The sequence below is a fragment of the Salarias fasciatus genome, chromosome 19 (assembly GCF_902148845.1).
Source record: "Salarias fasciatus chromosome 19, fSalaFa1.1, whole genome shotgun sequence".
NCBI lineage: Eukaryota > Metazoa > Chordata > Actinopteri > Blenniiformes > Blenniidae > Salarias > Salarias fasciatus.
Window position 1 is genome coordinate 10,461,826 of NC_043763.1, and position 288,358 is coordinate 10,750,183.

Sequence of the window (288,358 nt, forward strand, 5' to 3'; positions counted from 1 at the left end):
AGAGTTTCGGTGCAACAGAAAAAGTGTAACCACTAGAAACCATACATAAAAACTCTCCAGAACAGAATAAATGTTTTTCAATGCCAATGGATTCAAAAACAAGAAGTCTGGCATTCAGCCAGATATCACAACAAAATGTTTAGAGTTGAGGAGCTCACAAAAGGGGAAGTCCTTTAAGCACCAATATCAAAATCCAAAGAACAATTTCCACGACAGACGGTTGGAAAAAGTGTTTTTTTTTTCTTTTCTGGTTTGATGCATTAAAATGATGTTCAAAAAGCTTCTCGGTTAATTTCTGCCGATGAGTTAAGCGACTCCTTGACTCCTTTCAGCTCTAACATAGGAGAGATTCAATTAACTCCACTTGTCGTGCTCCTTGCAAGTTTATTGAATAAACCTGTGATATGTTATGCAATGTAGGAAACCACATCGTAAACATGGACTCTGTGTGAAAGCTGTGCACCACATGTAAAGAGCACATCATGAAAGTCGCAGCACCTGAACGTCATCCCACCACTATCCGTCACAGGGGACATTGTCACTGTTACATAAAAGATGTTAAATGCACTAATTAGCCGCAGCCACGCCAGAGATTAAAGAAATCCAGACAGCGATCTGTAATTGGTAAACCATCGGACGACAATGGAGGTCAGTGAAGACACAAGAACCTATTACCTCCCCCTGGCTGCCTTCACTTTCTCTGCTAATAATGTTTGCCTAAGCTGGATTGAGGGAAATGAGGTGGAAAACTCAAAGCGTGTGTGTGAGAGGGTTTGGGAGTTTTGGGGGTGGGGGGCGTGGGGGGTCTGGGGGGTGGTTTCTTCGGTTGGAGGGAATCAATTGATTCCTGCTGAAGGAGTAGCAACAATGTTTCATCTTAAGATGTCATGTCTTTCCTTCTCCTGTCTCTCTTTCTCACCCCACCCAGTGCACCCCCCCCCCAACCCCACATGCACGCACGCTCGTACATGCACGCACACATACGCACAAGCCTGTTGATGTCAGGCAGCAGCAGTAATCCCCGTGCTAGGCCGCCCAGATCATTATAGACTCTGATCTGCAGTCCCTGAAAGAGGGAATTAGCTGGGAACACAATCCCGGCGACCCCGGTGACACGGGGACAAAGCCTCAGCTGCCGGGGGTCCACATCCCTAAACCAGCCCATATGGCTCAGACAAAACTGCTACAATGGCCGCCACAAAGGGAACACGGTGGGAGGGTTGGCCGGCCTGCCTCCGTGTGTACGTGTCCCCGCAGGATCTGACAGTTTGCCTGTGTTTGTACACTAATATGTTGATGTTGATTGCGGATTATCGAACGGCCAAGCTTGAGAATGTAAGACCTGTCCTCAGAGCAGTGCTCGTTATTGCGAACCTGAAGCACATTTCCAACAGTTTTGACACACGCTGTGCAAATGTTTTCTTCATTTTCAGCATTTAACGACATGCAAACGAGCCTCACGGACAAACCACAAGTGCTTCTTCTTCTACTCCTACCTCAGTAAGCGGGCCGCCATGTTGGATTTCAGAGAGTGTGTGTAAATGTGTGTGACTGCATGGCTGTTTGAGGGTTGGCAGTTGGCTTAAAGGTTAAGGATAGAGAGTCCGTTACATAAGTTTAGGGTTAGAGGCTATAAAGAATGTCATGGAGGACCCTCAGGGGCACACACGTGTGTGTGTGTGTGTGTGTGTGTGTGTGTGTGCGCGTTCTTGTATTTCTATCCTTGTCGGGGCCAAATGTCCCCACAAGGATAGCAAAACGTGAAACGACGTGCCTTGTGGGGACCTTTTTCCGGTCCTAAGTAGGAGAAACAGTGTTTTCTTGACCATGTTGTTGTTACTGAAAAAAGTAAAAGTGCAAAAACATTTCTTTAGGGTTAGGCTTTGTTGTGGTGTGGGTTAGGGTTAGGGTAGGGGTCAGGGTTAGGGGCTAGACATGAATGGGAGTCAATGGACGGTCCCCACAAGGATAGAAATACAAGACCGTGCGTGTGTGTGTGTGTGTGTGTGCTCCTCCTTTACAGCATGTTTCCTATATGGAAGCCGTTTCCTCTGCCCTCTCCTTGTGAGCTGATGGTTTTCCTAAGAGCCCCCCCGGTGGGTTCATGCCCGGCAACTCTTTGTGTTTTGGGGTGATTGGAAGAGACCCCCAAGCTTTTTAAATACGCACAAGAGCTCTCCCAGACAGTTCCTCAGCTTCCCTCACACACACACATACACACACACACACACAGAACAGGGCACATCAGAAAATTTTCTGCATTTGTTTTCATTTCAGCTTCACATTTTCACCTTAATCCCAACTAAATAGTTTAATAAACTTCATTTGGTGGAAATAGTATCATCATAATTCTCACCAGATAATGCAAGGAAGCAGACAAACATAAAACAGTCGAATATGTTGCTTTGTTGTATTTTTTAAGCATCTCTCACCTGATTTTCAGCTAAATCATTTGTTTCTAAATGAAGTTTCTATTAAAGTTTTTTGGAAACTATAGTGCAGCTCAAAGCTTTACATTTGCAAAGAAAAAAAAACTTGTATGGTTCATTACATTTTGTCAAATATGCAACAAATACTGACATAACTAAGCATGTGCAAAGTGTATTTACTTGTTAAAATATGCACAGTCAAACATACACAAACACAATCATCTCCACTTCTCTCCACTTTCTGAAAAACTCGGCTTTTGCTGCACCTTAACAACACTTGTCACCTGTTTACAACAAACTACAGCTTCAGGGATGAAAATGATATAATTCAGAGATGGTAAATGAAGTGCTCAGCATTTTTCTTCTGCTCTTTGTGGGAAGCAAAATCTGCAAAGAATTCAGTTTAGGGGCTTTTTTTTTTCCCCCTTGCTGTTTTCTGTTTTCAGCAGCGTGAGTGGTGGAATATCAAAGGATAATGGGTTCTTATAATCTTTCATTGGTGGATCGTAGCTGTCAAAACCATGAGCCTTGCTCTCTTTTTGAATGTTTTGCACACTCTCTCATCTATTCACACGTTCACAAAAGCAACGGCGGTGGGAAATGTACTTTCAATGAGGAATTTAACAGTGACATCATTTGTGCTGCCGGCTTGTCCGACGTGTTATTTCCACCTATCTCCGAGCCAGTATGACAAAGAAGGTCACCAGTAATGAAGGGACACTCACACTAAGTCTTGCAATGAATCCGACTCATAAAACACGGCACTCGGTGCAGCTTAATGCTTACATATGGCTCCTTTTTTTTCACCCCGCCAGTGCAAGATATTTCTCTAATGGTCCTTGCGGATGTGAAGTGGACCACTTTTTTGCTACTTCATCAGATATTTAAAACACTGCAAAGATCCACTGAGCTGATTTAAAGGTTAAAACATTAACACGGTGGCGTGATGAGCCAGGCTCGTCCTCCCGCCGCGTCCTTTTGCACCGGTATTAACATTTGGCATGATCCATGTCAAGTCAATAGTGTTACTGCAGAGGTGCATTTTCCTCCAGGGGCCATATTCTCTCTTTCTCTTTTCTCTCCACTCTCTTCTCTACTCTTCACCCTCTCCAATTAGGGGAGCTCCAGCTGTGTACCAGTCAGGATCAGAGGCTCCTTCTATTAGCCAAATCCATTTGTGTAGCGATTGAATCACTCCCCAATCTTCTCTCTTCGACCCCTCTGCGCCCCCCCCCCCCCCCCCCCCCCCCCCCACCACCACCACCACCACCACCACCCAACCCACACCCCAAATACACATCCAAGCTTTCAGGAGGGCCCACCCCACTCACACACACCCCAACACGCACACACACACACACGCAGAGTATAAAGCCATTTGATTTACTTATTTATTAAATCTACACACAAACACACATGTACAGAGTTTGTTAGTTTTTTTTGTTGTTGTTGTCAGTTCTTTTGTCCTGAAGGACAAACATTACATAATTTCTATCATTCTCTTTGTATGTTTATCTGGTAGTAATGCAACGTTGTGAATGAATTGCTGTTTTACCTGCACCAAGTACAATGATTTACTCGGTGCAGGGGTGATTTATCTGCAGTTGGCCTGCAGATTGTTCCTTTAAATTTTCAAATGCAGGGTGCATGTTAATATCTACAATGAATCACTGTAGGCAAAAAATAAAAAAAAAATCAAATGTAAATTATCAAGTTTCAAAAATATGCAAATTACATTTCCAGGTGTGTGTTTTTGTTCTCAGAGAAATAAATCCATGCTCTTCAATCGATTAAGTCTTAACTCTTTTACACAAAGTTGCCCTGCAGGTGAGTCTCTGCTGCACTGCTCCCTGTCCTTGATAGATTTTCCCATTTACTCCAGAAGGTGGCACAATTGTGTAGGGACTGGTCACAGGGCAAGCATTCATCATGGCGCCATTGATGCAATATAAAAAAACCTGTCACCGAGGTCTTGTTCCTCACTCACTCATAAAAAAAAACCCACCATCTTCCCCTTTGTTCACTGTATGTTAAGAGACCTCTTGACCCTTTGCCCCAAAGACAGTGTTAACAAGCTGCCAAAATGTCATGGTCTTTTCTTTTACTAAAAAAAAAAAAAAAAAGAAAGAAAAAAAACATATATATTGTTGGGTGAAAAGAAAACCTCAGATGAAGAGTATGTAGCCCTTCCACAGAGTCATATAATTCAAACCTCACCAAGGGCAGATCTTTTGTAAATCCTCTCCTCAATCGAGTGTACTTTCCTGTCTTGCACTCGCTCTCACACTTTTTTTTTTTTTTTTTTAATTTTCTGTCTCTGTCACACACAGACAGACACAGTTGTGTTTCTCTTTCTCTGCCTCTGTCCTTCTTGGTACTCTTGAGTGACAGCACCCTGAGCTCAACAACTTTAATGTCTGTCTTTTTTCTTTTTCTTTTTTTTCCCACCGCTGTCGAGCTCCAGAAGCAACAACCGTGGTGTTTCTAAGACTCCTGCAGCTACAAAACATTCCCAGGATAGGCACTAGTGACTAATTATCAGAGACTGAATATAGCAGCCTGACCTTGAGAGCTTCTCATCATTTAGGCAGTTGACACTTTTGTTAAAAGTGAAAAAATACTCAGTGAAGGTAAAACTTCTTCTCGTGAATAACGTGTCTGTGTCGTCTGACCTGTGCAGGATCCCCTGCCTGCGATCGGCTCTGATAAAGCAGCTCAGAAGTTCTATTTTTGAACAAATTTATTTAAAAAAAAGAGGCCGTTTTTGACGAACTGGTGACTTGTGAGTGAGACTAAAAAGCACAATGCTAATGAAATAATTGAAACAAACATGAGACTCTTTCCTTGAACAGACTTTTAAAGTCATCCATGAATCAATCTGCAGCAGCAGCAGCAGAAACAGATTCCTGATCACGATCCCAGCCTCCAAACATCTGATATTTAACTGACTTGATGTAAACTTTATTATGATGGAAGTCAGAATGATTGTGCGGTGATACAGTCAACTTTCTGAGTCAGTTTCTGCAAGTATTATGACTGTTTTATTCTATTTTATCAAAGTAGGTAGTGGTGATTTCATTGCACTGGTTGGTGTTTCTAATATTCTGAACAAAACCAAAATCACTTGTTAATTAATTAGAAATAAGTGAAAATATTTGATCTATGATTAACCTCTTAATTCTGTGCCAGTAACTGTACTGTAAGGTACTGCACGATCTCTGAAAATATCTCCAGCACATGGAAGCAGATGCGGGTATGGCGACGCTGTGTATGAGATCAAATTAGATCAGACATGAAGCTTTGGCTGAGAATGAGCCTCAAATGAACATCGGAGATGATGCATGAAATAGACCTGCTTTATTTTCATTTTGAAGGTTGAAACTGTATTGTTTAACTGCACAATGTAATGCTTGTGTGCATATTTTCAATCAGCTGTACTGAACTGATTAAATTCAATTATTACTCACAGTTTTGTATTCAGTGGTAGTTTATCATTTGCCTCCTGACAGGAATTTGGTACATAAATGAAATAAAACCAATAAAAATTAAGAACTGGCCACTGTTTTTAGACACCAGATGCAACCTTTTGGAGGTTTTTGCTTTTAGTGCATCACTGGAGTTCACTCTTTCATAAACTACTTTAAAAAGTATTGATAAAATACACCTTGTCTGGAAAACTTGCAGTGAAATGTTGTTCAGTCCTACAGTGACATGAATATCTTTGTGTCTGACTTTCAGCTGGATTCAGCAGCTTCATATTCGGCGAGAAAAACTACCTTTGTGCTTTCAAACTGGGCGAGCTCAAGAGGATCTGGAGTGTCCTTTTCAACTGCTTTCTAATACGATGGCATATCAATGACCGCGTGTTATTAAAATGAATAACGAGTGATTAATTAAGTCCCAGAAATTCCATTGTGACTTGATTATTTCCTGCCGATAAGCAATAGGTGACACCATTATTCATAAACTCTTTATGTAGTATAAATACATTGATTGATTCATTCATTAAAATGCTGCCACACATTCAGCGCATAAACATATAGTTTTGAGCCTTTAATATACAGCTGCATTAAATACGGTGTGAATTTTTTTTTTATACATTGTTTTCCTTGAAAAATTTAAATAAATCAATAACAAATGCAGGATTGTGCAAGGATCGTCACACACCACAACTTCTCACACTAAGTCGACAACAAACAAAATGGTGTAGACCGGCGGAGCTCCCGGAAAATGTTTTTCCCTCGTCAAAACACACGAGAAAAGGAAATATTTGAAAGCAGCGGCATTAAATGTATTCATAGGGGAGCACACTTCCTGATCCTCCAGACACTGATGCATTTTCCACCCTGACTGTTGGCCCACTTTGCCCCTCTCCCCCCTCTTCCCACCCAGAAAGTTCAAGCCCGAGAGACGCCTCTGCTGCTCTTGATGACATGAGTTTAAGAAAAATATCTGTGGCTAAAAGGCTTGGCAAGGTGTTCTGCATGGGCATCCGAGTGTGTTTGTTTGAGGGGATGCACTTGACCTCCTCCCTCTCGAGGAGCAATGGAGGAGACAGTGGAGAGCTTCTCAGGGCTGTCACTCAGAGTTTTCCTCTCATGGTACTTCTGCCGCCGCCGCCGCCGCCGCCGCCGCTGCTGCACGGCTCGACTCACAAGCTCCATGAGGATAAAACAGTGAATAAATTGTCATGTTGAGTATTTGATTTCACACATTTGTTTCAATACATCGCCGCACTTCTGGCTGAATGTGCTTGAACATAACAGCTATTTGTGCTGTTGCTATTTTCTTGATTATTTCCAGGGAAAATTTGTCCTCGTCTATACACAAACACAGATTACAGGTAAGGAAGCGACGCCCGACCGTTTAATTTTGGTTCACTTATCCAGACTTGGCAGTTGTTTTTGTAAATACTCAATTGCACTCAAAGTTTTCTGTAAGAGACATTCAGTGAAGAAATTATTGTATTGATTACTTTCAGTCACTTTGGCCTCAAAGACACTTTTATTTCACTGCATATATGCGGGGAATCCTTGACCTTTGACCTCTAAAGAAAGTATTCAAAGAAAGATGACTTTAAGGTTTTTAAAATACACTTCTTCTATATGATCCAGCCTTTTGAAACCAAGGACATAGCATGATTGTCAACAAAAGTCCAAGAAATTATTGAGCTTGTGTGCCTCAGCGAGCTGCTCAGAGGCCGCTTTTCGTCAAGTTTGATCTCTAAGGAGCGGCACCAATATCAATTATGGCACAGTGACTTTATTTTTCTAGTTTTGTTTTAGAGTAAATACATATTCCGAAAATCTTCTTACAAAGCACGTCACGATCGACGCTAAATGTGAACTGAAAGCTTCTTTTCCAAAGTGTTTCTCTTCAGCGTCATGCTACAGAACGCCTCTCACTTCTGAGGCTGCACTGTCTCTGCAGCCTTTAGCGTGCACACTGCACACTTTCACAAACTCACTGTCAGAGTAAACTCCTGATGCACGTGTGATTGGACTTGCAAAAAGAAAGATTGTTCAGTTTTCTAATGATCAGTGTTGCGTCACATTAACTGATCTCACTAAAACACCACGATTAAAGGCTCATGAATACTTAAGGTATAGAAGAACACACATACCTGTCCTTGAAACAATGTAAATGTCGCTCTGATGTTGTACTCATATACAGCATATTCACTGAAATACGCATATGCACTTGAAGTAAGGACGATTTAAAGTTTTATGCAATTAAAACCTGAAGGATTGAACTAAAACATTTTTTAACAGAAAAAAAAAACAATAATGTCAAGTAAATCCAAGGTCAAATGATGACCAGCTGCGGCAGATTAAATTGATAAAATCCTCAAACAAAGAGAAACTGTCTGCTACCATCTGAGAACTTCAAATTATGCCTTTAACTTGGTTTTGTTTCTTGCATGCCTCATCACTCTCAAGATGATAGTGCTGATTGTGATTTGGATTTTCAAAGCCGGGGCGGTGAAAACGCGAGGGTGTTCAGGGGGTGTAGGTGTTTGCAGAGGAAAAAGACAATACAATTAAATGATTAATGCACAGCGGGGCCACTGACAATTAAAACTATTATAGAAATTAAAATGGCATTATGTCACAGTGGAAAGCTGATGATACCCGTGCCGTCTTTTTAAAAGCAATTTTCATAATTCCAATAATTGAAATTACGGCATATTCATTCATTTACTGGGTGAGGAGGGCTGAGAGCGGCTACTAATGAAATGCAATCATTAGCATCCAAACAAAGTAATTGGATAGTCTTTTTATCCTTGGAGATAGGTGATAAGGCACAATCACCCCCGTCACCCCCCTCCATCAAAATGCAAAAGCAAGTAATTAAAGCACAGACAAAGATGAGACCACCGCTGCTGTGCTGTACACCTCTGAAAACAGCACTGATTGCCTTGATTAGAGACCTTACTGTACCCTCTGATTTTGTTTATGGATACTCTGGCATTTTCGCAGAATAGACGGGGCTGTGGGTAGACGGCTGTGAGTTATGATTTTGTTTCACGGGCGTAAAAAAAAAAAAAAAAAAATTCTGAAATGCTTCCCAAAACTGAAGGTAGACTGGACCTCCAGGTAGAACCTAAGGCGCCCTTTCCCCCCCTGTGATGGAGCTTGAAATCACAACTAAATCCACATTTAGCTCAGTTCGATATTAGCTCCTTGTACATACTTAAGTTAATGGAAAATAGTGCTGCTCTGTGTGACAATTACCAACCTGCTCCAGAGGACAGAGCGGCAAGAAAAGGGAGGATGGGTGGAGGTGGAGAGGTGAGCCCGAGAAGAAGAGAGAGGTTGAAGTGAGAGGAAGATGGGCACATGAAGAGTCTTGAGAAAAAGAGCTCCTCCGTACTTGTCTCTCTAGTGGGGACACCATTCTCTCTCCCTTTTCTTGGCTACCTCCTCTGAGGCGTTTGGGCTGCTTCTTCCCAGTATGCCAGCCGCCCCCCCTCTTTCTTTACCCCTCCTCCCCTCTTCCGCCATCCTTAGAGAGCGTCATTAGGCCCTCCTGGAGGGGAGTCAAGAATATAATGCGAGAGGGGCCACCTTCTAAAAAAGACCCCAGTGGAACCTTTTCTACTTGTGTCGTCCCCTCATTAACAGCCTCCTCGGCCTCCAACTTCAATCTCGGCTCTTCCTGGGCTCTGGTCTCCATCCCTAGTGTAAGATGGCATGCGTATCTACCCCCCTCCAAGGGCCGGGAAGGGAGCCCATTTCATGCTAGTGGGTCAGAGAGTTGACACAGTCACCTCCTCCCACCCTGTAACACTATACTTTCACCTCCTCGGAGATGGACTGATGAGAGGATAACAAAAGGATCTGGAGGGGAAAGAAACTCCTCTTCTTATAGCCTTGGCCCTGGAGCCCACCATTCCATTTTGCAGCCTGTGAAAGTAGGGCTTTTCATCTCAAAAGATCAACACATTTCTCTCCTGCAGGCACCTACACCATTTCTCTCTCCCATTTTCTCCCTCTCCCCTCTTTCTATACACCTTTCTCATTCTTACTCCTTGGCAAATGGGAAAACTGTCCTTGGTTGGATTCTGTTTTTCAAAGGAATCAATTCTCCTTTGTACACACTTGATCTGACCCTGTGACAGGCATTAAGTGTGTCTTCTGCCTGATACAGAGGGCTCGTGTTCTGTGTGCTGATGGACGCAGCCCATTATCACACACGAGTGCAAGCACACAGTTGTGCGCGGACACTCACAAAAAGTGCATTTGTCCACATGTCCATGCATGCAGACTCGCAGCCGTATGCACACAAGAATGGTTTCATGGACAGACTTCCCTGAAAACGCACAAGCGCACAAATAGATACGCAAGCACACGGCTACACACACGTCCACACACGAGCTGATGTGCGCTGAATACCAGCGAGGGCTGCTGGTGATTGAGGTTTAAGACCATCAGATGCGCTCCTGAACACGAACTAATAGCCCAGACAGCGGCAATAAGGAGGTCAGAGAGGTCGCCGGTGAGAAATGTTCAAAAGCGAAGATACCTGAAACGGGAACGAGTGTGAGGGAAACATGAGGCAAGAACAAAGCAAAGAACGGGAGGTCATTTCAGGTCACCGGCCAGAGGTGCAGGGAAACAAACAGCATATAAATGCTTCGAGTTTTATCAGGGTTATAACTTCAAACTCAGCTTGACAAGCATTAAACGACTCTGGTGCCTCTGCGTTGCATCTCTCATGTGTTTGGTGGATCTCCCCACATATTTTGATTAATTTTTGCTAATTAGACTATTTGTGAAATACTTTTTCATCTTAATTTAGAATTTTCTAAGTTAGTTTCCCGTTTCACATTAACTTTTGTTCAAATAAACCAGTCATCACATTGATGGGAAACAATAATAAATAGAGGTAAAATGCATTTTTGTCTATTTTTTTTAATGTTTTATACAAATAATTTGTTAAGTGACAGTGAAATCATGAAACCAACAATCTTTTGGATATTTTTTGAATGAAATTAAACTGAGCTCTTCCTTCTGTGAGGTGAGAGTACGAACTGCTGCACGAGTGTGCAGCTGAAAACCAGCTGCACTGGGCCATGTGAGCAAAAGTGGAGTGTGCACCGCGCTATGCTGTCCAAATCAGAGGAATGTGTTGTTGGCTCAATTGAAAACTTGAAAGCACACATCAAGGCAGCTGCAGATCAACTGCACTCCAACTCAAATGTTTATGTGAAACTTAACAGAACAAAATTGCGACTAATAAATTAAATACATAAACTTTGATTCATCGATCTGCCCTTTGCAGTCAAAAATCTGTTGCTGTCCCCTCCTCTGACCAGCTCTGCCTCCAGGTGTCCTTCATCAGGCCTTAAGTGATTGCAGGCAGCAGCTCAGGCAGAGAGGGGCAGCAACAAGTAAACCATTATCCAATCAAATCGATCCTTTTGTAAAGTTTCTGCAAACAAATATCACAGATCAAGAGCAAACACATGAATGATTACAATATCCTATTATTTCATCTTCTTTAAATTGAAGTTTTTTGCTGATTACTTTAAATGTTATTTTGGCCCCAACAGAGGGATTAAAAACATAATAATAATAAAAAAATGTACATTCACCTGTGCAGTGGTTAGCACTCCTGCTACCTCGGGGGATATTCCTGGCTTGAGTTTCTTCTTGTCCAGCCACAGATAATTTCCTACAATTAATTTGTGAACTGAAGAAAAAAAGATCAGAATTGGATCAAATTTTTTTACAGCTCTTCAAAAAAAAAAAAAAAAAAGTTGATTGCTGCAAAACTGCTACTAGTTTAAGTATAATGGAGACAATATTCAAACATTACTTTTGTAGTTCAAAAATGATAGGTATTTTTTGTCTATTTTTTGTTTGTTTTTGCCTTATGGTCTTTCATAGATCTCAGTCTGTACACTAACAGCTGTTAATTCTCATCAGGATTTTTAACAACCCCATTTTAACCTCACTACATAGAGTCTACTCACAGCGTTATATTATTGAATCAACAAGCGACTCTGCAACACACACACGTTATTAAGAATATCTATATTTTTCTGCACTGGAAACAAGTTGTCGACATTAAAGGGCAACTCCGGTTTTTTGACACCTGGACCTTATTTCTAGGTGTGTGCACGCTCAGATACTCACTCAGACAAACATCGTGCAGCTCGGAGTCCTTCAGAAGTTATTTAGATCCAACCAATTTAGCGGGGGCCACGGCAAAGGAGCTTCAGCGCCGGACATAATCTCTGCAAAATCCCTCATTTCGGCTGTATTTTTTCATCCATCGCCAGTGTTATCATAAAGTCAGCTCGTCTACCGTCTTCAGGTGGGTCAGCTGACAGTTTTCGCTAACTTGACGCACAGTTGCTCGCAAAGTTGTGAGTAATCCACTCCAGCAGAGCTACATGAGCATTCGTTCGGTGTCAATTCTTGGCATTACTTCAATGCTTTGTCTCTGCTAAAAGCTTGGAAAACATCTTAAAGGGAGTCATGTGACTAATTTTTCACTCGTCGTAGAAAGAAATCTTCTCATTTAATATTTTTGCTAGCTTTTTTTGTTGTTGTTATAAATGGCACGAAAGAAGCCAAAATATTATGAAAGTGCCATCATCCATTTTATTTTACCTGTTTCCCAAATAGAGAAACTAAGCAGCATTAAGAGCTCCGTGCCCTTGATGGACGTCTTTGCAGCATCTTATATTGACAACGGTAAACTGGCTAAATCTTAAGAGACTTGTGGGAAAGAGTAAATGCAGCAGGCCTCCGGCATATTAACATGAAGAGATGACACAATGGTGAGCTTCATACCGATTGGCCGATTGAACGGTGTTTCTGATTTGCCAGGCTGCTGAGTGGAGGTCACTGATCGACTAAGCTGCTGAGAAGTCCAAAGGCCAAGGAGTCAAACACTTCTGGTGCGCACAACTCTTTAGTTTACATCTTAAGAATAAATTGCAATAAATTCATGTTTCATCTATGCGAGGGCACAGAAAAGCTTTAGAGCTGCAAAATATGATTATGTTCCACCATCATATGGGAACCAAAGCAATGATTTCAATGCAAGTATAAAAGTGCTTGTGCGTTTGCAAAGCAATAAATCTCTCATTCACACTGAGAGTTGCTGCGTGCAGAGGTCACCAGTTCATCACTGGGTAAACACAAAGAGAAAAACACACACACAAGCAATTTCAGGACACTTCTTGTCACTGAGTTGTCTTTGGCTCAGCTGGCAGAACTGGTTAACTCACAATTCCAAGGTTGGCAGTTTAATTCCCCTGTCTATGACCATATCTTTTAGTGTCTTTGAGCAAGACATTGAACCCCAGTAGTGTGCAGACATCTTGCTTGGTAGTCGTCACGATTGGTGCATGTTTCTAGACTTTGCAAGGGAACAGGAGTACCCAGAGAAAGCTTCTGTTTGCACAAGGAGAACTTCATTTCAAACCACATTATTTATTCTGCTGTGAGACGAAAATGGTAATCACTACTCAACCCCATGCGGCCATGCATACGTATATGTCCAAGAATGTTTTATATACCTGGGATTCTTCTCTTGCTTGGCTGTGATTTCTAACTCATTAAAAACAATGAAGTTGTGGTGTATTTGCACCTCAGTTTCCATGTGTGGCTCCTCTAACAGAGGAGGGTTACCGTCCAAATGAGACCTCGCACACTGTCGCTACAACACTCAGTGTTTGTTGAGGCTCTGTGAGCCGACAGTACTGTCATCTTTAGACTCATTCAAACAGCTTGACCAATCAATCAAGGGTCAGCTTTTACCTCATTGTTGCAAAAAAGGAAGCATTTAGTTTAATTTGCTCTTACCTGCAGTGATAACAGAGAGCGTATTGTGTTTTTGGAAAGGAAAGGAAAGGGAGCACGGGATGCCAGTGGATCTAATTAGCATTTTAGGATCCTATACAACAGCACAACTTCAGCAATTATTTCTGGTACTTGGATTTCACCTGTGTTCACCAGCTGGTATTAGCCAGCTGGCTGGCTGCGATCATTGGCTTTCACACTGGGACGGGCTGTGCCAGCTCAGTGGACTCCAGCATCACACCACAAGGACGAAAATAACACTTTCTGGGGCTTATTATAAATCTCTATTTCAGTGATCATCAATGGTAAGCTTTGTTGTGTTTTGGCTTACTCAGCTCCCGTCAGTCTTTACACTTCATAAATGAACCTCTCACTAAGCTAATAGCGAACGTTGGCTGCACGATTCCCCTCTGCTTCTACTTGGCACTTTTAATAATTAATGTAAAACTTCATATGACTCATTTGGAAAAGTCATCGTTGTCAGTAGCTTTTATCCACCGTCAGTTTTCTGAAGATGATCCAGCAGAAATGTCTTCCATGCACCTCATATGATTTTCATTCCCACATCTTGAGCTTGAAGTGAAACTCAGCTTTGTACCAGTGTTAGCAAAAGTACTCACATTACTTACCGGTACTTCAGTAAAAACAGGTCGAATATATTTGTGTTTGAAAAAAACATTTGGGTAAAAGTCGAGATTCATCTTCTTTACTCAAGTCAGAGTTTAAAGAAAAGAGCTGTGCTTTATGTGTCATGTACATTTTACTTTTATATTTTACTTTCACTTTGTATTCTAAGCATCATGTGTGTTCCATGCTGAATTGCTTTGACTCAAAGATCTGTGGAGCATCCGCTATTTTGTTCTAAGACTTAACTTTGAAAGGTCTCTGAAAACTTGTCCAGTGTGGTGAATTATTCAGAAAATACATTTGCATTAATATAATGTGATCACTCTTAAAATATTCAACTTGTGCACTGTGAAGTTCAAAACAGGACATGAGCCTGTTTTATAAATGCACGTAGGAACAAGTACAGATTTCCCCCAATGCATGCTTTTTTTATACTAACCTAATGTTGTGAGTAGAGGTCAAAGATTCTCAGCTTAAAGTACAAATAGCTTCTGACCAATCCACCAAAGTACAGTAATGAAGTATAGTTACACACGTGGACAAAATTGTTGGTACCCTTTGTTTAATGAAAGTAAAATTCACAGTGGTCAGAGAAACAACTTGAATCTGCGACTGACACCAAGGTTTCTGACACTGGCAGCACATTTCTCTCTAGAATCCCTTGATAGTCTTGAGATTTCTCTGCACCCCGCACAGATTCAAGATACCCTGTGCCAGATGCAGCAAAGCAGTCCCAGAACATAACAGAGCCTCCTCCATGTTTCACAGTAGGGAGATTGTTCTTTTCTTGATTTGCTTCATTTTTCCTTCTGTGAACATAGAGCTGATGTGCCTTGGCGAAAACTTCCATTTTTGTCTCTTCTGTCCAGAGGACATTCTCCCAGAAGCTTTGTGGTTTGTCAACATGTAGTTTAGCAAATTCCAGTCTGGCTTTTTCATGATTTGTTTTTAACAATGGTGTCCTCTTTGGTCGTCTCCCATGAAGTCCACTTTGGTTCAAACAACGACGGATGGTGCGATCTGACACTGATGTTCCTTGAGCTTGAAGTTCACTTTTAATCTCTTTAGAAGTTTTTCTGGGCTCTTTTGTTACCGATCATATTATTCGTCTCTTAGATTTGTCACCAATTTTCCTCCTGCGGCCACGTCCAGGTAGGTTGGCTACAGTCTCATGAATCTTGAATTTCTGAGTAATATGTGTAACTGTTGTCACAGGAACATTAAACTGCTTGTCTATAATTTTCTTTCTAATCTCCTGAGACAACTCTTTCCTTTGCGTCCTCTGGTCCATGTTGAGTGTGGTACACTTCACGTGACGACCTGTCGCCCTGTATATGAGCCACTGACTGATTACAAGATTGTAGACACCTGTGATGCTAATTAGTGGACACACCTTGGATTGACGTGTCCCTTTGGTCACATCATTTTCCGTTTTTTTCTAGGAGCGCCATCTTTATTGTCCAGGCCTGTTTCTTGAATTTATCTCTTTAAATAATTCTGCTGAAGCATGGTTGAAAAGCAATGTCTGACTTTCATTAGTTAAATTTCATAGAATGTTTTTTATTATTACTTTCGTCAGATTCAAGTTATTTCTCTGACCACTGCGAATTTTTCTTTCACTAAACAAAGGGAACCAACTATTTTATCCTCGTGTGTAGTTTGTTATTTGCTGGCTCTGGTCTGTAGCTAACATTATTGAAAACAATTTACTTCTCCATCTCCTCTTAGAAAATGTTTTTAACTTCACCTAGAAAAACATTATGTAAATAGTTGAAGCATTTAAGATGTTCAAGAAAAAGAAATTACCTCAAACCTTCAACATTGAAGGTTGACTTCTGAAATTCTAATCGGCGGAGGGATGTCTAACTCTCAAGCTACTAAAAAGAGGAACATTTTTACACGGGCACACAAGACAGCATCCAAAACAACTTGCCCAAACTCACCGAGGGACCGCGAAGCTAGCCAATACAGATGCAATCCTAACTGAGTTAAAGGCACTTCGGTCGAATTCGGAAATAAGCTGGACAGCATCGACACTTATTTTACCGGCATGGCTCAGACATTGACAGCATTAAAAGGTGATTCCTTCAACACAACACGCGTCGAAGAGGCGGAACCCTGCATTCATGAAGTCGAAGAAGCACTCCAGAAATCTCAAGCCGCTCTCAGTTCTGCTTCCAAGAGTTTCGCGAATTTTGAAAACAAGACAGACGACCTGGAGAACAGGGGCCGAAGGAAGAATCTACTACTGTTCGATATGCGAGAGGTAGCTGAAGGCTAAAAATCACTCTTTGACTTCATTAATGACATGCTAGCTCAGTGGCTGGGACATCCCTGGAGTGGGTACACTGCACGCTGGCGTCCAGGAAACCTGGCCAAAACGGAGCGGTCATCATTCGTTTCCTCAAGTTTCAGGAGAAAGAGTTTGTCGATCGGGAATCAAGGCTCCATGACATCACACACAACTGGGCCAAGATCACATTTGTACAGGATCTCTCTTCAGAGACTGTCTGGATTCGTCCGAGTTTGACTCTGTCACCAAGGTGTTTGTCAACATGAAGGCATTCCGCGGATTCCAACAACACAACCCCTGCTGCCTTTGACTGCTGCACAATTTTTACAAATAATGGCATATGTTATGGTATTGAGGTGAGGATAAAATATTTTGACTAAAAGGGAGAAACACTGAAGTTTGAAGTGCATAGGTTTTGTGGTGTGAGTTTGGGTCGAGTCGCTTGTTTCTCAACAGTTGTGGACCAACGTCTCTTAGAGATTATACCATAGGGAAGGAGAATGCATTTCAAATGGAGAAATGCTGGAACCAGGTTCGAACTGCATTGCAGTGGGAAGGGAAGAGGGGTCAGGATACATTTGACACTTGCACCAGTTTGTTTTTTGGTTGTGTGTGTGTGTGTGTGTGTGTGTTTTTTTTTTTTTAAATCCCCTACTTTTTATGGCTCCTTACAATACAATAATATCACTTAAAGGAATACTCAGAAGATTTTGCACCCACGCCCTATCCCTATCATTTACAAAGTGAGATAAGCTCATAAATACCTTTTTTGTGTCTGTGCGTCCAGTGGCTGGCTCCCAGCTGTTAGCATCGTAGTTAGCTTAGCTCAACTGCTGGAGATGAGGAGGAGTCAGAGCCGGACTGACGAAAGTGGACAAAATACTCCCTCCAGTGGTCCAGGGGACGGCGCATTAGCACGTGAAGTAAATCTGAATGGTTATAAAATATTTTAAAAGACGTGTTTTCTTTTCAATCCGTTAAAATAACATTTTGATACACACAGACCTGCACATGCGCAGTGCTCCGCAGAAGGATATACCGGAGCACAGCAGTAGCAGCCACAGACTGAGCCGAATCCCAAAGTAAATACTACAGAAGGGTTTAAATATCTTGGTGTTAAGATCACTCCTGAATTAAATCATGTAATCTCAACACACTATGATCCTCTGATTGAAAGAACAGTTGAAACACTGGATCAATGGTCCACATTACCCATATCAATTATCAGATGAATAAATCTAATAAAAATTCCAATTTTACTACAATACTTATACTACTTCCAAGCGCTTCCTTCGTCACTACCAAGAACTTTTTTTTTTTGACAAACTTAGCAAATTGTTTTGTAGATTCATCTGGAATGGTAGAAGAGCCAGACTCCATCTTAAACTATTGTGCTTACCTTATGAGAGGAGAGGGCTCCAGCTTTCTAACATCAGTACTCAGGTACTATACAGCAGCACAACTAACTTCAGCATCAAACTATTTCTGTACAATGAATCCTCCAGCCTGGGTAAACATTGAAGAAGAATCCACTTCAGGGTTACCACTTAATCTTCAGACATTGGGACATTGAAAAAAACATACAAGGAACTCATTTCATAGGAATACAATCTCAGTGTGGACCTCTAAAGTATACCATTAATTTCTCGGTTCACTCCTATTTGGGGTAACCAGCGGTTCACTCCAGGTAATAAAGATGGGGGATTTAGATTATGGAACAAAGGAGCGCAGAAAATAATGGACCTCTCTCATGATGGGGCTCTACTTTCTTTTGAGTCTTTATGTCAGAAACACTAACTTCCAAAAAAAAAACATTTTTTTCAAATATTTGCAGTTGAAAAGTTTCATGCTATCAAGACACAAAGAAATAATGCATCAAGCACCATTGCCAGAAGTGGAGGAAATAACCACTTCTAACATTGGAGGAAAGGGTTATATCTCCACATATTATAATTTATTGATGTCACCCAGTACTGAAACAACTATAGACAAACTAAGCTCCTGGAAAATCGAAATGCAGGAGGAAATAGATGAGAAATACTGGAATGAAACGTGCTTAAAAGCACATAAATAAACAATAAATAATACAAGATTTAAACTGCTATAATAAAAATGTTTGATGAGAGTTTAACTACATCATAGGTCAGCTGAAATCCCAGACACTTGCTCAAAATATTTAAATGAAAAAGGCACTCTATTTCATTGCTTATGGAAATGTAAACAAAATGAAAAATTATTTAAAGATGCATTAAAATGTTTATCAGAAATGTTGAATGTCAATATTCCCTTAAGTGCTAAATTGTGCATACTTGAGAAGATACCCAAAGGACTTCCTATATATAACAAATCAGACCCAAGTGCTGGTCTTTGGATTTCTACAGGCCAGAGGTGCCATAAAGCTCTGCTGGAAAAGTATGGATGCTCCTACATCGGCAATGTGAGTGAAGTGCTGATGCGCATCGGGCTCGAACGACTGACATATATTTCCAAGGGCAAAGGAAAGGACTTCAACAAACTCTGGGAACCTTACATGGCCGTGTTAACAAAGAGAAACATGTGACTAGCTTATAATAATAATTCTGTATGGCACTGTATATAGTTGCAATTACTTTTGAGAATTTTTATTCTATTTTTTGGTATATATATTAATTATTCCTGCTACTGGTGCCATGTGTGGGTGTTTGTATTTTTGTGTTCTTTTTAAAAATTACAAAAACTGATAATAAATATATTGTGGGGGAAAAACAACTTGTTTTTTAGTCTTGTTATATTTGTGTGGCTGGTAGGATTTAATGAAGCTGGGTGAAAGGCTCGGTTACAAACTTCAATGTGACTCAGTCGTTCCTGAATAAGTGGGGGGGGGGGGGGGGGGGGGGAGAGAGAACATATATGAAGTCTACGGGAAAACACAAAAAATGAAAAAGAATCATCAAAAATTGTCTTTAGGATTTTGGTTAATGCGGATAAGAGACGTGATTTGTCTGCTCTGCTTTGATTTAACGTCCTCAGAAAAGGACCTGGATCTCCATCACCCGTCTCTGTCCTCCTCCACTCTACCTGTCTCTCTCAATGCTCTTTAATTGTCTGTGATTTCTCGCTTGTTGGTGTGTCTCGCTGCTGATACAAAAACCCACTGAGCCTTGAAAAGGCAAAAAATGAGAAAAGAGGCTGAGAAAAAGAGAAAGAGGGAGATGGAAGAATGCGTTTGATTAGCGCAAGTTCGTTTCGGCTCAAGTTCGCCATTGTGTTCCCGCTGGATGTGTGAATGTTACAGCGAACCGAGAGGCTAAGAAAAGGCCGACATGGGAAACATGCACACTGACATTTCTTAATCAAATATGGCAATCAGGGGGCCAACCAACAGCATACCATTTGCAATCCCTTTTAATTCATAATCAAAAGCTGAGCAAATGAGGGAGAAATTGAGAAAGACTGAAAGAGGGAGGGGGGGGGAGTGAGGGAGAGAAATGAGGGAGAAGGAAAAAACTGAGGGAGGGAGGGAGAGAGAGCAAGAGAGGGGGAGAGAGAGAGATGCAGGTCATTACGTCTCTTTTTACTGGCCCGATGAGAGCAATGTAGAATTAATCAGAGGCCATTAGGCTGTATTTACTTACCACTGCAGGGGCTCAGATCTCGCTCTCCCTCTTTCTGTGGATACGAACCCTGCTATGATCCTACTCTGCCCCAGCCCCATAAACACGGCAGAGCAGGGCTAAGAATAAGGGTATAACGAGAACGATCCTACATACAAGTGTATATGCGAGTGTGTTTGTGCGTGCATGTGAGCCTGTGTCTGTATTCCTCGACATTATGCCGCATCATGTGGGTGTTGTGTGGACCCAGGACCTGAGTGGTGCAGAGAAGAGAGGAGCCGGGGAGATGCTCTTAAATCAGAGTGTGTAATCCCCCGTGGGGTCAGCCCGCGGCCTCTGATGTTGACTCACAACTCAGGCTATCACACATCTCTCTGCCTCTCTCTCTCTCCCTGCTAATGCACTGCTGCCATTACTCATCCAGGCCCTGCAGCTGACAAAATCTCACTAATAATGCCCCCCCCCCAAAAAAAAAAAAAAATCTTGGGACTAAGTTGGTGCCATTTTTAAGAAAATGAAGATAAGACCTTTTCACATGCTTCAGCCATAAACAATGGATTAAAGTTTTGCTGGCGTATTATGAAATTGTCTTTACTTTTTTATGCGAAGGTGTCAAACAGCCAAGGTCAATATATTCATATTCACTGTGCACACAGTTGGTAAGGCAAATCAGTATAACCATTATTGTTATTTATTGACTTTTATTATTCTTTATTTTTGGCATCAACACTTAATGCTGCATGCTGATCCTTTAGCCAATCTGCTTTAAAAGACTAACAATCTGTAACCCTTTATTACAACAATTAAGTAAGAGGGACACTACAATGCAGACCATGGGCACATTTTGGTCATGCCCACTTATTCAACTCTTCTGGACAGGTGTAAGAAATGTCCTCTCTAAAGTGCTGGGCTGTAACATCAACTGCTCCTTCACCTTGCTGTATCTTGGATGCAGAATGATCTGGCTACAGATGATGTTTACCTTTTGAAAATCTCCTTGGCGTCAGCCAGAAAGGCCATCACAAACTGTTGGCGACAGAAACAACCCCGCACACTGAACCTTTCTGCCTCCATAACAGAAAATATGAAACTTTTGCAATGCATTACCCACTTCTTGTGGCTCCAAGAGCAACTAGGAAAAAGAGGTTGGAAAAAATGGCCGGACTTTACAAACTGTGGCAGTACTCAACAACAGGCTGTAAAGATGTGAAATGTATATTTTTTTTTTAGATTGTAAACATCGTGCTTCAAAGTAACCATCGCATGGATCTATATGACTGTGCTTCATAAATGGAAAAATTCTTCAGAAAAAAAAGGGACACTACAATATTTCAGAAGTAGATAGATGTTTAGATAAAACATCTAAACAACAAAGTCAAACTAGATTTGACTGCAGCTGCCGAATGATCTAACCTCGTGAACCAGCCCCGCCCACTCCTCATCCACATTTAGATTTGGACTTGGGCATCTCCAAAATCCAAACGCAGATGAGGAGTGGGCGGGGCTGGTTTACGAGGCAACGAATGATCGCCATGGGTGACCTTTTCCTTCTTGCCATGGTTCTGTTGGTGAAGGCAGCTTCAGCCAAACCACAGATCAGGACTCGAAGTGGTTCTCTAACCAAGTTTGTTTGATCACCAGATGGAAACCTACATCATGAAGGTTACAGCCTTCATGAACCCCGGTTCCACCAGAGCTGTTCAAAATAGAGAAGAGGAGCTTCAGTTGGTTCTATGTTGTGAGCTGCTGCACAACGAAAGGATAAACCTAATGAAAGGATAAGGCTGCAAACTGCAGGGCTTTTTTCAGCTCCAAATTTAAATTGTGTTTATATTCTCACCTGACTTCACTCATATATTTTTGTGTGTGTTCTTTATTTGATCATAAATATAACAACATAAACATAAATATTTGGGTCTTGAACTTAAAAAAGTTTCGGAACCTTTGAGTTGCCTTTGAGTTGATGCTGTGATATCAACCAGTAATAACTACTTTTGGAAATGATAAAGCATCTTGAAAATGTTTTAAATCAGGATATATTCTCACTAAATGAGTGAATAGAGTGACACTGAGTAATTTCAGAGGGACCAAAAGTGTTTTTATAGAGCTAACTAAAAGAAAAGGACCTGAATAAAACATCCTGCCCCCCCCCCCATTAACTTCCCATCCAAAAATATGAACACATATGAACGCCACAGAAACGTTACTGTTATATTTTGTCGCTGTTGTTTCAGGAAAAATAAAACTGTGTTACACCAATGATCGACTCCATCGGTTTTTAAAAGTGTAACAAATGGTCCAGGCAAGGCATGTACCTTTAAAACACTGCAATGTCCCTGAAAGGTATGACAACAATACACACATTCAGTGTGTCTCTGCGCACTGCTGCACTTGTGAGGACATTAACCTGATTTCATACTGACCTGTGGGGACTCCTGTCATTTTGGGGACAAAAATGAAGGAAAATCATTATGTTTCCAAGCGAAGACTTTTCTTTTTTTCGATTTAGGTTAAGCTGAAGGCCATAGGTAAGTAAGTAAATAAGTATGTAAGCAGTAAATCAACCGTGTGTGTGTGTGTGTGTGTGTGTGTGTGTGTGTGTGTGTGTGTGTGTGTGTTGTGTCACATGACCTCTTGAAAGTACAGCTTCAGGGTCAGGTTTCAGTGACCGTTGAAGTTAATTCTCCAGATGAGACGGCACTTCAAAGCGGCCTGGCACTGGCTGGCCACGCCATTACAGCACAAACCTTTTTAAAACAACTGATAGTGAGACAAAAGAGACTGCGGCATACTTTCTGTGGGCGATATGAGCAAACAGTTAATGACGTTTACTCAAGATTACCACGGCTCACCACTAAAGGAGGCTGTCTTAGAGAGAGAAAGAGCCAGCGGGGAAGAGAAATACGGGAAAGAACAAAAGGAAGGCAATTCAATGATTTAATCATTTAGTCCACATTGTTGTTTGTCTGTTTGTTAGGTGTGCCAGAGGAGTGGAGGAATGTTGCGTTGAGAAGTGAATAATTTGCACAGACCTTGAATGACACACCAGCGCACTTCACCACCTGCACAGTAAGAAATAAAAACACCTTTCATGAATAAAATTTCTCAAACAGTCTCACTCATCGGTAATTCAGTGAGTTATAAACGAACGTTACGTCTTCATGTGGATCATGTTGAGTTGATTGTAGTGATTGTATTTAGTGAAGAGAAGGTGGTCTTTATGGTGGATACTGCAGTTTATCACTGATATACTTCGTGCTGGTGGGTCTACCCATCCAGTGATTTGTGCAGATGTGGTGCACAGACGGTGCCTGAGCGTCGTCAGAGAGTCTTGTTTTCGTCCGTCTACACGGAGACAGAGTTTTAACGTTTTTCAAAAGTTCCTCCTTGGGAGTTGCTCTCAGAAAACTTGGTGTTCGGTGGCTCTGAGGAACGTTGTTGCGCAAACGGTGCCTAAATTTTGGGGCCTGACATTTTTGGGTTACGAACAAAGTCTGGCCTGAAAAAAGATCCAATCCAGCCAGCAGAGTTTGGAAAATGAAAAACTGAACAGGAGCTAAACTTTTTCTCAGGACTTACGGACTAGTTTTAATAATATAAGAGATCGACAATGTAAAACTGAGACCCAAAACTAAACAGAACAGTAATAATGGATGAGTAGTCCTCCTACTCCATTTTGGGCATGTGAAAACACAAGGAGGACAAATCTCTGTTCTTGTTTAGTTTTTGGTGTTTCCCTTTCTATTTGAACATCTTTTTCTTTCTTTAATCCTTATGTGATTCACATATTCAGAAAATAAATAAATAAATGAAAGAGCACTGGCATCACATCCATGGAATAAGAGTGACTTTGTGAAAATATTCATGTTGAATTGTGCAGAAATCACATGTTCTGTGAACTGACAGGCTTCAGCCTGCAGAGAAACACTGTGGCCCATTATTGTTCACACTGATACTTTCTTCTTTTGAAATGTTTAATTTGTTCATTACCAGTATTGTAAAAAGGTTATTAAAACTGGGACATTTCCAGGATGAACTTTTTCCTGTACAATAACATGGGGAAAACATTGAAGCGACGAGAATTTATTGATTATTTAGCGGTTATTTTATCAATGAGGAAATGAAACTAGACCGTATGAATATATTCCTCTGAAATAAAACAAGTTTGACAGCTCTGGTTTCAGTAAAGCAGAGCTGCCAGCTCTCACACAAAGAGAGAACGATAATGTTTACTTTAAACTATTTGCCTCACAGAAAGCAGGACGTTGTGCTGAAAACATGGACTTCACGGAAAACCACATTAAGTTATGTTATTTGAATGGGTGCTCGACAGACAATTAACTCAATATGTTGAAAGTGAGACTATAATAGTAAAGTCTTTATATCTGAGTTGTTACAGTCATAGTTCATACTTGTTTTGGATTGTAACTTATTTTTCCATTTTAACATGTCTACTTTGATTAAATTGATAAATAAAATGGATAAGCAGGATAGATACAACAGTTCTGTGTGTCATATCCATGTTTGAAACAAGAAAATAACTTTATTTCGTCCCTTTACGTTTCATCCAATTAATTTAAATTATCAATATTGGTTATTATGCGGTTATGAAGCAGAACTGAACAGACAGAAGAACTTCAAAGTTACACAGACATTACTTATAAGCTCATTATAAAGTTTTAGCAGTCTTAACATAATTATTCTCACGCTCACTCATGCCATGTAAGGTTCTCAGACTTTCGGGGGGCAAATTAGGTCAAACAGAGAAATCGAACAACTAACACTGGAATTGGAAAACAAACAGTCACATTCATACATCAGTGGACAAACCAATCAAGTTTACAGTAGAAGCTGTGAGTTTTTTAGTGAGTATTTCGAACATTTCGATCAAGTTGACAAAGAAATACACTTTCTTCCAGGTCTTGACTCCACCTTCTGTAGACAGCGTTATTTTTATTTTTGAAGGTCAAGCAAACATTTTTTTTTTCCACTGACACTCCGTCCCTTTATGTCATATCAAAGCATTCCTAAACTCCACATCGGGTCGGCTGTGCGTGTATATCTATCGGGTGTGGGTTGTTTAAAGTGGGTTGCAGCTCCCACACCTTTTAAACCACTAAAGTTTACTGTCTACTTTGCCTCCACAAGCCCTACAAACAGAGAGCCAGACGGCTGTCTCCGCCACGCAGATACGACTGCAGCCGTACCATAAAAGACATCCCAACAACAGCAGCTGATTCCTCCCAGAACGTGTAATTTTCTCATTTAGCTCACAAGCATTTGGCCCGACACCAATTAGCACGGGGCCCTGACCTCAGATGTCTGCACCAGGAGACATGGCGCTGAACGACGCACCACGTGGTGCACCTCAATCAGCCGCTCGCACCCTCTTTTCTATTTTGCAGCCATCAAATCATTGCCATATACATAATTCATACACCTCAGATTTGTAGGTTTATTATAACCCCACTCTTACTCTGAGAGTATGATTATATGTCAGCTTCAACTTTAGAAAAATAGTAGAATGGACTGTCGAGCTCTTTTATCTACATATCATCCTTTAAAAGCTCCTGTTTTATGGCTTCAGTGTCTGTTCTTATGATGTAAAGACACTTTTTTTTCATTTTAGAATTTGCACTTTTTTTGGTCTTTACACAGTCGTGTGTGCGATCTGACTGTATTCCCCAGAATATTTGCAGAGAAAACAAAATGCAAAAGGACATTTATTGCTTTGTCTGACCATGTTATGCAATACCGAATCTCACCATGGGGGGGTGGGGTCATACCGAAGTGCTACTGCTGTCACCCATGCCCTCTCAATAAGAGGGAGCCATAAATGTCAATGAGGATGGTGTAATTGGCGGTGGGGTTATCAAAGTGTAATAGTGGGAATTTTATGAAACTTTCAGGAAACCAGAAGACAGAATCAGTGTCTGCATAATTCAAAAATGATGTACATGAGGAGAGAATATTAGTAGCTTTCAATCACAAATTATCTGAAGATTCCATGTAGGACTATGAGATGAAAGTGAGAATTAATCTTGTTGGCTTGTGGTTTGAGATAAACTTTACCTGTTTTCCTATTAACCTCTTGTTTCAGGAATTGGCATTTCCTGGACTCACATTATACGTGATTAGAAACCGTCGTACCTTTATTTTGATTTCATCTAATGATGTTTGCGCCGGAGTCGGAGCCGGGGATGTATGTGCCTGCGACCAGGTGTTTACATATGTAAATGTATACATGCACATGTGAGTGTGCGTCTGTATGTGAGTCCATTAGCACGTGTGTGAGAGTGCAGCATGCACATGTCTCCCCTCCTTGACGTTGTCTGTGCACCCCACCAGGCAGCTCTTGGCCTCCTCCTTTCATTGCTAAGAAACCATCCATTCTGTGTGAGTAATCAGAGCTGTGCCTCCAGGAGCCCAGCCAAGCCTCTCATCCTTGGGCTGCTCAAGAGCTGCTTTAATTAACCATCATACCACAGATGGGATCGATTTTTTTTTTCCTCCTCTCCCCCACCCCCTCTATCTCACTCTTTCTCTATGCCTCCCTCCCTCTCTCTCCCTTCTATCTCTGCTGCTTCTTTCCTGCACCCTTCTCTCCCATACACAAGCCCCATAATTGCACTGGAACAGTGCCAGCCGCCAGTCGGGCCCCAGACTGCAGGCCTCTCCTCTCCCTCTGTTCTCCTCCTCAGCCCCTGGCCTCACCTGCTCAATACCTTATTAGTGTCAGGATCTGTAGAGAGTCATTGCGGATTAACTAAAGAGATGTGAGATTGATTTCTGCCCCTGCAGATAAAATTGAAGTTTTCTTCTTGTCTGTGCACGGAGGCATGTATGTGTGTGTTTGTGTGTCGATGTGTGTGTGTGTGTGTGTGTGTGTGTGTGTCAACGTGGACAAGAGTGAGAAAGAAAAGGAAAAGTAGAGGAAAAATGTTCCAGAAAAAGAGAAGTCTGAATAATCATTTTGGCTACAACCTTGTGGGAAAATACTGAATGCATCTGCATGTTGTGTGTGTTTGTGCATTACTGTTCTCTAGTATGTATGAGGGTTTTTGAAATGAGGGTTTGCTAATTTGCTATTGGAAGACCCACTTGAGCCTCTGCCTCTCTCACAACAAATTAATCCCCCCTCTTGCTTTACCTTCATTGGTTTTCATGTGGCGCTATGAAGGCACTAGACAGACCCGCATCCCCCACATTACACTGTATCCTAGAGAGAGAGAGCCCCTCCATCCATACACATGAACACACACACACACACACACACTCACACAGGACGAAAAAAAAACATACATGGACACCCACCTCCGCCACAAATCTGAAAGTTCAATCTCAGACTCTAATCTGTTGCAGTAATAGTCACGAGAAATGACCCGTTCGAGAAAATATGCTCACGAAAATAGCACCCTTTTGATTATTCATGGATCAGGAATGGTGATATATGTGTCAACGAGGTCTCCGAGGCAGCCAATTGGGCGAGAGATTAACATCTATTTCAGAGGTAGGTGAATTTGTAGTGCAGAGGGACGAGGAGGAGGAGGAGGAGGAGGGAGGAGGAGGAGGAGGAGGAGGAGGGGCGGCGGTAGGCTGGATCCGTGTGTGTGCGGGGAGTTGCAGGAGGTTGGGGCTGCAGCGGGGTGGAGGGTTGTCTCCTCAGGATTGTGCTGTAATCACAGGCCTCCGTCTACATGGCACATCTCAAGAGTGGTGTCAGCTGGGCTCTCTTCTGTTTGCTAATAGCAGGGGGTCAGGCCTCACTCACAAAGAGGTGCGTTTGATCCCCAGGTATGGGACATGGAGGGAAGGAGATGACACTACTGAATACTAACAGGTCGCGCCGCATGCCTGCTTATCTTTCATTTGCCGCGTGTTTGTGTGTGTGTTTGACATCCTGATGGTGGTTTAACTTTCACAGACACTTTACTATGTTTAAAACTTAAGACAGTTATCATTTGTCAAGAGGATAAACTGAAACAATGTCATTATATTACACACACAAAGCCATGCAGTAGTAATTCTAATTCCAGTGTCATTTTAACACAAATTGGAACTCTGATATTATTCGCCCACACTGCAGATATAAAAGAAACGGTTCTAACTCGCCTTGAGTAGTCAAAGAAACTTTTTTTTTTTGAACAAATCCGCACTGTTCTGGTTGTTGTGTGATGGCAGGTGCATTGCCTTTGTGTGTTACAGCTGCTGATTTGTAGTGCGGTGTTTGTGCGTTTGTAAAGAAGCCGTTGTGGCGGCAGTTGTGTAGCAGTTCATGGGTCCCAGGGCCCAGCTGCCAGAGTGAGGCAGAAGAGTCAGACATCATTGTGGTGTGATTTCCTCCTCTCCTTGCAGATGGAGTGTTTTTGTCAGAGCGAGGGCCACAGTGATTGCCTCTTCGCCACCGGTGTCAGCCCAGGATAATACTGCAGCCGTCCCCCCAGGAACAAAACAGGACCAGTGCAATCCATTTTCTTTTTCTCTGGCAAAATGGAATAATTTCAAAGAGACAATCCCTGGTAGTCTCCAAAGCCCGGGCAAAATCAAAAGACAACCATTATGGCAAAAATTGTGAAAGAGGTGTGCCACCTTTCCCCTTGGCTCTACCAAATACCATGCCCAGCTCTAACTAACAAGCGCAGGCACGGATAGACAATGAAAGTGGATTGAAGAGCAAAGCTAGCAATCTCACCAAACAGACCACTAAAGCAACACATGAAAGATGCATGCACGCAGACTGCAGACGAAGACGCGGCGAGCAAAGCCCCCGGCATGGCCCCCCTCATATTAGGTGCCGCACTCAGATCTTTATATTCAAAATATGGTGGTTTTATCTATGAGTCCATACATCTGCAGCAATCCGGGTTCTATGGCAACCTGCCCTTTACAATCCTAATGACACTTCAGCAAAGTGTGGTGGCTGAGAGAGGGCGGGAGCCGGGAGGCTTTCCCTCAGAAAGAGCTGAGAGCATCTTATTGGGAAAAGGGGCTAAGAGTGTTGTTGTTGTGATGCCTGACTCCATATTCTTGGGTCATAGATATTCAAGAACGGCGCCTCCCTTTCCTTTCTCTCTTCCTGTTGCCATAGCACGTCGGATGGGATACGCGGTCCTATAGTCAGCCACCTGCAAATGAATATCCATGTAAAGATGGCAGTGTGATGGGACTCGAGTATGATGGTTTGATGTGTAATAAAGATAGGGAAGACTCTTGTGAGAATGCTTTCTTCAGCACATTACGGCGCAACAGAAATGATCAAAAGCATCTTGTCCGCACTTATCTTCTGGGGGTTTTTTTTGTGTGTGGATTTGGAAGAAAATAACTCTTCATATATTTCTCAAGAACTTGGCATGACACCTCACAAGTTTGAAGCTCTTCTATGCACAGGTGCTTGAAGGACAATATCGGACTAGTAGTCTATTATTGTACAGTGTGAATGAATGAAGAGTGATTGAGTGCAGTACTCCACACCACCTATATAAAGCAGAAGTATTGCAATGTGAGGGCCAGGGAGAGAGAGGGTGAGAGAGCTCTAGAGGCCTAAATGAGGTGAAGGGAAGTGGAAGTGTCCAGTAGGGGGTCTGCTGCTGTGGGAAGAGAAGGAGGGGGGGGGGCGAGGGCGACTGGAGGGGAGGGGGGGCTCGCTCTACGCAGTGCCTGGGCCAATGCATGAGGGTTTAGGGCTAAGTGTCTCATCAGCATCCAGCTCAGGTGCTGCCAGGGCCCACGCACTAACTATGCCCTGACTTGATTGTAATTGCCTGAATTCAACTCCCGCTGCTCCCTCCTGGCAATATCACAGGCACATTTTAACTCCAGAGAGCCTGGGGACCATGCAGCAGGGCCACAGAGAGCAGCTGACTGCCTCTTGTTGAAGCCTGTGGGCTGCAGGGGGATCCTCTCCTGTGCTGTCTGCTTTACGGGGGGAGGGTCACAGGTGCACGCACCCTCTGCCACCCCCCCTCCTCATCTGGGTGTTTGTGAACACGGAACAAGTGCATTGGGGATACTCTGACAGTGAAGGCATGACCACGACGGAGGTATTTGCTGTCTTTAGCGTCGCCTAAAGAAAGGAAATTTGCCCCTCGCTGCCGAGGTGCCTCCACAAGCAAGCCGCACACTCTATTTGTTTGACCATAACAGGAAAAGTTTCACCTAAAAATTTCAACTTCTCTTTAGATTTCCCTGGTGTATCGATGGATTTTTTCCGACGCTATGAAAACCATAAATTATTGAGCATTATCTTTAAAACCTCCACACAATCAGAGCGGAAAACACCACTCCTGGGTCCTGTCAGCCTGTGTTTATCATGTCCAATTCAAGACAAAACTATTCACTTGATTGCTTCATATCGCCACCCACAATATTTTTTTTTATTCTACACACTGTTTTGAGGCTGCATGCTGTAGTTATGCAAATGTTTTCGAGGTTGAAATTTCTCAAATCCGCTCTCTAAAGTAGAAGAAAAACCTTCCAGATGCGACACATATCGTAGACAGAAATCAGTGGACCACCATCAACAACTTCACCGGAGGTGCATTTGAGTTTTCCCTCCACAACAATGCATTTGAATTTGGCCCCACATCTGAAGTTATAGGACATTCAAACTGCCCACATTCGAGCCCTTTTGTTTGTGACTGACAAGGCCATGAATGAGGCACGTCCCACTTACGCCAACAAAGGCCCTCATTTAAACAGAACATATAAAATGATGAGGGAGAAATAGATTTTCCACTGGCAACGCGTAATCTATGTTTCCCAATGTTGCCAGCCTTGAATGCTACAGCAGGGTTAACTTAAAAAAGTTAGCCTGTGGTGCTCCTCATCCTGTGATAATAGGCCTGTCTGTAATGAAGAACAGGCTTGTTGCCAACAGGTGGTCTCTTTAAAAGACCGGAGCCACAGCACTCAGGATGGGGGGGAGAAAAACTGCCATGGCAAAATGTGTCAGAATCTAATGTTCTGCAGAGTGAAAAGCCTGTTTTCTGTCTTTTGTTCCCAGCTAGAGATTCAGCCTTGTTCCTCATTGTTCGGGGCACAAACGAGCAACAGTCTTTTTTGACACGGAGCCACAGATGAATAAAGACTGGAGCTGACTAGTCACAGGAAAGAGCTTTCTTTTTTGGAGGGCTTGGAGCCCATTAAGAGTTTGTGAGATATGAATGGATATGAATCCTCTCCCTCGACCCTACAAAAATACTGGACCCACAGAAGACAAGGAACACCTCTGTGTCTTTTTAGCGAGGTTCCCAAGAACATTTCAAGACATCGGACGAGGCGAAGAACTGATTGACAGCCTGGAATTACATGGAGTCAATAAGGAAGTGGCTCTTTGTTAATTTGAAAGGGCACACCATGCCTACCCAACCTCAGAGCACTAACCACTGACACTAATGTTGACATACTGACTTTATATTCTTGACAACCGGAGATGGACGCAAGCCAAGCACTTTCAGAGATCATAAAGTATATGATTGCAAAATAAACTTCATGCTTAACCTAAATTAACTGTAGGAAGGAACGTTCGGGATGTATTGATGGGATAAAACAGACAGGATAAAGATAATGAGATATTTGCCGAGCCACTTCATGCAGACGCTCGTCAGCGCGTTTGGCTTAATGGGCAGATGATGGGTGTATCCCAGGAAAGGCAGCCCGCAAAATGCGAGCTTTTGTCCAACTCCATAATCCATTTGTTACACTCAGACCAATTTGTCCTCATTAACCCTCATAAGGCGACTGTGTCTGAGACAAAAGCTCCCGGGGAACAATGGGGCCGGCCCTCCCTCCCCGCGTCCACGCTGCCGCAGCTCAAGTGCTCCCCTTCCCAGCACACTGTGGCCCCTCGTTGCCCAGAAGCCCCCAGTCTATGAGCACGAGATGGACAGAAACCCCAACAAGCGGGGCACACCTGAAAGGAGTGGCGGAAAGAAAACATCTCCGTTTCCGCACCGAGAATGAAATATCCCTCTGGAAACACAATGCAGCGTCCTCTGTTGTATTCAGGTCACTCCATCAATCAACTCTGAAATGAATCTTGACAAGGTGCACAAAGAGCAGCAGCAGAGAAAAGGAAGGAGAGTTACAGTGATTTCCTCACTCGGGAGAAAGTCGCATTTTTCCGCACTCACTCGACAGTTTGTCGTGACTGTTAGCAAAATTAGTTTTGAAATACATATATCATTGCCATTTTTATTCAGTCAGAAGAGACACTTGGGTTTTAAAAAGTGTGGAGTTCTCATCCGGCAGGTCTAAAAGACTGTCTGTGCTTTCAGTTTATTAACCGTGAACTGGTCAAGGTGTCTGCTTCATTTTATTTATTTATTTATTTTTTTATTTGCAATGAAGTGACCCACAAGTGTTTAATGCTTTAAAAAATGTGGGCACATCATTGAGAGAGTTGTTGCTTCTCTCTGTTTGAACTTGGCTCCAAGAGACACACTAATCAAGTACATTTACTCAAGTACTGATACACTTTACTTGTATTTTTCCAATTTTTTTTTTTTTTACGCCTCCTTATACTTGTGCTTATTTTCTTCAAGAGAATATTTGCTTTAAAAAATTCCCAAGGATCCCAGTTGTTTTTTTTTTTTTTTTTAAACTCATTTGTTTGTTTATTTTGGGTCACGACCAGTTCAAGAAAATTTCCAATGGCATTTCTTATACAAACTATTCAAATACACACACGAGTACAACAGCACAACAGAATTACCATAAATTTCAAAGCAAAGTGCTGGCTGGTTTCTGATCAGAAGGTTCCCTCTTTTAAAATGGAAAAATAATGTTGAAAACATTATAAAAAGTGAAGTTTAGCCTGTTTGTTATCATGGTTAAAGTTCTGCAGATCACACAAATCATTCAGAAATGACAAAAAGTAATTAAGGGAAGGTTTAAAGCAGTTCCACCTTCTTGAGCCACAGATAAAAAGTTATTCTTTAGCTCAAGATTCCAAAATCTCTTTTATGCAGTCTGTGCTGAAAGGACAGAAAACCTCAGATTAGGAACCAATAGATCACAAAAACTATATTTTGCTTTTTTTGTTTCTTGGGTTTGATAATCCTAAGAATGATATTAGGCTTGAGTTATTTTATTTACATATAAAATAGTAGGATAATGACATCTACTGACAGGTCTAAAACGTCTGTCTTCACTCCAAACTATGATCTTTTCATGTCTATTTGCAATGACTTTCATGCATTGAACCGGTTCATCATCATTGTAATACATCCACCTCATTATGGAATACTAAACATTTAATCACTTTGTTCATTTCAGCCACAGTGGTTTGAATTAATTAAGTGGAGGCTGCAAGAAAGTTCCTGTTAAGAAACATAATAAAAAAATGTCTGTACTGAAAATATAATCAAAGTAACACAAGTCTACAACCAATCCGGACCTCAAAGTATTAAAGCATGGAAAATTTCAATATGCAAATAAAGATCTTGGGAGAAGTGAAAAAGCCTAATAAAGAAATCACACTTTTGCAATATATATGGAAATTATTGTGCCAAGAACAGATTATTTAGGTTCACTGACAAGAGGAACAAAGTTGTTTTGTTTTTTTTCTTTTAAATGCAGTTTTTAAGCCTTTTAATCCGTCTTTTTGCTCAGCTACATACATCCTCCCTCCTCTGAATAGAGAAAGTGCGTCAGGTACAACTCAGCTTCCACATAATGCAACAGTTCTCCAGACTTACTTGAAACAGAGAGAGAAAAAAAAAAAAAACGACCTCATAATTACCGCTTCAGTTAAAGCTCGATGCAAAAGCCTTTCATGAACATGTCACAGTGTCAAACGCAGCGGCGTCCCATTTAATGCTGGTTTGTTGGGTCTCCAATATGTTTTCCAAACAGAGTTGCCGTAATCAGGTCATTTGTTATAATGACAACCATTAGGGGTGATCATCGTCACACAGCAGTCAGGCAGATAAATCAGGTGCTCTCTCCCGCTCCCTCTCTCTGATTCATCTCAATTACACACATGCACGCTGTCTGACACAGACGCACACACACACACACTCACCTTCCCCACATCAGGTACGCAGAGTGACAAATTATTTCATTTCTATGTACTGATTCACCAGGAATTTACTCTATTAGTGTGTATATTACGTGTTAATGTCAGAAAATTCCTCAAATAATAAATAATGCATGTAATTTTCAGAACTTTTCATCATGTTCTGACACTAAATGACTAATGAGAGGGGGGTGTTGAATTAATCTTTTAAGGGATCTTTAAGCTGCAGATTTTCTTTTAACCGACAGTGAATGGCTAATCTAAAAAAACACACTAGATCCATTAATTATTACACAAAATCATGACTAAGAATCAAGTTTTTTTTAGAATGAAAAATACTTTATTTACATAACAACAGCATTTTATTTCACGATGGCACTAATATGAGAGACACATTCTCTCTAGTCATCCTGCCAACAACAAAGATAATGTTTAAGTGTGTTTTTCATTTACATGGATGCGCTGGGAATGATGTGATGAGGTGCAAAAATTAAAAAAAAAAAAGAAGAAGCTGATGCTACAGAGGAGATGATTCTCCTGCCAAAACATACATCACAGCGGACACTCCGTCCCGTATCCGGGCCCAAAATCTGTCACTCTTTTGAGCAGCGCTGCTTTCACTGCGCTTATCTTCTCATCCAGCTCTGTCAAGCTGCAGGTCTACAGGATGCAGAAGGAGAGGAGGGAGAAAAAAAACCAAAACACTGATCAATCACTCTGGTTTAGCCTCCGTCCGCAAACTACCGTCAAGGGAAAGAAAGGAAGTACCAACCTGAGCGGCGGATGTCTTTGGCCGCTTGTGCAGGTGACTCTACAAAACAAGCACACGAATGCACGTTAGATTCGCTTAATTAGTGTAGTTCCTCGACCGGCTCGGGCTTTGAGAAGCACGTAGGTACTCGTATGTTTCCTGCTCGGCCCCTCAAAAAGAAATCACTAAAGGATTCAGACACAATGCAAGATGAAGATGTCACTTTCTCACATCCACCTACAGAAAATTAAAAACGGGTCAATTTATATAAGCAACCATGAGAAATGTTTATGTCAAAAAAGCCGTATACTAAGAGAAAAATGTTTTCTTTCAACCTAGGAGATTTAAAGTGCATATAGAAAAACAACAACAACAAAAAAAACACGGGAAAGATTTTTCCTCCTATAATGTAACTCAAACTGTGAATAACCATGTTTTACATGAATTATACAAATTGGAATACTTCAGATCTTTTGTGATTATTATTCAGAATTTTATCTTGAAACTAAAAAGAAATCAGAAACACAGATTCAAGTTATTGTAAAATATAAATATGTATGAATTCAATTCTTTTTAGTTTTAAGGCTTTGAGAAATAACTGACAACACAAGTAACTTTTCCACAATATTTCACTTATTAAGATGTTCCAGTTTATTCCATGGTATGTTGCTCCTATAACATCCAAACACATCTGATGATCAATTAAATTTAGTCTTTGTCAGCTATTTTGAGAAGAGACACATTAAACATTTTAATGGGAAAAAAAAGTAATTGATAAACTTTGTCTTGATGTGTAAGACTACTTAAAAAGAAAAATCTTTATTTTTCATCTTCAATTCCATTAAAAGGAGCTTCTTCAGTTGTTTATTTTTAAGTTACGGCATAATTTGCTGAGAAGCGTCCTTTACTGTTCAATATTAAAAAAAAAAAAAAAACCCTCTTCCTGAAATGGTGTGTCGACTGTGTACAGCATTTCGGTAAACATCGTAGCACGGTGGAAAAAAAAAGGGGGGGGGGGGGGGGGGAGCGAGGGACTCCGAATATAAAAGACCCCCATCCTCATCAGTTTATTCAAAGACACTCAACATCTCTTGCTCTGCTCACACAAACATGCAGCGAGTCAAAAGCAGATGGAGAGCAGCATACTCACAGAAGAAGCATGCTGTGCTGAGAAATACTAGCATGAGGAGACATGCAGCATCTCAAGCACACTTGGGTAACGAACGCGCCGGACAGACTCCTTCAGCATGGGAAATCTGAGTCTGTGTGACTGCTGGAGTCTGGCAGGTTGAATGTGAAGTCCGACAAATTACCTGCTGGCATTGTTTGAGCCAGCACTTCTCCAAAGCATGTAAATAATTTCTCATAAGAGCCATCTGCTGGCAACCAGTGTTTAAAAAAAAAAAAAAAAAGGATTTTTTTTTTTTCTGATTTAGTGTTGATGGGAAATGAAACGAGTTGATGTATCTGGGTATAACAGGGAAAACACCATTAGTATGAACCACAAATCGTCCAGCTAAGCAGATTTGATTTAGAGAGGACATTTGCTGCAGCGCTCTAATATTCTCCATGGTGAGCTTCAGAGACAATAATACTGACAGTGGATAAAATGGGCAAACTAGAAATTCTCTTGAAGTGCTACTTGACAATACAGTGTGGATCTTTGTCAGTAAGAGTGTCTCTCACTGACACATGCAAACACTGAAAGCATGACAGGACGAGGTCTTTCGAGAAACAGATCTCTAACGAACATGCAGGGAGTCAGAACTCTGAATGGACCAAAGCGGTTCTGTCTTTTGAAAAACACAAAAAATAAACCCTGCTGCATAACATTTGGCAAAGTGATTTATAGAATTGTAGTTTCTTAAAGATGTTAAAGCAATTCTCTTTTTCTCGATTACGTCTTGCTTGTATCTGAAGTGTCAGACTGACCGTGGACTGAAAGTACTCGGGTGAGAGTCCCTCCAACTCCAGGATACGATCCTCCACCTTCTTGAGTCTGTGGTAAACGCTCACCGGAACTGGACCGACTGAAGAAAGGAACAGGTGTTGAATGAGCTGAATTAAGTCTATTGTACACCCACATCCATGTATATAAATGTAAAAATGTCCATTCATAAACTACACTTGACTGTATACAATTTTTCTCATTATGTAATAGAAGAATGGAATATTTAAGTCAGAACAAATGTGTATTAATCCAAGTTAAAAACAAACGTCATGTTAGCCACATCCTGATCACACTTGTATTACCAGTTTCTACCACAAGCTGGTGGAGTGAGTCATTACCGCTATTTCCACAATCAGTGTGAGAATAGAAGAAGCAGCAGATTCTGATACTATAACCAGAAAACTGTACAAGTATTGAAACAACTAACTAAAGTAGCGCCACAGTAAGAGTAAAATCTTTGTCTTTTCTCACCTGTTGGGAGTTTCAGATGACTCTCGATATTTTGAAGACGCTCTTCAATGGCTGAATTTCCACAGTCTCTTAGCATTGTCCCCCGCAGCTGCTCCGCCGCCTCCCCTTGGCGTCCCCCACCGCGGGTCTGGGGCCCGTATGCGTTTACGACCCGCGTGACTGCGCAGCCAAAAAGAAGCCTAGTGTCACTTAGAGTTAAGCAGAGACCTGAGAACCTCACGACCAAAATAATGTGGAAAATGCACAGCCACTGAACTTTCTGGGGCAAAAACTATGGAGTTCTTTGTTTGATGCACTTTTTTTTAATGATTTCTGAAAAGGTTTATCAAAGGTGATGTGGAGTTATAAAGGCGTTGACTTTATGAGGCTAAAAATTATCAATCAACACTCCCTAAAAAGTCATGAGGGGGGTTATTTGTCTGGGGCTGCTTCAAAATGATGTTGTTAATCATAAAATGATGGTTAAATAAAGCTGTTGAGAAATGTCACATTTTCTTACCTTTTACGTGGCTTTTAAACCCCGGGTAAGGGGTGAACACTGCATCTGTTCTGGCACAGCTGTTTTCTGCAGAGGGAGAAATTTGACATAAATTGCAATCAGAATTTTCAAATGTAATTAAATGTGATTAAAAAAATTATACATCGCACATGAATTATAAGTTCTCCTCAATTTCTCTTACTAGTGTCTCACACAAGCTTTGAATTTAAAAAAGCTCCTCTATCTCATGTTTTTCTGGACGAAGCGGGTTGTGTTTTGAGGCCGAGTGTGTTAGCTACTTCAGCCCCACTCCTGGAGCAGTTCAGCCTGACCTCTCGCCTGTGGAAATCAGCTCTCTCCCAAACATTGGCAATCTGTGTGCAGGCTCCCTCTCCACCCTGCCCCCAACCTCTCTCCCATTCTCACCCTGATTGCAGTCGATCACGTTGCAAAACTCGCGCACATTGTTTTCATTGATCTCCATCTGCTTGCGTTCCATAAATGCAGATATTCTTCGTTCAATCTGGGGTCACAATGAAGACACAACAGAGATAATAAGATACAATGGACAGATGAGCTATTGATGGGTGTCAAGAATGCAATGTTTTTTGCCTACTTAATGTTAATGATCTGGGACAGACCAGGAGCAGTAATTTACATTACATGGGATGAGAATTTCAGCAGGAAATTATTCCAGGTAGCCAAAAAAGTTGAATTGCCTGCCATCATCACATGATGGAATATGAATACTGTTTGCTTGGCTACCAAAATAAATGCACAACAGAATGGGGCCTCTTGTCCTTCATCCACATGCAATCTCAGAGTAATGAGCATCCACTTCATAATCCATCAAGGACCTGGCCCTCTCTCAAAACCCTCCAGCAATGTGGTCTGTTCTACCCCACCACAGCACTAAAGGGCCCCTCATTCTCTGCCGAACTCGGCTTATCAGGTCTCCATCAAGCATTTGCTTCACTGCGGCACGTCGTGTGCACATCCTCGGGAGCAATTACTTATGATTATTCATTTGCTAGACAGAGTGTAAAGAGGGCTCTAAAATGTCAGCGCCAGAACAGCTGACGGACCTACTGACGGAGACCAACCTCTGACTTCCCGGCTCTGATCTGAATCATGACATCATCAGACGTCGCCTTGCTCTCCGCAGCCTCGCCGCCGTGCGGATGCTGCTCCGAGGGCGCCGCCGTCTGCTCTCTGGCTGAAGATGAGGTGACGACGTCATCTGATGTGCTGTCCTGCACGGATGATGCATCGCCGTCAGCGTTTGCCAGCATCTTGAGGCTTTCTGAAGCGGTCTGCGTCAACAGTTGGAGAACAACCAATACTGAATCCAACTACCGAGAATGTAAATGCTACGTGCAAATAACCATAGAATGTCATCGTGACAGAATAAACTGATTAAAATATTTAAATCTATGAACAGCTCACCTGTAATTTTGTGATGTGGTCTTGCAAACAGCTGTGGACATGAGCAGCAGGACATGACTGGAGGTTCACAGCAGAGGAGTCGACTTCGATTCTTAAAGCAGCCTCACCTAATTTCAGCTGCAATTCAAAACACACAAATCAAAACAGACTTCACTGCACAAGACTTTAGCTGAATCAAAGCAGAATATCACAACAATGTGCACATCTAGCATTAAAAGTTAAGTTAAAAAGAGATTTGTCAGTGATTTAAAAGTAACCCAAACATGTTGGTATTTTGTAGTAAAAGGAAAAGATACACAATTTACTTCAAGCTTCCTTAATTTTCCATATTAAAAACTTTTTGGTTTGTATAATCTGCATGCTGGATACAGGGAAATGTATACTTCCTGTCATGTAATAAACAAATCGATTCAGGTGAACTAGTATGTGTAAATAAGTGGTGTAGAGAGGGTAAATGATTTTCATAACATCTTTTTGAGCTGAAATGCAGTGTGAAAAGTTCCAGCAGGCTGCTAGAAATACATGACAAACCATAAGTACTTTCACATTGCCGTTTAACATGAGCAGGAATCCAAACAGTCAGCAGCAGCTGGGAATGAATGAGAAGTGGGATTGTGAGCAGCGCTGCTAACGGAATGCTATAAACATTAGCATGTAACTCCACAGCCCGGGCCGAGAGAGCCGAGCCCGGCACGGAGCCCTCACCGAGCCGCTACCGGCCACACCAACCTCTTTCCCGAAGTCTGCAAGCAGCTTCAGTATCATATCCACGCATTCCTTGTAGCTGGACATGTTGGTGGGCTCGCTGGGAGGAGCGTGATCTCCACTCGGCTTCATTGTTTCCGCCATTGCTGCTCCTCCGACACGGAATGCCGCGCTCTGATTGGCTGGAGTGTGCGGGCTGCGGGAGCGCGCAGGGGACGAAGTGGCGGGCGCACGCATGCGTGCGCGCACACAAACGCAGGGGTTCATTAGAAAGTGAGATATTTTCCCTTAATTACTCAGAATTCTAGCAGAATTGATAAAAACATGGATACAAGTGCTTCTATTCTTGCTTTTTAAAAACTATGAACTCTCTTTAAAATTTATTTTAAATCATTCTAGGCTTATTTTATGATCTTTACAAACTTTTCACTAAAGTTATTTTTTCAAGTTGCTTGCATATAATGATATATGTTTTTTGTTTGTGCAGAGGTTTATTCTGGCTGGCCATATTTCAAGGAGATAGAGACCAACCTTCCCCTGCCGAGGATGTCCTAATAGTAATGTGTGCAGTATGCATGCTGGAAAATCTAATTCTCTTTCAAAATCTATGGCATTGAATGTATTGAAGAATAACCCTCCACAGTAAGATGAGAGAAAACACTCAATTATTAACAACAAGATGTCCTTGCAGGATATATAAAAGCAGTCTTTATACACGAAAGCCCCTGTCATGGTGTTGCACTGTCCCAGATATTACTGGAATACTAAAGCTCTTTATGTATGATTGATGGCAACTCTGTGCAGTATTTAGTTGCTCATTTATGAATAACAAATCACCATTGTTCATAAACTAACTACATAATTGACATATGAAATCTTTACCTTCAAGTGTCTGATCTCTGAAAAAAAATAATAAAGTGAAACAAATGTCTTTGGTGTCTCTCAGATTTTCTCATTGTTGACCTGCGTTTATCATTCCACACTTTTATTTGTGTACATGTTTATCTAGTCATGTTTTTTCTCCTCTTATTAAGCTATGTTAAATGAGTGTAAATGAGTTGGCCTCAAAGCATAGAATGTTGTTGCTAATTAGGATAGAACCAGGAGGCTGTTTGAGGAAAAAAATAAAAATCACTTTTTCTCATTAGAAGTTGAAAAAGCTCATGGTTATTGATGCACAAATTCCACACAAATACATATGGCTCTCACTATTGATCATGCTTTTAGCAAATGGTGAACCACAGGGTGAATGGTCCTCGAAAAATAAAATTATTATCTGTCTGTATTCACTCAAAGCAAATGAATTACACATGTATCTGCATGTGCTGAAAAAAGAAAACCTGTCATGTGTAACCGGTGTTCTCCTTCTGAATTATACCTGCAGTCAAACAAGAGCAAATCGGACACAGCAGCTCGTTGACTGGGCTGACTCAATGCCAGACGCAAACTATTTCACTGTATTCTCCATCACTCACTTCTCAAACAGCGGAAGAATGGTCACTCAATTATAAGAACATTGTCCCTCTGACCACGGTGGACTGTGCAGCAGGGCACTGGGATGGGAACCTGGTTACAATGGCGTAATTTTCTGTGTTGAGTGACTGTGGGAAAATCTCCCTTCTCTATTCAGACATTTTTCCCTTCTTTTCATATAATGAGGAGAGAGACTGATGAAGGCAACAACAGAAAAAAGAACAATTACTGGCAAAGAGAAGGCACAACCACTCAGAACTCAATAATGCTCTTTAGAAGGGTTAATCATTTTAGGAAGGGGTCTGAAGACAAGCCTTTTTGGTTTAATTCATCTCTGGGGTGATATTTTTCTCCCTAAAACAGGAAAGGAACTGTAACACTTGACATGGTTTGACATGCTGAGCCATTGCTGAATGTTCCCACACAGCAAGGAGCTCAGAAATGTAAGAGAGAGAGAGAAAAAAACTGCTCATTTAATTTCTTGCAGACCTCTAAACTCCTGATTTTTTTTTTTTTTTATAAAGTCACAGACATTGTATTTAAGGTATGTATTTAAAATAAAAGAAAACCCTAATGTTTGCAGAGGACGTTAATTTAATGATTTTAAATTAAATTGTCAACTTTTACAGGCTTCAGTGCAAACTTTCAGGCACTTTCAGGCACTTTCAAGCACTTTCTATTCAATTATGTCAAACTTTTTTTTAACTTGCCATTAGTGGAGACATGTTGTATGAACATAACCAAAACAACTGCTAATTAAAATCTAATTATATTATGAATATGTGAGCAGTTGTGTAGCATATTCAAGCATTTCCAAGAACAAATTCAGTCAATAGCAAATATCGGATAAAATTCTAAATGTAAGGAACATTTATGTGTTCTCAATAAATGTAGTGAAAAGCTCATACCAAAGTTGCAACAGTGGTCAGTTTGTCCATTTACAAACGTTCACAACCACAAACAAGAGGCAAGAAGTGCAGATTTATCAGTTTTATGAGTTTCAAACTATTAGCAGTATTAATGTATTTGCAACTAAATTTTATGGCATTCAAATCATGTCTAAACTGTTGCCAGGGAATCTTTGTCGAGCGGAGTTTTTTCTTTCCTTGCTTCTGAGAGCGCAGTCCTGGCGGGAGTTTGTGTTATACAGGAAGCAAGTTGGTGCTGGTAGCAAAAGGAAGCGAGTGGAGAGGGATTGTCGCTGCCTCTCGCCTCGGCCACATCAGCCACCTGCAGGAAAGCAAAAAGGATGAGCCTGTCTGCTCCGCGGTGGCAGATGATGTTGACCGAGCATGAGACAGAGCGAAGGCCGGACGGGAGGGTCGGTGGGGGAGAGCAGGAGCACAATGTAAAAAGCAGAGTGGATTGTCGAGGGACGTTTTTGTCTTGTTTTGCTGAGAGAGGAATAATTAAATGTATTGTATTTCTTTCGACTTGGTGCTGAGCTTCCCACTGACCAGCTGATTATAGCCATGCATTTAGTTAATCATGCTGAGCTAGAGAAGTCCAAAAGATTGTAAAGTATAGAAGATAAAGGTTACTTCTGAGGAAATAACAGGTCTACAGTGCTTTTGTACTTGTAGCGACAAAGAAACTTTGTTTGTTTTCAACAGAATGTACGTTGGTAAGCAAATACATTTTCTAATCACTTTCAGGATTTAGATGAACCTATTCATCTTTATCTTCAGTAGTCGTCGCTGCTGCTACAATGTCTTTGCCAGTCATCCGAATAAAATCCATCAAATCAAAAACGCCGGTGCAGGTTTCAGGTCTTTGTTCAAGATTCCTGTCGTCCAGACGTCTCAGGTCAACTGCCTTCTGTTACCAGAGTCAGAACAAAACACGTGGAAGCTGCTTCTAGTATTTCTGCACCCAGTATCTAAAACATTTTCCAAGAAATTGCATTGAAACTGCATTATAGCTCCGATGTAGTTCTTTCAAAGCAAAGCTGAAGACCTTTTTGTTTGCTGCTGCCTTTAGATAAAGCTATTAATGCCTTAGCTCCTGTTTTCCTTCTAGTTGCAATACATTTGTTTTTAAATGATGTTCACTTTTCTTTCAGTTTATTCTCATTTCTTTCTTCATTGTGCATTTTTCAATGTTCATATTAACAGATGTAAAGCTCTGAGAATTGCCTCTTTGCTGAAACGTGTTATACAAATAAAGTTCCCTGGCCTTGCCTCGGAAATGGAAATTCGCCGTTGTATTCCTCACTGCCAGTGGATATCCACTGTGGGTCCTTGTGCAATGCCACAAACCCCTGAAAGCAGGAGGAAGGACGTTCATTGTAAAAACTTGCCAGATCAAACGTGTATGCACATGATGTGCTGTGGCGAGTCTGCAAGGGAGCAGCGGAGACGAACTTACCAGAAGCACAAACTAATCTCACGGGAATGTCTTTATCTAAGTACACAGTTGGACTTAAGGTTTTTTTTTCTTTTTCAAAATCCTAAAAGTTTCAGAGGAAAAACTTTTCAATGTTTGTGCAAATTCATCAATGAATATTTGAGTATATGACCTCTTGTGTATATGACTTAGTAAAAGCACAGATATTAATTCTCGGCATGGCTAAAGGACATATTGTCATTCTTACAGTTAGAAAAGAAAAAGTTGACACTCAGAGGATCCACTGACTGCGATCTACAGCAAGCCTTTGTCTCCTACTGGACCAGTTCTCTTCTTCCTCCTGACTGACTCTTTGTACTTCTACCAAATCAGCTTTCTGCACAAACTGGAAACAAACTCAAAAAACACTAACATTATAGCCATGCTATACAGCGTCACCTTCCTTTTCCTTTCTATTAAATTCCTCGGGAGTACTAGCATAGCTAAACGCTGACCAAAGCCTGACAAACGCGGTGTAAAAATGTGTTTTCTGTGCTTCCGCAGAGGCAGGCCCGGCTCCATCGCACTCGCACAGCAAGTTAATGCGATGAGGAAAACACCACTCTGCCTTCACTGAAAGTTAGCCACGAGGGTAGGCAGACAGGTTATTACTTTAAGCCACTTGTGGCTGTGAAGAGCATTAATGATATGGACAAAGTGTTAAGGATCCTCGTGAAGTTATTAACTGGCTTTTACCACCGCACACTGCTGTTCCTGGCGCGTTTGCAATCAGCATGGGGAAGATGCATGTCCACCAGCACTCCAGCCCTTCCGTGTGCAATCGTTAAATCAGGTTAATACGGGCTGTTTGCATGTATGTGGCAATTCAAGAGGGCTCGTGCTTTACCTTCGCTCAAATGGCCTTTCATTATTCCTGCTTTTGGTTGTCTGTAAATTGCGTCCATGAGTCATCTCGTATCTGAGAAGGCCACATAACATGTTAAACAACAAGCAAGAATCACTTAGTGGCGGTAGAAGTGAAAAAAAAAAAAGATGCTCCCTGTAACAGGTCCTTTTAATCACTGCTCTGGAAAGACATCATTTTATTCAGTAATTCAACTGTTTTTATTCATTATTTCTTTTTCTGTAAATGTGACTTACAGTCATTATACTTGAATGTTTTTCTGACACTTTTCCTCCACTCCATTATAGTTACAAATCAAGAGGAAAGTACAACCTTCATTATTAAATTATTCATTTAGCATAAGCTGCCAAAGAGCTGCTGGATTCACAGTGCAATATGAAAAGAGGTAACATGTAATAACAAGCTATAAAGTCATAAATACAGTATTCTAACGCGACTCTGCTCTTTTTGTAATCCTCTATCTCGTTGTTTTGATTTTAAATGTCATCATCTCTGTTTCGATACTTGGCTGCTGCACACTCAGTGGGAAATGGTCAAAATGTAAAGTGATACGAGAACCTGATTTAATAACTATACCAGACGTACTCAGTTACATTCCTCCACCGGTTAGCAGTGATGTCTCAGATGAGGAGTGACCGAATTACCAGCTTGGTCTTCCCACGTTGTCCTTGATGCAGCTGAGACAGTAACCAGCAGAGTCTAAATGACTGCAGTGAAGTGCAGTGAGTCAGAGCGCTCCAATCACTCAGCAGTCTTTCCCGGAGAGGCTGTATGTTGATAGTTCCCTTGTTATTACATCCTCAGTCAGAACTATAGAGACACGTCTGGAACATGGCCGCCTGCCAGCAGCAGAAATACCGAGCCAGGCAGGAGATGTTTGTGGTCGATGATGCTAAACAAATGATGCATGAAAGTGATGCTGCGGTGGGATGCGCCAGATGTTTTAGATGCTGTTTGTTCTTTAAAGGCAGTTTTACAACAGTTATGTATGCTTTACTTGAAAAACTAATATTAGTTGCATATTAAATGCATAAATGGATACTTCACAAAGACCTTGAGCACTGTATGCAAGTTTAGTCAAAAAACTAAAAGTTTTTGTTTTCAAGCAGTAGACAATAACAAAAAAACTGATAAATAATGCACCATGCAGTTGTCAGACAAGAAAAGTTGTGCATATGCATCCTAAATCAAGTACATGTCGTGTCTGGATTTGAATGCACTTTTAACTGCATGTGCTCTGTTTATACACTGTAAGTGCTCTTGAATATCATGAGACTGTCATGAATATGAAGAGATATAAAACAATTCTTTATTATTACAGTAATGCAATGTTGTATTTCTTTGAACTACAACATTGCATTACTGTTTAAGAGCTAGTTAAACGGTTTACATGTGTGTATATGAAGGTTGCAAGTATTGTTTACCTATTTGAAGTGCAATAAAATAGATATAGAACTGTTGTCACAATGTTTATTTCACTGCGAAATGTGACAAAATTGACAAAGTAGAGTGTAATTATGTAATACACTAACAGACCTTTAATGCGAGTATTGTCTACAGCAGGCTACTTATGGGGTATGCTTGTGTGATTCAGTAGCTTTTAAAATGCAGCAGAATTGGACACATCAAGTGAAAACCTACAAGGTGACGCCTGAATACAGTTCTCAAGCAACAGTGATTTGCATCTTTTCACCACTTGCACTTGTTGCATGGATAAACCCTGTTAAGCGTCTTCTAAAAAGAATATAAAGTATATATTTAACATTTTGCATGTGTGTGCACCACTTCAGCTTACATAATTTAATCTATCAAGTGAAGTGAAAGTAATGCATTATCAGAATAACAGATGCTACACATACCTTTAACCTTCCACAAATACAATATTGTGTATTGCGTATGAGTTCTTTATACACATAAAAATGCATAATGTGAATGTATAAGATTTAACACTTCACAAGAGACCATTTCTTGCAGTAGTAACAGCAGAAACGTGTCATGGCGTGTGTCTGCAGTGTGTTAACGCAATCATATTTCAGTAAAATGCATTTTAACACGTTATTTCCAGCAGAATAGTCTGCAGAACAGAATGTGACAGAAGGATACTTGAACCTTCTATAGATAAATGCATACTCTTCAGAAACATTTTGAAGTTATGAACTGCGAAACATTTGCTGTTTTGCAGCTTCCCAACATATTTATGGGATCCTGGAATGGTGTTTGTTCAATTCTGTCTATTTTCCATTTGCTGTGTAAGTGTCAAATGCAAACACTTGTGCCTTGTTTATGTGATGTGGATGTATTTTGTGATGAAAAATTAATACTTTTTGCATTGAAAATGAACTGAAACAACTGAAAAATGCATTAAAATTAAAGATATTTATGCAACTACTATTTGTATGTACAGATCAAGCTAAATCTATCAACTTCCTGTAGAATAATCTTGCAACATTGTAGCATTATTCAGCTTCCTGCAGTTTCTAGATTTGGATTAATAATGTGACAATGTTGCAAATGTGTCACTCTTGTAACTCACATGCCAGATTAACCACCTAACCTCCGCCTGCAAACCCGTGTGTCTGCGGCGCGACAAATACACGCTGCCAGATTACTCTCCACCCGATTTCGCGGCTCCATCCCTGCCCCCACCTTCAGCTGACTGCACCTGTCACCTGGGGGCCTCTGCCTACATTCAGGATCAATTTACATAACCTCATTTAGCAGTTCACAAATCAGAGCCATTAAGAGCTACTAACAGGAACCAAGGGTTCTAATTTAGCTTGCCTTTCACAGTGGGAAAATTGTGCAGTTCAGGCCTACAAATAAAGATTCAGGTCTTGGCTTTGATTGTTGATTGTGATGGTAAATGTACAGATGATTAGAACAGATTTGCCCCCCCCCCGTATTGATTTCCTGCCAAAACACAGCAGGCACTGGTCCTGCACTGGGAAAGCACAAGAAGAGGTGAGCACTGAGGGAGTTCATAATAGACATTGATATGTTAATATTAAGGCTCTTTTTTTTTTCTTCTTTTTTGTTGGTATTAAGTGTTTAATAAAATCATACCACTGCTGTGTTTTTTTCTGCCCGGCTGGAGGTACTCTTAATATTTTGTTATTCTCTCACTATTTAAATGCAGTGATCTTATTAATAGAAACACTACATGGATTCCAAAAACTAGTATATGATTCAAGGATGTAATAATTAATTCAACAGAATAACAGCTTTTTTTTTTTTTTTTTTTTTCAGGAGCTTAACATTTTTTTTTAATTCTCTATGCGAAGGTATCCCTCAAATGACAGGCGTGCAGTAATTTGAAGGACTTGTTCAAGAATTAAACTCTTTTATTTACGTTTGTGTGGCAATGTGACAGTAGCAGAACCAATTCAGAGCGGTGAATAGCTGAAGTCAAGAGCTGAAAAATTATTTTCAATCTGCATTCAATTTGGCAAAGATGGGGCTCATGGAATAAAGAGGCTGATTCAGATTTCCACTTGTTCACCACTAAACTTATTGGTACTGCATTGTGAACATGTGTTTTTTTTTTTTTGGTTTTTTTTTTAGGAGGGGGGTATCTTTTTGGGAGGGAGGGGCAGGATGTTTAATTAATCAACAAATCAGCAGTCCTCTCAGTGGTGTCGCAGCCCCATATGTTTGCACTTCAGGCTGTAGAATAAGGAGGAGGCTCTGCATGAGACGCATCCAGCGGCCTACAGATTTTGTCTACTGCTGTTGGAAAATGTGATTGCATAACATCAGTCATCAGCAGGCAGATAAGAGCCGCGATATCAGCGGGGCCATAGAGTTGGCAAGGCTTTAGACCATGTGCTCTGAAAGACCCAGACACATGACTATATAAAAGCTTTGGGGATCAAGCCACACACATACACACGCACACAAAAAATGAAAATGTTTATAAGGTGTGATTCAGTAAAGTGGCTCTGTCTAGCTCCGGTCCGGCTCGATTTTAGTCGTTTCACTTGAGGATAATTTATTACAAGTGTGCAGAGCAGGTCTATGTGGGGGTTGGGATTTAGCAGAATGGTGCTTGAAAATGCTATAGCAACCAACAAGAGGTTGTGGGCCTTTGGTAAAAGCAACTCAGCTTGTGTTAAAAAAGGGGGAGATAAGATAGCATACTGATCGCAGGGGTGAAAGATGGGATTTTAACATAATACTCATTTAAACAACACGGATTTAGTCTTTATTCTAAGTAAGTGGGCAGCCTAAACTAAATAAATGTGAGCACGAGTTGCTTTTTCATCTTAACAGAAGTGGAAAGAAGATTTTCAATATATCTGTGCTATTCTTGAATATTTACATTTCTTGCAACTTCTTTTCTTCATCTGTTTTCTTCATCAACTTCAAGTGAAATCAGGAAGTCAGCTGAGAAAAGAAAGCAGTGTCCTATATGCTGTTTGACACGATAAACTATATTAACCCAAAGTTGCTCTCAAAACAGAAGGAATTCAAACAACTTCAGGAGCTGTGCTCTTTCTGAAAGTACGGCTATTGACTCCAATGGAATTGTCTTACTTCTTGATTGCCACATCATCTTCTTATAACTTTAAGTTTTACTTGAAGCCATATGTTTTCTTGAATAATGATAGTTTTACACTTCCAAACCCAAAGAGGTCTACAGTTCATGTTAATGTGATTGGAAACGGTGAATGGGCTAGTTTTTACAAGATAAACAAGTGAAGATGCTTGCAGGATGGACTGTAATAACAGAAGAGGCGTCTGCCCTATTTTACTGAAAGGCTCTGAAATCGAACTCCACATCATCACAGTTATGCTAGAGCAGCTCACAGGTCAAGAATTATGAATCAGGATACCAATAATATACAAAGATCTGACAGGGAAGCTAAAGTATAAGGTCTGTCGATAGTTTAAATGATTACTTTTATGTGTGACGTCATTTTAGAACAAAATATAGTATATATAGTAGTATATATAAAGTGTATAAATATATAAAGTGTACACTGTAAGGTGTCATGCAGGGATCAATTTAGGCGAAGAAGCAAGTTTTTTTATTGATGTAACGATTCTGAATGATTTTCCCAATGACACTTCTTGCTTTTAATGCCCGGGGGATTCATAGAATGTGCGAGAGACTTTTATTCTGAAATCAGCAACAAGGTAGTGGATCCTTATTTGGTCTTTATATAGTTTCTTTGCTTCATCTGTAACATCACATCAACAATACAACTTTCAAACATCACTTCAGCACATACGTCCTCATGAATCCCTTTTTTGAATTATCTAAGAGTTTAATGACTGTTGTACTTTTAAGAATCTGTTGTTCTTTTAACTTCAGTACTGCTTTCTCGAAAACCATTACAAGCCAATGAATAGCTATAAACTAATGGTTACACATCACTTTTAACATAAACAGTTTTCAATCGGACACAAGAACCCTGTAGGAGAAATGATGTGACGACAGGATTGTGAAACTTTTTGAAGATGTGCAGTGGAACTCTTACATTTTGGCAACTTCACTCCATCTTAAAACATTTCAATAAGTATCATAGGAGGGCTTAAGACTGACTTTTAGATCCTTTTTACTTCATGGACCAGAGCAGTAAAATACATTACGGTGTATAAAAATGACTCCAAAAGTCTTTCTTTGCTTCAATTTTCATCACAAAGTTGTGAGGAAACTTTTGGAGGAAGTCAAGTACAACATCAATCTGTGTGCTTTATGTGGCAAACCTGCAGGAAGTCTTCAAACTCTGTGTCTGCTGCAGTGTTTCGTCTGGGACTGAAAAGCAGATCAGTTGATGAACCAGATGATTTTTCAGACATTGATCAATCATTCTCTGATGTGCTCTGTTCACATCCTGCAGGGGGATCTGGGCAGTTTTTATAGGGGACTAAAAGAAACATGTATTTAAATATATTTGCACTTTTTAGAGAATACTAATGCACTTTGTTGCACTTGACCTGCTGCCCAAGAGGCTCCATTGTGACCGGCTCCGCGATGGAGCCGCATTCCTTAAACTGCACACAAACAGCCAAAACAAACTCAAAAAAAAAAAAAAAACAAAAAAAAAACGTATACTGTTATTTGTCCATTAAGGTTTGAGAGTTATTACTGTGGTGTCATATTTTTGTGCGATTGCTTCTTTAATGTATTTAAGTGTAAAAAAAAAAATAACCATGATGAGTAATTACTGAAAAACCTTTCAGAACTTGTGATTTTGGTTCTAGTGATATCATTCTCTTATATAACTGACCTTTACATGCATACAGAGGTTTGCTTTCAACGTGTTTAAATTATAAGGTACATATATCTGAGTAAAGTAAGTATCAAGGCCAACCATGTCTTCTTTTTTGGAAATCAAAATATTGTCACCTATAGTCTTCATTATTGCATGAATAAACTTCCCTTAGTTGTTAAGAAATCTTTGTCATGATTGCGCCCCTCCAGCAGGCTAATTAAATTCCCCCACAGGTTGTTTTTCGGTTGTTGGGTCCATGTTTGACAGGCCTGTTTCAGCAGATGGAAAGTATGTCACAGCTTGACAGAAATCCACAAGAAAAACCTAAAGCAGAGTGAGATTAAATCCTAAAAACAGGTCTTGGACCTCGGCCAGTGCCTTGTCCATCACTCTTTTTAAAAAGAACCAGGGAGGAGACAACTGTTGTTGCTGTGTAGCCTAGACGAATTACTTTTAATGAACATGTAATTAATGGAAATAGACTGAACGGTTTCAAAGCAAACAACTATTCTAATTGATTTGCATTTTCCTTTTTTTTTTTTTTTTGAAGGGAGGAGGGGGTGTCTCTGATTCGCTTTGTCAGGCGTCTCTATTGATTACCCGCCATGTGTATTGCTCCGCATGTGTTTTCCTTCATTAAGAGATAACGGGTTCCTGATTACTCCCATCCCTGGGTTTAATGTTGCTTAATGTCTACTTTGTTCCCGTGTCATGTCGGAGGGCAGCGAGAATAATGAGAGAGTGGGTGGGCTGTGATTGGGCCACAGTGAGGCCACAGTGTTTAGGACAGAGGCTGCAATGGGGATCGGTGGAGAGGTTAAGAAAGCAGAAGCTTTTGGGGCAGGCTGATGCACAGCATGTGGCCCCTGAGTCTGATTCACTCTCACTTACACCCCTGCTTTCTGTTAAACTGCCATTTCACTACCCTTCTATCAGGGGGGTCAAACATGCTGCGCACAGGCCAAAGCCATCCCGTTTTCACACATTCACACTGGGTCTGATTCACCAAGATCCATAATAAAGTCTGCTAAGTTGCATGTTCACATAACTGAGCACTCAGTTTCTGTGCATCTTATGGGTGATAGGAGAAATACCTCGATTGGCATCACATGGAAACAGGGATTGTTATTGTATTGTGTCCATTCGTTCGACTTCACCGTGGTGAGATTCAACATGAATGCCATGGTGAGGTGTTGGAAGCTAGCATTAAACAAATCAGGTTGTTGATACAAGTAAAAGTATCTGAAATCGGCAACAAACAATATGAGAGATCACAAAGTTAAGAGAAGAGATAAGCTTGTGAGACTTAAGAAGGGGCGCAACATCTCATGTGTGCGAGCAAAAGCCATGGGGAGCCAGTTGAACAAATGTCTCACCACAATAACAGCAGCATGTCTGTAAAAGCTTCTTTTGGAAGCAGAAAAAGCACACCATATGTTTTTGACACACTGTAAATCATATTAGCATAAACTTCTTCCAGTATTTTTCACAACCTTGTACACACACCTGATGCTCCTTGAGGCAAACACATGACATGGAGAGTTGATGTTTCTTTTGAGTGCCAGTCATATCCTCAATGTGTTCATATTTTTGCCATGATTTTCTTACATGTGTCTGAGATCCTTGCACAGTTGTGGGAACTCAAGTACAGGTAATAAAAAAAACATTTTCATCTGGCGTTGGCTGATCGATGAGAAATGAGAGACGGAAACTAGTTTTCAGATTCTGACAAGTAATCACTGTTGTTTATGATATATTTACTAGAGTGACTGTTATATGAACAAGTATAGTCATGAGCATTAGCACAGGATGCCGCAGTTAAAGATGCTGAAGCTGCAAAAATGAGTTATTTTATTTTACTGTACTTTTGTTGCACCTCGAGAAACGGTGTTGAAATTGTGTTTGGGGATTGAAGTTGAGTGAATTTAAACTTTTCATCACGCCCTTTTTTATACTGAAATCAAAAGGGGTGCGTTTTGAAGTATTACTTGTAGACCTGTTATGAAACCGGGCTGCATGAGGCCCCTGGAACAGACTGAGTTTGACAGCTCTGCTCTGCTCCGCTGAGCTGCCTGTCAGCCCTGACTTCCCTGAGACGTGTGTTTCAGGCTTTTTGACGTCTTTAACATAAATGTGGCTCCATGCAGCTACTCTTTGGAGGGATTAGGCTATAAGCCTCTATTCTGTCGATTTCCGTTCATTTAGCCTGTAAATTGACCAAGTAAGAAACAGCCTAAGCTATATCCTACTGAGCAATTCAGCCACCGGAATAACATACAGTGACAATTGGCCAAAAAAAAAAGGAGAACTACCGCGTTGTGAACAGAATTGCATGTTAGCTAATTGTTAATTTAAGCAGCTCGCAGTGGCTAATTATGTCAGCACAGCCAAGCCATTTGCATGATGGACCAGCCACCTGCCTGAAGGCGCTGCCAGGGCAAACTATATAATTACTGAACAGCAGTGGGGCAATTTTTGACTGTCGCCCCTTTTGTGTCACATGAATTCCTCGTAATGACATATTTCATTAGGGGGGCAAATATCACCCCTCCTCCCGGTTGCAGAACAAAACACGCAAGTCTCAACAGGTCCTAATATATGGGCCCTATTTACATCCACCTCCACCCTGTGTTTTTATTAACCTGTAGTTACGGGTGTCTTTACTGTGAGTTAAATGGACGAGTTGTGCCTTTTCTCAGCTCGGCTCACATAAGACTGTCCTCTGGTTAAAATGGACCAGGTCTTTTCTTAAAGTGATTGCAGCCTGAACTCATTAAGCTGTCAAATGTCTCAGCTTTGGGATCTTGATTGCTTATTGTGTAGCAACATTCAAGGAATTTTTTTTCTTTTTTTTTCTTTTTTAAGCCTGCAACAAGAAGCAGGGTACACCCACTATACACTTTCACCACAAAATGGACTGAGAACTGGAGTATTGGATTAAGGATTGTTTGCTCAAGTTTCCCAGCTGTATTTATTTATTTGTTTTACCTTTTTTTATTGAGGAAATACTCATGCTCTCACCTTTTATTTGATCCTAAACAACACATTATGAATTGTCTTCAGAACAGGTTCCTCATCTAAAATGGTCATTTTTGGTCATTTTACCATTATCTCGGTTTCTTCCCAAAATTTGATTGTGAATTATAACCAATTGATTTCACATGTTGTTTTTCTCCCAATAAGAGCACCTGGGGTTAACTTTAAAAAATGATTTATTCATTGGAAACTAACCTGTGCACTGTGCATATATAACTGCCACAAGTAACGACACAGTCATTTTCAAAGTCCCAACAGTTAGTCATAATTAGACCACTGTTTTGCATATGATACAATATATGCTGCAACAATAACTCACAGAAATCCAGTAAGGGAATTAAACAAATCAGAGGGTTTTTTTTTTTGTTTGTTTTGCTATAAATGGTCAGTTGATGGTCAGTTGAATGATTATCAGTGCATTTCCTTTCATAAATGTGGAACATAAATTGTACATGCGTATATATTTATACTATCTTAACACACTTTTGTCCCCACTCCCCCAGTATTTTAATGAGTTTGCTGTAAAGCGTCGTGTCGTATCGACTGGAGTCTGCACACGTGCCTAAACTGTACCATCCAGTTCACAAACAAAATGACATAAACTCCTCTCTTATTATTACAGTTATTATCATTATGAGCGTATTTCTCTGCAAAGAGATGTGAAAATAAAACATACTCTTAATGCAGTTCAGTCATCAGGCTAATGTTGAGTATGGTAAAATCTTTGCATGTAAAGCTTTCAAATGAATTCTCGAGCTGAATGAATGCACCACTTGCCTTAATAGCTATTCCTTAACATACCCAGTCCTAATGCTATAACCACATTTTTATATAATCCTTTTAAAGCATGTTATATCATTTTAGACGCTTTACTGCATGCAAATCAATTTAAATGACCTCAGGACTTATACCATTTGAAAGGGATAGCCTTGGACTATTCAAAGTTCCATTAAATGGAGAAGTTACTGCTGCAGGCCTATAGAGCCTGCAGCGGCACCCGGGTCAGTCTGGAGGGTCTGGTGTTAACGGGGTTAGTGATGGCTCGTTGGTTTCTAAAGGACTCCTGCTGGTACTGTACACAGACATGACAAGTCTGCTTTAGTCTGCTCTCCTTTAATTGGCATGTTTAACAGAGGGTGAAAACACACACACACACACACACACACACACACACACACACACACACACACACACACACACACACGCGCGCACGCGCACACACGTGCATGCAGCAGGCACACATCCACAGAGAAACACAATTATTCTTTGAATTTCTACTCTGACAGTCCTTTTGTTCATGTTACTTGCCCACTATCTTAACTAAAACACTTTTTTACATTTAAGGCAACAATAATAATTAAAAAAAAAACATATCAGGAGTTTTCTTGTGGGCTATTTTTGGATAAAAGTCCACAAAGTCTGAAGGTGTGAGAAGAAGCATCAATACAAATATTTAATATGTGTCCAAAGCCTTACAGGCTCTGTATGCCTAGCTCTGGAGCTCTAGAGAGTTTGAATGAGGTCGTTTTTAAAAAAGGGATTTTAAGAAAGTTTCCACTGGCTGAGGTCTTTGTGGGTAACATGAGAAAGTAGCTATGCAGTACTTATGAAATAAGCTTATAGAGACACATAAAAGTAGGCTTGGGAGGAAAGAAACTAATGGATCATGGGTGAATTCTGGTGAAAATGTGTTTGGAAATGTTTGTCAGTGGAGTTATTGGAAGTGTCATCACATTTCTTTCCGGAGTTGTAAAAAAAAAAAGACTTTTTCCCCTTTCAAACTTCTTGTTTGTATATTTTTGGGGTTTTGAAAAAGGAGTTGTCTGTACAAACAAGGTTTCAAATAATCTTGTACATGAACTTATGCAAAAATAAGGCAACACTGGACATTTAAGGCAACGAGAAGAGTTATGGTTAGGCTGTAATGTCCCCAATTGGTGTTAAAACCAGGATGTACAAGGTCCTGAGGCCTACTTGTCATAAAACAAATTATAATCTAGACATGAATTTTTTTCGAACAAGGCCTGCAACCGTACTTGATTGTTCCTTTTCTGCTATTCTGATTCAAATTCTGACTTCAATCTTATTAAGAAATCAAATTATGCCCATTAAGTCTTCTTAAAAGTACATTTGACCTTAATCAAAAACCCAAAGTGAGTCTTTTTGAAGAAAAATGTATTACAATAAATACAATGAACTGAATGAAGGCATTTGCATTTGCCTTTTGGATAATACCAGGACAGTACTTGATTAGTTTTTAGGACAGAGCCTTTTCAGAAAGCAAGTAGAGATTTCCTTAAATATCTGCATGGGATGCTTTGTTATCCCAGTTTGCCTAATGGGAACCCTGCTCAGCCTATGCCAGACATGTTGGTCCGAGTCTGATGATAAAGCCAAAAAATAAAAAAATAAAGCAAATAAATAGATTTGGGTCAATCCCTTTATCTGCCACATTTATTTTTAATCCAGAACTTTATCACACTGAGAGCTTAAAGCCCTCTTCCTTCTAACTTTACTATATGCAGATGATACTGTCCTTCCACTCTGAAATACAAATACCCCAAATAAATCTACTTTAAAACTGTTATTTTGAGTAGATTGGCCCAAAATACTGTTTAGAATAAAGTAAGAAATGTGGTAAGAAATGTGTTGTCCTTACGAAATACTGAAACCGTGCATGTTTCTGTTACAATAAAGATCTCAGGTATAGTTTGTGATTATGTCCTTCACATAAAACTAGCATTGTATAAAAGTGGCAAAGGTTAATAAACATCCATCCATTCTCTCTTATACCATTTTCTGGCCATTTCCAGATGGCTATGGGTCAAGGAAGGGCATTGCATGGAAAGGTTGGCAGTCCATCACAGGAAAAACACACATGAACACCGGAGTGGCCAGAAAGAAACGGCTGCATGTACAGGGAGGACCTGCAGTCTCCACATAGACAGACCACCAAAGCTCAGATTCAAACTGGGTGTATTCCTGCTGTGAGGTAACAGAACTAACCACTGCAGCACAATGCAACCAGTCCACCTAGGTAAGAATAAATGCAACTTTTCTGATGTAAAATTCTTAAAAAAGAGACAAATACAAAGGGCAATATGTTTAAAAATCCCAAAAAGTTAGCAGAAGTGTGATATTTTCTTATTTTAGCTTTTATATTTATGTTACAATGTTTGGTTTTATTTAGAGAAATCCACCTTTGAGGTATTTTGAATTTCCATTTATGTTTTCAAACGACTGAGCTCCACAACAAGAAAATGTAACATAAAATTTCTAGGTCACTGTGATTCAGAGAAGGTGAAATACTAAACTATATTTTTCGATCTAATCCACCATGGAGGGAGTATTACTGTGGTTTTGGAGGGGATTCCAGGAACAACATCCAGTTTTAAAGGTTCCTCTAAAGAATGTCAGTCTCTGATTTGCATCAAGACAATTAATCTTGCTGTCCACTATAACTCAGTTTGAAAAAGAGTCTCATCAAAATCTAAAATAAAGACTTCTTTACAAGTTTTCGGGCTTTTTTTTGCCTGAACATTAAGCCCATTAAGCGCTGAATTGAAAAAACACGTGATTTGTGCAGTTTCTTCGCCCGGGCAGTGTTATTAAAATGCAAGATAAATTGCAGCCGGTCCCAGAGAAATTTTCTAGGAAAGAAACAAAGCCAAATGAACACCGAAGATGTATAAAATGCGCTTTGTTCATCAGAGGAAGGGAGAGAGAAAAGACTCCACTCATCGAGCTCTGAATGCTGCATTTCATGCCTGCAACAATTATGCTGAAAGGTCAAGTATTACAGCATCTTGTGCTCCGCTTTGCATGCAAAGTATTTCAGTTCACAAATGACCCTCGTTTGCGCTCTTTGCACAATGGCTTGAAGAACCAGATAAACGCAGGACAATTAAAGATTTTTGCTGCTAACTTACAATACCAAAGGAGGTGATTGCAGTCGCTGCGTAATTGTCCTGTTTGTGATGCGCATGAATGCCCAGGCCTACTGCAATGAAATGTTTGGGAACTTAAGAAGGAAGGGGAGAGAAAGTGCGTTATTTTTCCCGACAAATGTGAACGAGGTTATTACGAAAACACATTTATGCACATGTTTTAAGCGGTGTTTGGTTTTACAATACCTGCATTTGTGTTAATTTACCTTTTCAGCACCGCGGACAGCTCCTCGACACAAGGAAAATAAACAACTTCACAATTCCACTAAACAAGCATCTAATTCCACTATTTTTCTCTTTGAAAATTAAAAGAAGCCACAGTATGAACTTCAATGCTTTTTTGTTACTTTCAACTTTATTTTTTTCTCATTTTTCTAAATGTCTAGAAGAACACAAAGTTTGACCATTATGATCACAATTTGCACCAGGCGACCTCCTGATTGCAAATTGTTTTGTCTTGAAGATTGATTTGACAGGTCACCATGCCCCAAAATAAAGAAACTGTAATGCTAAATATCAATTTTCAGTGGTTCAAACTAAGTGAATATACTTTCAAGTATCTGTTTTACCTTCTTTTTCGATATCATGACGTACTATTGTCATCTTTTTGATTATAAAAGCATTCCTACTCGAGAAAAAAAAAGCTATAATTTGCAGTCAACGAGGAAACGAGTGAATCGAAACTCAAATTTGGGGAAATATGTAGAAAAATAACTTTCAGGCCAATTTATTCTTACGACATATTTTGCTTTCATTCCCTCCCACGAAGTAAATATTTAAATGAACCGTCTGAAATACACGCAGCGTCCGTTTAAAGACATATTTGATATTTCCTTAAATCCATCCTGCTGCCCTCTGCTCGATCCCTGGCTGCTTAACAGGCAGAACAAAATTCACCAGCTAGTCACTAACTCAAATATGATTACCTTGAGATTAGAGACTAATTGCTTGGGGTTCATGGAGACAGCCCACCATAAAGCCAGGAGGACTTGGGGAGTTGCACTGTGGGTTTCTACAAAAGAGAGCGATGAGAGCACACACGCTTCCAACAAGTCATTCTCAACAGCTACAAGCTGCACACAAAGACCACACACCGCGCCAAAGACATGTTAATGTAATCCCAAAGTTCTCACTTCTCCCCCGAACAAAACCTGCTCTGCAAAATACCTAATGGAAGATAGTTTCCGATGCAAGTGCGATTTCACTTTAAAAAATCCCCAAAAGGGCTTTTTTTTTTTTTTTTTTTCTAAGAGACTGTCTGTTGGCTTCAGACCTAAAGACAGGCCTGCACGATGCTTGGGAAAAATACTGATTTAGTCTCTTCGTTTCAGTTATATATAGTTAAAAAGAAATATGAGCAAATGAGACTTTTGTAAATAAATGTTGGAACAATAATCAATATCTATTTTTCACATAGTTTGCATCTTTTTTCTGAGGCCGATACTGATTCTTCTTTTGTGTCGAATGAATTTACATAAATCCAAAGACTACAACGTCCCGCACTTTTTTTTTTTTTTTTTTTTTTTTTTTTTTTGGACCAGGGTTTCGTCCACACACTTCGTTACAAAAAATAAAATAAAAAATATATAAATTAATAAAACGGGCCTGCACGGTTCTCCCGGTTCTTGTTTAAATTGTGTAAACTTGCCCAGCAGTCCTGATGGGACCGTCTGCTGGACTCAGACCCAAAGACGGGCCTGCATGCCGGCTTGGGAGAATGTACATCCAGTCACCTTGTTTGGCTCCATTTGCATACGAGCAAATATCACAATTTATATCTTCGTCTACACAAGTCGCTCTATCTAAAATCCTTTGCCATAAATTTGTACACGTACAAGTCAATGTCCGTCGTACTTAAAAAAGAAACGTGCCAAATTCAAACAACTGCTAATTATGAGAAAATCCACAATTCCTCATCAAGGCGGAAAACCCATGCGTCACGACGCACACACTCTTGGGGTTTTTTGGAAAAATGTGTGCACACACATTAAAAAGCGACCTTAAAAATAATAATTTGTACCATGTGCAACGCGCATCGTGGCACCTAGTTGTGGTTATGAATCTTAAATACTCAGTTATGTCTCAAAAAAAGCTCATACCGCTGCATGGAGCAAATGCCAAGAACCAGAGAGGGAGATAATGGGCAAGAAAGCATTTCACCAGGGGCAATCATTCCATTTTAAATACATCTAGAGGCTTTGGGGAGGCAGGAGTCAGGTGCAGACTGGGCTCTGTTTTGTTTAATGCACCCAGGTTACATGCATGTCAGAGATAATCGTCTGTATTTCTAGATATAAGAGCAAACACTTGACAAATGTGTAACTTGTTTTTTTTTTTTTTTTTCTGAAAAGCATTGTGGGTCAGCCAGGAAACTAGCAGTCCTGAAACAAAGCATGAGCAGCTCGAAAAGCAGGTGAAACTGGAAAAGAAAGAGGTGCATGAAGAAAAAAAAAAAAAGGCTGTGTCGTGTTATGAATGGAGAATAAGTCGACAAAACTGCAGCCTGGACACAAATTACATATTATCTCAAGACAATGTGGACGTATTGCCAGAATACATGTGTGCATCTTCGCTTGGAGCGTTTTAGTACAGCCCATCTGAAACAGATTTATTATTATAGCTATATTTTTGAATTGCTTTTTTGACACCGAAGATTCTGTTAACTGTTGTTTACAGTTTAATACCCACAACTCCATCAGATGACCCATATTTTCCATCATTATTATTACTACTATTTAATTTACTGACTCCACCTTTAAAATAATACAAATTACCGGTTGTTTTTCCTAAAATGACACATCTTAAGTATGAAACAGCGTTCAAGCGTAAAACGAGTCCACAATGTAATCTTAAAAAAAAAAAAAAAAAAGAAAAAAAAAAGATGTTTGTGGAGACAGGTTTGTTATTGACACCTGACCCAAACAAGCTGTCGCAGATTCCTTTCAATCCCCCCTCCTCCTCCTCCTCCTCCACCTCCACCTCCACCCCGATTGACTATTGATGAGGCAGCTGATAGCCTCGCGCCGACACTTGGCCTCGTCAGTCAGTCAGAAGAATACGCGCTGTTTGCTGAGGGATTTTTTTTTTTTTTTATCGATAAGCTGCCCCCTTTGAGCAGCGCTTGTGTTTGATGTTTGGCAGCCTCACCTTTCTCTGACTCACGCAGTCAGCATACAGGGAGAAAGCACACATACAGAAAGAGAAAAGAAAAGAAAAGCAAAAGCACATAAAGGCTGGGTTTACCCTGCGGGACGTGCTTGGTGATAAGCCTGAGTGGTATGTGATTTATCAGAGAGTGAAACAAAAAAGGGAAAAGATTTAGTATTTAAATGTCCAATTGATATTTAAATTGGTCACTTTGCTTAAAAAATGCTCTTGAGATTCAAGAGTTTCATTTTTTGTAACTATAGCTAATGATAATAATAATAATAATAATAATAATAATAAAAATAGTTCATTTTTGTTCTATTTTTTCCGCGTGTATTAACATATTTCACAACTGCTTTGTTTCCATAATTTATTAATAGGACTGTTTTGTAGTAAGTCAAATATCTATATAAGTTACAAAGAAATAAAACGTACAAATACCAATGAAACGACAACAAACCGGCAATAGCGTCAAAACTTTGTACAACAAATAGCTAAAATTCAAACCTCTTACAGAAATATACACGCTAGATCTACGGCTCACATTAAATCCTATTATAAACCAGAGTTATCGTGGGTGATTTTTTTTTTTTTTTTTTTTTTGAAGGAGGAATTTAACAGCACCCATAATTCAGCAGTCCTGTCGCTTATAGTCCCTGTTCAAGTTCAGTTTTTTGTTTTTTCCTGCGGCCTATTTGACTGCTGATTCTTCTTTTGTCTCGATATAATTTACATAAATAAATCCCACGTCCGCACTTTTTGGACAAGTGTTTCTTCCACACAGTCACACTTCCTTTCAAAAAGCAAAAAAAAAAAAAAAAAAAGTAAAAATAAAAATCAAATTAAAAAAAAATCAAAAAGAGCTGCACGGTTTTCTCGGTTCTTGTTCAAATTCGCACATTTACAGTGAAACTTGCCCAGTCTTGACAGGAGGAGGGGAAAAAAAAGTCTTTTCTTTTTTTCGTGTGAATAGAAGAAAAATTTCAAACGATCGCTGGCGCCTCGTGTCACCACGTCCTGCCGTATAACAGGGCCGAGCACTGCAGCGCCGAGCCGTACTCTGCGCCCGGGGAGTTGAGGTGCGAGAGGCCGGCCACCTGGCTCTGCAGGGACGGGGGGCTGGAGGAGTGTGGCGCCAAGTCCGGAGAGTGGCCCGTGCTCCCCACCTGCTGGTTCTGATGCGGCCCGAGGCCGGACGTGTTGTTGGACATGATCATGACGTTGCCCCCTTGCTGGTGGTGTGTCTGCGCCGAGGACGTCGGCGTGTGGCCGCTGCCCTGGCACGGCTTTCCGTCCTTCACCAGCACCGGCACCGCCACCCTCCGCGGGGACTGCTGCTGCTGCTGCTGGCAGGAGCCGCTGTCCTGCTGCATCTGCTGCTGGGACACTTTGTCCTTCGCCTGCCTCTTCATCTTGTACCGGTGATTCTGGAACCAGATCTTCACCTGCGTCGGGGTGAGGTGGATCATACTTGCCAGGTGTTCCCTCTCCGGCGCAGACAAGTATTTCTGCTGCTTGAAGCGGCGCTCCAGCTCGTACACCTGCGCCTGCGAGAACAGCACGCGCCTCTTTCTCCTCGGGGTGCTGGACAGGGAGCCCATGCCTTTACCCACGTCCGCCAGGGAGCTCAGGCTGCCCATGCTGCCCATGTTCATGCCCGACGAAGAGCCCATGAAGCGAGAAACTGAGGGGAAACATGGAATAATGTCAGTGAAACGCTGATTTTACTCGCAATAAGTGTGTCATGATTACAGCATCCAATCTCTTTGCCGAAATAAAGAAATAAAAAACAGATTTTAATCAGACTAATAGTACCAGCAATTAAAATTGCCATTATGTTATATCATTAATTAAAGTAAACGCAGTTATGGAGCAGAATTGTGTGTGTGTTTTTTTTTTGTTTTTTTTTTGCGCAGCATTTGATTAGATAGGACTCCACAAAACGTCTCGCAGCCCATAATTAGGAACGGTCAAAGTGTAATGATTTAATTTGTAAGCCTTAGCTCATCACTGACAGCACATCATTACTGAATTAACGCGATAACCAAAAGTCGACACTGGTAAATTGTTTAAAATGAAACGTGCCAAGCTGAGGGGAAAATCTTATTTCCCCCAGATGTTTCGAATGTCTCGTGATTTTTGCCCATATGGGTGAAAGGACGAAAGAAGGAGAAGAAAAAGGAAAAGAAAAAGAAAGAAAGAAAATCAAAACTGCATGGCAATAAAGACAGTTCGCGTTTTGCGCACAGATGCCAGAAAGGACGGATCGGCTGCTGAACTGAAATTCGTGCACATAAAGCCTGGATTTCTGTGGCCGCCGCGCGCACCGAGGTGACTCGGAGCTGGAGACAAAGTGCAGGTGCGTTATTACTCACTGGTGGAGAACCGCGGGTCCGGGTTGGCTCCGTACCAGCCGGTGGCCGTCGCGCTGCCCCTCATGCCATCCTGGTAGGACGGCAGGTCGCCCATGTTGCCCAGGTTGCCGTTACAGTAGCCCCCCATGGCCGTGTGTGACAGCTGAGAGACACCTGCAGCAGTCATGTGGTAAGCCGCAGACACAGTCCCATTATGGCCCATGTGGTGCTGCTGCATCGCCGCTTGAGAGACCTGCGGCTGCCGGTAAGAAGTGAGAGGTGCCCCCAAGTTGTTATTCTCCATACTTACTTTCTTATAGCTCTCCTCAAGGGGACTCAAGATATCGGAAACAGAAAAAGGAGTCGTATGCTTAGGGCTCATCGACATTGTTCTGGGGCTGGAGAGGGAGAAATTAGAAGGCAAGGCAATCTCTCCTTCTCTCTCCCTTTTTTTTTTTTTTTTTTTTTTTTTTTTTTTTTGGCCAAAGCCCCTCTGGTTCCTGTTGTCTCAACGTCGATCCTGGTAGATGAACACGTAGGAGAGCCTCGAGTCCGCCTTAATTGGATTGAGTGGGAGCTCGGTGCAGGCTTTGGTTTGTTTTAGCTTGGTGCCAGGTTTAAGGCTACCATCAGAGGCGGGGCATCGGCAACAATACAAAACAGCTCGAGCCTCCTTTCGCCGAGCGTAATTTCACTTACAAGACATGTGCTCCCCTCCCACTGACAATAACAGAAGCGCCGTACATGATCATAAATGCTCATCATCCCGGCTGCGTCCAAAGCTCCGCGGCGTTTGGGAGTTTGTGACTTGTTGCGGACAAACACACCGCCGCACCTTTGGATTGCAGTGACCACAATACACTTTATTAACTGTAGTGATGTTTACGAGGGCCTCTTGATGAAAGGAGGCCTATATGGACTTGAGAGTTGGAGAACCACTCCTCAGTTGAACTACTGACTTTTAATGGCCACGAGAGGCCTCCAGTGATTGCAGGATTGTTTGTGTTATGCCTTATCGTACTCAGACATGCAAAAGTGCACTTGCAGGGAGGGAAAATGACTGATACTGATAAGTAAATAAATACACATCCGCGTGTTAAGTGGCTGCGTAAATGATTAACCCCCATCGCCCCCCAGCTCCCCCCTTTTTTTTAATATCATTGGACGAAAGCAGCGTGTTACCTAAATTCAGATGCACACATTCGTCTCAGAGACCCCGCTTTTTTTTTTTAAGAAAAAAAAGGAGTGTGGAGTAAGAGAGGCTCTCATGTGAAGTTAACGGCGTTCAAGTAGCGACTCTCCTGCAGCACAACGCCAGGTAGCCCTCAGTAGCATCTTGCCTTAATGCTCAAGGAGCCATTACAGTTTAACACAATCATATCTCAATTTAAAAGAAAAAAAGATGCGCAGAAGCGCGAGAGAAGACATCCCGAAAGCAGCTTTGAAGTCAGGAAACGGATTTCTGCTGTCTTATGTCTGTGTCCACCTTGGCTTTTCTTTTTTTTCAGGAATAGTTCATTCCACCGGAAAAGAGGGGAAATAAAATCCTTTCAAGGAAAAAAAAAGGTCTGATGTTATTCGCTTTGTACGCAGGTTTGAATCCCCCTGCATGGCGAGGGGTCGTCACTGTGGGTCCTTGAGCAAAGCATGCGTAAAACTTGTGCCAAATCAACCATGAGGATCACTCGATCCATTTTAGTGCAGAGAACAAGAGCAATTATTTTTATTATTGTTATTATTATTATTATTATTATTATTATTATTATTATTATTATTATTATTATTATTACACAGTACGCCTCTTAAGTATCAATTCATCAAGCACTTGCTATTTTTTTTCGATAAATACAAATAATATGACGCACAGATTAACCCCAGAGAGAATAACTCCTAACGTACAGACTCTGTGGTTGTCGGGATCCTACCTGAGCTTTAATGTGAAAATGCTAAAATAAAAGAAGGCAGGTCCTTTTCTTTCGAGGTCAGTATTGCCACAGAAGTCGGTGCCACGCAGGCTGTGAGCCGACGCACGACTTGTGTGCGCAAGAGTTGAAGAAACACAGCGTCTTCTGGTGGCAGTCATTCTCACTCCTGGCTCAGATTTCTTGTATTTTTTTATTTTTTGCAACGCTAAAGCTGGATATTATTTTGACTTTTTGCCGCGTATTTCTCCTAATGACACACTGCTCTCGGTGCAACAAGCGGTCAAAACGCGGAGCCCGTTTCCGCAGCGGTGTGTCGACTGCTGTGGCACAGATCACTGACAGTTTGTCACGGGGATCAGCAGCCTCAGCTCCCCGCGTTACTGGCCTCTGGCTGCATATTTCACGGCTGCTTGGATAATCCGCGCTCTGCTTTTAAACGCATTGCCCCCAATTTACACATCTCTATATGGCTGCATAATCCACATCCTCTTATTTCCTTACAATTATATTTAATGAAGCAATATCATCATGGAGTCCGAGGCTAAATATTACAGCTATGGTAAATTGTTTGGATGATAGCCGAGGTGCAAGTAATTAAAATTACAGCATCTTCCTGCATCCAAGGTAAATCTTTGCTTACGCATTTCCCTTAATTGCGGAATTTCGCAAGACATTCTTAATCATCTAAATCAGTACCTTTTCCCTGTTCTGCACACGGCTATTATGTCCAATTAACGCCAATTAGTCCCCATGTTCTGGCTAATTCCTGAGAATAATGAGGACACTTTGAAGTGGCGCTTTATGAGGCTACCGAGCTTTTGTTATCGAGGCATCGCGTTGTTGTTTGTGAACTGATTGGTGCATGATCTAACCCAGAGAACAGCTCCCAGACAGGGGGAAGACATTTACGCAAAAAAAAAAAAAAAAAAAAACATAGCAGGAATCATCGAAATAAAACAAGCTTTTGTTTTTGATTTGATATCCCCACAAAATCTGTCACGAATGCACATCATCTCAGTGAATTAAGAATTCAGATGGATGTATTTGCCATAACGGTTGATTATATGTTCCTATTCGTTAAATGGAACAAAAAAACCTCGACATCATTCTCCACTGGTGAAATAAAAATGTATATCCAATCAAATATATCAGAATATGAAAACACTGACACACAATAATATATATTCAAGTCCATATAGTCCACGATTAGCACAAAAATCCTGTCCCTATTAAATCTATAAGCAAAACTCCTCCAGCTCTAATAGTACAATCTAACTTGGGGATGTTTTTTTTTTCTCCTTTTCAAAACTTTCTCTAACTTTCTTTCCTCCTCAACAGCTCTTGCAGGTCTTATTCTACCGGAAAATGAGCTCCAGGAAAAGAAACAGAAGGTGAGAAGGAGGTGACAGAAAAGAAAGGAGCGGAGACTTTGTGTGACTCAGGACTTGACAGGAGACTCCAGTCCGCACTGACCTCAATAACATTTTACTTTCTTTCAGAGTGAACTGCAGGAGGTTACTAATCTAGTAATTTATGGATAATTTTCAGTTCTTATTCTAATTGTGACCAAAGTCCAAATGTGTCACGTTGAAACACGCTGAGATCTAAGAGTTATGATTTATTATTACCTTTTTTTTTTTTTAACCAAACACAGTCCATAAAAATGCCCTCATACTGACTTTGGAGCCCAACCTTTGGGTAAATAGAGGCGCGTGACGCAGCTGCAGGGCAACACGGCGGTGATTTTCAGTGAAGCGCGCCCCCTGGTGGTTCATCATCCTCCGCCACCACAGGGGCCAAATTCCTGCTCTGGTCACTGTGCCACACATGAGGAGACAGAGAGGGTTTTTATAAAGATACCGTGTGTTACTGCGCCATCTAGTGGAGGCTTGTGGTAGATATTTCACTAAACGCATTTTTCCTCAGCACAAGAAGTGTGTCAAGTGTCTGAAACTGAAAAGCCAGATTGTGAAATGAGATTAAATTAGGATGAGTAACTGTAACAGCAATAGTAATAAAGCACTGACCTATTAACATGATACTCCCTTCCTTCATTCTATTCATCCCTGTTTTTTTTTCCATCACCAGCTGATAAAAGAAGCTGTAATCTGTACAACTCACCAGTTCATTAAAACATTGAGAAACAGTCACAGTGAACAGTTAGCATCAGTTTGAATGCATGTGTTCAGATCGTGGAAGTGAAGGAAAAATACCTGGAGGAAAGTGATAAGCAAGAAGAAAAAGGCCACAGAGGACCAGAACTGAGCTGGGTTTTCTCACTGCAGTATCGAAATATGATTGAATTCTCTTCTTCATCCTGATCTCATCAGAATCTTTATCACTTCTGTCCAGACGCTAACTGAAAACTGGAGCTCTCAGCTGATTTTGGGTTAAATACAGAGTTCATCCTGGAGAGATCATCAGTCCATGAGACACTGACAAGCATTTCTGAAAAAATAATCACCCTTAAACATGTTTTTGAATTCTGGAAGGAAACTGGAGAATTAGATGAAAATTGATCCATAAACACAAAGAGGACAAAGATATTAAGGCACTTTTTGAAATTTCATAATACAATAGATTAGTCTGCAGCAAATTATATTTAAAGCTCAGAAAGAAACTTCACTCATCAGTGGTCAGAACAGATTAGAAAAAAAGAGAAAGTAGCTATTATTCAACAGGGATCATCAAGAAACCACAATTTAGGACAAAAGTCAGGGAACATTGAATTCCTGAAAAAGGTTCCAGTCATGGAAAAATCTACATTAGGAAGGAAAAGATTATAACCGGTGTGCTGGATTAAAAAATAGTGATTAAATCAAGATTATCACTGAAACACAAAGAAATGCTGCAGAAGAATCACTGCGACATGAAATAAAACTGGTAAGAGTGAGAGTGGCTGCAGGCTGCTCAGACTTTACTCATTTTGTTTATGGTTTGTTCAATAAAAACTGTTATTCGTTGATGCATATAACTTTACGACATTGAAATGATAGATCATATTCACTCTTCCTTCTGTTCCCTCTTCTGTTCTGCACTGTTTTGAACTGATTTGGTTTTAATTTTCTGATGAATGAACTAAACTAAAATAAACTAAAAAAGAACTTTTCTGTCTGTCTGGAGCATGAAGGATAATCACACAGCTGTCTTTTCTGCTGTATAACAGAGAGATACAATTTCCCTTACTGAGAAAAGCTAAAAGTGTGTTCATGTATTTCACATAAACTTGTATCAAAATGAACATCTGCACTAAATCAGCATCCCTTCACCCATTTTCAACATCACTTCATACACATTTGGACCTCGCACTCTGGAACCAAGCCCTTAAAAGAAGGTGTGAACCCAGAAACTAAAAATCCACACATCCACAGAGAGAACATTCAAAGTGAGCTCAGAAAGGACTCCAAACAGAATCAAACTGTGGAGATTCTCACTGTGAGGCCAGAGTGCAAACCACTGCTCCACTGTGTTGCCTGAACACACAGAATAAAGCTCCGAACAACAACAATCACAATCTGGCCAAAAGGTTTTAATAGGACCAGTGAAAATGCAAAATCAGAGTCAACTTGAGAAGAACCAGTTCTGTCATAGTGAAGAACTGACTTCAATCCAGTTTATATTAACTTATCAGAGCAATACTGTATTTTTGCACAGCAGCAAATAATGTGCCACTTCAGCACATTTATTCACAAGTATCATTCCAGTGGAAAATACTTTGTAATAATACATTATTTAGGATGTAACTGTGGGATTCTTTTATATTAAATTTTAAATATAATAAAAAAAAACCTTAACTTTCATATTGTTTTATAATCAATTAAATTAGCTGCAATGGTTCTTTTAATTATCAACAAATGTTTGTGTCAGAATAAATACATGTATCTATATGAAGAAGATCCAAAATGACTCACAAATCCAGTTCACTGCAGTCGGAGTTAATCTGGGGGAGAGTCAAGAATCACAGAGCAGCTTTGAGGAAAGAAGAAGATAGAAAATGTGTAAGAAAAAAACTGATTGTTTTACCTTGACATCTGAAGGTATTATCATGAAACTTAACAAAATTTTTAAAAGAGAGCATAGAAATTCACTTTTATTAATATATTAATGCTGTTATTTTTTAATTACAGTAAGTTTTTTGTCATTTTTGAAAACTGCATTTTTAAAGGATTTTTTAAATCAAGCTGCAAACAGAAAAAAAACATCAATTTTAAGGAACTACAGTCTGTTTCATGTAATCATTGTATCAGCTTGTATATTAAAAAAAATCAAACGCATTAATACTGCAAATTCAAAAAGTCACAGCCTCCTCGTGCAGTTTTACTTGGTTTGTGTAGAAAAATACTTCATTCTATTTATACACCAATCAATCAGATGCTTTACTCAGCCCAGCATGAAGCTGCAGCAGCAACTGTTGCTTTACCAGTAAATTTTAAACTGCTCATTTATGCTAACTTGTAACACATTTTCTAAATAAATGTCCTCTGCTCATGAATACTTTTCCTTCTGTTGTAAGAACATTATATTTAAAAAGCAGATCTTGATGTTAGTCTTGTTATATGCCCAGTGTTTTGTGCAAATTTCCACATCTTTTGAAAATCTTCTGCTGTATTCTTTACAGCACCAACTGTATTAAACTCTATTGACCAAATACTAAAAAGTTACAGTATTACTTATAATTTACAAGTAAATAAATGCAAAGCAAACTTTGAAATGCTGGGTTTTTCTCATTTTGAACGGGCAGATAAAGAGATCACTGTGAAGAACTGAAATGACGAGAATACAGTCAGTTTTGACAACATGTTGATTGTACTGCAAAGAATCAAAATAATCGTTGGCGAGCCAAAAATGATGTCCAACAGAGAGATTTCAAAGGCCGGTTTTTCAATAAAATCTATAGTTCTTAACAGACTTCATGATGGTAAAACCACCTTAGCTTGAAAAATACAGTCAATCTCTCATGGGGATAAATTTCAATTTGTATAAATTGCTGCAAGAACAACTTAAAACTCTCCCTGTGGCCCAGTTTATGTGGACCTTATAACTTTGCTGAAAGGGGCCCAGGGGAGGCCAGTGAGTAAAACTATAGGATGGGCAGGCTAACACCAGCCCATCCTTTTCAGACAATTCTTCTGACCAACTTAAAAAACCAATGGCAACCTCTAAAAGCCTGTCTTTGTCACCCTTAAACCCCAAGATGCTCTAAAACACCATTGTGCAGTTAAACCTCATAAATTTGTCGCAGGGACTGATTAAACATCACGGGAATTGAAACACTAAAGATTTTGTCTCGGTCCCTTTTGGACGGGGGACAATGGTTCATTCACAGGGAGACACCCGGACAAAAAGCATGTTTAAGGGGAGACGCAGCGAGCTGAGGGGTTCGGCCAGTCCCCTCCATATGTGATACAAGGTGGCCCCAGCGAGGGGGACAAAGGGCCAGGTGACAGGGACGATGGGCTGCAGGGTCACAGGACGAGCAAACAACATTATTGGGGGCGTGAAAGCAGAAGACCCCCCCACTCCTCACGGATGAAAACCTGACATGATTTTAAACACTGGAGCATATTTTTCAAGATCAGATATTCAAATGAGAATGGACTTTTTCAGAAGGGGGGACAGGACAGCATGAAAACTGGTTTCATATGGATGGAAACAAGACTAATTGGCGTTTGTTCACTTTGTAGAGGGTTCTGATAGTTTGGGAGCTGAGGCCTGTTTTGAAGACTTGTCTAAATGCTGGCAAATTAAAAAAAACCTGCAGAGAAATGCACTAAGAAGCATCTTTCCTTCTTTTCTGTGCCTTATCTGAAGCAAAATTAAGACTATAGTGTTTGTGTTCAACTGTAATCAAGTATTTTGAATTAGTGCTTGGAAGAAGTACATTATTATACTTTTACTTTTGTTGCAGCTCTCCCCAACACACACTCACTCACTCACACACACACTCACAATTTCCCAAATAAAGCTAATAGCTGCATTTAGCCCACACTACTGTTCTCAGAATAACAAAGGTGAACTGTAGAAGTGAAAAGCAGCTCATGGATCCAGACAACAACAGACTGCTGTAGTGAGAGAGGCTGCAGTGTTGACTGGGTATTCTTATGCTGAACCAGACTCAGTCCTTTGGGAAGTGATGTTTGCTCAGCTTTTTTTGGCTGCATAATTACTTTTTTTAACATTTTAAAAGCCACTCAGGCCCATATCTTCAAAATTAAACATACTTTAGAGCCACAAGAGTTCAACAAACACATTTAAAAAAAAAGTGTCATTCATGAGTTTAAAGTTTTTAAGTAAACCTTGAATTTTTAACACTTAAATAAAGCACATTGCACTCTAAAAACGTATCATACAAAATACCAGATTTTATTATTAATTCCGTTCACAAAAAGAAACAGTTAAACTTTTTTCACAATTAGTCTCCTCAAAGACGACAGATAACATTTTTCCTTCATGCATTCAGGATAATAATGGCTTTACTGCAAACCATTCCTCGTCTATTACCGCCTAACGCGGTCTAATGCACATCATTTGCCTTTAACAGGTTATTTTATACAAATATTATGTTTCAAAGCACAAGAAAAATACAAAATACATCATCAGCAGGATAATTAAACATCTACAGGCCACAGAAGCCATGTAAGAGACAATCTGAACAGGATATTTAAAAAAAAAAAAAGAAAAGAAAAGAAAAGACGCGTAAAATATCAAAATAAATTGTGCAAAATATTTGTTCTATTGTGGAAATCTAAATGTTTAAGTAGCTTGGAAACTTGCAAAACATTCAGAAAACATTTGATGCTGTTCTAAATGAGCTTGTGCATTGGATGTGGCCTTCACTTGTTCACTTGAGGGACGTGAACTGGAGGGAGTCGCTCCACAAGTCTCTCCAGGCCAGTCTGGAGGCCGCGGCGGCCGGAAAGTGCTGGTGGTACCGTGGAGGGAGAGCAACCGGGGACGGGTGGTGGAGAGCGGGGTAGCCTAACGGGAAGGGCACCGCCTGAGAGGAGCGGGGCAAACAGCCGACCTTCTCCGAGTCAAGTACGCAGGTGTGAAAAGGTTTCCCGTCCCGGACCAGGACCGGAACGACGACCCTGCGCAGCACCGGGGGCTGCGGGATCTCCGCGTCCTGCAGGAGTCCCTCTGCACGGCCTCTCTTCATCTTGTAGCGGTGGTTCTGGAACCAGATCTTCACCTGGGTGGGGGTCAGGCTGAGGATCCGGGCCAGCTGCTCCCTCTCCGGGCCGGACAGGTAGCGCTGCTGGCGGAAGCGCCTCTCCAGCTCCAGGGTTTGGGCCTTAGAGAACAAAACGCGGCGTTTCTTGGTCTTCTTGCTCCTTTCCGGCTCCGAGTCCAGGGACGTGTCATCCGGCTTGGTGGAGTCGGGGCAGGCCTCGAAACTGCCCTCATCAGAGGCTGTAGGAAAGAAGATAAATGTACAGGTCAAATCAAAAATATGGATTTTACGCATTTACGCATCTATCCATCACTGTAATTAAATACATTATTTCTGAAGGAAATCATCTTTTTCCTAACTGTAATATTCAGCATCTCATCGCAGCCACTTACACAGACACGGGCTCCGGTCGCACTCGATCCAGGAGGTATAGGGCGAGCTGGAGGAGCTGGAGGAGCAGGAGGAGTACTCCGGGGAGGACCGCGGCGCTGCCTCCGCATCCTGCTCAGGCAAATCCAGGATGCTCCTGACGGAAAAACTGAACTTGGCCGGCGAAGCCATCACGTCCTCCTATATAAGCAACCCGGGAGTCCCTGATGAATTTGCGCAAACTGAAGCAAGCACTCGAAGTAAATCTCTCCGGAAAACACGGCGGATCCACTTTTGCGCACTGTCCAAACACCGAAACGCGCTCCGCGGGGCTCAGTGTTTACACAAACAAGCACTCCATGAGCCGCAAACACTGCTGCCGCCTGCTTATAAAGCCTCCCCCTCCTCTGAGTACCTGAATAGCAGAAGTGCTGTCACCCAATGGTGGTTAGGTGTGGACGAAAGGAAAAAAAAGCCCTCAGAGCTTCAACAATGAGCGAAGGAAACACTCGTCATCATTACAGATTCGTCCCGTATCGTCGGACTGGGGAACAGATAATGGTGATTGTTGGAGCTGAATCACGTCTTGGGTGGCAGCTGACAACAGAGCCCATCCCATCGTCAGGCTCTGCCCCCACCCTCCCCTCCGCCCCTCTGCTTCCCTTCTTCTCCTGTCCAAACAACGTGTCCAATATTTGCATACAAAGTGAGCAATTAGCGTGATGCCTTCCAGTTGGTTTTACTAATACGCCCATTAGAGGCCCATTAATTGCAAGTGTGAAAAGTTTGGGTGGATGATTCCCAAACATCCAAAGACCTCTGGAAGTTTTCGTTTATTGATGTAACCAGAAATGACCAAAATATATGAAACTAAAGGGGGTAAAATGTAATTCATTTTAGACAAATAAGAACATTAAAATGCATTCCTTATCAAAGCAAATACAATTAAACGTTTCTTCTGATACACAGTTTCAAAGCCAACAAATGCGCAATATTTCTTTGTTGGAAACTATTGATGTTTCTTGTGACTGAATGTCAGCCACTGCTAATTTAAAAAAAGAAAAAAACCCCCCTGAAAATACGAATGAAATTATTGGAGAAGATTTTTTATGCTAATGCACTTCCGGACAAGCTCCAGATCTGACAAATTGCATCAATGATTGATCGCCGCTGGTCGGATTTAATTAATTGGAAATCAAGATTAATCATCAGCCATTCATCAGTCTGCCAACAGAGAAAGATTAAGGGAGCATTTCGTTTTGCGATGCATTATTTTTGCCTTTATTGTCTCTATCTAAAGTGGTTAAAGAGAAATAAGTTTGATTGAATACAGTGACTCCCCTTATTTCAGCACTCTTTACGCTCCCAAAACGCATTAAACGCAAAGCGCACTCGGAGCCTGATGCGGGGGCTGTTTTTCTTTCACTCCGTCTCTAGTATTTGATATTGATATCGGCCCTCATCCACTTCAGCGAGGTGCGTGAGGGCCCGAGGAGGAGAGCGGCGGTGGACATGCCTCCCCAGTCGTCCTGGGTGGTCGGACGAGAGGGGAACACAAATACATGCCAGCCAGAGAAGGGGAACAAAGGGGGAAAATGTAGCCCCGCGTCCGAGACCCGTTGGAAGCATTTGTTCCAGTCAAGATTTTGCATTTGTTCAGTCTCGCAATAATGCCTGATTGACGCCCAGGCACAATGTCCTTTAAGTTTGCAGGATAAATCCGAGCTTGTTCCGTGTTGTCATGGTTCTGAATGGAGCTGAATGGGATCTGGGACACTATCTACTGCGCCGCGTCCACTGCCTCCAAGTCTATAGCGCAGCAATCTTTACTGCGTGATTCCAGAAGTATTAAATTCCTTTTAGGTTTTCAAGGGTCACCAAAGTCAATCACCAGTATTAGTAGCACCAAAATGCACTGAAGTGATTTTTTTTCTCTCTCTTAGTGACATTTAGTCATCTTTACGCACATCGCGTCTTGTTCCTGAAAACTATAAACACTATGAAGTGAGATTTAATTGTTTGCAATCAATACAAAAACGTCTGATTTGTGAAGGACTTACTCCTCCCAGGATTCCTGTGTACACATCGGCCTCCCTGGTTGACAAACACCAGCGGATTACAGTACAGCAGGTTAGCTGGAGTGGATAGTTTACAGAGGGCACTCGATTGGAGAGCAGAAACACGCAAAGGCAAAGAAAGTCATGTCCAAAGAGCGGGAATTTCTCTTTCCACAATGACCCAGCAGCCCCTTAATCTATTTAACACCCACGGGCTTCAGTGAGAGAGGGCTCTCCGCAGCTCCCAAGAGCTCTCCACGGCCAAATATTTACTCTGTTGTTCAGCTCTCCATCCCCAATCCCTCCTCAGCCAAATGGAGATTTTTCTCACATGGCGCTGAAATCAGCAGCTGACACTGAGAACAGGTCAGACCGTCTTCTCATCTCAGGGATCCAAAATAAGAATCATGCAGAATATAGTCAAATTATACATTTTTAGCTCACATTTTTAGTCTAAACATATTTATTTCCTGCCTTGCTGGCTGATAGAGAGAGAATGACAAACGGCTCTGCAAGTTCATGAGCATTTAGGGAACGTTTCAATGGTTCAGCTGGATTTTATAACTATGCATTTCAGACAAATGTAATTCAGAAATACACCTTTAAAGAACACAGCAGTCATCTCTCAGTTTAAAATTCTGAAATCCACAACTGCCTTTAATCTAAATTTAGTTTATTTAGAGAAATATAGGTAATTTAAAAACACTTTTCAGCCACATTCTAATGCAAGTTTTCCCTCACTGACCTCTCATTGATAAAGTATCAATTTCAATATTTACCAAACCATTTAATTTGATAGATTTTTTTTCCCCTTTTTATTTTACACCATTGAGCAGATTACTAAAACAAACACTTCCCTCTTTTTGTTTCACCCCTTTAAGACCCTTTTATTAATATTTTAAAATCTTGACTTTTAGATTGCATTCAACACATTTTTGGGGTGTCTACACATTCACCCTTACCGAATTACCATTTTTTACAAAATGAAAGGATGTTAAAAAATGTTAAACAGCAAAAGCAGCTATATGTACATGTAATAAGTTTATACTGGTTATATTTGTCTTTATCTTTAGCTATTAAAGGTTCTGACATTCAATTGCCACATGTTATGTTATACTGCAGAATGAACTAAACACTGAGGCTTCATTGTGGAGTCTACTGACATTTACAGTTACTACTGAAGTCTCAGCGTTGCATGGTAGCACCAAATGAAAGAGATAACCTCCTGGGATGTTTATCTGACTGATTATCCATCACCTAAAGGTTGACAATGAGCCCTCTGTCGGTCTCAGTGTAACATCACGCTCCAGCAGCTGCACCTGCCGCTGATGTCCTCTCCCTGTTCCCCACTCCTGTAAATACCATTAGCATTTTGGAGAGGGGCAGAGGGGGGGTAATTAGTTGGCAGACACACCACTCTCTCTCTCTCCTTCTGCAGTAAACTGAAGTCTTGTGAGGGTGCTTGACCATGCAGCAGCTGCAGTGTTGGTGCTCAGTGAAAGTGTGTCAAAAAGTCAGGTTTGTTGACTCGTGGCTTTCAGGCGGGTTTTCCACAAAAAGGGGAACAAAAGGGGAGGACAGCAACAATGACTCTGACATAAAATGCCTCAAAAATGACAAATGATCAACATCAGCTGGAGAGAAGAGATGACACAATGGCTGACAGTTAACTAGCAAACCATGCAAATGACTGAAGAGCTTCAGAACAAATGGCAACTGAGATTAAATCAAAAGGAATGAAAAAAGGAAATCATTTGGAAATCTTAATACTGCCCCTGAGCTCTGTGCTGGTAGCTTCTCAAACACTCAATATCATCATAATAAGCAGTGGTGAGGAGATCAGTCATTGCTCTACTGATCCATATGAAGCATGATGAAATATTGAGACTTAACTTCATCAGATCATCTCAGGAGTAATGAAACACAGCTTACTATTCAGCTGAACTGTCTTCAGAGCTTCTGCCATGACACTTCATGGTGATGTTTTCCAACTGTAAGGAGTAAAAAAATCGAGAAACATCACGAAGAGTTGATTCTTGCTGTCAGGGAAATATGTATAGTTTTAGTTCATGCACATGTATTTGCTGTAAAGCTGTGGAGAAGATCATTAACACATCAACATTCATTCAAATAAAGGAAATGTGATAGACAGCTGATGATGGCTATGCAGCTACAATAGTTACATGTAGCTGCAAACAAAAACAAGATATTAAGGACGTACTGAAGAATATGCTTCTTACTACTTTTCAGACATGTTCATGTTTGTGTTTAGTGTGATGAGTGAGTTTGTAGGGATATGGGTGCATCATGCATGTTTATCATCGTGTGCTGATTTGAATATGTTTAAAAACGATAGTATCATGAAAAAACAAGACAAAAACAAAGGCCAAACAGAGAATATAGTCATTTAAAGTTATATGTAAACAAAGACACTTAAACGTTCGCATTGTGAACATTTCAGTGGTTGTTTGAACGGTGAAAATGGAACTCTACTTACGACGATGATGTAAAACAGGCCACGTCTCTCACTCTGAAACACAGATGATGAAGACATTTAAGCTGTAAACAATGACGAAATAATTTTAATCCAGACATAAAAAAAAGACGTTCAAACATGTTCACGTATTTCAAAATGGATTCGGCTGTGTAGCAAACCTCTAAAATGTTTAGTCAATGGAGACATGAAATGATTGCTCGTTGCAGCTCACATGACAACTCTCTATGTTAGAAAGTGGAGAAACCGAGCTGAGTGTTCTTCAGTCAACAGCACTGATAAGTGATTCCAAACTTGTCCTGCAAATCTCAGAATTTTGCCCACAGAAACAAACCTGTAGCAGCTGCGTCCGACATGCGCAATACTTGGTTGCCCTCTGCAGGACGCACGTTTAAACCGAGGGGACTGACTCCTTCCTGTCTGGAGGAGCTCACTTCCCTTTCGTCCGCCACAAAACTCACAGGGTCACCGTGCAGCATCCTTCAGGGAAACAGGTTGTATTTGCACTTTTTGGTGTCTGTATAATAGATTCTCTGCAGCCCGCTGAATGATGATTTTCAATATATGTCAAACTACCTGCGCCATCAACATTTGAAATGAATTTACTTTGGAGCTGACTTTACTGTTCCAGTTCAAATAGTCACGAAGACTGAAGCTGCAACAAGATGCCTCCGGGCTGCTCTTTTTTTCTAAGATGACCCACAAGAAATTATCCACTAAATAAATAAGAGTTCGGCTTCACACTGCACAAGCAGAGGAGCAAACCGGAAAAGATGCACATGAAAACTCTCATGCTGACATCTGTAAACTACTAAGTTAACGAAACTCCTTATAAGATATAGTCAGTCTTGACATACACGGTAAAACCTGTCTTTTTCTTTAAATCAAGACATGCATGTGATCCAGGGATCACATGCATGTTCAGAGTTGCAGTTTTGCATCAGAATGCGCATACAATTAAGTTATCCGTATTTTGCATAATTTCACCCATAAAAAGGTGATTCTTTTTACATAGAAATTGTGCTGTACGCACTGATAATTTAAAATCATTTCAGAGTTATTTTTATTTTATTGTATCTACATCAAAAATTCAATTGACAGTCCCAGATTGCATTTAAAAGTACAGAATTGAATTTTATTTATCAGAACTAGCCACCAGATGGCGCCACTGTCTTGCGCATGAACCAGGTTTTCTGGTTCGAAATGATTCTAGATGGTTTTGCTGGGACTTAACTGCAGCATCAGTGACCCTCTGAAGAGCTTCTAGTCAAACCAGACCCCAAAACCACTAAACTGAATTTAAAAGATTTTTTTAAAATTTAATTACTGATCCCAAAGCTCAGAGACGAAATTTTTAAGTCTGTTTCTGAGTCTTCGCGGTGCTTTTCCAACTCCCCTCACTCTGTCTGAGCGCCTCGATGATTAAAATTCTCATTCAGATTCTTATAAAATACTAAAAGAAAGTGACTCACCACATTTCCACGTTGCTGTAATACCATTTCACCGGGTTAATGGAGGCCACAGTGTTGATTTAATCCTGTAAAATAAGGAGAAAAACACATCACGCATAATTTAACCAAAAATCACCAAAAGAAAAACGGCTATTCTGTTTTCTGTCATTTTGAACCTCCCATGCTTTCATTCTCTCCTGCAAGATGCAAACTTGTAATTAAATGAGCGAAATATCAGAAGGCGGGTGCTTCGTCTTAGTCCCCGCTGACATTACGCGTCGGACCTGTGTTTGTGTGTGAGGATGTTGAACTCTCAGTCTCCGGTAATCTAATAACTTTGTGTAAAAACCTGACGCTGGAGCGCCCGAACCTGACTAATTGCAGGAATGTTTCTGTGCTTATGCGGGGATCTTAATGGATGGGAAATTTAATATAAGCCCGGTCCAGGTATGACTCAACGATTCCTCGCATCTAAAGTGCAGAGGGCGGCGGCGTGGCCTGTATCAACACCCCATTTGCACTTCGCCGCACAAAGGAGACGCCGCGCGTAAAGGCGCAGTAAAGGTGGAGCTCTCTGGGTTTTTTTTTTTCCCAGTGTCCTCGGTCCGGGACAGAGAGGGCTCCAAATTAGGGCGGAATGAAATATTTAATACTAATGGATGCCAGGTGCCAGACGAACAGATGTCAAAGTGATGTATGCTTAAAAGTGTCGTAAATATTGTTTCTTTTTGTCCCTCTCCGCTGAAACCCAGGCCTGGCCTCTGAAACACGAATACGTGCGTCGTTAACCTGCGTTCGTCCTCATTAAGGCCGCACTAAAGGCCGGGGAGAAGTGCTAACCTGCAGAAAGACTTTAAAGGTGTCCCGGCTGCAGAGGTTAGAGCCATCAGGCCTGTTTTAGGAGCGACGGGATTCCAACGAAAAGCTACATATTCAGGATTAATATCGTCCTGTCTTATTATTGACAAACAGCTGGAAGCGCACTCGCGGGTTGGCACGCATTTATGGATGAAAAAAAAAAAAAAAAAAACTGCACGCACACACACCCAGAGTGTGTATCCTGTTGCAGATGTCAGTCAATTCCGGGACAGTTAGCGTGAGATGACAGACCTCCTCCAGCTCCACCGTGAAATAAGAAATCACTGCGCGTCTCCGCAATGAGCCATTAGCGGTGACTGAGATTTCCCCAGAGACCCGACACTGGAAACTCGAACCCGGGGACTTTTTGCACCGGTCTGCCGCGTTTTGCACCACAAAACCAAGTTCAAGTGCGGACCATAAGAAATACTGCTGCGCATTATTGCCTCAGTATAAAGTGTAGAATAGCCTGCGCCTTTTTTTTTTTTCTAATATGGGTCGACGCGCAAGTCAGTGCACTATCCACTAGTTTATAAGCCGGATGCCTTTTTTTTTTCTTTCTGCAACCGGTTTTCAGATCAGAGTCCCTCAGAGTCAAGGTCAAGATTTAATCGCCTGTTCCACTTAAATAATTACAGGCATGAAGTGGATCAGAGTCAGTGCGTCCGAATCCAAATCAGCCCGAATGTTCAAGTTATTTTCTCAAATTCAGATTAAATCCATTCTCACAAAAACACGCTCCGACTTGCAGAATTAATAAAAAATAATAGTAATTATAGCTTAGACTAATTTCAAGGTTAAAACTAAATATAAACAAATTATTTGATTTGAATTAGTAATGCAAGGTGACAACTATAATTTAACTTTAATACGTGCATGTTATAGTACTCGCGTATACGTGGATGCTCGAAAAAAATTAAATCCACTATTTTGTTAACTCCTTGAGTGTATATTTTATTTTTACTCAGATTGACTGAAATTACAAGTCTGTTATTATTCATGACTTGTGCAACAAATTCCGCACTGCCTGGCCAGGAGGTTCGAGCTCTGATGATTTATGTTGGTGTCACTTTTATTTGTTTACCGTTGGATTTGTGGAGAAAACAGAGTTATAAACTGACAGAGAGATCGAAGCGCGAGGAAGGAACTGGTGGGGGAAAAAAATGAAATCTAATGACAAATGTATTCCGTCTCTAATGAATCGGATCAAAGGAGACGGAGATTGATTGTTGATCATCATCATCATCATCATCATCATCATCATCATCATCCTCTCCCGTGACTCATGTATTTGAACAAAACTGTTGTTTTTCAAGCGTGGCATTGGTTTGGTTCCGCTGAAATTAAGTTGTCATAACATCTATTCAGGCTTTATATATTTTGTATTAGTTCGACTACAATACATCGAAATAAAGAGGGAATTTTATGAGCTGCAGCTCCAGAAAAGATAAATTGCTGACCTGGCTCATTCTGCAACACGAAATGCTTACACAAGATATAATTTTATTTTTTATTTCTTTATTGGCGCATATATAAACTGATTACTTTTCACTATAATTTTGATCAGCGTGCATCCAAAAGGAGGCATGAGCAGTGTGAGATCTTTTCGATCAAGATGAACTGAAGTCCGACTGCAGTTATGTCTTTAGAGTTTAGTTGACATCAAAACAGAAATCTACAGACTAGTTTGTGCTGCAGGCTCGTGTCCCCACTTGTCAAAAATGAGGAAATTATAAACAAAAAAGGTGGTGAGGAGCACACATACAGGAGATAGCTGGAGTGGGAGTGCCATCACAGTTTACAATGTGCTGCACACACACTCATGACTTTTCTTGGCACCGTTCAGTTTTCTGTGCTTTGTGTAAATCAGAAGTTTATGCAAAGTCTGTTTTTTTATAGATATTCTAACAAGATAAGACACGTCGAGATTTTTGAAAAGAAAGAAACCAGGAAACATGCATCGTCGTGTTCAGTAACTTGGGACATGTTTTACTTCTACTGTCCTGAAATATCGATAAATCCTTTAATATTTACTATTTTTTTTCCACTTAAAAAAATGAGATAAATGAACACAGAAAATGTATTTTACCTCCGCGGTTCTTCCATGTTTCTCACAATAAACACGATCGAGGAAAGCACCTGAAAGAAAACTGTGATATAAACAAACAAGTGCAGCCAGAACTGAGGAATTTCCACAGCTGTTATAAGTTGAGTTTGCAGCAGAGAGTCTCACTAAATGTTGAAACACAGCTGTGGCCCATGCAAACAATATTGAAAATAAAAAAAAATATATCTAATTGTAGATTTATTAACATTAATCTTATGCTCGAAAGTTGAATATAAATCCATTTTAATTGCTTCGAAGTTTAACTGGATGAAATGTTTATTTCCAAAGTGAGAGAGCGCAACACGTGGAGTGAGGAAACACTGAGAAGCTGCAGGACGAAACTCAAGAAAGGAACTAAAACGACTTCTTTACTGAACACCTTTAGATTGTGGTGAAAGACTTTTTGTTGCGTGATTCAGCACGCACGCTAACAGTGCGCGTGTCTGTGGAATCCTGCAGAATATAACTTGCGTGACTGCATATTGAGGGAAAATGAACGCGCCACAAAAAGTCCTGCAGGAATTGAACTGGAGGTTATTTTAACCCTTTATTAGGAAAGTGACCATATTTGGTAACTCGCGCGTCTCTTTAGTTTTCCTTCTAAACTGTCAAGTTGAATGAAACACTGGAATACAGGAACAAATAGTCGAGTTAATTATAATTTTTAAAGTATTTATTGTAATAGTTTCCCCTTTGCTTTTCAGCAACGCATCTCATATCTCAAACTAAATCTCCTAATTCATGGATTCATCTTACTATTTTGACCAAAACGGCTCCAACAAAAGCAGCACGCAGAGAAAACGATTCCAAATAACAGTATCAATTTTTTAACCTGGATTAAATACTGCCTATCGGTTGTTTTTTAGTATAGAGCAAGTTGTCTTTATAGATAAAGCATATTCAGAGAAGTTGGAACTAGAAAAGAGGAATCATCTTGTTTGAATATAATAGTGCGCCTTTATACTAAATAAAATATAGAAATACCTTTGAACCACACCTTGGGATTCAAACTTTCCATTAACAAACATTTTAATGAATGCATTCTTTAAAAGCAGTGCAAACATGAACACACGTATACAAATCATGTATAGAGATCGGAGCATTTTAATCTACGAGTATTTACTCAGCCTACCTGCAATATGGTTTTGAATGTAAAATGTTGACTTTGAAAAATCTGTCTGTCACACAGCAGCCAGAAGAACAACCGACTGCCTCTAGTCCCTCGAACCAGAGAGCGCATGTTATAAGTGAGGGAAGAAAAAAAAAAGAGGTCGGCCTGTACTGTCTCCTGCAGAGAACATGTCAAAGCTATCGCTTTGCAATTTGTCTTACAAGTGATGCGTTGCGCGCGGGCGGCATGAACAACTCGATTCGACATGGACGATTTTGGGCTTGTGCGCAGTACAGGCGTGTGACAGCCATGTAGAGCGTGGAAATCATGCGTGGAGACTCCGCAATGCTCAAAGGCCTCCAACAAAGGAGAAGAAAGCATCAGCAGCCCCAATGCCTTGAGATCCTTGTCCACATGCTGTACAGGCGCATGCGTAATGTTTACTATAAAATATGGACGGTGAACGTTTTTTCTCCACTTTTGGTATCCCTTTGAGTTATTGTTATTATATTATTATTATTATTATTATTAATAATAAAAGCATTCTCATTGATGTGATTATTTGCAGCAATTTCCTGCGCGCAATAATCTCATCACTCGTCTGAGTGGATGCGGAATTATGTACAATTATTCCCATACTCAGCAGTTCTAACTTGCATCCAGCGTTTCAGTGCTAACATTTCCCAGTTGCTGCGTGATGTCATTAATCAAATAAACGTGGATAAAGAAGTGGAAAACTGGCGATGGCGACCCGCTGTGCCTGCAGCTTTCAGTTATCACCACGTTGGACATCGATTCTCTCACAAAAGGAGGGCTTGAAGCGCGTGCTCTGACACACACGCACAAAAAAGGCGAAGATGAAGCGGATTGAGGAGACCTTTGATCCCTCATTACTGACCTTTTGTTATTTCAGCCAGCAGAGGCACCTCAGCTGAAACAGGCAGAGCGCATTGCTGCGCCGTAAACATTGTCCTTTTACGCATTAGTGGCCTGAGAGCAGGGCGGGTGGGGTGGGCAGGTGGGGGCGCAGGACATGATGCAGGGATGTTTTAAAAAGTAAATTAACATTTGGCGAGAAATAAAAAAAAGATCGTGATATTAAAAAATAAAAATCTAGAAAAGATTAAGTTGCGGTTTTTTTTTTTTAAAGGTGCGCCCTCGATTTAGTGTTGGCGCGCAGGTTCACGCTCTAATCTGTTCCGTTTCATGAAGAGATTTACCCCATCCTGAGAAAAAAGGTGGGAAAGCTAAACAAAATGCACCATGCTTACCCTCCAGTATCCAGCCCTCACAACTCTGCGTGCTGAAACAAATACCGGGGGAGACTTTGTGTACATTTTCGCCCTCAAAGCTGCTCCGGGTGTTTAATGTCAGCGGAGGTTTTCAGCAATATTCCTAATTGCGCGGCTGTACAGGAGTGCCTTTTGATGTTTACATGCACGCTGATCCCTGCAGATTGCAGGGAGATGAAGGTCAGTCATGCGCCGTGGCCTTTTTAAAATATGACACGCGAAAACCCAAAGCATGTGTCAAAATGGGGAGAGGGCGAGGGGGCAAAGTTATGGCGTGTGTTTGTTTCTTGTGTCGGGAAGCAACAAATCTTTCTTATTGCTTGCAAGTGGGGTTTCTGTACAGCGAGTGCATGTATGCTGAGGCAGTAAAGCTCGAAATAATCCCTTTGTACGATATTAGTCTGCAAACTATGATCCAGAAAGGCAATTATGGAAAAGGTTAAGGAATAAAATGCAATTATTTTATCACATAAGGGCTCGAGAAGCCTGAGAGGGATTAACGTTTGCTATACATAATTGGCCTAAACAGGCTGTGCTTGGCCTGTCCGGCGCAAAGCCTGACTGCAACTCCAAGGAAGATATCGTTAAAAATACCTAAATTAATATGGTTTAGTTAGATCAACACATTGAAGAGATGTACCGTTCGTTTTATTTGCGTCCAAATGAATGAAATTTTAAATGTAATTGCATCATAGTGAAACTGGCTGTGGCTTAACTCTCATTTTCAAACTTCATGAGTCGACATTTTTTGTTCTCCTAAAGGTTAAACATCTTCATCGCGTCATTTCCAGCTTCAAGTATTCGCTTTCGGTGTATTTTACAAAACCTACCAGTCCGAGCTTGGTGCGTAAATGAGAAAATAAATGAACGTGTGCGGCAAAAAAAATAAAAGGGGAAAAGACTGATGGTCCTCAAGTGCAGAGAGATACCATTTACAAAGCTCACTGAGCCAATTCACATTACTCAAAAGCAATCATTCATTTCCTCCCATTTTCTTAATGATGCCATTTAAAAGGCTGAGATGAAGTGGAGCGTGAAGTCCTTCAAAGTCAGACACTCAAGGTAAGATGACTCTTTTATTAGATTCTGATCATTCTAATAGGGGAAACATCTAAAATAAAACCTATGGAGGCTTAAGGAGATTTAAATAGAGATATTTGCAGACTTGCTAAAGGTGTATGTTTTCCAGTGATGGCCATCACCTCATCTTATAACATCTTTTTATTCAGCGCCACATCAGTGCTGAAAGGGAAAACATGTGATCCACAGTCTTGATATATCGATATACTCACCCTATCTGTCTGAAAAACAAACGTGTTCATGGTGGCACATCCCGAGTTTCCCCCTCTGATGGGAGAGCAGGACGGGGAGGAGGACGGAGGGTGGGCAGTGTGGCGGGGAGTGGGGGAGATCTCCGCCGAACTGTCATGTCAAACTTCTGGACCAATCGCGTCGCCGCTTCGTGGAGTCTCGAAAGTGGGATAGGGGATCTGGGCCAATGGGCGGCCGAGAAACTGTGGAAGCCCTGCCTCTGGATTTCAACAGATTGAAATGTAAGCCTGTCTCCGGCGCCGTCAGGAAACAGATCGAGAATTTTGTTCCTCTTGTTCCTTATCGCACAAGAAGATTATTCTTGGAGGCGATTTTGCACGGTGGGCACGCTGGACGCGGAGCAGGATCTACGCAGGAGGCACAAACCGGACACCGTATTCTTCTTTTGCGGCTTTAACGCGATGGGTGAGTTCATGTGAGATTTCCTTTTTTCTTTTTCTGGACAGGGATGCGGCGATCGGTTCGAGCCGCTGCAATGTCCGGCGAAATACCGCCCGCCTGTCACTTCTGACGCCTGCGTTTAGCTGTTAATCCAGAGGAAAGAAAGCAGGCGGAGTGAATTATTCCGAGGCTGTTACGCACGAGTTTGGGCGCTCACCGCCCGGCATCCCTGAGAAGTTCAGAGTGACCCTGCAGAGTTTCATATACGTGGTCATTTAAACCCCAATAACACAGAACTAAATGTGGTAATTTAAGGTGAACGACTCGGTAAAAGAAGTAAATCATAAAAAATAATATGTCCATGACAGCAATTATGTGCATTTTGTAAACTCTTTTAGATTTGATCAGGCCTAAATGATACGGTTTCAATTGTTAAAACTTGCAGTGATATTTTTAATGGTTAACCTGTTATATGCGATATTATTTTGTAATTACTTCCTATAAATAAATATGACATTAACAGAGGGTTTAACCTGAAGCGCTGGGTGTGCAGTGGGCCTGTCTGGTTGCCTAACCCCCGTCTCATTTGTTGTGCCCTTGTGTGTTTTGTTTTTGACACCAGAGCCAGCCTTCGGTGAGGTGAACCAGCTCGGCGGTGTTTTCGTAAACGGCAGGCCGCTCCCGAACGCCATCCGGCTCAGGATCGTGGAGCTGGCCCAGCTCGGGATTCGACCCTGTGACATTAGCAGGCAACTGCGCGTCTCGCACGGCTGCGTCAGCAAGATCCTGGCCCGGTACAACGAGACCGGCTCCATCCTCCCGGGGGCCATCGGAGGCAGCAAGCCGCGGGTCACCACACCCACCGTGGTCAAGCACATACGGACATACAAGCAGAGGGACCCGGGGATTTTTGCCTGGGAGATCCGGGACAGGCTACTCGCCGACGGGGTCTGCGACAAGTTCAACCTCCCGTCCGTCAGCTCCATCAGCCGGATCCTCCGAAACAAGATCGGGAACCTGTCCCAGCAGGGTCAATACGAGTCGGGCAAGCCGGCGCCTCACCCTCCGCCGCAGCCGGCGCTACCCTACAACCACTTGTACTCATACCCGACGTCCAAAGTGCCCACCCCCCCTGGCATGCCCACCCTCCCCGGACACATGGCCATGCACAGAATATGGCCTTCCTCGCACTCTGTAACAGATATTCTGGGGATACGGTCTATTACAGAGCAACAAAGTAAGCATGGCTGCACGGAGGGCGGTTCCATTTGTTTATTGCACTACATCTAACTCACTTTTGAAGGGTTTTTTTTACGCAACACTGTGAATGTGTGTGAGTGCATGAGGGTGTTTTTTTCCCCTTTGAGCTGGTGTGTTTAGAACCGAGTTTTATAGGCCCCCAAAAAGTAAAGACTGGAGCAGAGAGAAGCTAAAGGCCTCTGCGAGGAAGGAAAGGCTAAATGCTATTTGACCTGCCTGCTGATATTGATTTGAAGGGGAGGCAGGTTAGTTCAGAAACAGATGGTCCAGCTCGGCCTCGGCAACAATTAGGAGGCGGATATTAGAGGGGAAAGAAAGGCGGTTGGATGGAGTGTATCAGAATGCTCGCCGTGACTCGGCTGCAGTGTTTTTCTGCATTTGGAGGGAGTTTTCTGCGCGTTTGTCCTCCGTGCCACATGCAGGTCTAGGCCCGGAGAGTGAGCTCTGTGCTCACCACGACCGCAACTGTTTTGGAAACAGTGAAACAGGATCCGGCATAAATCAGTGTTAATGGTCGCCTCGGTTGTGTGAGAGGGGTTTTCTGAGAGCTTGTTTTCCAGTGGCGGAGGGGGGGAAGCGTTTCAGTCCGTTTTTTCGCCGTCAGGACTCGGGGCGATCGCGCAGGACGTCCCCGGCTCCTCTCGGCTCTCACCGCCATACGAAAACTTAGGTCGGAGAATCTAAACAAGTCGATGGAAGGCACATCTCCTCGAGGAATCACAAGGGGAGGAATGTGTTACCAAAGGCCGCCTTTCTAAACAATTTATGCATTTCCAAATTATTAGCAGATGTTTGTGGCAAGTTTCTGAACGCTGGATTAAGGTTTTAAGTAGGCCTGCGTTTGTTGACGTGCGAGCTGATTTGCACTGAAGTGATTTCCCCAGTCAGATATATTTAAATGCTGAATTTGAGACTCTTACAAACGTTGAAATACTCGTGGCAATTATGTCATATATATGTACTTTTACGCGCACGGGACTACACGCATTTAAAGGCCATATATGAAAAAAAAAAACTTCCGTGCGTAATTTCAAGCGATCACAAAAATACATTTTCAGTATGTGCGGTGGGCATTTTGTTTAAATCTCCTTATTGAGTTATGGAATCGGCAGGATTGTTTTCACTCCCGTAAACACAGGGAACTTTGTAAAGTATCCATCACGCACGAAAAGGACGGAGACGGTGAGAGTAAATCTAATTTGCGCCCGACAGGAAGACGATTTGGTGGTCTTAAATGTCCCCTGGCCCACCAGAGAGTCGACTCACTTTAACCGTCTTCGAGCGAACATCAGTCTTCATTTGATCTTCAAGAGAAACTAAAACATTCAATCTAAACACGTTCAGGGGGAAAAAATACAGGTATTTTCGCTTCTTTAGTGTTCACTTTGCTCTTTTATATCCCCAACTGGAAAACACATTTTAATAGATTAATGGTGAAATATAAAACATGAGGGGAAGGCAGAAAAACACACTTATATTTAAGATTGTCGGAGTTACAAATATTGGTAATTCTAACAATGGACATTATCAAATTCGTATATGTCGAGGGTCGGTGGTGTTTTTGGCCTGATTAAGGAAATCAGTCCAGAGAGGTTTTACGCACACGAGGCGTTTGACATGTATGCCAAGTTGTGCGTCAAATGACAAATGACCGTGCTTCAGTGCGAAATGTCACAGGGTTTATTGTCTTATGCAACCTGGCTAACCTGTGGCTGATGGATGCATGAGTAACAGCGGCCTGAGTCGGACTTTTCTTTCTTTTTTGTTTTTTTTTTTTTTTGTTTTGTTTTTGCTCTCCTCATCCTCAGAAACTCCTTCCTGATTCACCTCTCTTCTCTTTCTTTTTTTTTCTGCCCACCAGTTAGTGACAGTCCATCCTTTTCCAGCGCCAAACTAGAGGAATGGGGCGCTATAAACAGGACTAATTTCCCACCAGCAAGCTCTCCACTAGTCAATGGCATGGATAAACCGCATTTAGAACCTGACGCAAAATACGCACAGGTAAAAATGGACACCTCTTATCTTTTTTTAACCTCAAATGCATCACGAGTAAAAACCGCCTGTGCAGACCTTTGACACTAATATAACTGCAACCTTGAGTTGTTTTATTTTATTTTATTACATTCTAAGAATTATTTGGAATAGACATTTTCAGTTTAGCAGTATTAACACACTCAATTTGGTTTTGAAAGTAGTTAAGTTTATTTTTTTTTTAATGTAACTTCTTTTTTATTTTATTTTTAATTGATAGTGAGCACTTCCTGTTCCTGGTCAGTCATTTTATGAGTCATTGTAGCAACATTTCTTTAATAATATGTCGTGGTATTGTTAAATTACCCGTTTTGTTTTAGCAGTTGTAGTATATTTGCAGTGAGACACAACCCGGACCCGTAAGTCACAGCAAACAAGGAGAGCGCATGTTGCGAATCTTTCGATAAATCACTGCAACATCCATTACTTTCGTGGGCTTGGTTTGTACGCTGCGTTCAATACCCGAGTCCACCCAGTGCGCACAGAAAACAAGCTACGAAGGCGTCATGCGTTTGGTTTAATCGACTTTCTAGGAGAAACTTCAAGTCACCGGCCTGACAGGCAGGCCTGAGCCTCCAAGATCTGAAAACTAAAATATCGAGCAGTCAATGGAGGGACTCATCAATGCAGGCTTTGATATGTTTTCTTCCCAAATTTCAATTATTTTAATTAAAAGTTGAAATTAAAGACATTCCTTTAAGTTTGACATGGATTGGCTTATTTATTTTACACTTGTAGGTTCTTCAAAGATTTTGATTGTAGTTTTTCCAACGCAGTTAACTAATGAAAGGTCATCGCCTTTGTAGATGAATGCTTGCTTATTCTTTTTTTCCACCGTTAGATTTTGATTGGGCGTGCGATTGTCATCACTAAGAGAAAACGTTTCCACGCTGCAACATATTTTGCTCACTTTATCATCGCAAAGAAAAGCCCATCCGGTACCGCGAGATTAGGAACGCTTAAAGTGGACACAATAGCTGTCTGAGCTCAAAGCTTTACAAAAACACAGGCGAACCATTAAATGAAGAAAATGACTCTATAAATTACAAGGTTTACGGCATGAAAAACAAAGTATGGTGAAGCGAGAACTGTTCCACCAAAAGAGGGGATTAACCGTGCCTTTGTCGCTGCACATTTTACGCACGCTGACTGCGAAGATCTAATGTTAAATAGGCCAACACTCTGTGTTTGTGAGGCAAACAGTCGTGCAAAGAGAGCGATGTCATGCAACAGGGATCGGGTTCAATGGTGGTGACAGAATGATTCCCAAGTTTTCATGCAACAAAACACTTTGCGCACAAATACAGAATAAAACCCCCGTTAAAGGAACAGGCCAAGAATATTTTTTTTTCATTTCATAATCCCCCCTTAAAGTTGTCTCTCAGTGCAAGTGAAAACCCAAGTCGGACAGCGAAACGTTTAGAAGATGATTTTATTTTCGTCCAACATCAAGAGGCCCAAATCACATGCATTTATTTTTCCTATAACGCCAAAAGTCTGCGGTCGGGAACATGTGGCCCATAGGCGCGTTTCGGAGGCCAAAGCGGGCAGATGCACCCATGGGACGCTCAGGATTTTTTTTTTCTTCCTCGGGAAGAAGAGGAGCATCATTAAAAAAGATTTAAGGCTCAGTCAGGAGTATCGTGCAACGCACGGTTGAGTCCGATTTGGTCACGAAAACAACCGAAATAACCGAAGCAATCAGTCAAAAACGCATTTACTCTCAAATTGCGATTTGTAATTATAGTTAAATAAGTTCTATATAAATGAATATATCTCCGTGAAAGCATTTTGCTCTTTAATGATTGGATCTTTTATTTGAAATATAAAGCGCAGAGGATCAATCAGAATTTTCCTTCAAGTTGAAAACGCGTTTTTTTTTTTATAAAGCAATTCTTGCATTGGATTCTTATAAAAAGAAAATAATTAGTCATTATTCACATTGATGGGTTAAACAATTTAATTGAAATCTGGCCTGTGGCTTTTAAATAGCAAAATAAACTTAGAATAATAAAGGTACATACTTCTCTTAATTTCACAATTAGTCATGTTAAATTTGCATGAAATGGATCCATTGATGGACAAATAATAGAGATAGTGGACAAATGATACACTCAGGTACAAGAAAAGTGCCAAAAACACACCCTTTGCAAACCTTTCTAATATGTTTAATTTGTGTGAAACAGGTGTTGATTTAACTTTGTGGTCATTTCTGCAGTGAGAGGTGTTTCTCTGGTAATGGATTGTATTTTACTGAGGGGGGGGGGGGGTCTTTCCTGGTGTTTTGCATATGTGTAGCTGTGTGGTTGTGTGTGGCGCTTTTCACAAGTGGAGGATGAGATAATATTTGGGGAAATGTTTAACTGTTTGAATTATGTCACAATGGGAAGTTTGTACAGGTTTCAGTGGGGTATGAATCACCGTCTCGAAATCAAGGGGGGGGGGCAGCAAACAAATGGCCGTGAGACACCCACCCTCACCAGGCTCAGACCCTCAGACACCCGCAGGCCCGGGCGCAAACACACACACACACAAACCCGGCTTCTTTTCTGTACACTCATGCTTTATAATCACCACAAACGTCAGTTTAGAGGATAATTCTTCAGATCCATTTTAAAGGAGCAGTCAGTCACTCCGTCACTCAAGCAAGTCTGTGAAAATATGTCTGAGGAACAGAAAAGATCTCAAACGGAGGAATAATTCTCAGTAGTCGCAGACCACCCAGGAACAGAAATTCGGCCTCCCTTGCTGAAATACTTGGGCGAATTCCTCAAGTTAAGTCCTGTCGTCGTGCCAGAGAAGTAAAGCCCATTCATGCTTCGAACCCTGCGCTTGCCTCATTCTCTATCATATTTCCCCTCTTCCTGCCTTTTCACTCTCAATCTATCATGACATCTGTTTTGCGGCGCCCCCAACCAGCGCGTCTCCCATCGTCTGGCGTGGTGTATCAGCGCCGCTGGAGAAACGTCCACTTCCAGCTAGAAAACAAGGCCCAAGCACTCAAGGGGCAATCATGCATGTATGGTTTTTATACTTGTTTAATATGTTCCAGGGTCAGGAGAGCGCATAATTGATCATTCATACTTTCATCAAAACTGGGAAAATGGGATTTTTATGTGGTGGCTGTGAAGCCAGAATTCCAGTCTGCTGTTTGCAATTCAAAAAGCATCACTTTTGCCCTGTGACACAGCGGGCCTCTGTGTTTTCTTCCTGTTAGCACAACTTGCTTGTGTGCCTACCTAGTGGGGGTCTCATCACTGAGCGCCAGTGGAAGTCCTCCTGAAGGGTTTATGCTCAGCATTTAGGAAGATATTTATCCCACTGAGCGAGAACACACATTAAAAATAACTGACATTTCTACGACACTAAAAAGCACTCAAGTTGAAGATGTTGACTCTGTAATCTAATTTTCTCCCCCGACTCTCCTCCCCAGACGCCGAATGGATTGCCCACAGCGAACAGCTATGTCACAGCGCACAGCATCCCTCCCTACCACCCTCCCACCCGAGTGTCACCCTACATGGGGTACAGCGCCACCACGTCGGCCTATGTGACCGGAGCCACATGGCGTCCGGGCAGTGGCAGTGCTCTATCTCCCCACAGCTGTGACATCTCCGCCCCGCTGGCCTTCAAGAGCGTGACGGCCAACCGCGACGCCGTCCACCCGGTCGCCGCCTCGGCGCTGTGAAGCCGGGCCCCTTCCGCAGACCGGCGGGAGTCAAGGGGGGAGGGTGGGGACGAGAGGACGGGGGGACGCCGCCGCGCTCGACCTGCCCCCCACCCCCCGTGGCTTCGTCTTGTGCTCACCGCCACCCCTCTCGATGAAGGACTCGGCCCCAGGACCCAGATTTGTGCCTCGGAGTGTGACACACACTTCCGCCCTCTCCCACCTCCCGAGCTAGACACAGTCAGACGAAAACACACGAGGAATAAGCCGTCTGTCGATCTTCACAACAAACTTGTTGTCTAAAAGAACTTGCGGGACAGGTGCTCAGGAGGACTGAAAGACTGCGACTCCATCCATCAACAGAACTCCTCTCAGATTCTTTACGGCACACTCCTGCAAATGCCTTCGGGGTAATGTATATCTTCATGAATATGCAATCAAAGAAAAGGGGGAAAAACATTGCATTAGTGTTTCAGGGTGCTTAATATTTGCTATTGTTTTTTTTTTTTCCTGTTTTTTTAATGTTTGTATGCTTTTGTTGTTGGTTCTGATTTGATAAAACTGTCGTATGGAGCATCGTTTCACCACTTCTCTAAAAATGTAGCCTGTGCAAGAGCTCCAGAGAGAAGCTTATTTATTAGATTAAGGTACGTTGAATGAAGTGCAATTAGCCTGACAGAAAGCATGGAAACCTCCTCGCACATGTAGACAAAATTGGCATTGGTCTTATGTTGGAGTTTAGAGCATTAACAATTGACAAATGTTGCACAATGAAATTGAATGTATCTTATTAAATTGTTTGGCTGTTTTTTTTTGGTTTTCATGGAGTTTGCTGGCTGTGTCAGGGGACTTTTTGTTTTTTTTTTTTGTTCACTTTAAGGCCTCTCCTTCTGCCTCACTCAGACCTGCTTTACATGAGCAGGAAACCGCTTTTCATAAAGGGGGGGGGGGACCCAACGTGCGCTTGCAGGGCCTGCATTTTATATTACCCCGAGCCACGGCTCACTAACAGAGTTCATCAAAATGCTTTGAGCGCACACAGTTGTCACCACATAAAGCAATTATTTTAAAATCCTCCACACATTAAAAATAAGCACATATTGATACATGTGTTCTCACCTTATTACATTTAGTGCTGCTCTTTATGCATTCGTTAAAAATATATGCCTGGGTTTGCATTTTAAAGAGATGAAATTCCTCTGCATTTGGAATAATTGATCATGAAGAAGTCTTCACAGTTTTTAGTGACCATATGAAGTAATTCTTTAAAAATAATTTTGATTTAAATGTCCTTATCTTATTAAGTTTTAAGTTTTTCGTGCATATAACACTCCTGAAAATTAGTTGTGTAGCTTAAAGTAAATCGAGTTAATATTTCTCTACAATTTGTTGTTTTGAAATAGTTTTGGCATATAAAATGTTTGTTACTGACATTTCCCATAAAATATTTTATTCAATAAATTATATTTAATGTATTCCCACAATACTATATCGAGCTAAGCTCATAAAGCAGTTTTTTTTATTTATACAAGAAAAAAGTCTGAATTATAAATAATGAAATATGACATTATACTCAAAATGTTTTCTAATGAATGTGAAGTGAAATGACCAAATGCAACCCTTATTTTGAAATTATAGACTTCTGTTTCTCTCTTTTGCTTTAATATGGCATTTCTTTATTTTTTTACTTTAAACAGCCGAGGTCTTCTATGCTCAGGTTATGTGGAAGAAACAGTAAATCAGAGCATCACTGTTGCGTAAAAATGTACATCTGAGGGCCAAAAAACTCGCAGCCTCCTGGGATTGAGGTGGAGTCCACCTACAGTCGGGGAGCCACAAATAGGCTGACTGGCCTGCGGTCTGGAGGTCATCAGACATGTGACCCACAGGCGAACCTTCAGCGACCACAGACGGGCCGAGCAGGGCTCCGTGTGTTCATCACAAAAGAAAAAGCACACGGGCCGGCTGACAAATGACATGTTTGCAAAATGGTTACAAAAAAAAAAAAAAAAACTTTCTGCAGAGTATTGAGGGGGGGGAAACTGTGGTGTGATAAATTACGAGCAGCAGCAGCAGCAGCAAGCCCCGTCTAGCCCTGCAGTGGAAACCAGAGCCGAGCGCCAGCGTGGACGCGAAGCCGCGCTCTGATGGTTCGATAAAAGCTGCTCACCTGCTCTCTCACCCCGTTGCTGAGGGTGCATGAGGTGGTTGCTTCTTCTCCTGTAAACACCCCCCCCTCCCCCTCCCCTCACATGTGACAGTGTCAACAGTCCTCCCCATGCAGGAGCTGATTTGACTTGGAAAGCACTCTTCCCCGCATCCAGTGGTCACGGACCGTTGCTCAGGGATCGTAATGTTTCTCTGACTGTATGTGAACCACATCACAGGGACGTGATGATCATACACTCACAGCACCAGCCGGCAGCCCTCACAGCCACTCTTATTTATTTATTTTTTTTTACCGTCCACCATTCATCACAAAGAGCAAATGATAGCTCAGTCTCTGAGTGGCATGAAAGGGTCGTTACATGCCCCGTGTTTTTTCTGTTTCACTTCAGCCTACACACAACAAGGCCAAACAACTTTTCCTTTCAACTACATGAACTGCACAGAGTCTTGTTAGTCTCCTCTGACTCACGCTCCAGAATTAAAATGTGGTCGTCTTAATTGACACCAGTGTTTGAAAAAAAAAAAGAAAAAAGAAAGAGAAACAGTGTGTTTTCTAGACAAAGCTTCTTGAAAGTCTAATAGATCATTCTCTTGAAGTTATATGTTGGTGAATTTTATGGAGGTGAAGTCTAAAAAAGCAAAGTTTTAAAAATAGGGGCAGGACACGTGTTTATAATTAATTATGTGGAGTCTGACTTCAGTGTCATATGGTTATCTTTACTTCTCCACATGCAATCAGGAACAAGACAGCCATTTGCTGAGTAACACTGAGCAGAGAATGTAACGCTGGCCGAATACAGGACTTCGTGTGTGTTTCTGCTCAACGCACATTTTTAAAAGAAGCTGACAACAGCCAGAATGTTTTCTTAATGTCTTAAAACAACAGCGCTGAGCAGACAGGTGAGTGAACAGGAAGAAAAAAAAGAGAAAAGCGCAGCGTGTTTGGAAAGTCACGTCTGCTGACGTGTCTGTTTGTACGCGAGCACGGCTCACTGCTTTTTACACGGCCGGTGAATTGTGGGTACTCTAATATCACTATTATATTAATCACGAGGGGGAATTTGCATTGGGAACGACAGGTAAAGCGCCCTGCCCAGATTGCCGGCATGCCAAAGCCGGAGCCACTGAATTGAAATGTTACAGATGAAGATGGGGGAGGGATACATGGAGAGAGTGTGAAGGACCTCGGGAGATTCTCGCAGCTGAAGATTTATGATCTTTGCCGTATTCACGGAATTCAGGTAAAGGGTGGCTCCGCTGCCTAGCTACCTGCACATGTTGCAAGCTGTCAGGTCTGAAACAAACACACACGTTCAGCGCTCCATTACGGAAAGGACAGGTTAGGCGCTTACAATTCCATCAGTCTGCAAGCCGCAGTTGTTAGTCTGTCACCACAGGCCCCTGGGCAAAAAACCAGGAGCTGCTCCGCTTTGGCAGGCAGCAACTCCCACATTAATGATGACTGTCAAATGCCAACGTGGCTGAGTATAAGCTACTACCAGATGAGGTTAAGATGAGTCTCCTTCCAGCAGCCGGTAGCCACCGTGCCTCCGGCTGTGCAACAGGTGTGTGAATATGTTTGCATATTTGTCTAAGAGGTGGACTGGCAGAAGGAGGGATCCTAAGTGGTAAACCCCCCTCGGATCCTGCAGCCCTATTTGAATTTCTTGAGCTTGTTGTTTTTGCTCGAACTGGAGCTGCGCTCAGGCACCGCGGCTCCTCGCCACAGAGACGGCGCAGACTGACACTCGCTTGGCTAACGCAGCGTCTTCAAGCTGACAGCTTCTCAAACAACAAAGTTCCCCAACTAGCGGGATGACAACAAGGAGGGTGATGAAATGGTAAACTGAGGGAAGGCGATATCCTTATGGCCATGCCAAGCCGAAAGTCTTCCAGTGAAGATAAACATGAAGCAACACAAACCTCCTGTTACACGACACACACACCAGTGAGTGAACCGGCTCTGCTGCACACACACACACGTACACATATACACAGAGAAGAAACAAATATGTAGTTTTAATGTGTTTTATTGTTTGAACAAATACATGAAGCTTTGAATTTCCAATTAAAACAATGTCTTATCAATCCGAGCCCGAAAACATTCGGATGCTAAAAAAAAAACCTCAAAACGATCCAAAAGGACATCAAATATCAGCAAATCCAAAAATATTTATTAAAATAACCTGCAGCGTGGTCTCAGCACGTTAGTGTTTTGTTTGTTACTATTCCTGCAGTTTGATGCGCTTGAGCGTCTCTTCAAGGCTCAGTATTGATTGTGGTGACAGCAGACAGCAGTTAAAATTAAAAACTATAGACATGTGCATCAACCCGATGCTGTAGTGAAGGTTATTGTGTATATTGTTGCTTTGATGGTCTTTTAACGGGACATTTTACAGATAGAAGGGATGGAGATCAGATACATTCCCCTGCAGCGACAGAATGGGAAATATAGTCTTTCCTTGTTAGTTTTGGGTGCCTATAAACATCTTAAAATAAAAGTTTAAGCTCAATTTCATTAAGTCATGAAGAATCTCAAAGGCAAAGTCAATTGCTATTAAATCTGTGTCCATTAAGAAAATGTTAGTAACAGAATCTGCTGCTCCAAAACTGTGAGGGTGTGTCAAGAAAAGTCAGACAGTGCTGGAAACAACACCCAACAAAGTCGGGGGGGAAAAAAATGTGTCTGTTGTTAAAACGTCTCAATTCACACCACTTAGAGGAACACGGAGAAACACACACAGAGCTGAACAAAACCGTTTAGAATTAAAAAAAAAAATCTTTACTTTATGTAAGACTTTGTTGTAAATTAGAGAGAATCACTCAGACAACTGGTTAAGCTGAACTCATAAAACAAAGAAAGATGTTTTCGCTTCTATTCTTCAAGTACAAACATCGACTTAAAGATGCTGACGTGCGGAAAGTGTGAAATACATTGCTGGTTTGATCATTTTTTTAAATATGCGTTTTGTGTGATGAAGATAAAGTCTTTGGTCTGATGCTACTCAGTCAGCTGGTCGAGTCCAGTGTAGTCAGCTACTAGTCAGTCATCATTACTGGTGATAAGATGCATTTCAAAAGGCAACATTTTAGGTTTCCTCGTCTGTTTTTGTTTGTTACCAGTTTCTCTGAAGCCATCCAGACACATACTCATAGACCAACAGCATCACAGCTCCACCTGCAACAGAACAGAGACGTCAATCGTTCAACCTTCTCTACATCCAACTGTTCAGAAGGTAACTGGAACTTAAAGATGAGGCCTGGCAGTACGCCGTGTGAGATGCTATTGAATGTCAAACAGTCCAAAATACGGTGAAACATACAGGATTATTCCATAAAGAAATGTGGAAAAAATGCTTCATAAAATGGTTGGTTATTTTGCATTGTGCAAAAAAACAAAATCAAAAATTATGAATAGGTCACATAAAAAAAGAACAAATAACTGGTTGGATTGATTAAGTGGTTTTCAAAGTGTGGGATAGGACCACCAGAGAGCTACAGGGGGGGCGATGCCTCTTCCTGGCTTGGTTTCCCACCATGATCAAACCAATAGATGGATGCTAAAACTGTTACAACAGAATTTGTTGCAGTAGCAGGCTATGTATAAAAAAATGACCAGATTTCAAATCAAAAACATTTAACAAGCATGAGAAGAGTTTTTGTTTTACAGCCTATAGATCCCAACAGCCGCTGACAATTTTATCTTATAATGTGAAAAGATTAGGAAAGCTGGCATTCCCTCATAAATTACTACTTGGCGTGAGACAAAACATGAGAGTCGAAGGGGCTAAAAGTTGGAGGTAGAAATGTGGTTTGGTTCTCTATGAGGGGATGGGGGTGGTGGGGGGGGGGTGTTCATCCTCCCACACTTCAATTTATAAGACTTGCAAAACTGTATTTAGCTCAAAAGCAGCTCTGCCAAGATTAATAACTTGTGACATCCTGGGATTAAAAAAAACAACACAAATAGCAATCAAACATTTACTGTGAGGTTAAATCCAAACTGAAAATTATGAGGATGATCTCAGGAAGAGTATAATTATTTTCTTTTTTTCTTACCTGGTCCAAGCCTCATTATTTTGGGAACCAACCCTTTGTACAGTGCTAAGTACCTGCCAGAAACACAAGACATGTATATGAGTACAAATACCATTAAAAACAATTATTAACAGGCAGACTTTTCAAGATTATTGGTTCAGTTTGTCATGTAGTAAGAAGTATTAAGCAAATCTAGTACATTTCCTTAAAGTTGTATTTCAGTCTGAAGTATTTATTCCGTATCAGATTTAATTTGTTAATTGCAAACATAACCAGAAACTCAGTTATTTATAACTATGGATTAAGATACGATGAAATGAAAAATGCACAAGCTGCCCTGAAGTATGATTACCTTTACATCTGCAGCTTTAAAGCACGCTGCATCACTAATTAGTGCCACCCTGAGATATCCATGACTCTCAGTGGGGTCACTCTTCATAAGGAGCCCTTTCTCTTTTCTAAGCTTCTGAAGTTTTTATGCACATAAATTTGTCCTTTTTCCACCACAACACCGACGCCCGCGGTTCGCCGGCGTGATGTGCGTGCTCGCCCGTCTGTCTGTCATGCTGTCAGGTATATGGGGTCTAACGGCCAGCGCGGCCGACTACCTGCCACTTAATGCATTCAAGGTGACCGGTGGCTGGCTGCCTCCGCCTCGTGCTCCCTGTCCCGCTCCCTGCCCCCGCCACTGATGGCGTTAATAAGGCTCGACCCACTTCCTCCCTGGCCCTCTGTCTGATTAGATTGACCCGTGGAGCGCCGCACGGCTCGTTAGGGTCTGCTTAACGACGTCTCCCATAGGGACCACTAATTAGCTGGGACTGTGTTGTGTTAGAGAAAGGGACTGGCTGTGGCGGAGGGGGCACCCTCCATGCCCCCCTGCGACGACGGCGTTTCAGAGCCGTTCTGGCAGCAACCCCCAACTAGAAGCTAACAACATCCACTAACTACAAACATCTCGCTGGGCCTTGTCTTGCGGAGCGGCATGGGGGAAAGTGGACAGCCCGGGGCAATCGCTAACATAACACACATCTTTCCTTGAAGCGTCCATTTAGAGCTGTCATTCTCCGAGGCATGAAAATATGTTAGCATATTTTAGTAGAGCTGACAGACTGCAGGAATGTGTGATCATATTTTGTTGCTGGGGGGGGGGGGGGGGGGGGGGGGGGGGGGGGTGGGCAGAATTGAACATGACTTCTAGGCTGTCCACTGATTGGATCGCAGCTGTGCATCGAGCCACTTCCTCTGGTGTTTGCGTAGGAAACCCTGCTAACCTGGAGCCGCAGCTGGTACATTTCTCTCATCAGACAGCCTGTTTGGCAGAGAGCCAACTATCAATTGCTAACAAAACAGACAAAGTGGCTCGTTTCAGATTGTGTCCTGAGGATCCTTGACTCATCATGCCTCCCCCTCCTTTCCCCCCGTGTTCGTACCCCTCCTCGCGGTAGACCAGCGCCATGGTCTGGAAGCAGGTGCGGTACTTGATCTCCCCGGGCACAGGCTGCGGGCCTTGGATGCGACTCTTGGCGACATCGAAGGGAATGTTGACGCAGGAGGAGATGGTCCCAGACGCGAGGCCGATCATGAACTTCCTCAGGAACTCCAGTGTGGGGTCCTGCAAAGACACGGCGTTCAGACTCAATGGGAGCACTTTCAGCGGAAACATATTTTACTTCAAGTGTTGCATTTGGTGATGCAACAACGGGCAAACCGGGGTTGTGAATGACAGAGCCAATAGTGAGACATTGTGCGCATATGCATGTGAGGGAAAGTGAACGAGGGCATGAGGGGACTTGTGCATCTGATTGCAAAGCTGGCATGAAAGCCCTGATCATTTTATGGTAGCGGGGGGCAGATTAGTGCTTCCTGGCTGAGAAGTGGCGTTCTGATTGGCTGAGCAGAAGCACATGTTCTTTGGGGGAGCCAAGCCAGAGGATTTATAAACAGGGTTCATGCAGGCAGACTGGGGAGGCATATGGGGACAATTTGGGTAATTGGGCTGTGACTCGGCACAGGGGTATTACTGTACCAAAGAAGCCCAGACTCAGAGAGCTCTGACAGCTAATTGGCCAGGATATTTTTACAAATGACAGCAGCCTCTCTGGTCCGGTCCTTTCTCAAGCGGCTGGACACCCTGAGAGCCGTGGTAAATCAACAGCTAATCCTACTTCTTCTGTTTTTTTCAAGTGGGATGTGGGAAGGGGGTAACATAGCCACGGCCTAAGTGCACCCATCAACCCACTTCCTAACAGCCTTGAGCAAACATCTCCTCACACATTCGCTGGTGAATGATGGCAGTGTGCTATCTGCTGCGCCTGAGCTATTCAAATGTCCCCGCGAGAGAAGCCCGAGCTCGTCGGCCCGAATTTGACTACAGACATGTTTGAGTTGCAAGGTCATCACTCACGCTGCTGACAAAGGGCTGCGGAGAAATGCTACTATCAGCTCAGCCATCAGCTCGGCCTGTAAGTTTTCAGCAGCCACAATATTTATGCTTTGCTGCCTCGACAATGGCTGCCGTTAGCCTCTGACATACCGGATCAATCCGTCAGAGCGCATACCAGCGGATCATTTCCAAAAGCAACGGCCGCGATCTGAGGAGAGAGCTATTTGAGTCATCCAGCCACATAATTATCATTCAGAGAGGATGACCACTTGCTTCTCTGCGCATCATGCGTCACTGGAAAAATGTTTAAAATACAGCAGAGCCTGGCCTCCCGCTGCAACCACTTCTAGAAAATAGCGCCGTTGTCTGCTTCCAATTAGTTCATTGGAGTTAATCTAATGCTCCACTTTGTACATGTGGGACTGGCGTATGGTAACGTTTCCATTAAACAAAATTAACTTTTGTTTGGGCCATCAGGCCCTGCCGGATGTGTAATCTGAAACTTTGAGGATGTTGTGAAGAGCAAACAGACGAGGTATTAGCCGAGCTGATCTTACAAGCTCCTCTCTGATTTTTTTGCTTCCCCCTCCTTGCCATGACAGTCATGCTAACTAATCATACTGTTAAACACTTGCTATTCCCCTCTGGCAAAGTGGCTGTGACGCGTGCATATCATGTAGCCAGAGGTTAGCAAAAAAAAAACAAAAAAAAAACTACATCTCCTCAGAGTCACTAACACCAAAGCAAAGCTGAAGTGGCGTTTGTCTCCTGGCAGGTCATGTTCAGCCATAGATTTTGATTGGCGCATTACCGGGTTGGTGGGAATAGCGTCTTTCACATTGAAGTAGAAGCCAAAGTAGATCATGTTGAAAACTCCATGGCGTCCCAGCGTTGATGTTAACCCTTTATTCAGGCCCCGCAGTCCAAAGCCGTCTGACTTGATGATGCGTCTTGCTTGTGAAAAAGCGGAGGGTTGCTGTGTTGGAGAGAGAGGTCAGTTTGACAAATGTGCATATTGCCGACACTTCATAAGTTTGGACCGTATTTTATCTTGTCAACCTCTTTGAAGGAGTCTCTGTTGGCCTGCAGACTGACTTTCACCACTTCAAATGGATTAATGACGAGCGCCTCAGTCAGGCCCGAGCCGAGCCCGGCTGCAGACAGCGCCTGCAGGGGAGACGGACATGAGTTAGCACTGACAATGAGGAGGTAATATTTGGATAGAGACATAAAGGCGGTGCAAAAAAAAAAAAAAAAAAAACCAGACAATGACAATAGCCATCATGTCTGCACTATGAGCGCCTCATGATGATTTGTTGCTTCATTTTCAGAAAGTTGCTTTCAGGATTCCAGGAATCTGTTGCTGTTGTCATTGTCGTTACTTGATAAAGACTTGACACCTGTGTTTGCTATTGCTTGACAAAATGTTCAACGACTGTAAGGGGAGACTGGAAAGCAAAGGAGGTGATAGGAATGTGTGCACAGTGCACACAGAACGGTTTAATTTTGTAATTAAAGCAGTTTAAGGAACATTTCCCTTCACTGCAGGATAAAAAAGTGAACACTGGCGCACTTAGAAATACATAAACTTCACATGCAAATCAAGCTGGATGTTGCAACAGTAAGTGTAGTTGGACTGGGTTTTATATTTTTGCATGTCGTGTCTGTGTGCGTGTGCGTGCGCGCGTGCGTGCGCTCAGGGGCAAGCGTAATGGGAACATGTCAAGAACGTGTCTATAGCTCATTACTCTTCCTGCCTCTTTATCCTGCTGTCAGAGCCCCGGGACCCATCCTCTCAGACATGCCTGGCGATGTTTACACAGCCAGCCAGCCACGTTTTAATTCCTTATTTGTATTATTACTGTGTGTGTCCTCATTAATCAGAGTGAAGGCATTCAGCTGTGCCCCGCTGAATAGGCGAGCGAGTGCCATTCAGGTCCAATCTGTAATTCACCCTCGCTAATTATCTGATGTGATTATGGTACTTGATACGCAGGGCCCTCTGGGGGGAAATGGGGGTTTTTAAGGCACTTCAGGAAGCAGGAAGAAGATAGTGAGAAGGAGGCGTAGTAGGAGGTTGGAAGGAGAGCATGATGAATGAGGACAGGTAAACATTTCTCCACCATTGGCTGTAAAAACAAGCCGGGGAGGCTGCTTGTTGCCGGGGCGGCTTTGACACTGAGCTACAGGTAGAGCCATCCATCATGGCTGACACTCGGTTGCCACCTTGAATAGGCGATGTGTGGCGGCGACCGCACCCCGGCGAGGCGAATCTGTCTCGCTCAAAACCCTGACTCAATACAGCAACACACGCGATTGCTCAAGAAGGACGCAGCCGCTCGTACTTTCATAGCGTGCGGCGCAGCCAGTCTCCAGAATTAACAATCGTCACGCAAACATGGAGCGGAGTTCACTTACAAGGGCAGCACAGTGTTTTAGATTATTTTGGCTTTACTCCAGCGAACTGAAGCTGTCCAGAAACAATAACTGTGCAGTTTAAGTGAATAATTTTTTTTTTTTTTTTTTTTAAACACTACTTTGAATGGTCAAGTATTTATTATAAGGAATCACACCTGTTCTCCCTTGGGGGAAAAGGAGGGAAAAAGGGTTTTTCCATTATTCAACTGACACATGTAAGTTTATCTGCTCAACAAGTGCATAATAATAATAATAGGATGTAGTGGTGACTTTGCAAATAGGGAATGAAAATCCTTCCTGTCATCCTTTCCATTCAGCTGTCTACGGTGTTTGCTTTGTCTGTCTTGAGCCATTGTAAAAAAAAAAAAGCAGTTGTGCAACAGGGTATGGTCTGTTGGTCCACCACTTTCACACAAGAGTTCATTTTAGGACAATGACTAATTATCGGCAAGATGTGATTCCACATAAATGAATTCCGTAAAGTCGATCCCTTTAAATCAGATAAAGGGAACATGTGGCGGCCTGTGAAGCAATTTCCAAAAATGTATGTTATTAATTAAATTTTTCACCAATGCTTTTGAAATATATTTGGTATAAATGCACGTAAATGTCTTCCATCCCCACCTCAGCAAATTACTCGACAGTAAATTAAATTGTGAACATGTTTGCAGTTTGATTTTGAAGTGAATTTTGACTCTTCTCCTGACATGGTAAAACTGTGTTTGTATCCCATTTCATGCCGATTTGGTCTGCACCACTTCTCTCCAGCTATAATCTCCATAACAACAAGCAGCTGTGAAGTTGCGCTCACTCACTGATTTCAAATGTGATATTTTAACTGCTGGACAGAATTTGGCTTGACAAAAGTTTACCTATAAGTCTAGATTGACAGCAAAGGAAACCCACAGCTAATCTGTTTCAAATAATACAAAAATCCAGCGGTAATAAAACCAGCTCACCCAACGGCCCCGGGGGCGAGTGGAGGTGAGGATGAGACTAATACATTTGTATGGGCAGAAATACAAATCTAAATGTAATGTAATTTTGTTAATCTAATTGCCACAAAACTGATGCTTCAAAGGTATTTCTGTTGATTTAAAAAACTTTATTTGCAGAGAAACATTGTAAATAATGAGTGTGTGTAACTCCTTTGTTTTGATAGATGTGCCTGATCATTATTTGGTCACTTGGTAGTTTGAGCAACTTGTAATGAAAATTACAAATACTTAATCGTACATAAACTATATTACCAGAAGTCTTTGTCCAACTGCCTTCGATGCATGTGACCTTGAGTGACATCTCAGTCTAAACCACAGGATTTAACATGGTGTCAGTTCACCATAGTGTATATTTATTTCCTACAGCACTTCAAGCTTCACTGTCTGACCTTTGATGTTTAATCAATGGTGTAACTAAAAAATAATTTACAATGACGTCTGAGCACCTGCAGAGAGGATTTCCACTATCGGATTTCTTTGATCAATTTAGGAACTGATTTTAGTATCAGGTGGTTGGGAATATCTTAATCTGAATCTAAACTGCTGCAATTAAATAGACGCCTGCATATTGTTCCACTTTATTTGAAAATGCTCTCACTTTCCATAAAAAGTAGATTTGCAGGAATTCAGGCAGACTTTTCAGCCAGCAGCGATGAGGAGGACGGAGTCATCTCATTTGAATAAGCTTTATTCAAATTGACGGTGGATGAACTCGATCCCGGTGTTACCGTCAGTGTAATTACTACTTTGTTACTATTGTCACGAGCATAAAGGCTAAAAAAGCTGGAACAACCATCCTGTGTACCAACAAAACATGAGAGCTGCATAAAAAAAAATGCATCATTTGCTCAACTTCAATGTGCTGCAGTAAGCATCTGAATCTGGCTAATTACAGTTAGACTCCACTCCAACTTAATAATCCATCCATCTTCAGCACCGCCTTATCCAGGCTGGAGCTGGAGCCTACTGAGCCCACACAGGGCGCAAGGCAGGGTTCAACCTCCACAAGTGTTTAAAGTGTGGGAAGATGAGCTGGAACCACCTGCTCTAAAAAAAAAAAAAAAAGTTAGAAAAAAGCATCTTCATGACCCTGATCTTCTTATCGCTGCCAAAGTAGTGAAAAAGACAAAAACAACAACAACACAGTAAGAATATGCAAACTCTTCTAGCGAGCAGGTTGGAACCCAGAACTTGTTTGAGTCAGAGTAAACCACTACTCCACCATGCCAGTGCTATATTTGTGTCACCTCCATATATTTTAACAGAATAAGGCATAAATATTTTATTTCTTCGCTTTTACATATCACAGTATGTTGCCAACTTCTTTCGAATCAAAATTGCACTTTTCTTGCATTCTCATCCACAGCAAGTCAATAAAATCATAAAAATAATGCTTTAGTAATAAAAAACCTTTTCCTGACAGGCTGCCAGTTACACAGATGCCAAGCTCCAGGAACAAACCTGTATGTAACGTTTTGCAACATTATTTAAATTGAAGTTCAGAGAGCAAAAGTTCAGCAAAGACTTTAAGGCAACATTCGGATCGCTCAGCACACACAACCACAAAACGAAGGAGGCCTCTTCAATATTAGTATGAAAAACAGAAACAATAACGGTTTGGCCCAAAAATCACATTTGTTTAAAATAATATTGTAATATTATACATAATAATATTTAATACTCACGGCACGCCATTTAGTCACGAAGAATGAATCAAATGAGTCCAATATTTAATAAAGGTGATATTTCTATTATTTTGTTACAACTGAAACATTTTTTTATCGTCTCACATGAGACTGTTTTCATTTCATCCGTCAATTCACTTTATAAAATTTGTATTGTGTGTATGGTGTCTGTTATACTTGTTTTTTGTTTCAGAAGTCCTGAAAATAGCTTTTCCACTTGATGTGGTGTGTGCGCATGTGCGTGTGTGTGTGTGTGTGTGTGTGTGTGTGTGTGTGTGTGTGTGTCTCTCAGACTCACCCATCCAGGAGACAACGGGGTGAAACTCAGCAACTTCTTGTACTGCTCAAAGGTGAAAAACTGCAGAGGTGAGATCAGGATGAATGAGTTGTCAGGAGTCGCCTCCATAAACTGACATCTTTGCGCAAGCGCGCGCACACACACACACACACACACACACACACACACACACACACACACACACACACACACACATACCCAGCTCACCATAAACACACACACTATTAAATACAGCCACCTTAAAAGCACTCAAGTGGAAAGGGAAAATCACACGAAGGCCACATGTACTCAACCAGCACATAAAAATTATGGAGTACTTTATATTTTAGACCCCAATCTATGTGGAAAGAGAAGAGTGCCAGCAGAGTTGTTTTAATTTGTTTTACGTCTTCGCGTCAGACATTTCTCACCATCGGCTAGCTCCGTTAGCCGTGTGAGCGATTACCCCGTCTTCTCAGTGTGAGTGCTCGTTTTCAAAGTTCACACATAGTTGTCTCCAGCATCTCATTACAGAGGAGCTCCACGCCAAACATCACGCCCCCCCACCCTCGGACGGCCCGCCTACAAACCTCAGCCCAGACGCCCCACTACATGTGGGAGAGCGGAGCCGGGGATGCTAAAGCCTCCCTGCAAATATCAAGAGATGGCGCTCGGGGGATGGTTTGCAGTAAACCCATGTAAGTCAATATTTGGTGGGTTGACAGAGCAAACAGGAGTGGCGGAGGAGGCAGACATGGCAGAGGGCGCCATGGCTTTAATCAGCACGTGTGTGCCATGTTACAGCAACTGCGGTTTGAGTGTTTTCATATGGCGGCGGAGCAGTTCGCGCTGGAACCGGCTCCGACAGTTCAGAAGCTGAAACACGCACATCTCTCGTTTCCCCTCATCTCACCTTCACTGCTCTCTTCGGGGTCTCGGCCAGGATCGGCGGCAGGATCCCTTTGTAGAAGCCAAAGATTCTGCAGGGAAAGAAAAAGAAATGAAGCGGCGTCTGAAGTTTAACTACGTTGGGGTCAACACATGCCACACAAACTTTTAAAGCTGCGTGAATCGTTGCTGTGAATTATGTGCAAAGTCTGCCTTCATATCAGTCCATCAATGCTCTGCGGTCATACTACACATTCATTATTCCAAAACTTTCTTTTAATGTTTTATTCACATTAGTATTAGTTTAAAAGCGATGCTAGCCAAAACATTCCAAACCCTCTAAAATCTCTAACATTTATAGCTCATTGTTTCCTATATGTGATAAAATTTTCATTGAAAGCCTGTAAAATTATTCAAAACCCAGCTGCACTTCCTAAAATCCATTTAGCCCTATCAATGTAATGTACTAATTTCTAAAAAGAACGATGGATGTATTTACTCGGCAAACAGCATTTAGTTAAAACAGAGCAGATTCTGACTGTTTTTCTGTGCTCTGCAAAGGTAATCAAGTCCAGTGCCAGTTGATTTGACAGACTGAAAACCAGCCAATAAACAAAAAAACAGATTCTATCATTACTGGAACATTCAACATCAAGATTATCCAACAAGAAAGTTCTCACATTTCTTTGGAGAAATCTAATTGTTGATCTGCTTTTAGTCAGGTGGTCACAGCTTCAGGCAAAAATCAGTGTAAACATCAACTCATGTGTGATTCTACCTTGGTTGTAAGTGATATACTTGTAAATAACTTCAATCCAGACGTGACGGCCTGCGTGGACATAGTGGACATTCGACATATAAAGAGATAACAGGCAGGACTGGGTTAAGAACTCCGATGCCCTTTACAGGACGGGCCAAAGCCGTCAATATTTTTTGAGGTTCTTCGAGTCTCTGGTGGCGATCGTGATGTTTGATGCTGTTGCATGCTGGGCCAGCAGACCGAGTTTAGCTGGCAATAAACGAGCTCAATAAACTCAGAAACACCAGTGACATGGTGGGAGTGGAGATTGACTCTGTGCTGGTGGTTTCAAAGAAGAGGATCTGGTCCAAACTGAGCTCCATCCTGAATAGTGTCTCTCCTCCATGATGTCCTGGTCAGCTGGAGGAACCACAGCAACAGGCTCAGACCACCACAAAGCAGCACAGAGTCACAGGAGATCCTTCACTCATGTAGCAATAAAACTCAATAACTCCTCCCTGTAAATAGTATTTTTTGTGTTTTTCTGGTCATTTCATTCTTCTATGCTGACACACGGCGATGTCACAGCATAGTCTCGTGCTGTGTGGAGTTATTTTACAAGGATTTTCCCTGATTTCTATTCTCTCTCTGTATCACTCTCAGAGCGACACTTCATCGCAACACATCCTATACTGCTGGAAATCCTATTTCTCTTTGAAACGACACCATGTCTGACATGAATCTGTAAAGGAGCAGGACAGCTGTGAGTATCAGTTGTACCCATGAAAAATCTAAAGCCAAATCGTTTACTTTGCTGCTGCCGCCGTATCCTGTCCAGTTTCTGCCTTCGACACTTCGGGTCAAAGTGAGGATCATTTCTTCATTATGGGCAACATGATCATAGACCAAACACAAATTTCCTTGTCTCTGCTTTTTGAACACTATCGTTGGTGTTATTGGAGCTGAAGAAGCTCGGTCAGGACAGATCTCAAGTCTCTCACATGATGATCTGGTGCATCAGCATGTTTACTGCATATATACAGCGGAAGTGCACATCATTACGGCAAACTGTGGGAAAAACATGTTTATCTGATGACAGCCAAGAGAGAACCTCACTCCCACCCAGCACAGCAGAGGTGTCAAATCCTGGTCTTGGTCCCTTCTGAGGATTTTCAGCATTTCTGTCACTCCAACACACCTGCATCCTGTCAATGTGTCCATCATCTCCGTGAAGAGTAGAAGTAGAAGTGGGAAAACAAAGAATACGCAGGTCTGTGACCATGAAGGACCAGGGTTCAACCCTTCTGATTCAAAGAACAGGCTGGCATGTAGTGGATAGATGACTTTTTATGGGCTCACATAACCCATAATACAGGTGTACTGTTAGAGGTAAATACATAGAGTGCAGCAATTGGTTCTGATCCTCAGTTGAAGCTTTTGGTAGAATAAATTGTAGCTATTCACAGATAACAAAACCAAAAAAATATTTTCTCAGACTTGACAAATTCCAAGTTCAAATGACAGAATCAAATTGATCCGTTCTGGATTAATTACAAAATGTTTATATGATCAAAGTTTTATTTATGCTTTTTATTCATGCTTTAAAAAAATACACATATATCCCATACTGCTGCCATGGAATTTCAATCAAACTCATACAGTGTAAACGAGAGAAGCAAAGCTCCACTCGCAAAATGGAAACAGAAAATATATAGCTGCTGCTTGACAACATCGCCACAAAGATATATTTTCAAACCACAAACCCTGGTAAACATGCTCTCTCTCTGGACATGATGAGGAAAAGATTTGGGAGTGCTTTTCAGCGTTTGATATACAGGATATTCCAAAAGACAGTACATGCATAATTTCAGTCAATTTGGGAGTTTGCCTTTCACTCATACGTCCAGCCGTGATTTAAAGAGCAGCCGGAGCCAGAAAAAATAATCAAATAATACAGTGAGTTAGATGTACTGCAATGTATGCCTACAAATAACACAGGATGTACTTTGAGAGGAGTCTATCCAGCGTAATGTACTCAGAGTACAAGGACAGCCTTGTGGGCTGTGGCTTTGATTTATTTACATTCACTGAACCTCTTTAAGAAGTTAATATTTTTCCTTTTGAAGTGCTCAAAAACTTCCTGATTCATGCATTTTAAACTATGTACTCTGTCTAAAAATATACCCTAACAAAATGTTTATTTACTCCCACATGGCTGTAACTCCTGCAAGAAAATAAAGCTCATTTGCAGGTGAGATTTGACACATTTTTCATGTTTCATTTCTTTGAAATCTGGCACAGTTTACAAGGAAATAAATCATTGTAACAACGAAGAAATAATCCGCCAAACAAAGTTTCTAACTTTTTGTGCTCTGCATCGTTGCAAACACGTGCCTGAGTGGGCGTTGACGTACATTCTGCTCTTCAAATCATCCACAAAGCATATTTCGTATACATTTAGAACAAGATGGATGCGGCCTGTAATTTAGTGAAAACAAGGGTTGAACAGTTCACTTCTTTGAACTTGTGTCGTTAGCACTAACACTGTCGGGCTGATGTCAGATAACTTGTCAATCAAAGAAAATCATGCTGGTATTAAGTTAATTTTTAAAATGTCTTTTGTGTAAACTCGGTAGCTTTCGTTGGCTGCTGTCACCACGGCGCATCTGCTGAAGGCCACATGGAAAACATCAAAGCTGGTGAAACAAATACGAGTGAATCTTTAATCTTCGTGTTGATAACAGGCTTAGATTTTCTATCATTCGTGTTGTTTTAAGGGGATCGCCGCGGAGTTCAAACGGGTAGAACTGGTCTATTCCTTTAAACAGGAGACGGTGAACAAACCATCTTCATCTCAACATTTGACACTGTGACACATGTTCAAAGGACTGAGTGGATTATTCTAATATCAGACTCCACCCTTTTGTTCTCTCTTTTCTCCATCCAAACACAACAAAAAGGTTCAGGAATGTTCAATACTCGTAACGCCTCGGAGAAAGAGGCAATGCAGAATATGTCGACATCTGAGATCTGTGTGGAGTTTGCATGTTCTACTCGTACACCTCCCACTATTTAGAAACACTGGCATATTTTTTTTTTTTCATTTTTGTTCAAAAATCTGATCTGAAATCATTGACTTTATGAATGTGATTAATAAGTTTTACAATCCACAAATTACTTCCAAGCAACAATGAATAGTAGACGCACCAATTTAGTCCTGTACTCTTATCCTACTGCACTGCAGTATTCCAGCAGAAACGTTTACAGAAAAAAAAAAGCATGTTTGAATCAACTGAATTACTTTTTTCTTTTATTAGTGCAGACGTTCGCACAATGCAAAAGGATTACTGACTGCTAGTTCAGAATTCTCACATCATTTTGTTTGCCAGTAGGACCCAATGTGGCCAACACAAGTTAAGTTTGATTTCGCTTCTTTCTGACTCTATGAAATAGTGATTTTCTTTAACTCTCTAAACCCATAATTTCTTAGACTTCAATTAGCACATATCTAAATACACAATGCTAAAATCTGTCAGCATAATATGATGTAAAAAAATAAAATACATATATTTTTCCTCATTTATTGTATTTTTGGACAACAGGAGAGATTCCTAAAGCATCACTGATTAGACTTAGAGTAGCCAGATTTTGGTCGGTGCCACTGACCTCCACACAATATTTAAGAAACATTAGTGAGCCACAGTGTTGCAGGTGATGCCATGTTAATTCATTAAAACAAACTTAAACACCAAATACATATGTGTTAATCCAGACAAGTGGTTAAAGATGGGCAATCTTTGTTGGAGTTTCATCTTTATCTAGTTTTATGGCACCGGCTCACGGCACTTTATGGCTGCAAAACCATTTTAGAAGACAATATTGCCGCAAATCTGAATTAAAGACTCCTGCAGAGAGAGAAGTTTTATCGGTCTCATTTACTTCATTAGCTGTTAAACTGTCTGATGTGGATCACATAAACTTGGGTGAAACTGAGGTGACAACAACTAAGACGTGACTTAGTATGCAGGAATAACAATGTCACGGTGTGCGTCATCTCTGCACGCAGCTGCCTTCAGGAAATGTGTAAAAGCGGCAGGTCGGGAATTAAACAGTTGTTTTAGTAGCATTGACATGCAGGGAAAACACCCGGTACAGAGGTAGAAGGAGAATGTGGACGTGGGCCTACATTTCACCTCCTTAATAGACTGCAAACTATTGTTGTTGTGGAATACTGATCGTCAATTTCTGCTGTATTTCTATTGGTTTTTGGGAGCTGTGGCTCTTCAGGTAATATTAGGTACATGTGTAATCTGTGACAATATGATTTGTGATCAATACAAACACCGTAGTATGATGGTAACGTCTATGCTTTGAACTTCATCACTGTAACAACACATAATGAAATAATGGCCAATAATGGAATAATTTTGTCCATTTGCAACGTAATAAAGTCTATAATGTTACTTGCTAATAAGGTAATAAGATATTTGATCCATTATTATAATATTTTCCCAGTAATACATGATTGAAGTAGCAAATGCAAGCAAATGTATGTAGTAAACAACAGCATTCAATATTATTATTAATATAAGTATTAATACATAAATAAGACAGCACTTATTTGAAATAAAAGTTTTGTTTTGCAGGTTATTTGGAGTTTGCTTATGAAAAATAGGCATAGTGGTTGGGATAGTCATTTATTCAATGAGGATACAAGCTGCAACTCTTTATCCCAATCACGAAGAAATCTGTACTATTTTACTACATGACTGACAAATTATTGCTCATTACTGCCCTTAAAATAATAGAGCTCTCGCTCTTGTGTTGACATGCAGAGCATGAATGCACAGTGCATTAAAAACATTCACAGTTCAGTCACTCTTTTCAAATATGGAAATAGCGCATGTTCCCATTTAAATAAGAAAAATATGATATGCTGTGCAGCCCTGCAGGGTAGAGCAAGTCAGCAGTCATGAACCATCGCACTGGACAACAAAACACCACAGACTTTAAGATATGATCAAATAAATCACCGCAGTCTTCTCACTGTGTATACTCTTCTTAAATTCCAGACAACACTCCGAAAGGCCTCGTTTAATCAAAACGTACAATTCTTAATTTGTTATGGAATTTTTCACTTTTCAATAACTTCAAATGTATGTTGACCTAATAAATACATCCTACCTTGCAAGAATCGATGTTATACACGATTTTTCTTTAGAAATATGCAGACATTTCTGACTACAATTAAAACATGGACGTTAAAGGGGAAAAAAAATGATGTGTACATGTGCACGTGAGTAGTTCCTGAGGTGCCTTCAGGATAGAAAGACAAAGCAGAAGAAGGAGCGTCTATATTGATAATAAACACATGCCTGTGGACAAAGAGGACAAGGTGGCGTGACCGACTGTATCCTGTGAACAACAGCAGCGGCTCTGTTGTGGCAACATTCGCTACAAGTCAGCAGAGATGATCTTGGTTGATTGGTCACAAGTGTCAACATTTCAGCTGCTGGCACACATTTCCACTGAGCAGAACCTGAGAAGGGCAAACCGTGAGACTCGCACAGCAGCCGCAGCGGCGACGCTGCCTTCCATAAACAGCAGCGAACCACAACTAATTATCTCAACACTTGTCATCAGGTGACAGACTGCGGCTATTTCATCAACACATAAAGTTACATGAGCGGCGCTGCTTCTAATCGGGCCCACACGATGAGGCTTCGGCGAGGGATCACCGCCGAGGCAAACCCCTCCTCGAAACCAGAAGCGAATCCCTCGTATTGTTTGTGTAAACAAGCTATTTCAGTCTGACGGGAGACCTTAGGCCTCTGCTCTCTTTGACCATGCAAATGGTGGCCGCAGATTTCCCGGGTGTGGTCAGGCTGTGGAGCCACCAGGTGATGAAGGAGGATTGAAATTTGTTACAGGACAAATATGGTCTCTGGTGAGCGGCCGTCATTTGAATCCTGATTTGATTGCCAATGTAAAGTACACACTAAGTCCCCTTTTTGTCTTTCCTAAACAAATGTCCTCCTGGCACAGAGCGAGGGACTGAAGAAGGGGCGCCAAATGGACACGTGTGTGTGTGTGTGTCTGTCTGTGTGTAGGTGTGTGTTTGTTTGCGCTCGTGTGCGTGATTTGGCTTTCATTTTCATAAACCTTTCCTTTTTTAACAGCCTCCATCCATCTGGAGAGGAGCGTGTCGCTAACAGAACGACACAGACAGGACCATTAAATAAAAACAAAACCTTTTCTTTTTTTTTCTTGTTTTCCCTCAGCTTTAGGGATATCCACTGGAAATCTGAGCCACCCCAGGGAACATATTCGCATGTAAACAACCAGTATGCTTCATCTGCAAATATTTTCCTTTTCTCAATGTCTGCTGTCACCTTGACGTTGCGGCTAACAGGCACAGCACAATCACCGGTGACCACGAGTCACTGAGCAAATGATCAAAGCAGTCTAAGAACAGGGTACAAATCAAAATAACTAATTTAAATATCTAATTTAAATCTGAGCTTCTGAAAGTGTGAAGCAGATGCCTTATGAGTTATGATATAAGCGTGTGTGAGAAATACAAATAAATTAAGTAATTTGGACAATTCAAACTGATAAAACAACATTGATGGTTTTATACCAAACCAATCAGGTTCATACCATAATTATATTAATAAACTTATTACATAGTTAAAAAATAAGCTAATCTAATTAGCATCAGGATGTCCTGCAACCAAACATTATTGACTTGTTTGCGAGACAAAGTGTCTCACATGCAAAAGTGCCACTAAACTTCAAGACAATTCAAATGTTAAAATAAAAAAATGAAAAAAAATTACAATTGCTTTTAAAGAAGACCTGACAAGTCGAAAGCACTTTTACCCTCGATTTGTTCTCTTTATAAGTAAAGTTCAGAAGACTTTTTAAAAACTTTTCGAACTGCTGGCAACACACCCCACTTTTTCAATATGATTAACAATGCTGCAGGACAGGGCTGTCAAACATATTTTAGTTCAAGAGCCCAACCTCATCTTGAGTGGGCCCGACCAGTAAAATATTGCCATAATAACCTTTAAATTTAAACTTTACAGTTTGTGCCACAGAGTATACCTGATGTCTAGATTTTTTGCAAAAACACAAACAACTACAACTGAAAATTGCTAAAATCTCAACATCAAGCCAACTTTAATGACACCTTCTCTTGCAAAATACAGTGTGAAATCTCCAACCCCTCAAAAAAAAAACAAAAAACAAAAAACAAAAACAGCAATCTAAAGTCCGACTAAAAAAAAGTTTCAGAAATTTTTACAATTTGGGTGGTGGCTTGGTCAGCCAGGCTAAAGCCTCTTGAAGGCCTGTTTGACCCCCGGGACCTTATGTTTGACATCCCTGATATAGAACGTATTCTAAGAGGTGAGATGTTTAGATTCTATTATTTGGGTGAATATCTGGTTAAACGCTGAACACTTAACTCTAATGTGAGTGCCCATAATGCTGTAATACACACCAAAAATGCATTTTTTAAAAACACTTTTCATGACCTCTTAAAAGAATATAAAAAAAAAAAAAACAGAATAAATGCTTTTCAGAACTTTTTTGTTACTTAATCAACTTATGATGTCAGAAGGTACAAAACTGCTAATTATCGATGATGCTCACTCATGACAAGGTTTCAGTTAATTACTTTAACCTGTAAAAAAGATCAGGCAATAAGATATGAAAACGACCATGGACTGTGCCTTTTCACTGTAAACATTAGATCATATATGGGTGGTCCCAGCTGAATTTAACCCCCCAACCAGACAACGTTACGTCTGTTCGTCACCAATCTACAGCGTTTCAAACACTTCCTATAACTTATGGACCCTTTTAATATTTCTGCGACCGTGCTTTGGGTCCCGACCCAGTCTGTGGATACCACAGGGCTGAAGAATGCTCGAGAATAGAGTCTTTTTGTTTGCCTCCAGACGGAAACACTTAACACATGCTCACGCTGCTGCACCCACATGCAACACAAAAGGAGCGAGGCCTGTGAGGCAACGCAGAACCGAGCGCTGGAGTGCACAGTCCACTCGCGCTGTATTTACAGTTCCTCTATCAACGGCATGCATGAAATTAACATGGAATCCCGAAATGTCTCATCCACAGGTGTTCAGTTGCATTTTATGATTTATACGTACACGGCGCGTACACGTCTTTCTTCTGTTCAATCACTGAGCTGGAGTTGAGAGCTCAGGTTTCCTCCCTCATCGCCTCGGCGAGCGAGAGGCCTGGTGTTAGCTCAGGCCTGCCATGAGCTGACGAGAGATGTTTATTTTTAATAATAATTCTACAACAGAGGGACCTAACACTATTTGTATAAATTATAACTAAGTGGTTTTGCCTGGAGGTGATCCACGGCGCGCTACCGGGGAATGATTACACACTCAGCAAAAATATACTGTTAAGATAATTGGTCGACAAGGAAGTGGAGCTTTTGTCAATGGGGACCGTCTGACTCATTGTGTGCCTTAATAGTTTATGGAGATGGTGGCAGGAATGTTGCGTAATTTAGTAATTTCTTTCTTTAAAAAAATTGACTGGAAATTTATAACGACTACAAGGATTTATGGGGTGGGGGTGGGGGGGTCAGAACAGCTACTGTAACAGGGAATCTGGATTCGTTGAACTCCAGCCAACGGAGGATTTCCAACTGTCACAAGCCAGCCTCTCGCCGTGCGCTCGCTCACACCTCGCAGCAGATCAACTTTATATCCGTAGTAAAGCTGTCGACTCGCCGTAAACAGAGCGAGTGGCAACCACTTTCTCCTACGCCTGCACTGTCTCACAGACCTGTCACGGGGCAGGCCGAGGAGGAGGAGGGAGCCTGGCAGCATGTCTTTAGTTAGCCGCCTGCTATCCGGCGTGAGACACAGTGGATAATAAAGTACATTCAGCATGCACACGCTAGTTTAAAGCTATCAGAACTGCTTCACAGCTACTCAACCACAGCCACTTAAATTTTCTCCCTTGTGTACAGGACTTATGCATTTGTACTTTTCAACTTCAGATCTTCTGTTTGCGTTTTCTATTTTGTCCTCAAATTAGCAACAAGTGTTGTGCATAACTTACCCTTCATTGCGAAAGATCGTCCGGAAGCAGTCTCCAAGGCTCTTGTAGCTGGTGGGATCTCCTGCTCCTCTTTGGATCTGGAACCTGCAACGATAAAGTTCTAATTAAAGATGATTTTACTTTAAATATTATGACCATCAGATTTTCATTTGGCTGATTTCACCACCACACTGATGTTTTGCTCATTTTCTGTTTCGCCTGCATATTCGGGCTAACTCACAGAGCGATTCGATCTGATCATTACTGAGCTCATTTTCCTCCCCCTCTTTCTTTCATCTGCCCCTTTCCCTCCTGTGTTAAGATGAGAGGCACCTACTACCAGGTCCCCTTAGCGCACGGGGAGAACTCAAACATTTATTTAACCCAACCGATCCAATTAGCCACCCAACACCCCAGGACCAGGCCCTGTGCAGCAAGCTGTTGGGCGACTAACATGCCAGTAAGCCAATTGTAACAGCTCAAGTTACGTGTAAATTTTTAATATGATGGAACCAGTCGAGAGACTTTTTGTTAGCAAACATGCAGGTACCTCCCTAATAAAGGCCGGTGAGCGGTGTGTAAATCTTTTACATGGGAGATCAGTCGGGGGTGAAAACATGAATAGAAATCCTGTTTCAGGTATTAAAATGAGAAGAGATATGATTATATATATACTGATTTATGGTACATGTAATAAAAGTGAAAATCCAAAGGAAACTATATTTTCTAATTCCACTCTGACTGTTGATTCAAAACCATAATGTGTGTGTTCAACAATAAGTTAACAAAAAAATCTACAAACAAGGAAAAACAGTCTGTTTGTGAGGATAGTAATACCGCCACAAATGTAGATAGTCGGAGGTAACGGGACAAGAGAATGATTCCCCCCTCATATGGCTTCAACTGCTGGGTCACAAGGTCAGCAGTAAGCCGTCCATGCGGGTGCCTGATGGGGCCATAAAGAGCTCCTGGGTTCCAGTGGAAGGGGGAGTTTAGTGGGGTGAGCGGCCTTCCATATCGCTAACAGATTAACATCTTGGAGGGGTGTCCCTCCAATCCTATTTGGTGGATTCCCAAATAGCTTGTAACCCGTCCCTAAAAACTAGTTAAAACGGCATAATAAATAGATGTCTGACACCATATTAAAAAGAAGAAGAAACGAAGGACTGATGGGATGGCGGAATGAGGGGCACAGAGGAGGGGGAGCAGAGACTCATAAGATTTAAGACTTCAGGGGCTTGTAAACAAATTCAAATCTGCCTTAATTAAAGTCATATGATGGTAGGGTCAAGGATGGAAAGCACGCTGTCCCCAGACTCCCCCTGTCTCCTTTGCTCTCCCTGCTTCGACCCAAACCGGCCCTAAGAGAGTGGGGTTGGCAGGGCCGTGGTCCGATTCCAGGCCCCTGACTCCGCTTGTGACCCTGGGGTCACCTCATTTCCTCATGGCCCTCTCCTACCCTGCCATAAAAGCCAGGGACCAAACAGAAAGGCCCAGGGAGTTTGAGATAATAGGGAGGACTAGAAGAAGTTGTGGCAGCAGGGGAACTGTCAGGCCCCTGGCTAGGAAGCTGCTAATGTTGCTTTTCACAGTGACCAAAAGACTCAAACTTCCAGCCGATATTGACTGAAGTGGAGCGACGTGTGATGACAGAGTTTTAGTTTCCGTGAGGACTGCATCGATGAATAACACGTCTGTGGGCGATTGGTTTGGCCTTGGAGTCAGCCATGCGGATCATGAACTCTGCAGACTGAAGACCTGAGGTAAACCCTGGGGCTTCTTTAAAACACACAGCTTGTATCTTCTTGAGTCACCGGTGAAAGCAAACAGAGATACTGTATACTCAGGTGATGAGATCTGTGAGTCCATCAAGACTTCCCCCTCCCTCTTTCCAACTTGCCCACATCCTTCTCCGCCTGTATTTGTACTTTACAGGCCCAGAGCTGCCCGAGTGAGGGTGAAGGTGAGGGCAGCCCGGTGCTTCTACGAACGAGACGAGCACTTTGGGGTAAATAATCCTCGAGACCTCGTCCACCTGACCTCCAATGCCTATAAAAGTATAAATGTTAGGCATCTGCAAAGGAGTCAAAAAGGTAAATGAGGGCAGCTTGGCAGCCTTGAACCCCATATTCTTTGTATTTTTATGGACAGCAGCGAAGTGTTTGAGGGCCTTGCAAGGGCCGTGTCCCCTCCTAGACCCTGGTGGTAATGGGCTGAAACAGGGGGACCAACAAGATGAGCTGTCACCTCAGAGAAGCTGAGATGTTGGGGCGAGGCTCATTAATGATCGAGCCGCAAAAAAGGTCTTTGAAAAAAAGTAAAGGGGGGTTATTGGATTGATCAAAAGGCAGAGTATTGATGGGTGTACAGTTAAAGAAGCTGGACATGCTTTTTAGGAGGTCTCATAAAATGATTCCTCATTAAACTACAAGCTGGTCCTCGATGGCAGTCATAGGAAGCTGCATTAGACGAGTTACAGCTTATTTAAAATGGAAGCTACTAAATCTGTGAATAGATCAAATTAATATAAATCGACACAATTTATAGACAGGGAAAATCCTAAGTTACAACAAGTAGTTATATTTACCCATTAACTGTGTTATATTATGCAATTTTTTTCTCAAATGAATCTAGAGATTTTTTCATGTTGCTGAATATTTGGGCTGGTTGCTACACTGAGAGCTTTGATCTACTTTTGGATTTTGTATTGCACTGCCAAGTATGTTTGACAAAAACAAAACAAAAAAACAGAAACCTGATTAAAAAAAAACAAAAAAAAAAACTAAACAAAGAATATCTGAATCACAAGATGCGAGGAATCAAGGGTGAGCAAGTTCTCATGTTAGATCTGAACTGCATAAGACAATCCAGAAGGAAACATAAAGGGGAAATCTATTCTTTACAACCACACAGTTAATTTTAATGAGCAGGATCATAAAGATGGCAAAAGTCCATTGCATTGGTACGTGAGGTTAAGACCACTTTTCTCAAACTAAATGGTCCAACATGGCAAATGCCGCCCATTGTGACTTTGGCCATTCAATCATAATTCATGGCGACCAAAAACACCCCAAACAACTGGATCTTCTTCAGATTCAGTGGCTGCTTGTTTTGACAACTCGATGTTGTTGACAACAGATCTGACTCACTCTCTGGAGGTGAACAGTGTATTTGGTTATTAAAACCAGCACTAAACCAGAAGCATGACATGTAATGATGATTTCAACTGACCACCGCGAATGTTTGAAAACCAAATACTGATTGATTATATCCATGACACAAAACTACCAGGGGATTTCTTTTTTTTTTAAGCATGGCTGTTGGAGTCCAATAAAGGCAGACCTTTGGAGAAAGGAAAGGGAAAATAAAGTCAAGGGAAAGAAGACGCAAGATGGAAGCCGAGGGGAAGTGATAAACCTTTGGCGCTTGTGACACGGCAGGCTGCCAAGGCTTGATCTGGACCTGGGTAGGTTGAGTTTCAACACACCTACTGAATCCAGGAGAAGCCAGGTTATCACTCAGACTGTGGTGTGGATAACATAGGGTGGAAGTTACTCTTAAACTCATAAAACAACCAAAAAAAGATACTCATGACATCCTTCTGTCAATCACAAGTCCTTCTCGGAGCAATAAACCGGATTCCTCTGACTGAAAATGGTGACGTTAGGAGCGGTTTGCTGGCTGGTCCAGATGTTTGCCCATATAGTGTGACCCTGTGACCTGAGATCAGACCTTGTTACGGGAGAAGAGCAGGAAAAGACCTGCATAAAACAGCACGAGGACAGGCTAGACGGGGACAGGCCGAGACTGAGACTCACATGTTTTGAGCATTACAAACGTCTGGTTGACAGACAGATCGATCTGTAGGTTAGCGCGGGTCGTAGAAAAATTAGAAAACCACTAATGTAGAAGTAAATCAAATATGTGGGGAAAAAATGAGCAGTCTTGCTGGAATTCCTGTGAGTGACTGCATCATAAAAAAGCTTTCTTGGGTGTTTAATTTTGGGTCTTTTAACCTCTGCCAAACGCCACTAACTTAAAGTATGTGCTAATGTTTGAGAGACAGTTTTAAATACAACCTGATAAAACAGTTAGGATGAAAACAAATTCCGCTTCATTAGTTTAGTGAGGAGATGCAAAGAACTATGAAAACACTTAAAAATCGACAATGTCAGTAAGTGAGGAAATGGAGAAAAAAAAAAAAGGATAGAAAAGAAATAATGCAACAATACCAGACTAGAAAGAGACAGCAAGTTACTTTGATGTAAGGAAATGCTGCAGGACTTTGGAGGCTTCCCTGACAGCAGGTAACCGCTGGTTATAACACAGTGCGCTCCAGACAAGCTGCAAGCAGAGAGAAACCCCAAAGTCACTTTTACTACACTAAACTGCACTGTCATGAGTAAGCAATGCACTGTCAGAACACTCTTACGCTCTTTCCTAATAAGAATCCCTAAACTGCTAAAAACAAGCAACTGAAGGCTTTACTATGATTACAAAATGGATTTCAAGATGCTATATTTATTTTCAGCATCGTCAATCTAGTTCATTAAAAGGTGATAGGTCTAGAGAAACAACACAACTGGCCAGTTAAGACAGTGTGGCTTGATGTGAGGACATTCAGTGAAGAAAAACTTAACAAAATACTTGATCGATAGGAAGATCTGCAGGAGAAACTATCACACACACCACTCATCCTAAATGGATCACTCTTTGTTTCTTCATTACATTTCTTCAACTGCTTTTATCAAGATCTAAAGATGAAATTTTATAAGCCATATCAGGCTAAAGCCACTTTTTCCTTCAGATCGTACAGCGACTTTAGTTAGTTCAACAGATTCTCTGAGGTGTGTTGCTGCTTCTTGAAATGACCAAACTGCATGAGTGACACGAAGAATTATGGATTCGATTTGGAGACTTCTGTAAGAAGCAAGTTAAACGGGCCCAAATTGTGTAAGTGATAGAAAAAAAGTTATAAATATTAAATAGACATCTTGGAAACACAAAGGCAGAGGAAAAACTGTTGCAGTGCACAGGCTTCACAACTGCACGAAGCCCGAGTCAAGTCTATTGACTTTATTTATTCAAATGTGGTTTAGATCATAGCTGAAAAAGCAAACATATTTACATTGACTTGTTTTTAATGAGCGGAAAGAGAAGAGCTGTCACATGTCGAAGAGATACGGGTCATGAAAAATATCCAAACAACTGCCACGCCACTACACGTGTTGTTATAAATACTCATCCTAATGTGACAACAATTTATGCCCGGGCTCTGAGAGCAACTCAAAAGCAGAAATCGGCTGCTTGTAAATCGGCGGGGAAAAAGGGGTGAGGAGGTGGAATGAAGGGATGTACAGACATGCATGTGTGAGTATCGAGATGTTGCAGCGGGGGAGCAGCACTGTGGTCGCAGCGCAGTCAGGGTCTAGTGAAATCAAAGCGCACAATGCTTCTACTCTGTAATTAGTGCAGTGGAATGTGAACCCCTTCACTGATAATGATTACAGGTGCTCCACTACGACATGCAAAGACTGACGTGCACATCTGCACTTTATGGTGTACCTCTATCTATAACTAGAGTCTCTATCTGGACAGTGATCTGTTTGTGAGTGTTGTTGTTCCTCAACACCTGCAAGGAACTGCAGCAACATCTGTCACGGCATTAAAAGTAATAGGTTAAGGGTTTGTAAAGTTTATTTTTCTGGCATTGGCCTTTATTAGATAGTTGATGATAAAAGGTGAAAATAAATGTGAAACGCATCTTAAGCCCTTCGCAAATATGCACCCCTTTTGGGTACCATATAGCTGTGAGACAGATTCATAAAAAGGTCAGCTATGTAAGAATGACACAAGTGCATCACTTTAAAGGCTTCACAAAGTGATCTCTTATGCAAAGCAGGTATAAAAGACTGCTGGGACCACCTGGACGCCTTGTTTTATGCCCCTAATTTCACAGAAGTTGCAATTACCCAATTGTTTAGTGAATTTGATTATGACATAGTTAGACAATCATTTTATGTGGTTTTAGTGAAGATATATTGGACAATCAAACTGGGTTGTGGAGGAACTTGTTGATGTTGCCTTTTTTATTTTTGAGAGAACTATTTGAATAAACTTCATGAGCTGGCACATATTCCCATAACTTTGTTGGGAACTCATTAACTTAAGGAAGGAGTTTTGTATTTGTAATTTTGTTCTTTCTAAAGTCACCACAGCAACGTGAGATGCCAGTGATTACATTTTATTATTTTTACTGTTAAAATAAACTTTATGAACTGGCACATATTTTCTTAACCCCTTGCCCGATACTTTTCAAGAAATCTGAGCATGGAGTTGTATTTCGTTTCATAATTTGTGCATCATTTTAAAGTCACCAAACAACAGAACAAAACCATTTGTTAGTTCTTTGCCTTTGGCAAGTGCAAAACTACATCAGCAATGTTCAGCAAAATGATTAATCATATAATGTGTCATTATAATTAACCTCAAATGAAGAAATGAAAGAATTGCTCAGTTGCATTTGTTTTTTTAGGTGTGTCCATCACAATCCTCCCAAAAGTCAATATGTAGTATTTATCATTGTGATTATGGAATTGATATTTTTTATTGGGCATTCTAATAAAGAATACAAAAATACTAAAAAAAAAACTACTATACGCAACATTTAATGGCAATTCCATTTTTTTTTTTTTATTATTGACTTTTTTGCAAAAATGTGGTACATGAAAATTAGAGTACGGTTTAAGCTATGGAAAAATTACAAGCAAATAACAATATGGGTTAAGTGTATGACAGAAACGGTTAGGGGGCAGAAAAGTTGGTGGTTATGCTTAACAAAACCTCAAATGTTAACTGTAGGTCTGTGAGAAGATAAGCTGTCACAGCGTGACTGTTAGACGTACCACCCTGCTCACACTCTTATTGATGCACCTATCGCACACGGGTGTGTGCTTAAATATCAACACGCAATCCTCCATGCTTTTCTACCTATACGTACTATTAAACAGCAGCGTGCCGTAGCGTTTCAGTCAGGGCCAGCAGGAACAATAAAAGCTTTGGACTTTTGTACCTGATGATGCTTACAGGTACCACAGGCTCAAGCCACTCTTAAAGGTACAATTATCTCTTTTCATTTTTTTTTTTTATCTGTATGCATTCCTTGCAGATATTTCTAGTAGTCGAACTGGAAGTTCAAGATCCGAGCTTTTTACCCTCATCAGGTATGAGGTGTGCAGAGTAGTTTGCCGTCTGATGTCATTTATTTCTATCATACCTGTTTGCTTTGCTAGCATTACTAAACCATAATGGTAGAAGCTGAAAAGTAACGATGCTTAATATCTGTTGAAGGTTTTTTTTTAGATTTGAAATTGAAGCATCATGAGACAGGAATCTTGTAACCAGTAAATCTAAATTATCTGAACTGAAAGTATTAAACTTGAAACTTGTTTTCCTGAGTTTGCCTGTTAACCAAACTGCTTTGGTTCACCAGACCCTGCTGAATATTCTGCTTCGCCTTGCTGATGAAAAGATTTGTTCATCGTCCATTTAAACTGCACAGCTTGCCGCTACCAGCGGACTGAAGCGATGCACTAGCTAAGCTGGGTTTATCCTGCGTGCACATGGCATGTGTTTGGCTTTACACCGTGAGTAAAGTCTTGCCCTGCAGTCTTCCAGCACTGGGGGGGATTAGGAGCCAGCTTGACTACTGCTGACCCGCTTGCTCCTTTACAAGTAAAGATCAGCTATCAGACTGCTGCTGCTTTGTGGCCTGCTGTTTGAGGGTTGTGTCAGGGATTCCTTCTTAAGTGCACAGAGGTTCACCAAGCAGTTGGGGGTAAACGGGAGTGGAGGCGGGGGGGGGGCCTAGCCCAAGCCTCTCGGCCATCCTTAGCGCTGACACGCGTTTCTCACAAAAGACTGGACGTCATCTGTCAAAGCCTTCATCAAAGATCACTTTCAAGCCCCCCAAGCGGCTCGCACTTTCATGCGTGCTGTGACCAAATGGTGGTAGTGTTGCCATCGATACTGCCATAAGCGAGGGCCGGTAACAGGTTTTTCTAATCAGGCTTGAAATGGGCTACTGGCAGGCTTAGTGGTTTGCAGTGACAGCCATGTCATGCAACACAATTTACAGAATTGCACAATTCAGTACAGATCTCCTCCAGCACATGTACAACAGGGATTCAAAACCAAACATTACATAATCCCTCCAGAAACAACAGAATTCAGAAGAATTGTTGGAAGTTTAAACAACGGTTTCGACATGATATCAATGAGGTTCTTATGCAATAGGAACATTAACAAAAGCAGCAAACAATCAACAACAGATAAACTGAAAGACTTGCTAAAAGCCTGAAACCACAGAAGTTGAAGTTCACAGAGTCGAAGGATTTGGAAACCTGGGTGAAGAGTGATAATGGAGAAAAGACAGAGAGCAGAAGAAGAAAGAGAAGTCTGAAAGGCGGAGCAGTGTGAAAATATTCGAGGTGCCAACGCAGGCAGAGAGCGGCTCAGTCAAATGGCTTTGCACAAATACATTTTGGGGCTCATTACTGCAAACACATCAAACCATGTGTGCAGCGTGGAAGCTGCAAGGAGCTCACTGTGACACAAGAAGCAGCTCAAGCAGACGCAGACGCCAGGAGGGTGTGGCTTTGCTTTCTGGGCGGAAGCAAATGGGCTGATGGGAAGCGGCCCTCAGATGTGTGCGAGTATGTTTGTGCATGAATGTTTATAAGGGTGGAGCTCCATGTAACAGGATCCCGACATGAAGGGAAATGCGGGCTCAGTGCGACTCTCTAATGAGAGGGGGAACCTGATCAGAGTCAGATGGGGTGCCCCAAGCGCACAGCCCCCTGCGGAAAGTGCCGCCCGACACCCTTTGTTACCTCCAAGTGAGCTGAGACCAGCCCATGAACCATGTAACTAGGTGGTTTCCAGGTTAATGAAAAGCTGTAACTCCGGTCCCACTGTCTCTCGCCGCTAAAACTGACGACTGCCCGCCCTCGTCACACCGTGCCACACCCCCCGACTCCTCACCTCCACATTCCTCCCTCTGCCCAAGAAGGGGGTGTCGGGGTCAGGGGCAATTAACTGTTTACTTTGTGCTAAGTATGCTATATTTATATTTTAGAATGATTATTATCCAGAGTGAGTCACAGTGAGACAAACGCTACAATTTGCGGATTAACTTGAATTTTGGGATTAAAGCAACAAAGAACATGAAACAGCAAAGTCACAGTTGGAAATGTAAAATGGTTGTTCTAAACCTTTAAATGGTCCATAAAAGTCAATTGGAACCAAAAAAAAAAGCTTAAACAGAAGTACTTCTATACAACTATTACGCTTTGTTCTAGTTGGATTTAGATTCCTCTGCATATCGGTGTGTCTATTAGGTAAAATAAGCGTGAACAAAAAATGTCAGGGTACCATTGGTTTTCTAGAGACAAAACAGTTATTTCATGAAATTGTATAAACAAATAAAATACATATCAGTGGCTTCCCTGCACTGTTTAAAATTCCTTATTCACAATATGTTTGATGCTTATAATTATCCATTTTATTCCAGAAACAAACCTCTATCTGCTGCTTTGTGTTGCCACTTTATAAAACCTGTTTTAGTGCCGATTTTGACTCTCTTTCTCTCACCAGGGAGAAAGGCCGTGAGTCAGACTGATGGAGGGTTTTGCTCAGCAGGAGTCGCTCAGGCGGAAGAAAGCTGTACTTGTTAGCAGAGGTGAGGAACAGGGGTCGTGGCTCGAGTGGTCAGCGAGCGCGCCACAAAAATCTGAAGTGCAACAACGAAGGCAAAAAAACTCACTGTGAGTTAGATAAGGACAGTGGTTCAGTCAATGTATTGTTCCCATCAGTTTTTAAAAAGTGCAATAACATTAGACGATTTACATAAAGTGAGGAAATCTGCAGTTGTGAGATTTATTGTTGTAATAATGATCATTGGTTGTCTTAGCCATGAGAAACTGATTATTTCCCCCTTAAACAGAAACACGTATGCATAAGAAGGTTGCATTTGTGGGATAAGCAACACAGATGAGTACGTGGGTTGCGCACGACCTTCAGAATGTGGCATTTAGAGTGGCGGCCTGCCTGCAGTCCTGACTTCAACTCTTGTGGGATCAGCTTGCTGTTCGTACCCGGGTGAACAACACAAACACGTTGGCTAACTTGTGTCAACTGCTGGTTAAAGAACGAAACCAGTCCCACAGCAGCGTGTGAGCGAGCGGGTGACCGCCACGAGGAGGAGGGGGCCAGACTGCCGTGGCAGTGTGTGGTTCTGTCACACAATGCTGGGGCTCCGGTTTGTCAAGCAAACGCATTGTTAAATTCTTGTTTCCATAAACTTAATTCGTCCAGTGAACCAAACAAAAGTCAACAGCAAACAAACGCTGCTGTGAGTGGCAGAGAAGATTTCCAAATGTGTTCACGTGCACACTCCGCATTCTCAGCCCTGCTAGACATCCCACTAATGCATATTCCAGGCAAAGCCACCACAAATATGGTTTCCAATGATATGAAACAAACAAGTGGTTCACCCCCAAAATGTCTGAGAACTTTAAAGATTAATCAAAAAAGTTGACACCTTCAGCTGTTCTTATGCTCTGTTACTGGCTGCTGAAGAATAACATCAAAATACCAAATGGCAACGATGTTACAATCAACACCCCCGATCTAGAAAGAGATGAGTTTGTTTAATTTAACTTGGCCTGTATTGTTCATGAGAAAATGAACCAGTGGCTGCCGTAATAATAAGAGGAGTCAAGGATCGACCAGATTCAAGAATTCTGTAAGGCTCAATGAAGCACGAAGCACAATTTCAGTTGTAGTTGCTGCAAATGAATGCTGCTTCCTGACATGTGAACTCTGCCCGGTTTGGAGGGAAAAGAAGGAAAAATGAACTCGAAAAAATGATCCTGATAGAGACCCAGTGGGTGTGCCATCGCTAAATCATTGATATGTCTGACGGATTCAGTCATCTTCTTTAAGATGAAGTCTTTGACTTGACTGTCTTTCATAATATAGTAACACACACTACTTCTGTTATGTTCTCGTTTGCTGTATAACAGCTTCAACACTTCACTGACTTATATATTGACGCAGTCAGCTCAGGCTGACTGTGCAACCTCTGAATGTCTTTTTTTAAATGTAGTATTAATGAGTAAAGCAGTAAAGTAATAAGTAGCTATTCCACCATGTAGCTCCAGTCTCACATCATCAGCTCAGAATGGCCTGCACGGACTTGCATGCACTATTTTTTTTTTTTTTTTTAATAAAATTGATTAAAAACATTACATTTATTTATAACAATGTATTTATATTAAGAGAGAAGGAATTTAGCATATTAAGGCCAAGACGCATGCACAGCCAGAGTCTTTTTATTGGATATCTCGAGCTTGTGTTTTAATAAATTCACCTTCCCAGCGTTTCAACAGCCCAATATTAAGAGCTTTCAATCATGTTGGAAGCTGCATGTGCATGTATTGTAGATGTATTCTAGAAGACTGTGAAACTAGATTTTCCCTTATCAATCAAAGTGGCTATTTTAAAGAGTTTTCATGAGTAATAACTATTCAGCAACCAGTGGTGTCGTTAGCTGCTGCTACTAATTCTGAATGTGTAATTCACTACTTCTTCCTCCTCCTCCTCCTCTCGATTAAAGACTGGCGAGAGATAAACCCTCATTTGGAAAATAGGCAAACATCAGCTTGAAGGCAGGTACGCATTGTGTCAGGTTTACCTTTCCAGTAGAAAAAAAAAAAAAAAAAAGGAAAAAGGGAGAAAGAATGAAAGAAAGAAAAAACCCTTTGATTCTGTGTTGGTGGAAAGAAGTAAATTTACTCCAGTTGCTGTTCAATTTGGACCGGTGGACATTAAAGCAGGAGCCAGTGCCTAATAAGAGCCATGCCTGAGTGAGAGACATAGAAAGAACAAGAGCGAGAGAGAGAGAGCGGGAGAAACCCAGTGGAGGTGTGTCTCTGTCTCGGCTCCAAGGTTCCTGCTAATAGATTTCAGCTCCCTCAGTGTCCCAATTAGCTGGTATGTATGCTTGGTTTATGAATTCATGTGTGGATGTTAAGTGTGTGAACATATATGGATGTGGTGTATGTGTGCAAATTTCCACGTTTTAGTGTGTGTTCCCATTTCTGTTCAGACACTTTCTAAAACACCCAATTAGCTTAAACGGAAAAAAAAAAAAAAATACTCCCTTTTTAGCATTTAGCTGGGGGGGAAAAAAAAGAGACAAATTTTCAAAGCCAAGAACAAAAGGAATCAATTTACAGAGATTCCTTCTCAGCAGCGAGATGCCGATCAGCGTAAACACATGGCGACGAAAAACAAAGAGGCCAACAGATAAACCTGTCCACTTTTAGAGCAGCGTTTACCACTTTTTAAGGAAGAGCATTACAAAGAAAATAGTGGGTGCACTTTTAACCCTGACCCTGTGTGAGGACGGACAGGCGCAGCTCAAGACTTACCTGTAATAAACCCCCTCGGCTTCCACACGTGACCATAAATCACACCGCGGGCCTTCAAAGTATCGAATATCGACTAATACAACACCGCTCACCCCCGGCTTTTATCCCCGCGTTTCCTCCTCTGTGTTCTGGTGGTGGCACTGCCTTTAAAGTGCAACCATCTCACTTTTTTAAAAGGCACGCCAAGCAATTTATTTACCAAGAAACTGCTGCCATAAATGACAGAAAAAGCAGTACAATTTACTGACAAGTAGTGAATGGGGCAGGGGGGCGCAGAGCGAAGCCAGAGGTCTTGGCTGGGCCTGTGAAAGACTATAAAGCTTTAGTAGTAGCCCACGACCTGTTTATGGCCGGCTGAGACACTGTGGAGTGAGGCTCCTGATCACTCTGCGAGCTCGAGATGGCGGCGGCTTTCTGCGTAACGCGCAAACAGGAGATGGCAACGGAAAACAAGCCATTAACACAGCCAGCGCGTTTAGCGGCGTGTGATTTATTCTGCGGGACGGCGGACTTCCCAGGAACCGCGGGCTGTTTCAAAGAAGAAGAAAATAAAAGGCTTTGAGACTTTTTTTCTTGAATTAAATAATGAGGGAAAAGGAAGCAAAGAAAAAACTAAGGAGATTGAGTAAAAAATGAAACATTTGATTTGAACATTTGTGAATGAAGTGAATCAAGTATTTTATTTTCCACAAAATGTCAACTTACATGGAGAATGAGTCTGAAGTAGCAACAGGAGCTTTAAAGACAGATGGGAACAAAAGCGCATTTCTGACAGAGCCTAGAACTTTAATGAGAATTTCTTTTTTTTGTGAATAAATGCAATGCTTACCTTGTCTTCACCACATCAAGGGGATGCATCAAGCAGATCTCCACCAGGCCTGAAAGCAGCAACAGAACATGGACGAGTTTAGAGATTTTTCTTCTATTCGATTAATGAAACAGTTTTGAAATTGAAATAAAGTTTCATCTGCAGTCGTGAACATTCAGAGGCTTTAGCATCAGCAATGCTTAAAACGTGTCAACATTCCACTGCAGCCCTGAAAATAAAAGAGCTTGATCGTGTTTTCTTCCAGGATAGATTTCAGATAAAGACAGCAGCATAACAAAACAAAAATATGACTTGGAGGAACTTTTGGTAAACTTGAGCAACTTCTGAAAAATGCATTATTTTGTCATTTTGCCAGAAACAAACAGCTAACTCAGTTTGATTTACATGAACATTTGCTATTTTGTCAGATTCACATCACTGTATTTTAAATGTTTTCAGACTCCTGGTCACACCACGCCGTCGACCTGTCTAATATATATCTACTTTATCCAGACTACGGTTGCTGTGGGCTAAATCCTTTCCCAGTGAACACACAGCAGCTCAAATGAGAAATATTTAGGAAAAAAACCCCACCATAGTTTAACTCTTAAACAATGCATGAATAGATGCCAAGTTAGTGAATGATAAAAAAAAAAAAGCACAACATTGAGCATTAGTAGCCACATGCTGTACGTCAGTCAGATTTTCCATGAACTCAATGTGAACTTGGGACGTTTCTGTTAAAGCCTGTAATGATCTGATAGCAACATAAATCTAATGCCATGTTTGACAGCTCAGTTAAAAACAGATCTGATAAGGCAGTTGCCTAACTAAACCCCAAGAAAAATGCCAGCTCATGTTGGTTCATGGGATTTTTTTTTTTGTTGAAGTTTTTCTGCAGTTTTGCAAGTTTGAGTGACGTGAGAAAACCAAACAGACACAGATACAAGCTCAACATGCATGTTCTGCCGCCGTTGCATTAATCATCACGAAGGGTAAAATAATCTCACTGAAAGAAGACATTTCAAAACAGCTGAATCCTCTTTACATCCGCACTGTGGAGGCTGGTTGAAAATCAATGAGCCTCCGAGGTTTTGCACACAAAAAACAGCAACTGGAGCTTCTGACTGCAGCATCTCTTCACTGCAGCTCTAAAATCTTCCTCTGCAGATTCTCCTGTGTGTACACAGCTGCTCAGAAATATAGAGGTCTTTCTAATTAGCTCAATTAAACATATTGTCCATAAAAAAAAAAAAAAAAACTAAGTCTGCTGGGGTTTTTCCAGGGAAGTAATTATCAAGTGAAATACCACAGAAGAAATCGCTCCGTCTGCAGTTGCATCTCGACGTACGACTCATGAGAACCAAAATCTTTTGAACCGGGCTCAAGACTCAAGCACGATTCCATCTGTTAATGCTCAGTTGACCTTGGTCGGCGATGCTACCCCACCGAAAAGGTAAACACAAGACCTATTAATAGCCCGGCAGTGAAGACGAGGCACGCCAAGTCTTTCAGCGGTTAATCAGGTTACACGATGAAACCAAACCTGCTTGCGTGCTCGATCAGTCTGTACAAACACGAGGATCTGGGAAGTGACTGAACATGCCGAAAGTGGAGTGATCCAATGGTGAAAAGGCAGCGTTACGAAGGGGGGGGAAAAAAAAAAAAAAAGAGGTCAATGGCTTTGACATGTACTAGAAAAATATATCTGTATCCAAGTCATCAAAATACCTTCCAAGATCTACGAGGTAATCCAGACGACAAACCCAATTCGTCATTAACTGCTTATCATTACCTGCCAGAGTTGGATCTATTCCGACAGGACTTCAAGCCAAGTTTTTTTTCCGAGCATAACTGAGAATCACTTGTCTAGATCCTTTTAGCAGCAATAACTTTCCCATTTGTCCTACATTCTAAATACCAGAAAACAGCCAGATTTTATTATTATTATTATTTTTTTTAAATAACATAGGCTAATATACAAATGTCAATGGCGGTCCTATGGAACATTATAACAAATGGACGGTGGATCCTATAACAATTTCAAATAACAAAAATATACTGATGGTTCGTAAAAAAAAATTCCCTTGTTCGGTCAGTTACTTCTACACTTATGACCTATAACCTCTCAAATATTTCCAAACTAACTTTGAAAGTGACCTTTGAGTTAAAAAAAAAAAAAAGGAAGAAAAGGTATTCTTATCAAATAAGGAATAAAGTTAAATGCCGTGTACGTGAACACATAATCACAAAGAACAATTGAAATATTTCACTTTATAAAAGACAAATGTAATTTTTTTTAGATGCATGTGTATAATCTTCATTTAATATTTTTGTCTTATGATTTAATATGTTATTTGTATTTTGAAAGGGAATTAAATGTTTCAGGAAGGCTGGAAATACCAGAAGAAGAAAAAAAACCTATCGATTTGCTTGTGGATTTGCACTTAAACTTAAAAAAAATCAGTACCTGCTAAGTCACCTTCGTGTTCAAGAGAACGGTGTTTGTGCACATCTGGACTCTTCACTGAAATGATTCACTCTAGATTTCGGGCCTCATCGTAAACCTCAGATTACAGGAACCTTAAAAAGGATACAAGTTTCCAAATGCTTCATTAGCTTAGAGATGTAACATTAGCGAACATGCTTCGCTAATTGAAAGGTTTGTTCCACTTTACACTCCACACGTGCAGCGGCGGTTAGCTGGGCGCTTTTAAACACGCGTGAGGTGGTGAATTCTCAGGCTGTCAGTCTTTTAGTTAAAGCGCACCGTGGACCGAATATGGGCTTCATGTCGGCTCGCGATGCGTGTCCAGTGCGGCAGTTGCGAAAGGATTCGGCGATGACAGGTAAAAATGCAAAACTGGGCCGTGTTTGTTTGAGCGTCTGTCAAAAACTCTTGCAGACAGGACTCCTTAAAAACAACTGACGGCAGATGCGACGACAAGCTGGATGGGTTTGAAAAGAAAACAGAAATCGGAGAAAGTGACTGACCATAATCCTAAAATGACCTATATATGACACTGTGCGAAGCAGCTTATTTTTGTCTGTGCTGCATGGTGTGTGTGTGTGTCTGTGTGTGTGTGTGTGTGTGTGTGTGTGGGGGGGATTTTCCAATGCTTTGGAAAATTCATAACATTTTGGCGTGACGGAATGAAGTACGAACGACATCCTCCTGGGAAACCGTCCAGTGAGTCCATCACAGGAATCAACAATCACACCTACAATCACATGCATCATCAAATGAAGGCTTTTCCTGGACTGGAGGAGGAAACTGGAGTAAGTGAGGAAAACCGCCACAGAATGAACATGAAAACTCCACACACACACACACACACACACACACACACAAAAGCATCCAAGTCCAAACCAGAGGCAAAACTTCTCACTATGTGGTGAAAGTGCTAGCCACTACGCTATCATGTTGCCCTCAAATAAAACAAATGTCACAGAAAAGAGATAGAAAAGCATTTTTTCCCATCTTTAACTCTCTGGAGGACATCTACACAAGCTAAGATCTTATATTCTTTTGAGAGGCCGGCAGTCATTAGTAAAGATTTTACTATGTGATGATTAAGTGAAGCAAACGGATGAAAATGTCGGTTTTCGTGTTTATGTTGCGTTGCTACTTCTGAGAATGATTCTTGGCAACAGATTAGTAGAAATGTCATCATGTGGGGAAAAAACACTGACCAAGCTCTGCAGAAAAGACATTCCTGATGACTGATCAATAAACGGTTTAACACATGGCTGCATCCATCCATCTGCTCTATCATTTTTTTCCCCAAGTGAATATGGGTTAAGTCAGGTGTATATAACCGCATACATATTCACATTTATTGATGATTTAGGATCATCAATGAGCTTCACGTGCATGTTTTGTAGTGCAAGTATTAATTTACTGCATTAAATTCAAGTTTATTCAAGCAAAATCCTCGTTGCTCCTGCAGTTCTGCAGGACGGAGAACCGCGTTGTGGTGATCCAGTGAGTATCGTCGTCATTGAAATCAATTCAGGTCAGACGGGATCTGGTAATCTAAATGTCTCTGCATGTGAGACCCCGGAGCGATTTCCTCAACACCACGGAGAGGAAGCGTCTCCCTCCACTTTGCTCCAGAGCATCCTGCTCCTCCACCCCAGCTGTCAGCACGTACTACTGTTTAATCATGGAGCGCGGCAGCAGTGAACCCACACACTCTTGAGAGCACTTCACACCCCTCCATACCTCCTCTGATGCACTCACTGATGCATGCTGGGGGAATGATGCTACTGAACTGCTTTTTTTTTTTTTAAAACCCCTCCTCCTCTCCTGCCGCAGCCTGCCTGCAGCTTCTCCAGCTGCGAGGAGGGGCCTGATATTACAGTGACCCACTGTTCGGCTGACGCTTTGGGCTTTGCTACACATCAGTGAGCGACATATTTGGCGATTCCATTATTTTAAAGGTCATTTTGTTTCTCAACCACAGTGGCAGTGACAGGGACTGTCATCAAGCGCTGTGCACACACGCAAGTGCTAATGGGAAAAGGGTGTCTGGAGCACAGTTTAAAACTCAAGATTAATGTTTTCTGTGCCAAAACATTGCGTAACGGATGAATTTGCAACACAGTGATACAATTAGCTTAGCTTCATACTGTGACTACATATAGCTTTTAATCTAAATTTATTTTCACATGATCTGCAGCTGAACGGCAGAAACAATAAGGTTAGATGTTTAAGAAGTACTGCACCCTGATTTTTGCATCAACTCTGCAGTAGCACAAGTAGCCTCGCTGGTAGCACGGGTGCAGGCAAGGCATTCCAGGTCGCCCGATAACACGTCATCCGAAGAGAGAAAATCATGCATCATGCAGATGAAGATGCTTATCTGTGTTGGTTTTGGCTGGGGAACGCGTTCGGTTTGCTCCCACGCAGAAGTGCGAAAGAAAAACAATGGAGCACCAGGGAAATATTGCTCAAAGGGTGCAGGTGCCATCCATCAATGCCGAGACACTCACTGAATGAATGACTGTAGTTCCCTGCAGCTACAGGGGGAAGGTCAGTGCCACAGGAAGCCAGACTTGCCCGGTTAAATGGACTTATACGTTAGAGACGTTCAGCCCGGTCATTTCACACGCTTACTTGACCCCGCTACAGTTCTTCCGCTGGAAGTAGTGATCGCAGCAGCTTCAAAAGTAGGCTCACACACTCATTAGCCAATTATGTTAATAATAGATTACTGGTTAATTGCATGAAAGAGCAGAAACGATACTCCCAAAATAGTCACTCTTGCAATAAATTACAGAAAAAAAAACAACAAAACCCCATAAAAATCACAAATTGTGCAGTTTTTTCATTTACACTTCTGAGAAATAAATCTGCAATGTGTTAATAATTTTACAAACAAAATACATTTCTTGGCTCATTGGAAGCCAAAGCAGAAAATTACAGCCCGTCCTGCGGTTTCAAGGCGTGAGGTGAGACACAATAGTGTTATGATGACAGAGTTTCACCTCACAGGCCTGTTCTGGTTTTGACAAGCGCTCCTGACTGAACCTGCAGGTAATATCTCATGCCTCCATGTCCACCATTAATACCTTTCAAGGCACATCAGATCTGGAATGCTAAACAAACCCTGTGAGGTGTTGCTGCACCGCAATTTGTCAGCAGAGGCAACAAAAACCAACACGATATCCATCAGCGGCAGCGGCAGCAGGGCCGGGCCGGGCGCTCTGATTCAGGAAACCTGATTCATTCGAGGTTCTTTTAGAGTTCAGAGAGAACTGAGGCGGACAGGAGGAGGAATGCATGGCAATCAGTGATTCAGCAAATTAAAAAAAAATAAATAAAAAAAAAATGCACAGGTGGAGACGCACAGTTTCAACAACCGATGAGTTGGAGATGAATCAGAAATGATTTTCATTCATTTTATTGCAAGGATCAAGTTTTCGCATGTCGTTCTTCAGTACGTCCTGCAGACAAGACGCCAGGCGTTCACAGAGCAGAGGAAGGAGACCCTCACCAAGAGGACAGTTTTGGTTGATTCAATGTTATGAGACAAAAAGTAGAACTCTTCTGGTATCAGTTTGATGTTTTCATGAAAAATAAATTTATTTTTAAATAGTCTGCAAATGTGATAACTGTTGGTCTGTTTTCTAAAGGTGTGTGGTGTGATTTTAACCCTATTACACTCACAAAACTTTTTTTTTTTTTTTTTTTTAAATAATTAATATTTCTGCTTTTTCTCAAAAAATATATGTTGAAACAAATCATGCGGGGGAAATTATCCCCGCGTTTTCCCTGCTCCTCTCCGTCTCCCCCCAGGAAATGAGCTGCTCCACACACTACATTTTTCTGGGACATTCATCATGTAGGTTTATGTTAGGCTGGTAATAAATTTGCAAATTATTCGCAAATCAAGAGAAAAAAAATTAATGAAGAATGTAACATGTCAGTGCCCAAGTAACGTGGGGCCGACTTGCCTGGGCCGGGTTAATAAACTATAGTTACTACCCAGAGAGGCGCACCGCTGAGCTGAAATACAGCCTTGGAACTGAAGGTGTTTTTAAAGAAAACAGCCTGCGTTACAATTACAAATTGATCACATTAAAACTGAAATAGAGTATAAACCATTTTTATACAACAACACTGCAGAGGAATATATGTACCACGAGTTGGAGAAAACAGGGGGATTAGGACATCTGGAGCAAGAAGACGCAGCGAGAGGGGGGAGCGAGAAACAGAAAGCGAGAGCTATTAATCACAGATATCACCGATCGGCTTCCTGTTGTGGGAGTGCAGAAGCCACCCGGTTAACTCCCTAAACGCCGTCTAATTCTCCACTTGAAAAAGCTCAAAGGGTGCTTAGAAAAACAAGCGGGCCCATCTCCAGCGACGGCGGAGGGCCCCCGGCCAGAGGCACACACATCCTGAGCCGCTGCTATCGCTCCCACGGACACGGAGGAAACGCAGTTATTATAGAACGGAGGGGCTGAATCAAAGCTGCATGTAGATTTAAATAAATCCATAACACAAAGCAGCTGATTTCAAATCTATTTTATATTTTAAGTTGAATCTGATGTGCACAGTGGTGTGTTGGTCAGCACTTCTACCTCACAGCAACAAGTACCCGGTTCGAGATCCCAGTGGTGATTTCTGAATGGAGCTAGCATGAATATCCCATCCATCCATACACATTATTGGTCATTTCAATTCAAACAGTAACAAAAACATGGATTTGCAGTAACTTATTGATCACAATCACATATTTATTTTGCTGAACAGCTATAACTTTAATTTAAATCCAATGAAGACTTCCTACCCAGAAGTCTCAATGCTTTTAATAACACGTTGGTCAAAACGTGACCTGCATGACTGAGAATGTGCACAGACAAACAGTCCAGATTAGTCATACCTATTTTCGACGAATATATCCCAATTCTAAATGATATATTGAGCTTTCAGTGGGTGTGCTCGCTTCACTTTGCATTTATCTTGGAAGTTGTGGCACATTTTCCCCCACTGGCTATGCTCAGGGAGACCTGGGGAATGTCCCTGTCTGTCAAACTTGAGATGAACCCTGTGATACCGACAGAAGTGCGAAGGTGTCTGTGTGTGTGTGTGTGTGTGTGTGTGTGAGTGTGTGTGCGTGTGTGTGCGTGTGTAGTAGACTGGGTCAACTGAGCTGCCTGCGCTGACAGGCTAATGACTGATGCCAGTTGTTAGATGTCAGACGTCGGCGCTGTCAGAGCCGGCGTCCTCCATTACTGTCACTGCCTCCTTGACACCTGCGGTGACATTCGTTTCCCTCAGCGCCACCATCCGATGCAAATAGCTTCACCAGGGAGGCGGAAGAGGGAATCAGGGGGAGAAGAAAAGGGGATGCAAAACTTGGTGTAACTGATGTTTGAGAGGAAGTGCTCTGTGTCATCTCGGACCGATTTCATTTATGAGGTTCGCTTTTTAAACAAATTTCCTCCAACTCCTGCAGGACACCTGTAACCCTCTAAATAAACTTTTTAATCCTCCAACAAAGGATGCAGAGCGAGAAGCGCATCTCTCCCAGTCAGAGCCCTACATAAACCCCTCCAGGGGGTTTGAGCTCCAAGCATTGTTCCATTTAAATCTGAGGTTACTAATATGTGGAGGCTGAGCCATGAGTGAGCCACAAGGTCAATAATTGTGCAGCCTGCAAGCAAAATCTGGCCCAAAAAGGTGGAATGGTGTACAAAGTGTACAAATGACAAAGAAAACATCCTCAAACAGAATCTGGCTCCTGTTTCTAATTGCAGAGTAACCGATACAACAACACGGAGGCCGGTTCACAACGGTGCAGAAGCAGAGCGAGCTGCTTCGTTATTAGCTATGTAGCGTTAGCATGAAAGTGCAACAGGCCTTTGCAAACATAAGCGAGATGAAAATACGTCACATACGACTTCACATATTTAGAGCCAAATAAAGCACAAAATCAAAAAAGCATAACTAACATTTTTACACTTACTTAATCATAAACTAAAGGCCATAAAATTCCCTAAAGCAAACAACATCAACAAGACTGACGACCAAAATGCTTTCGCCTGACAGCTGTGCTAAATGATCTGACCCCGGGTGTCACAGCCTCTTTGTGTACTTTACCTGAACTCACCTGTCTGCAAGGTTTCCACCAACATCTTTGGTCCAAACCCCGCCTAAAAATTCAGCATGAATGCTTCTTGTCTGCTGGCATAAGCTGCTTTCATTTATCACAGCTACAATAGGACGCTCTATTTTTGGCTCCGACTGAACGTTCGGTTGATGTAGTTCAAAGTGTTTTGAAAAAATGTATCTATTATAAAGCCCATATAGGCCAGAATTATTCCTGCCGTTATCCACACAGTTTATATTTCATTAAGTTTCTACATACCAAACAGGTGTGGCTCTAAAAGGACTCGCTCTCTGTGCGCGTGCATGTGCGTGTGTGTGTGTGTGTGTGTGTGTCTTTCAGAATAACAACTCACTCACTGGCTGTCTGAGCTGGAGCGTGCTTGCACTTGTGGCCAAACCAGTTTGATGCACTTTATCACAGCCCAAAGACATTGTTTTGTGGTTGCGTTCTAGTTTGCGCATGCTACATAATTACTGCATTAAACAACTGCCCTCCATCACGTACTGTTACTAAAAATACAAATCAAGGAGTGAAGGCATTGTTGCTTTTTGACGTGATTTGTAAGCAGTTGTGGGGTGAGAGTACTTACTTTTTATTTAAGTCCGACTCTTCACTGAGTAGACACACAAATGTGGTTGTTTTTCTCTTCAAAGCACTTATAGGTAGACATGCAAACTAATTTCAGAGATCTTCCTCTTAATAATACTGATAAACTCAACGTCCATCCATTTATCTGCGATATCGTTTTATATAGAGTAGGGCACTGCAAGGCCTCCAAGGTCGGGTGGAAACCGAGGATCCTCGGGCTGTGGAGAAGTTGGCATGTGCATCTCCTAAAACTATCAGCAGAGTCGTGTGTGGAAGTAACTGAACACAGAAAGTGTTAACAAATTGATGTTGGCTGGTCTCTGCCAGTCCTTCTGCAGTCACTCTAATTAAAGGATTAGCGAGTATTACAGAGTGGCTGCACCATACTCATCAACCACCGACCACTGCTGCAGAGCCCAGCCCAGCTCAGACGGGCAAGACTCATTTCCTCAACGCAAACCAAATCCAAGAATAATGACTCTCTAAGAAACGATCTTGTCATTCAGAAAGACCGTCAGAAACAGGAGAACTTCTGTATCTGTAATTTTCTCACATTGATTTTAAATTGTAGTACTGTGACGCTAAATTATTATGAATAGAAGGGAAATATTAAAATGCTTAGAATCTCAGCAAAAATATTTTTGTAATTCATTAATTGTTTTATGTTTACACATAAAATAAATGCTTCAAGAGGCGACAACAGATCTTGACCGTCATCATCCCATGCTTCAATTCCAACAGGGCAGCTCTGATATGTTTTTGATTTATTGCATGTAAACTGAAATTATTTAAATATTATTCTTTACAACTCTGTGATTGTTTTTTTATCTTGCTCTGTGAAGCCATGAAATATATAGCTTTATTAAAAATTTTACATTTCATAAGATGTAGGTTTTTACTGAGAATCATAATGCAATTAAAGTTTTAAAATATACTTGGCACCTTTTAGTTTTAATACAAGTATAAAATTATTAGATTCTATAAATAATCTTTGATATAATAATAGGAATTGAATCTGTAAGTTGCAGGGTGAACAAAACCTGACTTTTAAAGAATAATAAGGTTAATATCACATCATTTCTAAATACAAACTGCCTTGACTCGCAGTAATTGGTTGAAATGTTGGGTTGCTCTTGTTCAAATTTTCTTGAATCTTGTACTATTAGATTTGGCACAAGATGCATCAGATTGCTATTTGTAAGAACTACAAGGTTAAGTTTAGAACCATGAGGTTGGCTGGATAGTAAAAGTACAGGGGGAAAAACAGAACACACTCAGAGTTAAAAATAAATCACCTCTAAGTGCAAGTTCAAGGATACAACATGAAATCTGTGCAGGTTTTCTCTGAAACTGTGCAGAGCTCAATAAATGACCTTCATGGTGGGTTTTCATGCGCTGCTGAGTGAAGTGAAGCAGAGTTGTAAACGTGTATCGTAAGTGGACTTACACCATCGTCATTAACCACATCACCACGTGTCCGTCACATCACAGGAGCTGCAAACACACCCACCCTCCGACTACGCCCTCCTCTAGTCTTCAGCAGATTCACCTTGTGTAAACAAAGATTACACCTCCATCCTATCATCCAAATCCCACAGGGGGGAGAGCTGAGTCGTTACTGTCACCTAGTGGACGGAGGAGAGACGGAGATTGATTAATTCACAAAGAGGTGAGACAGAGGGAGCGATGGAAAGCACATGTTGGAGCCACACAAAAGATGGCTGTCTGCCTGAGAGAGAGAGAGGAAGCAGCTGGAGAAGCATATTCCACCTAACTAGAAAAATGGGTATGCAAATGATCCATCACACAACTGTGTCATTTCAGAAAATGCCTTCCCCTTTAGAGGAACCCACTCCAGCCACTCCGTTTAGTGACTAACACTTTATGGTTTTGTTTTCTTTTTAAACCGAACTGACCGCTCGGCCAAAACAAGCACGACTTTCTCCGGAAGCTCACCTGAGTCCATAAAAGCTGATAATAGAGCCAATAATTGGGAGGGAACAGCAATAATGGAGTTTTAGTGAGGCAGTAAATTCTTTAATTAGTTGTTAACACCCTGTGTCTATATGGATAGGCTGAAGCCCCCCCCTCCCATTACAAGCTGCTGGATGGACACTCGGGCCGAAGGCCGCTGACTCATCTTAATAAAAAAGAAAAAGCACCTGTATGTCATAACAGCAAGCTGCCGGGAGACATTTAAAGCCAGAAAAGGCCGCCGTGTGCAAACCAACTTGTAACTCAGCAGCTCAGAATTTAGCTTAAGGTCAGAAATGGGGCCAGAGCAGAGATGTCTCTGCGGGCGCAGGCCTCGTGCCACCTGGAGGAACACCCGGTTTGGCTGACATTTAAGGATGCGCCATGGTAGGGACATTTCTCCAAACATACAGCCTTTGCGGGTCCAGAAAAAAAAGGCTGCAAGGTTGATAAATTCAAATGATGCAGCGACTGAAAAACCAGCGGACATTCCTGAGGAGTGATACCATCTTTTGGTCCACAAACTTCCCATTGTAGGAGCGATACAGTAACGGAGACGGTGAACGAGCTCCCGGGGTGGTCCGTCCTTTCTGATGGCGGGTGAAGGAGAAGAGATGCGAGGCTGCAGCGTAGTAGCAGGGGCCGAACCTGCGGCGGTAGCAAAAAGGGAAGTGCCCACATAGCTCCCTCTTGTCCTAAGCCGGGAGAGTTAAAGGCAGGAAGCCATTACCAAAGTGTAAATGCACTCAGCCATCACTGCTTAAACAGTCAAAATATGTTCCAACACTTCAAAAAAAAAGTGGGAGGAGGTTGATCGCGTTCAGACGAACAGAGCTCTCTTGTCCCCTTTAAAGTGTAAAGGGCGAGTGCGAAGTAAAGCTGCGCGACACCGGCTTCACGCGCATTGTTAGTAAGCTCGCTTTGTGCCTTTCCCAAACATCGCTGAGCGCGGCTCCAGATGCACGCCGGCGGTTTGAGCCTGATGAGAGGCTTGTGATTATGTTACATACTGCGGCGGTCGCATGCAATAATTTAGCAATCAGCAGCACAGCTTTGTGTTATGGCTATGATTTATCAACGTTATTTGAATTGGGGGTAATAAATTGTCACAGGCGGGTACGCGAGGCTTAATGGCTCGCTGTGAGACAAGGCATCTCTAACGGCTTTTGTTTTGGCGGATGGCCCTGTGCCACGTCGCTCACCCACCGTCGGGGAAGCCATGCGAGGAGGCTCAATCACAATACATGTCTTTCCTCCAGCATATCGGTGCTCGCTAAATCATATACAAACAGAGTGAAGATGTGGAGACAGGGGAACAGATGCAAAGAGGCTTGGAGAGACACAAACTGTTCCACTTATGGATAAAAGTGCAGAAAAAAAGGTCAAATTAGAGAAATCAACCAAACAGCTAAGCGAATATGACATTTTCCCCGCGATTCTAAACATTTAAGTCATAGCTCCACACATGATCTCATGTCAGTCAAGCTGGAAATGCGACTCTGAGCTCTTTATATGTTGTCTTTAAAGAGACAAATGCTGGAGCTGCTCCACTGGCGCTGAATGACGGACCGGCTTTCTGTGACTCAGTGTCCGAGGTGATGCCGAGAGAGGTCAAGCAAACAGTCTTTAAGTACATAAGTCCCAGATTCATTGTCAATGGAGCAGAGCCACGTTTTGTCTCATGAAGGCATCGCATTAGAGCCGAGCTTCTTTGGTTTCAGGCTTTGTGCGAAACTTATTGCAGGCGGAGCGAAAGGTCACACACTTAGGCTGAGCTCTTGGGAGAGACGGCCTGACGATAATAAAGCACTTTCCAGAAACTAAACGCAAGAGGAAGTTGATCAGAAGCCCGCAAAACAGCTACAAATAAGAGCAAAAGGTTGTATGCTACAATCCAAAGCTGCTCCGACTTAATTTCACATGTGCGGACGCCAATTTGTTAATGAAATTCAGCAACACGCAAAAGAAGGAATAGCTCCATCATCCTGTAATTGAGAGGTCAAGCTCTCCTCGTTGGACAAGCTCCAGTTGAACCGTGCACGGATATGGCGGTCGCTTTTATCCTGCTATTTGTCAGAAAAATTGAAATGGCTCCAGACTGTCAGCGGAGAATTATGAATCAGAGCCAGATCTTTGTTTTTTCTTGTTTTTGAAAAGGAGGAAAGTCACACAGCAACGCAACGAGTAAAATCAAAAGGGTTTTGAGTTGCACCAACAGCTTATATACTTTACATTATTTTAATATTGCTGTTCAACTAAATTTCAAAACCCTGATACAACAGTCTATGGAGCATATTTGAGGTTTTATGCTATTTAGTTTAAAAGTTAAGTAGTTAAATCTTCAGAAAAAAAATAAAGGAAACATGCCATTTCAAATTTCAGGGATCATTTTTATTTTCATGTCAAATGGAAATACAGTATTTTCTTTTGGATTTGGAAACGTGAAGGTTCATAAAACGAACAGATGACACCTTGGCTCGGGCTTCCCACAATGTGTGAGGCCTGTTGCGCAGGAGCCAGCTGGGCCCTGGGACGGATCCTAACATGTCCTAAAAGGATCCATCAGTTTGCTTATGTTTAGCCATCACCGAAGCCAGTTTGGCGACAGTAGTTGCACGGCCTGTGTACATTTCAAGCAAGAGCGAGGCGTTGCGGTGCGAGAGTAGCGAGCGCTTTTTGGGCATCGGCTTTGCTATGACAGATGCCGACGATGAACTCTTGACACTGGCCCGACCGGTTTATGTTCAACATGTGTGTCTCTGTTACTGTCTCTGGTTTCCAGAAGGCTGCCCGAGCTGGATCGCCGCGGACCAAGGTATGTGTGTGTGTGTATGTGTGTGTTGAGGCCTGGGAGAGATGAGAGGAGCAGCAGGATTCGGAGCTATCTGGGAGGTTGAGCGTAATGACACACGGGGGACAGATTAGGTTCCTGTCCATCAGGGTTCCATCAGGAAGACTCTGATTTACAGCCACGCTGACCAGCTCGCTTGCCCTCCACCCAAAGCAAACACACGAGGAAAACACCACCGCCTCTGTGTGATGGCAGCTGGTGGGCTCACACACACACATGTTGCATTTGGCTACTTCACACACCTAAGCAAGACGATTTGACTGGAGGACAAGCAATACAGTTGAAAGACCGTCTTAGAAAGTAAATTCTGAGTGCGATCGTGTGCGTACGTGTCTGTCCATGATATATAACACCACGCACGCAAGTTAGCATCTACCTCCCCGGAACAGTGGAAGAAGGGAGATGGACAGATCCATTAAACAAGACGTCACCCCCAAACACAACAATGATTAATCACACGCTGCAAATTATAAGCACCTGCATGAATGAACGGCGAAGCAAAGGTCTCTCCCACTGTCGGACTGCATACTTTCACTCTCTCAGACAGCCACCCCCCCACCCCACCTCCCCCTCTTTCCTTGCTGACCCTATGCAGCCCCCCCCACCCCCACCATCGCCGCCGCCGCCTCACTCGGACCGAGAGGAAGTCTGCCTGAAAAGAAATAACTCACCGCACACACAAATGGCCATTTTGACTTAAACTCTCCATGAAATGATACATTTTGATGTCTTATGCAGAAGTGACCAACAGGAGCTGTAAAGGAAGGGAGGGAAATGTTCCGACACTCAATTGTGGTCTGAGTTTTCATGGAATTTATTAAAAAGGGGTGTAACAATTTTATTCTTTCGTTCAAATGCATTAATTTTAAACATTTCTTTAAACAGGTTCAAAACTCTGAATGAGCCAGACAAATGGAAAAAAAAAAAAGGCGAAAAATTAATTTTCTAACAAACCCTGTTCTCGCAGACTGTGGCCTAGTCTGTGCAAAATCACCTGAATTCATTATGCTAACAAGCTAACCCCGCTGATAGGCACACACGCTGATGTGAGGAAATGTGAGTTTGATTAATGTGGGCAAAATTGAGCTGTGCAGACTGCTCCCCAGCCCCAGTTAAAGGAGTCGCCTGCCATCAGGCTCAAAAAGGCTGCGAGCTGCAGAGCGGCAGTCCGACCTGCGGACCTCAGACACACCACGGCAAATCTGCAGCAGACCTTCCCTCGCCTGTCTGGACATGAGCGCACGTAGCTGCCTGGCACACACAGCACTAAATGAAAACCATACTTCTGATAGCTTGGAAACCACGAGCGAGATGTGCTTTGTGTTTGCTGTTCATGTATATACATATCCAAAAAGACCTGGGCTGGCTTGTCGCTGCCTCTGATCTTCAAGCGCTTTTCAAACGAGCCAGACCAACAGGGCCAAGAACGGAGACTCTTGAAAGCTCGTCTCAAGAGGCGGACCATCTCACGGACCAGCGGGTCAGTTGACAGGGGTCCAAAGCTAGCTAATCTGGCAACGTCTAGCCCTCAGGGAAGTGTGGCCCACCGCTGTGCGCGAATAAGCATCGAGCTGGAGAAGTGGAGAGAGAAGGAGGGAGGAAGGGGAAAAGCTAAAGTGAGGAACACACAGAGCCCCCAGGTACCTGCCTGTACAGTCGCCTCTCTCCAAATGTTTACTTTGGACAAGACCGGCGGCCAACTGGTTGCAATTGACCCTCTACCAGGACGAGTTAGTGAGCGAACATGAGACTTTTCCTTCTGGGAAAAAGATGGAGGGAAGCCACACACGCACACTCCAAAGCACACATGCATACAAATGTATATCAGTGAACTGAAAGCAGGAAAAAAGAAGAAGAAAAAAAAAAAAACCCTCTTCAAATCCCTTTAGTAGCACAAAAAGCACATAGAGCACCTTGTTATGTTCTGCCCAGTGTGTCACAAAGCTTCTTTGATCAATAAAAGTGTGACCCAAAATTTCATAAAGGAGTTGGAAAGAGGCCAGGCGTCATGAGCGGACCCAAAAACCACACGAGTCCACCTGCCACAGGTGTTAAAGCTCAGGCCCGCCGGCTCTCAGGCGGGTGGAGAACAGAGCGGCTGGCACACAGCGCCAGGCCAAGTCAGACACCACTGAAAGGCTTCACTTCGACAGACTCGGGGCTCCGCGCTCCCATTGGTCATCGACCCAGCGGCAGGGATAGACCAGGATGTGATGGAGGAGGGTTGCATAGAGGAGGCCCGTTGGCCCCATAGACTAAATAAAACCTCTTAATCCTCATAAACTACTCCATATGAGTATTATATCCCTAACTCTGCACAGGACTTCCAAGGGAATGGAACTCATTTTGCGGGTAAAACATTACCAGAATTCCTCCTGTTGCTGCCTGGCTTCCATAATAGGTTCCGTGTTCTGCTTGAAGATCGCGACGCGAACCCTCAATTCCCTCCCGCAAATATTGATGACAGAACGCGCTTACGATGAAAAATGCCCCGGAAAATGTAGATGAGGAGGCCGGCTTGACGCAATGATTGCCGCCCGAAGAACGGGCGCGTGTGTTCCGACAAGGGCAGAGCAACGGTTTGCTGACAAGGACACAAACTATGTGCACAGAAAGCCCTATTGGGACTTGTTGCACCGTGAGAAGAAAAAAAACACCAAAGCAAACATGACACCCACTTTTTTTTTTCTTCAAACCGTGATCACACAGGCTTGCAGAGTTGATATGATTCATCAATTAAAAAAAAAAAAAAAAAAAAAAATCACATTTAAAATAAACATGCCTGTGTAATCATTTCTCTTGTCAGCTGGCCTATTCATGCTCAGCACGCAAGCCCTCCGAGCACACACCTGAGCAGTGTAAGCATGCGTCGGGCCGAGCAGGAAACAGGGGAGGGGGTGGGGGGTACGGGGTGGGGGCAGGTAAGCGTTTCACTCCGGGCCAGTCATTTGTCACAATTGTCACAGAAAGCACAAACACAAATTACTGAATTATAACTGCGGATGTGTGTGTCCTGCCTTGGCTAAATCAAGACAGCGCTGGGAGCTGTCATAACAGCGGCTGCTGTCTGGGCCACCGTGAGGGCGGTGGTCTTCTGGCGGCCGTCAGGTTAGCTATTTAGTGGGGAGAATGCGATGCAAAAGAGAGAGGTGAAAGTTAAGTTATCGAGTACTGAGAAATTATGTTACAACAATAGACATTTATACAGATTTCAAGGAGTAAGCAATGAGAAACACTGAAACAATACAGTTGCTTTTAATTTGATATATTGGAATAATTACTGAAAACAAATCCTGGAAGCCTGGCTACTTCCTGCCAAAAATTACAATAATACTTCTTTGTTAAAGGTAAATAACAGAATAAAACGGCAGGGAAAAGATGTTAATTTTAAAAAAAATGTACCAGTCAATACAAAAATGTATTTAGAAAAATCTTGCCACATCAGAACTCACTTTCTGGGAAACTGCTATGGGTTTGTTTGAATATTTTCTGAATATTTTCTGACATTTTGACATTTATTGAACCAGAATTCAAGGACACATTACTCCTGGCTTCAAATCTGAAAGCTTGAAAGACGTAAAAACAGCTTTTCCTGTAATTTATGAAGAAACTTCAAGAATTTAAACACATCACCGCAAAACACTGTGAAGCAAAGTGAAAGAAGCAGGCTGACAATTCTGTGCAGAGTAATCCTCAGACAGATTCACAACGCATGATTTCATGCATGAAAACAAAACTGAAAACATAAAATTACTTCCTGTGTTTATTAATTTTTTTTTTCCTTAAAATTAGTACGAGCCGTTCTGCTGTGCAGTAAGTGTGTGTGTGTGTATGTGTGTGTCGAGTTGAGCCACACAGGTATGGTGGCCCAGACACAGGAAACGTATTAACGTGAACCACCGTTTACTCTCCTAACCACACACGGTCCCAAAGGGACGTGGATAAAGAGCTCAAGCCAAAGCCTCTTCTCACACACGCACACAAGCATACACACACACACACAGACACACACACACAGATTTTTTTTTTTTTACCATACACACTACAGAAATGGTCACAAATGCAAATGAATGCAGATATTCAAACACAAATTAAGCTGTATACACAGACAAATCTACTTATAAATGAAAATATTTACACCCTTAAACGTCCGTGCACAGACACACTCGCTCAGCTCCATTCAGCGCAGTTTCACAGGACAGTGCTGCTCCCACTGACAGATACGGGCGCCGGCTCCTCCGTCTCTGCATGTTAACACCTGTCCGCATAGACAGCCACACACTATCCATTAACACCTACATAAAACACCTACAGGCACCCGTATTCTATTAGAGGTCAGCGCCCAGCTCCTCAATTTCATGGCCCGTGCATGGGGGCGGCAAAGGTGAACGTGATGACAGAAGGGCGGGCGGGCCGCTCCGCCTCAGACCGACTGTCACTGCTGCACACGTGCACATCTGTGGAGGAGTTTTCTTTCTGAATAATAATTAAAAAAAAAAATACATATCTATATCCTTAACAATCCCCTCCAAATCTGCAAGAAATTCAATTCTGCTTGTCGACTTATTCAGATTGAATCTTTGCTTTCCATATTCTGCTTGCCTTATTTCGGCCGCTCTCTCTCTCTCTCGAAGGTATTGAGTTGTTCTCCTCGCCTATCAGACTTTCTCCCGGCTCTCCTCTGTCTCCCCCCCTCCTCTCACTCAGGAACTGTGTCTGTTCCATGGCTGGGAGGTTGTAATTTGTAACAGGCGGCTGGGCAAGCAGAGAGGTCTCCTTCTTATCTGGACAAGGGATCACCAGGAAAATCATATCAGAGCAAAGGCGTGTTTAAATATAGCCGTAATTGCCGCAATCATTTCTTGCTGTCTCCCTGACTCCCCCCCCCCCACTACCTCCCGCATTAAAGGCCCAACCCTCTGCACCCTTTACTTTCTTTCTCCAGTGTCAAGCCCCCACCGTTTCCCAATCCCCCAGCGTTTCTTTTTTTTTTTTTTTTTTTTCTCCCTTGGCTTTTTCAGAGCAGCCTCCCTCTTCCCCAGCGTTTCCTCCTCTAGTATCCAGTTAATCCTGGCTCGTGGTGTGGGCTCGGGGGCTGACAGTTGCATGACAAGGAATGTTTCCCTTTGTAAGAGCCTACTTCCTCCTTGCGCAGTTTTAGCCTAATTGAAATGTTTCCTATTGAGCTCAATCAAGGGGGCAATTACCTAATTATTCGCTTATGCCTAACTCAACCCTGCAGAGAGAGACCGAGAGCTGCAGAGAAAGGAGGGGGGGGAGAGAGAGGAGGCGGTAGAAGGGGAGCAATAGAAATATTAACATAGAAGCAGTAAGTAGCTAATTAAAAAAAAAAAAAAAATTGGACCATTTATTTTCATGTGAGGGATATACAGAAGGTTGGAAATCTGGTTAAAAAAAAGCATACATTTTAAAATACTTATTTTCGAAGTTTTTATATTTTTTTACAAAAATACACATATCCAGGATGTTTTCTTAGAGCAAGTTGTATTATTTAGCAAGTATTTGGAGAAACCCACAACATCCACTGGCCTTGATCATTTTTTAAACTTCTTTAATGAATTTTTTTTTTCAACCATGAAAAATCTATTTTACTTTATTAAGAGTTTGATTTCAGCATTCAGTGCAAGATGAAGTTGTGGTGCTCTCTTTTCTTTTTTTTCTTTTTTTCTGCAGTGCACAGAGGAAAAAGGTGGTACTTTGAGAGAGCGTTTGGTTTTATGGGCTCATAAGGAGAAGTATTATCAAAGAGAGGAGTGAGGGAGACGTGGGAGACGAGAGGGAGACATTAAAGGAGCTGGAATGTTTTGTCCAAGCTCAGCCGGCCTCCAACACATTTAATAATGAGACAGGTAATAAAACACACAGGCACATGCACCCTCAAATACACACACACACACACACACTCACACACTCACATCCAAGCAAATGAGAGGACGTGTTTTCATATGGTTTCTTCCACACTCTCCTGACATTAAAATAGATTGCCTATGTCATGTTCGGAACCATAATAAACAAAATTTTATAGCTCATTTGAAAATGGAGTATGTTAAAAAGCAATCAGTACATCGTTAAATGTATCCATCTTGTGCAAAGTAAAGCTTTACTTGTGAATAATTTATTTCAGCTCTGTGAATAATGTCCCTCCGCCGCGCGATGGATGGCGTAAATATCTCTACCTGTGTGAGAGGGGCTGTGTGTTTTCTGATCTGAATTCTGTCCTTCTTCTCTCTCATCTCCGAGAGCCCGCCCTCCGCTGCAGCCTCAACAAGTGCTGGCTGGGTGACTCTTAAATCAATCATTTAAATATATGGATAAATCAGTGAGCCGTCTGGGTTTAAGCACACATGCCGTAGCTTAATTCACCCGAGCAAACCAGCACAGCGGCCATATTTCAGCCAACATGTGCACCACTGTTGTCTAAACAAGCGCTGCGAGGCAGGCCGCAGAGGAGGGTCCTGGCTGGAGGTCATGGAAAGCAGTTATAATGCGTGCACAAACACATATACATACACACACACGCAGGCACGCCGACACACACACACACACACACGGGCTGTGAAAGGGAGTGAGGGCCCTGGCTTGAGGTCATGGAAATCAGTTATAATGCCGCCTTTCACCAGGGAAAATGAGAGGAGCAGGGGATCACAGACAGAAGTTACTTTCCTATGACACATGTTAGTGTGTGTTCACACACTTATACACACATGCACTCCATAGTCTGTAAGAAAAAGCACAAAAACACAAGCAGGCAAACATATGACGGGCTGATATGCTCAGACACACACACGCAGTCACCCTGACCTCTGAGGTCCACAGAGAGAGGGGGAAAAAATGGAAGCCCGCTCTCTCACAGGCTGGGTGGGCCGGTCAGCTGGACAAAGCGGGATAGTGCATCTGGGAATTCTGCTGAAACACTTTACACGCATGCAAATACACACATTTCAACTGCACTATTTTCACAGTGGCACAGAAACTCGGTTATCGGAGCTTCCGCTTCCTCCATGTGCTGAAAGCTGCTCTGAAAAGCTACAAAAGCCGGAGTGAAAACAAACAGAAACGGCAACAAGTTTAAAGTCGGCTGTTAAAGCAGTGCGAGTTGGATAAAGCAGTAGAAAAGAGGACAGGAGGCAAAGCCAGGCGCCCAGGTGGTCCTTACCCCCGGAGCCTGCACTGGTACGGCACCGACATGCGTAGAGGGTAAAACCTGAAACCCATGCAAATGTGATCACCAGAGCTGGCCTTGATTGGGACGGCCGCATATGATTAAATATAATTGCAAAGACCTTTTCCAAATGCCTCGGCGGTTTTACAAAAGTAGGAAGAAAGGATTTAAAACAAATTCCCAGCCTTTCAGAAAAATTAAAGAAGACAAAGGAGGTGCGTGAGCTTGCGAGAAAAACTCAATTTTGCAAGGCGGCATGGGAGCGAGAGAGAAGGAGACGCAGAGGGAGATAACGCAAAGCCGCTCGCTTCGAATTGGGGCTGGTTGTTACATGCAGGCGGTGAGCGGGGAGGCTTTGCTGGCAGATAAAGTACACTGGGGTTCGGGGGCAGAGCCGTCACATTGGGATGATTGATGGCTCGGTCTGAATGCTTAAGTCAACAGAGCATGAGCACGTCCCGGCAGCCCAGCCTCGGCCCTCCACTCAGCACCTATTTAAGGGTCAGGTGCTTCAGAACACACTCACTGCGCAACTGCGCTCATTATCTTATCAAAGCCTGCTGAGAAGTGAAGGGGGAAAAAGAAAATCACTGCTCAGTTCTGCAAACTGAAAGTGAGATGTCTGAAAATCATGCATCTCCAAAACGTCTTCCTGTTCAGCTCTGGAAAGTTGGAACAACTTTAACCCTTCATCAGACAAGTGATCATATCCAACGACTTACTGTGACCAAACAAGCACCAAAACAATAAATTGTAGTATATAAATGCATAAGTGTGCATCAAATGTTTAAAATGAGATCTTTAAGGTTTTTTAATGAGATAGTTTTTCATAAAGACGCAGATGTCAGGAATGAAATACACAGTTTCAGCTTGTTTAAATGATAAATATTACTTTTTGTCATTCAAGTTAAAGACGCCAAATTTAAAAAAGAAGCCTTGAAATATTCTACAATTGCATGGTTACATTTTTATTTTAATCAGCACCTCATAAAGGGTTAAGGATTTTACCATTATGTCCCTGAATGTCACATCTTAAATCTTTGCTTTTATTTGCAGGGAAAAATCACTAAATGCCTCAGACAACACGTCTGGGGTCTTCAGCCCAACTTAAATGTGCAATCGAAGACTATCGGGAGCCTTTGGGGAAGTGTGTAAGCAGGAGGAGGAAAGCATTTAGTGTCAGAGTGTGTGTGCTTGTTCCTGTGCCTGTGTGCGTTTTGCCCTCCTTTGTGTGAAGAAGGATTTGGTGTGTTCGGGGTCACTTGCTCCAGGGGGCAGGTGTCCACCCCGCTGATCTGTAGGCTGTTCCACTTCAACACCTTGTCAAGCCGAGCTCCCGACCACTCCTGCTGACTCTCCACCCACCTTACTCCATCATGTCATGAAAGAATCCAGGTAAAAAGCGAACTTCAACTCCCAGGTCGCACCGGGAGTAATTAGAAACGTGCATTTCTTCATCTACATCTGGGAGAGATGAACGTGTTTACAGTTCAACAGGAGGCCTTGCATTGTTTTAAGAAAAACCTGGGTCTTGTTTTCTTAGCTTGGGCCATCTTTACTAAGTTTTAGGATAACATTTTACTTAGCAGACAGACTTTTACTGCGGCGCAACGCGAGTGCACAGAAGAACTAAGGATGATTTAGTTTGCATGACGTAGTAAAGAAGATCTGTTCGCTGACAATCTAAAGCAAAGTGTACGTTTTCATCCTGCCATTGAAGAGCTCAAGTCAGAAAGTTAAAATTTGTGAGATATCTGACATGAATTAGAATCCAAACTGAAGGAATGAGACACAAGTTTCTAAGACCACCTAGTCCCAACAATACACTCAATGTAAAACAGCATCAGCTATTGATTCTCTCTGGAGCTGATGGACAACAAATAGTTCTGGAAAATCACCAACAAATGCCTTAAAAGTTGCATTCTGATCTTTACCCCTGGAGTTTCGACATGTCAAACGTGGAAAAATCAAACACAGATGCATTGCACATACACTCGCTTACATCTCAGTCCACACTGCGAGTGTGTTTAAACAAAGTAAAATTCAATTGTGGAGTTTCAAATGTGCTCCATGTGCTGCGCAAACATGTGTTTAAAATGCAGGAGATATGTACGTATACAATAGAGTGGAAGTGCCTGTTTGCTACTTTTGCAACCCCCCAGAAAGAAAGAAAGAAAGAAAGAAAGACAGCAGAAAAAGAAAGGAGCAGGAGTCGAGTCAGGAAGTGAAGAGAAAGAGACAGATCCAGACAGAAACGAGCTTGTGGTCTGAGTCATTTTCATCAGTGTGTTTGTCTTCTACGCTAAATGAATGGCAGATGCTACAAGGTGGGCTACTAACAACGGCAAAGGCTCCCGCAACAAATGGCACACACACGCACATGCCGTCTCATCCGTGCGCTGCTCCGATTCATCTGCGTGACGCGGTGCTGTTTGATTAGGAGCAGGCCCGAGACGCCGAGGAGCGCGCCGCGCTGAGATAAGCTTTGAGGGGCGGAAGAGGCACGAAACCGAGACAGCTTTGACGTGCTGTAGGTCCTTCCTGGAGTGGAGCCCAATAAATCGCCTGGATTTCAGGCTCTGTCATGGTTCCACCCAGGCCTTTATGTATATACTGTGTATGTGTGTGTGCATGTCTAGGCCTCTTTGCAGATGTCTTCCCAACAGGGAGACAGCTTTGACAGACTCTACACACCCCTGCATAATGTAAGTAGACTGTATGCGTGTGTGTGTGTGTGTGTGTGTGTGTGTGTGTGTGTGTGTGTGTGTGTGTGTGTGTCTTCCTGTGGGGCCTGCAGCTGTGATGGGACCTACATCGCAACACAAACATCAGGAAAATAGCTCCGAACACAATCACTGGATCACACAAGATCAGATTCAGTGACTCAGCAGAGGCCTGGGGTGCACTAACGAAACAATCACATGTAGACAAAACACACACACACACACTGAGGCACACACAACAGGAACAGCATTTAACCTCCACTCTGTAGGGGGAATCTCATCTCTGATTTCGCCAATTTCCCTCCGCTGATTCGCTCCCTGCTGGAGCCAGATGAGGACGAGAACGGCACAACAAAGGCCGGCGCTCTTGATCTTCCTCCTGGTCATCAGTGTCCACCCCGTCATCCCAACCGATGCCCCCTCATTCCTCCACTCCCCTCCCCTCCGACCTTACCTCTGTCTCACTCACTCATCCGCCGCCGCCGCCCCTCACCCCCACGGCCGGGGTGCCTCCCAGCTGCAGCCCGACTCGTCCTGATTGCGCCTGATTTGGGTTAAGTGATTATTACCCTGCTGCGGTTTGGGTAGGGACTCTCCCACAGGCTGGAAACGAGGAAGGAGGGAGACCTCACCCTCTTACGTGCACACACACACACAAATACACACACAGTCTGTTTAGGTGTGTGTCTAAAAGAGTGAAGGGAAGAAATAAAAAAAGAAACTGCCTGAAGGGAAAAGATGACTAAACTCACATGGCAAAAAGAAAAAGACAGAGGAAGTGTGTTTGTGTGTGTGTGTGTGTGTGTGTGTGTGTGTGTGTGTGTGTGTGTGTGTGTGTTTCTGCTATTATATCAATATTAGCAGTTGGTTCATCAGGATAAACAGCTGGTGGCGCCAATTCTCCGACTGGGCACCATTAACTCATTGCAGAAGAAGGCAGAGCAGCAGAATCGCACAATTAAAAGAGCATCAAATCTCATGATGCTTGTGTTTCTATGCCATTTTTGTTTGCCTCAATTTGAAGAATATCACAGTCTTCTCATCAATCAAGACAAAGTTCATATGTTGGCACAAATAACTGCTTCTTTACAGGAATAGAGATTTGGGTGAGGTATATTTTCTTTTTAAATTCTTTCCTGGACCATTTGGGCGACGCTTCTACCAGTGTCTTACGCACAAATTCAAAGACAAGGTAAGAGAGGAGAGAGCAGACAATATTTGTGGAGAAAACCTGAACAAAACAAACGAGTAAATTTTCCAAAACTACAATTATACTGGCCCAAGCCGAGGCCACCATTATATGGTAGTAACGGGAACATCACAGGAGAAGCGGAGAAGGAGGGAAAGTGGCAAAATGTTCCAAACACATACGTATTTACGGCCCAGAGTTAAACTGTCTCTCACTCTGTAATTCTCTGAGCTTTTTACTGCAGGCTGGGGGTGAACAAAGTGCACGTTGTGTTATTCTACCGTCCGTCTCGTCTTACATCCACCCATCAGATTTAGAGCTGAGGTTTCAGGGTCCTCCGCCATGGAGACTTAGGACCTTCGCAGCATTAGGAACACCCTGAAAAGTGGTGCGGGTTCAGGATGGGTGACGAGGTTGCTATTCATACACTCCTCCTTACTGATTTGCTATTCCTGGACAGACAGTGCACTTTCCATGGCCAATTTCAGCCTGAACTGGTGTTAAGTGTTATGTCCTGACAGGTTTCTGGGCCCGATAGCTCACATCTTGATTTGTGACTCACGTCAGATTAATGAAAAAAAATCTGTGACTTTAGTTTATTGTGCCTTGAAAAAGAGACTTAACCTTTTTTCAAATGCCAATAAAGAACTAATGTGAAAGCACCCAAAAGGTTTAAGGGAAAACTATAAAAATCATGAACACATCACCTGAAATGCTTTTAATATTCCCTGTTTTCCATAACTTTTCCAGGCTTGAAACAAAGCCAATGATATCAAATACACCACCTGTGCTATTCAATCACAACGAGCCACTACAGTTTTTAGAAAGCAGCGAGAAGCTTATCTGTGCATCTGTGGTTATTCCAGGATATCATGCTGTGCTACTGACTACCAGAACATTTCCCTATCTCCTCCTTCAAATTTAAACCAGATTTTTTCTTTAATTTGCCCATCCTATGGGATGATTTTTATCATTATGAGTTCAAGGTGTCCTGAGTTCACACTGAAGACAACGAGTGAACAGCTGGAGTCCAGCTTTCAGGCTGCAGAGACACCGAGCTCCCAGCAGCAGCGGCAGCAGCACATGAAAGAAGGGAACAGTTCAAATGAATACACAGACCCTCCTCCCAACGACAGGAAGCCAAAAAACACACCATAATCTAAAACATACCAATTTAATCATGGTGGGAAATATTCAACACGGCATGCACACCTGCTCAGTGGACAATTTCCACACGGGAGGGATATTTCGTGAGTCCAACAATGGATTTTATTCATGTGGCTGCAGTGGACGGACGTGCAAAGTAAGTGTCAAAGCCGAAAATAGCCTCATCTATGGAAACGTCTCTGAATCACCACGATGATGCTAAACACATCTGAGTGGCATAACACATGGTGTTATTCAAATAAAGATCTCTGCAAGAAGAAACCAAATACAGCATGTTCTGCTTCATGCTCCCATGTTACACTTTTCATGCTACCACATCACGCTGTAAATTAAGGAGACAGGGATTTATTGATATTTCTTTTTGCTAAAACATTTATACAGTGCAAACCATCCAGCACATTTTGAAACTGCACAGGCATTTTAGCATGTGGGAAAACAAAAACACGGCTCAAAGATTTGTTCAAACACGAGCAGCAATCTCACAGACCAACATGGCTTCAACAGAAGTCGTTCAACATTAAACACGTTCGGCGTTTGATGTCTGACTTCAATCACATTCTTGTTGTTACAATGAAGATTAAGGAAAGAAACAAGCCCTTCAAAATCTGAATTCCTTTACTGTCCTGGTAAGTCTCTCTATCAGGGTGTCAATCACATTTTAGTTCAGAAACCAACTTGAGATTTCTCACAAAACCATACAATTGCTACCAAAAATTACGACCCCAACATAAAGTTAATTGGAATAAAACTTTCTGGTGTGACATACAGTGAACGGTCCAAAACTCCTCATATAGCTCTTGCATTATGCGTGTTTTTATAACAACCCCCCCGACAGCCGGCGTTGAGACTAACGCTAGTTTGATACAGTTACACTGATAACTTTGGTCTCAGTGTTGTGTTGTATTCACTACCCTTGGGAATTTTATAAGGTTCTTTTCTTTAAAAAAAAAACAAACACTTTTTTCTTTGAAATTTTCAAATTGCATCAGGGCCTTATGTTTGACACCACTTCTTTATCTGCAGCCTGCAACAGGCATACTGATGTTTTTCAGTCTGTTAATCCAACTGAGAGCCAAAGTTCTGCTTGAAAAAAAGTGTCAAAATGGTATGATCACACCCATACAACAAATGTTGCTGTTTTCAAAACTATTCACGTGAGACACTTCTATTAGTTAACAAGATTGCAGTATTTGCTAAAACTGTTAAAAAAAACAAACATTTAAACCATGTTTTAAAAAACATACATTTCTAATGATATATTGGATATTCAATACTTTAGGTTGATTTCAATCATTTTATTTATCTACACACAAAGCTGTCATTTGCAGAGTGAAATTTCCATGTCTCATTCAAGCGCAAGAATTTATAAAATCAACTCATCAGGATGTTCAATCTCATTTAATATTCCAGTTCATCTCACATTTGGATGTTCACACACGGCAGCACACCACTACAGAAAATGTGTCCCTTTGTAAATTATTGATTGAAGGCGTTTACACCGAGTGCTACACGGTATAAGTCATGCATGCAGCAGCGAGCGCTCATAAAAAAAGTGCATGCCTTAAGATGGTACTAATGAGTGGCACAGAGATGCATGAAGGCTCCGCCTTGTGGTGCAAAGGGTACAAACCCCGACGCCCAGCTAAGCATGGCAAAACCATGGTGTGAAATTTTCTTTTTTGAGGAGCAAATTGGTCTGCTTTTAATTACGCAGAAAAGCAGTTGGACATTAAGGCAGGAATGCAGGGTGTGAATAGATTCTTCAGCAGCAACTAATTTCAGATGTTTGCCACGCATGAGCTGTTTTAAAAGTTGAAAATGGTGCACTAAAGTGGAAAACATAACAGTCCACGTTATAGTTCTTTTGGAGAGAGACAAGAAATTAATCATGTTTGACGCAGATCACAAAGTATACGACTATAAGTATTAATCTATGTGGCACCACAAAGCTGTTCTCTGCTCCGTAACCAAAATCACTGCAGGTCAGAAAAGTACAGTACAACAATCAGATTTATGGAGATGTTTTTGTGGAAAGTATGGAGAAAAAAAAAAAAAAAAAGAGCATTAATGTTTTTCAGGACTCGCCCCACCTCTCTCAGTGTATCTCTCAAAGCTCATAAACCTGTGGCTGTGAGGAATAATGCCTAATTCATACCCGTACACTGTGACTGTAAGCAGTGTGTCTCTGGGCCACTGGGGCATCATACTGCACTGCAAGCTGTTGTCCAAACAAGAGCAGAGGAGAGCGAAAACACCGACGGGGAAAGGGGGAGGAGCCCAGACCACCAGGGTTACCCCGCCGTCTCCGTATTTACTTAAACTTTCACAGCTCAGCTCGGGTTCTGCGCGGCCATCGTTCACGTCGAGCCTTCCCCTCCCTCACGCCCAGAAGCAGCACGCAGCGCGTGGAGTTTCCTGCAGCAGACGTCTGGCTCGTATACACATCCTCAAACCGACCTCTGGGCACAGGCGAGGGGAGGCTAATCCCCACTGGTCACTTTGACTTGTGGGTAAGGTCATGTTTACCGTGTAGGGGTTCACTAAGAGGAGCAGCTGAAATATGTTTAATAAAGTTCTCCTCAGGTTAAATCCGTTTCTGATTGGCTAAAACATCAGTATATGTTTCTGCAAGGGAGCTGCACCATGGTGTAGTGGTTAGCACTTTATTCTCACAGTAATTTGTTCCGGGTTTGAGTCCAGTTATTGTTAATGGGGAGGTGAGTGTGAGCGAGTCACTCAGCTGAGATCGGCTTCACTGCCCCAGGATGTTGGGTTGGATAAAGCGGTATAAATGGATGGATGGATGTCAACAGGTTAAACAACCGGTTCCTGTCCTCTGTGGCAAACCATAGTTTACAGAGGGTTTCAGCGTTTAGTCAGCCCTCCATCAAACAAGAAGGAAATGGGAAGCAGGTGTCAACACTGAAGGATGGAACAGTAAACACAACAAAAGCAAAAGCTCTTGGTGCCGTGCCGTTGGCTAATGCTGAGCTGTAGCCTGTATTTGACATTTTAGAATTTTCTTCTTTTTGATCGTCTTCAGTTTGACTTGACTGCAGCTTGAAGAAGATGATCTTATTGAGCTCCTACAAAACAAAGACTGTTAGCCTTTTATTTTTACTTGTCCAACTGTTTAAAATAACTGTGCAAAGGAGCTATTGTTATGAAGTTATAAATACCAAGTTGTCCAAATAAGCTTTGTATTGAAAATACGTTACGCAAAATTAATAAGTTGGCATAACGTACAGAACAATTGACGTTTTCCTAAGAAAAGATGAGTTGGAACAACTGTAAGAGAATTTCTTCAAAACTAAAAAAAATCCTGTTCGACAAGTTCCCTGATTTTTTTTTATTTTTTATGTAGATCCTAGTTTATGAGGGTTTTTGTTGTTGTCGTTTTATTATTATGGTTCAAGTGCAGCTCTGGAATTACAACTCTTCATGTGGATACAGGTAGACCAGGGCAGACTGTATGCTACAGTAACTCACCACTGCCACCCAATGGAAAAGAGTGTCATCGCTTAAATTGAACATGTTGCACCTTCCAGGTCTAATTATTAAAGGTTAAATGAATGGTAGGAATTTCAGTGCCTATCAAAAAATGTGGTTGTGTGGTCGCATTTTATTATTTTAATTCCACGCTCTGCATTTTAATGTGTTATGAGGTTTTGCAATGCAGGTACTACAAGCTACCTGTTCATTTTTGTTGAAAGGACTCAGAATCCAATTCAGTCCAATTCTTGATATGTCATTACACGTTACATGTCTCAGAGTTTCTGAAATTTGGGAGCATATTATAATCCATTTAAAAAAAAAAAAAAAAAGCCTGGCGAAAGATGGTGGACAGCCCCCTGTCGGTGTGGGTTTCCCCCCTCCCAGCGGATCCGGGACCAGGATGACTGCTTGTTGTTCTACGCTCCCCAGAGATTCTCCTCACTGCCCATCACAGCACCAAAAAACTACTAAAAATATTCTGATCATGACATCAGAAACCACAAGTCTGTGTGTTTTCTTGTGGTGTGTGGAGGCGCTCTCAACCATGTCTCAAGTCAGACCTCCTTGTCAGCATGTGTGTGTGAGAGAGAGAGAATAGCTGTGCACATCTTCGCTTTTCATACATTACCGACTTCCCACAGAGGTCTGGTGCTTTGACTGGGCCGATGGGGAAAGCAGGGACAAGGTTTTTTTTCTGGCTGTGGAAAATAGAAGCAAGTTTTATGACCCGTGCTCCCCGTCCTCCTGTAAAAATCACACCAGTCATTTTCCAGCGTTGCAGCATCATTGACTGCTCAGCCAATGAAAACAATGGAGCGTGTGGAGAAGAAACAAGGACGAGAAAAGAAGAAGAAAAAAAAAAGGCCTCTTAGCCGGAAATACCTGCAGGTCTACTTTATACACATACAGCATCCTTTCCCTTCCCATCAGGCTCTAGAACAGACCCCTCACCTACTCACACACATGTAGAAATCTTTAACGCTCGCAGCCCTAGAGAAGTTCTCATGGGTTTTCAGTGGCAATCCAACGTGGCAATCTTCCAGAACCCTCTGCAGGCACTTTGTTTTGTGGATGGGGGGGTGGGTCGTTTGGGTCAAGCCCAACATGGATGCATCACTGCATGGACCCATCACATGTGGGTGGGTAAATGGGCACAGTGTTGTAATTCCATATAACCAAAAGGAGAGCTGCCAGGCGGCTCTGCCTTTACTCTAATTGTGATTGTCAAGCGCTCTATTGAATTATGCACAGAGAGGAGGAATGCATGTCTCTGCTAAGCCTTGAAGATGAGAGAGCAGGAAACGCCAAAGTGGCTGTCCTGTGAGGTCCTGTCTCTGGAGCCGGGATGAAGAAATGTATTGTGTGTATGATTCATGTGCCACATCGGATTAGCATACAACAAGGACTGAGAGGAGGCAGACTGACTTGGAACAAGAGGAGAGGGACAAGGCATTTGTATTCCCCTCAGCTCATAATACATGGTAACAAGGGTGATTTGCACAGTTAAATCAAAACCAAGTGATGGTGACATTGAAGTAAAATGCATCATAGCGGATGAAGCTCTTGAGCTCGCTGTGCATCGAGGGGCACTGCAACCCATTTGCTTCTCGGGAGACTCAGTCACTCGAGGTAACATAAAGAGTTAGTTAACCTGTGAGAGCGCGCTTGAACCCTAATGCGCTGCAGATGTAGCCATCTTAGAAGTCACACTTTTTATGGAAAGCTTGCTCCACTGCAGCTCCGTCGACTCCCCGTCCCCTTAAAGGACATGTTTACAGAACGAGAGTTGCATCTATTTATCCGAGGATGTAAAGGAAACAACGTGAGCGCTTTGATCAAGACACACACGCTTCGCGTTACAGCATGACTGCTCCGTTAGTCAGGAGCTTTTTGGGAAACAACAGGCTGCTGAGGTATCGCTGATGTAGGAAAGGTGCAAGATAGACGCATGATGGGGCTTTAGTGAAGGCTTCCAACGGACATGCCTGCCAGGCAGTTACATTACTCATGTAGTTGGAGGGTCTATTATAAAATTGGCAATGCATTACAGAGCCCTAATGTGGGCTCCTGGCGGGCCTTGCACGCTGCCTGCGGTGAGGCTATCTAACACAGTCGGTGGGGTTTATCTGCTGTTATGATCAGACCCACAGCAGACCTGCCTAAACACAACTTATCTCCCCCAGGATCACAGATCACACAAAAAAAGTCTGAGCTTGAGATGTGCGAACCGTTCCCAATCAGAGACGAAAATCACATGAGAAAGTAGAATATAGACTTTAGAAGCACCTCTTAATCTTCATCAAACCCCGCTCCTCTCGAAGGCTCCTCCTCGAGCCCATTCCCTCTCTCAGCCCCCCCCCACTCATTCCCCTTTCCCCGGCTCCATTGCTCCAGGAGATCCTATCATTTCTCCCGCAGACTAGATTTCTTGGGTGACTTCAAAGCTTGTTCACTAAGTGTTTAGAAGAATGCAATGGAAACAGGAAAATAATGTTCTGATTTCTGTAAACTTTATAACATCTGCTTTTGCTTAGTGCTGGTGCAGTGTGAAGCAGCGGCTCCATACTGTGTTCAGTTAGGGACAGTTTTTTTTTCCCACAGTTTGAACAGCATCGTATACTCAGACCAAGATGGGAAGCTTTGGGGGAAAAAAAAAAAAAAAAAAAATCTTAAGCCAAATGAATGAATGAACAAATTCTTAATTGTACCAAAAATGAGTCATTAGGCTTCGGTTCCAGCAAGGCTGTTTTTTTCACGTCCAACAGTTTGATTTATTCCCATTTCCAGCCACGTCACAGGCCATTTGATAGGCAGGTGAGGATGAATCCCACAAGAAAGGGAATAGCTTAACCCTCTAAGACCTAATTTTCATCACTGTTTGTATAACCTTCATCTTCTGAGAATTCAGAGGATGCAATGAGTACATTTCCACTGAGAGGAAAAGGAACCAGGCGAGGCTTTGCTTGTGTCCCAAAAGACCTGTGAGTAATGTTGCTGGCACCGAACAAGCATACACACAGACTAACGCTACCTCCTTGTGTATACACAAGATGACAAGCCGTTTTTAGGGCCAAGCCAGATAACTCCATCACAATCTCCACATGCTAACACGGCACCACGACAAGAGCACCGTGTATACACACACACACACACACACACATACACACACGGCATCTGACTGGCAGCCTCGGGGCTCCTGTCTCCTTTCCCCTAACTCAATCATGCTCAGGTTTCACTCTCGCCCATCCGAGGCTAACTCGCTTCCTCTCTCTATCCCCTCAGTCTAGCCCCCATCCTCGAAATCTTTAACCCACATCCCACCCATACAGTATCGCGCCTTGGCCATGTTACATGTATTTCTGCATGTTAAAGATAATACTTTGCAACAAAAAAAAAGGCCTTCACCAATAGTTCAGCTCCAAAAACTGAAACGGCTAAATTGCTACTGTGTCTGAGCATTCAAAGCAAAGAGAAATAAACAATGAATTTAAGTTTTGCTTTTTTTGAAAGGGTAAAGGACAATGCATCTTTGTTCTGACAGCCAAGGATATTTTGAGCAGGAGTCAGTCTGAGGCCAACGGTGACGTGCAGCTTCAGCTTTAGCGGGATTTACTTCTCCATGAGATTAAGAGGAAAAAAAAATCTTCCTTGAATCACTCTGTCACAAGAGAAAGAAAAAAATAAATAAAGCACTGGCAATGCACCTTGCGCGTCTCCATTTCATTGTTTGGTTGTGTATTTTTGATATTCCATGAAATGGGCCCAAATATCGAAAACGTGAAGTGAAGCGGAGCCATTTCCATCGGTGTTCAAAAGCATTTGGCAAGTTTGCAGGGAAATGTTTTTGGCTTTTGGTGTCAATCCCTCATTTAGTCTTCGACATGTGGATATCTTCACTGACAGAAAGTTTCAAAGAAACAAAAACACACACCCACAAGATATATCGACTTGTCTTTCTGACTAGAGAAGAACACAGTCTTCCTGGCCTGATAGTTCTGGCATACATGCATACAGTCGTCCGCTGGATGAACACATCTTTCACCAGGTGGCTCAGCATTTTCTGCCTGTTTGTAACAGACTTTGTTTGTTTAAACCCTGCAATTTTCACTTGCTTTTTACTCAGCTGGAAAGAAAATCCTGAATTTTCATATCTCCAATTTGGATTTAATGGTGCATTATTGCAGCTGGGAGCATATCGAGTTACCAGCTGGGAAAGATTCATTTTCCAATTGGGAGCATTCTCTTGATAGCAAGAAAACAGCCAACAATTTGACCCCATAAATAAGTGACAGATATCACTGTCATCTCCCATAAATGCCAGGTGGATGAATTATTGCTTGTTAAGTATTCAGTTCAAAGACATCGTTTCTACCAGTGATAATTTTTTTTTTTTTTTGTTAATAGGGTAGATTGGTGAAAAAACTTTGCTTCCAAACAATTTAATACAGTATTTTTTTTTTTTTTTTTAATTGTAGATGAAAAATGCAGCTTTAATGAGCACCGTTATTTTATAACACCTTTACACTTAAACAGTGGAAAGTTCCCAGTCGGTCAATGTATTTTTTTCCCATAGTCACTTATGAACAAAAATGTGCGTAAATCATGTAATGAATTTCCTTTGTGGGAATGAGATTGAATGACAACATATGATAACAGGACGGACTAATGACAAATGGGTGTGATTCAGGTACAGCTTCACTAGATTTTATTTAGGTTTCCTTATGAAATAGATGACCACAGATCACTTGAAAATGTGTTTTCCAATCCAAGAAAGGATTTCAGTGTGAAGTCTTGATGTTTCCCACTCGCATACAGTAGCATGCACTTTTAATGTTAGGGTAAAAGAAGCAGTCAGCTGCTTGCTAATTGTTAATTGACCATGTGAAGTGAAATTTAGTGTTTGATGAGTACATTAGAGGTAACAAGTGAGAGTAGCTCTTCCTGACTGTATACAATCTTTTTGCCTGTGTTTTAAAGGTATACCTTCCTTAAAATTTGTTTGATGAGAGTAAATATAACAATAATTGTTTTAATATTGTTTTAAAATCACTTATATTATGTATTACAACAAATTACAACAACATTATGTTTAGGTCTGTTGGGTAATTTCATGATGTGATTGACTACAAACAAAGCAGAGGATGATGGCTAAAATGGACAAACATTTTGAACCATCTTCAAAAATCTAAAATTGGAGTTTTAACAGCTAATAAATCCCCTTTTAGTCTGTCAGTGGTTACAGGATTGGACAAACAGAGTTAACAAAGACTTAAGACATATATTCCTATTCTTAAAAATGTGCATACTTTGACTGTCATAAAACTGTAGGGTCAATGGTTTACAGTCAAATGTCAATGAAGTCCAACCGGAGGCCTTGTTGTGTGAAACAGTGTTCACACTGATGTTGAAGGTGAATCGAGCTGCAAAGTCTGACTGTCGCTACGAATTCACTGAACTAGTTACACAACCAACGTACGCCCGTCTTATAAATACAACCCTCTGGGATGCTGAACAGAACGTAAGTATGTGCAAAATACATGTAAATACTCTGATTTGGTCCGTCAACGAGACAAAATATTCCAATAACTCGACAAGCTTATGGGCACAACATAGATTAGTGTCCCACGGGGGAAGATGTACAGTATATTTCAATGATTTATTTACCAAGCAGAACACTGGAGGAACTCAGAGGTTAACTGAAGCTGAACCACGCCACAAGCGCAGGGGGCCAAATCCTTGTCAAATGGACGTGAGGCTGAACATGTGCGCGCTCCACCCTGCTCCGCTGCGCTCTGGTCTCTGTTAGCTGTGACTTTACACGTTTACATGTAGAAACTGTGACAATGCCGCTTTGTTTACAGCATTATTGTGCTGCAAGTATTTAAGGGTTAACGACTTGCAGGTGACGTGTCAGGTTTGTTTCTACCACGAGGAACTAACAGTGTGAGAGTGTTAAACTCTGGACGCGTTGGGAGGGTCAAGTGCTACGCGCCGCACTGACAGAGTAACACGCCGGGCACCGAGTATCAAGTCCAATCTGGCGCGTATGCACGTTCTGGCTCCCATGCATGAAAAACACACTTACAAAAACTGACTGGTGAGTGAAATTATTCTCAATCAGCTGCATGTAGGAGAGGGCGATCGACTGAATTACTGGTATATGTATGAGTGTATTCACTGTCAAGCATACTATATATATATGTAATAATGGAAATCCTTCGCAGATAACATAGATAAATAATAAAATGCAAAAAAAAGAAAAGAAAAAAAAAGAAAGTAGAATTAGGAAAGGCTCACAGAAAGAAGCAACATACCCACAGCACATGGCAGGAATACATGGAGAAACTACATGTGCTAACGGGTTATGGGGAGTGTTGTTTTCTAATTATCTGGCTTTGTGTCATAACCATGTCAAATGAAAACTATTCACTAAATCAGTAAAGCAACAAAGTACCACATGTCATGAAAAACCCATTAGTATCAAATTTGAGAGATGTCGGCTTGTAAAACTATTGAAAAAAATAATAGACTAAGGGAATGCTTAATCACTAAGTATTTTAAATGCATAGTAAAATTATGTAAGAATTTAATAAAACTTCGAGTCAGAATAATTGCTCTTTTAACCATAAACAGAAACACAACATTGTGGAAACTTTTAGACAATACTGAAAAAAGAAAGAAAACTCAAGAATTGAAGTTTTCATGGTTTTATCACTTAACACTGATGAATGGGTGGCAACTCAGTACTTGGTGTGCATCTTGCACCCAAAACAGCTGCACTCTGCTGCAGAGTAAATCTGAAATCAGATGTTTTCTTGTTGGTACTGCTTTTAATTACTTTAACTGTCTTTCTGACATGTGTAAAGATTTTACGTAGTTCCGTGTATCACAGAATCATTTATTTCAGTTAAATCTTCATTAAATCTTCTCTGCAATTTCATTGTGCAATTCTCCATTTCAAAGCTCGTTCCTGAATTACAGGGAAAACTATAGCATGGCATGGTTTCAGTGGCTGAGGAGAAACTCTCCCTAATGGCCATCTTTTGCAGTTGACCATATCTCTCAGGTGGAAGGGGAGGAGCTGCAGTCCTGCTAATCTTCCCTGGTGGAGGGTAAACACTAATTTCACGGCCAGTTGGCGGTCAGGTTGTGTCTGTTCTAAGTGGACGGGAGCAAAACTGCGACATCTTTACCCCTTCGGGAGCCCTCTCCCCATCCCATCCCGCTCCAGCTGTTTGCTTCCTAACCTAGACGCCCACCGCCATGATGAATGAGGCCAAGCTCCATTCAATTATGGCCAAAGTGCGAAGACGCCGCAACAATGGAAACTGGCCTCGGCGGCGCGGCGCAGACCCTCGGCATTCTTCGCAACAATTTGGTCTAATTAGCATCAACTCCTTGCCCATCCATCATACTCCTCAAGAAACATAAACAAACTGTCAGCTCTAGCGTAACAAACAGATCGCCCAGCTACTTAGCACAAATTATTCTTACATGAAACGCAGCTTCTCAGGCGACCCCTCCCCCCCCCCCCCCCCCCCCCCCTCCCCCTCCGAGCCATCTGGGGGAAAGGAGTGCTATTAAAATTGAAGACATATGTTTCAGTCAAGTTCAAGTCGGAGGAGCGCCACAGCGGACACTGTGACAGTTCCCTCTGTCGGGTCGGTGCTGCAGGAGCGACTGAACAGTCAGTATCACACCACAAGTCACGCTTGTGTGCATTTTTCCCACAGACTTCATAAAGGGAGTAGAGAACACTGTACGAACGGAAACCTTCATCTCCAGGATGACCCCATGGTTATTAGTTTCACAGGTGAGAGATTATATCATGAACTTTAATCTTTTCCCATGATGATGGCAGATGTACCTGGGACCATTAGCTGCTTTTAAAATATCTGTGTGTGTCGGACTGAAAACCCTAAGTTGGATATAGAAGACTGATAGATGAATAGCGCTAATAATTAACATCACTAAAAAAATTCAATGACACTTCTTAACTTGTCAAACAATTCCTGTGATGATAATAAAAACACATTTTTCTCAAAAGATCGGCCTTAAGCTTTTCATCCATCTGTCTTTTACACTGACTTTACTCAGCACAGGGTCCCTTGATTTCATTGCTGAAAAGGGGGTATCCTCCCATCAACCCATCATTTTAATAGAAAGGGGTCAGAGAGGCGTAAATCAGTCCGGACTGCCGTCAGATCAGAGGCAGAGTGAATCCTGAACCGGCCGCCACTGCATCACAAAACGGCAAAAACAATTACACATACTCACATGCACAGATACAGGACATTATAGAGTCAACAGTGGAAAAAAAACAAAAATCAATGCACTCATCAAAACATGCAGTTTTTACGAGCACTGGAACATGAATTCACTCCTTATACTTCATGCTATGGGAAGTTTCTATTGTACTCGTTTGTAATTGTGCAAATTCCCCATAGAAATTCCCACAGTTCAGACCAAAATTTTGTCTTTTATTCCCCCAAAATGTGAGGCAACAGTGCTAATCACTACACCACTGTGTCACCCTGTTCACGATTCTTGATTTTTAAATGGCCCCTGCCACAAATATTAATGATTGTTGCTAAAAAAAGAAGTCAGTTTAGTCAAAGAAATCCATCACTGTCAGGCCTGATAACTTCAATGAGAATTGCATTCTTTGCAAATGACAAGTTTACACAATTAAAACACTTTCGATCACATTTTCAGGACTTAGGGGCTTGATTGCTTGTTGTGCAGCCCTGAAAATGTACTAATCAAATTTAAAAGCATCCCCTCTGTCCAACAGTCCCATTTAGGATGTGCAGTGATGACATTAAACTACAGCTTAGCACATTGGCTTGTGCTCAGAAAGCCTCCATGGTAAACAACTGTAAACAAATGAGCTGTAACGAACCCAGAATGAAAATGAATGTATGAAAACAGGGCTATTAAAAAGCCACAGCACTGATGATTGGTGTAAATTGGACTTAGTTACACAGCGAGGTTGTTTTTAAGTGACCATGTGTTGCGTTGGACCTCCACCAGCTCCCCTCTCCAGAAAACTCCCTCCCCGTCTATACGGACCGTGCTTAATTTGCCTATTTTCCATTTCCCTTTCTGATGTTCTGCAGAGTGTGAAATACTTTGCTAATTGTCTCAGAAGTTTGGCAGGGGAGGCTTGTTGTTTTAACAGAGGTGATGGCGAGCCTCACTCATCCCAGCAGAGAGGCAACGGCGCAAACTCACCTCCACAAATAAACCAGACCGCCTCCCCCGCCGCTCGCGCTCCGCACTAACGGCTAAAATGTACAGCAAAATAGCAAAACGGAGCTAAACAAAACGTCAGCACCTGCGCTCATTCTTCTCTAATGCACTCATTCCACATTACACGGCGGTGTGGAGGAGTGCAGTCGTCGGGAGTGAAGCCATCGGAGCGGAGAGAGAGTTTGACAGGCAGACTGCAGAGGAGCTGGGTGCCTGGCCAAGGTGAGAGTGGAGGGTTGTTCTAATCAAGCTAATTCCCTGCAAAACCTCAAAAATGAAGTCACCCTGTGTTTGCTCATTAGAGATTCTTGTCCAGAGGCCAAGACTAATTCTCATTCAGTCGTGAATGCAAATGTGAGCATGTCTACGTTTTTCTGCCCCTGCAGCCCTGATGAAGATGTACTCTTCATAAAGCTATAGAAAAGGAGGGGACGGCTTCACCGGAGTGGCTAAAGAGCAGATACACACACTTGTCGTTCAGGCGGCTACACTCAAAACAATGACTGTTTCTCTCTCTGCTTTCCCACAAAGCTCAGTTTTTCTCACAGGATCTCCGCGCAGAGCTTTCCGCCCCGTTTCTTCCCTGATGGGTATCACTCACAAGCCGTTAAGCTTCTGAACTTCCCACAGGCCCGAGCTGAAGATCGAAAGCACAGCTGGATTCTGAGGGGAGGAGGACGGTGCCAGTGCTGTCTGGTGCTTCCTCTTTCAGCCTTCTGCCACTCCCAGAAGCTCTCTCAGCTCCTGTTGCACCTCCTCCTCCTCCTCCTCCTCCGCTCATCTTTACTGCCGTCTTTTTGATGACCACATCAGTTTGTGTGCACCGTTTACCCTGGCAGATCTGCACAGCAGGCTTCTTCATACACTCAAAAACTACTTTAACTACGTATTTCTGAACCAAGTTCCATTGAAATGTTATCTGTCTATGTTTTTTCAAGCTAATTGTTTATTAAAAATTTTATTGCACTCATAACGCACAGAATAAAGATGAAGAGACAATTCAGTTGAAATGTCACCACTGCGACTCAGTGAGGCATTTAAAACTTATACAACTTGTTCACTTGCACATAAACTTATACTAGGGTGTTAAAGACCACAAGATGACATTTTAATTGTTTGTTCCTGAGCAATACGACTGCATTTTCTCTTTCTGATCTGCTGTCAGAACTGTAACAATAACACTGTAGCATGAGGCAACATCTAATAATGTAATAATACACATTGTGCCGATGAAAAGCTAGACATTGCTTTAGTCAAAGGAAAACAAGAAACAAGTAAACTGTAATTTATAAAGTTTTAAACACACTACTCTTAAGTTTGGATAAAAAAATGATAGCAAATCCTTTCGTTTACAGTCCTTCTTCTCTTTATGTGGAGGATTTATACAGAACAGAAAAAGGGAAGTAACATGAGAAATAACATCATATATAAATTTCGCCTTTTAAAAAAAATTCCACAATGTGATGTACAGACCGAGTTGTTGATGTGGCCAAATAAAATCAAGTCATGAGAAACTAATTTCCTCAGAAGGCTGCAGTTATTTTTGTATACTTCCAGCATGGCATAATAATCTGACAATCCTATGTGGGCTGTGCATGTTTATAAGTCTACACAAACACTGTCAAACCATCGTAAAGAGGCTGCTTAAGTACAACAACAAACTGCCTCTATGCTGCTTACACCGTGATAAAGCTGACTAAAGGATTTCACGCACGTCTGGCCGGGTCCGGTAACTCGCTCCCTCTGCTGACGGCGGCGGTGCGGGGGCCGCCACCGCTGCGTTTCAGGTGCGCTTCACGTGGCGGCGGTTTCGGAGGCCTGCCTCCGGAGAAAGAAAACAAACCCTGATCTGCTGCTCTGCGAGCGGCTCCCAGCCAGCGGCCTCCAGGAGGCTGTCCAGCCACTCCGGCCCCTCGGACCAGGATGTTTGGGTTAGAAAATGACTTTGCTACTCCCTTAGCCCCTTTCTGTAATTGCCCCAAGGGTAATTACCTTGTCTCCTTCCCACTTAAGAAAAACCAAGAGCCATAGTGTTATTGTATCGAGTCAAAGGTAAAGTTTGCAAAAAAAAAAAAATTAGTGAGTAATATTTTCATTGCCATTGTTATTGCAGGAATAATAAATGCATTAAATCAGAGCCATATCAATGAACAGTTCAAATAAAGTATACTGACAACTGGTGGTCTAATAACATATCTGCTTACATTCTCCTGTTTACATAGCAGCTCACGGAATGACGGAAGTGCTGCAATTAAATAATCTTGCAGAAAATATTTTACTAACACAACATTTCCTCAAGTAATCACAATAAAAACAGAATCTGCAAAACCACAGCTGCCTGCGTACGATCAGTCAAGATGGCCACGGCCACGATTTAAATTCTGCATATGATGAGCGAGGGGGGCTGCGAGCACAGAGGCATAAGCATGTCGTTCTGCCTTCCTCAGACTCGGGACTGATAGATTGGTGCAGAGCACGGCTTCTCCCCTGGGTGCGATATATCAGGCTGCAACGGTCCAAGTACCATTATGAAACACACCCGAGAGTACCGCAATTCAGGAAAGACCAGAACACCAATGGAGCTCTCAGAAGATTTCTTCTTGTGCGGTACAGGCGGAGACAGAGGAAACTTTTTTGACTAATTCCCCCTCCAACTGTTACCTACCACTTTCTGGAAAAGAAAAAAAAAAAAAAAAAAAGAAAACACAAGGTGGGGGGGGGGGGGGGGGGGGGGGGGAGTTAGAATACAAAAGAAATGGAAGGAAAGTCACCTGCTCTGAAACACAAGCAAGAGACAGAAGGGAAAACTAGTGGCTCTGCTTCAGTTATTGTTGGATCCCTTTTTTGAAGACTGTACAAACAGCTGTCCACCTGTGTGTTCCTCCAGAGCCTGGTATCGAGAAAGCATCTGTCAGAATTCTGCCAAGCCGAGTCCTCGCGCTGTCAGGGCGCCGATAACGTAACCCTCCTCCTGCCACTTCTGCCCCGCGACGCCCTTTATCTGGACCGGCTTCAAACGGCCGAACCACCGCGCTGTGAGGTCTCCGTTCTACCAAACGCATCCCAGTGTGAAGCTCTTGTTTGAAAACTCGCACAGGCCATAGAAAATACAGTCTGCGTCGCTTCTGAGTCAGGACTTGGACCTCGGAGTGAGGGGAAACACTCGTGCTGAAGGAAAGCTTGGAGGCCCTTCAGGATAAATGCTAATATTAACAATAACAGTGATACCAAGTGCAAACTAAACACAGATGTCACAAGGGAATCATATTTTAAGAGTTATATTACATGACATCATTGAGATCAACATACGGAAAGATTAGAAATTACATTCATCTCCAGATTACCTGGCAGCTCAGAACCTTCATCGGACATCTGAAGAGTCGAGTAATGAAGTATTGGTAGATATTTCAGGTATCTGAGCACATTTAAACATAAATATCTCCAGTGGATTGTTCCTTGTTTTAACCTGTGAGGATGATTCAGAGTTACAGTCAAAGGATTTCAACCGCTGATGGTAACATTTCTCCAGCCTGAAGCATCAGCAGTGAATGAATGCAAAGACTCCAAGACCGCCTGTTGGTTTAAAACACAAAAAGGCCTTTTAGAAGCAATTCATGTTTTAAATCAAATCTAGCCATGTTAATAAGATAAGTAACATGTTCTTTTATTAACATAAAGCTGTTTTCATTGGTCATTTTTCCTTTGCCTCCAGAAATAAGATGATTCGTCACTTCTATTGCCAGATTTGCCACCAACTATCAGTGTCCTTTAAATATATCCGTCTCTCTGCTTCAGTGAAGAATGTGACTACTTTTGCCAACTTTGCTACACATGCCACTGGTTCAGGTTTATCAATGTGGCTCTCTTCCGCCCTCTAGTAATCAAATCCTTATTTTCATATTTCCACAAGATTCAGGTTAAGATTCTGCTTTCAGAAAATGATTTTAAGCCATTTTTTTTTAAGTGACAAATCCGAATGAGAAATAAAACATTTCTTCATGGCTGTGGCCTCAAAAGCACGCGAGCATCAACGCACTGCTCTTTCCTACGACCTGGCAGCTTCCTTTAACTCTGCGACGTCGCTCTTATTTCATACGCGCTGAACAGCAGCGGTGCGTACCTCTCACGGATCTTTCCAAACTCTTTCCAGACTGTGACATTTGTGTCTGCTTTGATTTCACAACAGGACTCTTTGATTTCAAAAAATGATAATGAAATGGTAAACAAATTCTTAGCATGACCTTTCATTCAGTTTTGCTTCTCATTATCAAATTTTTCCCTCCTCCCGTGCCAGCGTCCTTCTCTTAAGTATGTCATCCTCCAGCCACTCAAGATCAGAAATAATACAAAGTGTCTATAAATTTGAGCTTCCCTAATTAAAGCCTTGCCCCGGGACACGCTCTCGCATGGCCACCAGGCACGGGATACATCCTCTGAAATGACACAAATTGGCTCATGAGCACAACAAATTACATTATGATTACTGCACTGGCCCCAATGCCGTTCATCTTGATAGAGTTAACCCAAAGTGGGTAAGCCTGTCTCTCAACTGCAGGGCTATAAAAGGGGAGAAAGAATTACAGTCTTTGGCCGGGGCGCACTTTAAAAAGAAATAACAAAAAAAAAAAAAAAACCTGCGTTATAAATTTCCAACTCATCCAGAGAATCAGAGCAGACACGCACACATAGCACACACACATCTGTGATCACACGCATACGGATGCACACAGGAACGCAGAAAAAGCCGTGTAATTCAGGGTTTTTTCGTTTGCTCGGTCATGTTTTTGTTTTTTTGACAGTACTTATTATGTTTATTTATATATTTGTGCTTACAGCAGGAGCCTGGAGGGTTTGTAATTATTGTATCTGAACTCTTGTATCAAATTCAGTTGAAACAACATGAGGTTTTCAGAGGCCTTGACTCTTTTTCTTGTTTTTTTTTTCCCAAGGATTTCCTGTAACTAAACAAAAACTATTAAACAAAAGATCAAAAAACCAGCGAGCCCGAAAAATCTGCATTGGGAATCCTTCCAGCGGTTACCTTCACCGCATTAGATAAAAACACCCGTGTGTCTGACCTGCTACCAGCTGCAGCTCTGAGCTGCAGGACAGGAGGTTAAATGCCCAATTCAAAGGTTTTCAACACGCGTCACTGCTCATGAGCGACAAGGTGGTAGAGGATAGCCAGAGGCCGCGATGTGGCTCGTGAGCGGTGGAGCAAAAATGCTAAAAATCCAGCTTGTGCCTTTGCTTTTCCTCACAATTGCTCAAATTCATAAACACTGCGTTTGTCCTATCGGGAAGCCACGGCCGGACCGTGAGCTGCTCTCTTAAAGAAGAGCCGCTTTCTTCACTGCAGAGGTTTAATTGTGAGGTGAAGGACTCAAAAATACACACACACACACACACATCTGAAAACTTAACCCAGATGCATTCAGACAAACACACACACACTTAAATATATCTATTTCCTCAGATGCATGGGCACGCATCCTGCACGCACGCACACACACACACACACACACACACAAATTCCCGGCATAAATTTCTCGCACATGCACACACACTGAAAGAAACCAAAAAACATGAACACTTGACCATTCTGTGGCATTAAAACTCAGCCCACACACGTACAAACAGCCACTTCCCTCGCACGACTACATAACCCAGATGCATGCCATGCAAACACACACACACACTTACACACACACACACACTCTAAACTTTAATTTTCTTATAGGGTCACTCTCTTTTTGGCCTTTGACTACTTAGTCTAAGTGCTCAATTAAGCATAGCTTGTTGAGCTGATTTCCTTCCCAGTTTTGTTATTGCTGCCATGTGCTGTACTATGTACGCCTTCACTTTTCACTTTTCCAACTGCTGTGAAGTTTCTGCCGTGATCTCAAGTCTTTTCCTCACATCTTCGCTCGGAGCTGCACACGACGCACTCCACTGACTCACACGGGTAAAGAGTCGTGCGGCGAAGGGCTGCGGCGGGACTTTGTGATCTTCAGAACTCGTGCAGCGATCTGATGAAAGGCTCGCCACGCTGCGATCTAAAAGCCGGTCCCGCCGGGCTACCTGCAGTGCAGTATCCCGGTTTTAATAACAGGTCCTTCTAAATAGAACGCAGTGACCCAGAGACAGCCTCACATGGTGAACAATCATAATTTTCCTCCTGCATCCGCACTTACCATAACAGTGTAATTATTATTACTACTACTATTATTCCATGAACATGCATGGATGATAAATATCATGTGTGTTGCCTGACTGTAAGATTAATAGGAGACTGCTCTGAAAATTACAGTCAGTTATGGTTACATCCATCTTTTTGGATTTGCCACCTGATAAAACTGTTCCTACAACTTTAAATTCTAAAGTTTTTTTTTTTTTTACTGACAAAATTGACCATACATCAGAGAAACTCAGCTGACAAGTGATCCCTGATAGCCAGGAGGTACATATATATTACAGAGTCCTCATGAGCAATTTGACCCAAACAGTTGGAGCAATGATTAAATTTATTCCACAGGTGGGAACGACAGGGCCCCCTTCCATCCAGGAAAAACAGATAATTGTCCCCCTAATAAATCATAAGAGGCATAATCTGAAACTTTATAACAAAAAAAAAAAAAAAAAAAAACAGAGAGCACTTGTGCTTTTAATATACACAAAATGAGGCCATTGTAAAGCTATAAAACTATGGGGATCAAGTCTTCAGCAGCCTTCATGGTAATTTATTGACAGAGCCCCAGAAAAACGCTCTTGAGAAATGTTACTGTTGATTGTCCCGCTACCTCACAGTGACAAGGGATTTCTGCCTGCGATTACTTAACAAATGGACTTTGTTTTGTCATTTCTTATTTCTTATTTCAGTTCTTTTTACTTTTATTTATAGTTCCTATCATTCACACATCTCCAACAACAGTTAGTCGTCTCGTTTGTCGGTCTTTCATTTAACACTAATATGTTTGAAACTAATCAAAACACTAAAAATAGAAACAATGAGTGGGAATCCTAGAATGCAGTTTTCTCCAATACACTTCACTTTTATAAGTGATGTCAATCAAGTCTCCAGCTAACTTAAAGAACTAAAACTCCAACCTGAAACTGGTTTGAACTAAAGTATAGAAATCTCTAAGGTTTTCCACTCAATAAAATAAATCTTTCTTTATGCGGTAATTGAGTAACATTGCTGTGTTGTTCCGCCTTTGCACTAACTGAAGCGGTTTAGGATTATGCTGAGCGACTTACTAACGACGCTGAAAAACCAAGACGCTCAATGTAACCAAGGAGACGTGTCCTACCAAGCCCAACAGCTAAAACTCTCAATATCAGAAGCATTTTGGGACCACCCTCCAAGTTCCACTCTGAGGACCCCCTCTGCCCCCGGCCTGACATTACTTCGGATACGCCCCTGATTTACAGTAACTGTTTGCTTGGTGGAAAAAAAAAAAAAAAAAAAAACTTTTATAAACCAATATTGGAGCCTATTACTATGAATTAAAATCAAATATTTATTTGACATCTCCAGGCTTAATGCCACCGTATTGGGAGTGATTGTGTAATAATGAAATCATTAATAATACAGTAGCTGTCACCGAAACATCGGAGTGAACAAACGGCTCATTCAGAAGTCGCCGCTGTGCACGTGGGCTATTTTTGGATGTTCCACACAAGTCAAGATAACTGTACTTCACACATTTGAGAATGTATTTAGAAGTATTGATCACGTTTTTAATTATTGTCATCACTTTGACTAATTTAACCTTTATAATTGAGTTCTGAAGAAGATTTACTTCACCGTTCAGGCGGCTACAGATGTGACAGAGACAAATCTCTGGTAATATCCACCAAAATTAATGGCCCCTGTCAAAATAGCAACAAGTCACATGCAGCTTCAAGCTCTAATGAAGATTCAAGTCAACTGACACGGCCACGAACAGGATTTTGCTGCTGGCACAACGTGGTGGAAAGAAAAACTGGAATTGATAGATAAATCAAGAAGGACGTGACAGTTTAATTATTTTTTCCATATGCAGTTTGGACTGATTTAGATGAAGACACATTACTGTCACATCACAGCATATCTGGCTGGGGAGGATCATTATTTTTAGGAAATGATTAGATATTTTTTGTGTTGACATACTAATAAATCATCAATTACAGAATTATTTTAACTTGTTGAGGTTTAATTTCTATTGCAACAAAGTTACCTGAACTTCCATTGAAACCTTTTTTCGGCAACTCTTCATCGAGTAACTTATGCATTTCTGCCAGTTTCTGTCAAACAAATATTACACTGACTTTAGTCATTTAATCTATGATGCATTGAACTTGAATATCTCATAAATAAATTGAATAAACTGTGTTTAACAAAGTATTGCACTAAAAAAAAAACCCTGAAGAAAACATACCCAAGGATTTTAGTCAGTTATACCATTTTGAAATATATTTTCAAGAGACAGTTTGACACAATTTGTCATAAATGAAACAAAGATGTTTTAAACGCACTGAAAATGCTCCACCTAAAGCCTGTTCCTGTTCAGCTAATTTCTAATGACACTGCGATCATTCACATTACTGAGGACGGTAATTAGCGGACCCAGATAATAAATCCCCTGTGTTTATTTTAGGTTTGATCAGCGTGTCGTAATCTCCCCATATTAAATGAGGGGTTTCTTAAACTGCGGGCTGCACACCCTGCAGCAAGAGGAAACAGGAGGATGAAAAGTCTCACATTAACCCTTTATCGGTTAATCGACCAATCGGGAACTGGACTTCCTGTTTTCCCCAAATATTGAGACATTCATCAAAGGAGGCATGGAAAACCCGTTACGTGACATGTTGAAAGACGTGCTGTTTGTGTGGGACTTTTAGAATTACTAATAGAGTGTCACACTTCTGCAATAGACTCCAAATATATACTGATGGAAATACAGCTGTGCTGTGGAAAAGCAACTGATTGATGCATTTATTTTGAAAATCTGATCAAATATAAATAATCATTACACCATATTTGATCCATAAAATAAGTGAGACCTTAGTGAAATGTTTAACAACTGAAATCTGTATGTGTCAACAAAATATTTGAACCTACAGAAACATTTATGATACATAAAGTGCAGGAAATTGTACATTTATAATATTGTTGGTAAAATGTGACTTTTGAAATACCTTCAATAAGTCTCTCTAGTTGAAATTTTCCTCTTTGGAGCCGAGGGTTTTTAATATCACATCCATCAACAAACTCATCCAAAAACTCAAAGCCCGATGGAGAAGATGCACTGATGATAACTCCTGTCCCTTTTCTAGGAAAGATGTGAAGAGAACAAAAGACACGTGTGTCCGGTTAAGCAGCCGTCATTCAGCACCACCACGGCTCATTTTAACCAAGCCATCCACCCCATGCATGGACATCTGTCTGTCAAGGATGGAGCTGAGAAAGATGGAAACGACGGCTGTTATTTAATATGTGCCAAAGCACACAGTGAATATGAGGGAGGTGAGCTCCCACACAGGAGAGACGGGAGGCGGGGGGGTGGAGTGGGGTGGGGGGGGGGGGGGGGTTTAGAGGAACTGGCCAAGGAGCGGCCCATCCAGAATCAACATTACTTCAAACATGAGGTCATCTAAACATCTGTCTACAACATGTCCGCCGGGAGTTCAATCAAAGCTCTGCTGAAACGTGTACAATTGTTTCTGGAAATAAATATTAGGCCTAATTCGGCTGTGATTGGTGCAACCACTCAGGAACCCAGGAGGGAAAAAAATGTCTCATTGCTAACTGCAGTGTCAGTCAGTGGATAACCCCCCCCAACACACACACACACACACACTCTATTTAATTACCCCTCTCTCTCCTCTTTTCTTCCTCTCATTCATTTGGTACAAGTGGCTTTATTTGTTCTTTCCCCACTGATTTCAGGTTCACTGTTTAAAACCAATTGAATCAAAGGGTGTGCGGTGCGGCCTGATGGAGGCTCTGACAGTCTGGATGGAGAGCTGCGGTAATCACACGCCGGGCGTCTGTCTCATGTCGTCACAGTCCATTTGCTGGAGACGGATCGATTTACTCATGGAGTTTAAAAAAAAAAGCGCCTACCGAGGAAATAACAAAGGACTTAGAGAAAACATTACAGCAATGAGCATGTAACTGGATATTTTTTTTCTTTTTCTATTTTTAAGTTTATCCTACCCTAACATAGATATTTATGCATGTGCTTTTTAAACAACACAAAAAAAATTCATTTTCTCCTCTGAAATACTTTAAATTTATTTCACACTATTTAACCTAAATCTTGACATTGCACTTATAGATCACATCACCTCCCTTCTCCAAGTGACTGAAACCAAACTATTGAAAAGCTGCAACGTTCTTTTAAATGACATTGGGCGTGCAGATACCGCCCCCTTGTGGACAATATATAAAAAAACCTTCAAATACTGAATTAAGAAGCGTTTAGGCCAGAGTTACCAAACACATTTTAGATCAGGGATCACAGATCGATGTAATCTTGAGTGGGCCAAAGCAGTAACAGTGTTATAATAACTTTTGAATTTAATCTTTAAGTTTTCCTTGTGGAGCACAGACAAGAAAATGTCAACATTTTCATTAAACCAAATGATTACAACAGAAAATGACGGCAGCATCACCAATATCTCAGCTCCGGTCTCAGTATTAAGAAATTTGTTAAGAAACTCAATGTTTTGTTTGAAATTTGTAAAAATTTGCTTGGCGGTTTGGCAGGGCCGGATTGGAGACTCTTGAGCGCCAGTTTTGGCATTCAAGCCTCATGTTTGACACCCCTGGGTTAAGCAGCGATGAATGCAGTCCTACATAGAAATACGGTAAAAGGAGTTGACTTACAAAGCCCAGATGGAAAAAGGGTGTATTGTTGAGCACTTTAGACTCATAGTGAGAAGGAATCCAGGTTGTGTATGGTGGCCTTTCCATGTGGAGTTTGCACAGTATTCCTCTCAAAAACACATTTCGTTCTGAATTGATCCCTCTAATTTCACAGGCGTGTATAAAACAGTGCATTGTATAAACAAAAGGTTTCATCTATTAAAACAAAAACAAACAAAAAAAAACAAACCAATAGCTCATGTTAGTGGATTCTCATGGGCCAAAGAGGTCTAAAAAAATCAGCGAAGGTTGGAAATGTGGAAGGAAATGTGCATGAGGGAGTTCATTTCTTCTCTTTTTCAGAGTCTGCTGAGCCAAGACGATCCCGTTACATATTGGAGGGGTTTTGACATGCATAGTCAAGAATCACTGAAAAGGAAAAACTTCCAACAGAAAAACTGGAACAAAGTAATATTTGCTGATTGTGTTTTGTGGACAGAACCGGCAATGAAAATTGTAAAATTCCCAAAAATCAGCATCCATCCCTCAGCCAGTCCACTCAACCAAGAGTGTCTGCTGATCAGAAAAGAAGAAAATGAGTTTACAATCCACGCTCACAGAAACATGGAGTCCAGCCAGAGCAGCGACTTCTCAAAAGAGTCTAAAAAAGCTTCTTCCAGCACAGAACAAAAAAGGAAAAAACCACGATCAGATTACACGACAGAGCTCCCAACGCAGCTTTCACCACTTAAATCACAATCGACTTAAGCCCTGTGACCGGGTTGTACATAAATTATCACTGGTCTCTCTCCATCCTTGTTAACAGTGAATCAAACAGTGGAAAGGGGCTCTGGTTAGTGAGGCGGACGCGAGGAGGAACACCGAGGACATTCTGCTCGAGTAAAACCCCGTCATCCTCCGCGAGGACAGACGAGAGCCGCTCGGCTTCAGGACCGGGGCTGATGACAGCAGGCTGTCGGTCTCAAGAGGCTCGTGAAGGGTCAGCAGCAAAAGACAGGCAGTCAGACTACATAAGGCACCGTCGTCTTCTTCTTCTTTTTTTTTTTAAGAATTCATAATTAGGGGACATTTCAGTGGAACAGAACTCAAAAAGTCAAGCCAGGTCAAAAAAAGGTTCTTGTTCAGGTTATTATTATCTGCTCCATTTCTGAGGTCTCTCTTGGCTCACTTGGCCACAAATGACCAAAAAATGAAAAGAATTAAAAGCGAGTAATGCGCTGGAGAGGGTGATTTAAATCGTGTAACTCCGCAAACACAAAGTGACGGTTTGGTACAAACACAAGTTGTTTCGAGATACTTTTCACATCGTGTGATCTTCAGGGAAATAATGTTTTTACCGTAAACTTCAATACCATAAAAGGAGGCTTGGTGAAAATTTTGCTGCAACGTGAACTATTAAAGGAAGTTCAGAGACAAATTAACTTCAGGCACATGTTTTTGAACAGTGGGAGGAAACTGGAGCTCCTAAAGAAAACCCACACATGGGGAGAACATGCAAACCCGACACAGAAAACCTTCCTAAATGGACTCAAACCAGGAATATTCTCACTGTGAGGCACAAGTGAACACTGCACCACCTTTAATTCCTTGAGTTGGTCACAGTCTCGTTAACTAGCCATAAATGTTTAAGCTACTAATATCTGTATTTAAAATACAGCAACACAAAAACTAAAAGATCTCATTTAGATGCATGTACATTTAGGGCGGTCTGATTCAGTCATGGTTAAGCTATAACTTATCTGGAAGTGAAATAATGGTGTGAAAGTCTTATTTTGATCTTTTTAAGTCACTTTACAGCAGACATGCAGCCCGTTCATAGTTATGACTGTTAGTCTCATAATAATTATCAGTTATCAGTCACCAAATGTAGAGCCATTTAAAACATGTCATACTACAATCATGGAAAATAACTGATCCATCGTCATTAAACTGAAGTGCAGTTGCAAGTTATTCCATATAAAAATTTCACTGATATTTACATATTTTCATTCATTTCTTGCTAATTAAAGAGAACAATTTATAAAATAAAGACCATGAAAAGACATAGGAATAATAATAATAATAAAAAAAAAGCAGCTGCAGCATGCAGACAGCTCTCACACCAGTAAGCTAATGTTTATTCAGGGCGGACAGTGCATCACTGACAGCGAGGACTCTGGTTAATGTTACTTCGACGGGGTTATCTGTTCCTGCGGTAAACGAGAATTCGGTGAAATAGTAACAGCTGAGAAAACAAAAGCTTTTGACCGTGCTGAAGCTAAAATTCAGCTTGGTGGGGAGAACGGAGAGACAGCAGCTCTGCAACACAGCAAACTACCAGAGACGTTCAGTAAAAGCGATATTTTTGTTGTTGGAGTTGAATATTTACTGCCTGGCCAAGTGTGTGTCATCGTGTGATGCCTGATGATTTAGCTGAAGAACGCCCTTCAGTGTGAACCAAGTCAGTGAAACAAGCACGTCAACAACAGCCAACATGAGGAAAGCGTTTCGCCGTCCTTATTGTGTGCAGATGTTGGTTTGTTCACTAGAAAAAAAGAAAAATAAACCTGACACCATACAGACTCAATCTGCACTTGTTCCCACAAACATTTAAATATACAGCGAGATTCAAGAAATCTCATGGGAGATTTTTTTTTTTTTTTCAAGTGTATGGCACTAATGAGTAATTGTTGAAAATATAGGAATGATTTAGAAAGAAAAAGTTCTGCAATGATTACTGTAGTTTTAGTAATAATTAAAGTTTAATCTAAACATTTCTTTGTTTTTAAATATGCACAAACTTTCCACATTTACTAAACTTCGATGCTTTTCACTGCAGTCTCTTTCAGTTGTTGGCTTTACGGTTCAGTCCCTTCAGTTTGCTCTTCAGCAGGCAAAATTATCTCCGAGGCTGAAGGCCGACGACCTTCCAGTGCTAACACATTTTAGTTCAGGGGTCGCACACAGTCCAGTTTCATCCCGAGCGGACCACACCGGCAAAATAATGCCATAAGAACCTTTAAACTTAAACTTATACGGCAGATCTGTCAACCACATCTTCACATACTTTTGCTCATAAGAAAAGCAGACGGGTTCAGACAAAAGGTGCATCTAAATTCCTGAATCCTGTCTCATGTTGATAAACCCGAATGTTCGCCGAAAGCTAAAATAAAGGCACCGCCTTCACCTTTCCACTACTTTTGGAAGAAAGTGGACATGAATGCACTTCTTTAACAAAATGAGGATTCTGGTAAATCATTGTATGTATTGTAATCATGGTGAAGTGTTAATGGTGAACCGTCACTTTTCTCTGTTACACTGCAAGTGCCCCTCACAAGATATTTTGCATTTCATAGAATGAAATTAATCGTGTTTCTCTGGAACACAGATTGCACATATAATGCATTTGCGAAGTGGGAAAGGTAAATATTTCTCAAACGGAGCAAACCCGCATCATTTCAATTCAACGTGCAGGTTGAAGCACTTCATTGGCTACACCTGAAACTAATGTAGTGTAAACACTAGCCGAGCACTAACTCACAACACTACACACCTGATTAAAAACTCGACATCTGTGAGGGCATACTGCAGAACTGCTACGTTTTGTTTGGGTTTTTTGGTACTACTGAAATACACAATGGCACAAATAAGTTGCATATTGCTATTGATGGAAAACGATGAAGTTGGGGAATTTCCACTTTGTTGTGAGGAAAAGTCAGAACTGACATGGCATCATTCAACAGCAGCAGTGTTTCCACATGAGAAATAACAGTCTTCATCAGTCCAACCTGCATTTTTTTTTTTTGCCGTTGTTGCCGTTTTCCTAAAGCAACGAAATTACATCCATCCATAATATTGACTTCACAGTCGTCATGGCATCGTGTGCCGACTGTTATTGGTGTTGACAGCACTGTTTGTCATTTTGTCTACAGATTTTCGTGTGGCTGACGCGTAGTTTGTTTTTGTCGTGTCAACACAGTTCCGAAGTGGGAATTCCCCTTCAGCTAGGTAATGTCTTTGCTTTTCAGCATCACACATAATAATCATCTATTTGACTTGCTTTGCTTTACAAATAAATGATATTGGTCACTTTTTTTATACTTATGCATGTTCAATACAGGACTCAGGTGGCATCATAGTTATAGCAAGGTATCGTTATAGATAGATTCTGTGTTTCGCTTTCTTTCTGAAGCTGTTGACATTCTTTATGTGTTCAGACATGTATAGATGTAATCTTTGCTTGTTAAACCAACTGGAATGTATCAACTGAATATTAGAAAAACGTTATAGTAAACCTTTTTTCTGATAAAAGTTAACTTCTAAGATCTACCACAAGTCAATACAGCATCCAACATTAGGGAGGCCGTTTGGTTTTGCTGCAAGTCAGGAGTTGTCACTCCTCTGCTTTGTTTTGGCAATGACAGCTTGGAAGCATGTCTGTCAGGTGAAAATAATGATCAGGGTTTACAGTGGGAACAGTGCGTTCTGTGGTTCTGTCAAACTGCTAACAAAGAGCAAACCGTCAAGATGATTCACCTCTGAGGACTTCCTGTTTGAACCCGCAGGCACTTCTTCATGTGGATCAGTGTGGAGCCAAACGCCCGATTAGCGGAAAGAGTATCTTCAATTCCAGTCTGCACTTTGGCCCTTTCTGTGTGGAGTTTGCATGGTATTCCTCTCAGCTTAAGTCAAACTGGTCTAAAATAGAGAAGGCACACAGGATTCATAAAGTCTTTATCAACAATCTACAGTAACTGGTTTGTACTGTGTGCTGAAGCAAAACTAAGGTGACGTTTGTCAAAGGCAGGATACACCCAGAACATCACAAGACAAACAGAAGGACCAACAGTCACACGCACTCTGAATTTGGGCGGAAAAAAATGTCAAGAGGAAAACCTGAACTTGCGCAGACACAACATGCGAGCCAAAGAGAGAACAATCAGGAGAAAAGAAATGAAGCAGTGACATGCTGACCCAGGTGTGACCTTGAGGTGTTTTAATAAGATAAGATAAGATAAGACTTTATTGATCCCACGATGGGGAAATTTCACTGTTACAGCAGCCAAAGAAGAAGTACCACAGTCGCAAATAAATATCAACAAATAGAAAAACAAGAACACAAAGTGCAAAAAAGTTTGCAGGCAAGCATTTCACACATTGTGCAGGCAACACCGTGCATATCCTTAGCACCAGAAACAGGAGGATGGGGCATGCGCCACAGCCCATACTCTATACTACTCTACCCTGGCCAGAATATCATGAACACGTTCACATAACGCCAGAACAGACCTAGAAAATGAGGACAGGAACTCTTTTCACTGTTTAAAAAGGAAGGGCAGCAGTGAAATAGAAGCTGGAGAATCAAACTTGTGCTTGGAGGTTGAACATCCATCATATCTGTGACAAATAAAGTGCTACATTCCAAACAGGAAGCATGATAACTTTCTCAAGACAGATTTTATGGATGCTGCTTCACATTCCACTGGGTAAGTGAACCTAACCAAGTGACTAGAAAACAAATACTTCCAGTTCATCTCTGAGCACTGTGCCTGATCATTAAAAAAAAAAAAAAGATATTCAGTGACTTTCATTGTACAAATTATTAAATGCAGTTAAAGTAATTTTAAATACTCTTGACTGTCACTAAGCAGTATTCTATTTACTTTAATAAGTTTCCCTTTTTATTTCAATAATTTTACTCTTATTTGGGCACAAGTTACACTTTATATAGTCAAAATTATTTGGCCACACTGATTATTTTCTGAGTTAAGTGACTTCAACGAACGTTTGTGCCGTTAGTATTTTAAAACAAACACAAAAAGACATTTCTATTCCAACATGACTGTGTCCCACTGCATAAAACAAATCCTTAAAGGTACGCTTCGATAAGTCTCTGGATAAATTGGACTGGCCTGCATGTTGCCCTGACCTCAACAACCCCATCGGGCGCGCAACTGGAGCAGGCATGGCGAGCCAGGCCTTCTCTTCCACCATCATTGCCTGACCTCAGAAATGGGTACAAATTACCACAGAAACACTAAAAAACATCTTGTGGAAACCCTTTCAAGAAGAGAGGAAGCTGACATAGCTGCATAAAGACTTCACTTTCAGAGCACATTTTCACCGATTCAGCAGTGTCACAGCACTTCACACTGAAAGTCCGCCCCACACACACACGTTTGTACTTATATCGTTGTGAGGACACTCATTGACATAATGCATTTCCTAGCCCCTTACCCTAACCCTAACCATCAAAAATAAATGCCTAACCCTAACCTACACCCTAAACCTAACCTAAACCCAGTTATAACCCTAAATCAAAAACCAAGTCTTAACCCTCAAAAAGGTCAAAAAGGGCCTGTCGAAAAGTGAGGACCGGCAAAAATGTCCTCACTCTGTTGGTGAAAAACAAATTTTGGTCCTTACTTTTGGGTATGTACAAGAACACACACGCACACACCTCTCTTAAAGTGTATGGATTCGAGTACGACATCAATATGTAATATTCTTACAGTGTGCGCTACTTTTAATTTATTTGATGAGGATTTTTATAGTCAATTTTTTTTATGACAGTGGAGCCCTGCTATATATTTGTATGTTTCCAAAGTATGTAATAAGTTTAAATGCTTCTTTGTGTAGTTTGATATTTTTTATACAAAAGGATGTATCTGAGTATCTGAGTAACAATGAACTTGTCTAAAGGTTTATGACACAGTTTGTGTAGAAAGCTTCAACTCAGAATTAATATAGAAAATAACTGGTGAGGAATTGGCAAAAGTGTTACATGTTATTTCTAAAAACTGTCCCCTGGCTGATGTTTTTTTTCTTCCTTTTTTGTTTCACATTTCACCATTTTTATCATGTCACGTGATTCCAATCCATAAGCTTTTTTTATGCGTTACATTTCAAACCATGACTAGTAGTCAAAGTGATATGCAGCAATTCACATATAAAGTCTTTGTTTGTCATGAAGTGGGACATTATATTGGTATTCTATCGAATTAAAAACTAAGAACATTTAATAATAAGAACATTTAAAAAAAAAAACTTACAAAAAGGATCTCATTTAAAAAAAAAAAGCTGAAAACAGAATAACCATGGCATAATACATCTCAGCTGGTTGGTGGAGATGGTTTAATCAGGTTTAGTAAAGTTATCACTGAAAATAGTAAATAAAGAGTTTCTCCAGACAGTTGAGCAGAAAGGTAGTGTTGAGAATTCTTTTAGCATTATATGAATAACTTCAAATTATTTTTAGAAAGAAATTATTGTAAGCAGCAAAAGAACCCGAGAGTAAACTATAAAGCAGGATGACTTAACACATTTTTCTTGCATGAAAGAGCAGCAAAGCAGATAAGCATAAACTCTCCAGACTCGGCCTGCCACTTTGAGTTTACTGCTCTGCGCATGCGCACAGCTGACGTCGTTGTTGACGTCCGGCACGCGTGCAGGGTGAGAACTATCTTGGGCGCACATGCACTTTTATCTTTGGCTCGCTCAAAAAAACCAAATATCCCACGGACTGTGACTACTTTTCGACTCGTCACGGATGTGCGTGAACAAGCAGAAACAGGCGGAGGCAGCCGTGCGGGAGAAAAGCTCAGCGGAGGCGCCGCTTTTACGCCACTTGTGCAATAGGTAACGCGGAGCCATGTTACATTCATTCGGTCGCATGGCATGAACACAGTCTGAAAAGTTGCGTAACGCGACTTGTTTCCTTTAAAAAAAAGAAAAGAAGAAGTCAAAGTTCAATTAATGAGACTCACCCGCGGATCCACCGGCGATAATCTGGTGGGAGGCTTCCCGGAGGATCCCGCGCGGCTTCGCGTTGCTCATGATTTATTTCCTCGGCGTCTTCCAAAAAAAAAAACAAAACAAAAAAAAAGTTTCTGGAAAAAGCGCACACACGTTACAACCTGTCCACGCAGCGGAGCAGCCGCGTTACGGCAGACTCGAGGTGATGTTTCTTGTGTTTTTTTGGAGCAGACCTGTTTCCCCCGCCGCGTCCTGACGCTGAAGCCGTCGCGTGTCCCGCGTCTCGTGCCGGCGCCGCTGCAGTCAGCTGCTGGAGCGTCGCACTGATATCTCTCCGCGTGCTGCAGGCTGCTAATGTGGAATCAATTACCAGAACCCGAGCGCTCAAATAAAACGTTCCTCTCCGCGTCTCCCGCTGCCTCGGCGAAGTGAATTATTAAACCGTTTGGAAGCAGTGATCAGCTAAAAAAAAAAAAAAAAGAACAATCGGTGTGATAGTTATGATTCATGACAATCAAAACAAAAGTTGGATTCATTCCAAGAAAAAGTACTTTTAAACTTGAGTAAAACTAATGGGCGTTAATACATTATCAGTTTTTATACACCAAGATTTTACTTTTCCTCAGGGAGACACTGAGCCCACAAATATAGAATAAAATTGAATAGAATAAAGAAATAAATCCTTTATTATCATTTCAATTTTGAAATCACAAAGAAATCAGGCTGATGCATTCATCAAAGCAGTGAGGTAGGAATGTGCAAAGTTGACACTGAAATAGAAGAAAAACAATCCAAGTTTCAAAACAAGGCGGAACCTTGGAAAATTTAAAAAAAGGAGAAAATGACATTTCATTAAAATTACTGGTATTTTTGCTTAAATTGTCCCCAGCTGTAAGTAATGATACTATTTGAAAATAGTCAAGTAAAACTATACAAAGTGCTTATCAAGCATTACTTTTTAACTATAACAAAGCTAATTTTACAATACAACTGTCACTTCTGCGTGACTTTTCATTTATTGCTTTGCAGTGTGGAGATAAAAGTGCCTCAATCACAAGTAAGAAATCATTCAAGCAGACGTACAGTGTGCTCTACTCAAAAGTTGCTTTAGAACAAATATTCAGTTCAGTTTGCCTGTACAAACAACACGTTTCTCACGTGAAGGACACAAGGATCTAAAGGTTTGAGTGTTAGATCAAATTGTTGTCATTTGGAAGAGTATTTATTGTTTTCATATAATATGTGCTTCATTCATATTAGAAATGCGTCCACAGAGGATTAAATGATGTACTTGATTTGAGATGACCGTGTTGTATTTTTCGCTATGTCAATAAAATAGAATTGAATTATTATAAGATTTAGGAGAGCGACCCCATTCTACCATTTTTGAGCTCGTATATGTTTGCAGTTATATTCCTGGTACATATTTTCTGAGGAATTTGGATGCAGTCCTCTCATACAGGGGAGTAATGATGGAAATTATGATATTAAGTGTGACTTGTTGCATTGGCAGGTGAATCGCCTCCAGGTTCCAACGTGAGTTTCAAAGCCTCGTTTTCCATACGTCCATCCGAGGTGTTGGGTGGATTAGGTCATGCATTCCTCTGGAGTGTGTGATGAGGTTGATTTTTTTTTTTAGTTATAAGTCCATCTATATGTGGTAGCTATTATCATGGTAAATTGGAAACATTTTATGAGTCAACTGGGAGGATTTAAACTCTTTGAGTGAGATCACCATGAAACACAATAGGTGTGTGACTCAGCTTTTGTCTGAGCTGTGCCTTTATTTTGGAGTTTGCATGTTTTTTCCATTTCCTGTGGGTGTTCCTCCCACGGTCCAAAAACAGGGCTGCATGGTGGTCCAAACAAGTGAGTGAAATTGGGGACTATAACTGTATTTATTACAAACTGTATCATCATTGCATAATGGATTGAATGTAACAGTTTCCACTATTGAACAGAAAAACACTTTTTTTCCACATAATTGTAAATAAATTCAGGCAGCAAATGGTCATTTGTAACCATACTGTTTCTGCACATAGCATGATGCCTCCCATTCCTCCCAGAGGAAATCACACAGGAGGTCCTGAAGCGAGACCAAAAAGCTCACGATTTATGTTTGAACGTGCACACATATCCTTCAATATGCACCATATTCTAGGTAAATACTGCCTTTCAAGTCTCACGCAACTTACATAATGATACAGGCAGCCATAAAATCGCTACAAGGTTTTACTGTGAGGGCACCAAAATGTTAATTTGTATCACCACACTGGGATCTTTGACTTTAAATTTGGTATGATTTAAACGCGCATAAACCTCGCAGCCGTACTGCAACATGGAAAAACGCTGAACTTATTTTCTTTTCTGATGGGAAATGAAGGCACGCAGAAGTTCAGCACTGAGCCTTATAATGAGTATTTCATTTTGTATGGGAGCAGCGCGGGAACAACGGGAGCTTCAGACAAGCCATAAAAACCAGGGATTTACAGCACATATTTGGCAGGAAAACGCAATTACCACTTTGACCCCCCTGGATAAGAAAAAGCTGAACTGCTTCCCCCGTTTAAACCTCGGCTCCAGTGAAACGTGTACACCAGGACGCCTGTGTACAGGCAGCACAGGGGGCACCTATGGAGTTTATGGACAGATTGAATGAGGGAAGGTTTTTAGTGACACAAAAAAAAAAAACAAAAAATGCGTCTTTCTATATTCCACAAGGTGCTTTGACTGAAATATGAATTTTATTACTGTTGCATGAACCCTCTGTTTCCCTAAATAATTACAAAGCAGTTTTTGGCAGGATAATTTGCTGTAACGCATACAATGCAACCAGTGTGGCAGAGATAAAGTAGATACAACATTAAATGTATTCTACCAGCTTTAGGCATGGAAACTCAATCTGGTTGAATACTTAATAAAATTAGTGTCTTATAAATATATTCAGAAAGTTAAAACAGAGTCAGCACAGGATTGTAGCAGTTATTTTTATTACCACTCATACAGTACAGAAAGACACCATCTTCACAACATTCAGAAGACATTTTAGTACACTAACCAAACATACTCTGCTCTTAAATTACTCTGCTACACAAAGGAAACATGATCGCTGTGGGAAACTTTTCCTTTCAAGCCAAGAAGTTAAAGAGAAAATAAATAACTAATAATAAGAACATGAGGAAGACAGTGGTTTATCCAAAACAAGTTCAAGTCTTTGGAGTATTCCGGTAGCTCTGATAAACAGTGTCCTCTCCTTTGATTGATCATCTGATTCTGAATATATGTGGCTCCTCGGCGTCTTTCAGGAGAAATGCGTAATTAGAGAACATCAGAACATTCACATACAGTATATCTTACAGGATATGTCTCATTGTTTGTTGCGTACCTCCGTAACAGCAGATCTGAGAGAGATTGTTGTCATGTTCAGCCAGAAGCTGCACCGTACCTCATCACTGATCACAATCAGATGAATTCAGTAATTCTTTTCTAAAGATAACATTATTTACGACAAACATCAGGCCACCACAGTAGAAATCTGTTTTCCCATTTTAATACACATTAACTAACATTTCGACCACTGACAGGTGAATGGGACGACACCGACCATCCCTTTAGTATGGCTGTTGGGTTTTACATGGGAAAGGTCAGCGGTCAGTATCAATAATGATCAAAAGAAGTAAAAGGTACACAATATTCATGTAGTGTTGGTGAATTAATACCTTTAACATAAAACAATCTGTTTATAGTCACTTCAATAATCTGAGTGTGTCAGTGTGCTTGTAAACAGGTTATCTCTCACACTATAATTAACCACATTATAACATCAAATGTGACAATAAATGATCAAATTCAGCCACTGATGGGTTTTAAAATATATAGTAAAAATACTCCTTAAAATATTTGTATTTTGCAGATTTAAAAGAATTACAGGTACATCTAAAAACTACAGAATAAAAAAGTTATTTATTTCCCTATCATTAAATTTAAACAGTCCTGAGATGCATCTGCAGTCTGAAAACGTTTCTACTGTGGGGATCAGAATGCTTTCATATCAGTTATCTCTTTTCTACCTTCAGTCTTCGATCGATTTAATCAGATTGCTAGATTTGTCAGTGATCTCAATCTGAAGATGACAATCCTCCCACGTTTTTCCATCATTATTAGAGAAATAAGTGGCAAATATTCTGTCAAAGCCTCTGCTTTATGTGAAAAAGTGTCATTGAGTTTCATTAAAAAAAATTCACATGCTTATGTATTCTTGGGCAAATTTAAAAAAAACCCTTTCAACAATTAGCTCAGCTAACTGCAAAATAAAAAAAAACAAAAATTTTATAGATTTCAGCAATTTCATTTCCAACTTGCTGTTAAAAAACAAAATCCTAGGTAAAAACAACCATAAGATTTAATCTAATAATCAAAATAATGGTTAGTTCTGGTCCTATAGTAGAATATTATTAGATTGGAATAATAATATAATAATAAAATCTACAAATCTCTGCTTTGACGCGCCTCGTCTGTCCTTGTAAATGGGCAGTACCTCTTCAACAGATCCAAACTCTGGTACCTTGTCAGATAATTTACCGGTGAACAGTTAAGAGTGACGCACAGCCTGAAAATTTGAAAGTTTGTGAATGAAAGGAAAGAGTGGCGAATAATCCCAAAAATAATTAGATTGAACAGAAAAGTTCCCCCACAAAACAGCCGAGATTAAATAAATAGTCCAACAAGACTGATCCTCATGTCTGTAAATCTAAATCTTCATATTAGAAAAAAAAAAAAAAAAGGTGAAAAAGATGTGAGTACCTGTTTTTGTAAAACTGAGTTCCGGATGAAAGTCAAAGTAACTCCTGCCTTGCTCGTGGTCACTCGCGACGTTCACAGTAGCGTGGGGCCTTTGGTGGTGTAGTTCATGGTGGGGAAATGCCTGCTGTCCACGTCCCAGTGTCCGAGGGGCTGGAGGGAGGCCGGCGGGAGGCCGGCGGGGTTCCAGTGGTTGATGTAGCTGGCCATGAGCAGCGTCAGCTCCAGGATCTGAGCAGGAAAAACCAACGGTGAGCACCGACATACGACCCTCTCACAGCCTTCACACCAAAAGCCACTTCGCCAAACAAAGAAATGCTATTTTATGGAAATTATGCACAAAAAAATAAGGAGAGTCTTGGTTGTAAAAGCGCTTCTTGGCAAAAAATATGAAACCAGTGGAAACAGCAACTTATTCCCCTTAAGGACATGCATGAGCAGCTGAGCCGAGTCGGTGCCACTGGTGTAAGATTAACTGCTGTGAAGCATTGCTGCAATGAAGGAAACCAAAACGAGCAAAACAAATTTGCAAACTCAAACACCTCCACTTGTGTGTAGTTTATGTAGCACCACAAATCAATGGAAGGTGCTCTGCAAGAATTTGAAAATGCACTAAAATGAAAAATAAACATGTCAATGTTGGTAAAAAACTAAAAACTGCAGCTACTTTTGTTTAAAAATGAAGGTCCAGAGTGATTTTTCCTGCACGTTTTAATGCACATTTACCACCATTTTATCTTTTGGTGTCAAATGTCTCGTCATTTGTCCAGCGCTTGGGGATATTTCTCTAATTCTAGATCTAAAACTTGATACAAGAAGGTAAAACAAGGCTTGCAGATTGTTACTCTGATTAATATGAAGTTTCTCCAGTGTTTAATATACAAACAGCACAATGTCAATCAAATCTGGAAGATGATCCTCCAATAAAGTATTTTTCTGCTTTAAGCATAAAACCGACTATCGCTTTAACAGACGTTTCATTTTTGAGGTCCTGGAAGCGTTGTTTGCGGAAAATGTGAAAACTTGAGAAACCCAGCAGACTTGTGATTAAGAATTAGGTTTCGCCCATGAACAGCAGCGATATGAGCTCTGCGCTCAGGATCGGTCGGGTTTCCTCACATTAAATCAGAGCAGCAGCCTGTTTTCCTCGTTAGCTTTCAGTTGTGTGAAAACTACCACCGAAATATGACTAGGTGCTCACTTTTACTGAGTTTTTAAATAATTGTATTTTTTATTGCAATAATAAAGTATGTAAAATTGACTTGTTCAAGCAACATTGTTCATTGAACAATACTGAACCACATTCAGTTGTATTTGTCAATATGGATATAACAGTATTTCACATTGTTTCTGTTTTCATGCGGCACATTTTAACCATCTTCATGCATCATTATGCATCAATGAATCCACTCAAATTGCTTTGTGCTGAATAATAAAGTGGTTTTGCTTCCACTTGTGGCAGAGAGTAAACCTCAGTGTAAATTAGATTCTATCTTTTGAGACAACAGCAGCCAATAGGTTAGGAAAGCAGGTTATCAATAGGTTGACACTGTGGATCCCTGAACTTGACCTTTAACCCCAAACTACCAACCAGGAATAGTAAAAGTTAATATTTTAAATGATTACAAATGATTTAAAACATCTATTTTTCTTTCATTTTCAAACAAAAACTGCAGGGAGTCATCTCCAACATGCAGGAGGTCTGCATTAGGTCTGAATTAGAATATATAGAGAAAGATTAAGTTCATATTTCAAAGAAGTATTGCCTCTCCTTCATGTGTTTGGTCTTTCTGTATTCATGAGAGACAAAAAAACTGCTTTATCATGTCAGGATGAGTTGGAAGCTGCTGCTTTGTACAGTAGGTGTGAAAAAAAGGAAAATTATTATTTTGCTCCTAGATGTTCAAGGTGGTCAACATTTTCTGCAGAAAGTTTAGGAACCACTGCAATAGAGGATAACATGTTTTTCAAATTGGTGATTCCACATGCAAATCCTTTCATCTGCCATCTGGAAACTGCAAAAGCACCCCTACTTTGATATAAATAACACATTACATCACCTCGATAACAAAAAGCCTTGTAAAAAAGCTCACAGGTGGAGACAAACACAAAGTGTGCTCATTTGTGCCGGAACACTTCAGGTTCCTACCTTGGGTTTCGCCATGGCGAACACCAGCTTCTCCACGCTTTTCTTCCCGACGCCGGGCTCCCTTTGCTGGCTCGTGACCACCATGAAATCCTCCCGGCAGCCGCCGAAGGTAATCACAGACTGGTAAGAGTACGTGACCAGCGTGTGCTGCGGAACGAGAGCGTCGCCGGTGTGAAACAGTGCAGCGAAAACCGATACAAACAAGATTTTATTGGCGATCCCGTTATAGTGCATGGAAATCATTTGGGAAATCGTTTTTGGGGTTTTTTTTTTGTTTTTTTTTTTTTGTTTGAGGGGTAAATTGAGTGTGAAGGAGCATGACATAATTTCCAGCAACTTATTTTGACTTGCACTTTGTTTTTCTCCCTTTACTGTCTGGAGGAACACGAGCGAAGCGGCACGCCAGACCCAGAATCAAACGGATCAACATGGGCTACTGAAAATTACAGAGCTCATGTTTAACATGGTTTACACGCTGGAACGGCCGTCTGTCAGGGTCAGGCATGTCAAATCGGAGGCTGGCCATTATATTTTCCTCTGGATTTCAAGGTCTTTTGAAAAACACCACAAAATAAAAGTAATTCCAGACCAGCGGATGAGGGGAGCTGTGCAGCTGCGGCCTACATCCAGCTGAGCGCTGCAGCCGTGAAAAGCAGCTATAAAATGTCACAAATAATAGATTTTCAAAACTGCTGCCCATTTAGGAAAAAAAATAAACAGGATGTTTTTTTGGGTTTTGGTGCAACAGTGATGGTTCGTGATGACACAGTCAAAAAAAAAGAAAACACAGCTCACCATGGTGTAATCCAGCACACACAGTCCGTCCTCATTGACTGCCAGCCACACCTGGCTCTGCTCGACAGGAGAGGGAGGGACCGGCTGTGCACAGAGGAGACAAAGAGAAGCTTTACAGATGTAATCCGGCCAAGAAACATTGCATCTTCCTCACCGGGTCTTCTTCACCGCCTCAAACTGCTCCAGCCTTCTGGAGAAAACTTCACCCTTACCTTCGATTTAGGAAAATGAACTTATTTTACTGAATGAAGTATCTTTTAGGACATGAGCTCAACAGAAAAAAAGCCAAAACAAGCAATCTGCAAAATTTGATATTGTAAAAAAAGCATAAAAAAAAAAAAAAGATGTTGAATACACCAACTTTATTTCATTCCCTGTAGTTTAATATCAACTCTTAAGGCCTTTTATCGATTGTCTTTTCTTGTATTTATGGCTAGCGTCGCTCCAGTAACTCACTGGTAACCCATGTAGGGAATTTAAAGCAGGCATTCTGAAAAACGGCAGACACCTTTACCTTGGCCGTGAACAGCTTGGCTCCAAACAGAGGCCATTTCCGAGCCACCGTCAGGTAGATTCTCACACACTCGGATGCACTGCACCCACGCAGCATTGACCACTTAGTGGTTAGACGCTCTGTAAGATCCCTGAAATCACAAAAACCGCCAAGCTTTAAATCCATTTTGCAATGTTGTGGAATGAATCCGTGAAGAAAAAAAAACACGCAACTGGGTATGAAGCAAATATGATTGGCCTTGCTTGATGACATTTCACCACGTGTTGTGTGAAGTAATGTTTTAATAAGTGGAGTATGGACACGATATAGAACTGTTTTGGCAAGTTGACTTGTCAATCAGGTTACTGCTCAACCTTCATGTTAGACAAGTTGAAGCAAGTCTGTTCTGAATCTGTGTATTCATGCTTTTGTTTTACTTTTTAATGTACATATGTTCAAAATTACATTTCTTTTACATGCTTTATACATTATAAAACAATGGAAAAGTCCATTTCCCCCACAACTTCTTTAAATAGTCAACTTTTAATGTATTTGAAATTGTTATTACACACTAAGTGAATTACTTTTGTTTTCTTCTTCATAAATTTAGCTTAGAAATCAAGAAAATAGAAAATTGTGCGCCACAGCTTAACAAACTACAGGCAATAAATACCACAATTATAAGTTTTAAAAATGCAGGAAACTTTTCAGTTCATGTGTCTGTATCTCTTCATTCGACCAGGTTGGAGGAATCTCACAACAAAGTGAATCAGGTCAGCTCGACTGAACCATATTTTCAGTGAGCTCAGTTTTTTTTGATGAATCTACAAATATACAGATAAATATGCACAGTAAACCATTATCTTGTGAATTATTTGATTTTTTTGCCATTTTAATTCAGAAATATCTTGAGCAGTGGTGCATGTTCTACCTGAGCTGCTCGGAGCTGCAGTCCTGCTTGTAGCGTTTGGGATAGAAACGCTCTAAGACCTGCAGAAGAATCAGCTGAGATTTGGACTGAGGGGAGCCCGTCGGCGAGGAGGCGCCGGGCCGCTCCAGGTCGCCATGTTCCACCTAAAGAGACACAACCCCAAGACGTATGTGGGTTAGGAAGGTGGGGGAGTCGGGGAGGGGGGGTCCTGTGTTATCTGCTAAGCTCTCCAGACCTGAGCCATGAGGGCCGCCACCTCCAGAGCCAGCTCCTTGTTCACAGGGAAGTGACCTTGCTGAACCTCGTCGTTCACCTGGTACGCCAGCAGGAGGCGCTCTCGCTCCGTCTCCCCTTTCGCCTGACTTCTGAAGCAAAGTCTGCACAAACAGCACACAGGTCATAAACATCACGGCCTCTGCATAGAAAGTATCTCATCCTATCCTCAGACTATGTTTTATGGGGCGCTCTGATGTGGTTTTAAAACCCTGCCTCTCGACACGAGCTTCAAACTCATACCTGTTCTTGTACATCAGTCGAACGATCCGTGTTCCCTCGTTTTTCCCAGGATGCAGCTCCTTCAACGTCTGTTCCCACTTTGAAATAACATCACAGATCTGGCAAAGGGAAGAAAAGCTTTAAGTTTTTTTTCCTTTTGTGTTTCATCATGTCAGGCAGCAGCTTTATCTACAGGAAAAAAAGATATACTGTATAACGTGAACGTACTGTACTCCATATGAGCCAGAGAGGGTTTAAGAACTCTAGTTTGAAGTCTGTTTGAGCGCAAGAGAAGCACTTCAGTGACCGTCACGAAAAAAATGAGGCGGAAACAGCCCTCCGACCATGACTGAGTGGATTTTAATTCCAGATGAAAGCTGTGACAGGTCAGACTCTGCCCAGCTAAACAGTCCGGACACCCTCCGCTTGTCAGAGGAGTCTCAAGCTACCCACAAGTGATCCTTCAAACTATTAGGTAACACGAGACTTTTAATTTGGCAGGAAACATCCCAGAGCGCCAGAAACCTCAGTGGTGTGTAGCAGTTACTTTCTGCCGAGTGACCCGCAGAGCCTACCTTTGCAGACGGCTGCAGGCAGTGCTCCAAGTCTTTCCCAGACGGATCGTCAGTGAAGAGGGCGAAGCCAGTCAGCTGCGGCTTCCTGACAGCGATCCTCTGGTTCAGCGTGTTGAGGAACTCCTCCACCGTGGTGGAGCCGTCGAAACCCACCACCTGCACGGGGAAAGAAACAGGGACGCGTCTGACTCTCAATCACAGAAAACATCCAGAAACCGAGACGAGACCGATGCTGGCGCTACCTGGTAGGTGTTGTTCATGAAGTGAACCGGGATGCTGAACGGCAGGGAGTGGTGGTACGGGTTCCTCAGCAGGATGGACACGATCTCCATCCGGGAGGGTTTGGCCTCTCGCTCGCCGTTCTGCAGCGTTCGCTCCAGAGACCGCTGACAGTACACCGCGTATTTTCCCACTTCACTCCTGAAAGAAAAAAATGTATGTGAATCAAAACATGCAGGAAACATTAGGATCTTTTCAGGTGTGAAAACGAGGCTGGAGAGACGAACCTGGGCTCAGCGTTGAGCTGCAGGTACTGTCTCAGGTACCAGAGGAAGTGTTGTTGTGGGAGGAAAAGAGCCACACACAGAGATAACAGCTGCCAACACTGCAGAGAGAGACGGGAAAGGCAAAACTTATCAGCTGTGCGATTCCTGAAACAAACTACAATCTTTAATTTCCTGGTTTACAAATCGCCCTTGCTGCTTAAATCATTGACGCACTATATAACATGGGAAGCTTGAGCTATTGTGTTCCTGTCTGCCTCAAGAGAAGATTCAACAACAAAAACATAGGATGAAAATTACAAAACAAAATGTAGCACAACAGACAAACCTGCGTGAGCGAGTAATTGTGTGGCGTTCGGCGGTTGGTCTGCTTGATCAGCTGACAGTACATCTCATTCTGCAGCTCGGGGTGGGTCAGGCACACCTGCAAGGCATTCTGGGCCAGCGAAGTGTGGTAGTCGACCGATGGAGACTCGACCAGCACATTGATGAAGAGCTGACAAGACTGGAAAGAGTCAAAGACAGGTTTTTTTTAAGTTTTTTTAAGCTTAGACAGTCAATGTCAGGGAACAACCAACAGATGGAGCCACACACACACACATATAGGGAAATACAAATCTACTCCAGGAGCTCCACATAAGCAATACAATATGAATCAGCTTCACACTAATTGGCGACAATATTCATTTTTGAGAGAAACAAAAGAAGAAATTTCATTGCATGAGCTCAGCAAAAGTGTTCAGAGAGTAATGTGAGCTTCATTACTTTGTTCCCATTCACTGGGACGGCCGGAAACAAAGAGCCCATTTAACAGTTTCCATCAGTCTTGTCAGATTCATTATTACTTCAACGGCTTGAGAGACTTGAAAAGCATGTCACCTCCATTCAGTCTGTTTCAGTGTGTGTGTGTGATGATTTTTCTAAGGCTGGCTGGTCAAAAAAAAAAAAAAAAAAAAAAAAAAAAAAAAAAGATCTGATCCATTCAGCCTTCAATCTGAGCGGCCGGTGGGGCTGTGAAGCATGAATTAAGCAGCGAGGGGGCTTCTGGGTGGGCAACACCGAGGGCTAAAGGGTGGAACAGAGAGGAAAAAGATCTGCCATCTTCCTACAAGGTCTTTGTTCGGCTGTGATCCCATTCCTCCTCCTCCTCCTCCTCCTCCTCCTCCTCCTCCTCCTCCTCCTCCTCAGTCCTGCGTTTTCCATATTCACCGCTTCCCCTCTGAAGGCCCTGACCTCCCATGTCTCCTCCTGAAAAGGTCCGACTCTCACACTGGCTGCAAACCGCAGGAACGGTTAGCTTCAATCAGAGCAGATAATCAAGGCCATTATCTCTCTTCCACACTTTTGATGAGCGGGGCCCCTCAGCCCTAAGCCTTTGATCTGGTTTAGAGACAGGAGGGAAGAGAAAAGGAGGAGGGCCACAGAGCACATCCAGGAGTGTAGGGGGGGGGGGGGGGGGGGGGGGGGGCTGCAGCAGGGACAAACTGAAGTAGGGCGGATGATGCCTTGAACAGACCCTCACGGTGAGAAAAGGAGCGAGGGATTCAGATAAAAGGAAAGAAGGGGAATCAAACGTAAGTGGGCTGGAAGAAACAGAAGTGGACAGAGAGAGGCCGACCTTGAAAAGCTTGAGAGCCTCCGTCTGCAGCGCCTCGGAGGGCAGGGTGGTGAGAGGCGAGCGGAGACCCTCCTTACAGAAACTCAAGGCCTCGCTCTTCCACAACACGGATTCTGGGAAAACACAGGAGGGGACACACACACGCACATACACACATACACAAGTATATTTAAATCAGACCAAACACACACAGACAAACAGAGATTGAGTTTCAAGCTGCAGCGACTGAACTGCTGACAGAAATTCACACACTGTGCTCCGGTCGTAAACAACGTCTGCAGTGAGGATTAAACTCTTCAGACGACGAGGATCAGAATAACATGCAGCATGCTACCGGGTCAAGATGGATCCACTTATAGAGTCTCCGTCTTACAGTAAATTAGTCCGTTTCTCCAAATATTGATAAAATACTTCAAATTGAATACTTTTATTGTGGATATAATCTAAAAATGATTAAAATTGGTCTTGTATTCTTTTAAATGTGTCCCATATCGCTTCATAGAAAACAAAAGATTGACTAAGGATGAGTAATATAAAGATTTTCAAAGTGTGGGAGGATGAGCCCACGTTCTTGAACCGCGTTCTCTGTAAAATCTCACACCACACATTCTTCGTGACACATAAAGTAGTCACTTTCGGTGGAATGCTGGGTTTCTTAATGCTTTTCACACTGTGAAAGATCATCAACAGCTGCTGGGATTCATATGGTGACCATATTCTGATCTCTAAAAGAGAAAAGATGAGACTTGAAATGATACTCAACAACACAGTGCTGTGCCGTTCTGTGCAAAACATCACTTAATTGAAACACACACTTAATATGTCTCTTAAAAACAATGAAAACTATGAATTTATAGAATCGCTGCAGATTCCCAGCACATGATATGAATATCAGACATGTCCAGACAAAAGAGGACGTTAGGTACAACATGCAGAGTTTTTTTGTCAACCTACTGATACAAAACGTGGACTCTCACCTGGGTCTCCCTCAGCATCCAGCAGTTTGCCAATGAGCTGCTCATATTCTGTGCCCACTTTAAAGTTTGCGCTGCTGCCGGCCGCCACAGTCAAGTGATACAACCACGTATCCTGTTCCAGCAAAAAACAGGAATCAATTGTTGAGTGGATCTGAAGGAGTAGTCGAGCAGCACTCTGGGGATTCTCTCTACCTTCTCCTGCTTGGTGCCGATCAGCAGGTACGTGGGACTCTGGTCTCTCGGCTGGACCACCAGGGTGCAGTGGGACGAGAGGAAGCCTCGACTGCCCGCCTCGTAGTCCTCGTCCGAGTCACAGGAGCGGTCCACCTCCTGGACGGACGCCTCGCGGATCTGGAGCTGACCCAGGGGGAGCTGAAACAAACACAGTGCTCCACAATGAACTGAAAGAAAACGGACTGCATTCAAAACCTACATTTCATCTATTTGTAAAGCACAAAACAAAGCGAAGCTGGAGGAAAAGGAAGCTTGTTTTATGTACCTTGTCCTCTTGGTTGCGAAAGTAGTAGAAAACCTTTCCCACTAAAGAACACCACACTAGTTTGGAGTGTCCATGTTTGACCTGAAATAGAAACAAACATTGAATCATTTAAAACAGAAGAAGCATTTCACTTTTTTTTTTTTTTTTTAAATAACACATCTCTAGGAATTTGTACTTCTGTCCAATGACTGCTTGGAAACGGCTGATTTATGCCAAATGAGAGCACACCGACTCCCCTGCATTCATCTCCACTGGGGATGCAGCTGCACATGATAATTATACTTCTTTCAGACACCTCTTCAAGAGAGTTTGAGAAATATGAAAGGAGCAGTGATGTCAGTGGACGACGCCTTCCAGACTGGGGCAGCTGCGCGTCCTATAAAAGAGGTCGCCGGGGTCAACCGAGCTGTGAAAGGCGGCGCATCCCCGCAACTGAACCGCCGTCGAGAACTGAACCGCCGTCGAGTCGTAACCAGATCAAAGCTCGCTCACGGGGAGAGAGACATCGGGAGGGGTGTTTGGGAGAGAACGTGAGCTCTGTCATCTCAGCTCCAGACTGTCAGTCATCCGCCGGAGAGCCATCACACACACACACACACACACACACACACACACACACACACACACACACACACACACACACACACACACACACGCCTATCAGATGGCGGAGCGTCTGGTTTTTACCAGAAGACAGATGGGTCTCAGCAGCAGGCAGACTAAAAGACAAGACCAGAAGAAGATGGAAGGAGAGCAGGACTGGAGGCTTCAGCATTCCAGCGGCTCCAGTTTTGTGGCCACGTCTAAACCTGAACAAGGTTTTGAAAATATTTCTCTGACTCTCAACAGGAAGATGCTCGAGAAAAAAGAAAAATAGTCAAGCTCACTCTCTTATTGCTCACAATCAGCTCAGCTGGTAGAAAGACTGTTGCAGGGATTACATAATACAGATGTAAAGGATAAAGTCAGTTCTTGAATTTTTAGTAGGAAAAAAAGGAAGGAAATAAAGTCAGAATATTTAAAACTTCTTTCTTTTTCTTGGTGAAGTTTGACCTTTTAAAAGATATTAAATTAAATGTCCATCTAGTCATATTTCTATCCATCCTTCTATTGCCTTTTCCAAGATAGCAGATCCCTGGAGCCCATCTCAACTATCTTTGCAATTCCAGCCTTCATGCAGAACTGCTTGAATATCAGTCAAAAATGATAACCCGCGACCTCTGACCTTTGTAAGCCATCCTCTCACAGTGGGCTTGGCGGCTGTCTCCACGCTCACAGGGCTGCTGGCCTGGACTTTGAGGATGTTCTGCAGAACCCTGATCCACTCCTCCAGGATGTTGGGTGAGTCGGCGGTCAGATAGAAGGTCTTCTTCTCTGTAATCAACTGATTAGGCAAAAAAAAAGGGAGGAAATATGGGAAAAATGCTAAGCCAGGCCGCCCGAGATAGCATCATCACGTCAGAGGAGATCAGAATCAGCCTCTGAAGCGCCGGGAAAACATTCCAGTCCAATGCTATACCTGATGCCATCCTAAGCTGCTCCTCTGGTATGCAGCTATAAAGCTTTATGTGCCGCAGTGCTGGATTAGCATGCTGAGCGTGTATGAGGCTTTCAGCACCCACTCTACATCTGTCTTTATACTTTTTTCTTGTTTTACTCTTTAACTCAAATGGATTCTCAGATTCTTGTCGATTTTTTAAACCCAGCACTGCAGGGGTGTCAAACGTGTGGCTCCACGACCCAAAAATGGCCCAACGGAGGGTCCATTCCAGCCCATGGAATTAAAAGGAAAACCTCAACCTTGATTTACCAATGAAAAAGCCTGCTGATTGGGATTTATTTATAAGGATTTCATTGTGGTGGTAGGAGCAGTGGATGAACACAGAACTCTGATGAGAGATCAGCGAGCACTAACAGCAACCTAACTGCTAGCAAAGTAGCATTAGCATCAAAGTCGCTCTGTGTGTGTGAATCCGTTATGACACGCATGTTGAAAGCAGCAAAATCAGCCACGATCAGAAGACAGAAAATGGCTTTTTTTTGTTGATTGCACTTGTTTTTCTTTCAATTCTTTGACTTGTTTGGGTTTTCTAAAATTGTAGACTTTAAAAAAAAATGTGCAAAATGCAGTTAAACAAAGGGAAAATGTTGGAGTTAAAGGTTACTACACTTTATTCGGCCCTGTGATTAAACTGACTGAGACATTTCTGTTTTATTGGGTATCCAGTGATGACGCAATATCGTTCCACTCACCTGAAACGTCTGCGCACCCTCTCCTCGTACGATGCAGCAGGATGAGTTCAACTCAATCTGACCCTGAGGTTTCCGGATCACGTCGCTCTGAAAACACAAAAGAAAAACAATTAAAAAAACAATTCACAAATCACAATGCGATTACGTCACTTCATGCTGTTCTGAAAAGATACAAGTGACTGCTCTTTTTCTTTCTTTTTTGCCGCAGCCATCCTGCACATGAACAGGCAGAATTTAGAAATATTCATGCAATGTTTTCGGTGCTGACAGCAAAACCTTACAAGGAAGAAGACTCAGCTCAAGCTGAGACGCACTCACAGGAGATTTGTAGTACAGGATCTCTCCATTCCTCAGGATGAACCAACGGCGCTTCCAGGCTTTCACCTGACTGCCCATCTTCAGTAAGTATCCAGACTTTTCCAGCGTCTCCTGCAGACGCAGAACAGCACAGGGATAACGTGAACACTGCTCCCTCTGGGTTTGACTCACTGCGTCATCAGACCGAGCAGAGTGAAACTCACAGGCCCGGTGCTCTCACAGGAGTAAGAGGAGGTCCTCTGGACTTTATGCTCTGGTTCAGAGTAGTCGCTGTCCAGGGAGTAGGCGTCCGGGGGAATGGCATAGTCACTCTCTGAGCTGATGGAGGACATGGACACACCTGGGGCACAGAGGAATCAAGAGATGAGAACATGTTTAACATCTGTTAGCAGCGGCTGGCGGAGGGGTCCAAAAGAGAAGAAAAAACACATTTAAACACTCTTACACACATGGAATCCAGCTGAAAAACTTATGCTGTCTTTTTCATGGTTAACTTTGAAGTTAAAATTACTTAAATAAAATGAAAAAACTGGAAATTTTTTCCATATTGCTGCTTCATGATCTATAATTCCCACCTCTCTTGACAGCACGGGGGCTTCCAGGGACACTTCCCTTTCTGTCCGGGCTCAGGATGGAGGTCCGCAAACTGGCCAGAGAGCTGCTGTCATCCTCTGAGCCTGAGTCGTCGTCCGGCAGAGGCACGCTGCTTATCTGAGTGGCTTTCTGAATCATGCACAGGACAGATGACGACACACGGGGCCTGATTTACTAACAACTTTCAATGAGGGCTCAGACTGTGTTTACATGAAACGCTGTGCTGCACATGTCTTGGTTTACAGCATTCTGAGTCATCAGCATCTGCACTGAAGCCTGAGCTGGTTTGCACAACCATTTATTCATTACTTTAATAATGTTATGCACAAATGAAAGCATTTCCAGTGGAAATAAATCATGTTGCGTGTGTTATGCGAGTACATTAGCATTAACTCTTCCCAATATTTTGTGCAGCCTGGTAGACACACCCGATCACTGAAACCTTTAATATGGTAGAGTATTTCAAAAACAACTTGACAGATTTCATCTGAAGAAAGGGAAATAGCTCACCCCTTTCAGTGTGGTGTAGACTGGGACGTTGATGTTCTTGTAGATCAGGTGGGAGAACGGACCTGCTGCAGGATACTGAGGTAACTGGGACCCTGCAACAAACACATGTTTTCTTTATGTTGTTGGAACAAATACACACCAATTTGGCAGTGGGTAAGTGGGGAAAAAACTGAATCAAAGAAGATTTGTGTATATAATGCATGCAATACAACTGTTTTGCTTTTGCAACGCAGCAGCTTTAATTTTCAGTGTACTTGTTGGTTTAGATTTATACGATCAGAAAAAAAAATTTAAATAAATTCAAGAATTCCACTAATGCAAAGCAGGAGCTACAGATCTGCTTTACTTTTTCATGGCTTACTACGTTTAACTCTCAAACTTTGTCATAAATCACCATAAATTTTTGATTATGTGCATTTTTAAAACTGGCTTCAATCTAACTTGATAGGAAAGCACTTATAAATCATGATCCATGTGAATCCTTCAGTGTTTCATGCATGACTTGAACATATAGAAAAGACACATCTCTAGTGTAATGCCTCTGACAGTCAGAGCTGGTAGTCACATGACTGTAAGTGCACCAGATCATATTGACCACGAGCAGATTCAGAATAGAAAGATATTCTTTAGGCATGGTTCGCTTTCAGAGAAAGGGCGAAAACTTAATCTAACAGCACAGAATATGCAGCACGTTTCTTTCTCCGGAGACTCTCTTTATGATGTGTATGTTGCAACTCCTCAGTGTAAAAAATGTTTTTAGATTTCAGTAAAAAGTAAAAAAAAAAAACTAGAAAAATTCATCCCAATTTCAAACAGTCTTGTGGATACATCCCAGCTTCGTTAAAAAAGAAAGAGAGAGCCAAACCAGAACAGGGTGAAACTTTCCACTGTATTTATTTTTGCCTCCGATCACTCATTTTCTGTAACAGACGTACCTCAAGGCAAAACTAGAAAGGAAGCCGAATGCGCCGAACACGTCACGGCTTAATCCACAACAGCGATCTGGCAGTCGGCTGCGTGTGCATGGCAATCATAAAATCTAATACTCAAAGTGCCGTCGAACCTTATTGTCTGCATCCTGACAAAACGGATTACGCCGGGACAGAAAACACAGCGGTAATTACACCCAGGCCAGGTCCTTTCATGGCAGCCGATTAAAAAGCAGCCTCTCCCTGCGTTCCTCCTTCTCCCTCCTCCTTCAATCATTTTCCTGCGGTTCTTTAAGAAACGAAGGAGAGGGAGGGAGGGAGGGAGGGGGGGGGGGAGGTTTGCTCCTGAGGAAGAACCCACACCTGCACAGGTGTGTGCCGCCTCGGGCCAGAGGAAGTGACATCAAACGCAGCACTGACAGATCCAAACACCCCCCCCCCCCCCCCACCACCCCCAGCAGCTTAAGCATCAGCTGAAGGACATGTCTCTTCACAGCACTGAGTCATTTCCCACACCGCAGGGAGCACCACCCAGGCTCTCACACACGCACGTGCATGGGCACACGCACGCAAAATGAGGCTCTCTGCTTGTCTTTGTCACCGCAGAGAGGATATTTACTTTCACGTCTTGCCGGAGCATGAATGAGTCGATGACTTGCTCGTGGCCGTTTGGGACTCACCTCGTCCGGGGCCCCTGGCTCCAGGACACGCCTCGGACACCCTCATTCCTGACTTGGCCACGGCGTAAATCCGGCTCTCCTGCAGGAACAAGAACAGAAATCACTTCAGAAGATAAATATTTTACAGCTTGTATGCTTTATAGACAAGCGATCCGGGCTGCATAGTAATGGCAAAATCCCAAGACTACTTAATAAACATTTAATGAAATAACCTGTGCAGAATCACTTTTATTGGATTAATACTTTTTTTCTTATAATGCTTGCCTAGACATAATGCAATAGTTTTTTTTATTTTACAACAGATAAGTTGCCCAATGTATCAATCTAATGTTACATTCATAAAAAGGATCTTTTTTAAACACAAAAAGAAATATAAATGTGCACATCTATACAATACAGCGCCAGTCTCTCTTACCCAGGAGGGGAAGCGGTGCAAAGGAGGAGTGGGAGGCTTGAGGATTTCCGGATCCAGTCTCTCCAGCTCCTCAGCAAGCCCCACAAAGGAGACGCCGTCCCGGGACGGCTCCTCCGCCCCCGGGCCCTCCACCACTCCGTCCATGCCGTCCGGGAGCCCGTCGTCGATGTCCGTTTCCTCCACCACCTGGGAGAAGGGTGACGTGTTGGTGCCGGTGCTCTTGAGCGTGGAGGAGGTGGAGGACGGCGTCATGATGTCTATGCTGACGTTGAGGTGGTGGAGCTTGTCCAGGCCGGGCTGCGGCTGGCTGTAGTGCTTCTTCACCAGCTGGATGCTGTCTCTGGGGGTCAGGGGAGTCCGTACCTTGGGCAGCGTCATGCTGGCGCCCGACTGGTGCGCCGGAGGATGGGGGCCGTTTGGGAAAGGGTTGTTGGTGGATGGGGAGCGGGACAGGAGCGGGCTTTTGGGGGTGATTCTGACGGGGAGCTCCGGGGAGCTCGGCCCGTGGGCCATCTCGTAAGCGGAGGACGAGGACGAAGAGGACGTGGACGAGTGAAGGCACTGGGAGCGGAACTTGCTGTTCAGCTCGTCGGACGAGTTGTCTCTGTCCGAGCGTCCCACAGGAAGCTCCGGTCCGCCGGCGGAGACGGGGCTGCAGGGGCCCTCCCTGCTCCGACTCTGGCAGAACCCCTCGTGGGCTGGAAGGTCTCCAAAACAAATCCCTTTACCGACATGCTCAGGGGTCCTTTTCACATCTGAGGAGACAGAATATGAAGTGATTACATCTGAGAAACTACAAATAAATCGAGCAACAAGATGAATATATGGGGGGGATTTACGAGCTCAACATGAATGAGCGTTATTTCCTGGAACTAAAGCCAACACAATACAGATGAAGGGCACCTGTCGAGGGGGTCTTATTAGAAGTGGCCCCGCGAGGACCTGGCTGCCTCCAGCTGTCGTCCTGGGCGGGTGGCGTGCCGGGGCAGCTGGGCGGAAACAGCGGGCTGCTGGGCACGAGGTGGGTATCCATTACAGGGGAGGTGGCAGGAGATCCAGAGGATGAAGGTTTCTCCAGGAGAGCTGCAAACAAAAGAGAACAGCAGTCACTCCCTCGCTTTTGAAGCTCTGGGAAGGCATACTGATAATAATGCACCACTGGATGTGCTGCTGTTTATTAAGAGATATACTCAACTTGAACCTCTTAATAAAAAAAAAATCTATTGCCAACTCCTGTCCTTGTTTCTTAGTAATTCAGTATTAGTTTGAAGAGACATTTTCTTGCTCACTTTGCAGCTTATCCTGCAGCGCGATCATCTGCTCCGTCTGCTTCAGGTTGGCCATTTTCAGCTGCTGGTTCTCCTGTTCCATCTGAAACAGGACGTGCATGGAACATGAAACACATGTCAGGTTTATGCACTACTTTAGAGACTATTCGAGAAGCATAGTGTTTTATCAAAGGTGTATAGACTTCCATTCAAAATCACAATAATGAGCTTACAACAGCTGTAAAGGTACACATTTTTATTCATCCATATTTAGTACTTGCTCTCGGTAGAACATGTTTCCTGCTTCTATCTGTACAGTGCATGTCGAAGCTTACCTCTCTGAGCTTAAAGGTGACCCAGTCTTTAATCTTGGCAGCTTTCTCCTCAATAATTTTTGCCTCCTGGGCTCTGACTGAGATCTGTAGTCAAAGAAAACGGGTTTAGTGGATCTTTTTTTTTTTTCCCCAACATACATGAACATAAATGGGCATTTTGGTTCTTTATCTCATGTCTCAATCCCGTACCTGTTTTTCCAGCTGTGTCTCCAACCTCTTGATTACAGTGTCCTTCTCTTGGACCTGATTGGTCAAGTCTTGGTACTTTCTGTACAGCGAGCTCTCCGATTCACTGGTTTGTATGTTTGCAGATTTTAACTTTTCTTCCATGACATGGATCTGAAAAACACAACAAAAAAAGGAAAGACAGAAGTTACATTTTGGCTTCAGTGGGAACCAGACAAAGGCAGAAAGAGACCAGCTTTTTGGATGAGAGAGAAAAAGTAAAGCTGTCTTAAGCCCTGAGGTAATTCTTGCTGTTAAAGAAAGGGCACCGTTAAATTACCACCTACAGAAAACACCTGGAAGAGCCAGTAATGACAGCAAATTGGCGATTAGAGCCAACAGCAGAAGAGACTGAGCAGGCAGGATACGTATGTGCTTTTTAATCCTCAGACCACACAATCCTTTTGTTCAGTCTCATACAGAAAACAAGAAATCCAAGTGAAATAACACGAAAGATCCCGAATTTAAGACATTCTTAAATACTACTTCATGTTGGACATGCTTCTTGACATTCATTTTTTTTTTTTTTTGTAACCAAAATGAAATGAGTATTTTCTTGTGAATTATAGAAAGTTACTGATTTTCATTCAATCAGAAAGACTATCAATGTTTTTGTACAATCATAGTGGTGAAGGGTGAAGCTGAGGTTTGCTTGTAGATCACATACATGTTATGGCATTTATTTAAATATGTTTGGATTATTAATTCCTATAATTTTCTGACTGACAGACACAAGTTCAATTGTGCCTGTATGAAAAAGAGTTGACTTATGTGGAAAAATAGAAGCATCTGACTGAGTCAGCGGTTTTAAAATGCAGACAATATACTGTAAATATACAAACGTCTAATCCGAATCAAGGTGATTCAATGTGATTCTCAACAATCTTTACAAAATGCAAAAATAAGTTTAAATTCATCTCTGTACCTGTTTCTCAGCACTTTCCGCCCTCTGATCAGACTCCATCACCCTCTGCTCCAGCTCCTGCATCTGCAAGAGAAACAGAAGAAGTTAGAATGCTTTCTGGCACAGGTCAAGTGTCTCTGCAGGAGCTGCCAAAGGCATGGGTGGAAGGTTAAAGGTGGGCGTACGGAGAGCTCTCACGACTCCCCACTCAACATAAGAGTTAATTCTTTGGGAAAAAATAAACTAAACCACAGCTCGGAAGAACGGGTTCTGTCGACGCACATCCCATAAAATACCACAAAAACCCCTGTCGGACCACCAAGATAGATGTCTGCCTACACAAACACACACCTACACATGCATGCTGGCACACTTAATCCTTCATAATCATCGCTGCCACGGGGAAACATTTAAAAGATTATTGCAGAGAGGAAGCGTTTTCTAATAATGAGAATCGTTCTGCATCAGTAATGCAGCAATAAAAGTGGGAGAGCGAGTAATCATTGGCTTGATAAGGAGTGAGAGAGAGTGAAGGAAAGGCTGAGATCTACTGCAGGAACAGCAAAGAGGTCCTCAGAGGAGCCTGAGCATCTTTCATGCTGCTACCGCTGATCAAACAGCAGTGTGAAAGAAGAATGTGAGAGTGTGTGCACAAGCTTGCGTCATCTTTTGTGCAAGCATGCATGCTCAAGCTTTCAAAGCCAACCACTGTCCGTCCTGCGAGTGTGCACACATCCACAAGTGCCCTCTCTCAGACTGAGACACACACACACACACATACACATGCTGGAGGCTGAAATGCCCCCAAATGCTTGCACACGCGCAAGTTCAACACAGGATGCCCTTCCCTCGGAGTTCAGTGACCCGGCTGAAAGGAGAACAAACACACTAATGGATTCACTCTGCTTGTGACATGCATTCGAATTCCTATCGTCATTTTTGTTTCCCTTCCTTTTGTCTCTTTCTGCCTTCTCATCACCTCCACAAAGGCCCCCTGATTCCCAGAATCCAGCACTCACAACACTTGAATGCCTCCCCACAGCCAGATTAACACTCAGCAAAGGCAGAGTGCATCTGCAGGGATTGGGGGGGAGCTTCTGGAGGGGCCAGCGCTTACTGCTACGACTGATTCCTCACCCAGAGGTCAAACGCCTCCGCTGCGAGTCAAAGGCTTCGTCAAAGTTTGAGCTTGGAAATTCGAAATTCTTCTGCATCACTGACTTGAACAATCAGTGCATTTCTTCATTGTTATCTAATAATTTGAATTGTTGCAACAGCAAAAGAAATTAAAAAACATAGTAATTTGCTGACTCTGAGCAATTAAAAGCGTGATGACAGAAGCTCCCCTGCTTTAAGCTACACGATGGCGGTGGTTATTTTAGCTTCATGTCCGTCCGTCTCTGTGTAGTCTGACTATTAAACCGTGAATTGCTGAGCAGGCAGGAGTCAACTATGTCGGCTATCCGGCATCTGTCGGGCCAAAGTGCAACACAGTAGCTTCTGCTGGTAAGAATGCTGGAGTCGCGTTTCATACGAGCAGCTTGAGTTGTTCCTTCAAGGATGAATCATGTTATGTCTCATATTTTCTCAGAAAAACCCAAACTGCAAAAATGAGGTGATCAACAAGAACTGCTTGGGCCTCAATGCACGATGAAACTACATCTGACCGGCCTGCAGATTTACTTCTGGGAAACAGAAGAATCACAGAGCGTCAGTGTTGCAGAGGGCATCACAGACATTGTAGTTTATTTGGAGTCGGCCACCCAAACGTGTACCGCAACCATAAATACTCAACAACATGCCGAGTCCACCACTCAAAATAGTCCCCAACAAAAGGAGCTCCTGTTTGAGCAACTTCAGCCAACAGGAAAACAGTAGAGCTGAGCAGTTTGGAGATATTACACACTTTTAATAAGTAATAAATACACTCGTGTGGATTTATATCCAGCAACACACACAGGTTTTGCGCGCTGTGTTGCAGGGAGGGCGCCTGCCGTCGCTGTAGTGTGAATTCCAGGGCATCTGATAGTATCCAGAGAGGTGTAGATAAGATGAGAGCATACAAGATACAACAGCTCGTCTGTTTCCCGGCCGGCTGAAAGATCCGTCACAGCTAAATAGTCGTTTACTCCTGTTGCCACAAACAAGCTGACAGAAATCTGATCCCAAAAACTTCAAGCGGAGAGGCTGCATTATCTAAATCTGCTGTTGTCGCGCTCACATTTCCACACGATTTCCCCTCAATGTTTATAGAGTCGGGATATAAACAGTGTATCTGCTGTTGTTTGTACAGAAAGGCCACTCCGGGAACAAAGACGCTGCATTTGGTGGGGGAAAGCAACGTCAAAGAAAGAACAAGCGAAAATATCTGTTTACTGAGGCGTTTCAGCTCCTTCCTCAACATTAATCATCAACCAATGAACTGAGAGGGTCTTTAGGAACGGCTCGAGATTACTGAGTAAATATTTACACCTCTGTTCAAAAGCTGGGAGCACCTGATGGAGGGAAAAGTAATAAAATACTACAAGAGATGAGCAGCAGTGTGAGCAGATATGGAAATAAAACTGTGCTTCCCTGGCTGCCAGGAATTAAAATACACATCCAATCATTAAATATATATTAAACAGAGAAATGCAAATGCTGCTTAAATCATTCACGCAGATAATAAAACTTCACCAGACACAGAAAAGCCAAACATATTCAACATGAAACTCAAACATCTGCAGTTGAACTATCAGAGCTAAAAACAAATGCTTCGATCCAGCAGCGTGAACCCGGCGACCTCTCTGCTCTGGATGACTCACACAATCAATATTAGTAAAAACACAGTGTTCCTCCTCAAGGCCACATCAGGCTTTGAACAGAGTTTAAACTGATCCGTCATGTGATTGATCAGCCAATGGAGAGAAAGCTTTGAGACGGAAATGTGACTCTGTGAATGAAGTTTTTCGCCATTGTGGCATAACTCCATAATATTTTATAATAAAAACGCTCATTGTATTTCATGTATGAACATCTCTCATAGTTCGCTGCTTCCTTACTGAAATAAGGGGATTTGAGGGATTCTCAACTCTTTTATGTTACACTTTTAAGTCGACAGTAAAAACTCCAACCCCGACATGAACTAACTGTCCAGTTACACTCCTTGTAAGCCTAATGAGGCATCTCCTTTCTGCTCTGCTCTCTGACTCACCGTCAGCCCGTGGAGATAAACGCCATGTCACAGGCAACCGCGTCAACTTTCCTTTTTTTTTTTTTTCTCCATGTTTTTCCATACCAAAGTGGGTCAATGCGTAAAACACTCCTAACTTGGCAAGAGAAGAGATGAAGAGCGTGAAGCAGTCTTTCCAAACAGCAATAACATGACGGAATGGGAGTCGCTCGGCACTTTTGCTTTGCGCCCCCAACCGCCCCCGAGCAGAAAAACACACTCAGCAGCACAGGCCTCCACTTATAGCGCGCTCTGCACCACGTGTGTGTGTGTGTGTTTGTGTGTGTCTGTCACCTAACAAGAGGGAACCACACAGGTTTTACTGAAATTGGACAATAGAAGATTAAAAATCAATTTCTTAAACAGCCATTTCAAAATCTGGGTTCAAAGACGTGGAGCCATCCTGCTCTGTATCGACAGCTGCTGCTGGTGTAAATGTGTGGGAGATATTTTGCGGCTGACCTTCAGTGTCAATCAAGCGTCATGTAAACGCCACAGCAAGAGTGAGAATTGTTTCTACTGCTTCTGACGACGTTTATTTCTTTGTAATCACAGCGTGTGATCTTCTGACGGCTACTTTCAGCAGGCAGAGCTCCAGTCATCGCAAATCGGTTTCTTCAACATGATAATGAGTTTCCTGGCCTCCTGATCGCCATTCTAGAAAACATGTTAATGCGGAGCAGAAACCCAGAGAAATCCAAAGGAGTCGCAGGTGAGAAGTCTGAGTTAGGTTTTCACCATTTTTTAGGCATAGTTCACATGAGGTTTTCGAGTTGAAGTCTGGTTACAGAAGCAGGATTTACTGACAAAGGTCTGATATACCACTTATTCTGCTGGTACAAACAATTACCGCTGAGGCAAATCACCGGATACATTTGATCGCTTCAAATCTCGAGCCTCTGAGATAATCAAAAGTACAACCTCTTTGCAATGTTGTGGTTGTTTTTGGACAACAGTGACTGTCTGCACCGCAGAGGAATCAAATCTCTAGCCTCCAGCCACACAGCCAGTATTTATTACTGCGGTCTCTTTGTGGGAATGGTGAAAACAATAATAAGCTGATGGAGGTTTTCAGGTTGAGAAAAATCCTTTTTGCTGGCATTTAACTTTCTGTGAGACTACTGGAGTGGACAAAGCCTCAATTATCAACTTTCTCTGACTTTCTGAACGCCATCCTGTGTGTGTTTGTGTTTGGCTGTTTGTGCGCCGCATGTGATCTCAGAGACGAGCCGCAGGTCCGACACAACCTGACGGGAGGCACAGCGGGGAGCCGTCCTGCTCTTATCAGCCACTGGGTTACGTTTGGACTGTAAACATCCTGCCGACTGGCTGATTGAGCCACTCCGCCGCTCAGGCCGTGCAGAAAGCGACAAATGAAAGCAGCATCAACATGTTTGGAGCGAGAAAAAAGGAATATGTTCATAAATCGACCAGAAAGATCCAGATTCCTGCCGCTAAACTCACTTATTCGTTCTCATTTCCACATTCTTTTTTACCAGCAGAAACTTCAGAACAGAAACAAATCTTCTGATTACAGTTGATTGCTTTCCAAAGTGTCCCGTAGTCAGGCTTTTACAACGGCCGCAATTTTACAAGCATTTGGCGGGCGGCTGGCGGTTATTCCCCTCAGCTCGGGAGGAAGCAGCAGAAGCGATGAGTTCAACGTTAAATATTCATTTTGGCTGAACTGAGCCGGCCCCTTGATGACACACCATGAGTGTTTACCAAATAAACTGAGTAATCTCATCTGTCTTTACTCACACACATAAACACACAGTCATCCACGGCTGTACGCCGAACGGATCCACGTGCTTTAATCGTTTCCTTATGCATGAGACGCTTTTAAAATAAAAATTTTTTTTTTTTAAAATCACTGGCAGATCACAACACGAAGATGACGAAGCCATAATCTGCTGAGCATTTGGTCAGAATCACTCGCGGCGTGTCTTATTTTGCAGATGACAGCAGCATGACGAGTTTTAATTGAATTTCCATGCTATCGCCGGGGCCCAAACAGCCGCTGCCATATCGATTCATCCGCTCGGCCATGTGACGCTCGGCTCAGGACAACACAACAAAACAAACCTCTTCTGAAGCTCCGGCTAACTCTTATAAACTGCCTTCAGCCTCTGTCTTGACTAAAATTGGCCCTGAAGTTTGTCACCCACTATTTAGTTTTACGACAAACTCACCAGTTTCACTTTCACAAGCTGCAGTAACAAACTTTCCACCAAAGAAGGGGATTTTATATAAAAGGCTGTTTTATATACGTGATGCCTGCTTCTAGGCTCTTCAGCTGATCCCATCAAACATTTTTCATTTTGACTGAGTTTTTTTTAGATCTTCTGCAACCTGTCTTTTGCTTTTATATCATTTATTATGAGATTACTGAGGTCTTGTTTAAGTTGCGCCTCACAAACTGTTTGTGCATCGTAACACAAACGTCATGCTGGAAATACCCGAAGAAAAGAAAAACTGCTGCTGCACATTTACTTACTGCAATCTCATTCCAATATCGGAATGCTGCATGTGAAATCCATCCACTAAACATTATTGTATTTCTCACAGTGGAGCAAATAAAGGCATGCTATATTCAGTACCAAGCCAATATTTTTTTAGGTTTGTTTGAAAGAAATTCAATTCAACAAGGAAACCTCTGATTGGTTCCAGATTCATCCTGCAACAGATTACAATAATCCCAATCATATAGCCAATAACAGTGGCTGTATGATTGGGATAATGCATACTATTTGAAAGGATAAAGATGAATTAGGTGCCTGGAACTGATGTTTTGGTCTCCTAGAGTCCTGGTCTCGACATTGTGGAGTGTATTTGGGAATACATCGAGTCTGGAGAATGTAAGAAACACTTCATAACAGCAAAAAAAAAAAAAAAAAAACACTGAATAAAACCATAGCATGCATGTAAAAGGTGTTACGGACACCTTTACTTAGTACTACAGTGCAGTCATTTCACACTGTATTAACAGCACAGAGTGCAAAATGGTAACTGGAAAGCATCCAAAATCTTGATTTACTGCTCTGGAAAGGATTGTCTTTAAGACAGAGAACACCGGACGGAGCTTTTGCGTTCAGTCTCCAGTCATTAAGGTAGCCGTGACGTCTTTCTGCTCCTCACCTTCTCTGCCAGCAGCTCTCGGATTTTCCCCGCCTGGAGCCGGAACCTCAGCAGCTGCATCTCGAGAGCAACGCAGCGTTTCTGCCAATCCACGCTGGCCACTCCGACAGCTCCTGCCCCGCTGCTCTCCAGCACGTCGGCCATGGCGAGGACTCGGCGCTCTGCCTCTGGATTGAGACTAGAAGGAAAGGAAAGGAACACTTGAGTCTTCGCCCTCTATCCTTCTGATTGCGAGTGCAGCGCATCAACTTTAGAGAAAACTTTTTGTTAGTAAGACAGACCCATGTGACACTGAAGAGGAGGCACAAACAATCCCGTAATGGTGCTTTCTTGGGGAGCTCAGTTTCCATTTACTGCACAAGATGAGGGGAAAAAAAATTCACCTCCTAAATTCTCCTGACCGACCGCACTTCCCATGATTCAGGCAGGAAATATGACCGACGCAAATAGTAATGATGACTCCGCAGTGACACAAGTTTTTAGCATGAAGACTTCCTCTCACTTTCTGCGTTGCTGTGTAACACGGACCAAATGTTGAGCAGGTTAAAGACACATGGGGCTTGAGCACAGCTACTTGTTTGAGACATAAGTCTGTGTCAATCACAAGCAGGTACATAGCTGTATCATAGGTTCTATGTGACATATTAGTTGAGCTGTCAGCACTCTATGTAGAAAGAAAAAATAAAAAGCAGCAGACAAGTTGAAAAACTGGAAGTTTAAACGATTCCATTTTCAATTCTGCTACAAGATTTAATACTTTATTGATTCTCTTATCAATTCTCATTTGAATGAAGAGGCATGCATTTAGCGTTAGCAGTTAGCGCCATTAGCCTCATTGTAAAACCTGCCATTACTAACATGACAGGCAGTATTTGTTAGTTAAGTACCTGCATAACAGTCGACTACGCGTTGATGTTGCCGCTGGGTCAAGCGGATCAAAAGCAACCTTCATTCAAAAGTTATCACATGCTGTGTGCGCAAATGTTTCTTCACACTGGTAGGATTTCCTCCCTTTGATGAAATATCCACTTGTAGTAATCATTATTGTCATACCTTTTCATGAAATGTAACTAAGCTTTTGTGCATTTGCGCGGATCAGGCACCGTGTTTCCGGCTGGCTGCGCTGGTGAATGACGTGGCACGTTGCACGACTTGCATAAGGGGGAATCGTTTGCAAAATTCGGAGGAGTCATTTGACCCAGAAGGGCGGGGTGTGCCGGGGATAAGCCGAGCTTCTGATACGTCAAAGCATATAAGCCCCAGAAGAAAGGTGTGAAAAGGCATACAAATGGAGCATGTAAATGGCCATTTCCACTAGGACAGGGTTTTGCAACTCTAATGATAGAAAGGGCCACATTTTTTCCCCCAACCCCACCGAGGGCCACACCATCTGTGAATTTTCATTCTCTGCTTCATATAAAGATATGGTTAAATTTATGAAAAAAACAAAGTCTATACTGTGGCAATTAACAGTGTTTATTGTACTTGTTTTGAAATTTTGAACATTCAAATGAACCTTTGTAATGCTTCTGTAAAAAAATATGTATTTTTATTTGATCAAAAAAACTGCAATAACAATTAATAACAAAGTGCAGAACTTCATCACAAAGTGCAACAACTAACATTTATGCTTGCAATGATTTAATTTGAACTATTTACACACATACTCCACTTTCAAGTGTGGTCCTGTAAAGACCCTCCCTCACCTACACCTGGACCTGCAGCATGTGTCCTAATGAGTCATCTGTGGTCTTACCTGCTGTTGCACAATATTCTGGATGTCAATGTCAATGTTTGTGCTTCCAATTTGCATGAGCAACTGGAACAGAGCTTCATCTGTCAGCCTGTTTTTCTCTTTCGGGTTAATATGCTTCAGAGTTGAATATCTGCTCTCACAGATGTAAGTGCTCCCAAACATGCTGGCCATGGAAACTGCAGCGGGAAACAGAACTCAGGCAGCAGTCTCCAGAAAGAACTCCCTTTCTCATGCATCTCAGACTGAAAGAAGGGGTCGGACTGCAGTTCACACAGTTCCAACTGCAGCTCCACGGGTTGTTTGCTGACGGCGGCAGAGAGGGGCGCTGTGAGCAGCGCAACTTGTGGCGGAGAAGCTGCATCCCTGAGTTTGCAGCAGTACGCTCCGGTGTCACAGCGAAGACAGTTCTCCGAAAACACAAAAGCGCAAAAAATCTCCCCAGACACCCCGGAGCTCATTCATCTGAGGTCAGTGTGCATCTGTAAATCCCCATAGGGGCTGACATCCAAACTGAACAAAAGAGATCCACACACATGGGATTTTTCCCTTGTTGGTGAGATTTATTGAAAGAAATTGCACAAAAAACATATCCACACGTATTCAAAAATAATTACATTATCAGGATACAGTGTGTGTGTGTGTATGTGTGCATGTGTGTTAGAGATTAGCTGGGCAATTTTCACATAACCATGGCGTTTTCTTTTTGCATTTTCCACAAGTGTATTTATAGCAGTCCACACATCGCAAAGTGGCAGGATTGCTATTGCAGTTCTTCTTGACCTGGCACTTGGCTCTTCTCCCATGGCTCGGTGTGGACGGTTGTTGGCGAAGCGATTGTTCCTTCTGTGCTTGCTTCGCACTCACGTGAGGGTTAGCCAACTCTTTTGCGAGTTTCACCAGGAAGTCCACCCGTCTCTCCTTCTCCCCGGTGCACGCCTGACGCAGAACATAAGCGTTCAGCGCCGCCATGTCGATCACGTTGTAGAACACGGCCACTGGCCAGCGCTGTGTTCCTCTGCGGACAGTGTACTCCCGCAGCATCTGGTCCATCACATCCACGCCGCACTTTGTGGTGTTGTAGAGGGTGACGGTGTTCGGCTTCCTCTTGGTGGTATTCTCCGTCTGAACCTCGCTGTGCATGCTGCTGAGAAGGTAGACGCTCTTCTTCCGCTTGGGAGCATACGCCGTCAGCGTGGCACCAGTGGTCGAAAACACCTAATAAATGAAAGTAAGAAAAATTGTTTATCTCACAGCACTTTTACACACACAAAAAAAAAAAATACAAACGCAAACATAGAACCACAATCAACAACATGTAACATACCTGAGTGGTGAACTGTTTGAGGTCCGTCTGTCTCGCAGATTGAGGAATTTCCTGGCGAATTTTGCTGACTGCGCCGAGGAGGGTGGTGTTCCGGCTAAGCAGTCGTCGTGCAAGTGACAGTGAAGTGAAGAAATTGCCCGTTGTAACATTTCTGCCCTTGTCCAGGAAGGGTTCCATGAGCTGCATGACCACATCTTCGGACAGTCTCTCTCCACTGGGACGACTGGGGTCCTTGCCGAGGTATGGGAGGACGTTGCAGATGTACTTGGATTTCAAGTCGCAAGCCACCCAAAACTTGATCCCGCACTTGTCCAGTTTCGATGCGACGTACTGCAAGAAAGAGCAGCGAGTCTTCGACGGGAAAAGCTGTTCGTCTACGGTGATGTGTCGACCAGGGTTGTAGGATGTGATGCAGTTTGTGACAAACGATCCCCACACATCGGAAATTGCTGCAAACTTGTCAGTCTGTACTCGCTGTTTGCGGGTGGACTTGTCATCGAAGCGTAAGTGTCGCATGATGTCTTCAAATTGGTTTCGGGGCATAATTTCCATGATTTTTTTGTTTCCCAAATCTTCTGACCAGTAGTCACGCAACGATGGAAGCTTGGTCACCCCCCGCAAGATGATAATGGCAATAAATGCCATTAGTTCATGGAGGGTCATAAACCAGTTCTCATCTTCCGCTTCCCGTGCGTGTTGATTCGTCCATTGTTGGATGACGCGAAGCATTTTCAGTGTGATGAAACAGAGGAAGCTCTGAAGGCGACTCCCTACATTTCTCCTGGCCTCAGCCGTTGGCTCTCCATCAGTGGCGTAGGCTTCGATAGGGGTGAAATGGAGAGGCCTCCCCACCGGCTCGTCACGCCACACTGTGCCACGTTTTGCGATCTCTGTCCGGTCAGCCTCCAACCGAGCTCTCTTCTCCGGCTGAGGCGTAGTCTCCTCATCTGCAACGTGAACAAATTCAAATTATGAGCTGTGGGAAAGTCAAATGACGTCACAAATGCACGGATACTAATGATAATTCCTCTGTATCCAAATGCTGTCTCAAATATCTTACGAAATAAAAAGATAACAAAATGAAATGAATGTTTGAAATGAAATAGGAAATAATATGAGAAGAAATCTAACCTGAAGATAGCTCAGAGTCGGAACTCAGCTGAAGGTTCACTTCTTCTCCTTCCGAGAGATGAGGGTCCACGTCGGCGAGGATCAGTTCCAATGCCTCTGCGTGAGTGGATCTTCTCTGCATCTTCGCTCCTTCAGGAGGAGGTCTGTGCACCACTGAATCCTTGTGTGAAGTGAAGTGGTGGGCTATGTGCAGTCAGGTATTTAAACGTTTCGTAGTTTGCCTCCCGTCCCGCCTCTTGCATAAAGAGTTCCTTGATGCTGTTCAGTATTGTCCGTGCCTGCAGCTGTGATTGCCTCATTTGCATGACAGGAGAGACGGGCAGACTTCCTGGCACCACCTGAGCCCTGGTCGTCATGTACATTTGCATGCTCCATTCACATCCCTTTTTCACATAACAACAGCTCGGCTTCTCACCTTCACTCGGCCCTTCTGGATCAAATGACTCCTCTTTTGTCCGATACATGGAAAAGGACAAATGATCCCTCTCTCGTCCTCCGAGCGCTACGCTCTTCACATGCCCACACACACTGAAGAAAACCTCAGCGGGAAGCCAGTGTGTGGATGGGAGAGCCGGTTCGTGCGCGCCGACTCCCAGGCCTGCCAGCCGCAAAGCAGGTCAGCGCTCTGCTTTTTCGCCAAATTACCTACTAACCCAATCCCCTGCTCTCTCCCCCATGCAATCCCGTCTTAATTACAAGGAAGGAGCGAAACGAGATCCTGCACGGCACAATAGTGTCTTTCTGCATGACAGTCCCATCACAGCTGGGGGGGTGACTCTGTGTGTGTCTGTGTGTGTGTGTGTGTGTGTGCGTGCGTGCATGTGGGGGAGGAGGTGGGGGGGGGGGGGGGGCAGCTTGCCTCAACAAAGAAAGGAGGAAAGAATGTGTGACAATGAATGGGCTCAGTGCTGAATGTGGGAAACTGGGACGCTGAAGTTATTTTTACCTGAGGAGGATTGACTGGAGGCTATTTTTCTCTGGCAAGATACCCATTCACAAAGGTTAAAACCCTTCTGTGTGAACTGAAAAAGAAAACACACACAAAAAAACCTAATTATCTCGAGATAAAAGTGGCCGTAACAATCAGCTCTGGGCCTGCAACTCGTGTGAGGCAGTGATGACGGGGAAACGACGTTGACTGAACGTTTGCACCTCCAAATTAAAGCCGCTGAAGTTGGGGGGGGGGGGGGGGGGGGGGGGGGGGGTTAGGAAGGCTTATTTTTCAGACAGAGAGCGAGACAGACGGCCTCAGAGTTCAGCCAGACACTGTCAGCAGAACAGCAGACGTTCAAAGTCCAGAAACTATAACTGCACCATGGCGTTCCCTACAATTAGCATGCTCATAAATACAGGCCTCGCAAACAAATTACAGAAGTGGTGTGTGTGGAGGTTTCACCAGCCAACTGCTTTACCAGGCTGGACAGTCAAGGTCCATCTGCCAACATTTCTCTCTCTCTCTGGGGCAAACTTGAGGGTTTAAAGGCATGGAGAAGCCACACACTAGAGTGAGGAAGTGGTGGGATCACTCAGGTTGAAAAAAAAAAACCCTTCTTGATCACCGTGGCAAGCCAGGACAGACGAACCCAGGAGCTAAAACAGCTGGGCGCAAACAAGGCATTTGCTGGTTAAAGGCTCTCGGCACACCAGCGCTAATTCTCTCTGAATCAATTCCTTCAGCACTTCCTCTTTGTTGGTCACAGGAGGGGGGTTGTTGAAGCTCCTGCCAACTTGTGCCAGGGAGTCCGACTACATAATCGACAAGTGGAACCTTAAACTTGCTAAGCTGTGTAAAGAAGGGAAGGTTACTGAAGGTCGCAGCTCCTTTTTATGCCAACTTTTGCCAATTGCCTCAGAGAGCAAGAGGATAAACTCAGCCTCACACAACACCCTCCTGTCAAGCATGAAGTCATTTTCGTGGTGTGTGTGGGAGTAATATGGAACAACACAGTGTAAACTGGAGTCATGTTCTCTCTTTTTTTTTTTTTTTTGCATGAGCACATCCTCCACGCAGGATGGTTTCCAGAAGTGCAGAGGACAACTTTCCACTGAGCAAACTGTTGCAAAAGATCACATGAATATTTTCTTCAACAGTATCTCCTCAGGTGTCTATTTGACACACACCAGTGGGGAAAACATTCAGGAGATAAAAGGTAGAAGATAAAAATGTTAAGACATCAAAAACAAGCGTTCAGGGATATTCAGGCAAGATCCATGTTTGGTAACAGTCGGGCCACCCAGAACAGACGAGCAGAGAGGTGCACAGGAGAACAGAGAGACTTCTCCTGGCCGCACACATCCAGGAAGGCACTGGACGATTCCTGACTTCCATCAAAGCTGCAAGGACGTGCACGGCCAGAGCAAACAGCGGGAGAGACGACTGAATGGAAACGCCACCGCAACGATCCCACCGGGAGAGCTGCTCCGGCCGCCGCTGCAGACGAGCGCTTTCCACCGACTTCACTGACAGTTATACTGCAGCATCCGTCAAACCGGGTGAGATCTGATATCCGGCGAGGAGAGTTTATACTCAACGCCTGAACAGCCATCGTGGATCATAATAACATTGTTTGAACGGGACGGCCTGATGTTTCCTTTGGTTTCTGCAGCTGTGGCTGTTGCCGTTGCCCGGGCCGAGAAGCGCCGCGGGTGACCACGGCTCTGCAGCGCGCACGAGGAGCACGTGCGCACGTCTCATGTCAGCCGTGGCACTGACTAGGACTTCTTTAATCACCTCATATTCGAAACACACACTCCACGGCCAGTCGTAACTCTCCGGCGCTTGCTTTTCAGAGCAGACGCAGACGTGGACGGAGATACACAGGAAAGATTGGAAACAGACACACACACACGCACACGCACTGACACACTGCTGAGCGTGCAGCTGTGGTGATGTAAGTGATTAGGTGGTTCAGTGATATCATCCCCACCAGACATTTCCAATCCTCGCTGCTGTTGTCTCCGCCGAGGCCGAACTCGGCCTCCCCACCTCCAGGCATCTTCCTTCACCCCGCCGACTGAGAGAGACTCCCGCCGGACTGCGCGGCAGCACGCGTCTAAATCTGGGTCAGACGCCGCAGAGCGGTGTCAGCCCGGCAGATCTCCGCCTGCACAAAAGGTGACGGGAGATAAATTTTCCGAGAGCAAGAGGAGTCAAGTGTGGCTGTGGTAAATATTGCCTTATCTCCTCCCCTGCGGCCCCATATGTTCAACAAAGGAGGGACCTCTGTCATCTCCCATCCGGTCAAGTAGGCCTCACACTTTTGTTTAAATTAGTGCCTCGCTATTTCGGTCGCACTTTACGGCTACAGCTGGGATGTTCTCCTAAAAATAACCAAGGAAAATCTTCAGTGAAGTTTTGCATTTGTCAACCTGTGACCTTCTTCATGAAAAAATACGAGAGGCTTATGTCTTTGAGTGTAAAGAGGAATGTTGTAACACCAGAACATCATCACTGGCACACGGGCAGAGCTCTGTCACTGAAAATCTGACTTTTCATATATATTTTTCAGTGCTTTCTTCATTTAAAAGCAAAAAACTATTGACTTTAACAAATATCCCAGGAGTGTTCATCAGTGTTTTTGTATTTTCCTGCTGCTGATAACATGCTCACATGAGAATTTCAAACTGTCACTCCACCTCAGAAAGGTTACAAATCCTGTTAAGAAGTGAAAAATAACAGAGTTTGACCTGCTTTTTAAAGCGGTTTTGCAAAAAAAAAAAAAAAATTAAGCTCAACAGTTACTCACATATGACACTGTAAATTCTGCAGAGGCCGATGAAAGTCTTCAGTCTTTCATAATCATGAACATACCTCATTGTTATCATCACCATAAGCTTATCTCGCTCCTCCTCCTCCTCCTCCACCTCGCACTTTCCATCCTCCTGCAGCACCTTTCCCACCCTCACCTCCGCATCCTCTCCTCCTCTAACCTCTGCCAGGCAGCAAACCTGCAGCTCTCTCCCAGCTCAGGTTAATGACAGGCCTCTGAAAACTGACCACACTCATTATCAGTCTCAGCTTTAAATACAGGCCCTGACATTCCTCTGCACTGAGGTGTAAACATCTACCTCTGCAGCCCTCCTGTCCTGCAAAGGACTGCAATGGGTTATATTTCCATGCACTGTGCGATCACGCATGTCAACATGGATGGAGGAGAAACAGCACTGTTATTTTTAGTAATTATTGCACGTTATATCACAGTGTTTAACTGATGGCCCCGGTTTATTTATGTGAAAAATACACGAGTTATAGTGGGAGACACGGTGAGCCGGAATATATATTGCACGGCCATAGATCAGCCTGAGAGTAAGTTAAATCACAGCTATGGCTCCTGCTGCAGAAGTCATATTGATCTAAAACAGAACAAACCATTACGAGTTCTCCATATGCGCAAAAAGGATGGCCAGAGAGAAGAGGGGGGAGAGTGCATGTGTGGCGCTCACGCAGACGCAACAGATGGTTATGCTTTTTTTCACTTCGCATGCAGGATTGGTGTGGAGTTAATAATTGTTTTGAGGGGAAGCCCCAAAGTGCAGACTGAGGTTGATATTTTGTGCATTAAAAAAATGCCAGGAGGAACAGGTGTGCGCGAGGTTCAGGAGAGAGGCAGCAGCCGTAAAACACCGGTCAGCTAAAAAAAAAAAAAAAAAAAAGCTCAAGCAGGCATCTCTGAAAACACACAGCTGCACCGGCGTCCTTTGTCCCCAAACGTGAGTGAAACCTATCCGCAGGCGCGCGCGTAAAGAGCAGCGAGGTGTGAGTGAGGAGATAAAGCGGAGGATTTGCGGATCCCCCTCTCTGATACTTTACCTTGTGACTCTGTTGTCTGTCAGCCCCCCTCTTTCCAGCCCGGCTCCTCCGCTCACGGACACCTTCCCCGGCGATCCGTCGCGTTTTTCCTCATAACTTCCCTCTGACCGTGTCGACTTTCCTGCCCTTCACTCGCGTCCCCTCGGTGTTGCCATGTCGCGCGCCCGCCGCTCCGTCCTTCGCTTTTTTTTTTCCCCCCCTCCGGAGCGCAGACTTCAGTGAAACTCACTCATTCAACAGACTCATCCCATTTTCCTTTAAAGGGCCGAGTGCGGGATCAGGTTTCTCCAGGAGTCAGGCAGGCCCCCCTTGTGCGCAGGAGCTGCTCAGGATATTGCATTAGAGCTGCCGCTGGCTTCTCCCTTCAGGATGTAAACAGAAGAGAGAGAGAGGGAGAGAGGAGGGTTTCTGGGTCTGCCGGCTTCATACACCAACAGATCAGAATGGGTTTGAAGCAGGAGAACTTCCAGAGCCCTCTGCAACGTTTATGAGTCATTTTTGACCCACTTTCTACCATTGAAAAGGAAAAAAGTTGAAATTGTTATAACAGCTGAACGTTTAAACTATTAAAAATACTGAAGCTACAAAAATAAAGAAAAATCATCATTCATAGGTATTTTTGACTGAATGAGCAGTTTATTGTCGATATTTTTCTATATAAATCTGTTCTATTGATTCACAACTTCGCCCTCCACCTTGTCAAGTCACATGGTGCCATACATATGCAGACATCTTTTTTTTATGTGTCACATCAAGTTGCATGATCAAAAACTGATGAAAGGAGCAATCTTTATGAAAATGTTTGTTTTGTTACACTATAAGACCTTCAGGTTGCAGACACACTCTGGACACACACTTTAATACCAGAGGAGAAATCAGAAAACTGAGACTCCAGGAAAAGTTTTTACGATTCATGCCAAGAATATAAGTATGAAATTACATCCCATCAAATAGTTTTTGAGTCTTTACAAAGCACATAAACATAGAATAAAACACAAACCAACGACTTCAGTGAGTGAAGACTTCAGTTGAAGACACAATAACCTTGAAAGTTATTGTGTTTGAACACTCTGTTCTTAACTTTTTAAAAATTTCAATAATCATTGAAGAACACTAATAAAATAACATTTTATTCAATGAAAAATAGTTTAATCACACAAATGCACTCCATGATGTTTGAACACAAAAGTTGAGTTAATTGGTTTAGAGTCTAACTAGACTGTGTAGGAAATGTCAGGAAACCCATGAAGTCTTTGGAATAGACTTCTTAATAGGACTATATGTTAATTGTCCCTGTAAAAAAAACATAAATATTGTGATAAAAACAGTTTTTCAATCCATGAGACTATGTTGAAAGCTTGTTGTTTGAACCATCTTCATGGATTTTTTGATAAAATGCATTTCAATCCACAAGGCTGAGTCAGGACGTTCACACTGGACCAGAATGTTTGAACAAAGCTGTTAAAAAAAGATTGCATATCCACTTCTTTGGTCAAAAATCAAGAACTGCAGAAATGCAGATGACTGGGTCGAGGAAGCAGGATCCAGGTATTTGCATGTTCTCCCTGTGCATGGGTGTTTTTCAGCTTTCTTGTAATTCAAACACGTGATTTAGGTTCATTGGTAAAATATTAGTGAATATGCCCATCTTCAACTTTATATAACACCTAGGATAAATAAAGTATAGAAGATGAGTGAATGGATGGAATTAGAGTCGACAAAACATCAGAATATTGTGTGAGGAGCATAAAATCTTGCATAGGATTGTATTTGGATTAGCATTTTAATCCAGTCTTGGAGTATTTTTAGACTGGACCTGGGTGTTTGACCATACATCTTCTCTGACTGGTTCTGAGGGTCCGGAGACCACCATGTCTGAACACAAAGTCCAACATTTAGGATTTAAGTAGCCTAATTACAGTTTGTTTACTGGCAGGGCTTTACTGGAATCAAACGTCGTTAAACCGACGTGTGGAGCTTTTGCAACTGTAATGAATCATTATCTGGGCAGTAAAAGAATTCTGAAGGGATCATTTTGGGAGAGTTTTGAGACGTAAGTGTGCTGAAGTATCACGTTCCCCTTTCAGAGTTCTGAACTTTCTGAAGGATTCCCTCAAACGCAGCTCAGTGTGGAGCTGCTCTAATCAGCAGTGTCATTTGGAAACAAACGGGAGCTAATCAGAAAGGCAGACTTGTGGCCCTGGTGGGGAGATTGGTTTTCTCTCGCAGACGTCTCCATCTGGAATATTTTATAGTGTCTGTCTGAGCCTTTCAGTTCTTGCACCCAAGTAAATAATTCCCATTATTTGAGCTTCCTCACACTGAGCTGTTCAGCAGACGTGCAGCAGTTTAAAAGCTTCTGACTATAATAACAAAACAAAGATCTAATTATAATTTGGCCTGAAATGGAGCCTTGGGATGTTTCATTTAAAGTTTGTTTGTTAATGTAAGAAGCATGCAGCGGTCTGACACGCCCTGCAGCTCCCACTGACTGCAGCAGCCTCAGAGCCGAGGACCGAAGACATAATGAGACCGACACGGAGAATGTACACAAATAACCACAAGAACGTCTCAGCTGCTGGTCCAAGGAGAGAGAGGACAGGGAAGAGAGGTGCTGCGTGATAAAAAAAATTACTGATTGCTGACTTTATTTTAAATTAAATCCGGATTTGACATCCCCATCAAGTGAGTCACAGCAAGCGAAGCATCTGTAAGGTATATTTCCCATAAGTAGAAATAAATTGGTAAAGAAGTCAAAGCTATGGGAAGACTGTATGGGAGTTTCTCAAGAACTCTGAACAATGCTCAGAAATTACTTGTGAATCAACATTTTCAGAAATGATTAACTCCCCGTTTCGTAGGAAAACTGTTTTCCAACCTGGAAGAAATGAGTGTTGACCCACGTTAGTGTAAAGTCTCAGCGGGGATTTTGGCAATTATATCTGGCCGGGCCGGCGGCTCGGCTCGGCCTTATGTTGCACAATCAGCCAGTGCCTCAGTGCTCTCAGTCAAAACAACTGGTGTCAGGCCCACATGGTTTACATGCCAAAGCTGCGGCACAGCTGCCAGGGCAGCGAGGGACAGGCGGGACGGTGGAAAGGACGCCGAGGGCCTTGTGTGTCCTCGCAGCTTTGACTCCCAGAGCGCATGAGGACCCAGACTGAGACTGGTTCACTGAGTATAGAGCTGGGTGATCCAAGTGACCCAGAAACCAGAGTCAGGCCCGACAGGAAGCGCTGACGGCAGATAAAAACAAACATCTTGAAGGCGGAAAGTAGAGATCCATATTTATGCAATTTATAGTCACAACGGATTGAAGCTCATCCCAGTTGTGGAAAATCAAACTGGACAGGTTGCAAATCCATCAAGTGGAAATTGTTATACTTGTTTTTATGTCGATTTTTTTAAACTCCTGCAATAAATAGACATCTGGTGACATTCACTGTTTTCCCATGAAACAAATTCCCGTATTTCCAATGAAAGCAATTTCTGGTGAGATAGGTTAGTCAGTCAGGTTTTCCCACATTTTTTAAAAATATAGTGATCACACAGTGTTTTAATGAGTCCATCTCAGCTGATAAACCAAACCAAAAGAACACATAATGACAATCAGCTCAAGGATTAAAAGAACTGTGACCAACAGGAATGGAAAAGAAAGAGACAAAAAAGGGACCATGACACAGATTTGTCAAGACCATTTAGTTTTCAAGGCTGCATGAACCACAATAAAAAGATGGAAAAATCTGCTTTCAGTTTTCATTCATCGGGAACAGACAGCAGATTTAATCATTCATCTGTTGACTTTTAAAACGCAGTTTTATTTGTGACGCAGCTTGAATAATCTTAAGATCAAACCGTCTTTAGTTTGGGTTTTTGCGTTTCAGTTCGGTTTTATTTATATATAGCGCCAATTACAACATGGCCCATTATGGCTCTTTTACAGAGCAAAACCCAACAATTCCACTAGAGTGAGCAAAGGCGACAGTGGAGAGGAAAAACTCCTGTGTGACTCCTGTGTTTTATAACAGTGTGTTTTTTAATTTTGTTCTTTGCAAAAAAAAAGAAGAAGAAGATTTTGTGAGATTTTGTTCATTTAATGCATCTCCACTGCTTTTATGTAATATGAATGGCACATACATAGAATGCTTTACTTGTCACTCATACTATACACGCACCAACACTGACTCCTGGCTTTGCACCTATTTGAGTAATGGACAGCTACTGTGCAGCAGCCAGGGATCAAGGGCCTTGCTCAGTGGTAAGGATTTGAACCTGCGAATCCACAAACATGAGCTCACTGCTGTCATTTCCAGGAGCCTGTTCCTCCCAGAAGTGAGCATCCCTAGTTGTTGATAGTTTTTTATTGTGTGATCTTTATTGCATTTAATGCAATCAAACCATCAGTGGAGAATCTTTTCCATCAGTCCTGACAGTCAGTAGAACCCTCTCCACTTGTCCTCCTGGCCTTAAGGACTTCTCCTCTTTTGTTTCTCATAACCTGCCTGGCTTTTTAACTACTGCGGATTTTGTTAGGCCAACAAATAGGTCTCCTTTTCCCTCTTCTGATGTCCTTTGAGCATTTTATTGCCATTTGGCCAGCCGTGCTGGAACCACAGAGGGAGTGGAGCATGATGGAAACTCCATATAAAAAGAAAATAAACCCAGCTCGCTTTAACAGCAACACTGCGAGCGAGAGGACAGCGCCGTGGACGGGAGATGCAAAGGATAACACGCCTGACACCGGGAGGAGGCGGTGAACATACGTTATGAGATTTTATGGCGGAAAAAACTACTCACCATTTCATTTTTTCCCCCCTCTGAGATAACAAGACCGCTAACTCCTCTCCCCTTTGCCGCTTTCCCCTGCTTCCTCTTGGATTCGCTGGGTTTCCTCTCGCTCTGTGTGTGGTCTGCTTGATGGCCGGCAGTGCGACAAAGGCCGGCGTTGCAGGTAAGGGTCATCTCCCTTTTGGCCCCAGCTGTGAGAGAAGAGACGGCCTTCAGTTTTTAGGCACCAACACTCAGTAAAAGTCACTTCTTTAATGTGGCGATGACACAGCAGCTGGATCAGCCTTATAAATATGTACAAAACAACCCAAAAACAATGAACCCAGTGCCAGGATTTGGTGAAATCTTAAAATGTTTACAGCTGTTTTGAATGGACACACATCAAACAAGAGTAAAAAAAAAAAAAAGAAAAAGAAAAGAAAAGAAAGAGAAGGGACACATAATATGACATTCAAAAATGATTATAGGAGTCTCACACTCCCAACCTCTTCCCTAGTCCATGTTCCTCAAGTTTTACTGAACTTAAGCTATTTTGCACCTTCTCTGATTCTATGCCTCAAGCAAGTCTTTAATGTGAGAGCATACGTTTTGCAACTGTTGAAGAAGCAGCAGAAACTGTCAGAGAAAAAATAAAAAAAAGAGCTTATTTCAGTCCACGACTGCCAAGATACCACAACTGTGCATCTGCCAGCTGGTTACATTGACCACTAAAACACTACAAAAGAAGAGGATGCAGAGAAATATACCTACTGGGAAAACTTTCAAATTAAAATGTGGACAGTGTGATAACTCCACAGTAATTTTAAGGTTTTATTCTGACACAGTTCACCCCTCATTTGTGGAAATTAAACAATTTTAGATGGTTTATGATCAAGTTTTGTCAATTAAACAATTTACACTTCTCTTTTTTAGTCACTGATAATTTTTTGATTGGATTAAAAGTTTTTATTATTCATCTTTGATATTTAGAGGCATATAATACTCTTTCACTGGCTCAGTGGGAGGAACTCAGAATATTAAAAACCAACAATCACTCAGGGAGAATCTGAAAACTCCTTATATATTAAAGGCTCCAAAGCCCAGAATCAAACCCGGATGTTCTCTGTGTGAGGCAAGAGTGCCGCTCACTTCACCGCCATACAGTCACTTTTCATAACAAATCCTTTAATAAATCTTTAACACACTTTTTTAAATTATATTTGGGATGTGCATTGATCTTTACATGGTTTTTGTGTATTTGTATATTGAGTGAATGCATGCATATGTCAACACCTATCTGTATGTATGGTTGTAAGTATGTTTATTTTTAGTACTTTGTAAAATTATTTGAACTACATTTTGAAGTCAGAGAGGTGCAATCGAGAAACGGACTACTGAAAACTGGTGTTTTTAATGTCAGCGTCTCTGGTTTCAGGGCTTTAAATGCACTCAAAAAAACCATCCGTTGAATGAAATAATGCTTTCACAACTTCAGTGATTTCAAAACACTCCGAATGCCATCAAAACAAGCACCATTGAAAACAGAGCCGCCGTACAAATTGCTTGACCTCAATTGGGAACAACTTGGAGTTCAGTGTCTTGCTCAAGGACACTTTGGCACATGTGCAGGCGGAGTGGGGGAATCAGTTGTCAACGGTGCAATTTTGAGGACGACCTGATCCGCCGCTCAAGCTGCAGCCACGAAAGAAAAATTCATGAAAACGTACTTTCAATTTGTTTTTAATTGCTAATCATACGTTACGGATATATACACACTGGAATTGTGATATCTGTTTGGTTGGCTACTTGAGGGAAGCAGAATAAAGTCGTACACAAGAGTGTTTATATCACATTTCTGACTGAGAAACATTAATGCTCATCTCTTGCAGGGTCTCTGGCTTCTTGGCAAACGCCAGCCTAGTTTTCATACGTACGCAGTGACTTAATGCCGGGCATGTGTAATAGGCATTAAATCAGGGATCTGGGCTGGCTTTGTGCACATTGTCAACATCGCCAGTGCTCAAGTCTTAGGAAAATAATCCTGGTGAAAGAGATGTAGCGCAGGGAGCCTGGTGACAGTGGCTGTGGAGGCAGACGGTGCGACTGTGGTCAGACAGTGATCCTTAAATCACAGGTCCAGGAAGTGATGACTGTTTAGTAACTTCACGATAACACTCATTTGGCGAAGCTGCACGTGGGACGGCGCGCCTCGCTGTTTTGTCGCTGCAGTCGTCTGTGGTGGACATAAGTCCGTATACATTTTCTACACAATCAGCATGTATGTTTGCACATCTGTTTATGCTCGCCGGTACAGAGGACCAATCCCCGCAAAGACCGAAATTGCAGTGCATAATCTCGTGGTCTTGCGCCGCAGAGATTTACCAAAGGTGATCCATCCAGAGTGTTTACAGTTGGCTGGATTGGAAAATCTCAGCCCGTCCACAAACCACACGCACCACAATTGTTGAATATAGTTTTCCACCCGGAGCGAAGCTGCAAATTCAGCCACATTCACATCCTGCGGTTACAAATTTACAACTGAAGACAGAAAAGATTTCTCAGTGAGAAACCACCAGTGCCTTACCTGATACTTTAACAGCTCTGTCCTCTTACTGTATTATCCAAAAAGGTATTTTACTTCCCTTTAGAAAGCACTGGAGAGTTCAGTGTCTTCCCTGATTTCAGATTTATGAGGGTCTCAATGGGTTGATCTCATCCTGTAAAGATATTAAGTTGGGAAAATAACCACAAAATGGTAATACAAATAAATATTCTGATATGACTCTTCGAAATTTGCAGCCAGTTGACTGTAGAAAGAGGAATTCAACAGTTTCTTGGGCCCAGTGAGTTGTTTTTATCTTCCACCAATCAAATCCAATGTTTTTTTCGAAGCTGCAAAGCTTAACCGTTGAAATTAAGATAAACCCTGCTCATAAACTTTCATATCTAGTTTTGCTCTGTAAGCCAAAACTTTAGTTTATTGAATTGATAAAAAAAAAATGAAGATAAGATGAGCTTAAAAAATCCTAAACACATCAAATCAAAGTGTATTTTCATGAAAGGTTACTACAACGGTTGCATTTATTGCTTCTGCAACAAAACGAAAATATTTATAACGCTGCTTACAGAACAGCTGAAGAGTCTCTATTATTGGCACAATGTCTCAGTATGAACAGCATTAACGTTTTTTGACCTTTTTATTAAAGTGACTTTGTACATTTTGTGATGTTTTAAATTTTATTGTTGCAAACATCCTGAATTCAACTTCACCTAAAAAAACAAAACAAAAAAACCCCACTGTTTTCCTGCATCATGTCAACACAAATCAGAGGAGAGTGTACAGAAACACACCCCGAGTGCCGGTGGGATCTCGATCCATCATGGAGATTCTCACAGACAAAACAGTCAACACCAAGGACAGACAAGATCAGTCCAGGCACAATCCTCTCTGTGTTTACACCAAGGAAACGGCAAATCGAGTGAGAACGGGCCGGAGGAGGCGATGAGTGATGGAGTATGAGATAGAATAGGAGTGTGCTGCCAGATAACGCGTTGGGGATTTTGGAGGGAACACAGTGAAACAGGGTGGAGGCCGAAAAACCAGGGCGTCTCGCAAACATAGGATGAGGCAATGTCACATGATCTTCTGAGAGCTGTGCGGACGGGGAGCTGCGAGGGCTCGGGGACAATGGAGAGTATGAGAGCATGAAATGGAGAAAACCCAGCATTGTAAACTGCGACTCTCCGGCCTGATGGCTTCGCTCCTCCGGGGTGGATTTTGGCAGCGAGGCCGCCCCGAGTCCAGACTGATGTCAGTGGCTGCAAAGCAATGACAGCAGTCGACTTGATAAGAGCTTTTCTGGAAGGCTCAGATGTAAACTATGAGCTCAAATAGTTGCACCGAAACAAGAATAAGAACATTTTAATGATTTATGTCATCATCTGTGCACTTCCATCGGTTTTTGTTTTCATTTTGCATTCGAACATATCATTGAGGGACTATTTGTGTCACGGTGTGTCTTCATCCTAAACTGATGGGACAATTAAACACTGAAAAGATAATCTCCTCATGCATCAGTCCATGAAAATCATGCACAACAGATACAAAAATTCTGAGAACCTCATATAAGATACAGCTCGGCAGAGCAGGCTACAGGAAACATAAAGCCTTTGACAGGTTGGATCTGAACCAACATGGCTGAACATAACATGAACCTCATAACACTGATGGTTGAGCAGCATCACATACATCCATCTGCCAGTGTCTGCTTCTATCCACTGTTGAGAAAAACCAGAGGGAGGGAAACTAAAGCAAAAACCCAAGGCTCGGAGGATTGTGTGGGGAGAGAGAACCATGTTGACCTCTAGTCTGGCAGGAGTCTACAAGTCATCCAGCAGTAAGTTCTAAACAAATGTGAAATGTGTGGCAAGAAAAAGGCAATCATTATCTGGTAATCCAGTGAGGATTCAGCTACTTCAGAAAAAAACCAAAGTTTTCAATGATTCAAAGGCGTTCAGTCATAACCCCACAGATTTTAGTCCTACACCACTGGCTCTTCAGTTAATCACATGCAGCAAACACCTGAACCTGTTTCCTCTTGTACAGAGCAGGGTTACTGCACACACAACTCATCAGTTGGGTAAAACAAAGACTTTTGAAGACTTGGTTGCTGCAATCCAGTTATGGAAATTTGACAGCACCTAACCTGAGGTTTTGAGGGTTGGAGGTTGAAGTTCATCACAGATAATATTGGGCAAAGGCAGACCACATCCTCCGAATGCTGCGATATGGCTTTCCAGACTCTTGAACGTCGAGGGGCTCTCTCATTTTCTACCTTTAGTCCATTGAAAGCCAGTAATGGATCAGTGGAGATGCAGTTACATGATGTCCTCAGTTGTTTGTGTAGTAAACAAATGAAGTCGAGGGACATTCAGGTTTCGGCGGTACTCGGATGTAAAAGAAAATAACTCAAACCAAGTGGAGTAGAAGGAATTTGATGGGTAACACTGCTGGTCCAGAGCCATGCAGAGAGAGAGACGCGACAATGACCGTTCGGTCCTGCCATTTTTTCGTCCAGCAGTCGTCTCTGTATTGTTTATTTTCGTAGGTTACTGGCCATGTTAGCATGTTGAACAGAGGCAGCATGCCTCGATGTTGATAGGGAAGAGGTATTGATGATGCGGTTGACTGAGGTGAGTGTGAACCACTACAACACCGTGCTACTCATCTATTCAATTCAATTCAGCTTTATTTATGAAGTGCCAATTACAACATGGTCGTTTCTAGACACTTTTACAGAGAAACCCAACAGATCCACATGAGCAAGCATAAGCGACTGTAGAAAGGAAAAACTCCCTTTTAACAGGAAGAAACCTTTGCAGAACCAGGCTCAGAGGTGACGGCTTTCTGCTGTTCCGGTTGGGGTGAGGGGACAGAAAGAGAAGGAGATAGGACAGACAGTTTCTTGTATCTACATACAGTTCATATATAAACGCAGGGTACATAGGCTACAAGAGGAACAATCATCAATGGCTTGTAGCAATACAATGAAATTACAGTAGTACAATGAAATTACATTGAAACGAGAGAAGGAGCAGAACTGGGAGCCGGTTCCACATGGTAGGAGCCCGGGGTTAAGTAAATGCTTACACCCACTGGTTCCGGGTTACCTCGATCAATCAGTAGAGCAACTGTTTTGTTTGAAGCCCAATTAGAATTGCACCCATTGAATCCAGGCTGTCTCAATGGATCAGCCGTGATTGATGTTCTGTCTGCGATCCCTCAAGCACGGCTCTAGTCCACCTAAGAGACAGCCTCTTCGTCCAGGGTTTCGGTGTTCTGACTTTTTGATCTCCCATAGTAGAAAGAGAGAGAGGGGGACAGATCATTTTATTTCCATTGAAGTGGACACAGGTTCACAGATTTATACAATAAATCCATGGCCCATTTTCCCAACACCACCTTACAGGACAGTTACATAATAGTTGAGAGAGAGAGCGAGCAGGCGCGACCCTTAACTGTAAGCTTTATTGAATAGAAAGGTCTTAAGCCTCATCTTAAAAACCAAGACTGTGTCAGCCTCCCTTACAGACACTGGGAGCTGGTTCCACATAACAGGAGCCTGATAGCTAAAGGCTCTACCTCCTGATCTACTTTTAGAGAACCTAGGAACCTCCAGCAGACCAGCACTCTGAGAACGAAGCGTTCTCCTGGGACAGTATGGGACTAATAGCTGTTTAAGATATGATGGGGCCTGGTTGTTCAGGGCTTTATAGGTAAAGAGGAGCAGTTTAAATTCTATTCTAGATTTAACAGAAAGCCAGTGAAGGGAAGCTAATATTGGGGTGATATGATCTCTCCTACTGATTCTTGTGAGAACTCTTGCTGCAGCCACATTTTGAACGAGTTGGAGACTTTTTAGGCAGTTATTGGGGGGCCCTGATAACAAGGAGTTACAGTAGTCTACTCTGGAGGTAGCAAATGCATGGATTAATTTCTCAGCATCGCTTTGAGTCAGCATGTTCCTGATTTTAGAAATATTACGCAGGTAAAAGAAGGAAGTCCTACAGAGTGGGAGTTAAAGGATAAGTCTTGGTCAAAGATCGCTCCCAGGTTCCTCACAGTGTTACTGGGAGTTAAAGCAACACCATCTAGGGTCAGTATCTGTTATGTTTCTTGTAGAAAACTCTGAGGATATCAAAAGTCTGTACTGTATTTGGAGTAATCACCTGGGGTCAGTTGTACACTTTTTGAAAATAAAAGGTATTATTTCTGTATTCCTAGTGGAGGAGTAAAACCATGTTTTTTCTCCAGCACTGCTTCCTCCTGTCGATCTCACAGTGTGGACCTGAGTGAATTCAGCACATCTGTTGTTGATGCACGACACACACCTCCAGCACCCCCTGGCAGAAGAGTGTGAATGCCCCACAAAGAGATTAGCACCAGCACAGCCTTGCTTTTTCAAGAGGCATTAAATATACCACACACATGTTAACACGGGCAGTGTTTGAACTTGGCAAGAAAACATCGCATTAGCGCACAAATTTAGCGAGAGCGAGCTCGGTGGCGACTTTTTAAAGAGTGTTGTTTTTGCCACGCATTCCCAGATGCAGCCGACTGGCCACCGTCAGCAGCTGTTTGACGTGTTGACAGAACAGACAACAGCACACAGCGACCTCCCGAAGGGAAGCCATTAACCATATCCCCAAACCAGATGTTTATGAAGCCATAAATCGTCCAGTTCACTCGGCACTGAGAGGTGTTTGTTATCTCCAGTTTGGCCTCTGCAGAGGAGGGGAAGAGCCGCCGAGGACAGCTTTGTCTAAACACATACCAAGCAGCTTTTTGTGGGATTTCAGTCGCTGAAGACTTAATTGTTACTGCGCATTCTTTGATTTTCACCCAAATTTGAGGACTGGCTCCTCTCCGGTGTCTGTCATGGACCCGGACCGGAGAGCATCCCGATCACCTCTCTGTCCCTGCTTGAAACTCTTCATTGGGGTCAGCCTTAATCAGTTGGTTTTATTGTCTTTCATGCTTCTTCATTCGCTCCATCTGACTCCATCAGCACTTCCCCTCGCATCTCCTTCAGTCCATTTGGTCGTGATCGCCCCCCAGGGTTTGTCGCTGGGGTCTTTTGATCACGTCCCTGATAGAACCAGCCTGCCCGCCTGAATTATCCCCCCATAAACTTGACTGTGTGTGAGTCATTGGCATCCATGAGCCCACTTTGTCTCCAAAATTGCTTATACGTTTGTAATTGTTTTAATGAGGAGTGTCACATTATTGCATGATATGCTCATTTTTATCTCTTGACAGTCTCATTCTCCAAATTAAATTCTCTCTTGATTTGCTCCAAAGTTTTGAAGGTTTTCTTCAAAGACTCAAGTCATTTTTTTCCCCTCCATCTTTTAAATGTGACATCTGACCGTTCGGATTTAAACCTGGAGGTCTGAGAGGACTACGTCAAAGGTTTGTGATCTACAAAGGATGAAAAAAATGTTTGTTCACTCTTACTTGATGAGATGATCCCAGACCGAGACAGTGCAGTCTGAACTGCAAGCGTTGAAGACTTCTGGGTAAAATTGGTTCAGCGTCACTGCATTCACGATCAGGCTGTGGCCACGATCAGTCCCCAGGTAAGTCCAGCATGGAGCACTGTGAAACAAAGGTAAAGGTCAAACATTCACAACTTGTTATCACTGAAATCCAGCAGCAGATTTTGAAGAAGTGTGATGAGGAGCCATCCCACCAGCAGAGGGCAGTGACAGACCTCAGCTGTGTCCCATCTGAACCTCCACAGTGGGAGAAAGGCTCCTTCTGACCTCTGAAGTCGTCAGAGGCATCTTCAGAGATGTAAAGTAAAGTAAAGCAAAGGACATTTTTTAGTTTTGTTTAGTTTTCAATTATTTCTAAAATAGAACATATTACATAATATTGAAATCCCCAAGCAAGGCCGCTCGCCCCACTCCGCCTGCTCAGGTTACATCAACAAAACTTCAATCGATCAGGAGCCGCAGTGTGAACTCCAGGAGACGCAGCCACATTAGTAAAATAGTTTACTCAAATGTCCATCGATGATCGAGGGAAATTGTAATGTGGGTAGTTAGACTTCTGCTTGCTGCCAAACTAACCAACATTTTTAAAACTTTGACCAGATGAGGGTTGCTAAAGTTTTCACAGCAAATTGTTGGTAAAACACAGCTGTCGGCACCAGATTTTATGGTCATCCATCAATTTATTGAACTATTTGGAGTGAAGCTGTACAGACGAGCCGCGCTCTGTAGCCACGGTGTCAGTGTGAGTGAAAACAACGGTCAGTGCTGATTGATTGAGAAATAACTTCCTTTTAACATCTTGGAAAAACATCCAGATGTCTTTAAAATCTGATCAAAATTCATCTTCCGGATGTTCTTTTCGTGAAAATAAAATTTGCCATCTCATCTAGACCACAAGCAGTTTAACGGTCCTTAACAATGAAGCAGTGGTCTAAAGTCCTGACTTTCTGTGCATCCCCCTCTATTCAGGGAAAAGGATCAGAAACAATTTCAGAAATATGAATCAGAGCTGGTGAAAACTAGAACACAAGCTCACATTTTCCCCTTCCAGGCTGTGTTTCTGTGGACAGATCAGATGTCAGCCTCTTTCATCCCAGTGTGCTCCGAGCTGAGATCATGGCCGTGCAGTCAATGACTCTGACAGAAAAAGATCCACCGGGAGGTGAAGAAGCGAATAGAGGAGAGGAGAGGGAAGGACAGGAGGGAAAGTGAAGGGAGAGGGGAAACAAACAGAGGAGAGAGGAGGGAATAACTGTGTTCATGAAGAGAGGGAAACCAGGGTGGAGGTTGGAGGGGGCAGAGTGATGGATTTAGCAGACAGCAGCAGAAGAGGAGGAGAAAAACCAGTCCAGAAACAGAGCAGTGTTTGGTTGGTCAGAGTGTGTGACTGTAAACTGCTGTAAAGGAAAACAAAACAGTTAAAACCGGATTGAAGGATGTACAGACAGGATGAAATGAAGGAGTTGACGAGCGTGAGGAACTGAGGTTTGCTACATGTGCCCTCGTTTCTGATTTCCTATGATTTTAACACTGTGCTGACCTCTGCTGGACGAAAACTATACTGTCGTTCTATATTTCATCCACAAGAGGACGCTGAATATGCCATAAATATTTTCAGACTTGTGTGCCTGTTTGTTTCTAATAATCAAATATAACTGAATATAATACAATCTAATCGAATTGAATTTGCAGTTTTTTAGAAGCTCAGATCCAATTTGAAATGTTTGATAATCAACAACTCATTGTCGATATTCTATGTTCAACTTATATATGTATGTAATACATTTTGCCATTACACCCCAATTAAAAACATTGAATGTCAAATCAAGTCTGATAAAGTGTCAAGATTCAATGAATGAGTCTCTCTTCATTGACTTTACATCATCTTGTTATTTTTTATCAGCCTCTTCCAACTTTGCTGCTTTGTCCGAGTCTCTCTGTGTTTTGATCACATCATAGTCGACATTGCTTTTTTAATTTACTTCTTTGTTTCTTACTGTGTTTTGTGTTTACTTATAGCCTGTTTGTGACAAGTGCTTTATATATAAACTATATTATTCTTTCTATTTCTGTTGACTTTAAGGGCTGTAAAGCGTTGCAGTGGTGAGCAGTGAGTCTCTAGTTGATGTGGGTCTGCGTTTGGGCGCTGAGCTGTTGGAATGGACGGATTTCATATTTACTTTATGCTGAGTACTTATGAAAGGGTGACGATAAAAATTGGGGTCTGGGTGAGTGAAACAAGACAGAGGTGAAACTTTGCTCTAGTCGCTCAGAATGCCCATATTAGAATTATTTAACTTCCTTAAAAAGTAAGTGATGCAGAGCTGTTCTTGCTATTTTATTCTGTGGGAAAAAAAAGAACTACGCAAAGATGTGCAAATCTTTGATGGATTGGAAAGCAACATTAAAATACAGTCTTAACAGCAGAACTACTAAGTTACATCAAAAATAGCTCAGTTTTTCAAGGTCCTGGAAGAGTCCAAAGTAGCATGATGTGCAGTAGATGTAAAAGACTCTTCCTGATGGTGAATTTGACCTCAGATTATTTCTGTGTTGTGATTGCGATATAGCTCCATGTAAGTATATACGGACATGCAAAAGCTAATAGTTTTCTATCGTTCTTTTCAATGACTCATACACACAGATTTTAATTTCCTTTGAGAGTGAAATGAAGAAGCAGTAAATGAGTCTGAGTAGTTTATTTTTATTTTCAGGCATTCAATGTTGGGATTAATTTGAGCCTCCAGACCTTTTATTAAAACAAGGATTTTACATAACCGCACTTTAACACAACAAGAACATTGAAAAACAACATAATCCAATGTTCTTCTTTCCCTAAAATAGAACCATTGGGTCTCAGCATAGTAAAATGATAGCTTGTTCACCTACAATTGAGATCAAATTTAGTTTCAGTGCAAAGATCCAGGAGTATTTCATGAAAATTAAAATCAACTTTTGACAAAGGGAAGAAGAATAAACCTGAAATTTCTGGTTTCTTCATGTGAAGTAAACAATGTATCAATGATATGACAATCTTTCCAACACACAGTCCCTAATTTCAAATGTTAAAATAGTTTAGTTTTATAGCAGAGTATTAGCAGTAACATGAATAACAAAATGAAATCAGAATTGGAGCAGTAACTGGGGAGATAAATAAAAGGAAAATAAAACATAACCACCCCCTCGTCTCCATCAAAGCTCTTAGCCAGGCTTTAAAACTGAGTATTTCTTTTTCCAATGTCGGAGGACAAGTTTTTTGCCCCATAAAGGAAGCTGCAGGACAGGAGAAGGACAGTATTTTGAAAAAAAAAAAAAAACAAAAACAAAAAGACAATCTGTAATCCTGTCTGCAATAATGACGACAACACAGAAAACGGATGGATCAACTGGATTTGAACCACAGACTTTCAAACTGTGAGGGGAAGAGTGCGAACCACGACATCAAGACTAAAACATTTGAGATGGGGGGACAGACGTTTTCCTGTTGCTGTTTTGTTTTCTGTTCTGTTTGTTGTTATGGAATAGCTACTTCGCTCTCCGCCTTTAAGACTAATCTCAAGACCAATTTTTATTCCTTAATCTTTAACCCAACTTGAGATTCTGCTCCTGTTTCATTGTTTGACATTTTGTTTTTTTACTCTAACAGCACGTTGTTTATTTATGTTCACCACTTTGGTTCAACTGCTTCTGTTTTTCAATGCTCCAAAAATAAATGTGAGAAAATTGAGAAATTTCATTCATTTCCACTCAAAAATTGCAGTAAATGTTTCCTTTGTGATTTTTATTAGATGCAGACTCATGTTAAATCTCGCTGAAGGCATTTTCTCTGTGTTGTCAAACATTTGGCTTGCGGGCCCAAACCAGCTCGCTTCAGTTAAAGAAACCTTAAGTTTGATGAAGCAGTTCAGAAGATTCATGGCTGGATGACTCTCATGATCAATGTCTGCTTCCTAAAGCGATTCACTCCAAATCAACTCAAAATACAATCGCAGACTTGTTTTTTGCCTCGAAGTGTCGCAAATATCTTCACTCCTTGAAACCTCACTGATGTTATGTTGCCTTTTTGATGTTATTTTCGTCGTTCGGCCTGATCAATGGAAGTATTGTCGGTCAAGAATCCATCCTATCTCAAAACTTTTAATGCTATTTCACAATCATCACAAGGATATCTGTTTATTTGGGAGATGTATTCTTCAACTGGAGCAAACTGCAGAGGCTTTCGGCGCAGAGGAAACATGTTCTGCATCTGTCGAACACAACAGTCTTGTTAATGACCAAATGTTCTGCTCTCAAGTCTTTGATGGCTCGGCGGCTTGGCGGCCCGCAGATATAACAATGGCGTAAATAACACCAGACCCTTGAAACAAGCAGTGCCCCTTCTGCTGCAGCCCCCCCCCCCCCACCCCCCCCCCACCCCCAACTCCCTCCACCCTCGACATTTCCCAGAAGAAACTTGCAGTTCCTTTAACACAACTATCACCACACTCCCAGCAGCAGATGCCGCCGCGGCCGAAACGCGCTCACAATGACTCAGTCAATTTCTCCTTTGTCCAGTTTTTTTTTTTTTTTTTTGTCAGTTCCTCGTCTTTAATCTACTCTTGCGAGCAGAAACCTCCCGAAACCTGCCCCACCCCGCCTCCCAAGGCCGGCCCGCGCCTCAATCGCCACGTCCCCGGTGATGCGAGGTGGCAAGAGGGACGTCGCCGTGCAGGACAATTGGAGTGGATACTGAGACGGGGGGGGGGACGGTTCAACAGTTACATGAGTACGAGCGCAGGGAGGAGGGAGGGAGCACAAGGTCACGACCTCAGTATCGGCTTCTTGGTGGGGGTGAGCATCCGAAAAAGAAAGGGACAAGACAATTGAGCACTCTCTCCATGCACTCGGGCCCAGAAGCTTCCTCGCGCTCCACAACCCCCCCACCCGCCCCCCAGCAACGCCACATCCCATTGAATAACGGACGCGCTGATCAAAGCGGGGATTCCGGCTCGCCGTCCCTCGCCGTCCATATCTCGCCGTACTCAGTCAACTGGAGCGAAGGATAGAGGGCACACTGGTTATTCAGTTCCTGCTATACTGATTAGGACACAATGGAGCCTCACGCTGCGTCAGTTACATGTGTGTTAAAGCATCCTCTGCTGTACTATATGCAGACACGCACCCACGGGAAACAACACACACACACACACACACACACATTACACATCCCGAGCCATCTAACCCTGAGACCATGACCCTATAGCAGGTGGTGCGATGGCCACAATTGCTTGTGTCCGGCTGGAATCTGTTCTGTGCCAGCTGTGGAGACGCTGGCCAACGGCAAGGAGCGGAGCTGAAGTGCCCAGTCATGTGATAGAAGCAGAGAATCCTGGGAAAATAAATGTAACCGTTTTCTTTTTTTTCCTCCCCCTCGATCAGACCGTGACGAGAAACTGGATTCAGATGTGTAAAATCTGTGGAGTTCCTTTAATAATCAGCCATTCAGGAAAAATATTTCTTCAACGTTGCACGCATCGCAAACTCCGATAGGATGAGTTTTCCTCTGACAGCAGGCCGATTGTTACTCACCACACAACCCAAAGCGCTTGGTCATGGTCGAACACAGTAAACTGTCATACTAACATACGTCCCCTTCATGTTCCTCTGACTTCCCCTTCTGGGATCGGTGCCATCCGAAGTGTGCCTTTACAGTACTCGCACCTCATTAGTCGCACATTTCCCACAACCAGCGGGACTAATGCGAGGAACAGAGCCGGGCGGGATGTCGTGTGTCTTCGCCGTTCACGGATATTTAACGACACAATCCTCCTGGCCTGGAAGCTTCAGTGAACTCTGCCTGGCTGAAATTAGAAAAGCACAAATCAGCCTTTGTTTGCTTTGATGCTGCTACAGCTTCGTGTTCTGTTCGCTTGGAGAATCAGGGTGGAAAATACGACCTCCTCACGGTCCGTACCCACAAACACGTAGAACACAGCGATCACGATAACACCGATGAAGAATTGGGAATCGTGGAGCAGCACAATTAGTACAATGAACCGACCAATGAATAAGCAAATGTGTGTTTGATTGGACATTTCTTTGTTGTAACAATATGCTTTCTGGCAATGAAAAATGACGCCATTGGAAATCCTGCTCCTTTTCTCTTTCTAATAGTTGTCAGTGACACACTGCGCTTGAGGGATCAGCAGCACAGCTGAATGTATGAGTCGTGTCCATGAAAAAAAAATTGCCACTTTGATGCTTGTTTGGTGGATTTGATGATTCCTTTTATGTCAGACAACCAGGCACTGGAGTTGAGTTTGAAATAACTGTTTATGGAAAAATAATTTTACGCTACTATGATTCAGCGACAATAGCTACCTGAAAACACTCTGATCAGCCAGAACAATGCGAACTCGGAGGGTGAAAAACACTGATTATCTCGTCACAATGTGTTACAGAAATGGGAAACTGGAAGTATTTGGATGACTCTGACAATGACTGAAAAGACGATTGAGTCGAATTGTCTCCAGAACTGCAGCTCTTGAGATGTTTAGAATCAAATCCAATCCCATTCAACTGGTGGTCAAAATCTGTCAAAAGTCAGACAAGAAAGGAAAAGCAGCCAAGACTCAGTGATGCATGGGGAGTAAATCCAGTCAAACAGACAGACTGCAGAAAATAAAGCTGGTTCTTCACTGCAGCCCGACATTCTCTCCACAGAGCAGTTTGCATGACAGCTGGTGGTTGGGTGGGCGAACGTGTGGATGTGACTGATCATGTAAAGCATGTTGAGAGCACTGAAGCGTTAAAATGTAAGTAAATAATGATGGTTTTTCCTCTGCTCCACAGCAGATCTGATGATCCTCGTGTTCGGTTTTATCCCAGACGCTCATCCTGATACAACCCGAGCCGCTGGGAGCTGGGAGCTGTGTTTACCGACCGTCCAGGTACCGGCCTGCTCCAACTGCCTCTCGCGAAAGCATTAAAATTTGGGATAAAGGTAACACAACCTGTGAATGGTTATTGTACCTATAAAAGCTTTGATACAAAACTGTATCGCATGTATGAAACTTCAAAAGCAGAACAGCCGACATTTTATTACTGTATTTACCCGTTTGAGCTACGATAATCATTATGGCAGTTAACACTGTTTCAGTTCTTTCAGCAGTTTCAGCTTGGTCATTTAGAATTTTAACATTACCTTTAGTTGTTTGTTCATATTTTAAGATTTAATGCCTGAACTCCTCAAACTAGTGAACAAATCACTCATTTTAAACTCACAAATTACACTAAATCAGATGAAAATAATAAAGAAGTAAGTGTAAGATTCATCCACTGATCAAGTAATTAACTATGATAGGTCCCGACAGCATCAGATTTGGGGTTTGGTTCACCGTGAGAAATTTGCACAGCGATGCCCCCCATATGGAAGAAATACACCTCGACACCGGCCAGAAAGCCATCCTTCACGCCACATGTGCCAAACGCAGGAACAGAGGAGGTTAAGCAGGGAAGACTTTGTTATGCAGGGCAGGGCCACCACACAGGGCAGCCAGTGTCTCCCTCCCGCTGAGGCCGGAGTTTCCTCTCCCCACCTGATTCAGCATCCCACATCTGCCCCGAATTAGCATGCTAACGGACGTGCCCAAACCCCTGGAGCCGGCCGACAAGGGGCCGAGGCAAACAGATCCCCATGACACGCGGGCTAATGCGGCCAGACGGACGGCCCACAGGAACGCCTCACATGTTCCACGGAGGGAATGCAAAACATCCTGCGTTCAGCGGCACCTCAGAGTACAGTGCACATCTGGGCTGCAGATGTACTGTCAGCAGAAAGAAGGCGGCGGCATGAGGCCGGTGTATAGTTCTGCATGTGTGCTTGGATGCTTGTGCACATGAGCAAATGTGTGTGTGTGTGTATATATATATATATTTACACAGAGGACACTGTCAGAGAACACTCTTTTATATGTCCAGGCTGCGCACATGTGTGTCTATGTATATAACCAAATGGGCCGTGGCGGCGGCGGCAGCTTTGTGGGTGGAACGACACGAGATCAGAGGCGTAACTTTGCAGGAGTAAACACAATCAGCCATTGAGAGCCGGGCTCTGTTTAGAAAGGCGTGGAGGCCCGACATCTCTGGAGGCAGAGGAGTTGAGTCAGGTCAGAGAAGACAAACACCGGGATGGACGCAGATGTTGTGACCACAGCATAAACTCTTTCTGAAAACACTAAAAAAGAAACAAAAAAAAAAAAAGGAGAGGAAAGAAAAAAAGGGAGGAGGCATGTGGAGAAAACCCTGTAAATAAACAGGACTACCTAATTTAAAGCAGCTCTGTTCTACGTATTCGCTCCAGAAATGCAGGTTTTGAAGTGTGTGTGTGTGATGTAATGCTGATTTCAGGAACAAAAACCTAATGTTTAGGATCCAGCCAGAACCAGGCCGCAGAGCGCATATTACTTCATCCCGGGTTTGTTTTGTAACATATAATGGGAGCAGATTATCACTTGCAGCATAACATTCATCAGCTCGGAAGACGTTGAACAACTCAGGATTTCTCTCACATCTCCACATTTATGCTTTTCTCATAAAAATTATTTTTGCTGTTACTTCATACAAGTTTATAAAGGATATAAAAACAGGTATTTTGTTCATTATTCTGTATTTAAGATTTAATTTGGGAAAGATCCGAATGGATACACAATACTTAAGTAAAGTGAAATCAGTGTGCGGCTCATTTGAGTTTTTATTTTTTTTGGGATTTAATTTATAAAACTTCCAAGTACTGGCCTCCTTCCTTCAAGTGAGTTATAAAACATTTTGTTTTTTAAGTCAGGAGCTGTGATATACTGACAAACAACAACTAGACTGACTCAGTGAAGGTCGCAGTGCTGTTTGGGCTTTTTAGAAAAAATATTTAATTAAGTTTCCGGTGTCATCAGTATTGCTTGCCACAGTAATGTTTTATAATGAGAAAAAGGCTGGGAAAATCTTGAATTAAATCATGTTTTTTATCTGTTTTCGATGGTTATTAGGATCCTCTGGAATAAGTTGGTGTATCGATCCACGGCAGATTAATATCATACTCCACTTAGAGATACTGAGAACAAAAAAAAATTATGTAACTATAATAAATCTTTGGTTACATCACAGAAAAGGTTTTCTAATCATAGTGCGACAATCTCATTCCTATCAGTGGAATGAAAGCATGACATAGCATTCCCAGAAATTATTTACAAAGTGTAAAATCAAACTTGACAAATCCAGACAATACCATGAGTTATTAGTCACAACGACATACTGCTGAGTGTCATAAAACACTGTTTTAAAGAGAGTTGGGTTTTGTTCACTACTGGCTTTCCTGCAGTGATTCAGGCTGCAGTACTGCACATGACCACCAGGTGACACTTGTGATCTACACTCGCTCTACATGCGGGGCTCTCTGAAGCCCTGTAGAAATGAAAAAAAAAAAGTTCTCTGTGAACAGAGTAAGGAATATTTACAATGACAATGTAATCATACACTGTAACACAAATAAAAAAAAGTGTTCACACACACAACTATAACGTTCAGACAAGTATATACATGTACTTACGTACACACTGTGACAGACCATTTACTTTCCTGTGTATTTACAGTATCTTATATCTCAGTTAATGTAACAAGATGCCTCATTTCCTGGCATGAATCAAGCACCTGTTGGTCTGGTGAATGGCTGGAAGCAGCTTCAGCACAATGCGGCTCAACAGGTGAACTTTCCTGGCATTGTTGTTGTTGCTGCTGCTGCTGCTGCTGTCCTGAGATCGCATCGGGCCACTGTTTTCCCTTCCTCTATACTATAATGAGCCCTGTCTTGAGAAGTCCTGTGGGACGTGGGGATGAGAGCAACGTAAACACACGAGGACAGGCTGGAAGTCATCACAAATGGGAACTTAGAAGAGAAAGAGTTCAGTGCTGCACAAAATCTGTCAGACTGAATTCGAAGGTGGGGAGAAAAAATGGCAGTCATAGTGAAACAACCTGTTTTACTGATAACAGACAAAAAAATGGACTCAAAATTCAATAAGACATTCAGAATGAAAATCAAAAGCAGACAGAAGCAGCAAACTGAGCAAGATGTAAACAGATCACACAGACTCAAGTTTCTGTTTAAGGATCAAAATGATCAAATATCTCATTGCTGTGAATCACGTGTTTCTATTCTAAAAGCTTCATTGTTGCCTGAACTGCGTCTGCTAAGTTAACCAGCTAGTTAGTAAATTTAACTTGTGCAAGCATACAAAGTTGAATAAATAGGAGCAGAACCAAAAGAAAAATGAAAAATAACTTGTTGAACTGATGTAGCCTTTTAACTCCATTCTTGGTACAGCCACTTGTGTGCAGAACTGAAAGTGAAAATTAAGTCCAGGATGTGTAAAACAAGCTCATTGTGATTATTTTTCCCCCATTTTTGTTCTCCACTATAAAGTGTTGCTACATTAGCCATTTAGCCAGAACCTTGGCGGTAATCTTTTTCTGTTCAGAGCAAAAAGAGAAGAAAAACACAAATGTTACTTGAATTTATTTTAAAATGTTTAGCACAACCATGAATAACGCATTAAAATGAATAATAAAGTAATATAACTTTTAGCTTTATTGTTGATCTCCACCTTGATTTGACCTCTGTGTCTCCAGATGCTAGTCTGTTAGCAGAGCTTTAAGAGTAAAATGGGTGTATTTTAACTATTCTTGGCTCTATTTTCGGCCTCCACCACCAGCGCTCAGTATAGTATCCTCATAATAACCTGCCTGCTTGTGTGTAGACTTAAAAGGTTCCTTGAAGAATAACAAAACAGGGAAGTGAATTTTATTCAAAATAAGGTGGAAAGTAATAAATCACTAAAGCATTTAGCTCAACTGTTGGTCTTGGTTGGTAAACTTTTGAGAGTCATGCAGAGTTAAGAATGGAGAGGTAATTTAAAATAAACACTCTGAGAGCCACAAGACATAAATATTGAACGCAAACCGGGAAGGTCGGAGACATATATGAGAGTGGATTTGAAGTCATTAAATGTGAAGCATCCTGTCAACCGTCTCCACTGAAAACAAAGGACAAAGACAAGCAAGTAAAAAAAAAAAAAAAAAAGTGTTTACCTGGAAGTCAAACACTATTTCACTTTGGAGGTCTGAGGAGTGAAGGGAGGCGCAGAGGAGCGGCGTGACTCAGGGAAGGCAGGGAAAATAAATACAATGATGAAGACACTTAGGCTTTTCATAGCTCATTTGGTTTACTGAGAGAAAAACCGCATCGGTCCGAGGCCTGCAGCGCGCCTTGTGTGTGTTCCCCTCTGCCACCGCGTCTACATGTGTGTTTGTTATCGTCATCCGAGGAAAGAAGCGGGACTCGTTTATTTCCCAGCGTATGTTTAACACCTCTGTGGTCCGGTTTAATCTCTCCTCTTCCCTCGTCTCTTTTCTCCTGTCCTCCCGCTGAATGACAGAGTGGGCTCAGGTTGTAATTACAGTAATGAATGATTTCTACCTTTCCGCCCATGTTGCATGTTTTTTTGATCCCCCCCTCCCTCCCTCTCCTCTCTGAAGCCCCTTTCACCCCCCCCTCCCTCCCTGTTCCGCTGGATGTGGGCTGGCTGCTCGGGCCTCTTTGTTTTCGGTAAGGAGATCCCCTGTTTATGTGGAGGTGGGTGTCCCTGGGAGTTCTTTCTTAACCGCACTGCTTTGATCTGCTCCTCCCACTCTTGCCTCGGAGTGTGTTGGAGTGTGAGAGATGGTGCACGCCGCTCCGATAAGACGAGGAACGCGACACTGCCTTTACAAGTGCACATGCTTGTGTTTTGGTGTGTCTCCGCTCTGGCAGAGCAATAACAGCGTGGGGCTCGGTGGCTTTGGTGTCTGAGGGAATGTAATAATGTGGTGCGGGACAACTTTATTAGGGAAAAGTCACTTGAAACATCGACTCCCATCTGTGAAGAGTCGATCAAGTCTGAAAATCCAACAGCTGGGAACAGCACTCTGTCCGTATGGTATGTGGTTATTATTTCACACAAATTTCAAGATTCAAACCCAAATTTGCCTTTTTCCTCTCTGTAAGGGAAAGATCAGCTGTTTGATCAGCTGTTTCTCCATCTGTTCTTTTCAAGTGATGCTGGACACTGCGAAAAGGAGAAATATGAAAATAGACAACATATCTACACATGTTCAATAAGATAAACAGAAAAATGATGCATTACTTTGTATGCATTAGTGGACCAAATTTAACAAAAAAAGGATTGAATGAGCTTCTACAAACTTTCAGAAGTATTTATTTTGTTTGTGATTTTGGTAAACTTTTTATAAGATAAGATAAGATAAGATAAGATAAGATAAGATAAGATAAGATAAGATAAGATAAGATAAGATAAGATAACCTTTATTCATCCTGGAGGAAATTGCTTTGCCAGAGTACCACAGAATAAACAAAAATGTAATAAGAAAGACTTTTGGCAGGTCTGTTCCAGCACTGGACATACAAAATACAAAAAAATCATATAATTCTGGTTTTTTTTCAACCAAATGAAAAAGTCCTGGGATATTTCTGCACCAACAAAGTCATATTTTCAAATTTCCATGAGTAATCTTCTCAGACTTTTGAGAGATGATGTGCATTAGGTTGCAAATAATTTACCTCCACAAATAGATTCATGAAAGTTCGGAAACAGGCCTTGAAAGTGGACGTTTGCTGGTTCGATTTCCACTGCTGACCTTGTCCAGGGCCCCGCTGCTGAGGCCTTCAAAACAAATAATCAGGCAAAACTTGTGCCAACTCAAACATGCGGATGATTTGATTCGCTGAGACGCTTGGACAAGCAAACAACTTCAGAGCTGAAGATGTTACCGTTGTGCTAAGAGGCTTCTGCACAACATGCGACCATGACTGAACCACCCCGGGCTTCAGTCTGCTAAAAGATCAGAAATACTTTGTCTGCAGCTTGTCTCTGGACTTCAATTCCAACCACACTCACGACGAAATCATCACTTATTGAGCTGACCGAGCATATCAAAGCAGCGGACTTCATTTAGGGAAGTAAAACTATACAGTTTGCAAGTTTGCACCAACAATGTGATCTGATTTTTCTGTTAAAGCAAAGACTAAAGAGGAAGAGACTAAACTGAAATCGTGTTGATTTTGTGTGCATTTCCTCCTTTGTTCCATTTAGCAGCAGAACAGTGAGCGATCTGGGTTGTGCACTGATGCCTTGCACCGGGCTCCTGTCTGGCCTTTCACCCTCACACCTCCCCGGCCCCGGGGTCACCGCCGGACCCTCCGACAGGCGTGTGGAGCGTTACCTGTCAGACGGAGCGAGCTCTGGGATCAGGGCCCGAGCGCCTCCCCTCCAGACCCCCGGCCGGCGGGAGGGGAGGGATGATTTGGAGCCCGGAGTCGCTGACCCCTGGTTCCACAGGCGGTTCACTGAGAGTTGAGTCAAAGGTGCAGGACAGCTTGTTAATTCCTCCCTTCCTCAGTGGGCTCCAGTGAGAGCGTGCATACGGTATTATCCTCTACAATTACAGTGCATGAAGTACAACTGGAGAGAAAGCGGAAATCCTTTTTAAATTACAACCAAGTCGACTTGTGGATGAAAAATGAACAGCTGCTGTAAACCCCTCCGTTTGTCCTGAAGGGGGATTCGAAGGATACATTATGAAATCTGCAGCATTTAATGCATCCCATGAGATTTCCTCTGAAAAGCTGCATTAAATAAGAAAAAAAAAAATGATATAAGTTTCTGCTAAACTTTACAGATCCTGCAGTTCATTCAAATGTCAAAATTTGTCTTAGGTGATTTTTCTTGCTTGCTGTTACAGCTACTTACTTAGTTACTGACTGAGACTGAAAACTAACGCCACTAACTGGTAGATAAGTAGACTTCAAAGAATCTAAAAACACCTCAAATGACTTATCTCACTCTTATTTTTATCTCTCCAAATTTGCATAAAAAGGTCTGAATCCTCTCTTCACTGTTTGTAAAAGCCTTTTGTTTGGACGGTTTCTGCAGTTTAGCATGTTTTCACAAACTCACCCTGACAGCATGGTTCTGATGTTAACGCTCGATTTCAACTGTTGAGTTATCTTCACTGCGTTCACTTAAAATACTGCATCCACAGAATGAGACTAAACTTTAAACTCCATTCTAATATTTACTCTTTGCAAGGTTATCACTCTGACTGGACTGAGCCATCTGATGGGCCAATTTTGGCCCGTGAGCCCTATGTTTGAAACACCTGAATTAGATAAGTGGTTTTGACAAATAAAGTATTTGCACCCTGTAGAGGACCAAAATTATGATCGGGATTTAAAAAAAATAAATCACTCAGTGATGTTTCTGCTACGCCTCACTCAGCAGAATCTATCCATCTGCCCTGATTTGGCGGTGCAGCTTTGGAAATGCGGTGGGTGGTAAAACCATGGGAATATTATGAGAAGTCAAATGAAAGTTTCTCGGCTGGGATATAAGCTAGTAAAAACCAGCATTACAGAGCCAGTAAAAGTGTGACATGTAGCGCTAAAGTTTAAGCTCTGCTGTTATTACGATGTCACATTATCTCTGCTCGGCTGAATATCAAACTCACTGGGAAACAAAACAGCCGCTCGGGGAATATATTGTGTTTTGTTTTTTTTTTTCCTCCAATAAAATGCTGTTTTTGGTGAGACTCGTCCAGAAACACCTGTATTTGTGAACATTTCGAAGCACATTAGCACTTGCGTGTATTGATGATCAAACTACGATGTGCATGAGCCAGATGTTGGAGGAAGCAGGGAGAACATCTGTGCTGTCGATACCAATCAGGGCCTTTTTAATGAAACACCCCCGCTTAACCAGAGAGTGTTTGTAATTAGGATGGTAAGTTGGTGAAGAGGAATGCTCCACCAGGGCAGATTGTTAAAGAGAGAACATTAAAGGCCCCTCCTCTTCTCCATGTCACCTCTGTAACCTGTGAAAACCTCCATCCTGTCCCCGCCGCCCTCTGATTCCATCCTCCGCTCCCCCGGTCGGGCTCTACGCCGGTCCGGGGAGAGGCATGTAAATCCGGCCCCCTTTGAGTGAGCAGCGGACTCTGGAGAAAATAAATCTGCCGAGGTTCACGGCGAGTTCAGCCAAGCTGCAGCTCCAGGCCCTCTCTCTCTCTCTCTCTCTCTCTCTCTCTCCCCTCGTCTTTTTCCTCTCCCAGGAATCTTCTGTCTTCCTCTCCCATCTCCCGTCTTCCTCCTTCCCACCTCGCCTCGTCTCCAAACTCATCACAGACAAAACTGCAGCGACGTCATTGTCCTGATAACCACCTCGGGGAGGAAGAGGGACCGTCCCCTCACGTGTGTTGTGTCTGCTCGGGTTTCATCTGGTGTCTGTTTCCACCGAGCTCGGGACAAATCTGATGCACCAGCATGAGCCAGTTTCCTGAAAAGTGGGATTACAACCCAGTAGGTTCTCTACAGTGGGAACCACATGACAGGAACGATCATATTTCAGCGAATTACTCAGAAAAATGACACGATAATAAAGTTTGCATGCTGCAGGCCGGGAGGACTGCTTTGATTCTTCAAAAAACAGGATCTGGACTCGATCTCACAGCCGTTGCTCTTGTTACTGGTGACATTCAGTGTTTTAATGCTTTCAAAATAAAAGTAGATCATTCTTTCAAAGTAGGAACAGGTTGTGTTATTTTCAAAACAAGCTCAACATCTACTGATATTCACATACGTAACGCATTATAAATCAGTCATCATCATGGATAATCTTTAGAAAGAGTTCAAATATTAGAAATATTTTCAAGTGCAATTTTGGGTTCAGTGTATTAACTGCTCTCCCACAGTCCAGAGACTATCTTTTCATTTTGTGTTTTCCCTGAGATGCCCTGGCCACATCCTGTGTGTCGTCTGCTGGGATCAGCTCCAGTGCTCTGCAGCGCCATGTTGGATCAAGCTGTGTGGAAGATAAATGCACTCAAAAGACAAAACAACTTTTGGCTTGTTCCTCTTCACAAGTGATGTTTAACTCGATCTCATCTCCCACAATGATTGCAGGAGGTGCTGAGAGAGTGCTGCGCCGCATTCGCTTCTCTCCCTAAACAAAGCGGCGGCGCTCTGCAGCAGCACCTTCCACCTCCAGGAAAGTTAATAAAGCTTCATCCACATGTGCTTCCAGCCAAAAATAACACACAGCAAATGACTCACTTCATGGATTTAATCTCTTTGTCACCACACAGAGAGCCTCTTTGAGCGAACCGGGGTTGTTTACTGGAGAGAACATCCCACTGGTGGATCATGTCAAGCAGCTCTGTGTTGACATTTCTAAAACCTCTCCTCTGATGTCGCTGTTTATCAGAAATGGACAGATAGTTTTTAAAAGAGATAGCAGCAGGAGGAGGAGGAGGAGGTCTGGTCACTGAGTACTTCCAGACCTCTAATGAACGAAGACGGATATGAGGACGCAGTGTCCACCCTAACCCTGTAAACTCTGACCTTTGACACGGCACAGCACAGGGGTCTGCGAGCGGCTTGAAAAAAAAGAAAAGAAAGAAAAGAGAACTTTTGTCAGGAGGGGATGGCTTCATTTGCCTCCTCAGTAATTGCGTTACATACTTCCATCGCATTTAGCAGTTTTACTATGGCAGTGGAAGAAAATGTTTTCACACTATAAACCAGCTCAAATTGTGGAAAATATCAGCTTGCAGTAAACAAGCTCAAAAACAAAGGCCTCATTGTGGCTGCGGGGCTTATTCAGATCGAATATATGGCGAGAGACTCATACCACGCATGTGCACAATGTGGCCACGTTACACTGACATATAATACTGCTCATTATTCCAAACCACTGCTTCTTTGTTTATGCTTCCACGACAAATTGTGTGAGTAATTGTAGGTAACCCGTCTGTCTGTCATTAGCTGCCCCGTCTCCTTATCGCCGGGTCTTAGACAAATCCCAAACCCCTGATATTTTTGATGTCTCCCCTTGACAAGTGTCAAGGATGTCTCACGATAATGTGCAGCTCATTCAGCGGGGCCTCATCCTTAAAGTCTCTGACCCAGAAGAAGGAGGATTCTCGGTTTATACAGGGAGTCGTGGGAGTATTAGATTACACTGAAAGTGTAATCAAAAGGCCCCTCAGCTGATAAATAGAGGGAAACCGCCGTACCACTAATGCATGCGTGCGCACGCCTGCGATACACAGGGCAAAGTGCTGTGCTGTGGTTTTAACTTTGCTAGGAGTGTCTCGGTTAGTTGCCTTCAGGTTCTGAAGCCCTGTCTTCTAACGCAAAGGAATAACACTTAAATGAGCTGAAAAACAATCTGTCTTCAGATTGGGAGACTGGAAAACATATACGGCCCACTGAGGGACCTTTCAAATTGTGAAAATCACAAACACAAAATTCACATTTTCCAATAAAACTTTCAGATTTCTTCACCTAATTACAGAAACAAGTGTACACAAAAGCTTCTGTCTTTCTAATTATTGAATAATTAACTAATTGAACGTCTATAAAAGGTGTAATGTTTAGTGATTATCATTAAAGCTGAAACTAATAAAACTCAACCCGCAATCCTGAATTTAATTGCAGATAGTCGTGAAACTCCCACCAAAAAACAAGAAAACGGTCCACACATGTAGAGGAAGGTTGACAAAGCAAAAAAAAAATGGAGTAAAAGGAGTTTATAGTGTCTATTAGTGAGCAGAAAAGAGGGTCCTGTCAAAGACAGAATTGATCTGAGTGCCGCAGCATCGCCGAAGCCGCCGGGGTCAGAACTGACATAACAAACACGACCAAACGGGCTTGATCCAACCCTCTTCAAACAACTTCTAATTTCATGTTGCATATTTGAGCTTGAATGCCCAACTGTGTTTTTCTCTGCGTGCACTCTGACCCCTGTCCCTCATCCTTATAACCCCTCATCATCTTGCCATGCTCAGGCCGGCTTAGGCCGGCCCACTCGACGGGACAAACTGCAGGCCCCCTAATCAGCTCATTTAGAGCAGATCAATGGCGCTGATGACAAGAGTCTGAGCGGGGACTATGGACCCAATAAGGGGCCGAACAAAACAGCCTTCTCAAGCGATGGCCTCGGAGCAAATAGCCCCCTGGGCGCGGAGGTCAGGAGGTTTGTGACCTGGATGGGTGCAGCGGTGGAGGTGTCCGACTGGGGGGGCGGGGCGGGTCGAGTCCCCCCGGTGTCCCCGCTGGTGGGCCAGCTGAACAAACAGCTGGGAACAAGGCCCGATTTCAACGTGCAGAGACACAGAGCTCCAGCCATGCGAGCCGAGTCGCAGGCCAGACTCGGGCAGGACTCAGACGCAGGACAGGAGGAGGACAGTGAGCCGCTTTCTTCTCTTCGGAAAAGGCCACGTCTGATCCGTCCACATAGCAAAACAGACGTGCGACAGAACCCACGCACAAGCACATACACATACGCATACAGTGTTTGGGAATTACATGTACACACCACCTCACGGATTCAAACGGGCCCAGTCTGTCTCTCAGCTCTCAGACAAAAGGCCTGTGTCTATCCGGCTCAAAATACCACTCTTCTATCTCCAAGCAATTGATCCTCACTCATCCATCTTTCCACACTACATCCACTGTTTCTACAAACTTCACTGCTCTCAGGCAACTCCTAAAAATCCGGCCCTGTTGACATCTCCCCAATGACAGTCAGATTCCAGGAACTATTCCATATCTGCGCCCTGTTTTTCAAGATGTACGTGCTCTTGCAATGCTGATTATGTAAACCGTTGGAGATCAGACAGCTGGAAATAGCTGAAAAGATGCCGACTGTGGTTATTACAGGCCTGGGAAAAGCAAGGGTATAACTGAAGAAAACGATAGCGGTTTTCCAGATATAACCAATTCCCCCTGCCCGTCTTTGATGCCAAACAAAACACAGACGAGGCTCCATCGGCTCTGCTCAACCTGCGTCGGATTCCTGATTGTATGCGCTCCAGTTCTGGCAAAACGGGGTCACCGCAAGATATAAAGAGGTTTTGGGTAAAATACACATGCACACCGTGATACACACAGACAGCCTTGTTTGGGGCAGTGGGGGGCACAAGCTCCGATAATGAGTGGCACACATGAAAGGGTGGCTCCTCCCGGGAAAACAAACTTCGCCAGTGGAGCCGTTGTTAGCAAGCTGACCTCTGAGCCTCTCAGTGGGCACATTGTCCCCCGATGGATCTCCTCTGACAGACTGTCACTCAGCTCGTCTCTCTCAATCAGCCAATCGCAGGCCCGCTTCGGAGACCCGCTGGGAAACCTCCGCCCACTGAGGTGAAGTATTTTGGTGAGGAGCCATGTTTAGACGGCGAAGAAAAGTGTGGGCCTGTGGCTGTCACCGAAGTGTGAAGATAAGGCCGAGGACTGTTGATCATTAATAACATGAAGACAAACAAATCCACTCACCTCACTGCATTAGGGCTGATAGCACGAATTATAGTCTACTTCAAAGTTGTTTATCTCTGTCAAACTTTAAAGAGCCAGTGCACACAAAGGAAAACTGTTTTCTCAGTAACCAATTATTGACATGATGGTACTATTCACAGTCTGTGAAAGGAATAGATAGTTGTGCTTCTTTGAAATCTTCACACTTTCTGAAGATATTTATTTTAAAATTCCATTAACTTTTCCATCATTTGTTTTTATAATCGGTGAAAATCTCTTCAAAGTGAACTGAAATAATACATTTTCAACATATCAACAGTCTCAGTTACAGTGCTGGTCACGTTCACCCGTGGCTAAGGAGCCAAGGAAGGTTGCTTGACCTCCATTGAGGATACTTGGGGTTCAGTCTTGCCCAACGACGTGTGTTACCAGTGAGATGGGGGACTGAACCATAGAACTGAGCCACAACCCTCACCTTATCTCCTGTGATGGTCTGGTGACCCATTGAAGTCCTCCCTTCACCCAGAGTAAACGAGATCTGCTCAACCCCTCAGTGACCCTAAGCTGGGTAAAGTGGGGCAAAACATGGAAGGACTGACTCTCATTTAACATAAACATCCTTGGGTGTTCAGCTTTACTGTGTTTATTAATGAGTTTCTAATGACAAAAAAAAAGGAACTGAAGAAACTGCAAAGAGGTAGGTGATGATTCTGTTATTCTCCAAGTTGGAAACACAAGTGAACACACACACACACACTGGTAATTCCCTCCGGATCGAGCAGAGGAATCTGTGAGGTGTCAGGGCTCACTGTAACGCTCCGCATTGTGAGCAGACAAAGGACAGGGAGTGGGGATGAGTGGGTGGAGGTTCACTCCTGCTGACTGCGTCTCCAGTTTCAGGTCCTCTGAGGGCAGCCATGGGCGTGCTGCGTAGGAGGAGAAGGTGGTCAATTGTGTCCTGTGAGCAAGTGTGCAGGGGGGGTGGATGAAGGGGGCACTGCGTGCAGGATTTACACGTCAGGAACTGCATTTCTAAAAATCCACGTGGATCTCAAGGCACGCAGCGCTGGTGCGTGCAGCTCCTGACACTTACACACACACACACACACGCACACACACACGCACACACACACACACACACACACACACACATATATCTCATCTTTCGCTTGTCGTCACCTTGATGCCTGATGGATGACAGGATCCCTGCATGGCAGATTTCTGGTTCTACTCAACAAGACATCAACAACAATATGACTGGAAGACTTAAAACGCTCCAATAACAGGAGTATATTTCATTTAAGTCATCGTCACACATTAAACCCACGGTCTCTGTGTAACCTCAGGAACTCATCAGGCCGATCTACTCTATGAAAGGACTTATCGAGTTATAATAAATGCCACAAGGCTTGATGATGCTCTAGATGCACGTAGATAAGAGTGTGTATCGTGGCTGCTCACAGTTCCTAAACAAGGAGTATTCAGGAAACTCTTTCTGTATAAAAGAAATCTGTTGCTCCAACAGATTTCTTTTATACAAAAAGAGTTTCCTGTTTCTAGTTTTTTTTTTCCTTTTCCAAGCACACATGAAAGATGATCTGACACAAATGGGTGTTTTCATGTCTCCAAGTAAATGTTCTCGGTGCATATTCAATCAAAGAGATTGCCGTTTCCTGATTGGTCTATTGTATGCTGACCAGCTGCAGACTCCTGCCCGGCCCAGGTCATTTCTGACCGAGCTTTATTTGACCTCCAGCTTCCTTTTCCACGAGCGGGACGACTTCCTTCATTTCAAATAAACAACAAGTCGTCCTCTGCCTCGCTTCTCTGTCTTCAGTCAGCACTCAAAGACATGTCCTCCACAGACCCGACTCAGCTGCTTAAGAGCACGCAATCTGTGCCACAAGGATGAGAAAGTCGAGAGGATTAAAGGGGGAAATCATTTCTCAGTGGCTGCTGAAACAAAAGTGTGTTTTGCTTCTGTGGAGAAGAAGGCCTCTCTTTGCTGATGGTGGATAAGGATTTTTTTTGGGGGGGCCTGCCTCCTATTGTCTTGCTACCTTATAAATCATCTGATGTTGACACCCGATACCTAATTTTGCAGCCCATTTGTCACCCATGTTTACGTCTGGGACGTGGAGTACTGTCGGGATGGGATACTCCCCGCCCCCCAGGGAGAGCGTGCTGCGGGGAGAAGTGACTCAGTGAGTCATCTGGGGGGAGAAGGGGGGAGGTCAGCCTGGGTGGAGGAGTGCAGGAATGGTGTAGAAACACTGAGCCGACTCCGCTAAGCTCTCCTCGGGAAACACAGGTCTTATCATGTCCCGGCGAGAGCAGAGAAGAATCAGAGCAATGCCATGAGTTACCGAGGCAGAAGATGAGTCACACTTAGAGCTAGATTAGAACTGAAAGTTCATCAAAATCACTATAAAAACAAACAAAAAAAACACAATCAAACTGGTGCACTTTTTTCTTGCTGATTCTGCATTCCCATTCACAGTAATATAATGTGTTTGATTGCATTGATGAAGACAAATAAACAAGGAAAAGGAAAAGTATTTCTGGAAGCATTTCCTTCTGGCATCACCAAACAGCTTCTGGACTTGATATCACTTGATATCTAAATGGACGACTAAGGCTGTCAGTTTTTAGCGACACAAAATATACAGTAAACAACAAACAGTTTTTCCATAAAACCCCGGAATCAGTGAAAAAGAGACAGGAAGTGCTTTTTTTTTTTTTTTTTTTGCTTTGGGTTGAAGTGTGGCCAAATGGATGTCATCATCTGGACACTGCATCATGGTACTTTTTAATACGTAAACAAAAAAACAAAACAAAAAAAATCACACATTTTATGAATTCCAGTTTTATGCTTGAAAAAAAAAAAAGGTTCATCGAAGGAATAAGAGCTATGATGGCTGAAAATAAACCAGATCAGAGTCATAATTCAATGTAATCTAATGTAATGTAATGTAATGTAATCTAATCTAATGTAATCTAATGTAATCTAATCTAATGTATTCACTCTGCTTGCATGAATTATCAGTCGTTCTCCAAAATCAAAAGATTTGAAGACGCTAATTTGCGAGCTGTCTGTCTACATATCAGCTCTGTGATGTTCTATGAATAGAGGAACTCTTCGTTTGTCTCGTGAGATGAGCTCAGCCTTCATTGACTTCAGTCTGTAGCAAAAGATGTGAGAATGAACTCAAAGGTAGAGCAGGTAGGTAGATACTGCTGAAAAAATACAGACCAACATTAGTTGTAGCCACAGTGTTTTTGTCAGTGATTTTCTAACAATCTAATGTGATCAAAAATATGTTAGAATAATTTGTCTTTTTTTTTCCATCGTTGTCCTACATTTCGAACTACACAATAAGTTTTTTTCAGCACTCCAAGCAAGCGTCAACCTGACTATAAACTTGTGGCTCTTTCTGTACTTCACAATACGCATGTCCCTGTTTATTCAGCAGTCCCAGCACCACCCCTCCACTCTGTCTTTTGCACTCCATCCAGCTCTGAGCACAAAAACCCTCAATGCCAGCGCATCGGTAAATAGTCGCAGGCTCTCTGGCATAAAGAAAATAGCCGAGCAGGGAGAAGAAAAGAAAGAATGGAGGAGGCAGGGGAGCAAGGAGAGAAGCGGAGCAAAGAAAAGATTAGACCATGGTGAAGTACAACTTTTCCAAAGCTGGCTTGGCTCTTGGCAGAAGGCCAGGGAAGGCAGACAATACAACGCTGTGCAGATCCAGGGATCTATAGACGCTCACTGGAGCATTGAGCTATTGGGAAGAAGGGTAAAGGGGTGGAGAGGGTGTGTGTGGGGGCAAAGCCCTCTGTTTTCCAAAGCTAAGCATAGAGGATAAGATGGGGCACTGCGGTGGCTGGAGCCAGCATGGTTGAATTGGTGCAGCAGATATAACAGTGCAGTCACGACGTATAGAAAATATTGACCTGACAGATTTGATCAGGGGTTGTATAGGGTTCTTACTGTCCCGCTCGCCCCTCCCTCCCAGCGAAACCAAACCCTCCATACCCGCGGTTCAGAGCTCGCTGTGGCAGCACCTGCTCCGTGTCAGAGGAGAAATGAGGGGGCCAAACAATGTACCACAAACAATCTGTCAAAGGGCCATCCCGGCACATCCCGCGGGCCTTTTAATAAGCAAGGACAAGAGGAATAACAACTGATTTTTGTTTCCCCTCCTCACTTTGTATTCCGTCCTCAAGCCCTCTCCTCAATTCATTACATTTTCATTCATTTCAATCAGTGTTTCATTTCCTTTCTTTCCTCACGGCCCTCTTGGCGGTACGTGGAGGGTCAAAGCTTGGAAAAAAAAAAACTGCAAAAGAAAGGCAAGAAAGATGAGGAGGAGGAGGAGGAGGAGGAAGAGAGCTGCACCCCTCTAAGATCAAAGGCTTGATCCCATTATGAGAACTGTACAATGGAGTGCTGCCGAGAATACGCTCAGACAAACCACCCCCAGCATCGCTGCCTGACACCCCGCACTGCAGCCCCAGGCCCAACTGACAGCATCGCTGGAGGGGAGAGAGGGACTGTTTACAGTGAGGGTACAGTAAGGTTTAGGCATTCAGAGGTTAATACCCACAAATCAGGGTCACAGATTCACACAGATGTGAATAATGACCCTTTTATGAACCACAAAACTATCTTTAAGCATACATTGTGCTCACTTTAGATAGATTCTAACACTATAATGTATGTTTTGTTGTTTGTGAGCCGATGACACCATTATTATCAACGTTATCCTGCATTGTTTTGTCTGTTGCATTACTCACTCATTCACTTCTTGTGAAGTTCATTATATTCACAGTGAAATCTTCAAAGTGCAGAATTGGAAAGTGAATATTTTTCTGCCACTGTTTAATGCAATCTGGCCTATATTTTTTTTTTAAACTGCAACTGTAAATTACCCTGATAGTTTACTACTATGTGTTACATTTCTGCGGTCCACCCCACCCATATGAACCCAATAAGCTTATTTTCCCCTCTTGTCTTATCCCATCTTATCTTGTCTTATCTTATTTTTTTCCCACACCATCATTTAGTATCTTGTCTTGTCTTATCCGAGCTTATCTCGTGCTGCCAAGTCTTCTCTTACTTTTCTCTGAGCCTGTCTTATCTTATTTGGTCTTGCCTCGGCCGATCTTATTATATCTCGTCATGTGTGTTTTTGCCTTTACGTGTCTTGTCTAATGTCGTCTTGTTTTATCTCATCCCAGTTTGCTTCACGTTATCTTTTCTCGCAAGCTTTGTCCTTTTCGTCATAAGATTTTTAACTTATCTCCTTATCTTGTTTTATTGTATCTAATTCCATTTCATTTTATTCCTCATCTTGTTTGGTGGTCTTCTTTTCCTGTCCTATAGAATCTTGTCCTGTCTTGTTTTGTCTGGTCTTATTTATCTTATCAGATGTAATTGTGTCCTATTTTGTCTCATTTTTGTCTTGTGTTGAATTGTTTTGCCTTGTCATATCTTATTCCTTCCGCTTCTATTCTATCCCATCATGTTGAGTTATTGTTTGTATTTTTATGTCATCTTTTCATACCCTGTTTTGTCTTGTTCCAGTTTTATCTTTCCTGGTCCATTTCTATATTCACACTACCTTGCCTTGTCTAAAGTAATCATGCATTGTTTTTTATCCTGTCTTGTTTTACAGAGTTGATTGTAACTACAATTGATAACCTGAGGTTTTACCTCCACAAGAGCATATTTTTTTCTCCCTATTAACAATCTTTTGATTCATTGTTACCATAAAACCATTTATTTGAACAGCTGTATTCAACAAAAAGATCACATCCTGATGAAAGCTTACAAGAGCCAGAAGTGACTTTAAGAATGAGGAAAAAAAAGTGTTTAAGTTTTAATCAAAACCATCATCTCTTCTTGGTGTTTGCCAAGCAATTAAAGATGTGGAACAATGAATAATGTTTATAAGGTACGCCCATAACTGAAGCTAAAGCACTAGCACATTTACTGGACACTAAATAAAGAAAAATCTGAAATATAATTACACATTTCTTTCTTTGGAATAACGATACAAACATATTAAGTGTTAGTACAAAATGAAAATAAGATACTGTCTTCTGAAAAAGCTCCTATTTAAGTATATAGCCTATGTATCTTCTGTTGCAAGAGTTGAGGTGAAAATCAAACCACAATCTCGAGGTGAACAGTGAAATGACGTACAATATCCTGTCTTTACCCAAGCTGGATGTGAAGCGTAAGGGGCCGCCCCTCGTATCTGAGCTGCAAAGACTGATGAACCAAACTGATGCGGCTTGTGTTCACTTCATAAAAAAATTAAAGAAAATTTTAAAAAGTCCCAAGAGATCCCCCACGGAGGAGAGGTGACGGTTGGGACGGCGCTCTCACAGCTGTAACCGGTGAATGACCTCGGGGCAGAGCTCCACGTCCGCACAATACGTAACAAACCGGGATTTCTCAGCACTTTATAACGTCCTGCGCCCTTCAAGACGCCTTTTTTGTGCTCGCTTCTCACTATTTCTCGCGCTCAAGAGCACTCGTGATGATTGCTTCTTGCTAATTCTCCCCCTTTATTTCAGCTAACTCTATTTTCTACCTTTTTTCTTCCCTGTCCTTGTCCTCCTTGCCTCCCCGTCGCTCCCCTCCCTCTCTAAGCCTGCGGGGCTTATCTGTGGGGATGAGGGAGAGAGGAGAATGGGGAAGACAAGCACTTTCATGGCTGAGTTGGGAGCTATTAGCCCCCTGTGTGCTCAGCCCTGTTCTACCTCCTCTCAGTATTAATCTGCAGTGACAGCTTCGCTGTTTACCAAATCCACCCAGGATCCTGGGGGATGACTGGCCTGGCGCCACTCTGCTCCATTAACCTCTGACCTCCAGTGTTACAGCACCAGAGCCGGGCCTAGGGCCCGGGGTTAGCCGGCCCGCGCAACCGGTTGGACACCTGTCTGATGTCCCACACACACACACACACACACACACACACACACACACACACACACACGCAGAACTCCTGTCAAATACAGACAATATGTGCACAAAAACAGTTCTCAGCTGGGGTTCAAGGAAATCAGAGGCCTTAAAGCTGCAGGGAGGTTCCACTTTTATTCACTTCAAGTTCACATTTGCTTATGACCATTTACTGGTTTAAAATATGGGGGAACTATTTCCGCTCAAAAATTGTTTTAGGATACATTCTCATAATCTATGGAGCCTTTTAAGTGTATTGATGAAGAGACAGAATTTTGGTACTTGATGAGTTTGTGTTTGGAGCAAGTAAAAAGTACAATATAAACTGGAAGCTGAAGGTCTGGTGTTTAATTTGATGTGTAATGTAACAATGTTTTTTTGTTTGTGGCAGAGTTTTCCATGTGCTCCCCAACAGAGCTGAGAGAAACAGCTCCGCAGAGGAGTTTCCAAAATATCTCCAAACATTTTGCAGATGTTTTTAATCTTCTTGCTTGAGTCGCAAAGGCTTATATTGGTAAAAAAAAAAAAAAAAAAAAAAAGTTGCATTTTAACTGTTTCCATCTTAGTCCATTCTGATTTGAGATCCTGCAAACAGAAAAGTTTGAGAAGTGAGCATTCAGCTTGTCATTCTGGTTTCATCTTGTAGCCTCTGTTCCTTCTATATAAACTTGTTTTTGCTTGACTTCCATTTTCCAAACGATTGCTGGAATGAGCAGAGCCCCCAAAATGTATATGGTCAGAAAAATTCAGTCGTCTTGATAAGACTGTTGCACCACATGCGAGACATCCACTCCAGGAACATCACGGACCAGATATGTTTCATTTCATCTGCTGAATACCGTGTGAATGTTCAGGGAGTGTGGAGAGACATTCACATGAACTCCACCAAAATCTCAGCCAATTTTTAGCGAGTGTTTGTGCAAAAATCAAGCAACATTTGTGAATAAATTCCAATTCCAAGTAAAAAATTTTGCAAACTGTTGCAGACTTTCAGCAGCTGCTTTGATTCAGTTTATTAACAGATGGTTAAAAAGAAAATAATCTCAAAAGCTTTACTGGAACTGTTGAAAAGTTCTGAGTTCAATTAAATTTTAAGTGGCTTAAAAACATCCGACTGACTCGCAGATTTCTTCTGTGAGAACCAGAAAAGTTACCCATACTGCTCCTGTCTGAACGAGCTCAGGAGCAGTTCGATGGCTCTAAAGGCCTTTCTGTGTGCAGTTTGTATCGTCTTCCTGTGCACGTGTGGGTTTTCTACTAGCTTCCTCCCACAGTGCATGTACTAGGCCAGCGGTGTCAAACACATTTTATTTCAACTCAATTTCATCTTGAGTGGACCAGACAGGTAAAATAATGTGGTGTAGAATATATGTGAGGAAATATATATTTTCATAAACCTAAACAGATTGTAGCAGAAATTCCTGCAGTCTCAATGTAAAGCTAATTTTCGTAATATCTTCTGGTGCAATGTGCAGCAGCCGTTCAAAAAACTTCTGCAGCTGATACATTATGCATAATTTTACAAACTCACCCTGACAACGTCACATCATTGTTTGGAGGCTTATTGAAGGCTGGTTTTCAATAAGCTCCCCATCACAGACCCTACCTCACCAAGAGATTTCTGCAAAGCAGCGTCCAGTGTGAGAAGGACAACATCCAAACAAAGACAACACTGTCTCCTTCCTCTTTGCTTGTTGTTGTGAAATCCACTAGCTTGGTTGAGTTGAGCGTGGCTGGTTAATGATGTTTACGTAGTAGTTTTACAGGTCTCGCTGTGGACAACGGAGCAGTTTAACAGCTTCGCGCTGCAGTGTCGACGCAGAACCCTGCAAATAGAGATGAGTCAAAGGTAAACAGTTATGAAAAAAGATTCCTGTTATGAAGAAATGTTGTCCTTTTAATATTTTGATTGTGTAAAGTTTAGAGATCAATCACAATATGTCAAGTATGAGCAGTAAAATGACAAAATATTTCAGACACTGTAGTTCTAAAATACACCAAAAAGCTGGAAACTCTGTTTTCAGCAGGTTTCTGCTTCATGTTGTACACGCTTATCATGCAGATCAGTGAGGCTTTAGATGCACATGTGCATAATTACTAGCAGTGTGTCAGGCTTTTTACAAAAAAACACCTGCACTCACACACACACCCACACACTCACACTCCTAAAGCCAAGCCAAACACACTCAGTCTCCCGTCCAGACGCGAGGAGTGACGAAGCACCGAGTCCTTCTATCAGCAGCCTGCAGACTCACTCCCCCTCCCTGTTTGACCTGTGACCTTGATGACAACGGACTGTCATCACCGTCACTCCTGGTGAGTAAACAGAGCATCCTACAAAAACAAGCAGACACACAGACTCTCAAGCTGTGTGTGTGTGTGTGTGTGTGTGTGTGTGTGTGTGTGTCTATATGCTCACTTTTACATGTGGGTTTGTCTTCCCTTTTAAACATTTGTTCTTACTTTGTCTCTTATTCATCATCATCATGTGCTTCTCGTTTATCGGCTCTGCCCTTTAAATATAACTAATTCCCAAATCCAGGCCACCTGCAGGCGAGACCAAAGCCAGCACACTTCGATTTTTCTGCTGAATGTTCAGGAAAAAGTGAGGTTTCGGGTACATGTGCGTTGCCAAAAAGAGAAATATTTACCCAGAGTGACGCAAGCAGTGCCCTGCCACTGAACTGCTCTCAGCTATATTTAGAAGCTCCTCACCAGCAGACCAAAGTGCTGCACTCATCAAGATAACATAAAAGACAGAAAATGAATCGTCTCCAGTTAACCCTCTCAGCAGATCGCCCGGTTTTAGCCCACAGACAATAAACTCACCTTACGGTGAAAGGTGTCGCGCATAAGCAGCACGTTAAACTTCCTCCTGCTCACACACTCCCCGTCAGCCGCCTGACAAAAAAAAAATCATACACAAATGTTTAAAGGATTTTTCCACAAATTAAACAAATAAAGAGGGGTTGGGGGTGGGCCAAGGGAAAAGGGGATTGAGGTGGTGGTGGTGGTGAACGGGGGTGGGGGGGGGGGGGGGTTCTTGGATGTTGTGTGAGCCAGAGCCTGGAACCAGCTGAGGGCTCCTCCTCTCCCAGAAGAACCGCCACGCCGCGGCCAGCTGGAAGCCATTGACATGAGTTTGGGGTTAGGAAGCGAAAAAGTGGGGGGGGGGGGGGGGTTCGTGATGAGGATCAGAGCCTGCTTGTCTTGATTTTTTTCTGCAACCAAAGTAAAACCAGAAACCAGGGAGAAGAAGAAGTATGTGTCATGCAGTATATCTGTATCGTATAAATTCTAAAGCTGTGTGTGTGTGTGTGTGTGTGTGTGTGTGTGTGTGTGTGTGTGTGTGTGTGTGTGGTTAAAAGATAGATAGATAGAGTGGTGTTTGAAACTTTCATCAGTTTTGCATCCCAAAGAAGCCTCACGAAAATTGAACAGGACTGTATCCTTGTCAGAGGAATCAGCACATTCATGAAAAGTTGATTTTTTTTTGTGCTTCTGTGACAAAAAGAAGAAGAAGAAAGGAACAAGTTTTTCATGAAATGACGAAAGCAGCCTTTAGTAGATGTGTAGGACGAAGACACTGTGCAGATTTGAGTCATGCTTCACTTCATTTGTAGCAATAATGTCTGAACAAAAAGTTCTTGCATTGACGATCTTCTATTTTTGCAGAAAAACAAGTGGAGAAGCGGCTTTAGAAACTTCCACAACACTCAGTATTTCATGCGCAAGCATGTGGGTGTTTCTCTGCGTTTATCTTTTAAAGTCGAACCACTTCAGTTTCGTCTCATACTCTCCAGAGATGTGGAAAAAAATCTCTTTTTTAAAAGCCAAATACAGCCTGACGGCGCAGAGGTTTCACAGAAAACGCGGCACAAACATCCTCCATCTGTGCCTCTTCAAACCAACAGCACGCAGCTTTATCCAGTCAATTCTGTGATTACCACATAAACAAAGAGAGAACTGCAGCCATGACATCAGGCCTTTTCCTCCAGTGTTCACTCAAACAGCGTGACTAACACTTTAACTAATGAGTGAATCACCCGTTTCTCAACAATCACGACGGTTCACAAAAGGACAGAAGACTTGACACAAGCAAAACCTGAAAACAAACCAAAAAACTGTGCTTTTCTTTTTTTTATTCTTACTATTTGAAGCAGCTCCTTCTGGCTTTAAAGTGTTAACGCATAAGTCAGTCCTGGTATAAGTTGTCATACACTTTGTGCCAAATTCAAGCTTGGAGCTTTTCTTTTTCTTCTTGATCTCCCACTTTTCCCTGCGTGTGCACATGCTGAAGGTCTATTTTTATCAGTTTACCTGCCGCCAAGCCGTGTGGACATCTGGTTTCTATTTTCATGGCTCTGAAACAGAAGGGCACGGTTTCCCATCTCCCAGATAATAGTTTGTTAAAACACACAACAGCAGACGTGCGACGCCGAGTTTCTATTGAATTACCGAAGTTTTTGAAACATAATTGTGAGCCATGAAACACTGAGCTCAGAGGAAGATATTTTATTGAACAGACTTTTACAAAGACTGTGTGTGTGTGTGTCAACACAAACACACAGTATATGACTTGTGGATTATAATTTTTTATCGTTTTATGTTTTTTTTTTCCCCTATATCAACACTCAAAGACAATGAACACAGATTGTCGTCATGTTGCGCTGAAAGAAGGTTGGGTGAGACCAGTTGGGGTTCATTGTTTTGAATAAGCCGGAAGTCGGAAGATAATCCATTCTACCACCTGGACCACAAGATACAGGAATAAGGCCGAACAGCAAGAAATAAAACTGCACTTTTTGTAGTTGTAGGCCATTCATGCTGAGGTGAGTGACTTTAAACAAACCTGTGGTTTTCCATAAACAGTTCCAGAGAGCGGCTGCTGCAGACGGCGCTCACTGCTCACCACCATTGACAGAAAGGTGGATGGGACCAGTTCAGTTTCCCACCAATGACCAAGCAGAGAAGTGGATCCAAACATAAGTTTCATCTACAGAAAATCAGCAGTCAGTGGGCTTCATATGTACGTTTATTTGTGTTTTCACCACTTCTCAAAGCACTACTCAATCAGTGTATCCATTCACACACTCAGAGGCTGCTATACACAGTACTCTCCCAGCACGGGAAGTAACTTGGTGTGTTCCGTCAAGGACAGATGGACAAAAAAAGTCAAGAAAAAAAAAACAAACAACCCAAAAAACCAACAAGACTGAGATTTAAAATCCATTCATAAGTCAACATTTTTTAACTTCTCGACCCCTTGCAAGTGTATTTTTAGGCTGTTATAAATCTTTCAAAAAGCGAAGACCACGAAAGCTGATGGAGAAATGTTGTTATCACAGTAAACAAGAGCATGTTCATTTAAAATATTTGGGGTTATTAGTTACATGTTTGCAGACTATTTTAAATTGTGCGTTCCAATTCTGAGATTTATTAGTTAAGAGAAAGAGTTTCGCAGAGAGAGAAGTATGGCAGCATGCTTCATGGTGACATTTGGGCCTTGACCAGCTTTAAAAATGGTTCTCCGCCGTGGAAATTATCATTCACTCATCACTGATTGTACTATGTGCAAAAAAATCCCCAAAACCGACAGAAAAATTGATTTGACTTTGAGTTATGAGTTATTTGGATTTGACCTACAAAAATACAAACTGCCTTTGACTTCTTTCCAGTTATTTTATAGTTTCACAATGCAGACATGTGTCCATAGAAATGCCTTCCATTTCCAGTTGGAGTAAAATCTTGAGATTTTCCCTTGTTCTTTTATGAAGGCTGGCTCACAGTCTAAAGTTGCATCACTTTCAGAAACAAATTCCCTTTTTATTTGTTTATTATATTAAAAAAAAAAAAAAAAATTCAAATCTTGTAAACTGCATCTGTGACCAAAGCCAAAAGGCAACACAATAAACTTTGTGTTGTCTCATCCATCCCCACTCTGGTTCAAGGAAGATATTTAATTCTTGGGTTTTTCAAGACACGCTAATCCCACAGCAAGAGCACACACAACTAACAAATGATTCGAAGAATATGATCACAGTGTTTGGGTTTCCTGCAGTCATGCCCCTGGGATCGCGGTCACAGCTTGGTGGGAGTCTAGTCATGTTTTAATTCCAACTGGCTTCCTCTCTCGGAGCTGATTAGAAAGTCTGTTGTCCATTACGGATGTTTTTGTGAGTGGGGAAAACAAAGCGATCCTCCATCTGACTATTTTGGTTCGCACATGACTGCAGCGTAGCACCGAGTCATAAATCCTGTCTTTATATGTCATGCTGCACCGTACGTGCACGCCTGCAGTCACATGTGCACCTGAAACCAGATCTGGTTTTTACTGTGAGTGGAAAATACCCAACAGCAAAGACATAAAAAAAGGAAGTACATTTTATGCACCATTGTGCATTCAGTTGTTAGGTAACAGTAGATCTTCATGGTGTCACCAGCTATCCCAAAGTTCAATCACCTAAGAAGATCAGCGGTGATGTGCTTCTTTTTTTGCTTTGATCTATTCCTGGAAAAAGATTCGACAAGACAAAAGACGAGGAGATACCGGAGAGGCGGGAGGAGAGGAGTTACTGTCATGTCAGAATTACTGAGAATATCCTGGGGATTAGATGTGTGCTAAGTGCCACGTTCCATGCAGCCGGCGGGGATGACACCGAGGAGTTTCCTCCTGGGCTTTGCCTAACTTGGTCATGGAGACCTGCTGCGGCAGCCATCATGATGAAGGGGCAGCTTTGTGAAGGGATGAAGACGACTGGAACGCACCTCGGCGGCGAGGGAAACATCTGGGCCAGGGTGTCAGATCTGTCAGGGATCCTACTCTCCTCCACATAATACCCTCGTTCTTTTATATAATCGTTAAACCACTGACGGATGTGAGAGGAGAACAGCAGGGGGCTGGGAAAGCGAAGCGGAGCGAGATGAAGGCAGAGGGAATTAGGGGGGAAAACAGGAAGGTGCAAGGTGTTTTTATTTTCCTTCGTCGGCCGCGCGGTGCATCGGCATGCGTGACGTGAGGCCTTATAAAAGGCAGATGTTGCTCCAGCATCACGAATCCGCTCTGTTACGAGCGCACATCCAAATGTGTTTTTTGCTCCACAAATTAAAACATTTACAGACTGTGAGAGCCGTGCTTCAAATTCACTCATCCCTTCCAAACATTACTCAGCGAGTGCGCATGATGTGCGTGAGGAAAGTGTTTAACACCTAAAGGTTTCAGGAGTCTGTCGGTGAGGCTCTTGAAAAGGGCAAACGGGAGCTCCGTGTGACTGTGACTCACTGAGTGTTGAATCTAGAAGGCCTGGCACTGTGCTTTTATCACCACAATCACATCACTAAAATGTTGCTTCAGTTTGATAAAAGTTAAGAAATTACTCATTCTCAGTCAAACTGCATCATGTTTTTACTTTATTGACGTGATTAAATGTTAAGGTTTTTTCTTGATGAATGTTAAAGAACGACCAGGCAGACAAGACAAACAAAGCGCTCTTTATGAGACGGTTATTTCGCTTCCTGTGGAGTCAATTGTCTTGAGTTGGACTCCAGACATCGAGACTTTGTTTCCCTTCGTGAGCTAATTCAGCCCTTTTAAACTTGAGTGAGTGTCCAGAGGCGTGCGGCCCGCCGCTACAACCTGAAGTGCAGCACGTATGGAGGAAACCACTCCAGTTGAAGAAATCGGATCCATCTATGGGGAATATCCCAAAATAAACCCCTCTGTTCTCCCATATCAGGCCTTGTATAAATAAGATAGCACTGCAGGCACACTGCACCATGGGAATTAGCCAATCCAGTCCTGTAAACATCAGCCAATGACTTCTGGCAGGCTGGCCGGCTCTCAGGAGGGGAGGTTTCTGTGCTGGAATTCATAAATAAATCACTTTTCTGGGAGGATTATGTGTCCACAGTCCCCGGCCTCCTTGCCCCCGCCCCCAAAAAATAAACAGGGCCAAGCAGAAATAGCAGAGTTTAAGCACCACTACAGGAAATTATCTGGGCTTTTTGCTATAATTTGGGGACATTATTTTCCTAGCATTTGCATTTCAGGAAGAGAATTTTTTTTCTCTGATTCTGTTACACAACTATGCTCAACTCCCCTTGATGATATGTGACTGCGCCTTCCTTGCTAAATGAGCATAAATAAATATAACAACTTCCAGTTTTTTGACTCAACCCTCGTGACAGGTGATCTCCTGCAGCACGGCTTGTTTTTTCTCTGTTCGGCGGCTGTTTTGGGGGCCTGTTTGTACCGTTAACAGGTTCCCAGAGGAAGTGATGCAGCAACTATTTAAACCCACTTAGCCCGACCGTGGCCCCGGCCTTCGCGTAACCACCTCCCCAAGACAAACATGAAGCCTGAAGTGACAAATGTAAAGGAAATGAAAGAGCTGGGAAAGAAACCTGGATTGTGTTTTTGATAAAATTCTGATGTGTGAACAGTGATTGACTGGAAATGATAACATTCTTGTTTTGGAAAAGTAAAGTGCCCAACATTTTGATAATAATTTCTGCAGAACTACAGTGGCGAGAAACTGAAAACACACTGACATGCATTTCCCCATTTCAGATGGAGATAACGCCTTCTGAAAATACTGCAGTCTGGAAGCTATTTTGTAACAGCGTCGTCTTCTGGGACTTAAACAACTGTTGTCGTGGAAGTGAACGACCAAATCGCAGCGCAACTTTATCCTGATGTAAGAAGACAAACAAGAGCTTAAACAGAAAGAAGCCATCTGAATGGTAATACAGCTGCCAGCTAGCAAGTGGATCTTTATCCATATAATAAAAGAAAAAATGCACATTGTATGTCAACTAGAAATGGCCCAATAGTCACATGCTGAAAGTTTGTTTATTGTCAACATAGTTTAAATATTATTATTACACTGCATGTGTTGAAGTACTGACTGTCTCACTTGCAAGTTAATCTGCAGGTCATATTAAGAGTGAGTGTTTTTGAACAGTAAAAATGATCTACAGCCTTCAACAATAAACACACTAAGATGGAAACATTTTTATTGATCCTGACATCTGATCTGATGTGAGCATTAAGTTAGCACCTTGCTAAGAAAACCCAGTACACTGCTTCATATTTATTCCCCCGTGGACTCAGCTGATGTTAACCCCAGCGCTCAGTCGCCTTCAGCTCTGTTTTGGTCTCTGCCGCCTCCCAAGAAAAATATCTGGCTCATTAGCTCTTGATTTTTCACCAGCATGTTCTCCAGCTCATCGCTAACATCCACTCTGCGAGGTGATTTTTCAGGCCAAAAACATCACTGATGAAGGCGAATAAGAACAAGGAAAAACACAAAGCTGAGAGGAATGATTATTTTAGGATGGATGACCTTTTTTGGTGGTTTATGACTTTACCAATGAAGCAAAGGCGAAATGGAATAGGGGAAATGCAATGGAGCAAACGGACGCTCTGAGATTTGATGTTAACTGAAGTGGAAGTAAATGTTAAGTATATAAGCAAAAACTGGATTTTTATCTTTTATTGTCGTTGCGAAGTTTTGTGGCTGCATGACAACAGAGTTTTGAAAACAATGCCAGTTTACACAGAAATGCTGAAAGCGATGTAGTATTCATGTTCGGCCACAAGTTGGCGCTGTTTGTTGTTTTTGTAGAGAAACCACACAGAGGACAACAAACATTAACAATGATGAGTTCGGGATGTTCACATGGGGAGGAGACTCGTCGGATTGCTTTTACAGGTGACTATAAAACTACAAAAAAAACTAGTGAGGTATTCTGTTATAAAATAAAATCCTTCAAGGAAAAACAAACTCGTATATTTGATGAAGGCCCGGTTGCTTCCAATCACTGCACCCCTTGCAAGGCGCACGCGGTTGGATCTTGGATATGTTAGTTATACATTCATTAGGAGAGTTTATATTACTGGCTTCGGTGTTATAAAAACCTTTGTCTCCCTTGTTGTGAATCGGTTACTGGATAACACGTCGTCTTCCAGGTCCTATTGTAAACACAGGGGACAGTCACAGCTGTCACTGCTGGGACATTTCACAGAGCACGAAACACCCTGACCTAAATAACAAGACATTTTAAATGAACATACAAGGACATCGTGACGATGGAAATGAGAAGAGGCCAAAACGGAGAGCAGGATTTCCGAACAGGGGAGGTTGTTGTTGTTGTTATTGGTGGCTGATGTCTTCCCCTCAAGCGATTCTGAGTAATTACCCGCGTGGGCACGAAAGGGTTAAACGTCGCGCGCCGGTCGTCGTCTCCTCCTCCTCTGCTGTGTTCCATACATTAGGCACCAGAACTTTTACTCATACAGTATGAGGCACAGAAAAGCCTTGTGGGAGGGATGGACGCCTGCACAGAGACACACATATCAACCCCCAACTTCCTGTCTGATATCAACACACAGGTGCTGCACCGCCTGACACACATGCAATATATGTAAAATTAAGTTATTGTTGTTGCTGTTTTTTTTTTTTTGCATCTGCTCAGGGTTTACCAGAGTTCAAAAGCAGGTGCTTTCAGCTCTGAAATAGCGTTACCGCATGTTTTGGTGCTGCTGGGAGAAGTAGGTCTGGGGAAAGTAAGGGGGCTTCCTTTTTCCACCTCAACCAGATAAGAGGGGAAGTGACATAAGTTCCTGCAGCAGACTGAGCAGAGGTGGCACGAGGCTGAGGGCGGGTGGTGCATGTGCTGTGTTCACAGGAAAGTAAAAAAAAAAAAGATTAAAAAAAAAAAAAAAAAACACCAAACAGGAGCTCGGCAGATGCGAATCGATTCACATCATCATTTATTTACAATTTTTGGCTCAAACCAGGCTCCAAAATGGAGGTAATCATTTTGAATCTGCAGCTTTAAACCGATCATGTTCCTCACCTTGACCAACAGATCGATTACGAGACATATTATCTCTCAAATCGGATCAGAAAAAGCCTATCAGAGCCCCAAGTGACCCAATAGGACACATTGAGCAACATTGTTTGTAAAATCAGTGTGGAACCAACGGCTGCCGGGTTCACGCCGTGAGTCACTGCCTGTGGTGTCGGCAGCGTTTCGCAGATCAGTAAACACGACCACTGGCTGCCAAAAAGAAGAAGGTGCCTTGGAAAGTACCCAAGAAAGACACTGAGGGGGGAATTATCCCCGGCCTGAAATCGGTTGATAAAGCAGGACACTGTCTGGGCCGCTACACGGAAGGGAAACAGAGGAAGAGTTTCGACAAGACGCTGCACGCAGCCTGAGTGTGTCATTGTGAGAAAAGGTGAAACAGAAAGAGAAACACTGCCAAGCATCTGAAACTACTGCTCCACATAAATGAGTAAAAAAAGGCCCATTTTCTCAGTCTGTGGTCAACAAAACAACTTTTACTTCTGTCTGACCCGTCACCCCGTGAGGGGGTTCCAGCCAGACACCGTCTCACCTTTTGTTCTGCGGGTAATGAATTCATGACTCAGAGCAGACGTGGCACTTTCCCAAAAATCGGGCCTGGCGGGGGTCGGCGTGCCACAGCGGCTCCAGATAGCGGACCTTGGGGACCACATGAAGACAGAGCCGACACAGTGTCACAGTCAAAAGTCCGGAGTTTGAACCCGGTCCACTTTGGACTTGGCCGCAGCTCAGAGAGGCGACGGACCGATAAACAACACAGAAACCAGCCAACTGAGAGCAATGAATGTGTGCAAAGATTACACAAAAAGTTGCACCATTTTGTGTGACATGATTTTCTAAATATTGACCGAGTGCTCAGAGGTCCAGTGTGTAAATTTTCCCAGCACAAAGGGAATATAGTATTCAACCGTGTTTTCTTTAGAGTACTTCCAAACGGCAAAAAGCCCAGATGTTGATTCGAGTGGAGCTGGACGGCGGTGTAGTGGGTCACATGCTGCAGATCGCCAAGAGCTTCCATGTGAATGCAGGAGTTTCCCTTCAGGTCATCTCGGTCTGGGTAATTGATGACTGAATTGATCATAGGCCTGATTGTGTTTGCTCTGTTGAATGGCCACATGGTCCTGGTTTAATCTACCTTTCACTCATTGACACATGGAAATGTCCTCAGCTCTCTAGCATCAAGCAGACCTCTTTGTTACCAGTTACCTGAACCTGATCCCCTCATTTTATCACATATTGAAGTGTGTACCTGATACTTTATGTCGCAGATTTCACTGTTTGTGATCACAACCTCACATCATGATAAAGAGGACAGACTCACCTGCCAGAGACAAAAACAACCCCAGTTGCCCATCTTGTTATCAGGGACTTTTTACAGACCATCATTTGACAAAGACCTTTTTGGTTTGTGGGCTCTTTCAAACTTTTCAAAGTGTTCAAGTGCCTTGTTTATGTCTGAGGCTTTTTATTTTTAGACAAACCTGCATTACATCAAGATGTGAGCAGAGGAAGTGGGCGTGAAGGGGAGTTTTGTTCGAGCTACGCTCCGCACTCGAAAGCCCCTCCTCTTTTCATCGTCATTGTAGTCAAAGCCAAAAGGATATTTCAAAAAAGAGCAGGTGAGAAGGCCTCCGCCGCTCAGAACTGAAGTGGAGGCCGATGTGACCGAGGAGGTAATTTATTCTAACCCACTTGGGGGGAGAGAGAGAGAGAGATCAATGTGATGGCTGCGGAGTTCATTCGGCAGTGACAGTATTTCTTGGAAGTCTCTCGAGAGTACTCTCTGCGTCGGGGCTGACATGAACACTCGATTATCCAACTTGGAGGAGGTCACCTCTTTAACGGCCGTGAATCACCCAAAAACAACAAGCCGAGCGTTTCCCACCGGAGCCCGCTTCCATGAAGCCACGCCGAGATGTCACATAAAACATGTGACATGTCACTGCACGCTGCGTCAGGGAGTGAAAACTAAGAGATAGGTCATAAAAGTATCATATCTGCACCTACTTCAGGAAACACTGGTGTAATAACTCACCTCAGATTTATTGTTGTTTTCAAGCTGTAGGAGGTTTACGAGTTAAACTAACATCGCTATTGTCATCCATTTTTTTAATTCAATAGCATATTTTAATGATTCATCACTTTAGAGTGCAACAAGTTCGTGGATTTGACCCATAACTGGGGCTGACATACAAGGCAGAGAGTAATGAGCACACTTGTTGCAGGACAAAGCTTAATAAAAGCAAGCGTACAGTGGAAGGAAGATGTACCGAAGGACAGTAGACTAAACATAAACACAGCAGGAGTTTACATTAAGACTGGAGGAGGGGCTGCGACAGCACTGGCAGGACTGATGGCAGCAGCGTTAATGCAGTTACACGCAAACTTGTGCTGAGGCTGATCGAATGCAGCAAATGTTTGACATTTAGCATGTTTTCAGGCTTATGGGTTTCAGTCTTTGCTCAATTTCTTTTAGATTTTTAAGCAGTTTTGTTTGTCAGGAAATACAAGCAAAGTAACTATGGCATCTGATGAATGAATGTACATGGTCAAACTTATATAAGTATATTTTTAACCTATTGCACTCTTTCTGACTGATTTAATAGCCTCAAAAGCTTTGATTTCTAATAATCTCGTAAAAATGACATGTCAGTGTAATTTACCAGTAATATATGTATGCAGTGGACTATAGGCACTCCATAGAAACACTGTGATGTGTTCAACAGCATCTGCTTTGTCATTCTTTACTGCAAATGTCCCTGGAGCAGCAGGAAGACAGGAAGCTCCACCCTGGCCCTCCTCCATCCTCCCTTAACCTGACTCAGACTGCAGCCGGGCCGACTCAAGGCCACCGATCAAGTCCCCCATTCAAACGTTATCGAGCGTGCAGGAATGCAGCTTCACACCAGCACTCCTGTCTGGTCGCTCTCCTCCTTCACAGACCTCTTAAACCCGGCGATACACGGAGAGGAACTAAATGAACTCAATAGTAACTTCTCTCCTCTCTCCCCTCGCTCTTGTCTTCTGTAAGCCCATTACTCCCACTCCTCCGCTGCCCCCTCCCGTCCTCGCCGGCCCCCCTCCCTCTGCCTCCTTCATCTTCTGGGCCCTCTCACTGACAGCTGGCTCTGATTATGGCTGTGAAAAATGGGGCAGTCACGCCAGCAATTCCCCCCTTCCAGCATTCCTGCAGCATGACTCTGCACTTTCTCTCCCCACTGGTGCTGGGTCCGTCTCTGCCTCCCTCCCTCCCTCCCTCCCTCCCTCCCTCCGCATCCCGTTCGCTTCTCCGTCTTTCTTTTTGTTTCTTTCTTGTTGTTTTTCGCCGGTCAAACGCCGCGTTCTGGCGGACTTCATGCCAGCAGCTGTTTCACTTTTTAGGGGATTTGCACTCCTGCGTAATGGGTGCTTTTAAAACGAGGAGGAAGAAGAAGAAGAGAAGAAGAAGAAGAAGAGAAAAAAAAACTGAATGGGAGATTAAGTTTAAGTTAGTCATATGACAAAGACAGATGGAAGAGATATTGAGGCACAGCTTCGGAACATATGGAGCAGGATTTTCAAAACACAACTCGCCCGCACAAGAGCAAACACACTCCATCACCGCCTTGTGCTATGACGTTTATGGTGCATTACATGACTGCATAATGATTACAGCATGTCGGCCAGCGCGCTGTTTTGGCAGGTTTTTCCATATTTATTTCATCTGAAAAGGTGCAAAACTGTTGTTCTGTTGCTTCCACCGTGAGTCTCTCCGCCTGATTTGTCCCAGGCCTAACACTCAAGACGTAAAAAAAGAAAAAAAGCTGCAATTTTAGCACATTTATTCACACCTGTAGGAGTCTGCCAAACGTTCCACCTTGCTCTCTGCCGCTTGATATAACTGGAAAACAGGAGAGCTGCCCAGAGCTCATAGCAGAATCTCGACGCCTCGAAACTTAAAATAGCTGGAAAGGACGTCAACTTTGTTCATCCTGAAAAATGATGGGGAGATTTACTGATTTTCACGATTGGAAAATGGACCTGAACGTTCTCGCTGATTAATAATATTTACGGTGGAAGATCAGGCGCGCCGTTGCCAGCAGGATATGGTGATTAAAAACATGACAGGCTGACTTTATCACTGCACGTATCGCGGTGCTTTAGTCTGCCAAAAAGTGGCATAAAGACGATAAATCCAGGCCAGTGCCAGACGGTTTTATCCAATTATAAGCCCAGTGTTTTGATCTGAGTTTCATGTCTGCTGTGTTCGTCCCAGTAAATTAAAGCAGCGATGTGACGCGAATGTTTATGTTTCCAAAACGACTTAATGGAGCGTCGGTGCACCTTCCCTCTCCATCGCCCCTCTGGAATCTGAAATACTTCAAATGATCCATTTTAGTGTCTGCTGAGGTTTATTTACTGTGACATGACCATTATTTGGTGAGTGAAATTACACAATTTCTACATTCAGACTTGGTTTTACAGTATAAGAATGAGATTTTAGCTTAAACTCGACTGTTTTTTAGTTTGAATTTTAATCTGATGTCTTTTAAATTATTATATCTGTTTCAGTACATCATCTTTTATAAACATTTAGGCTAAATATAAAAAATTCTATAATAATTTCTGGATAAGTACTTTGTACATGTGTTAGTGGACTAATTCCAGCCTCCTTTAACAGTTCAGAAACATCTGGTGGAGGTTAATTGGTGACGCTGCATTGTCAGGAAATGTGAATGTGGGTGTGTTTGGTTGTCTGTTGCTCTCTGTCTGCCCTGCAATGGACTGGAAACCCCGTGTGACCCTAAATTGGGGAAAAAAAAAAGTTGTATACAAGCTAGATGAGTGTGAAAGGCAATTCCAGTCAATCTGAAGAACCTTAAAACTTCTTGAAAGAAACTCCTAACTCTAGTTTATGAAGTAAACTTTGATTCCCTCAAAATATCGTTTGATTTTTCAGGACAAGTTAAGTATTTAAGAGCCAACACAGTATGAGAACCACAACTCTAAAGCACTTAAGTATCTGAATATCTCCGTTTTGTTGTGCAACTCTGCCTTGAAACAATTCAATGCACTGCTAATTTTAGACAGATTAGATTAAAGATAGCAAAGTAGGCTATTAAATTTAAGCTCGGTATTGTTCAAAGCTAAGTCAAAAAGCCACTAAGTGCAGATAAAGTTTAGAAAAGCACCAGCGTCCTTGAGCTGGCAGTAATTTTCCTGCACCATCCTGCCGTATCGCTTGCATCTGAAATACCTCGATAATCTCTGTTTCGCCGGCTAACAGGGAGTGGAGAGGGCTGTTACAGCATGATCTGAGCGCTGCAGAGGGCCAGCAGATGCCTCGTGTCAGGTTGCATAAACAAGATGGAATACTTTCATCCATCACGCCGCCGAACTGGGATTTTCAGGCCCTCTTATGCGGCTCAAGACGTTCCGCTGAAGCAAAGGAAAGGGCGCCGACCTTGATATTACCTCAGTGGGAATAAATCAAGGCTGAATTCTGAGCACTGCAAATGCCCACCCAATGCCTCCCTGCTCCAGGCCCGAGGATAAAGGGCTTAAGCTTTTATTGTATCGAAGGTTCTCGACCCCAAATAGTGTCAAAAGCGCTATTCATTTGGGAAACCGTCGCGATCTTAGAGTGCTGTTTGAGACTCACATGGCAGCAGTGTGATTGAGCTGTTGATTCAAATGACAGGGTCATTTCCTGTGTTTGATGACTGTCAGGCAAAAACAACAAACAGCACTTGGTTCAAATCGATTGAAGGACAAACTGGAAATCAGACAAAGTCCTAAAAAGAAAAAAAAAATCAAACTGGGAGGTGTTTTGTTAGTTTAAAGTTAGATATTGTTCATGCCTGTCGCAAAAAGTACACCGGTTGTACGTCAGAACTGATGTCAATGCACGGTGTGAGATTTTGTAGGCGAGAACGTCGCATTTGTGGAGATAGTGACAATTTTCGGTGGTATTTGAAGCGCTCACACGAGTGAGTCATGCAGTGGGAAATGAACCCACAGTGGAAGCTCCGGTACTGTACTCTAATCAAGCCCCACCTACACGTCAGCCGCATGTCTCCACAGCTGTATCTGCACTGCTCTGCTGCGTGTCACATCGTGAATAAGGCCTCGCTGATTGTGACTTTAGCCAGTGTGGGTGATTAAAACAAACGGAGGTGAAGTCCCGAGGTGCCTGGATTCCTGCTGCGCAGGCCAAGACTGAGGTTTTTATTGAAATAAGGAAAAATGATTGAGGTCACCATATTAAAGATATTAACAGGTTTCCCCCTGCAGGGATGCTGCTCATGTGGAACTCATTTCAAATTCCTCACCACATCATTTTTAATTTTTTTTTTTTTTTTGGATCATGTTGCCATTATCAGATGGCCCGAATGAAGGCCTGACACAGAAATCGAACATACGTGAGGAGATCAACCTGCCAATGAAAGCAGAGTGAGATAAACCTTATTAACCTCGGATCAGGTCTGCTCATTGCTGGAGCGGACGCGACACAGTTTCTCTTCCATTTCTGCACCTGGTGAACAGCTTATAAGTTTTAACGCCGAAAATGAAGATTAAAGCTAAGCAGAGGAGCGGGTACACGAGCGGCTCCCACTTTACAGCATCTGGACCGCTCTCTCTCTTTCACTAAGTGTTGAGCTGGAGAGCTTCAGCGGAGTAAACAGTGTTAATAGACAGTTGGAAAGTTTCAATGAGGAGAAAGGGGGATTGTTTGGGTGTACTTTGGCAGCAGCTTTGGCGTATAGTGGTGCTGGTAACGGCATGAAGGTGGGGGCTGTCAGCTTGGGATTTTTGGTGAATGTGCCATTATTTACGAGTCGGGTGGGCTGAGGGGGACAATAAACTTTCATTTCTGGGAAAGCCATTGAATTTTACTAGACTTTGCAGAACCTATAAGAGTACGGGGCAAGAAAGAAAAAAAAAAAAAGAAAGAAAGGCAAACCAGAAAGTATTTAACAAGCAGCAAAAAGTGTTTCCATATTCAGCTGTCACACAACACAGCAATAATGTGCGTACTCCCCTGGGCTGACGGAGTCACGTGGGCCTGATGTGACACTAATAGTGCTTACTGGAAGCACACACAAGCAGTCCTGTGTGTGTTTCAGAGGCGGATGTTAATGACATTAAGCTACTCACACAAAACTAAAACCAAACTCGATGCATAATTCATGGCAGTTTTTTTCTTTCTTTTTTTGTTGCTTGGTAAAATGCCGAATGACCAACAGGCAAATATGCTGACACACATGTTGCCGGTCAAATTACAACAAACATCTGTCCCGTCAAGCAGTTCATTCTCGTATTCAGGCTTCAGACCCCGGAGTATGTAAATCAAAACAGCGTCAGTGCCAATGCGGTGAGGCAATTCCACTTGTTCCCAATTACGTTTCCTCTGTTTGAAAAATCCCTCTTGGAATCAACATCGTTACCTTGAAAGGAAATGTATAATTCATAGTAATCCAGCTGCTGCTTTTAGGAAAGAAAATTTATTTACCATAATTATTCAAACATGTGGCAAGAAAAGTGAAGTTTAAGACAGAGAAATTAACAAAACGATGAGTTGAGACAGTTGTTTTTCACATCAACTGCGACCGGTGGGCTCAGACCTGAACGTGCTGATGCCGCCATGTATTTGGCACTCAGGCAACTGCACCCCTGAGCCGTAAATGGAGGCAGGACAAACCCCATTGTCCCCGTTGGATGCAGGGAGGCAGGAGTCCAGGAACTGCTCTGGGCTGCATGTTAGGCCCTGGCAGCAGAAAATTATAGCCTTGGCCAGGAAAGTCAACCGAATGGGCTGATTCTTCTCATTCAGCCTGGAGGACTCCACACAGCTGCACTTTCTTTCACTGCCAGGGAAGAAGACCGTCTGAAAGACAGAGAGGAGAAAGAGGGGCGGGGAGGGTAACAGTTGGGGGCAGTTGGACTGGACAAGCCTCAAAGACCCAGAGTGTTGTTTTTTTTCTTTTTGCGCAAAAGAAAAGGAGGAAAAAGAAGCAGCTCAGACTCATCTCCAACATCAAACTCTATTTTAGGATGGCAGTGTTTGTACTGTGGGCAATCACAGAAAATCCCCCAGACTTGTTTTCTTTGAGTGATTGGGAGGGCTTTTGCAAAATTACAATCAGAGGAGTGAAGCGAGGATGTACTGCAGCTCCTCCGAGAACACAAAGCCCCATTTGGGCCTTTGTCTGCGCTCCACTCAGGAAATCTCTCTGCCATAGGCCTCTTGATCTTTATCCAAAGTTCCCTGAGTTTCGCTCATTTCCTCAACATTTTCCATTAAAGTAGGAGCGGATATCGTTCACAAGCCCACGTGACTCTGTGGGAGTCACAGCAGGTCAGAGGGAAGAAAAGAGCAGACGCTACAAGGGACGTTTCATCTCGGGAGGACAGTCAGAGGTGCAGCTTAACAGATGAGCGATCCGCCGCAGCTCAGACACCTGCGGAGGTCGCAAACTGTTTAGCAGCGCAGGGTTCATCACGACACCCACCTACGGTCTGCTGGGGTCGGGTCCTGAGAGCTCAGCAGACTGCTGCTAAGGAAAATACACAAAAATAGCTACAAAACAAGCAAAGCAGGGCAAGATCTTGACCAAATTCACAACTCTGTGACTGAGTGATGAGCTGCTTGATCCCAGAGGGAGCCCGTTTCGCAAGGATGGGAACAAAACCGAACATCCACAGTGAAAATATACATTGTTGAAAGTCAAAAGCTGAATGGAAATACTTATTATCAGTGACAACACAGACTAGTAGGCTGTCATACAACAACCAGTAGAGGATATGTAAGAAATCCCTGGAAAAATGAATTCTATGTTACATAATAATAAGTGTGGAGAATACCAGAAAGACTGGCCAACATGCACTCAAAAGGAAACACATGCCACAGATGCATGCAGCTGTTACTCTGATAGAACTATTATTCACTCTAAGTCATAAACTGTATTTTCTCACTTTATCTGACTTGTAAAGCTAGCATGGGACATTTTGCAACAGCGATATTAAAAGCTCAGCTTTCCTGTTTTATGTCTTCGGAGCATTTTTTTTCCTTTACATAGTCAATCTGCACATAGCATTCTATTGGCAAAGAATGCACCAAAAAGGTTAAAATTAGAGCTGCAGTAAGAATAACTGCACATTTTTTCATAAGAAATCATCCCACACCACCAACAAGCAGCATTCTGACATAATTATAAGCTCGAGGTCGCCTGAGGACGGCTCACAAACAACTGCTCAAATCCAATAATCAGGGATCATTTAATAAAAACCTCTTTTGCTTCACATCACACTTCACCGAAAGTTCATTTCCAGCCGCTCGTTTGCGACAGTCTTGCCGTTGTCAGTCATAAGATGCAGTCGTGTCACAACAACATTAGTAGGAATATCAATAACAACCATGTGATCGGACAAATCTGAGGGGTAGAAGTGTGAGAAAAGTGGGCGGGGCCACTTGGTCGGTCGGCTTTGTGCGCCGTCCAGAGCCGGACACATGGACTGTGTAACTCTAGTCCGGGGGTGACCACACAGGGCCCCGGTTGTGAGGTCTGGGAGAGCCAGAGAATCGAGACAGATGGGACAGGAGCGGGATTTCTTTTGGTGAGAGAATGCTCTCCACTGTTCCAACTCAATACAAAGCCCATTGATTTTTGTCCCCTGCGCTGAGTGAGGAGCTGAGGAAGATCTGGTTTCAGCGTCCGCCGCATGGTCACGACACCTGGACTGGGGTCAGGTCCGTCCGGTTCCCAGCGGGGGGCTTGTCGAGCCTGAGGGGGAACCGGACCTCTCGCCGCCTTCCTGACAGCGGCTTCACTAAGCGTGTCCCACAATGCCGAGATGGCAGATGACGTGCGCACGGGGTTGTGCATCATTGTCTCATTTTGATAGCTTGATGGCTTTGACCCCGGCTCCATCCTTTGCGACCTCCAGTGTGCAAATGGAAAACTAAACTTTCTCTTCCCATGAGCCCGCTGGACAGACAGAGCTTCTTCCTCAGGAAACGCGGGGTCAGGAAGTCAGAGGAGGAAGCTGGCCTTTCGTTCTAAATCCAAACCTCCTCTGGAGGCTGGCGTGTCAACAGACATTTAGACAGTAAATCCTCCATCATCGCCGACCCCTCACTCTTGTTTTGATGCTATTTTCGCAGCCTCTCGTTTAACCAAAACATAATTTTTCTTCTTCTGCTCGCCTGGAAATTGGCTCCAAGGACAGCCGCAAGACCCTCATCTCCAAGATGGCGTGCGTTTTGAACTCTGGTGGTGATTGCGATGCCGTGACGTGTCGCAGCTCAGCAGACGGGCCAAAAGGCTCGCGCCGATGCCGCATCCCACCCAGGGCGAGGCGGAGGGCAGTGGACGGGCACGTTGGAGCGATGCATGGGAACAACATCAGCAAGAGCAGTTGGCGGTTCACCACTAACAATGCTGCGGCTACTCTTATGGACAATTAATTGCTGTTAGCTCTTATTTTCCTCCTCCCTCGGTCTCTCTCTCTCTCTCTCTCTCTCTCTCTCTCTCTCTCTCTGCCTGAAGTCTTTTCCTCTGAGGCTCGTTTCGCCCTGCTCGATGACCACAGGCCTCTTACATGATTTTTTTTCATACCGTGGGACATGAGCGGAGGCAATCATGGTGTCCCGGCTGTCAGAATGTATACAGCCTGATCACACAAATTGGGATGTAGGGGATTAAAAACATACAGAGAGAAGAAACCCACACACTGTCACAGTCAATGTGGGCTGACAGAAATCAAATTTTGTTTAGCTCGAACGTCACAATCCTCCTCAACTGCTGATTGCTCAACATTAACAGTGTGATTTGTTTTGAAATATGTGCTCACATGCTGCTAAAATACAGGAAGTTATGGAGCGATTGAGCAATCCGTGGCTTTTAATAGGAGCTGAAACATTGTTGGCTGTTTCCTGCATTAATTTACAATTACAGCAGTGAAAAATAGATCCAGTCATCCAGTCATCCATATATGGAGCGATTAAAAAGAATGTTATATTCTTCTAAACTCATATAAAATGATAGGATAAAAAGCAACTATTTGAAAACTATCTATGAAACTTTTATAACATCTATAATATTTAATTAGCAAAATATACTGTAAATATACCATTGATACTGTTATTCACAAAAGACTATTAAAACATGCCGACAAAACACACAAAATGGTGTAGTTATTGATTTACAACAATGCATTGAAATGACTATTTCAATTCAATCATAATTCAATGTTAGGAATAATAACTAAACATACTTGATGTGCGAGTTTAATGTGATCTTACTGGCAAAAGTGTATTTAGTGTATTGCTGTGATGCAAATGCTAATGTCCGAATAATCATAACGAAATATTATTGATGTCTGGGGAGTAAACATCTTTTTCAATACAAGGATAACATTATAAGATCATTTTTAATTGTGGCAATGAATATACTGCACTTTACACACTGTAGAATCTGAAAATAAAGCTACTTTTTAGTTAAAAGTGATTATTTCAAAGTGAACATAAAATAAAAAGAGTATTGTTGTTGCACTAGAAGTAGAGGAAATAAGTAAAAGTAACTTCAGCTTGATCACAATGAAATGATAAAATGCGTATTGTGTATTACAGACTTGTCTTTATAATAATGATGTATTTGTTTAAATAAAGCTTCCTGCATTCCTGACTGGATATTCCACTGTTTACGTCAGCTCATCAGTGACAGTGTCAGAGATTTTCCTCCTTCATTGTGAAGGGATTGAAAATGTACGCAGAGGAATGTTGAATTTCCCAAAACAAACACCGTTTCAGCTGGAAAATCAGCCTCAAAGGAAAATATGCCACAAAGTGGAAATCTCTTAGCGACTTGATATAAACTACAAAACAGATCAACCCCCAGAATGCACATCATGTACCATGAAGCGGTAAAAGATACTCCTCGTTTCTCCTTTTAGGCCCGGTTTATTGAGCGTGTGGTCACCTCAAGTGGGATGTGGTGCGGCACAGTTTTAGATTACCACACTGCT

At 42.4% G+C, this 288,358-nt stretch overlaps 6 protein-coding genes across 7 annotated transcripts; 1 reads left to right on the forward strand and 5 right to left on the reverse strand.

Annotated features, from left to right (window-relative positions):
- Positions 1-34,693: 34,693 nt before the first annotated feature.
- Positions 34,694-40,524, reverse strand: mbip (MAP3K12 binding inhibitory protein 1). The gene is made up of 9 exons (XM_030116748.1): positions 40,104-40,524; positions 39,375-39,491; positions 39,032-39,241; positions 38,355-38,451; positions 37,950-38,015; positions 37,451-37,609; positions 36,961-37,058; positions 35,050-35,088; positions 34,694-34,937 (listed from the first exon to the last, which is right to left on the reverse strand). The coding sequence occupies exons 1-9, from the start codon at positions 40,344-40,346 to the stop codon at positions 34,830-34,832; spliced, it is 1,137 nt and encodes a 378-aa protein (XP_029972608.1). The 5' UTR covers positions 40,347-40,524; the 3' UTR covers positions 34,694-34,829.
- Positions 40,525-61,666: 21,142 nt separating this feature from the next.
- On the reverse strand, positions 61,667-64,387 carry nkx2.1 (NK2 homeobox 1). The gene is made up of 2 exons (XM_030116741.1): positions 63,526-64,387; positions 61,667-62,834 (listed from the first exon to the last, which is right to left on the reverse strand). Exons 1-2 carry the CDS (start codon positions 63,890-63,892, stop codon positions 62,158-62,160), a joined length of 1,044 nt encoding a protein of 347 aa, XP_029972601.1. The 5' UTR covers positions 63,893-64,387; the 3' UTR covers positions 61,667-62,157.
- Positions 64,388-72,182: 7,795 nt separating this feature from the next.
- On the reverse strand, positions 72,183-73,164 carry nkx2.9 (NK2 transcription factor related, locus 9 (Drosophila)). The gene is made up of 2 exons (XM_030117224.1): positions 72,996-73,164; positions 72,183-72,842 (listed from the first exon to the last, which is right to left on the reverse strand). Exons 1-2 carry the CDS (start codon positions 73,162-73,164, stop codon positions 72,271-72,273), a joined length of 741 nt encoding a protein of 246 aa, XP_029973084.1. The 3' UTR covers positions 72,183-72,270.
- A 12,736-nt stretch (positions 73,165-85,900) lies between these two features.
- On the forward strand, positions 85,901-93,821 carry pax9 (paired box 9). The gene is made up of 4 exons (XM_030117407.1): positions 85,901-86,079; positions 86,678-87,292; positions 89,177-89,316; positions 92,780-93,821. The coding sequence occupies exons 1-4, from the start codon at positions 86,076-86,078 to the stop codon at positions 93,032-93,034; spliced, it is 1,014 nt and encodes a 337-aa protein (XP_029973267.1). The 5' UTR covers positions 85,901-86,075; the 3' UTR covers positions 93,035-93,821.
- Positions 93,822-97,194: 3,373 nt separating this feature from the next.
- Positions 97,195-189,054, reverse strand: slc25a21 (solute carrier family 25 member 21). Of its 2 annotated transcripts, XM_030117408.1 has the most exons (11): positions 188,887-189,054; positions 188,665-188,752; positions 131,025-131,073; positions 117,723-117,806; positions 107,898-107,964; positions 107,006-107,065; positions 102,666-102,773; positions 102,418-102,582; positions 100,654-100,835; positions 99,242-99,294; positions 97,195-98,360 (listed from the first exon to the last, which is right to left on the reverse strand). In XM_030117408.1, exons 2-11 carry the CDS (start codon positions 188,732-188,734, stop codon positions 98,299-98,301), a joined length of 900 nt encoding a protein of 299 aa, XP_029973268.1. In that variant the 5' UTR covers positions 188,735-188,752; positions 188,887-189,054; the 3' UTR covers positions 97,195-98,298. The 2 variants fall into 2 exon arrangements, with proteins under 2 accessions (XP_029973268.1, XP_029973269.1); XM_030117409.1 differs by lacking the exons at positions 188,665-188,752; positions 188,887-189,054 and adding an exon at positions 139,625-139,708.
- Positions 189,055-191,627: 2,573 nt separating this feature from the next.
- Positions 191,628-226,407, reverse strand: plekhh1 (pleckstrin homology domain containing, family H (with MyTH4 domain) member 1). Its single transcript, XM_030117438.1, has 30 exons — positions 226,290-226,407; positions 217,269-217,446; positions 210,941-211,003; positions 209,980-210,129; positions 209,791-209,874; positions 209,477-209,558; positions 209,091-209,270; positions 208,188-208,942; positions 207,773-207,851; positions 206,164-206,255; positions 205,635-205,782; positions 205,263-205,399; positions 205,060-205,170; positions 204,742-204,828; positions 203,714-203,872; positions 202,489-202,569; positions 202,182-202,361; positions 201,990-202,101; positions 201,013-201,125; positions 199,723-199,899; positions 199,398-199,495; positions 199,134-199,311; positions 198,892-199,047; positions 198,338-198,435; positions 198,057-198,198; positions 197,822-197,964; positions 196,912-197,041; positions 196,398-196,481; positions 195,603-195,749; positions 191,628-193,684 (listed from the first exon to the last, which is right to left on the reverse strand). Exons 2-30 carry the CDS (start codon positions 217,410-217,412, stop codon positions 193,529-193,531), a joined length of 4,266 nt encoding a protein of 1,421 aa, XP_029973298.1. The 5' UTR covers positions 217,413-217,446; positions 226,290-226,407; the 3' UTR covers positions 191,628-193,528.
- Between the last annotated feature and the right edge of the window lie 61,951 nt (positions 226,408-288,358).

Bases quoted from the DNA above. Each gene is read 5' to 3' on its own strand.
- plekhh1 (XM_030117438.1), bottom strand. From the start codon at position 217,412: ATGGCCGACGTGCTGGAGAGCAGCGGGGCAGGAGCTGTCGGAGTGGCC. The intron at 210,130-210,940 runs GTACAGAGATGA...TGTGTTTTTCAG, and splicing joins CGGAAAGTGCTGAGAAACAG to ATCCATGTCATGGAAGAAAA. The intron at 203,873-204,741 runs GTGAGTGGAACG...TTGCCTAATCAG, and splicing joins AGGGTGCGCAGACGTTTCAG to TTGATTACAGAGAAGAAGAC.
- slc25a21 (XM_030117408.1), bottom strand. From the start codon at position 188,734: ATGAGCAACGCGAAGCCGCGCGGGATCCTCCGGGAAGCCTCCCACCAG. The intron at 107,965-117,722 runs GTAAGTTATGCA...CTTTCCCTGCAG, and splicing joins ACGATCTTTCGCAATGAAGG to AATCTTTGGCTTCTACAAAG. The intron at 107,066-107,897 runs GTGAGATGAGGG...TCACCTCTGCAG, and splicing joins CCCCGAAGAGAGCAGTGAAG to TTTTTCACCTTTGAGCAGTA.
- pax9 (XM_030117407.1), top strand. The intron at 87,293-89,176 runs GTAAGCATGGCT...TCTGCCCACCAG, and splicing joins GTCTATTACAGAGCAACAAA to TTAGTGACAGTCCATCCTTT. The intron at 89,317-92,779 runs GTAAAAATGGAC...TCTCCTCCCCAG, and splicing joins CTGACGCAAAATACGCACAG to ACGCCGAATGGATTGCCCAC.
- nkx2.9 (XM_030117224.1), bottom strand. From the start codon at position 73,164: ATGGCTTCGCCGGCCAAGTTCAGTTTTTCCGTCAGGAGCATCCTGGAT. The intron at 72,843-72,995 runs GTAAGTGGCTGC...TCTTTCCTACAG, and splicing joins CGACCGGAGCCCGTGTCTGT to CCTCTGATGAGGGCAGTTTC.
- nkx2.1 (XM_030116741.1), bottom strand. From the start codon at position 63,892: ATGTCGATGAGCCCTAAGCATACGACTCCTTTTTCTGTTTCCGATATC. The intron at 62,835-63,525 runs GTGAGTAATAAC...GTTTCCCCTCAG, and splicing joins GGACCCGCGGTTCTCCACCA to TTTCTCGCTTCATGGGCTCT.
- mbip (XM_030116748.1), bottom strand. From the start codon at position 40,346: ATGAACCCCTGCGTTTGTGTGCGCGCACGCATGCGTGCGCCCGCCACT. The intron at 37,610-37,949 runs GTAAGAAAATGT...TTGGCTGCGCAG, and splicing joins GTTTAAAAGCCACGTAAAAG to TCACGCGGGTCGTAAACGCA. The intron at 35,089-36,960 runs GTCAGTCTGACA...CTTGTTTTGTAG, and splicing joins CCGAGTACTTTCAGTCCACG to AGTCACCTGCACAAGCGGCC.